Consider the following 239,282-nt stretch of genomic DNA (forward strand, 5'->3'; position numbering starts at 1 on the left):
GTATTTTACATGTTGAGTTTGGGTTGAAAATGGAGCTAAAGGTTCCCAGATCGCTCCTCACTGTCGTTCATACGGACTAGTAAGGCACCCTGGTCCTCACCCATTATAGGCTTCAAACGGACTAGGTTCGATCTGAGTGGGAGTCTTTATTTAGTAATATTTATTTAAACTAATTAACTAATATAAGTTCAAAATACAGTATTATGTAAATTTATTATTTTTTAATATATATTATTTTTTTAACAATGATTATTTGACTTAATGGGTATTGGAGTTTAGAGTTCGAATTTATCCCGATGCTTCGGTGAAAATCTATCTCGAACTCCTCACCGAAGTAACCCACTCGAAAAAGGCAACTCTTTGCCCTTTTTAGGTGAAATTACTCAAATAACCATTTCATTTTTTATAATACTTGTATTTACATCATGTTTTTTTTTATTTTTATTTCTATTTATTTATTGATTTTTTAGACCAACCCTAGGAACTCTCCTAAATATTAATATTGATCCTAATTATATATATATTTACTGTTACAACCATTATCGTCTCTTTTTATTATTATTCTTATTTTTTGTTCAAATATTTGTTTATATCTATTTTTTATCAAATATTTACCCATCTTTTAATTTACCACTTTATATTTTTTTGTTGTTATTTTTCTACTTTAAAACATCACACAACTTTCATATTATATTTTATTTTATCCTAAACTAAATTTTAAACACTAAACCTTTTTGGATTACAAATGGACAGGCCCCAATAAACACAATCAGACCCAATAACAAGGATAAGGCTTTACCTGATTTGGGCTTGGACTAGCACAAGAACGCCTGGGTTGTGAAGGACCACAGTAGCCCACCAAAGCTCCCAACGAGCTTCTTTCAAAACACACAGCTTTGTGCTTCAAGAACCCCTCTAAACGACGTCTTTTTGACGCTTCCTCCTTCAAAATTTTTATCTATGAAACGGCACCGTTTTGATGCCTCAAAACCTAGATATTTAAACTCATTTTCTCTCCTTCCCTCTTCACTTTCACTCTTCACTTTCTCTCTCTAAAACCACTCTCTCTGCCTTCTCTCTAAGAAAACCAAACACCCCTCCTTGTCTCTCTCCTCTATCGTCACTTCCACCACTTCCCTTACCACCGACCGGTGAAACTTCAACCCTCTCTCTCTCTCTCTTGAAGCCTTCTCTCTTTTGATTGGTAAATCTAGCCCGGATCTCTCCCTTTTGTGCCTCCAGCCAACCAAAATCAGACCTTTCCTCTCTCTCCCTTTGGCGTCGCTCAAATCTGACCACCAGATCTGGGTTTGGTCGAATCGAGGCCTTTAACCCAAACCTCTCTCCTTTTTTTATTTTTGGTTGATTTTATTGTGGTTAGGATAGTTGGCTGCTAGAATACTTAGGATTTTTGATTCTCTATGTTTTTGGGTTGCTTTTTGGTTTGAAAACTTTTTTTTTTGTTTGCAGATTGGCTCTCTATTTTTTGAATCGTTTTTTTTTTTTTTGGCTTTTTGGTTTCTGGTTCTTGCTCTCTAATTTTGGCTTCTCTTTCTAGCTTTCAAAAATCCCCCATCTAGAACGGCTTGAAACCCCTCCTTTTAAGAAACTGGATTGTCCAAAAATTTGGACAATCTAGAGGTGAAGGTTCTGGCAAGCAGAAGGGTTGGTAGCCGGAGGTGACCATTCCCCCCCAAATTTGACTACCTTTCAGGGGCTTCCATACCCTGTAATGATGGACTGGGGAAGGGGCTGAGCACATACTCAGTCCCTTCCTGTTCATTCATCATTTCATTTTTATTTTATTTATTTATTTTATTTTATATTTTATATTTTATTATCATTTTTTATTTTAGAGGTGTCTACAGAAGTCTAATGAACCATATAGATATGCTGTCACAACGTCCATAAGACGCATTTCTAGTTTTTCAGAAACTACTAAGCTAATAAGGAAACGAAAGATAATCATATCCATTACAGGTGAATATGTCTTATCATAATCAATCCTAGGTTTTTAAGAGAAGCCTTGGGCAACAAGTCGGGCTTTATACCTCACGATCTTATTTTTCTCATTTCGTTTCATGAAAAAGACCCAATTGTATCCAATGAGCTTTACATTGTTGAGGTTCAAGATACAGGCCCGAAAACCTCTCACTTAGCTAAAGAAGCTAATTCAACCTAGATTGCTTCCTCCCACTTAGGCCAATCTTGCCTTTGACAATATTCGATAATAGATCATAGTTCATAATCATTGTTTATAATCTCATGAGCAACTAAGAGTGCAAAAGCATCATCGATGATTATCTTATTCAAATCCCAAACCTCATTACAATATGTAATGAAAATCTCAGTATTCTTAGGGTCAGTGGTCTTTTCATGGATTTATGCCTCTTCAAGGGCAATAAGCTCTCTTAGAGTAAGCTTAACACCTCGCTTTGCTAGAGTGGATTCCTAATTCCTCTGCTTTTGTTTTCAAGGGACAGTGTTTTTTTATCCTATTTGTCTTCTGCACTTCAGGTGTAAGCCATTTTGATCCATTTCAGCTTGTTCTTCAAGAACAGCAATCCTAGTTGGAACTATCACAGCTAGAATATGAGACTTTGTAATCTTGACAACATCATTAAATGCATCAAAAAGTCTATTGGCAATAGCTTACAAATAGACTATACGCTACACCTCATTTTCATATTCAAGAGTTCTTGGGTCTAAATGGGATAGATTTTTCTCATTCCAAGAGAAAATCTCAACTGGTTGTTGCTTCCTAGGCATGGAAGCCTTAAATATCCCAATCAGTTGAAACACTGTTTCATTGAAATGACAATCCGCAAATTTGATGGTAAAAGGATCACCTATTGTTGGTTCAAGAACCTAATAATGAATAGTGAATCAAACCCAACGTAAATGCCCAAATGGTGTTGGGGAACCATTTTAGTCCCTTTTAGCGGTGCTACAAGCACCTACACAGCGTAACCAAAGGTCCGTAAATGTGAAATGTTTAGTTCATAGCCTAGAACCAACTACATGAAAGACTACAGGAGACTAGCAGTGGGGTGAATGTAATTAGTGCAGCCGCATGCAAAATAGCATAACCCCACGCTAAATAGTTAAGCTTTGTCCTCAATAATAGAGTATGAGTGATAATTTGGATGTGTTTAATTAAGGATTCTGCCAATCTGTTCTGAGAATGAACATGTGGAATCAGGTGCTAAACCTCGACCCCCAATGAAGCACAATATGCATTAAATCTCTTTGATGTAAATTCACCAACATTATCCATCTTTTTGCTCTTGATTGGATAATCAAGGAAATGTGCGCAAAGCTTTATAATCTGTGCAAGTAAACGTATAAATGCAACGTTGCATGTAGATACCAAGCAAACATGGGACTATTTGCAGGATGTGTCCATTAATACCATGAAATATCTGAACGGCCCACTTACTGGTTGTATTGATCCACAAATATTACCTTAGATTGTTTGCAAGAATGAAAGGGATTCAAGATTCACCTTTGTCATAGAAGGTTTAGTAATGAGCTTTCCTTATGAACAATTTTCACAAGTATAATCTTTAGACAACAAAATCTTTTTATCCTTTAAAATGTGCCCTCTAGTGTTGTGGATTATCCTACATATCATTGTCGTTTCCGAGTGACCTAGGCAATTATGCCAAAGTCCAAACTCATCGAGATTTACCAATTTCTAAGACATAGTAGCTTAGGATTCACTTATTCGAGTCTACCTCGACCCTAAATTCCCATATCAATGATGAGTTAGTTTATTTTGATATCATTTATCACGCGTTTACATTTACAACCTAAATGACATGTCTATTATTGATGTAAGTCCTTATTTATAAATAGAAAACTCATCTGATCTCTTACTATGTAGGATCATGACACTCACGTTCTAATTTGAATTTCAATTCGCTACTTAATGCAACCAACACAAATACTATTCCGGTGTGTATCCAAAAAATGCCCTAGGTTCAAATTCTCTTTTGGGAGGAAGGTTTGGGTTTTGAATTGGTCGAAAGGTGGCTAAGGAGGAGAAGGTTTTTTAAGGGATATTGGGGCCATGCACAAAAATAGTGCCGTTTTGAGAAAAAAAAAAAAGGAAGAGAGGAAAGAAGAGAACGAACCTAAGCAACCTTGGCCCAAGTTATGGCCCAATTTGTGAATTAAAACCAAGGAGGTTCAAGCCCAACGTAGTTGGATCTTTAAGGTATGATTTGAGTTTATTTTGTTATATTTTGAGCTTATCATTTATTATTTTATTATCTGTAATGTATTTAGTCATTTTTTATTTTATTTTTAATATGTTATTTTGATAAATATTTAATATTAATAAAATTATAAATAAATAAAATTACTATTTGAATTAATTCTTGACAATGGAATTTTATTTGAATTATGTATCAATATTTTTTAAATTGATTTTCTTAAGGTGAGGAATAATTTGAGACTCCACCAAAGTGTTGGGAGAGCATATTAAAATTTATTCCAACATCCAAGTTACTTCACATAATCATCAAATAAAGAAATGTTTGTATTTTTTTTCTGCTACCTTGGCTTGTTTTGTTTCTACTATTTCTCTACTTCCCTATATGCTACCTCAGATGAAATAAAATGTTCCTCACCTTTCAAAAAAAATGTAGAAAAAATGTTAATTTTATTTTTCTCTTATTTTTACAAAGAAAATGTATTATATTTTATGTTATATTTTTTATATGTATGTAAGTATGTATGTATTCAATTATATATGTATATATCTATAGTATTAGCTGTTTAAACTTTTTTTGTGCAATTTTTTTTCATACGTATGTAAAAACTTACAAAAGTACAGTCTTTGCCATTATATATATATGCATGTAAATCTCTCTTTATTTGTAATTTTTTTTGTCCAAAATATTCTATCCTAATTAAAATATTTTTTATAACACACTAAAAAAATTAAATGCAAATTTTATTGTAGAGTGTTTTTTTCTTTGGCTTTAGACTCTAACTAATTGAATTTTCAAAGGAAGATTTGCTTTCATTTGCAACCAGAGAATAATTAGCAGAGCAACCAAGATAAGATTATCCTAGTTCTTATTTAACCTTTCTTTTTCAACTTTTTTATACATATCCAAAAAAATATAAATTACGGAACTGATTCATCCATTTAGAATTATTGTTTTGTTTTTCAATAAGTCGATGGTGGAATTTAAGACTACACAAATGAATTTATAGGATTGTTTAAGTGATTTTATTTATATTTTATTGAGGGTTTATATTAATCTTCCTACTGTGCCTGTGTAGTTGAACTTATATAGATTACAAAGATTGCTTTTCTGTTTCGTTATTTTCTTCATTGATTCTTGTTTGAGTGGAAAATCAGCTAAGAGCTATGGTTGGCTTGTGTTGCTCTGGTTGGCTTTAATTAATTTGTTGACTTGACTGGCTTTTCAAACAAAAACACGTGGGGGAGAAAAACCGACCCATTAAAAGTTGACTGAAAAATGTACAATTTTGCTAATATATGCATGCGATTTGTTTGTCCAAAATATTACCAAAAAATGTTGTATAGAACAGTGAAATCCGTAAAAGTTGTATGCAAAAGGATTTTTAACAACACAAGTTAAAGACAAAAGTTCAAAGGAAGATTTGATTTCAATTGCAGCCACAGAAATAATTAACAAAGCAATGAAGATAACATTATCCTAACTCTTATTTAATCTTTCTTGTTAAACTTTTTTATATTTTACTAATCTTTGAGCAAAAATTATATATCAATCACTGAATGAAGTATTTAAATGCATGATATAAATTTTTTTTACATTAGCAAAAAGTTAAAATTTAAATATTAGTATAAAATTATTATAAAACGTAATTATTATTAAATGCTTAATTTTATTACTAAATTGTTAAAAGAGAGTTGAGGTTTGAGGATGGAAGCTACTTTTTTAGCCACTTAGCCTTCTCTATATGTAACAAAAGAAAATGTAAAATATGGACTCAAATGTGTTTCTTGTTAGGCCATCATGTTTTTTATGGTACTGTTGGATTATATTAACCCCAAATCTATTGTACAGATTTAATTTGATGAGTTAAATGTTAAACATATTCACATGTACATGTATGTATACTGACATGAATAATGAATAATAATGAAAGCTAAATATAAACAAATATAAACTATCATTTGATAATAATAGTACATCTTTCTTAAATAACCCACTAAATAAATAATTTCTTTTAGAATTACGATACTAACCTCCAACCATAGCAAATGTCAAGTTTCTTTCTTTACAAGCTCACCTTTAGAGTTTTTCAGACTTTTCCTAATGAGTTCTTCTGACCCAAATGATAATTTTATAGTGATGGTAATACGGTATTTATCTTTTTTAAAAAAATTACCTTAAGTGAGGACCCATACGATTTATTTTATAAACAGAATTCCTGTCATCAAAAAGATATTATAATATCAAAATTAAAAAATTTTAAAAATAATAAATAATTATCATAATTTTATTTAAATAATAAATAATTATCACAATTTCATCAAAACCATATCACTTGTCATGAAAATTAAGAGTTAGGACCATTCAAAATTGAAAATTCCAATTTAGTTGTCGATTTGAACACGGATTTTCTTCTTTCTTTTTTGAGTGGTCCTATTCATCCTGCCCTTATTCAGAAGTATGAAAAAAACATTTAAAGAAGCCTTGACGTTTTGATATCAATTGCTGACACTTTGACTTTAGTTGACTGAGTTTTCAGCCATAGAATGCTTGGCAGCACAGTTTTCATCCCCATGAAAAATGGGAATTTCTATGTCCAACACATCTCTTATAGTGACGAAATCATTCAACTTTTAGACGTGAGTCTTGGCAACGATAATTGCTCCATCCCTCATAGTTCCTATCCTTGGTACACCCCTTTTAGGAAAGGACTGTATCTTTATCTAACTACCACTGAATACAGCATCATGTATCTCGTAAATTGCACGATGCAGATCAACTACTCTTCCGTTTATATCGATGCTTTTCGTTGTGCAAATACCCCTTCCTCTCGACCTCCTTACTTTTACTTTTTGGATGAAAATATAGCAAAGTCTGATTTCCATGAGTCATGCAGAATTGAAGCCCAGGTTCCAATCATGGTTGCCAATATCACCAGCCTCTCTACTTTCGATATTTACACAAAGCTGTTGACGGGATTCCAACTCTCATGGTCTTTGTATGATGAAGTGTCAAGGTGAGACTCAATTGTTAACGTGTGAGGATTTTTAAATATTCCAAAATTTTTGGTGCATTTTAGTTTTTGAAAAGTATTTATTATTTTTAGTGTGACATAATGTTCAATTAAATTTTTAAATTATTTAAAAATATTTAAATAAATTTTTATTTTTTATTACATATAATTAAGTTTTCATATTTTTATTTTAAATCAAATAAATTTTTATAATTAATGATTAATTAATTATTATTAATAAAAATATTATTTATTATTTTATATTTACATAACACTAATATGATATTAATGTAAAAAGTAAAAAATATCATATATGTATGTTATTATGTCAAATTAACATGTCATGTTATCAACAATTATAATATGTTATCATATCACATTATAATCAATTATAATATTTTAACATATCACATCAGTGTTACGTAACAAAAAATAATAAATAATATTTTGACTAAATCACTCATGAGTTAAAAGAGTTTATTTGATTCAAAATAAAAATATAAAGATTTATTTAATTTAAAATAAAAATATAAGTGTTTGATTAAACACAATAAAAGTATAATGGTTTATTTAAATTTTTTTAAATAGTTGAAGGGTTTTTTTATATTATGTCTTTTAGTTTTTAATTCTTTTCAAAATTTTGAAAATATCTTTAAATTACCTTTTTAACTACGTATATAAATTTGTATAATTAGAATCACAAATTTTTGTTACTGTAGTATCTTCTTCAGACTTTAATTATTTACTTTTACTCAAAAATTGTTTAATGCAAAATTTAAATATTAATTATAAAATAATTTAAACAGTAAAAGTGCACATTTCATAGCCCTATTAAGGATTAACGTTTTTGATGTGCTTTCTTGAATATTAATTATAGATTGCTATCCTTGCTCTGGCTGTTGTTGCGTCCGCTGACTCTATATATTGTAAGCATAATGGCTTTGTTTCAACCAGATTATTTCCTTGCATCTTATAAACGTATTCTTTCTTTTATGAGTTCATTAATAAGTTGATTATTATTGGATTTGCCTTTACTTTCCTATATAGTATCTATTAACACTTGTTTTTCCAATTGGTAATATCTTACCAGGAATCCAGATTCTTTGTCTTGCAATTACAGGTTCTAAATTCTACACTTTTATCTACTCTTAAATTCTAGAATTATTTTTTTTGAAAGGCTAAATTCTAGAATTATTATGTAGCAGGAATCTAATTAAGTTTCAGCTTTACATTTATATTTTCGACTGATAGGAAGTGACTATGGTATTGACTTGAAACTTTACATGCATGATAAGTAAATTGTTTAATTTAATAGTTGGTTTATTAAAATATTAATAGTATACGGAATTATAAAAAATTTATAAAAATTAATTAATTAATTTTATAGTGGTGTTGTGTGAGTATCGCATATATGTATACATATGTATCCAAGAGACTACATAAAAGAAGATCCATCATAAATGATTCATAAATAATTTTGAACTACATTAATTGGGTATTTTTTAATTAGGTATTTTTATGATGTTGTGATTTTTTTGGTCAAAATAAAAATCATGTGGAATAAGGTCTAAATTTACCATTCTATATATTTTAGATAATGGATCAAACTTATCACCATCTTTGAACGGGTGTAATTTTGCCGTTATACTTTTAAATTAGTTAAAAATGTGATCAAAAGTTAAGACTAATGTTAATTTTTTACCATTTTTGAAGTAAATTAAAATGTATAATGGTAAAAATCGCACTTGTTTAAAAATAAAATAATAAATTTGATCCATCACCTTAAATAAACTAGTGTGTGTAAATTTAAATTTTATCCCAAATTATGTTATGAATTTTGTTGGGAAAAATATGGCAGCACATACCCAACTTAAATTAGTAAATGACATATGCATAACATATAATCATGTTGTCCAACTAATTAATATATATATTGTTATGTAATTTTTTTTTTTGTGAAACAGGAATTATATTGCTAAGAACACTTTTGGGGATAATTTGCTTGATTATATTGGTTATACGCAAATTAAAAAGGAGGCATTTGTCGATGGATGACATGATTGAGAATTTTCTTCAGAGTCAAAACAATTTAATGCCTATAAGATATTCTTATTCTGAAATAAAAAGAATGACGGAAGGTTTCAAAAATAAATTAGGACAAGGAGGATATGGCTCTGTATTTAAAGGAAAACTTCGAAGTGGTCAATTTGTTGCGATAAAATTGTTAAACAAATCAAAAGCTGATGGCCAAGATTTCATCAATGAAGTTGCAACTATTGGAAGAATTCATCATGTTAATGTGGTAAGACTCATTGGATTTTGTGTGAAGGGATCAAAACAAGCTCTTGTATATGACTTCATGCAAAATGGGTCCTTAGATAAAATAATATTTTCAACTGAAAGTAACACTTTGAGTTGGCAAAAATTGTTTGAGATTACATTGGGAGTGGCTCGAGGTATTGAATATATACATAGAGGTTGTGAAATGCAAATTTTACATTTTGATATCAAGTCACATAACATTCTTCTAGATGAGAACTTTGTCCCGAAAGTTTCAGATTTTGGCCTTGCAAAATTGTATTCAGTGGATGACAGTATTGTCTCTCTCACAGCTGCAAGAGGTACATTAGGATATATGGCTCCTGAATTGTTTTATAAAAATATTGGAAGCATCTCATATAAAGCCGATGTTTATAGTTTTGGAATGATGTTAATGGAAATTGTCGGAAAGAGAAAAAATGTGAATGTCTCTGCTGAACATTCGAGTCAAATTTATTTTCCATCATGGATATATGATCGACTTGAAGAAGGAGATAACATAGAGCTTGGAGATGTAATGGAGAATGAAAACAAAATTATGAGGAAAATGGTAATAGTAGCCTTTTGGTGCATACAGATGAAGCCCACAGATCGTCCTTCAATGAGCAAAGTCTTGGAGATGCTTGAAAGTGAAGTTGAGCTCCTTGAAATGCCTCCCAAGCCTGCTTTCTCTTGAAATGTCAACAAAATCATTTAGTGTTGTATTATAAGTAATATTTAATATTGTATGTTAAGCAATGTTTCACTACTTTATTATACTGCTTTTATAATTTTTATCGTAGAAACCTTAAGCTTGAGGCATAATCTTCTCTCTTCCTAAAAAAACAAAAAAACAAAAACAATATGGAGTGGTGATGAAGAAAGTATAGCAGGAAAAAGAAAGGTACTGAGTTGGAGTTTCAAGCGTGTGAAGGTGTTATTTTAGGAGAGTTGTAATGATATTTTGTAAGTATTTTGTCTACATAAAAAGCCTTTTACTCATATAAAGGATAAAGACTTTAAATAGCATTATCTATACAATCATTATATTATTGCAAAAAATTAACTTAATTTTTAAAACAATTAAAAATATTTCTCAGCCATGTTTGGAATTATAATTTTTTTATTTAAAAAATATAAATTATTTGAGTTTTCTCTCTTAATTAAACAAGTCAAATTTTATCCAATTCTAAAATTTATTTAAAATGATTCGAAATCAAATTCAATTTAATTCAAATTAAGTTAACAAAAATTAAAAATTTAAATCTGAAAATATGTTAATTTAAAATGATATTAATCTAACATGATCCAAATTCAACATGACTTGAATCTAAAATGAACCGAGCTCATAATGATCCAAAACCCAAGATTTATTCGATCCAAAACTTATAAAAACTTATATTTATAACTCCGAAAGATCCAAATTATAATTAAATAATTTTATTTAATAACTAAATGAGTAAATGATTATTTTTTAAGTGACAATTTTAAGACACACAAGCACCTTTTTCTCGTCGATGCTTTTTCTTTACTCAGAAACAGCTCATAGGAATGGCATGTTTAACTACTCTGCTTCACCTTCAATTCAAATTCCCTCCGGTTTCTTCTCACCAATTGCCACATTCCCTCCCCAAAAAATCCCCAATCTTCCTAAACCCTAACCCTATAATTCCCAATTCCAAACCCCCCAAAATGCAATTCCTTCACAGACCCAACGCGTTTCCAGGCCACGGCGCAGTATCAAGAGCCATGGACATCATCCAATCCTCGCCGCCCACGTGGCAATCGGCCTTCCTTAGCAACCTCGTGATCTTCGTCGTCGGAACCCCACTTTTAGTAGCGGGGCTGTCTCTCTCCGGAATTTGCGCTGCCTTCTTGCTTGGCACTCTCACTTGGCGCGCTTTTGGGTCTTCTGGGTTCCTCCTTGTTGCTTCTTACTTCGTTATTGTAAGTCATTAAAAAGTCTATGAATTTTATTTGAATTATGGGATTTAAGTTGAAATTGGAAATGGGGTTCTGATTTTTGTTCCCATTTGGTATAAAGTTTATGCTTTGGAGCACAACTTTCATTGTTTGGTAATATGGCAAAGGAAAAGAAATTTTGTTTATGTCAAAAGGATTTCATGTGAAGTAGTTAGTTATTTAAGTGTGATTTGTTTTGTTTAAAGAATTGGATTGCACTATGCGAAATAAGGTCAAAACTGTAACCAAAATATTATTCCAAAATTTCTTTATTTTCATTTGTTTTCCTCTTGATCGGGGGCAGGTGGAGGAGGCAAAGAGATTTTATGGGTTCTCGCATATTTAGACTTGTTTGAAATGATATAGTATGGTTTTTCCCCTGCCTTCCTTTCTGATTATCGCTTGTTTTACTTGCAAAATGAATCTTGAATTAGTTCCGCCTTCCCTATTCTCATTTTCCCTACCTGTATAACCATGCTTGAAAATGCTTGATATAACAAACGGTAATGTGTGACTTTCGAGTTTCTAATTTGAATGGAGAGACAGTTTGGGATGGAAGTGGCATTAAAGTTAGAGGAAAAAAATCTGAATGCCTTTGCATAAAGTAGAACCTATAAAGAAAAGAAAAAAAAACCTAGTACAAAACTTCAGAAGATGCTTGATTATAAGGTGCTGGGCTTTTGAGGACCTGAGACTCCATAATACTTTATATTTCTCTAAATCTCCATACAATCTTACAGCTCTTTGTCATGCCTCGAAAACAAATTTGGTAAAACCATGCTCAATTGTTCTAATTATTATGCTCAACTTTTGGTATAATCATATGTAATTGTTTATTCCCCCTTGCTTCAAAGAGAAAAAATCTCCCTTCTTGAGCAATTACACTTTCTAGAAATAAATTGCTAAGGCCTTTTTATTAGACTATGATTTTTTTAAGTGATTTTGATTTTCAACTCTTCTGTTTGACAGTTGAAACATTTATATTTGTTAGGGCACAGCAGTTACAAAAGTCAAAATGGCTCAAAAAGAAGCTCAAGGGGTTGCTGAGAAGAGGAAAGGAAGAAGGGGACCCGGGAGTGTAATTGGGTCAAGTGCTGCTGGTTGTGTATGTGCTTTTCTCACTATATATGGAGTTGGCGGAGAGGCATTTACTCGGCTTTGGCGACTTGGTTTTGTCGCTAGTTTCTGTACAAAGTTGAGTGATACGGTCTCAAGTGAGATTGGGAAAGCATATGGCAAAACGACGTAAGTAATGCATGTCTGTTTGTTAAGGTTTAGGCACTTGAAATTATTTTATTAATACTTCTCTGTTATTCACTCTAAAGAAAAGGCTATTTTGAAACAAGTGGAATTCGGATCCCTTATGGTTCTTGCTATATTTGAGTGCTATTAATGTCATTGTCATTTATGCTGTTTATAAAGGCCTCTCTGACATTTTATATAGAAACAAAATTTGTAGAGTGTCAAGCTTTGATGGCTTCTTTTTTTTTTTTTTTTAATGTTTATATTCATTGCTATTTACTAGTTTTTTTTTTTTTTGTTAAACCACTCTTTCATGATTGCAAATTTAGATTTGTGATGTGCAAAAATGAGCAGGTACCTAGTCACAAACTTTAAGATTGTTCCTAGGGGAACGGAAGGGGCTGTCAGTGTTGAAGGAACCTTTGCTGGACTTTTAGCATCGATACTTCTTGCCTTTATTGGTTGTCTCTTGGGTGAGGTAGTAACTGCTATTTTACTTATACCATGTAGATATTTTGTTCTGTTATTCAGGGATGCCTTTTTGTTTAATATTTTCACTTCTTTGGCATAAGACCTGCATTCATTATGAGCATTATTGAATGATCCTTAAAAGATGTTTTTACCTCAGAAGAACCTGGAATATATTTCTTTTCTACAACAATAGATTAGTTGGGTAGCTACATGTCAAGAAAGCAATACCGGTGGGCTAGTGCCAGGCTGGACTAGTTTTGCACACAAAATTGGTTGAATGGGTATTTAAGAGAGTTAAAGCTATTTTTCTAAGGGTTTTCTTAAGACAAATAGCAGATCCTGATTTTTTTTAAATTGAATTTGACATTTCAGTAGTCAGGTGTGTACTTGGTTCTTTTTTAAACATTATTTTGCTGGGAACTTAAGTTTCAATTAATATAGTTCAGGTATTATAATTTGGAAAATAGGCTATTATTTTTTAGAGGTTATATTATTCCCAAGAAGCAAAAAAAAAGAATTGAAGTATTTTGAAACTGACTTTTAATGTTAGTGATTCTTTGGGTGTGAGTTGATCAGATTGTCATTCCCTAGCTTTAGTTAATCTTTAGCAAGGGTTTTCCAAATGCTTATATGTACCCTGAGATTATGCTATTTAATAATATCATTGATGCCACAAACTTAATAAACTTATCAGATTGAGTGATGATAAATTGCATCTAGAAAATGCATAAATTAAAGATGGCCATTTGAATTTATAAAGTTCTACTAAGCTCCTTCTCTTTATTCCTTTTCTTTTCTTCTTTTTAATCTTTGCAAGTAGATAAATGTACCTGAGGTGGTCATATGCGTAATAGCTTCCCAGATTGCTAATCTTGGTGAGAGCATAATTGGTGCTGCATTCCAAGGGAAGGAAGGATTTCGATGGGTAAGAAATCATTTGAATAATAGGATGGTGTCTATCAACCTGTTTTCTTTTTTGTTTTTATTTTTAATCTACTGCCTGTGTATCTTCTGGTTTGAACTGTTGTGCAATGAATGGGGTTTAATTTGGATATGATTGTATAGTTTTACATGGCATCTCAAGTAGATGATTGCATGTATATCATTTTGCTGGGCTCTAAGTATATTTGAGTTAGGCCACACAACATAAAGCTGGTAGTGAGGAAGAAGTATATACCCACACTTTGGGGATAAGAGAAGGTCAAAGAGGAAATTGAGAGAGATCAACCTGTTATTGAGCTGCCTGCCAAAAGTTAGCTTGAATTTTAATTTTTATTAGATTAAAATGTAGTGAAATTGTCCATGTACCGGGCTAGTCTTGAATAATCCTTTTAATAACTATTATCTAAATATCAATTATTTGCTCTTTAATTCATAAGGGTGAAACATGATATCTTTCACTGTCATGATTTTTGGCTTTCTGCTTGCAGCTGAACAATGATGCTGTTAATGTCATCAACATATCCATAGGCAGCATTTTGGCCGTCTTAATCCAACAAATACTCCAAAACTGGTGTATGTAAGTTCACCAGATCCTCTCTCTGGAGCTCGGGTAATCTAATGCAGCATTCATCCATACTGCAATCAACACCTGGAAATGTGAAAAAAAAGGAAAAAAAAAGGGAAATCTTCAGTGCCATACAGGAGATGAGTACACGGGGCAATGATAGCAATGATTTTGTTATGTGCAATTGAGCTTGCAACTAACCTCAAAATATTGTCAATGATGTGGAACATCATTCCCAAAATCAAGTGTTCCACTATATATATGAAGCTTCATAATGCATATCTCTTATATACTTACGATATTCAACAATGTATTCTTTTACATTAATCTCCAACCAGAAATCAAATTAGATGTTTTCTTATACGCATACAGTGATTTTCTTTCATTTTCAACTTCGAAGATATCCTTTGGAAACTTCTTTATTTTATTATTACTTGCATTGGATGGAGCAATAGTATGTAAGAGATTGTGGCTTATTTGAATTTGAATAAAATTCATGAACTAGGTCACTCGCAAATGAAGCTTGTGAGTAGCTAATTTATGAATGATTCATTTCAAGCTCATGAACAGGTTTCAGATTGGCTCTTCTTAAGTGAATGACTGAAGCATCAAGCTCAACGAAAGATTTACCTTGACATTGATTTTTCCATATGAACAAGTTGCTATCCATATGAAGGGAAGAACTTGGCATATATCTGCTTCAGAAAATGGGGAAGTGCATTTATGGGAAATTAAAACAGGTCAAGTCATTATCGGGCCTGGCAATGATATGGTATGCATTAGTGATACGGTGGTGGCTAATGGTATAGCGCAAAGCTTTGAGAGTTGGTAAAAGGGCTAACAGTTCTCGTGATGGATATGTGGTGGATGGGATTATAAGGAGTGGAGCTAATTTGTACCAAAAAAGAAAAAGAATTGTTGATTTGTACCACAGCAAACATCTGCTTTTTGTATTATATCCAAAGGAGGAAAGATTACAAGCAATCATTTACATTACAAAATACAGTAATAGTAAGAAGATTCTGGTAGTAAGATAGGTTGGATCTTAGTCTATAATAAACGACACTTTATTAAGACACATTGCCAAAGAATTACAAAAAAACCTTATACTTTCTTGACCTTGTTCAGGCTGTGAGTATGAATTATACACAACTGGTGGTGCTAAGAGTTGCATTTTGTCTTCTTAAGCTGTTCTTTCATGCGGCGATGGTTATAAGGCTAAAAATCATACCAAAGCGTAATGCTTATAGCAATCAGATTTCAATTAGAGCCAAACTCCTGGTTCCACCGTTCAAGTTCTTCCCATTTGCTTTTGCTTAAGCTGGGCCTAATAACAGCCATTGCCTTCTGAAAGTCTTCATATCTTAGTGGTCTCACCTGGAATAATGAACACTGGTTAGTAGGTGACCAACGAACAAACTCATGAGATGAACTAAATCTAATGTGAGAAAGATAATTCAAAATCTGAATCTGTCATTCTCATGACAGCAAAATCCTAATCTACAATCCAAGGTTAATTCAATTTTGGCATAAGATAATACAGCCATCTCTTTAATTCATAATCATTTGCCAAAAAAACAATCTTCGGTATCATCTCATGGGAGCAACTTATATTCAATACCTTTTCAACCAATAATTCTCAACGGATCTGTTACTGCTTAGGATCATTCTCTTCCTGTGTGAGGGACTGGGGGTCCATGATACAAGAGCGGGCTCTGAGTGTAGGTGTCATGATGGGTGTGTTCAACATTATTGGACATAGTAGTGGGGAGGAGGGGGGGACATCTAGACTCCTAATTATAGACGTGATTGCTTCAATATTTAGAATATAGTAGAGGGAATATTTATGAACATAGAAACCGAAATACAGCAAATTCATTTACCAAATGAAGCCTTTCCAACATTTTGCTTCTGTATCAAAATAATTCCTATAAACCAGTAGATCCACAATAAAACTGCAATATCTAACTTGAAAGTTGTTGCAGGATCTACAAAACTAATTACTTAGGCATACGATGAGAGCTAACTGTTGTCTTGCTAAACTACCTGATTTGCCTTGACAGTAAGGATATTTGAACCAAGCTCTCTAATTGGCATCATAGCGGCCTCTTCACATAATGCTTGCAGATCACTTCCAGAATATCCTATTCACAAAGAGAAGCCAAAGGATTAAGTTCTTACATTATTCGAGACTGAACCATAAGTACATTGGCTGCAACATAGCAACCACCACGAGGACCAAGTTGAAGACAGAATATAAAATGCCTTAGCATTGGTCGAAGTCTTAAATGCTAATCAAATATGTCATTTAGATAAACCACTGCCATCCACGAAGCACTGTGCTCAAAAGAATACATGGAGAATTATCTTACCATCTGTCTCTCTCACAAGTCGTTCTACGTCCCGACCTATCACAAACAATGGAAATTGAATTGTCATCTAAGGGCCATGGTTGTGCAGTTAAAAGGGACAGATGACCACTTTGGTTAAATATAATTTAAATATGAATTTGTTACCTCAATTGAGAGAGAGAGAGAGAATAAAAGCACCAAATATATAAGCTCATAGAAATAAAAAGGCATTTTTTACCAAATATTCGTACAAATTACATAACAAGAGCATCTCTCACCAGGTAAGGAAAATGCTTGACCCTTGAGTTTGTGTTTTAGAAGAAGTCTCCTAACATTTTCATCTGGAAGAGGAACATATATCCTCTTAACCTGGTCCAGTGTTTCACAACAGAGTTGCGTAAGTAAATAAAAAAGTTATGTTTATAATGGATCATAACATATACATCATTTAAAGAAATCTCATTGAAATGCCATATCTTTGAGTTACTGGGAAAATCAAGTTGCACCAAGTTCATGCAACAGAATACTAACCAATCTTCTAAGAACAGCATCATCCAATTCCTGAGGCTTATTAGTGGCACCTGCAAATTAACATGTGAACAAGCAATTATATAATACAGATATGCAATTGCTAATGTAAGCCAAGCACATTAGATTAAGCAAAAAAAAAAAAGCAGAAGGTTTATAGATTTCATAGTCAAATAGTCACTTGACAAGTTCGGTATTGCACAAAATCCAATTATTTTCTTCTCAATAATTTTTATCTTACGTACCAGAAAATAAATCAATGAATAAATAAAACTTACCAATGACAATTACTAAATCATTAGAATTGGAGGTCACCCCATCGAACTGGATTAAAAACTCTGACTTCAACCGTCTGCTAGCATCATTTTCATTTGCCAACCTGGTTGACATGACACTATCAATCTGTAAACCACAAAAAAAGTTAAAAGAAAATATCAATAATGTCTAAGCAGACACAACATTTAACTGGCTACCATCAGTTAAAATCAAGGATTTAACGCATACAATAAAAGAGGAAATAATAGTATAAAAATAGAGATAGTACTGATGCTAATGATGCCAGTCAAAGGAAATACATAAAATATCATTGAATGTAACATAGGCTCCGTTTAGTAACAGTAAAATAACTTGTTGAAAGAAACTCGTGCAAAACATTTTACTTAGGAAATCTGATATTTACTATTATTTGGATAAACTGTCAAAAATATTTTTGTTATTTGGATCATCCTGTAGAAAATATTTTCCATCATGATCCATCTTCAAAAAATTTTCCATCTTCAGCAATTTTCTGCCATGACACCATAAAAATATCAATATTCAACAATTATGCAAGACATCTAAGATATTTTTTAACATTAAAAATATTATATATAACTAATTGTTAAAAAAATATTATATATAACTAATAATATTTATTTAACCCTTATTTATTTCTCATCATATTGTTATACTGGGTAGTTTGCTAAGTAAATAAATCATGAATTTAAAAATAAAAGAAAGGAGAAATTTTCATGTCTGAAAATTTTATTTCCTATTTCAGATAAAATTTTTCTTAATTGACCTTAATTATTTTGTATTGCATTAAAGATTGTAGTATTTTCATAAAAATAATTATTGGTGAAAAATAATAATGAATAAAGAGATGAAAAAAAGGAAAATAGTTGAATAATTAAATAATGCTCTGTTGAGAAATAGTTGAATAAAATAATAATACTTTGCAGGATCCATCCCACAAGGAGGGAAGGCAATATGTGGGATTGATCTGAAAGTTTATGAGATCGACTCCAAAGGGAGGGGAAGTCAAATGGAAAATGCCATACGCCCTCTAAAGGCATAAGACATTTTTCCTCTGGTCAACCAGATTTTTTTGTTGACCTGAAAATATATTACTTCTTGTAAATATTTTCAGGGTAGGAAAATGATGAAAAAATTTTCATCCTTACAAAACAGAGCCATAGATATAATATCACTTTATGAACATCAAAATATGTGTAGAGTGTGCTGAAGATAAACGAACTGATGAATAGTCAGAAGCAACAGAATCCCGACAGGCCCTAATAATTCATCTTTAGTTCAGCATCTTTTATGGCAGAAACGCAAAAACCTAAGATTGGCCCAGAGATTGTGGATGTTCAATACCATACAAATGCTGAAAAGCAATAAAAATTATTCACACCAGCAGCAACATAGCCAACCAAGTAAAATTAACAAATTAATCTTAAAAAACAGTTTTCTTAGCAGTGATCAGCAAATTGAGAGGCAGTGATAGGAAACAAGGAATAATAAACCAGCAAAATGTTCAATCTTGAAGCAGTTTTAAAACATGATAATGGCAAGGGGGGGATGGCTATAAACCATAATGCCATAACAGAAATATAAATCCAATGAGAGATGGGAGAGAACAGCATACTTCATCCATAAAAATTACAGAAGGCTGTTTGGATATAGCAACCATGAAGAGAGTCCGAACAAGCTTTTCACCCTCTCCTACCTAATTGATTATTAAAGAACTGATCAAGAGCACATGATGGAGGAGGAAAGAAAATTGAAGAACATATATTTTTTGTTTTCAAAAGTAAAAGAAGGATATAATAGCGAGGATGGAGACAAACCCATTTAGATGTTAGAGAGGATGCAGAAACATTGAAGAATGTTGCCTGTGATTCTGATGCAACTGCTTTGGCAAGCATTGTCTTCCCATTACCAGGTGGACCAAAAAGAACCAGACCTAGAGATCAACTGTCCAGCAGTTTAGTTCATTAAACTAAGTTTACTGCAAACTTATCTTCCTAATTATGATAATCTTGCAAGAGGAGACTACCTCTAGCTGGCCTTCTAAGGCCAGTGAACAAATCTCGTCTTCTAGTTGGCAGAATAACCATTTCCATTAATGCTTGCTTAGCCTTCTCTAGGCCAGCTGCAAACAATTGAGATAAGTGCATAACTTCAGTGCAAGTGGTATACATAAAATAAAAAAGACGGCAAGCATTAGAGAGCAGAAACAAAAAGAAGGGAAAAATGTACAGCATCTTACCAACATCTTCCCATTTAATGGAAGGACTTCTATCCACTATTGCAGTATTTATCATTTCAATTAACTTCGATTCATAACCATTAGTAGATTCTTGTGCTGGTTTTGAAGTTCCAACTTTATCTGCTTGATTTCTCACCACTGGATTACGGGAAGACTTTTGCAACACATCTCTCCTAGAATTTGTTGTTCTCGGTGAAACTGCAGCAGTTTGTGCATGAATTGAGGTGCTCTGCAAATATTTTATATATATTATTAAAAAAAAAAAAGATAAAACAACATTGCTATCTCACAACTACATAAATTTCCAACTAATCAGTGACAGAATAACAATGCCAATTAATGCAATTGCCATCCAATAAAAATAATTAAGTTATCATTTAAAAAATATGTATTGAACTAAGCATGCCATACCTTGTTCACGGATGTACCACCTGAAAAAAGAAGTTGAAAAGATAAGAGAAAAAAAATGAATAGGCTTTTTAACATCCTAAAATACAAGGATTAATTAAAATTTACAAGTATCAAATGCTATTATGCTAACCTACTCGGTGACTTAAAACTTGTAGTCTCTCAGATACTTGGCCTTGCCATTTCGATATCTTTTGCCTATACGATTTCACTTTTTCTTGTTCACTACCACAAAAAGTTGAAAAATCATATCATCATTCATCAACATCAAGATTATGACGCAACAAAAAGAAATAAAAATTCAAATCTAATTACCAAAATTGAAATACCTAGAGCTGATATATGAAGGTGCTGGAGTGGAGCTAGCCTCGACCAATATTCGCTGGGCGTTTCTATAGTGAATTACAGCGTCATCAACTAAACCCCACTCTTCTGATCGAACTGCCTTGTCAATCTCTTCTTTAGCCAAATCGAAGTATCCTTTGAGCTTATATGCAGTGCGTTCGTTTCCAGCTATTCCCTCCATGTTCTGATACGTGGATGAGCTAAGGTTTTCTGTTGATTCATATGGTGAGCTATCATTAGTTGACAGGATTGAGCTTAAAGAGTCCATTATACCTTTGAGGAAACTCATATCTACAAAATAGAAAAAGAAATTGATTAATTCTCCAACAAGATATTAAAATATTTTAAAGAGGATGACCTTTGAGAAAAGAAAAAGCAGATTGCTAATGTGGCTAACCATTTATGAAAACATGAGGGAGTTTTCTAAAGAAGAAGAAAATTCCACCTCTTAGATCGAAATTGGATTTGTTTCAAATTGTATAAGGAATTTTCCAAAATTTAATTGGTGAGAGCGAGAGAGAGGAAAAGAAGAAAAAAGAAAAAGGAAAACTCATGCTGCTTTGTTTACAAGATTCTCCAGGTAAGGAATTGCATTCTACAGCAAAAGCATACTAGACTATTAGATTGCAACCAAAGAAAAAGGAGAAGCATTTTAGGTTTTTAACTAGTTGGCCCTAAAGGTGTTGATTTTTGTTTATTTGTAGTACTTATCCTTACATGATGTTACTTACAACTATTCAACAAAAAGGACGCAAATAAATGTAACCATATAACTCTAGCATTTGAGGGGTTTATGTATGGTTGGGAAATGCAACACGCTAAGAATCATGGTATGAGTTGGATGAAATTCTTTTTTACGAGTGCAGCCTTTTCTATTTCTTATTTCCTTCTATTTTGTTTGAAAATTAGATGACATTTTTTCCAAATTTACTATTAAAAGTTTTTAAATTCTTTTTGTCTCTTAGCAATTTCGATATACCATATCACATGTGACAAAAACTCTACAATTTTGTTTTTTTCATGAAAACTTCAAATTAATTCTGAATGCCAAATAACCAAAATAATTTGCTTGTTTGAAATAATTTAAGAACAAATTTATCACCTTGTTTTTGAAGCCAATAATGGCAAGCTCTTTACAGTAAGGGCCTGAATGAAGCTTGCCTTAAGCCAACTCAAATCCGACCTATGAACACCTTTACGGCCACCGTGGTCTAAACCTTAAAACTGTTGCAATCATATACAAAGTTTAGTTTCAACTTAAGTTTAGGGTCTTTTACCCAATCTAACTAGAGAAAAAAGAAAACTGATATATAAAACTACGTACCATCTCACATAAATTAGATGATCAGTTTGGTTCCTCTCATTATTTTTTGAATCATCTTTAACCGTCATTCACATATTAGAATCCATAATTTATAATAGCATCTCACACTTACGAACAGTTATCATATATATTTAAAAGTAAATGGAAACGATTTCAATTCATAAACACGAATATATCCATACCTTTTGCCCAACCAATTAGCAGTCAAATAATTTCTTCCAAAACTCCAATATTTGGAGGGAGTTTCGGTCCACGAAAGAATCACCGCCTACGGCGGCAGTGAAGGCGGCGCAAGGACAGAGAACAAGTGAAGGAAGTTTCGGATGTAAGGTTCCGTGAAGAAAGGAGGTGAATTTTGAGGTAACAATCGGTGAAAAGATACAGGGGAGGCAGAGGAAGAGGAAGCTGGGGCCGGCGGACTGGGCTCGATCTAGGTTTTTTCGAAAGGAGGAAAAAGAGAAGGTTTTAGGAAAAACTAAACTGATTAAAATATAGAAGAGGATAAGCTGTTTTTCGAGTCCCGGTGGTCAGCGGTGGCCGGTGGCGGAAGGCGGCTGCCGGCGCCGTATTCTGGGTTTAAAAGGGGGGCGGGGGGGGGGCGCAAGATCTATTGAGAGAAGGAGAGGGAAATTGAAAGAAAAAAGGTTTGATAATTGAGGTTAAGATAGATTTTATATATATTTCAAAACTACATCGTTTGATAATACATAGAAGCAAAAATTAAAATATCATTATGGATGGAATTTTTCCATCCCAACGAGTCAATTCCGAAATATTTTTCTGCTAAAAATTCTATCCAAATAAATTTCCTAATAAAAAAATATAAAAAATTAATTTTTTGTTACAATTTTTCACTAAAAACTATTACAAGAACAGCATTTTACACGAAAAATTCTCACGTTATTGAATTCAAATAGACACAAAATGTATTTTCAATTTTATTTTGGATAGAAATAAATTCATCGAAAATCTATAGATAAAGGTGTATTTTCAAGTTATACTATTTTTTTTTTATTCATTAGTTATTTTTCATAAATTCCAAACCTAATTTTATTTTTAGTATTTTTACGATTCCATTTTTTTAATGTGTAATAACAAAAATAAATTGTAAATAAAAAATTACTAAAATTTAAACATTAATTAGACAAAGTGATTATAAGATTTTTTTTATTACAGTTTTATTTTAATAATTTATAGTTTTTATATTTTTATGTAAAAAAAATGAAAAGTATTTTCTTTTCCTATTACATGCAGGATTTACTACAACTAGCATTTCACCGGTAAACTCCTACTTATTTGCTTGGCGGGCAAGCAACGAACTCCCTTCTCTTTATAACTACCACTGAGTTCCAGATCTTGTTCAGTTGTTCTGATAGTTCAAAAGAAAACCTTTCCTCTCAGCAATTTTTCTCCAATGGCTTCCTCCACTTACCGTTGCAGGGACCTGCAACACATTGTTTATCAGCCTCGGGCTGATCCTAAAATCTCTTACCCCGCTCTCGGTTTCCTTCAAATTGAATTAACCGTCACCCTTCAACTCCTACGCAGGCTCCACTATTGCGTAACCGATCAGTTCATCGATCTTGACGACCAACCCCCTATATTCTCCCAAGAAACCATTCGTTTTGATCTCCGTGCTTTGGATAGCTATGATCGGACTTTCCGAATCCTTGCTCCCATGCTAGTGCGACTCAGAATCAACCCCAACCCCCAGTTCATTGATGAAATCATCCGACAAGGACTAAGCATCGGAACCTTGGAGTCCAATGAGGGACGTGAAGTCTTTCCTTTGCAAGCAGATCTATGGGGAACGTCAGTGGAACACGTACCGGACGAGGAAGAGGAGGATTTGACTGAAAGAGCTCTGGAAGAATCGGCATCGGAGTTTGAAACAAGCAACTATAACATGGTTCCAGCCAAGGATTCATCGGTGAAGAAGATGCTGAAGAGAGTGCGAGTGGAACCTGCAAAGCGTGGTAAAAAACAGGAAAAACCTATCAAGAAAAGGCGTTTGGAAGCTGAAAACTGTGTTATTTGTTTGGAGGAACTCAAGGTTGGATCAGATGCTTTTCAGATGCCATGTTCCCATACTTTTCATGGCGAATGCATTAAAAAGTGGTTGAAGCAAAGCCACTATTGCCCTGTTTGCCGGTTTGAGATGCCCACAGAGTGAAGAGTTTTGCCTTTTTTGTTTTTCTTGACAAACCTCTTCTACTTTTGGTAATTGTAAATTGCTTTTGAAGAGGTTTTCCTTTTCACTAGTTTTAGTTATTTTGTTTCTGTAACAATCCATGGCTTAATGAACTTAAGCTTTCTGTACATGGTGGAAGTCTGCAATACATGGAAAGAATATATTATTTTCTTCTTTTTATTAGTTTTTTGTGTTTACTTTTCGGTTATTTTAATTGTTCTATTTAGTTTTGATCTGGTTTTGGTATATTTCTTTTACTTCTCTGATGTATTACCAGGTGTTAGCTTCCTCCAGTCAGTGTACTTCTACGTTTTGTTTGATCTAACCCTACATTTGAATGTAAAAAATATTTGCCTGTCCGATGACACTCCAATTTATTGTTTGGGTTTGCAAATACTGAAATATATGCTTAATTTAGATCCTGATTTCCTGTATGTATAGTTGCAATACAGAATAGATTTGGTTCCCAAGTTTTTTACATATACAAAAATAGGGAATTTCTTTCATTTTTATTTTTACTTGATATTTTAATAAAGTGGACGACAATGTTGCATCCACTTTGTGTAATCATGATACGGTTGTATCCATTTCCATCTATAGAGTGATAATGCAATGAAAAATGTGAAGAGCTTTCCAGCGTTCCCTTCGTTGATGTCATTTCGTGTTGGATGCAAGAAATAATGTTTGGGATTGAGGAGCAACTTAGAGCTTGAAGCTGTTTTACCGTGTCATTGACTTGTCTGAACTTTGTTTAAGATGTCTAGTGTCATGTTTAACAGACTGCTAGGTCGTTTCCAGCAGAGAGAAATTGTTGGATCCAGGTGTCCCATGTGCAATCTGAGATGTGGGAACCTTTTCCTAGCTAGTTTTAGATACCCTTCTCCGGTTTTGGATAACAGATTTTCACCGCTGCTTTCAGTCTCCCTGTGAGTGGATGATTATAACACAAGGCAATTGGATGTCGATATCCTTGTAACTGGTCACACCCATCAGTTCAAAGCATATCATAGGGACGCTGACAAGGTCTCAATTTCTGTTGTAATAGCTAACAGGTGGAATGCCATCAGAGGATTAAGTATCGTGAAATATGCAGTTGCATCGATTCACTATGAATAAAATGGCTAACATCTTTCAGGTAGTGAGAAACAATATGATGATCTTATTTCTTTCTGTAATGTAATAAGTAGTTCTTTCTGCAGTTTTCTTATGCATTCATTTTTTCCATGAGAATTGCTATGCTGTATATAATTGACAGAGATGAAATCAACTGGCAAAGTTTGTCTACAATATTTGCAGCTAGTGGACGTTCTTACTATGGTGTGCTTCTGTTCCCATGAGGTGATTTTGTTGATAGCTGCAGGAGTGATAAAGGTCTCACACCCTGAATGCTTTCTCATTCCATATTGTAAATTCATTGACAATAAAGTAACTGGTGCAGAGTTGGCATATAGCTTTCAGCAACAAGAACACTCTAACAATTGATACACAGCATGTACTTTGACCTCTTGAGACCTTGACTATGGTGATTGCTCGGTTAAACTACTGTTCTTATTGTGAATGGAAGGTAAGTCTAGATTGAAGGAAAGCTATGTATATTGGTTGTGAAGATAATCGTCATTGCTGACTGACAAATTTTCCTTTTTGTTAAATTTCCAAGGGCATACAGTTTGTAGAACAACGGGTTTAATGTTGTTTATAAACCTCTGACAGTATTATTTCCCAAGTTTTTTCCTGTTTCAGCTTTCTGCAAACTTTGGAAAATGGAGACATGTTAATCTCTGTATCTAAGTAGCCTTACCACTTTTTACTTTAGTCTTTCTACTTCTTCTTCTTCTTTTTTTTCTGACTATCATTTTAACTGTTAAGAATTCCTTTTGGTTCTATCCAATTATATTTATTTTTGAAAAGATTTTTATTCCTGTTTATGCTATTGGGCTTCGTTTCATTATCAATGGTGTTACAAAAGTTTCTAGAAAGAACATCTATGCTATCTTGAGTATCCTTTGGTTTTTGGTTTTACGTGCTTGCGGTTGTGAGTGAGTACCAAATGATGTCTATGTTGACGCTGGACGATGAAATAGGGTGGTGACACATTGAAGGTCAGCTGCTGTAATTATCTGATGTGGATCATAGGTCGCCCTTCTGTGCATTTGTGCAGATTGTAGTTAATAGGTTTAGCCATAGTTGTATCTTATGTAGATATGTCATGAATTGCTTATCAAGAGCACCAGACCATAGTGGCCTTGTCTAATTACAGAACTGAGAAGGCATTAATATACAAAGCACCTTGTATACTTCCCTTTGTGCAAGCAAGTTCATTAAGTCTACCAGATATAATTTCATTAGCTCTATTTCATATTTTTTCTTGTTATTTGGCCTGAATTTAACCCTTTTGCAAGTGCCTGAGACTGTAAGTAAAGTTATTCTTGTACATGCTTTTTATGAACAGGAGTTCAAATATTGCTGCTGTGTTAGCTCAAACTTGTTCAAATATTTTGCTCCTTTACATGCTTGCATGTGGATGTTTGTTTTGAAGCCAAAATTTGTCCTTTGCATGAGCCCTTTTTTTTCTTTTTTAAGTCTAATTCCTTAATTTTCAATTGGGAGGTTATGCCAAAATCCATTATTATCTAGTCACAATTGCAAACTAGGGAATGAAGGATGGGGATAATAGGGTCCACTTTCACCTTTTTAGCCAAAAACAGGGTTCACTTTAAAATGCTAATTAATTGACATTTAATGGAATAAAGAGTAATATATTTACTACTGCACAAAATGCCAATGCCATTAAAGTAACCATAAAAATTTATTATCAACCAATCATCCAGGTAGCTTTCTGCAAATCACACGGCCATGAATTGCCTTCCACCAAACCACTACCTAGGCCACATTCACGTGACAAAATTGCTTAAGCATTTATGGAGAAAGCTGCCAAATTTGATGATTAAAACCACCTTGTTTTCAACGCCTAGGACCCCAGAATTCCCTCCTTAAGGAGGTACTCATTTAACCACTCCCCACCTCACAAACTCACCTTTTATTCCCCCTCATTTTATGTCCTCTAGCATACCAGAAAAAATATGTCATCTTCTTCACATCCTATTGTCCTCACCAGCTCCCCTGATGGTCCCATTACTGCCTTTGATTCTGCCTCAGGTATCCCTCTATGTCACTTCTCCGGCAGCAGGTCACCTTGCCATGGCCTTGCCCTTGTTGGAAGTTCATTCATTGCTGCATCTCATGTATCTTCAGAGACGGCTTCGGGCTCTATTCATCTCTACAATTGGTGGTCATCAACAGCCTTGCATAATTTTCCTGTTCCTGAACCCGTTGCACCATTAGCAGCTAGCCCTGATGGCTTGTATTTATTTGCTGGTGGTCTTTCGGGCTGTATATATGCTCTATCTGTTCCTTCAGGGGATATACTTAGATCATATTCTGCACATAGCAAGCCTGTTTCTTGCCTCAGAATAGGTGAAGATGGGTCACTTCTCATATCAGGTGGTGATGATGGTACCATTTCTTTTGTTCCAATCTTTCAACTTGTTGAGGCATCGCCTGATCAGGATTCCAGAGACTTGATGATGCAGGGATTTGTTGCGCATGATGGTTCAGTGACAGAAATAGCACAGTGCAACTCTAGTATAATATCATGCTCGATGGATTGCACAATTAAGTTTTGGGGACAGTTGGATGGAACAAACTTGAGAACAGTGACATTCCCATGTGCAGTTATGGGGGTAGCATTGGATCAAATGAAGACAGAATTCTTTGCTGCAGGTTCTGATGGATTCATCTATAAGGGGTCACTAAATGTTGGAAGCAAAAAGCACGTGAATCGAGGCCGCGAATTCATCACCTGGCCTCAAAAGCATGACGGTGGGATTGTATCTTTAGTGATGACGAGTGAAGGGAAGAATTTGGTATCTGCTTCAGAAGATGGGCAAGTGTATATATGGGAAATTGAAACAGGACAGGTTATTATGGGGCTTGGCAATGATATGGGATCCATTAGTGACATGGTGGTGGCTAATGGTATGGGGCAAGGCTTGAAAGTTGGTAAAAGGGCCAACAACTCCTGTGATGAATATGGTGGATTAAACGGGGTCGAGCTGAGCAGGTCATTGAAGGACACATTAGACTTGGAAGATGTGTTAAAGGTGGCTGCAAAGGACAGGACCAGAGCCATCGATATGCTTGAGTCTGCAATTTCAATGTATGAAAGGCTCTTAGAGCTCATTCTCAAGGAAGCCAAGAGAGGTCCTGGCAGCAACAGTGAAATAGAAAAGCATGGACTGTAAACTTTCACTCTATGCCATGTAAAACAAATTGAGATATTGCTTCTAAATTTCTCTATGCGAAAGCAAAATGAAGACAAATGAAGTAGTTCAAATATTCCTTTCCTCTCTTTTTGTTCGTTTGGTATGTTTGTTTCTTTGTGATCTGCAGCTGCTTTTTGCGTGTTGGAACCTGCAAGTGCTGCATGGTTATGTTACAATTCTATAAATAAAAGTGTCAACTAAAACGATAAATAGAATGTGGAGAGACGTTAGGGAGATTAGAATTAAACATATACCTAACTAAAGAGAGAGAGAATGAAGTACAAGGAAAATGTAAAGAGTACAGACAAAAGAAGAGTCTATGTTGGGAGCAACATTCACATTTTGCTTGTGCATCCCTGTTTCTCTCCCTTCGAGCTGATTGTGTCAATCAGGACAAGGGTTCCTGTTTGATCTGCAATTGAGCTACAATTTCATTCTGCTTTGATTAATTGAATATAAGACACCTTCCAAAGCCATCTGTTTGACCCTGTCTGTCATGTCTAACATTCATTGTCAGAATACAAGAAGCTGTTAGGAGCATCTGATTTCCTCCGAACTTAGGAGCTCACTTATTGTGGCTTGCTTGGAATGGCTGGCACAAGGCAGTAGGATAGTTGATCATGAGGTTCATCATCTAAGTTGCGAATAACAAGGATCCAGTCGCCATATCTGTATCCAAAACGTGTGGACATGGGTACATTAGGCTCCCCGTAACATAGTTCATCATGAGTCCTTTGTATAAAAAATGCTTCAGTAAGCGACAGTGCAATCTGAGGGTTGTTTATATATAAAGTGGGCATAAGAGTTGTCTCCATACATTATCATATGCTTAAACTGATGAACCATGGTTGCTTGTTTGCTTAAATTGATCATGGGAAATTCCTCAAAATAATCTGAATGTTTTTTATATAAAAACTTATTCGACTCAAAATTCATTCAAGTAAGTTGAACCCGATTTAATTCTAAAAACTAACGACTCAAACCCGACTTAACTCGAATTCAAATCTATTTGAAATCAAATTAAATCCTTACAACTTCACTTTCATAAAGTCTATATATGAGTTAATTTTGATTTTTAATAAGAAAAAATTATGGCATATGTTCTTTGTTTTGTTGCTTATTATTAGATCATAATTAAACTTTTTAGTCAAATGTTGGTGGTATATCACCTCATTATTTTTTTAATTTTATTTTTGAAAATAGAATTTATTAATTAATCAAACGTGGAATACAAACTCTCATCATGTCATTCAAGAGTAAAGAGGACACCTACAACTTTTCTGGTGGAGAGTCATACAAAGTGTAGACACTAAATTACAAATGAAAAACAGAGTAAAAAATATATAAATGAAAAATGAAAAATGAAAGAAGGAAAAAAGGAGAGAGGTACGACTGGCAGGGTGCGGACGCACCCTGCCAGGCACCTCTCTCACCTGCCAGACGCGAATTTTTCGCGTCTGGCAGGGTAGTGGAGCGCCCCCTCCAGAACCCAGAAATCTGGTATAAATGGGAGGGGGATCCGAGCAACGAAGAGCAACCTGCAACAAAAATTCCAGCAGCCACATAAAAAAACCCACAAAAAGAAATAGGAGGAAGAAAGAGGAACAGGGGAAGAAAATAGGAGGAGAAAAATCAGAGATCCGGTAGGCAAAAGAAAAAAGCAACCTGCAAGCTAAAGAACCACCAGGGGCGGGGAAGAGTTTGACGAGCTCATCTCCAAGAGAACGTCAAGATCGGCACCTCTAGAGCTGAACTTCTTGGATGCTCTATTCTCCGGCTTCACGGGGGCAGCAACATCGGCAACCACATCTGCCATGGCTAGAGACGGAGCAGTGAACAGCACCAAAATTCCTAAGCCGCAGGCGTGAAGGAGAGAGAGTCTGCAGATTGACGCCAAGGATTTGCTGCTGGCGCAAGGGAAAGAAGCACGGAGAGGAGGAATAGAGAGAAAGGAGCGGCAGCTGGCACAAAAGGAGAACCTGCAGCAAGGAAGAGAACCGGCGGCAAAGAGAGCCGGCAGCAAGGAGGGAACCCGCAGCAAGGAGAACCCGCAGCAAGGGAGAGAACCGGCAGCAGGGAGAGAACCTGCAGCAAGGAGAACCTGCAGCAAAGGGAGAGAACCGGCAGCAAAGAGAACCGGCAGCAAGGAGGGAACCTGCAGCAAGGAGAGTTGAACCAGAAAAATAGAGAAGGAGGGAGAGGTTATCTGCTGCGGCATAGAGAAGAAAAGACGAAAACCATACCTCAGTGCAAAAAGAGGCTCCAAACGACATCGTTCAGGTGAGGTAAAAAATCATATGTCTTTCATGAATTGGGCTTATTGTGGTGATTAATGATATATGGCAAAGTTTAATCATTTCAATATAATGTTTTAAAATTTTCAAATAGCATTCTATAAGTAGGGAAATTAGCATGAGCAAAAATGTAAAGATGCGAAGAGGTAAAATGACAAGCATTTCATTTTAAAGATGATTGGTTAAAAAACGAAAAAACAAAAAAATGAAATAGGTAGAAATAAAAATAGGATGTTTCATAATTCATAATATATAAAAATGTAAAAAATGGAGATAGATAAGAATATAGGGACATATATATATATATGTTTGAATGTATAATAATAATGAAATTATGAAGAAATGGATATTTGGTTACAAAGGTAAATGAAAAACTAAATAAATGTATAACAAAACAAAGAAATACATCTAATTGCTAAAACTAAATATATATAATATGTATACATGTAAAATGTAATGGAATAAGATCGGTAAAGTAAAAAAAAACAAATCAAAGGAGATAATTTTATGAGAAATGTAGAGTTAATAAAAATAGGATGAGATAATAGATTATTTAAAGAATCATTTAACTTAGTGCCGATGATGGGATAATTGATCGGGATGCAAGAGGTCGCAATCCCGAGCTTATGTTCCCTAGGCTCGGAATCCGAATCAAGGCCCCACCAGTATGATGGGAGGGTCTCGTTGTTAAGATTCCGAAATCCTTAATAAATAAAGAGCTTGATTATACAACAAAAATTATTACTTGATGAAATTATTTTGATAAAAAATAAATAACAAGTAATAAAATAATGATAAAATGATAACAATTCAAATATATATATAATAATTAATTCGTGAAAATACAATATATATGACATTAAATAAGTAAATAAATAAATTAATAATAATAAAAAATAACTAATTTAAAAGTAAGCATCGAATATTAAGTGGCATAAAGAAATGTGAAAATAATAAATAAAGACCTTAGGTATTAGGTTTGAATAAAAATCGCTTATAAAAAATATAATAATAATAAAAATATAAAAATATATATAAAATAGTACGATAAAAAAAATATATAATTTTTACTCATTAAAATAACATAGAATTATAAACAATTTGTCTAACTATAAATGAAAAACAAAGAACTTAGAACAAAAAATGTAAAGTATAAAAATAATAATAATAATAATAATAAGAAATAAGAATAGGAAATAGGATAATAAAATATATAATAAAAATAATTAATGATAATAAAAAATAAATAATTGCATTAGCATAGCATATACATATTGCATCATACATATCATCGCATATCAATATTTTTGGTTTTCGAGTTTAAGCCCCGATGATGGGATCTTTCGGGGATCCTGCGAAGGCGGGTATTTCTCGAAAAGTTCCTTAGGTGAAAAGATATCCTCGGGTCCCACCAGTGTGATGGGAGGGCTCGAGAACCATCTTTAATAAAAGGCTTTTGCTCGAATTAGGTTCATTATGCACAAAATATTATTTTAAAAAGAAAACGTACGATGACCCCGATGACGGGAATTATTCGTCGAATTTGCGAAGGCGAGTTTTCTCGGATAATTCTCCAGGTGAGAGAATATCCCGAGTCCCACCAGTATGATGGGCGGATTCGGGAAAATATCCTCGATAAAAGGTTATTTGTCCGGCATTTTTATCTCACGCCATGCATTTCATCTCGCCACTCATTTGTGTTCCATTTTAGGTTAAATAATAAAAATAATAATTAAGGAAATCTAGTGAAATTAAAAATTAAAGCCCAATATGATGATCTAAAAATGGTACCGTTCATAGAACGGGCGTCTGAGGGGTGCTAATCCTTCCCCGGGCGTAACCGTACTCCCGAACCTAGATCCAGAAAATTGTAGACCGGTTTAAGGTTCTTTTCGGTGGGCTTAAAATTAATTTAAGTTTGCATCGATTAGAATCGAGTCAATAGGTGGCCAATTACACCTAGTAAAAAAAAGATTGGTGGCGACTCCTAGTTTAAATTTTTTGAGTGAGTTTTCACATTCTCGTCTAGCGATCGGGTTCCCGGACCCGCACGTTACGACACAAAGTAATATCAGAATTTAACTCAAATCCCAGATTAGCCATAGAATCAGCAATTTTGTTCCCTTCCCTATATATATGACTTATACTAATCTCCCAATGCCTATTAACAAGCCTTTAGTTGCTCTAATTACATCTAGATTAGAGCAAGGATGAGCAGAAAAAAAGTTGATCGCTTGAACCACTACCTTATTATCAATTTGTAATTTAACTTTGCGAAAACCTCACTCCCAAGCCAATTGGAGACCTTTGTAAACCCCCCCACAACTCCGCACGATAGGCTGAAGTTATATCTAACTTGCATACATATCCCACTAGCCAAGTATCATGTGTGTCTCTCAGAACTCCTCCAGCAGAAGTAGTCCCTACCGCACTCTTGTACGCCCCATCCGAATTCATTGCTATCCATTCTTCTGGTGGTGGTGTCCATCCCACTAGGATCTCCTCTTGTCGACTCAAACCCCCAGTTAGCAAGGGAAGGGTTGTCCATGTGTTATGAGTATCCACAGCCATGCTTTTGATTATACTCAATTGGCTTTCAATGGAGAGTTCACAACCTTCTAACATAAACAAGTTTTGCCAAATATACCAGCAAACTATACCAAAAACAATGTTCCAGGGGACATCGAAGGTATAGAGATACTTAAGATTAAGGTTCTTACACAACCAATCAATTAGTGGTGCTTGGAAGAATTGATTAATACCAATTTGAGGCAATATATGCCTCCAAAGAGCCTCCACTACAAGGCAATCTCTAAGCAAGTGGAGACATGTTTCCTCAACACCATGATAATGAGGACATGACGCATCTGACGAAAGCCTAAGTCTAACTCTTTCTACATTTGTCAAGATGTGTTTGTGCAGATAAAGAAATAGGAAAAAGCATATTCTTTGGGGACCTTTCCAATCCTAAGCCAAGTTCCACATTTTTTTGTTCTCTACTTGACTAGAATTAGCATGACTACCTGATTGCTCATATGTTAAGGAAATAGTAAAATATCCAAAAGGAGAAAGAGCCCAATAAGGCATATCTGGTGAGGCCGATAAGGTGGGGGGAATAATGTAAAGGATTTGATTCACCACTTCGGCTGGTAGGGTAGCTGCTAACCTCTCATTATCCCAAACTCCATTAGGCATGATATAATCCCTTACCGGTGCTCTTGGATTTAACATGAAACCCGTATCTGCTACAAAATTAATCAACGGCACTTCATTTACCCAAAATCAGTCCAGAAATTAACGAGAGCACTATCCGCAATTGACCATCTCACATGTTTGATGAATTCACCCCATAACCTACTAATTGATCTCCATACATTTGAACACCCACGGAGCATAGGATCATATAAGTAACTTGCTCTATTAAAATTATATTTGTTTACAGGAACCCTTACCCAAAGTGCATTAGGTTTAGAAAGCAATCCTCAACATAATTTTAGAATAAAAGCGTCATTCATCAAAGATAATATTCAAATGCCCATCCCTCCTTGTGACTTAGGTTTACAAAGTGTATTCCACCTCAACAAGTTTACCTTCCTGTCTTGACTTTCACCATGCCACAGAAAGTTTCTACACAAACACTCAACTTTTTTACAAATTTCGAATAGGATAGAATTTGTTTGCATTGTGTATAGTGGAATACTCGAAAGTACTGATTTGATAAAAGTTAAACAGCCTGCATAAGATAAGGATGAAGCCTTCCATCCACTAAGTCTACTTTTAGCTTTATCAACAAGATACTTATAGATGCCACCACTCTTCCTACCTTTCAATAAAGGGACTCCAAGATAATTGCCCACATTTTTATAATAAGAAAAGCCAGAACAAGCCACTAGTGGATTAATTACCTCTCTAGATACATTCTATGAACAAAAGAAAGTTGATTTTGCAATGCTCACCTTCACTTTTGAACAAGCACAAAAATCATCCAAAACGTCTGTTATTACTTCCATTTGGACTTCCGAGGCTTCCACGAAAAGCATGAGGATGTCAGCAAAAAAAAGTGAGATAAGGCTAGCCCCTGTCTACTCAAACTAATCTGTTTCCACACTTTTTAATCAACAGCTTGCCTGATACCATGAGCCAGTCATTCTATGCATAGCACAAACAAATAGAGGGTTAATGGATCTCCTTGTTGCACTCCTCTCGAAATGGAGAATTTATCCAAGTGCCTCCCATTCCATAATATTTGAGAACTACTATTGTTTCAACTCTTAATTAGAATATCAATAATGGTGCTTGGGATTTTAGCTTCCACGAGTGAATCATGGATGAATTCCCACCTCAATCTATCGTAGGCTTTCTCTAAATCAATCTTAATCATCATCCAGCCCCTCCGTCCCTTTTTTTTTTAAAAGAGTGCACTACCTCCTGAGTAACAATTATATTGTCGACGATATGTCTCCCAAGAAAAAAACTGGTTTGCGGTTCATCTATCAATAAGCTCATATACGATTTTAATCTATTAGTTACCACCTTCATTAAAACTTTGAAAGCAACTGGCAATAAGCTAATAAGTTTGAACTGTGAGATATGCTCAGAAGCCCCAGTTTTGAGTATCAAAACAACTAAGGAATTACACATATTATGACCAATCTCTGTGCCATTGAAAACACCCTGTATATATTCCACTAGTTTTTGTCCCACCACCTTCCACTGTGATTGAAAAAATAAAGCAGGAAAACCATCCAAACCTGGTGCTTTAAAGGGTTTCATCTCGAACAACGTTTCTCTAACTTCCTCTTTGTCAACCGGATGTCTAATAAATTCATAAGCTTCTTTAGGTAAAATGGGGAATTTATTCCGGATAGGGTATGGTGGGAGATCATTGGCTTCCTTAGAATATAAACTTTGAAAAAAAAAATCCACAAGATGCAACTGTAATTGCCTTTTATCATCACACCATTCATCATTTAAGATCTTGAGACGTAAAATTTTTAGCTTGCAGCTTTTTTTTCTTTACTTGAAGATGAAAGTATCTGGTATTACAGTCGGCAAACTTCAACCAGTCTACTTTAGATTTTTGAAACCAAAACGCTTCCTTTTGCTTTAGCACAGTTTCATATTCCAAACGTAAACCGAACTCTAACTCTATCAGGTAACTAGAAGATCTCAATTCAAGTGTTTTCTCAACCCCACTCAATCTTGCTAATAGTCTCTTTTTTCTATAAAAAAAATATTACCAAAAACCTGTCTACTCCATTGCCTTGCTTTTTCAGAAAAATTCACCATTCACCAATGCGACGTGAATGTTACTTGAATTGTCCCATGCTTACTTCACAAACTCATCAAAGCCCTCATGTATCAACCACGCTGCTTGAAATCTAAAGCTTTGTGTCCTGTTTTCAACTCGGGCATCTCTTGTTAAAATTAATAGTGTTCTGTGATCTGAACCTACCCTTGGCAGATGATGAATGACCGCATCACTAAAAGCTAACCACCATTACATATTACACACTGTTTTGTCGAGTCCCTCAAAAACTGTACCTCTTCGGCAAGTAAATTTAGGACCTTTAGAGCCAAGGTCCATTAGTTCAAATTCATTTATCAGATTTTAAAAGTACAAGCAAGGCCGACTACCCCTTACAAAGCCTCTAAACTTTTCATGTGAAAATAAGAATAAGTTAAAGTCACTAGTTATCAACCATGGTTTTGAAACAAACCTGGCAAACGTCATAAGTTCCTCCCACAAACTGTTCCTAATATACGGGTTCGGATGACCATAAACAACAGATAAGTTCCAAAAGTTTCCCATTGAATGTTCAACTATAATATGAATACACTAAGCATGATTCCCAATCACCTCTATTTTAACAGCCTCTTGCTAAAGTATCCAGATACCACCCGAAAGGCTAGTAGATTCCACTCTATGCGATCGTTCAAAACCCGTTGAATTAATCACTCTTTTTGCATGAAACCTGCTGATCCTTGATTCCACTATAATGACCATGGACCAGTTATTTTGTTTCACAAACTCTTTCAGTAAATTGACAAAACTATTATCGCCAGCACCCTAACAATTCCACACCAAAAAATTAAAAGGCATAGATAGGAAATTAAGTGTACAGACCATAAATAGGCCATTAATTCGCCTTCATGTCTTCACCTAATGTGGTTGAAGACTTGTCAAGATCATTAGGTACAATAAGTTGCTTTATTGCCTCCACCATAGCATCTTTGAAAGCTAAATTAAGTCCACTATCTTCTAATAAAATGGATATTGCATTTGAATGCATTGTAGTAATTATGGGTTTAGCTCTACCCTATTTTTTAATCGACATATCTTGCAATCATGTTAATATCTTCTTATCAGTAGTTTTTAAATTCTTTTCATCGATTGCAACCCCTCCAATTTTTGCATTTCGAGTTGTCAACTTACGTGTATGAAGACCATCTTCCACCTTATTATCCACCATTGTTGCAACAGTATGTTTGTTTGGATCAAGTATGATCCTTTGAGGCAATATGTCTCTGTTTTTACTGACATCGTTTAAATCTGCTTCAGTACCTTTTATCATTAGGGAAGAAACTCACTTGCTTATCAAAACATCCATGGACGAGGACTTTTTCTCTACTTCTTTTCCCTCCAATGCCCTCACATACAGACCATTATCCGCTTGGGTCACAACACGGTTCTCCTTTCCTCTATTTACCTGTCCTGCCTTGTCCTCTGTTCTATGGCTTGTATTTCTCAATTGATCTGCCATATTCACTTTCTTGTTGAAAAATTCAGTCTTTTCTTTTCCACCTAAATTCTGCTTTAAGGTTTGTCTCCCTGTTGCTATGCTCTAATCGGGAACAGCATCCTCTTCCTCCTTATCTTCTAGAATCATAAAACGCAACCATTAAGTTTTTTGCTTGCCACCATTCTTTTCCCATAGTTGATACTGCCTGCCCTTTTCATACTTGTTTTTTCTTGTTGATATCAACATCCAAGGATCGAAAGGAGATGGTTTCAATTATGCAGTGTCACCTTCTTTCGGGTTATGAATTGTTGTCGGTTGTTCACTGTTCTGTTGAGGACAAACCTTTTGAACATGTCCATAGATACCACAATGGAAACAAACCCTTGGTAACCCCTCATATTCCACCTGTTGCAGACGTCCATTAAGAAAGAACCTTAGGCATAACAATTTTGAGAGATCAAGTTCAACAGGAATACGAGCAAAATTTCCCCCCTTTTTTGAACATTTGTATTATAATCTATCTTTATCAATTTACCAAAGATAGTTGAGATCCTACTCAAAACAGATTTATGGTAGAAATGTAATGGCATTCTAGGGAATCTAATCTAAGCTACAATCACTATCAGATCTTGTGTCTTTCTATGGCAAGAAGGAGACTAAGGTCTCACAATCAAGTATTGTCCCTACACCATCCATGGCCCATCCAACAATGCCTTAAGATAATCCTCTTCCAAGGAGAAATTAACCAGATAGTTCTCTTCATCAAGGTCAACCACTTTGTATTTACCTTTGGGCGACCATAAGGAAAAATCCTATCACAAAGCACCTTATAAGAAATAGGATGGCCTAAAAGGAATAACACAATTGATCTACACCATTTTCTAGAAAGCTCCTATTGTTTCCAATTTGAGATATCAAGGGAAGGTTCACCCTTATGAGTCCCAAATGTGTAATCCGCATCAAAATCCCGCTCAATCTCTTATGGCTCACTACTAGAATCTTCCATATTGGTGTCTTCCAATCCGATCTCACCATCTGAATCCCTATTGTCCTCTGAAAATAAGTCTTCGCCTTCAAATGACATTAAGACATCCTAGAAGGAAGGATTATAGTGGATCCCTGCTTAATCCCTTTCTTGACCATCCTTTTTATTCTGACCTTTTTTCTTGCTCCGATCATCAAGAATCGGAGGGGAAGGAACCTTGGAAAGTAAATCCTCGGTGACTGCTTGCATTTCTCTTTTTTATGTCTTGGAAGTATAATTAAATGAAATGATAAACAAGCCATTTAATTTCATTATTTTTTAAATTTATTATTACTTTTTGATAGATTATTTAATAAGAGCATATTCTATCACATATATAAATAATATGATTTTTTAAATATTATGCTTCCTTATTGTTAATTACTTTGAAAAATGTACATTAAATTCAATTTATTGAGCTATTCAAAATTTATTAGTATTTCTTATATTTTATGAGATCTAAAATAAATTTAAATTATTATCATAAGAGATATTATTTTTCAAATAAATACCATAACATCATCATTTAATATTTTTGAGAGCATATAATATGAAAAATATAATTGTATTTTTTTATAAGTGAAAAAGATATAATTGTATTAATAACTTATTTTGTGTGTAAACAAATATACACACAAAATATGTTTTAAATTCATATTTTAGTTATTTCATCTTTTATAGAATCTATATGAAAAAGCTATATTTTATTGAATTGCTTAGATTTCATTAATTGCTTGTTTTAGTTTTTCTTAATGGGACTTCTAAAAAAAATCAATTAATGTCCTAAAATATTGATTATTCACTCATAGTTATCAAATAAATATTTTAAATCTGTCATCACCTTATGAGATGTAAAGTTAATCATTCAAATAGATTAGATAATAATAAAAAACACCTGAAAGATAACAAAATAAATATAATGACAAAAGTAGTCATTCAAATTTAATAGCCAAAAAAATTAGATAATAAGAAAATCAACATTTACGAGGAAAAAACAATCATTTAATATAATTAATTAAAATATATAAAGTAATATTTCGTTATGTTACTTACTATTATATATTATATAATAAACAATTCTTTTATATTTTCTTGTTAAGTTAAATTGAGATTATTTGAAATGGAATTTTCTAAGGAGTGTATGTACCTACAACACGTGCCCTTGTTGGCACAACACATTTTGCATGTTTGAATATATTTGCTTTCTTAATAAATGGCACAAATAGATACAATCACATGTTGATGGATGATCTTCAGATATTCTACCACTTGTTGTTTTGTATCTATTTAATCACCTCATTATAATAGAGTTTTTCTATCCCTATAAATAACCACGTTCAATAGTTTCGGTAGTATAACTATTCTTCCCTTCAAAATCTTAATCTTATCGTTTGCTTTTTTTAATTTCACTTTTGTTTTTTAATCAATTTTATTTTCTATTTATAATAAAGATATTCTAAGGCTAGTTATGGATGAATTTTACCTAATTTTATTATTCGCCTATCCAATTAGTTCCTGAAACTCCAAAATATCTTTTAATCAAAACATAATTTAGGGAGAGTGAATAACTATTACAACTTTTAAACTACGAAAGTAACATCAAAATCCAATCATAAGTTTTAACAAAAATAATATATAATATCTAGATGAGTTATTTTGATAAAGAATACATGTTATATTTTTGTTTGAAGATTGGATATCTAAGGAAATCTTAATATTAATAGCTGATCAATTCAAAATGTGATTTCACATTATCTTTCTCAGTCGACACACTATTATTCTTCATATCACAGTCATTTACAGTTGCTATCATTGCAAATATTATTCTTTAAGATTGTGGAAATTGGTTGTTGTATCACGATTATAAAATAAAGTATTTAAAGAAGAATATTTTGAAATTGAGAACACGTCATATTTCGATTCAGGACAGCAAGGGAAATTCTGAACTTGAGAGCAGAATATTAAACATGGCTAACTCATTGTTTTCATAATCCTTTCTGCCATTGAAAGGGTAACTAGGTAAATGAAAAGGTTAAGGATTCTTTGTCAAAATCAGCAGTGTAAACATATTTCTATACAGCAACTAGATGAAATGAAAAGGTTAAGGGTTGTTTGTCAAAGTCAACACTATAAACATCTTTCTCTATGGCTTTCTATCCTATAAGACAGTTTCATTAATCACCCTTATCAAAGTGGGGGATTAACACAAATTTAGTCGAATTCTACAACTTTATCATCATTCTATCAGAATGAAACAATCAAATGACAATGAGATAATATGATAGGGTTTTGCTCCCTCTAAAGTCATGATTGTTTTGAAGAAAAACGAAAGCAGTACAAAGCATATTAACACTAAAAAAAAGCATATGTGTTGAGCGTGTATATTGAAAAAATAGTTTTTCGAATTTAAAGAAGAACGAAAGCAATACAACTTGTATTACCACTAAAAGAAGCATATGTGCTTAGCGTGTATATTAGAAAAAATAGTAAACACGTGTTGAGCATTTATTTTATTGAGCTTTTACTATTTTACTTGTGGTAATTAAGAAGTTAATTAGTCTATACTAGCTTTTGTTTTTTTTTTTTTTCCCTCTTTTTACAATAAACTTGACTTTACTTTTTGACTGGTGTATATAAGCTAGGTTCTATAATTCATTAATAAAATATATAGAAAATTATTTCACATTTATTCTCTCAAGCTTCCGATACTTCTCACATAGTATCAGAGGCATGTTACAATATAGGAATTCATCAATGCAAATCTTCTTCGAATCTAATTGAGGTTTTGCAATAGGTTCAACTCATCTATTAGTTTAATTCTTGTTTTTCCTTTGTTTGATCTGTAAATCATGTGTTCAATTTTGTAGATCTAGAATTGATAGGAAATTTGTTAATTTTACTTGGAATTTATTTTTCCCTTAGTTGTTTGGAATGTCGATCTGTTAATACTTGATCTCTGCATTACTGATTGAAGTTTTAATACTTTGCTCATGGCTACAGATTCACAAACCATGGCAAATAACTCATCAAATCCTAGATCTACCACTTCACATCTAGAAGATCTACAATCCCCTTTGGATGTTCATCACATTAATAATCATGGATTAGTGGCAATTAACCCTAAACTTACCTCTAGTAACTACAATGCTTGGAGTACTAGCCTTGGCAATAATGAATAAGGAACAATACCTAAACCAAGTATAACATATCCTTTGTTTAGTTCCCGGACTGTATGCGACAACTTAATAATGGTATGGTTTTTAAACTCTGTTACACCACCAATTTCATCGACTATTTTCTACATGGATAATGCCTTAGAAATCTGGAATACTCATAAGCAAAATTTTGAACAACTTGATGACACTCATGTGTGCAATTTACAGTACACTTTAGGTAATATAAATTAAGGAACTATAACAATGGATTCATATTTCATTCAGTTGAAAAGTATATGGGAGGAATTAAGAAATTTTTGTCCATTACCACACTGTGAATTTGGTAAATGTAATCTAGCTGGCTTCAACAAATACCCGAACCAATATCAAAAAAATATGGTTTTTAGGTTTCTCAATGACCTTAATGAAAGCTTTTCTACATTAAATCCCAAATAATATCAATAGAGCCTCTTCCAAAACTGGATAAAACATATAACATGGTCTTAAGAGAAGAATCTCAAAAAAGCTTATTGATTTATTCAAATCCAGCAATAGTCATCTACTATGATAACAATTACATATAACAAGAAGAAACTAAGGCAGAATTGATATGTGGTTATTGTGGAAAAAAGGGCCACGTAAAGGAAGAGTGTTATTGGTTAATAAGATTTCCTAAAGATTTCAAATTTACAAAAGGTAAGGATAATTTCGAGAAATCAAAATCAGTAGTAAATAGTGTTTTTGTTTGAAATTATTATTCTACAAGAGGTTAGATCACAATGATGAGCTTATTTGTACAAGTTCCATGTCTCAGATGTCACTCGTTAAGCATCAAGTTCAAAAATTGATGACTCTTCTCAATGAAAGTAGCATAAGTAGTGAAGACTGTAGAAACAATTCATCAAACACTCAGCAGGCAAAGCCTTCTTTAGCCAACTCAGCTTTTGTAGGTATTATTTCTTGTCATTCTTGTTTCAATACTGCAAATAACCTTCCACCTAAATATAAAAAGGTTAATCAATTCATGATTAAACAAAATTCTTTGGTTATGGATATTGATACTATTGATCATATATCATGCTTTTTAGCTAGTTTTAGTTCTGCCAAACCAGTCAAAAATTGTTATGTTCATCTACCTAACAATGCCAAAGCTATTGTGACTCGTATAAGGATAGTCAAATTGACTACTTTATTGACTTTTAACAATATCCCCTGTGCTCATTCCATTTCAATCTTGTATCAGTAACGAAACTTACCGCTTGTCAAAAAGCTTGTGCCTTTTTCACTAATAAATTTTGTGTTGTTCAAGACCTCTTTTCATGGAAAGACTATCCAGATGAACAATATCTTTCAAATTTAGTTTTGATAAGCTTGTATATTTTCCATTTGAGTCTTCTATCAATACTTGCAAAATAATGTATAAACAGTTTGACTTGTGTCATTTTAGGTTAGGCCACATACCTTTGAGTAGAATAAGTGTCATCCATAAATAATGTCCTAACACTAATTATTCAAAAGACTTAGTTTACGAAGTCTGTACTTCTGTCAAAATGAAGAAATTACCATTTCTTGTTCATATTAAGAACACAACTTTTACTTTTAAACATGTGCATACAGATGTATAGAGACCTTATGTTCTTCTTACTATGAAAAATCAATGTTATTTTCTTACTTTGGTGGATGATTTTTCATGTTTTACGTGGATTTTCTTGATGAGAAATAAATAAGATATATCAAGCATATTACCTTCTTTTTATAAATTTGCTAAAAATTAGTTTTCAACTTATATAAAGTGTTTTAGAATAAATCATAAAAAAGAGTTCAATCTTACTGGATTTTATGCAAAACATGGTATTGTTTATCAATTGTCTTATGTAGAAGCATCTCAACAAAATGGAGTTGTTAAGAGGAAGCATCAACATATACCTGTAGTAGCTAAAGTCTTAATGTTTAATCTTCTTTACTTGTTCCTTTTTGGGAAGGAGAAATTCTCACTGCAACTCACATTTTTAATAGAATACCAACTAGAGTCCTTCATGACAAATCACCTTATGAATTACTTTATTCCAAAGCTCTTTTTCATGATCAGTTTAAGGTATTCGAATGCTTATATTTTGTGTCTATATTGACACAGAATAGGAGGAAATTTGATAGAAGAACAACTAAATGTATATTTTTAGGTTATCCAAGTGACATTAAAGGACATAAAGTATTTGATATTAGTGCAAACAAGTTTCTTGTGTCCAATAATATAGTTTTTCATGAACATATTTTTCCTTTTCAGTCATCACAGCATACCATGGATCATTCTACATTTTCACAAGCACTTGGTATGCATGACTTCAATTTTCATATTTCAACTCCTAATATTGTGAATTTTGCACCAAATCACCATTCTTCAACTGAGTCATCCTCATTTACACCTATTACATCCTTTGACACTTATTCTCCATCAGAATTTATCAATAAACTTCATCATTCATCTGATCTTATTATTAAAAACAATCTTGCAAAGCCCATTACTGAACCTAATAGTCTTTTTACTGATGTCATTTCATTACCTAGTAAAAGTAGTAGACCTAGACATGCACCAAAATATCTTGAAACTTATCAAACTAACCTTCCTACTACTACTCATTCAATCTCTTCTCATATTATCACTAATTTTCTTTCTTGTCATAAGTTATCTTCTACACATAAAATCTTTACTACTACTTTATCTCAAGTTCATGACCCTAGTACTTATAACCAAGTTGTTAATTACTCTCACTAAAAAGATGCAATGCAATGTGAATTAAAGGCTTTGGAAGATAATGAAACATGGAGTGTTGTGCCTCTACCTTTTGATTCTTATACCATAGGTTGTAAATGGGTGTTTATGATTAAATGAATGTAAAGGGTACTGTAGAGAAGTATAAAGCACAATTCGTGGCTAAGGGATATAATCAAAGAGAAGATTTTGATTATCAAGAAACCTTCAGTCCTACTGCTAAGCAAAACACTATTAAAGTTTTTCTAGCATTGGCAGCTGCAAAGGACCGTTCCTATCTCAATTGGACATTAACAATGCATTCTTGAATGGAGATCTAGAAAACAAAATACTTTATATAGATTGCCCCCAAAGTTATCCTGTTCAAGGCGAGTATCCACCTAGTTCCAAATTGGTTTGTAAGTTGCGCACATCTCGTTATGGTCTTAAGCAAGCCTCAAGATAGTGAAATTCAAAATTCATTGCTTCCCAATTGAAGTAAGGTTTCATTCAATCATTATCAAATTATTTTTGTTTACTATGACAACACTTAGTAGGCAATTCCTTTCATTACTGGTATATGTCAATGATATAGTGGTTGCAACTATTACAACTAAAGCTACAGATCATGTTAAGGAATATTTGAGTTCTCAATTTAAGTTAAAAGATCTATGAGCAATGAAGTAACTCCTTGGACTTCAAATTACAAGGAGTCCAGAAGGAATTTTTATTTCTCAAAGGAAATACACATTAGATCTTCTAGGAGATTATTGTATGCTTGGTGCAAAACTTATGACAACTCTTATTGATTATAGTCACAGGTTTAGCGAAACTACAAATAGAAAGGAAGTTGCTAATCCAACAAGATATAAACAATTGGTAGCAAAGCTTTTGTACCTAACATTCACCAAGCCAGACATTTCTTATGATGTTCAAGTATTATCACAGTTCATGGATAGACTAAAGCAAGATCATCTATTAACAACATATCAAATGCTTAAATATTTAAAGTCAACTCTAAGATAAGGGATACTTATGAAATCATATTCAAATTTGATCATATCTACCTACTTAGATAGTAACTAGGTAAGTTGTTCTAATACGCGTAAACCAATCACAAGATACTATGTTTTTTGGAAGCTCATTGATTAGTTGGACCTCTAAAAAGCAATCAGTCGTTGTTCGAAGTTCAACAGAGGCAGAGTATCGATCTATGGCTTCTGCTTGTTGTGAAGTCATATGGTTAAGGCATTTGTTCTCTGATTTTGGCATTCATCAAGAGGTAGTAATTAAATTATTTTACGATAATCAATCTGTAATTTTTAATTTTCAAAATTGTATCTTTTATGAGTGCACAAAACATATAAAAATGGAGTGTCATTTTATTAAAAGAAGATACTTGCAAGCATGATTGATCCTGTGCATTTTTTCTACAAAATGGCAAATCATAGATATGCTTACCAAGGCATTGCAATCAAAACAATATTATAAATTGCTAGGCAAAATGAATATTCATGATATTCAAGCTCCGCCATGAACATTAATCTCAAGGGGAGTATTATTCTTGAATGAAGAACAGTGGAAATTGGTTGTAAAATCACAATTGCAGAGTAAAGTATTTAAAGAAGAAGGAAAACATATGCAACTCCGATGACCAGTTAAAAAAAGCATATGTGTTGAGCATGTGTACAGAAAAATAGACACGTATTGAGTATTTATTTTACTAAACTTTTACTATTTTACTTGTAGTAATTAAGAAGGAAGTTAGTTTGTAACTAATTTTTGTTTTAGTTTCATTTTTCCTTCCTTTTACAACAGATTTGACTTTTGACTCGTGTTTATGAATCGGGTTTTGTAATTGAATCATTAGTGAAATATGTAGAAAATTCGTTCACATTTGTTCTCTTAAGCTTTCGCTACTTTTCACAACACACTTCTCGTAGATTCTCATAGAAAGAACATTCTTGTAGCCACCCCTGACTTGTTTCCCCTCAAATCATCATTAGTTTTTTGATTGACTTGAGTTGGAAGGTGTTCCTCTCTACTTTCTCATACTTGTACATACACCATATTCTTCTATATTTTTAAGTTTGAAAAATTGAGACTTGAAGCAACATTGATACAATGATACAAGCTCTAACTCTACTTCTGTTATTTGGACTTAAAGAAGACAACTATCTAGTTGAGCATATTTAAATATAAACTTCAGTATTTTTGAGATATTTATGTTTCTTACCTCTACTTCTTTTTACTTATCTCATGCTAATTAATTTTAGCTTGTTGTTCATTTCCTGAAATCTTTCTTCAAATTGTTTGTATTTTTAAAATAATTTAAACTAACCCTTGTAGATATAGCACATTTTACATACAAGTTTTGGTAAAAAAAAAAAACCATTAAACATTCTATAAGCCTTTAATATCTTACTTTTTAAAAAATTTTGTTTATAGTGTGTTCTCGTAAAATATTATTGCATGATGACCCTTAATTATCTCCTTACTATTAAACGTGTTTTGAGATGCTTTCTGATATTCTCAAGTTGGAAGATAAATTTTAAAAACAACTGCTCTTTGGTGTGGGCACTAAACAAAGTGTGGTTAATAATTGGGCTAATATGCTTAATCGTAAGGTCGTTAGGTTCCTTACAACTTACCTAGACTACCACGTAAAGCTCTCCAATCTTCAATTAGTATTTGGTAGCCAATTATTTAAAGGCTCGAAAGGAAGCTTGTTACTTGGAAAGCTAAGTCACATTCCATAAGGGAGGCAAGATCACACTTCTACAGTTTGTTTTAAGTAGTCTCTCCTTATTCTACATGTCCCTCCTTCACATGCTGATGAAGGTACGGAACAATATTAAAAAAATTCAACGAAAGATTTTGTGGGGTGGACTGAACCTTATTCACAAGCTGCATCATGTTAATTGAGATACAATTTGTAATTATCGGGATTTGGAAAGCTTATGGATATTGGTTTAAAAGACAGAGTCTTATTGAACAAGTGTTTTGGCTTTTTGGCAATGAATCGGAGGGTACTGAAAAAACAAGAATTGATAAGAACAGTCTCATTCCAAGGCTTGGTAATGACACTAAGGCCTCAAGTATTTGGAAAAACATTATCAAACCAATTGAAGGGGATATGAATATAGTAACTTTGCCATGAAAGGATTGAGGGATATCCCTAGGTAATGGATACCAAATCAACTTTTGGAATGAATAATGGATATAGGGCCTTATTCTCACGAATGTTTTTCTTAGAATATACACCTTAAGATAAAAAAGGTAGGGAAAATTGCTGACTTTTGGGTAATGGAATAATGATGAGTGGTGCTAGTATGTACAACTTAGAAAAGTTGTTTTAGGATAGAAAAAAAGCTAGTGGGAGGAGTTTATGAATCTTATTGTTGGCGGGGGGGGGGGATCATCGAGAGAAACTTTCAAGGTAAAGTGATACGAAAAGGTACCTTAAGTGGTGAGTACTCTTCTACAAAATTTTGTAGAACTATTTTGTATAGAAATTCTACCCATGCTGGACAGTGGAAGTTGATTTGGCTAGGCCTAGCTCTTTTCACAGTGAAAATTTTTTGGTGGCAGCTTGTGCGAGGTCACCTATCTATTAAAGAAATTTTAGCTAATAGGGGATCATTAGAGAGGAGGTTGTTATTTGTTTTGTTAGAATTAATTTGCATACTAGGTATATTTATTTAGGATTTTAAATTTGTAGACAACCATTGTTAGTTTTCTTTCTTTACATGTTGTTAGTGGCATTAGTTGTCAGTTCAAATTTCCTGTTCAGTTATTGTTTCTCTCTTTTTTACTTGAGCTTTAAAAAGTTTAAGATGTTTTAATGAATATATCTCTATTAGCTTCTGTTTTGCTGATATTTTTATTCTAAGCCTTTTATCAACTTTATCCTTTCCTTTCTAAATTTGTTCACATGGTATCAGAGCACCTAAGGGTATTAAGGGATCTGTGAAATTTCTTTTTTTCCTTTTACCTTCAAAATGAAGAAAAACCAAGCTCGAACCTTTGAAACCTGAAACCAACAAAAAAATTCAATGGTTTCCTCCAGCTTTAGTTCACCTTCACCACCTGTTTTTACTAGTGAAAACTTTCCCATATGGAGTGTTAAAATGAAAGCTTACTTAAGAGCTTTTGATTTTTGGAAAGTTGTGGAAACCAAGAGTGAGTCATCGAAGTTAAGGAGAGATCCTACTATTGCACAAATCAAGCAACATATGTGCTAAAAGATACATGGCATTATCTTGTATACACCCGGCTCAAGTTGAAATTGGAAATGGGGAATTTTTTAAGATTTGTGGAAGAGGCACAGTTGAAGTGGAAACTGCTAAGGTATAAAAAAAATTCCTAACATTTTTTATTGACCAAAAGTGAGCTATAACTTGCTTAGTGTTGGGCAGTTACTTGAAGAACATTATTCACTTGTATTTAAAGACAATTTATGCACTATATTTGATCCTAGTGGTAAGAAATTATTCTCTGTTGGCATGAAGAACAAGTGTTTTCCTTTAGATTGAAGGAAATACATCATCAAGCTTACCAATGCTTAACTGATCAGATTGAATTATGGCATAAAAGGCTTGGTCATGTGAACCATGATTCCTTAGAGCGCATGGCATCATCAAATCTGGTTGAAGGTCTTCCTGGCATGATCAAGACAGAACAATTGTGTGATACATGTGAGTATGGGAAACAAACCAAAAAAGCTTTTCCAAAACAGAGCACATGGAAAGCTGTTGACAAGTTGGAGTTAGTGCACTCGGATGTAGGAGGTCCTTTCTTTGAGCAATCATTCAATGGCAATAAGTACTATCTCACCTTCATTGATGATAAATCTAGATTCAACTGGGTTTATTTTCTTAAGTAAAAGTCTGAGGTGTTCAATTGCTTTGTTAAGTTCAAAGTGTTTGCTGAAAATCAAGTTAGAAAATCATTTAAGGCACTTAGAACAGACAATGGAGGTGAATATGTCTCTGATGAGTTTGAAAGATACTTGGTTAAGTGTTAAATAAAGCACCAGCTAACAATTCCCTATAATCCACAACAAAATGGAGTAGTTGAAAGAAAAAATAAGACTTTTCTTAAAATGGCTAAATGTTTAGTTTTTGAAAAAAAACTACTAAAAATTTTTTAGGCTTAGGTAGTTAACACTGCCAATGATCTGTTAAATATCATTTACACTAAAGCCCTAACAAATGAGACTCCACATGAGTCATGGTATGGTGTTAAACCATCGGTGAGTAGCTGCAAGGTATTTGGATGTATAGCATTTGCACATATTCCAGAATGTAAGAGATCAATGTTTGATGTATAGCATTTTATCTAGAGTTTCCATCCATCTCGAACTTAGTGAATCAAGTCAGGGCTATTGACTCTTTGATGTAATGAGAAGAAAAGTTTTTACCTGCAGAGATGTGGATTTTGCAGAAAACAAAAGATGGAATTGGATCTCCAAAGAAATTGAGTTGTCAGATGACTTGAGAATTGTTGATGACAGAGAAACTGCTTCTGAATTAATAAATGAAGAAGATAAGGATGACTTGCCTGTTCAAGGAACTAGAAGCCTTCAAGAAATATATCAGAGATGTCATGTGGCCATGATTGAACCTTCATCATATGATGAAGCCTTCAAATCTGATGATTGAAGAAAGGCAATGCAAATTGAGCTCGAGATGATAAAAAAGAATAACACGTGGCAACTTGTTCAAAGACCAACCAATCACAAAGTAATTGGGGTCAAGTTGGTCTTTAGGACCAAAGTAAATCCCGATGGCACTCTTAATAAGTTGAGGGCTCGATTAGTAGTAAAAGGTTTTGCTTAGGAGTGTGGTATTGATTATACTGATACTTTTGCCCCTTTTGCAAGACATGACATTATCATATTATTAGTTGCACTTACAGCTAAAGAAAGGTGGCAAATATGGCACTTAGATGCTAAATCAACTTTTGTAAATGGCATACTTGAAGAAGATGTTTATATTGAGCAACCACAAGGCTTCACAGAACCTAGAAAAGAAAACATGGTTTGCAAGTTAAACATGGCACTCTATGAAGCTCCTTAAGCTTGGTATGGGCGAATTGATTCCTACTTGTGCAAAAAAGGGTTTCATCCGCAGTGATAATGAACCAAAATTGTACACAAGAGATTTTGGTTTTCAGCAGCAAATTGTAGTCTTTATTTATGTGGATGACATACTTCTTACAAGTCCAAATAGCTCACCTATGGCTAGATTCAAACAAGAAATCATGAAAGAATTTGAGATGACAAATTTGGAGTTGATGACCTATTTTCTTGGATTGGAAATTATTCAATCTGATGAATGGTTTTTTATCCATCAAAGGAAGTATGCTTTCAATCTACTGAAGAAGTTCAAAATGAGTGAATGCAAGCTTGCATCCACTCTATTAGCTGCAAATCTGCAGCTAACAAAAAAAGATGGCTCAGGTGCTGCAGATGCTACATACTACAGAAGTATTATTGGTAGTTTACTCTATTTAATAACTTCCAGACCTGAAATAATGTTTAATGCTAGCTTAGCGTCTAGATTCATGTAATCACCAACCATGAATCATTTCTTTGCAACAAAAAGGATATTAAGGTACATCAAGGGAAGCATTGATTATGGAATCAAGTTTTCCAAAACTTCAAGCAGTGAACTAAGAGGATATGTTGATAATGGTTGGGCAGGCAATATTAATGACTCAAAAAGCACCTCTGGTTTTGTATTCTCATTTGGAAGTGGAGTTTTTTCATGGCATTCTAAGAAACAGGAGGTGGTGGCACTGTCATCTATAGAAGCTAAGTATATCTCAGCATCATCAGCTGCCAACCAAGCTATATGGTTACAGAAGATATTGCTTGATTTAGGAAAGCCACAACTAAATCCTACTATTCTTTAGATTGACAATCAATCAACTATTGCATTAGCCAAAAATCCTATTCAGCATGCTTGCATCAAGCACATCAGAGTGAAATATCACTCAATTCGAGAAGCTGTGAAGAACTTGATATTGAAGTCTGCCACTGCTGTTCAAATGAGCAATATACTGATATCATGACTAAGAGTTTGTCAAATGATCAGTTTATATGTATGAGATTTAATTTACGTGTCACCAAATTAAATCTCAAAGTGGTTTGTTAGAATTAACCTACATACTAGGAATACTTATTTAGGATTTTGAATTTGCAGACAGTTACTGTTAGTTTTTTTTCTGTACATGTTATTAGTGGCATTAGTTGTCAGTTTGTATTTCTTGTTCAATTATGGTTTCTCTCTCTTGTACTTGAGCTTTAAAAAGGCTAAGATGTTTTGATGAATATATCTTTATTAGCCTTTGTTTTGTAAATATTTTTATTCTAAGCCTTTTATCAACTTTATCCTTATTCTAAGGCCTATTATTCTCACTATTGATAACCACCATTAGCCGCCACCGGTTTCAAGTGCTACTAATATTGTGTTTTGTCGATTGTTTTCTATTTGTTGCTATTGTGGTTCGATTTGCTGCTCTTGCTGCTGGTTTGGCTTCCCTCTCTGGATGTTCCAGATTTGGATATTACGCCGCCCCTGGTGCAGGTACTAACCTCTGGTGCCTTTGTTTTGAAGTTGTTCTTGAGCTGATTGGTGGGTATGATGACTTGTCTTACCTTTTACTCATTTTTGTTTATTGACTTGGTTTATAGCCGTTTGGTTGTCTTTTTGTATGATGGTTAGCCTTGCCTTTTGCCCACTTTTGTATGTTTATATATATATATATAGGGGTTGGGATGTTGTGTTCAGGTTTATTATGCTAGTTGCTATGGGATGATGCTTTTATTATCTGTTTATGTGAACATTTTTGTTCTCTAAATGTGATCCCATAAGCAACTAGCTTTTTGTACTTCTCCTGTAGCCGTGCTGGTATTTTTTCTAACCAGATAGGGGCTGTCAATTGTAAAGTTCTTACACAATGAGTCTTATACTGTCTTTCAACAAAAATTATTATATGATGAACACTATCATCGTAATAATAAACCCATGCATAATTACAATTATTTTGTGTCAGCATGAGCTATATGTGTGGTATAATTATTAATTTTAAAAATATCTCAAAGAAAATATTTCTTTATTTAATTATATATATATATACGAGTCAATTAAATAAAAAAATCAAATTAAGCATTCGGTTTTATAATAAATGTTTATATTCCTTAATTAAATAGTCGAATTTAAATCTCCTTTTTTATTAAAAAAAAGTCACATTTAGCTTGTAGCATTAAACTTTTTTATATCGAATCAAGAAATTTCATTAAAAAAACAAAAAAGCCATTAATTCATGCATAAGCTCACCAATATAATAAAAATAAGCAAAATCTAACAAAAATCCAAAAAAGCCACATTTAACTTGCAATATTGATTTAATTAAATGCATTGTCATTGTCGATATATTATTGATTTTCTTATTTATAATTAAATAGATAATACTCCATATTATCATTGAATATTAAAGATTTAACAATGAACACACTTAATTTTTTTTTTTTCCACTTCTATCAAACGAAGGCCCTACAAAATATTTTATTATCCCTTTTGGGATTGAGAGGGCTTCTCAAGTTAATTGGAGTGTACTAGTAATTTGAAGAAGGCATGTATTCCCCTCCTAAACCTCTCTTCTTGTCTCTTCCATTTCTTCATTTTCACCATGCCATTTCGAGGGAGAAATTATTAGAAGCATATCTCGTATAATTAGTTATTATAATTAATTAATTACAAATATAAATTATTTAAAGTCTATTAGCATATTATATGCAACTCACATTTTATAAGTGATGAATTTTGATATAATTATTTATTATGATCAAATAATAATTATAAAATCATAACAGAAAACATTACAAGTGAAATATTTTTGAAATTATTAGGTAACCCACTCCCACCACATTAGCCATAATCCACACAGTAACAAAGTATTTTGCTTAAACATGTGTAAACAATTTATTTAAAGGCTTTCATTAAAAAAATTTTGATGGAATTTTATTTTAAATTTACTCACTTCCAGGGCTTTTCCACAATAAGATTCCAATGGATTGGTGAAGAAAGACCCAAGCACTTTTATCATCAAAGTCATTGTTGCCTTTTAAAAGGTTTTTGAGCAAACCCATGTGTAGCACATTGTATATACCTAATCATAATTTGTTAGTTAACACTTGCATATTCATAAGAAGTAATAATTCAATATCATAGTGTTGTTACACCAAAATCATTGTTATTTTCTCAATAAGAAAAAATGCAAAAATATTTCCAAAAGGGTGTCCTCAAAGGATATCTCAAATTTAGAACTTGAGAACTTTTTTTATGAGATCATGAGATTGCATATTCTAACATTGGAAAAGAGAGGGTGAGATTATGGGACATGAAGAGTGTTGCTTACCTTCAACTCAAATCCAATGGACTTTCACATATACAAAAAAAAAATTAAAAAACAAAATGATGTCTTATATAAAACTCCATAAACCATATATTTTGTTTCTTGATAGAGAAATTATCATGATTACCCTTGTCCTTGAAAAATCTTACATATGATTGTTTCTCAAGTACATATCTAAATATAATGAATGTAAACCCTAATATATGAAAAAAATTTGAAGTAAAACTGGGTTTATTTAATATATGAAAATGAGTAGCATTTTGGACTGAGATGAGCAGCTACAAAAAATAGTGCTTTTTTTATATTGAAAAAGAGATCCTTTTTTTACTCAATCCTTATTTGAAAAGAAAATGCAACATTACATATTTCTCTTTTTATTTTTTTATTATTTTATAACTTTATTTCGTTTGATAATAATTTTATGAAATGAATTGGTTTCCAAAATTAAATATGTTTGTTAAGATATTTTTTTATACATAAATTATGAAAATATAAAACTTATATTCGATCTCTTAAAGTAAAACGGTGTACATCGTATTTCATTAAAATCTTGCATCGAAAATTAATATTAATGAAAAACTTAGAAACTCGATATGTATAAAGACAAATGAAGTTATATATTACTTACATTATTTACTTGTTAATTAACATTGAAAATGAACATTTATCAGAAAAAGAAAATAAACATTCTCCTAATCTAATATTTTTTTCTCCCTCTTATCCAAAGAAAAAGAAAAATGGGACTGCAAATATTTAAAATTCAAATGGGCAAAGAAAAGAGAGGACATTCCTTTGCCCATAACTGCCTGCCTCTTCTTCAAATGCAATCATCATGTTCCTTTGCACTTTTCTCCCGACCCGCCACACCCGGTTAGGAATGTCACAAGCACTAATATTTCGCCACGTAAGAGATCCATTTTGTCTTTACCATTAGGCGCCGTGATCACAGCGATAACGAAATGCTTTGAATTTACGCGGGGGAGGGGGAGATTGGCTGTCAAGCAGCTGGATGGTGTCACCCGCGGGTCCCTTTATTTGTGCGTTTACATTTTTATTTTCTTGGCCTCCTTTGAGTTTTGACTTGGGGGCCCTATTGAAGTAGAGCATCTAAGTATTATTCAATAGGGGACCAAAGGTTTTGTATTTTATTCATTTAATTCAAATAGACATTCATACCCTTACACTAATAAATTTATTTCTTTTTCATTAATTGTTCAACTATATCACATAATTGCTACTCTTCCCAAATCAAAAGATAATTGAGTTAATGTTTTCTTAGTTTAATTTGGGACTTAAAACTTTGGCAGGAAAAAAAACTTATATGTTAATCTCACAATACACATGTCTAACAAGTAAAAGGATTGTAAAAATTTATATTTAAGTTACTTATTTGATTTGATGAATATATTATTCAATCTATTTAATTAATGTACTTTCACCAAAATAGGGAGTAAAGTACATCCCATATAATATATTTTACATTAATAATAATATCAAAAAAAAGTTTTTAATTATTCAAAAAAATTTAAATAAATTTTTATTCTTTTATTACATTCAATTAAGTTTTTGTATTTTTTTTACTTTGTAAAAAAATTTTATATTTTTATATTAAATCAAATATATCTTTATAATTAATGGTTTCATTTTTATGTCATATATCATTAATGTAGTATGTGGACATGTTATAGTAGATGGAAATATAACATACTAATGTGACATGATAAAATGATCATATAACAATCTCACCCTTCATGTCAATGCTACATTACCACCACATGAGTATAAAAATGACAGATGTTATTTTAATTAATATTAATTAGTTAATCATTAATCACTAAACTCATTTAGCTTAAAATAAAAGTATAAGAGTTTAATTGAATGTAATAAAAGAATAAAAATTTATTTAAATTTTCTTAAATAGTTTAGAGGTTTTTTAAAAAAAAAATATTATACCTTTTAAATTTGATTCTTTTTCCTTTACTTTGATGAAATTGTTGATATTGGTCAACTAATAAACATCAATTTTTTCACACAAAATGAAAAAAAAAATAAAGAAGAACAAACTTTCAATTGTTGATTGTGTTCATAATTATAAGTTATAATAATTTTTTATTTTTTCACAATTTACTATATCTATTTACACGTAAACACAATTATATGATAGACAACTATTGTTTATCCGTGCTTGGAGAAGTTATTTTTTTTTGTTTTTATTATAATTAAACACAATATATAATACAAAGTACACGTCAAAGTAATTAATTGACTAATAAAGAAAAATACTTGACCAAAGTATTGAAATAAATGAACAAAATGATCCCAAAGACATTGTTGCATTCAATAATTGGTAACATTCTTTGATAAGTACATCATACTTGTTGCACCAAAAATGCGAGAATAATCCATTAGGCATCCCCAAAAGTTGGTGAAGAATCCATTCCCAAAATAAGAAAAAGAAAGGAAAAACCATTTATGAATCATGTGCTACTACTACTACTACTAATAACCCTATATAGTTCTATTCTTTTTTTAAATTTTAGCTAAAATTAGAAAAAAAAAAAGAAAATGGAAAAGACAATGGCAATTGCGTTAATGTAGGTAAAAATTAGGGTATTATTGAATCAATAGGTGTAAAGCATTGCCAAATCTCCTTTGCAAGTAACAGTCCAAACCATGCAACCAAAACCCTTACTGTTGTCTTGTCGTGTAAGCTGTCCTCTACGCCACCTGTTCTCTTCTTCCTCTTTAAAATAACTCACTTTCTTGCTCTGTCCAACTCCTTGCTCAAAGGCTTTAAAATTTTTTCTGCTTTTTCCACCCTCTCACGGCCTCAGTACACGCGTCAGTAACGAGGGATAAAAGAAAAAAAGGGTAACTAGATTTTCTTGAGTTTCCTAGGAACCAAACACCACCTGCTTCTCATCTTTTCCACCAGCCCGACTGAAAAAGTTTTCATTTTTTTTACTCGAACTATCTATATCACGGAAGTCCTTCCAAACCCAATTTTTTTTCCTTGCATTATTTTTTTTTTTTTGCTTCACGTTATATGATTCTTTGTCTGGCTATATTGGCTTAAGATCAGCAAAATCATGGCCGTCGATTCGGCTGACAGGAAAGAAGTCATCTTGAAGATTAATGACAGGGGCAATGAGAGTAATATTCCTGCTGCTGCCGCTGCAGCCACCGCCACCGGTGGAGGTAAGATTTGGAGAGAATCAAGCTATGATTTTTGGAAAGACAGTGAGAAAATCAGCAGCAACTGGAAAAAGGAGAATGCCAACATGAATGGTACTGGAAGTAGTGCTAATAATAGTAGTAGAGAGAGTGAAGGTTTTGATTTCATGCGAAGCAAACAAGCAGCCATAGAAGATCCACCGTCTAAGCTGATTGGTCAGTTTTTACATAAACAAAAAGCTTCAGGTGAGATTTCATTGGACATGGATTTAGAAATGGATGAACTTCAACAAGAGCCTCCTCATCATGGCACCTTATTGCCTACTGTCGCTGAATCACCTTCACCTTCAGCAGCCGCTGTTCCCAGGGTGTCCTTTGAAAACAACGCTGTAAGAAGAAGACAGAGTAAAGGGTCAGCATCTCCAGGGAAAGAAGAGAGTAGAGACTCTAAGGAGGGTGATGGGGTTGTAAAGTGTAGTTCAAACTCTTCTTTTAAAAGAAGTGAAGGTGGTTCATTTCAAAGGAAGTCAAGTTTGTTGGCAACAAAGACAAAGTCCAGGTTGATGGACCCTCCTACACCGGAAAAGGGGGAGCCAAGGTCGGCGAAAGCCACAGTGGGCAAGTCAGGACAGATAATGAGATCTGGGTTTCTTGGCAAAAGTATGGAGGAAGAAGAGGATGATCCATTGCTTGAAGAGGATTTGCCTGATGAGTATAAGAAAGATAAGTTAAGTGTCTTGGTTTTGCTTGAATGGTTAAGTTTGATTTTGATTGTTGCTGCTTTCGTTTGTAGTCTTACAATTCCTTATTTAAGAGCGAAACGTTTGTGGAGTCTTATGTTGTGGAAATGGGAAGTTTTGGTTTTGGTTTTAATATGTGGTAGATTGGTTTCAGGGTGGATTATAAGGATAATTGTGTTTTTTATAGAGAGGAATTTCCTTTTGAGGAAAAGGGTATTGTATTTTGTTTATGGAGTGAGGAAAGCAGTTCAGAATTGTTTGTGGCTGGGGTTGGTTTTGATTGCTTGGCATTACTTATTTGATAAGAAGGTTCAGAGGGAGACTAAGAGTGAATTCCTGAGGTATGTGACCAAAGTTTTGGTTTGTCTTGTGGTGGGTGTGATGTTGTGGCTAGTGAAGACCCTTTTGGTAAAGGTGCTGGCATCTTCTTTTCATGTGAGTACTTATTTTGATAGAATCCAGGACTCATTGTTCAATCAATATGTAGTTGAGACTCTTTCTGGTCCACCGTTGATTGAAATTCAAAGGGCAGAGGAGGAAGAGGAGAGAATTGCAAATGAAGTTAAGAACCTACAGAAAGCTGGTGCTACAATCCCTCCTGGGCTCAAGACGTCCACCCTTTCATCACCTCACAGTGGGAAGGTGATAGGGAGTGGACGGATCCAGAAAAGTCCCCGAGGAAAAAGCCCTATGCTTTCACGTATGCTTTCTTCTGAGAAGGGAGAGAAGGATAAGAAAGGTATAACAATTGACCATTTGCACAAATTGAATCATAAAAATGTCTCTGCTTGGAATATGAAAAGGTTGATGAATATTATCCGCCATGGAGCTCTTTCCACTCTAGATGAGCAGATACAAGATTCAACTCATGAAGATGAGTCTGCAACACAAATTAGAAGTGAATATGAGGCAAAAGTTGCAGCAAGGAAAATCTTCCAGAATGTTGCTAAGCCGGGATCCAAGTAAGTCCATCAGTCCCATCTACCGTGCAATATATTGTGTGTGTAGCTCTGCCTTAAATACTTCCATTCAATTTTAAATTTCAATTCACTTCATTACTTATTGATTGTTTCTTGCTTGAAGTTTTTGTTACAATTGCATTACTTTAGTTACATTGGTGTTTAGACGATATAAGGGGAGAACTTTGCTGTTAAACAAGGCTGCTAGTTCAGGCAGGAACTTTCAAGGGAAATCCATTATTTTTGTGGTTTTCAAAAGTCAAGTGAAGCATGAAAGCTTTTGTTCCCATCCCCAAACATATTACATCCCCCGACCCCCAACAACAGAAAAGGAAGTGTTAAAATAAAGCAAGGACATCATTAAGAATGTATGCTTCCAAATCATTTTGATGACGTCAGCACTTCTTCATACAGTGGAAATCAACTTCCATTTTCGTCAAAGCCTCTTTGCATCTCCATGTTCCTCCATTTTATGTCACCCTATGTGACCAATATGAGGCAAAAACATATGATTCCCAGCTGAACAATGTTGAAAATGGAGCAAGAAGGATCATAAACCCAAGGCATGACCAAGGGAATCATGGTGAACAAGAAGTACAGTGTCAATATAGATATATATTGTTGTGTTTTGTTTGATTTGGTTAACCTTCGTGTCTTTCCCTTGGGTTACAATCCTAAAGTTGCATTGCTTCTGTTGGATCGGGTGGGGTGTGGCATGTATAACAATTGTGTTTTCTCTTGTTTGTTAATTATTGTTTCTCTGTTGATGGATTCATTTTAATAAGAATGGAAGACAAAAATACCAGTCCAGAATTACAATATGACTGATGAGTTGCAGGTTTGGTGGTGATATAATATTAAGTGTCTGGCTTGAGTTCTTATAAAACTTATACCAAGGAGGTTTTTTCATTGTCTTATTGCTTTTAATTGTCTTCTCAGGTACATCTACTTGGAGGACATTGAACGTTTTCTGCAAGAAGATGAGGCTTTCAAGACTATGAGTCTGTTTGAAGGAGCATCTGAAAGCAGGAGAATTAGCAAGAAGGCCCTCAAGAATTGGGTGGTAAGAATTGGGACGCAATGCTTTGCTGTGTGATTTACTTCTAGCATATTCTCTTTTGCATATATGTAATCTGTTGAAGACATATGCACAATGTTATATTTTAAACAACACATAAAACTTAGTTCTAAACCATCCCTACTGGATGCATCTCAAATTGAAGTTTAAGTGCTCTTTAAATACCTAATCAAATGTTAGATTGTGGTCACATATTTATCCCTGTATGTTCCAATGGGTAACAATTAAAGTGTTAGAAAACTTAGTATGGTAAAGGTAACAAGATAATATGATGTGCACAAAACTAAATTAATTGATATCTTTATTGAGTTTTTAATCGGAAGAATGTTTGTATCATATTCTGTTTAGAATGTAGTGCAATCTCAATAGATCTTTCCTACTGATTCTTTTTGAGATATTAGAACTTACCGTGCTGGCTTTATTGCATTAAAATCTGAGAAAAAGAAAACCTTCTGTTTTTAAAGCATTTGTTATTTGTTTCGGACTACAGGCTACAGCAAAGCCCCATCCCCCCTTTTTCTTTATCCTGCATGAACCCAATTACTAAAACAGAAGTTGCATGTACAAGTTTAAGATTTTCTTTGTATGCATGCAATAATGTGATGCATTTCAATCTCTTAGGTGAATGCTTTTAGAGAACGAAGGGCACTTGCCTTGACACTGAATGATACCAAAACAGCTGTGAACAGACTTCATCGGATGGTGAACGTTCTGGTCGGCATCATCATTGTGGTTATTTGGCTCCTCATACTTGGAATTGCCTCCAGCAAAGTTCTCGTTTTTATTAGCTCTCAACTGCTTCTAGTCGCATTCATATTTGGAAACACCTGCAAGACAGTATTTGAAGCTATTATATTCTTATTTGTTATGCACCCATTTGATGTGGGTGACAGGTGTGAAATTGATGGAGTTCAGGTACTTATATAAGCATATGAATTTTGTCTTTCCTTTAATCTTTATGATCATGCAAATTCTGTTTATTCTCAATTTTTATCAAAATTCTTGGGGACTCAAAAGTCATATTTAATGAATTTCAGATGGTAGTGGAGGAAATGAATATCTTGACTACTGTTTTCCTAAGATATGACAACCAGAAGATCATAATTCCAAACAGTGTCCTGGCTACTAAGGCCATCAATAACTACTATCGTAGCCCTGATATGGGAGATGCAGTTGAATTCTGTATCCATGTGAAAACTCCTGCAGAAAAGATTGGTCTGATGAAGCAGAGGATATTGAGGTGAGTAGAAAAAGATTTAACTGTTTTTCCTTGCTTTGCTTTCATTTACAGGAGTCTTTGTTGTTAATGTTTGGCAATTTGTTGTTGTGTGATCATGGAAATAGCACTTTGGTGATATGATATTTGTGAGTTACTGCCTCTATTTACTGAAGTTATTTTTTGGACTAGATATTTTGTTAATATTGATATATGTGGTATATTTGAAGTGTCTAAGATATACAATAGAAAGATTATTTGGAATACCTTGAAATGAAATGCATTTGAGAATCTTAATTGATAAAGATCTGGCCTCTTTGAGTAAATCGTCTTTCTTTGCTGTAATTTGGTAAGTTTATTTGATGCGGATGAGCATGAAGGAAATGTATGCTGGCTTTGTTGCATCTATGGAATGTACTGGTAAATCACATACATATGCTGAACATGTCTGATTCAATAAATCATTTGTTACTGCAGTTACATCGAGCACAAGAGTGATCACTGGTACCCAGCTCCAATGATTATATTTAAGGAACTTGAAGAGTTGAACAGAGTAAGGATAGCAATATGGCTGACACATAGAATGAATCATCAAGACATGGGAGAGAGGTGGGCAAGAAGAGCTCTCCTGGTTGAAGAGATGGTTAAGATTTTTAACGACTTGGATATTAAGTACCGCTTATATCCCATTGACATCAATGTCTGTAGCATGCCTCCCGTGGCATCTGACCGCCTTCCTCCTAAATGGACTGGACCTGCCAGCTGAACAAGATAAGAAGCAGACTATACAACCCATCTTTGTACTCGGAAAGACCCATTCGGTGCAGTCTCAAAGTTGGGAGTTGAGTTTACTGCCTTGTAACATTGTTTCCCTGATGGTTATAGCCTATAGTGAGATAAAATTTTCATTTAGATGATTAGATACTAAACTACTTCTATGATTAGTGTATTTTTGGTAGCTTGAAGAAGTCAGCAGTGTTTGATGATACTTCCTAATCGTGTTTTCGAGATCTTTGACTTAAATGGCCGGTGTATGTAGATTGAATCCCATTCTGTCCTGTTTGGGATTGCAGAGGCATATTAATAGTGAAACTTTTACCTGTATCATGATTCCATTTTAATTTTTAATTATAGGAAATGGTCCATTTTCATTCCTACAGACAAAAGTCAGTTGTTCCTGGCTTTTTCTAGTGTGATGTAAACCTGAAACTCCTGGGCTTTTGGGGTAAGGCTTCATTGCAATATTTATGAATAGTTATAATTTCAGTTGCCTATCATCCAATGATTATTAAAAAACCATTGCAAATAGAATGATTTCTTTATCATGCTCTGTTACTATCGTCATCATCATGTATAATAAAGTGGGGTGCCTTATTACAAATCTCGGAGTCAAGATTAATATCTTGCTAGCGAATCCAATTAATTTCCCAATCATTACATTCTCAGTCACAATCCTTGGTACATAAGGAATGGAGTACAACATACAGGGGCCATTACCCCCAACTGTTGCCAGCTGCAGTTATATTGAGAACAAGAACAGGAAATTTCTCTAGTGTGGTAAGAAGGTTAGTTTCAGGAAGAATTCAAATCTCGTTCTTCGGATAAAGAGATATATACACTCATCATTCGAGTAGTAAGTTCTAATCCCCATTTTTTATACAAACAAAATATGGAAATTTAGAAGAAAAAATACCCATGGACACTTCAGGCTTAAACCAGACTTAGTAAGTTTGGGCTTGAAATGGTTTCGGATCAGTATGTTTCTATTGTTTCATGTCTAGAAGTTCCTTTGTGCATTTGCCAATGAGAACAAGAACAATCTTTACATCGACCCCCTGGTCCGAAGTCAGATCGTGCGGACTTTAATTTAAGCAATAAGCCCTCCTATTTTGTGAACGAAATTAAAACAGGAATGCCAGAGAAAGTAAAAGAGATCACATGCAACATGATTTCAAGCTGTCAGTATCCCAAAAAACCTTCTAGGAACAATGTTTCAAGCCTTGTGGCTCTTCTGATTTCTAACTCTGCGGTGCCCAATCAGTTGCAAAGATACTTGTCCAGGGGTGGCTTATTAGCTTCCAACTTTGAAGCCACAGCACGCAAATCCTGGTTTAGACTTGGGAGAGAAAAAGAAGTTTCCTCGTGAGGTTTCACGAATAATATCTCTAGCAAGACTATTTCTTTATCTTCAAGGCAAAGGGATCGTACAAGATCTGCTTAGCAAGCACGATCACACAACGTCCACCAGCAAGTCACATGCAAAAGGAGCAGAGTATTTTGAAGCAAACATCTTGAGAGTGAAAACATAACATCTTAACAATCAAGAACAAAGTCAAAATATCACAGACAAATGCAATGCATATGTTCCACGATACAAATATGAACAGATACTATCACCATAATGACAATAAGGTGCCATGATTCCCAAATGCACACTGGGCATTCACAATAGAGAGCACACATCATAGGAAAAATATAAAAGAGAACTGTTTGTTATAGTGCTCAACATGACCTACTCTAGATCTTCAAACACAACATAGCAATTTTCAGTAGACATGGTTGAACACCGTGGTCTTGTGGTAATCATCACTAATTCCAGTTCCAGACAGCAGGCCACCATCGAAGGTTAAACCAGAAACAGTAAAAAGTTCTCACTGCTCTTTGCCAAGATCATAAAAAATAATGGAAAATTCAAACACTAGACTTTATTTTCTGGCTGTCTGAATTTTAGAACACAGATACCAATTAAGTTGGTCAAGGTTATATTGTGAATCATGAAGAAATACAAGATGTTAACGGAAACAATACTAACTCCTTCAATTAACAAGCTTTTTCTAGTACACCTTTTCTGCTTCAGTTTTACCTTATCAACCCAAATAGCAACTGCAGAATGAGAAGAATCTACATTGAAAAATGTGGCTTAGCCCAAACCGGAAGCAAGTAGCTCAAGCCACAACAGGTACTTGGAAGGACAGAGACCTACATACATAATACACTAAAAACACACCTGAGAAGGTGGAACTGAAACTGTTGGAAGACTTAACTTGTGCAAAAAACTTTAGAAGATGATTCTAAATTTGTCGCTGGCGTTTTGGACGGGAGCCATGACACCGAGAATGGAAAGGATTTTTCACAATTGAGCTGCATATGTCAGGCACAAAAACCACACCATCAGATTGATTGTGAGAATCTTTTGGCCAATATAGCCCTGAGGCTGTAGGTGGCGAAGGCACTTGCGGTACCGCACAAGAGGACTCTGGCACCTGACCCAAGCACTCATCATCATCAACCTCTTCCTCAGCAGATCTCAAGATTGATGAGCTGTCAGAATCTCCACGCCTGCCGCTATCAGCCTGGCAGAATCCAGCAAAAGTAATCCAGAATTCTTAGCTGCATAAGGCAGACCTTTTAAAAGATATACAGTACTAGAACAATAGAACTCACATGACCACACTGTATAGCTAAATTTACTGGTATAGCTAACAATTAGTATAACATGATCAAAAAAAGCACTGTTTTTTTCTTTTCAAAGAAGATTTTCATACAACTTAAATTTTCTTCTGCTATATGTTCTGCCAAAAACATTTAATCCTCCAATAGCAGTAAGTTTAATGACTTCTGGCTCAATGGTTGCTAAATTTCTTTTCAGTCTATGTATATGGGACTGAGTAAGGACAGAGAATAAGAAAAAAGTAGCATGTATATGTTGAGAATGGAAGGCACTCTGCCAAACTCTACAGCCAGAGTATCACCTCTCTCCCACCATACTTCATACTGCAACTTAATAATACCAAATCCAAACTAGGAAAATTGATAGTACATCAATGATCAAGATGCATAGACTTCTCCATTTTAAAAGTGTCAAACTAGTAAGAACTAAGAACCAGCACACATCAAGCCTAACAGGTAAAGACAGAACTAGTTAACTTCGCAAAAATAAGTACTGAACAGAATAGTTGACTGTGTGACCAATAGATAAAAGCTTAGTTCTTCATTCGATGCCATGTAACAACCAACTTTACCATGGCAAGGTCAGACCACAAATATAAGCTAACTCCCAGTGTAGAAGGATGTCTAATGTGGGATTACTTAATTACCACCCCAGTAAAAAGAACTTTGTATATCTTCAGAAAAACACAAATTATCGTTAGAAAGATGGTAGAATGTTAAGAAGATGGGTGGCATCCACACCAAATGGGAACTACATTATACAAAGTACAAAAAACACAACTATAAGCATACCTTAGATGACACATTATCCATGTAACCATAGCTTTGATTAAAGTCAGTTAGCCCAAATAAATCATCCATTTGCCATGATTGAATGCTTCCAGCTGCAGAACCCCCAGCATACAACACTTGAGTCGGCACACTGTTCCCAACTCCAGCATTTGCCAGTAGAACCTCATTCTGTCCACCAGTCAATGCCATTGGAGTCCCCCTTCTAGATGTAGAATTAGATTTAGCTTCTGAGGTCTTTTCATTAGAGGGTGATTGGACATTGGAAGAAGATGCACCAGGGTCTGTTGTTTCAGGACCAACTTTTACTCCAGTAAGCAGAAATCTCTGATGACCAGACACATACGTATTTGCTGTATGTATAGCAAGATCACATTTTCGGCAGAGTAAAGCTCGATCTTGTAAACAAAAGAAAAATCCAGATGTTTCCTGTCAAAAAAGGTTAATTTGTCAACATTAATTGATCATAATAGGGAGGGCTTATTCCAAAACAACAAAACCAAGAGATGACAACTAAGCCATAAAATCAAGTTGTTTGAAACTCAACCCTCCAAAAATTCAACTCCAGAAACACCATATTTCCCCATCCTCCTACATCTTGGTTAAAAAGATACTAAATTTCAATGAACAACCATCAGCAATTGAATTGCATTAAAATGCACCAAGTTTTGCATAAGACATCATTTAATTCTCTTTCCTACATGTCATGTTAAAGGCTGCTTCTTCTGAATCATTAAGTAACTCCTGAAAATGAAGCGCAGTTGCTTGGCAACTCCTCTTTCTTTTCCCTAATGAGCTTCCTCAGCTACAAAAGGGCATGCTGTCTAAGGTCGCTCTCAAATAGTCAGGAAGCACCATTACACAACATAAGAAAACGAAGTGTAGCAGCACAAGTTCTAATAGATAGAAAGCAAAAACGGCCAAAAGCATTGCTAGGCCATATAGATGCAAAGGAACATCACAAATTTGAGACAAAATGACCAGTGAAGAGCTATTTGTTTTGATTAAACAGCCGGCTACCTCAATAATTGTCGTACACGACAAGGTTAGAGTTTCAGGGCAATAATGTCCAATGAAGCAACAGACAGATCACAAGGAAAATGGACTTCAGCAATAGCTGTGCTCATTTTTAGCACCATAATAAAAATATAACCTAAGATTGCAAGCCTCACCAGGTATCATTTGGTTGTTGCTTTCGGTAGTTGCGTTTGCTTCCCTAGAAGCAAAAAGCAATTTACATATCTGAAGAATTAAAAATTAAATACATAATTTTACTTTTACATAAACTAAATGTTACATTTTAATCATTGGCTTATTTTTAATCAACTATAAATTTGCTTTTTACTATTCGCTTAGGATTCTTTAGCAACTTTCAAAGGGAGTATAAAGCAATTAAAAATAGTCCAAAAAATAGCAATTAAAAACAAAAAGCAGTAAGTAATAAAAGCAACAACCAAAACAGAACCTAATTCATTTCCCAAAAAATCAAAACTTTGCAATCATTTCTTAATTTGATCAAAGTGAAGATCTTCAAACATAAAACACAAAATGTTTTTCCCTAATTCAGTTTCTCATTTCTCTTACAGAAACTCTTTGTTTTCCCCTAGTTTTCCTTATTCACTAAGCCAATTCCACTTAAAATTTGAAAATAAATCCAAATTTCACCTTACCTTGTACCTAAAAACTTTGACCTTTAAACAATATAAATTCCAAAAATAAACATAAAAGAAGATTCTTTAAATTTTCTTTTCTTGATTAGAAAGTACCTGACAAATGTCACATTTAGGCATGTGAGAAGACGAAGAAGAGAGCGGGACTCGCTGGTGCTTGCTGGCCAACTTGTTAGCCGCGTGGACTTTCTCGTCGCACGCCCAACACAGCGCCGCCTCGTCCGCACAGCATAGCACCTTCGCCTCCGCCGCCTCGCACACGTTGCACTGTATCTTCATCTCTCTCTCTCTCTCTTAACAAAATTACAATTTTCACAAATTTTCAGATTTTTTTTTCCTCCTTTTAAGAGAGAAGGGATTATTTCTGGTTTAAGTGAGGAGGGAGAAAAGAGAAGCCAATGAAGGGATTCTCCCCTTTTTCTTTTTCTTTTTCCCTTTTTTTTTAATAATTTCTGAGTTTTAATATTTGGTTTGGTTGCGTTTTATAAGGGGCGGGGAGCTTGGGAGGATATTTTTTGAGGCTATGATTGGAGAAAGGTACACGTGGAAGATTTGGGACTATGTCCTTGACTCGGGAGACCAGACCGCCTCTCTGGCTCTGTCGGGTTCCGACCCGTAAAAATAAAGTTTCTAGACCCCTGTTTTTTTTGCTACCTCTTTTTATCCAAATTGAATTTTTATAGAAAAAAATGTTTTAAAGAATTACACCTAAATGTACCAAAAAAAGGTCAACATCAATATTTAAAATAAAAATATGTAGAAAAAATATTTTAAGGAGTTTTTTTTCTTTCATGAATTAAAAAAATTGCAAACTTTTATTTTGTGGAAATCAAAAGTAATTTTTTAAAATTTTAAAAAATTTACTATTTTATGATTAATTAAAAGGTAAACCAAATTTTGACTTATTGGCTTTCTTATTTCATGGTTATTAGTAGTAATATAAAGAGCTATTTTGTGAAAAAAAATATAGAAAGTCAATTCTCGTTAACCATAAAAAGGTTGTTAACCCTTTCTTCTTCTTATGTAGAGTGATCATAAAAAAGTCTAATTAAACATATTATAACAATAATTTATATAAACAAATTATTGAACCTTCTATATTATTTTAAGTATATATATTTTAACAAACTATAATTTTACCTTACAAAAATTTTAAAGAAATTAGCTTATAATTTAATAGTAAAACCAAGAAAAAAAAAGTAAAACTACCAAAAAATTATCTTTGTTAAGTATAATAAATAAATACTACGAATGAAATTATCATTTATCATACATCTGTTTACTTATTTTAAAGTTTTATTAAATATTTTTAATATTATACGGGATAAGTATCATTGAATTGCGGCTGATAATTGCACGAGCTCTGTGAGTTGCCTGCGGTTTCTCTGATGGCGTTTGGAGAAATCCGTGATCACGAACCGTGGTGGTGACAATGAAGCGTGGGCCCAAGGAAAATTCCATAAATTCCCCGGCATCTCCAATAAATAGAAACCTCTCTTGCTTTATTTCAAAATTGGATGACAATTTTAGTCAATGCCAACGTTGAAATTTGTTTCATTCGGTGTTCATTGTTCAACACTATGTTCCTCAACAACCTTAATCTTGTTTCTCTCCCCTAAAATTGAGGAAAAATGTTTCAATTATGGTTTATCAATGTCGCAATATAATTGGTTGTTGAAATTTGAGTAGGTAAGATTTTTATGTTTTTTTTGTAACAAAGTGTGGATAAGATTATTTTAAGTCGGATTATTTGATAATTGGAAATTATGTCTCTTTACGTTGAAAAATCACGTGTCATTGCATTGTCCTGCACCATTGAATTTAAACCAATATCAAAACAACACATCAAATCACAATCAGGACTTATTTTACGAAACTATGATCTTAGTAACGTAATATGAAAATTTACATTAAACTGATACATATTTACATATCAATTATAACAACTCGATATCAAACACCACTAGCATAGAAATTTTTTTTATCTAAATCACACGTATTCAAAAAGCTTAAATTCAAGTGATTAGATATCTGATGTGAGATAAGACATCATAGTCATATATTTAAACATTTAACTTATTAATGATTTGTTTATATAATCATTATTCAAAGAATCAAACTTGAATTTCCTTCTTCTCGAATAAAAAAAATTCATGATTTACAAAATGCATCATTTGGTATAGCATTGTAGTAATTTTGAAGTAAAAAAAAATCTGAAATCAAATGATTTATACCTCACATTCCCAAAGGGTTGTTAACTTAGAAAGATGAGTGGTTTGTATTTTGTAGCCCACGACTTCATATATTTCAAAATAGATTAATCACTACAAATATCACTCAAAAGTTATTTATTTTCAAATGTATTACTAGTAAAAATCTAATTTGACTTTCGTTTTTACATGAAAATTTATACATACTTAATATCCAATTTAACCTCTTTTTGGGTACAACATTATTCAATTAAACTTAAGCAAATTTTGAAAAATTTAATTTAATACCCGATATTTCCTTAACAATTATTATTCTTCTTTAAAAAGGTTTGAAACTTAAGGTCTCAACTCTTTTAAATTATTGCAGTGAAGGAGTTTAATTTTAAAGAAAATTATAAGAAATAATCCTCCACACAAACTCAATTCAAAAATATTTTTTATTATAATTTTAATTATTTTTAATCAATTTTTGACATGACTTAACAGTAATGTTTTTTAAACAACTTCAGTCAAATTAAATAGTTTTGATTTCCTCTATCCCATTATCCAAACAAAATTTTAAAATTAAATCTCGATTTCTCTCTTCTGCCAAATATTGTCTATTTCGCCATCTTAAAGAGTAGAGATGACATCAAAGTATGTGTTTTAGGTTCTTTGGTTTATTGGTTTATTTAAAGAACCCTAAATTTGAGAGGTTGAAATTGATTAAATATATTTGTAAACTAAGGTACTGTATGACTTTGGCAATTTAAACTTGACTGCGAGCAGGTGAATCAATTAGTTATTAGGTATTGCATTACTGGTTTTAAGGTATTGTGTTACTAGTTTTTAGGCATCATGTAACTTAATCATTGCGTTTCTAATTTTTAGGCATTGCATAACCAGTTTTAAGTATTACGTAAATGGTTTTTAGACATTACGTGACTGATTTTTAGACAATCATGCAATGCCTTACTAATTAGTTACGTAATGCCTTACTAACCAGTCATGTAATACTATGTCAACTAATTACGTAATGTCATATCAATCAGTTATGCAAAATCTAAAAATCAATCATGCAATATCTAAAAATTAGTAACGTAATATCTAAAAACTACTCACGCAATGTCAAAAAATTGATTATGTAATACCTAAAAGTTACAAAAACTACTTAATTTCATTTAACAAAATCAATAACTTCAAATAATACACCATATTTCATTTAACAACATAATTAACGAATATGCCTACTTGACGAAAAATGCTTAAAATGTTCAAAGATTTTTCTTCATGTATCAAAAATCATTCCAAAATGCTTAAAAATACTTAAAACGTTCAAATGTTTTTCTTCGTATATCAAAAACTATTTCAAAATACAAAAAATGTTTAAAAGTTTTTTTCCTGACAATGAATACTTTAAAGATGAATGATTTGGTGAGAAAAGCTCAAAGAATATAAGTCGATTTAAGATGTAGACCTAAATATATAAGTCGGTTTCATTAAGACTAATTTTGTTTAAAATTAATTTCTCTTGATTAAAAATAATTAAAATTATAAAGAAAATTATTTTTAAAAATACCTTATATATGAGGGGTGTCTTTGAAAAGAACCCTTAATTTTAACCTTTTATACCATCAAACCTTGTTTTCAACTCCTTCACTGCAATAATAAAATGAATTCACGTACCACTGATTTCGTATTTGTTGTGGTTGAAAATTAAAGAATGATACCAGAAAATGCAAAAATCTGATTGTTTAGCATTCACGTACGCCACGTTTGAAGTGTGTTGCCCATCTTGCAATTACAATACAGTTAAATTGCTGCCTAACCTCCTACAAAGTAATAACGTAACATAAAATCGAACAATAAAAAGAGACCTACCCATCTCGGCATCTAATTATGAGTCCGGATACGGTTTTTGAATTCTAACATTATTAGTTAATCGTGTTACACTTGTATTTATTCATATAATTATTAATATTATATGTTTAATACGATTAAGATAGTGATAACACAAAATAAAATTGAACAATACAAAGAAACTTACACATCTAACTATCTAATCATGAGTCCGTGTACCTTTTCGAATTCTGACATAATTAGTTAATCGTATTATGCTCGTATTTATTCATATAACTATTAATATTATATATTTATACAACACAATTGAAATAATAATAACATAAAGTAAAACTAAACAATACAATGAGACTTACCCATCTAGCCATCTAATCATGAGTTCGACATTCTTCATTTAGACGACAAGTGGAAAATTATTATTTAAAAACTGTTGTCATAAAGTATTTCTATTATGATGATCAGATGATTAATTGTTTTGAGTAAATATAATTATTTTTTAAATTTTTGTCAAACATGAAATTGTAACTATTTTGAATTTAAAATATTTTGATGGGATTATGAATTACAATATAAGCAAAAGAGAACGAAAATAATTATTTTGGAATGTTTATAAATCATACCGTTTTCAAATTATCAATATAATTGTGATTAATTTATAAAATATCATGAATTTCAAATTGTAATTTTAAAGTATTGTTTTATTTATTAGACTTGATCCAGCTAGTTAGATATTCTTGTTACATGCTGGACTGTTAAGCTCATTCTTTTATTAACATTTTTATGGATACCGAAAAATGAATATTAGGGATTAATGCACTTAGAAAGAGTGTGCATTTAAAAGGATATTATCTAGGGTTAGATTTTGAGATTTAATTAGGTTATATTTTATGGTTATTATGGATTTTGGTTTTAAGAATTTTTGTTTATAGACTTTATCAACATTTTAGCTTGGCCTTAATAGACTTTGAGGTACTTTGTTTAGAATAAATGATGTAGTTGGAAGATTTATTTTAGCCTTCAACATTTTAGCTTGGCTTTAATAGACTTTGAGGTACTTTATTTAGTTGGAAGATTTATTTTAGCATTACATGCTCCCAAAGGTCACCTCGTGAGTGTGTGGCATTGTCACAATTAGATGTAATAGTTGGTGTTTGGGTATTTTGACTATATTGTGTAATATATTATATTAATAGTTATACTAGTAAATATGAATATATCATGATTCCTAAACACAAATAAGAATATTTTTATTAAACGTGTAAAATGATACGACATGTTTAACATATTTATTAAATAGATCGGACTAAATTTTATAACTCTTTTAAATGATTAAAATAATTAAAATTTAAATATCGATTTTACACAATAAATACGATTAACACAATAACCATGTTCCACACAAAATAGATTAACATGATTAAATTAAGATGTATATAATTACAAATGAAATACAATTTTATTATTCAAGTTTAAAACTAATAATCATGAAAATAATTATAACAAAATAATAATATCCATAAAGCATAATAAAATCCACTATGATTATCAATCAACAATAAAATCCATCACGATCATCATAACCATAATAATACAAAGCATTTATAAGGGGTTTAAAAGGTTCATAATTAGGTCAAAAACGTGTTGGTAGACATGTTTACATGATTAATTAAATTAATAATAAATAAATTTAGATTTATGATAAAATAATTAACTAAACGTGTCTTAAATAAATTTAATACGTTTAAGATGTAAAAATTTTCATATATCAACTGTGACATAATTAACATACAAAATACGATTACTTTAAATTAAAATTTATTTAACTCCCTATCCTGTTATCGTGTTATATATAAAATTGTTAAGTCAAGCCAAGACTTAGATTCGGGGTGTGGCAACTTATATTTAATAAAAGTTATAACATAAAATAAAATTAAACAATAATTTAGACCTACCTATCTAGTCATCTATCATTATTCCCACCTTCTCCATTACGGTGTGTGGTGGAGAATAGGCGTGTGGTGCAATGAGGAGCCCCCACCACACGGCACTGAACTTCCCTCCATCACCTTTTTTGTTCAGAACTCCATGAATGTGAAAATCTTACTTATGAACAATGATTTAAAACGTATTAAAAAGTAATGAATCGAAAAATAATGAAGAATCAGATCACATTGTGCACGATATTTTAGAAACTCTCTAATTTAAAATAAGTTTGATAAACCTCAATTATCAATTTTTTTTTTTTGTTTTTGGAAATAATACACATTATAACCATTACGTTACTTTTAATCATTGAATTTAATTTTATAAAATTAAGTCATCAAGTATTTATTTCGGAGAAGAAGAAAAACACAAACTCGTTAAGGAATATATATTCGATGTATAATTCTTAATAGATTCATTATTTTTATATTATAATTTTTTATTTTCTTGCATAACATAATTTTTGATTGAACGAATTTTAAAATGTAAATAGGTAATTAGTACTAAAATAAATTTTCAAGTGGCTTGATTTCTAAAAATAAAAATTCAATAAGCCTAGAAGTAACATTTTGAAAAAGTTTGATGGCTAAAATGTCCATTTGTTATTATTAGTTTTTTGGTTTAAGTATAATTTTGTATTTATTTAGATAAATCAATGCACATTGTTTATCAATAATCTACTTTAATAAGTGTATATAAATTAGCTTAGGAGAATGGAATGAAGTTGAATTAATTATATATAGCGAGTGTAGTCACTAATTTTTAATTTATTGCCTACATTAAAAATTTATAAGCCACAACATGTTAGATTAAAAAAGATTATTAAATCACTGCTGCTTCTTAATATTTGCGGAGGCAGACCTATGCATTAAAATTGCAAGGACAAGGGTTGAAATAAATGTTCAACTAACCTTGGCTCGAAACCCGTTGCCTTTTAATATGATATAATATAATAATTCAAAATTAAGTGTAAATTTTAATTTTCCCTCACTGAATTGGGTAAAAAAATGTCTCTTCTTTGTATTTTTTAAAAAATAGAAAATATTAAAAATTAATGTAAAAATTAATCACTCTTACTTAAAAGTATTATGCTAATAGAGGTTTAGAGAATAGAAAGTTTTTGAAAGAGTAATCTACAGCTTTAGTTCAAATGGCCACGTTCTTACTTGGTTATTCTCATCAGATTCAAGGTAATCAATTTTACCGTTTTACCCTTATCAAGTTCCCCGTTTCTCATATATTTGATCCTATTTATGTAATTTCAACCGTTGACGAGCTTATTCGAAGATTCAAAAACTCCAGTAGTTTTAAATAGAAAAGTTCGCGCCAAAGTTCATATCTTCGTCTCAGAGCTTTCACGAACACAGAATAAAAGTGAAAAAGAGGCTTATTTTCCTCTGAAAAATATTCAGGAAATTTGAAGGTAAAACAAATGTTTCTCCGATTTTAACTTTTCTTTTGTTGCTTTCCCGATTTCTTCCTCTGTTCTCCGTTTTCATCTCTGTTTTTTTTTTTCTTTTTTTTTTGAATTTTTTCTTCATTTATGATCTGTTAATTTGTAGGGATTTGATCAAGCTAGAGAATCTGCGGTTTTGGGAGTAATATCCGGTCAACTTGCGGATAAAACGGTAATTATAAGTCTGTTTGGTTGCAAAGAAAATTTAGGAAGACGAAAAAGAAAATTTTGAAATCTCGAACTATAGGTTTTCTTTTTCCTTGTTTGGAACCTCATAAAATTATAACTTCCGTTGATTTGATCTGGCCTCATAGTAATATCAGAATCGAGATCAAAACAAATATTAATTTTCCTGATTAATTGAAACTCCGCGAATTTATAAGGATTTCACGTTTTTCTCCTAAAATCTGATGATATATTATCAAAACCTGACTATGAATAATTTCTGAATTACTTATTCAAAAATTGGGCTGGACTGGTTAGAATATTGAATTTTCCCTACAAATTTCCTGAAATTTTAAAGTTTATGTAATAATTCAATTTCTGGTGCTTATCCTACTTGTTTATAACTTTCTCTGAGAACAAAAGCCTGAAAAATATTTAAATAATTTAAAATAAAAAAGAAAAATATTGTGAACAACAGAATGCATGATTTTACTTATGTAATAAGAAGTGTAGTTAAGTTTATTTTCATTTTTAGATCAATTACTATGATTTTCATTCAAGCCATTTGCTTATTTATTTTATAGCAACTTCTTACTTCTTAGGAAGCAAATATAACAACCAAACAGAGCACAAGATTCTATTGATCAACACCATGAAGTTCCTCTTACTGGGGCCAAAGCTTTGTTCCTTTAATTCATGAAACAACAATCTGTGGCATTCATTGACTTGAACTGTATATGGAAATACATACTCCTACAGAATCTTGCCCTGATGGTTGGTTGTGATATGCAGATATAGTTTCTGTATCGACAAATACTATCAATTGAGATGAGATGCAACGCATGCTGGCGTGAATTAGAAGGGCGAGCCGTTTCCACTACCTGTGGTCACCTCTTGTGTATCCTATTGCATTTCTTTATTCTGCCATTGCAGAATGTATACATTTTATATCTGTTTCTTTCCATTGTTTGAGATAAAGAAATAGTTGGTACATTGCCAAGATTCCTTGACATTGTAAATAGGCACTGAAGATGCGAGCAAGATCCTTAGCAATGATGCAGCTTGTCCCATTTGTGATCAAGTTCTCTCTAAGAGGTAAGAATTTTATCTGGTGGATGTTGGTCTTTGCAATGCTTTCTAGAATTTTGCTTTCTAAAACTAAGGCATTAGTTTTCACAATAAAAAATGAAAACAAAAAAGAAATTGGATGTTTATAATATGTTAATGAAGACCTGTGTCTAAACGAAAAAATATAGTTATTTGGCAACGATGGTCTGTCTTAGACTTTTCTTTCCTCTTTTCACTAATTTGTAGACTGCTTACAGAATATATAGGTGACTGTTGTTGTTAATTTGTCATCAAGCACCAGGGTTAGGATTGTTCTGCATTGCTTTTACTTTTACTTACTTGTATGTTGTATCTTATTAATCTCAATTCTACTCAACTCATATGGGGTTAGGATTGTTCTGCACTGCTTTTACTTTTACTTACTTGTATGTTGTATCTTATTAATCTCAATTCTACTCAACTCATATGGGAATTTTGATTCTCAGTCTTATGAAACCTGTGGATATCAACCCAAATGATGAATGGATAAATGTAAGCAAATGCTTCACTTGGATCATTGTATGCAGCTTGTTTTTACTGATTAAAACATCTCCCTTGTTAAATTTACACCATGCTCTAGTTTTTCTTTGTCTTCCATTGTGGTGCTGCTTTGTTATTTGTCTAATTGTTTTGCTGCTCAGTAACATCATGCATTTTATTGCAGATGGCAATGGCTGGCGTGTCTCCGCAGATATGTATCCTTCATAATCTAGACTATGTGATTTTCCGTTTATGTGGTATTTTTGTTCTGAAGCCTCATTGTATCAGACACTAGAGAGCTACCAAAATAGAATAAGAAGAGGATCTTGTTAGTTGTTTTTGATGTTCTGTTTCATTTGAAAGAGTTTGCTATTAAGAGAGAGAATGGATTCTGTTCTATGAGAAAAAACCTTACAGACATGCATTTCCTTAATGAATTTAGTGATGAAGAGTTCATACAGAAGTGTGATGTTTTACATTGGGCAAAAGGAATTAGAAATGCAGTACAAGATGAACAGAATTGTAGCTCAGTGCCGCCAGAAATGTGAGGCAATGCAAGAAAAGTTCTCAGAGAAACTGGAGCAGGTGCATACTGCATATCAGAAAATGGCCAAGAGGTGTCAGATGATGGAGCAGGAAATTGAGAGTTTGTCAAAGGATAAGCAAGAGCTCCAAGAAAAGTTTTCTGAGAAATCAAGGTCAGTCTATATTTTTTTTCTTTGAACTCGTTAGTTCTGTTTCCCAAAGTTTATTTTATGCTTCTGTAACCCTGCTATATTTTGCATATATCCAAAATACCAGACAGAAGAGAAAGCTTGATGAAATGTATGACCAGTTAAGGAGTGACTATGAGTCAATGAAACGGTCGGCCATCCAACCTTCAAATAATTTCTATGTTAGAAATGAGGCTGACTTATTCTCAAATCCAGCTACTAACATGGTAGATGGCAGAGACCCTATACGAAGGGGTAATTATGTTCTTTTATTTATTTGCGTACACTAATAACTGACAAAAGTTTTAATATTTTTCCTTAGTTCCTGTTATAACATGATTTGAGTCAGCTGCCTTGTAAGTCATTTTTCTTAATTATTTCCCTACCCAGTTAACTTATTTGTTGCAGATTGGTCGATCTTTTCTCCCAAAACTCCAGGGCCGCGAGAGGATGTATGGCCTGCAAGACAGAATAGTTCGAACTCTGGTCATTTTGACATATCCGGTGGCTCACCAGCAAAACAAGCAGCCATTCCGGTTGATGTTGGGAATAGAAGGGGTGGCGCTCACCCTGCTTTTGGAGCTGGTGGTGTTAACCCGGCAATGACACTAAGGAACCTGATAATCTCTCCTATAAAGCGGCCTCAGCTCTCTCGTAATCGCACTCAAATATTTACGTAAGCAGAAAAAATATAGGTATGCTCAATTTACTTTCTTGCTCATTTGCTGAATTTTAACGAAATCTTCATTTTCCAGATTGTAGATTCCAAAGTCATGAGCTTATCCTCGGCTAGACTACTCATACCGATAAGGTTACTTTGATCGTAGTCTAAGAACAAAGCAATAAACTAAAACAACATCAATGCACATGTCAGAATCACAAATGTAAAGAATTGCACTGTTCCTTTTTTGCTATGCCGACTTGCATGATAACTTTGTGTGGATGAAGCAGCTGTCGACATCAAATAGATGTAGAATTTGATGGACAAGCAGTGTTAAAGAAACTTTACATTCTATAATTAGCTTTTTGTTTGACAGTAAAAAGAGAAAAAAATATATATGGCAAAGTCAATTAAACCATTGTGTGGGAGCATGAACTTGGAAAAAGAAAAACATTGGTACCTCATTGTCATTGCCAAATTTTCGATGGTATGTGGATATATAACAGGACCATGTAGTATTCATCTTTTTCATGATTGCCACTTTATGTCCTTGATTGATTTTTCTAAGGAATGGAACCCTCCTGAAGAGTTTGCCCATTAAAGCAACATTCATGCAAGGTCTATCTCAAGGAACTGTTTCAGTTGATGAATTGGTAAGATCTTTTTGCTTGGCAAATTGTGCTATTGTGATGAAATGTGTGGCTAGGCACTATACTCTTTTCTTATACCATGCCTGTGAATGGAACAATTTCCTTTTCTATCAAACATATAGCTGGAAGTTGCTGGCAGATTGAGACCCCTAAGATGGTAGCTTCCAAATTACCAAAATCATTTTTAGGCTAAGGAATTAATTATCCTTTGTTATCCATATGCAAAATATCTCAAAGTAAGACACTTTCAAGTTTTCTGAGTGGAGAATGGTTAGGCCCCTTGTCTGGGAGGTTTCTTGGGAAGTCAACATCATGTATTTTCTTACCTATTTAGCATGTGTTTCCTTTTTGTGGCTAGTGCTAGAAGTTTCCATAGTGTTTGATTTGGACTACCTGAGATGTGTGCGTGGGACATAGATTTGTTGCCCTTTAGGAGTCTTGTCCCGACAGAAGAAACCTCCTGCTTTGGCAAAGAGACTTTTTTTCTGATTTGGTTGATGACAAGAATTTGATTTTGTGCTTTGATTAGTGACCGAAATATAAGACAAAGACATTCCAAAAAATCAAAAAGTGGAGCCAGCCAGTTGCCCAAAAAGCAAAAAGTTATTGCTGCCCTAAAAATATCTCAGTCAGATAATTTATGTTTACAATTGCAAAGTATTATTTATGTAAACAATTTTTGGGGCACATTATCCGTTAGGTCAAAATCTAAATTATATCATTCTTCTGACAACTCAATGTCGAGAATGTAAACCTTACGAGTTATGATTGTAAGTACTGTTGAAGATCTTTAGAATTCCGGTTTAAGCTTATACATAAGCCTGAAATTCCCCATAAAACTGAGAAATTAAACAATAAAATTGCTCTATGCTTCTTCCTCCTGTGGCAGGAAGTTCAGATTATCACTAAATTTTCTTCTAGAATGTTAGATACAATGGAGGATGAGTCCCTTCAAAGTTGAAATAATTTTGCATTTGAAAGAAGAATCTTACAACTGGAAAGAAACCGACTGATAAATGAAGGAACAAAAGGTTTCTGAGTTAAAACTCACATGGCAGGGTGTGGTGACTCACGTGAAGAGGCTTTTAAGTCAGGGTACATATTAGAAACATAATCCCATTTTGCAGGGTAAGGGTAATTTCTTTTGTTCTCTTCCCTTAAAGCTACACTCATATGCTGCTAATGTTTAATATCCACAAGGCAGAAAGGAGAAGAAAGAAAGTAAAAGTATTCAGAGTATTACCTTTATTTGTGCATAATATGGACTTCAGACAAATACTACAAAGATTCAACATCATTCTACCTCCAAAATGTTTAACAGAAGGGGCCACACCTTGCCAGTTCAGCCCACTAATATTCATAATGCACGAAACATGGTGTCCACATTAGGTCTCCTACTCAACCCCACATGTTATTCTGAAATACTTGAGGGTAAATTCACATTTGTGGCTTTCAAAGAATCAAAGATTTGAATTATGTATGAAGAAAAGGAACGATTGTTCTCTATGTGTCCCTTCTGTATTTACAAGAACGATGATTTAGTCATGGCTAAAAAATGTTTAAGGTTTTTTTATAAGCATTTGCCAGCTCTGTACATTGAGTTTTATGATGACAAATGAGGAGCTAAAACAACTTGCAAAACTGGGGCCTTAGAAGATATTTCAATGGTATCGCCACTTTGGATTGTAAAGAAAACATAAGAGCCATCAACATATATCGAACCCTCTTTAGAAAACCATGCAGCATCGATGGACTGGTCTGACTTGATTAATCCATGCATTAGGCCAGAAATGGCTCCTCCAGATGCAATAGGCTCTCTTACCATATATTGGAGATCTTGAGACAAAATAGGCATTGCAAATCCTCCTGCTGAGAGCATGGCAGCTGTTGATCCTGCAGCAGTTGAGACTCTGAGACCACTTGATCTGCAGTTAACTAATGGCGAACATGAATTGTCATCCCTTTTAATTCTGCCAAAATGCAAAATGACGATTTTAAAGCATGTAAAAGTATGCATAACTGGTTACTGACATATCCATGAAAATTCCTTACTTGAATGAGAACCGAGAAAGTGTTGCAGGACATGGGTGTGCAATCAGAATGTCATTAAGAGCATATGTAGGCAGAACTTTTGAATTTACAGATACTGATATCCTTGACAACTTAGAGGGAACTGTCTGACCCTCTAGAAAGCTGTCCAGTACCTGAAAGAAATGTCAGACATCTAAAACTACAGCAAGAGCTTTTATGTAAAAAAGAACACTATGCCCTATGTCATTTCTAATGTATGAAGAACCAAGCTAGTTAAAATAAATCGTGCTAAAATACAAGGGAACTCCAGTAGAAATACTTTGCATGGGAAAATGATAAAGCTTAAATTCAGCACAGGAATGTAAGTTAAGAACCTACCACTCTTACCTAAGGTCCCCCTTTAACTTCTTAAAATGGTAAGTTAAAAGTAAAAAGCTTATTCTCAAACTTAAATAGGCACAAGATTTTACTCCTTTTCAGAGTCAAATGATATTGGACGACAAATTTGTCACTAAAGAATTAGTTCTTTCTGTAAACTACCTCTAAACATGTCATTTCTCTGTCACCCTATATATGCATCTTTACCTGTTCAAAGTTTTTCGCTGTTGCTGCACATAAGTAGCCAGTGCTTCTGTTAGCATCAAACTCATTACTGAATTCTTCAACCTACACAAAAGAAAATATAAATAATGGGCATCACCAACTGAGATGTATCAATACCAAGAAATGAAAAAGAATTTCTCAATTGATAGACAGCATGCAAATTGAAAGCTTGGCCAGAAAAATGAACTAACCTCTTCAGCTTGTGTAGGATCAGAATTTACTCCAATAACTGGAACTGTGTCATCCATGAAATGGCTGGCCTGCAAAAGAGTGCCATCACCACCAACTGTAACAACCAAATCCACATTACGAATTGGTTGCGATAAATCGTTACGAAAAATGGGTTGCCAATCAACTGACTTTTGCTGTAAAATTTTCTGACATAAGTCTATGGCCTCCTTGTGCACCTTACTTCTATTATTAAGATAATGGACAACCTGTAACATCATGAAGCGAAAAAGTGAGTGTAAATAATAAGAAATTAATTCCAGTGCTAGGATGGAAAGAGAGAGAGAGAACTAAATACAACAGTTATAGCAAGTAACCTCAAAACTTTCTCTTTTACTCTGTCTCAATGATCCTTAAACATAGTAGTTCATAAATGGATGAATGATGCAAGTAATAAATAATAGAATCCCTTTTTCTTTTGGTGGGGTGGGGGATGCATGCAAAGGAAATCCAAGTCTTGGAGTTTATGTAAGTCTTGGAGTCCATGTGGTCAGCCATAGGAGCAAAAGATCTATCAGAAATGGTGTCAACCTAGGTGAGATACAATATGATACAGGGTGTGTTTCTGTCATGATATATATGCATATGATACAGGGTGTGTTTCTGTCATGATATATATGCATTCTTATGGATGGAACATGAATGTATTATACAAGAAGTAAAATTATTTAAATTATATGTTACATTATTTATGTAAGAATAAAATATAAATAAGTACTGTAAAGTGAAGTTTGAGAGGCTGGGTGAGATCAGAAGCCTGTTATACCATCAGAAAGAAGTTCTAGAAAGAGTTGGGTATTTGAAACCACAGAGGTTTAAAAGAGAGAATAATTCGACAAATATGTCAGTGGTCCAGTGGTCCAGTGGTTTGACAGGTTAAGAAGACAAAAGGGTATGCATGTTCTATAAGTGAGGCATGAAATTTTGCTCTCAAAACTTTTGACTATAATTATTTTTGGGCTAAAACTTTCTGTATTTTAGATTATCATATTCAAATCCACACTTGGCCATGGATCACCTATTGATTCTCTAATTTGCAAACTGAAAGCAATTTTATCTTCTTGTGGCAACTAGTATTTGTCAACCAATTTTTTTGATAAGCTAGTATTTGTCAACCTGGTGTAACCAGTAATCATGACGAGGGCTGACAAAAAAGTGGAGGATACAAAAAAGCAGGATTTTGGGCACTTAACCTAAACTTTTCCAGCTAGAAAGATGAGATAATTTGTGACAACCAATGGCCAAACAACTGATGCTGGGGCAGTTAATATATAGACAACAATGAGAGGTTCATAAAATTTCAAAACCTCATGGGATGGTTTCGTGATTCTTGAAAATTGAAATTTACAAGTGGCAAAGGTGTTACATTTCCTCCCTTTTACGCTGAAAAGTTATCCAACTATTAAGGGACTAAAATCTTGGTACCTTGCAAGGACTGATAGAATCTAGATCATAAAAGAAACTTGTAACGTTACTCACCCACCATGACTAAAGGTCATCATAACCATATAAGAACGCAGGAAGAGAGCATAAAGGAAATGATGGAGAAGATTTGAAACTGTAATTAAGTATTAAAAAAGGATTACAGATTGGACCTAATCACAATCATCCTAGAGTGTAGATGATCACATATTCATACTCTTTAACAATGGTCATTGAAATTCTTTTTTAAGCCCATAGACGAAATTTATATCACCTCAGCTGTTATGAAAAATCATTTCCCCGTCCCATCCACTCCTAAATTGGAAAAAGAATAGATGACAGAGAATAAAAGAAGGAAACTGTTTAGGACCAAAAGATAATTAATAAAGCACTGAGAAGTGAGAAATGGATTGCTGAAGGATAGATCAGAAACAATGCTGAGAAAGAGTAGGCTTTGAAGACAGTGCTTGAAAGTTTGGAGTACATACTCCTCTATTCCTGGTCATCCGTGAAAACCTAAAGAAAAAAGCCTAGCTCAAACTAAAGCAAGCCATTCCGTCATTGCTGACGGCATGACTAATTCTAACACAAAAGCTAGTTGTTGTGTTGAAAATGCTTGATAGGCTACCAGAATTACCTGGAAACTAAAACGACATGATAAATACTTGATAATAAATTGGCAATCATAAAGTGCACAAAGAGAAAAACCCACATTCAACAAAACTCTACAAATCTTGTGCCTACCAATGAAGTTCTCCAGGGAAAAGAAGCTTTCATCTTTCAAAAGAAATGAAGCAAGCAATAAACACGTCTCTAATACCTTCTCATAAACATATTATTAGCAACTAAAGATTAAATAAACACTCAAGTTTAGCCATTTTCATCAACGCTAAGAAAGCCAAAAAAATGAGAAAGAAAACCAAAAATAAGACAAACCCAACAACGGAAACTTCTCAAATATTGAAAACAATACGTAAAGTAAATACAATCTATTACTTTGACATTTCATCAAACACCATGATTGCTAATGTTAAAATAATAATAATAAAAAAAGCGGAGGAAAGCTTGAGAGAGTGAAATGAGAGTTGAGTTTTATAATACCCGAGGATTAGTGAAGAGAGAGGCCGGGTTCGATTGGGTAGCATGGTAGACATCAAATGGCTTCAACAGCAACAGAAGTTTTCTTATTGCCATTGTTTTTCTCTTTCTTCTGTGTCCAAGAAGAAAGCTTGACAACGTTGTCGAGGACTGGAAAACTGGAAATTTCAGTTGGAAAGTGGAACGACCACCACGCTTCAGAGGAGTCCATGGGCTAGACTGGAGGCCTAAGCCCAAAGCCCACTCAACATAATGGCGGGCTTGAAGACCTGTTATCGGGCTGGACTTAAAAAAAAAGTTTTAGGTTCAATATTTTATTTATGTATTTTACATTTTGGTGTAGTTTTTAAATTTCACTATAATTGTATTCGAGCATTGTACATCGATAAAATAATATATATTGTAATAATTGTGTTTAATTTTAAATTAATTAAAAAATAGTATTTATAAAATAAATAAAGTACTTTTTGTTTTATCTTTTCACTTGAATCCCTGCAACTTCTTTTTTGTTCACATCCAAGTAGTCTTTCAAATCTTTTCACATTCAAGTCACCTTTCAGATTTTTACCGACTGTTAAATCTTTTTTCTTATTTATGTAAGCATCTTTATTCGTCAACTGCTCTTGCTAAGTCAGTACCCTTCCATAGCTTGCCATTTTTTTCTATTCATGCAAGTATCACTTCCCAAATTCCTAACTGCTCTTGCTAGGCCAGTACCTTCCACAACCTGCCGCATGTCACCTGAAGGGGACCACGACGTGACCAAACTTTAAAGTAACTTTGAATTTTCCATTTGTATATATATATTGTTATAGATAAGACGATTCATATAATTATTTTATTTATATCTAACTTTAAATAACAGTATACAAGTGCCCTAATCTGATTTTCTGGAATGTTTCCTCTGCTTGTGTTTGGGCATGTTCCTCAAAGTAAAGCAGAAGAAGGGATAGAGAATAAGCAAAGGACCAAAGGGTGGTATACATTAAACATTTACCAAAACTGCAAAACTAGTGCATAATGTTTGTAGTGAAAAGACAAAATCATTAGACTATTCTTGCACTCTCTAATAGCAACCAACATGGGCAACCGGCAGTAGTCAGTAGGAGGAGGTTTTCTGATTGATCATATGCTTGTTGTTTAGCCATCTGTTAGACGTTTGCATGGCTGCTGTATACTTTTGTACAGATTTTGGTCACGGCTTGTCTCCTCCCCTGGTTTGTGGTCTGTAAGCTGCCTGGGTTGGGGTTGTATACGCCAATGTAGCTGCTTCAGGTTCTCTTCCACCTGATCAGGTTATTGGCAGTGCTACCACTACTGTGTGGTAGCTTAATTTTGTACCACCACTACAGACTGGGCACTGCCAGCACAATAAGTATCTCTGCTATGCATACCTAGCGGAAGGAAAACATAGCTCAAGTATCATTGCCAAGAGCATAATAGCCTTTCCTTCCTCCTTCCTCGAAAGCTAGGAAGGACCATCCTCTTCCTTGCTATATTTTTGAAGGACTTTACCCTTGACATCCCTTTGAGTTTGGTACATCAAATTTGGCTTTATATTACAACTAATAAACTTTTTTCGATCCTCTCAATAAATTATTATTATTTTTTAAGTAAGGTTTTATAGGACCATCATCATCTTACTTATTATCCTATCCAGTTCATTTTTTTTTGTCAATTTTTTTAAATGTTTCAAAATTATGCCCATTTTTCTTTTTTAAACACTTAATATTTTAGGTTTAATTTTCTATATTCTAAATTTATTTTTCATTATTTTTTACTTTACTTTTTGACATTAACAAACAATATTCTAAATTTATCAAAAGAATTTAAAATTGTAATATAATCTACACTAAAATCAATGTTTTTTTTCTTAAATTCCTTTATAGCAAAACAAAAAAACGACAAAAATAATGTGATTAAAGGAGTATCAATTTGAAAAACTTTAGGGTTGTGTCTCTTTGAGTTTGGTTCATTAAAATTGTTATTATATAATGACTAGTTAACTTTATAAGAATCAATAAATTATTTTTTTAGATCTCTATAATCACATGATACACATTTTGATAATCTTTTATGCTTAAAAACTTATCCATTATCACATACTAGCTAATTAAATTTATTTTTCTTAATAATTTTTTAAATTGTATAATCATGTGATAATATAAAAATTATAATAATTCACTATTCTTTTATATCTTGCACAATTACTTTAATATGAATTCGTTGGCTGGAAAGTGGACACTTCATTATTGTCAAGCACCTTTTCATTTATCAGTATCATTATTATCACTTTTTTTTGGGTAAATTTGAATATTTTGATATGTGGTCTCTCGTAAAAATTATAGATGCATGGTTTAGTCAGATCAAGTCGGTTTCGGGTTCAGATCATAAATTTTATTGGATCCTATTCAGGTCAAGTCATTTTATTGTTTGAGTTGTTTCTTTTGTCAAATCATTTTGGATTTTAAATATTTTGTTTATTGGATTATTTGAGTTTCAGATCTTTTCTAATTCAATGAAGTTGAATTTAATTAGATTATTACACATATCAAATCATTTTAAAACATAAATAATTATGCATCATGTTATTTCGATTTCAAATCATGTTTTGTTGTACTAGTCCTTATGCCACAATCTTGTGCTTAGACATCAATCAAAGCATGTACTGCCAATTTCTTTGTGGATTATTACAAAGGGATGAGGTCTTAAGGGTTGGTACCAGTTTTTCTTATGTTCTGGCTCGAGCTATCAGGTTTTTAAAAGATTACTGGAGAGAGCTATGTGATAATATAAGAACAGGTGAACTTAGCGATTGAATCACCGACCATGGCTGCAGAAATGCTCTGTCGCTAATCCTCAACAAACCAAATCCACAACTGGCAGATTCAATAGAAGGCGCATGTAGTAGAAAATCATGGTAAGGGATAATTAATTAAAGAACTTCGGCCTAGAACAAAGTTCGTAGATGTTATCATAACGGGTTCTATGGCCCAATGTATTCCAACGCTTGAATTCTATTGTGGTGGGCTCCCTTTAGTTTCATCATATTATGCTGCTTCTGAATGTTACCTTGGTATCAATCTTGAACCACTGAGCAAGCCCTCTAATATCTCATACACACTCTTCTTCCTAATATGGCATTCTATGAATTCATTCCTATAAAGTAAAACCATACAGAATTTGCGGATCAGCCTCAGCATTTGGAAGGCGTTTATGGTCAGGATTGCGCAGAAACGCAGGACAAAAAGGAAGAAACTGAACCTGTTGAGCTGGTGGACGTGAAGCTCGGTCAATGTTATGAAGTTGTTGTCACTACTTTTACAGGTAAGCTCTTCACTGCTCTTGTGATCATCTTGTATGTCAATTAAGCTTTGCAGCTTTCCCTTTTAGTCCCGAAGGAGCTCATGGAATAAAATATTATGATTTTATTTCTCATAATTATTTGAAAACTTTTCACGCCTATACAGATACAAAATTGGAGACACTCTCATGGTAACTGGTTTTCACAACAATGCTCCTCAATTTCATTTTATGTAAAGGCAAGGTGTCCTTTTAAGCATTGATGTGGAGTGAACAAGGGAAGATGGCCTGTCGAAGGTAGTGACACAGGCAAGGGTCCTGATTGAGCCACTCGGCTTCATTCTGACCGACTATACTAGCTATACATGCTGATACTTGTTCTACACCAGGGCACTACGTATTATTCTGGGAGCTTAAAATGAAAGGAAGCCATGATCCTCCGGAGATTAATCCTAAGAAAACAGAGGAATGCAGCTACACTGCGGAAGAATCACTAGATTATAAATATAGAGTTCTGAGGAAGGACAAGAGGATAGGGCCATTAGAGACAAGGGTCGTAAAACATGGAACATTTGATGCTCTAATGGACTTGTTCATAGAAAAAGGAACTTCTCTGAGCCAATACAAGACACCCCGGTGCATCAAATCTGAGGAAGCTTTGAAGATAATGGATGCTGGGGTGGTTGGAAGGTATTTTAGCCAAGAGGCTCCTTGGGAGGAAACTAAATAAACGGCATATGAGTCATGGCATATCTCTTGGTGTTTTCCCCAACTTCACCTCTAAGTGTTGTACTTGGAGTCGCTTGCTATTTTAATGAGATTCAATTACAAGTGTTGTACCGTTGTACCTGCAACGGGACATTATAGGTAATTAAGAGTTGAGATAATTGATGAATAAAATAAATAGAATTTTAAAGTTTGAACAAAAGACTTTGTATAATTATGATAATTGATGAATTTCATATTTTAAAAATTCTATAACACAAGTTATATATTAATATTTAATTGTTACCCTAATAAAGACTTGATTGCAGAAGAATGACATATATATAGCCTTCCCTTCCTCGAGAGCTAGCTAGCTAGCTAAGGACCATCTTCTTACTTTCTATATTTTCCAACAACTTTACGCTTTATTTCTCTTTGAGTTTGGTCCATCAAATTTGGCTTTCTGTTGCAACTAATTAACTTTATTCGATCATCTCAATTTATTTATTTATTTTTTAACTCAAGCACTTGTATATATTTTATTGTCACGTTGATAAAAAAAAAAAAAGAAACTTATCATTGCAAAGAGCATTATCTTACTTATTACTTATTACTCTCATGGTCTCATTTCCTTTTTAGATGTTCCAAATTTATGTCCATTTTTCTTTTATGAACACCTAATATTCTTCCTTTTTCAATATTCCAAATTTATTTTTTTATATTTTGACATTGATAGATGCAACATCAATTTATTAAAAAAATACACACTAAAACCAATGTTTTTTACTAAATTTCGTTAAAGGGATAAGATAATAATAGCAGGAGTATATTTTTGAAGAACTTTACACTTGTGTCTCTTTTGAGTTTGGTCCAATAAATTTGCCATTGTATTGCCACTACTAACCTAATAGAACTGGATAAATTTATTTATTTTTTTACGTATCTTTAGAATCACATGATACACATTTTGATCTTTTTAAATGTTTAAAACTTATGTTTACTGTTTTATATCATATAAAAATACATTAATTTATATTTAGATTTTAAAAGTCGAAAGATTCTCACATGATTGTCTATTAAATATAACTTCATTATGACATGCTAGCTAATTAAATTTATTTCTTTTAATAATTTTTTAAGTTGAATATTATTTAATCATCGGCGAATATATTCCTGATGCCATGGAGGGGCCTATAACAATTTCGACTGTTATCCATGGTGCCACTATGGTGGCAACGGGGATTTTTTTTTTAATAGAAGACAATTATATAAGGGGATTCTTTTGTTTTCAAAATAATGAAATATTAAATTGAATTGATAAATGTGTAAATTTTGAGTCTAATTTATATAGACATATATTTAGATTTTTGAGATTCGAATTGTTTAAGATTTCAACTCAATTTGTGTTTGTTTTATCACACAATCATTTCGAATCTCAAATTATTTTGCACCTTTAAAATTTTGAGTCTAATTAATATAGACATATATTTGATGTTTCTTACAGCGCGTTTGGTTGGCTATTCCCCCTCTATTCCCATGCTATTCTGTTTCCCTTGTTTGGTTGTCAAACAAAGAGGCGGAACAGGTATTCCGGAGGAATAGAAATTCCTCAAATATGGCTTTGGGGTGGGAATGGCTAATACCCGCCCCCCTCCCCCCCGGTATTATCTATTCCGTGACCGAGGGAATAAGTTTAAATTGTAATTTGACTAAAATACCCTCAACTGTTTAATAAAATCACCACTTTATCCCTATAAAAAGTAATTTTTTTTCTCTCTCTTCCTCCTTCCCCTATCTTCCTCAGCAGTTTCAGCCTTCCCCCAAAAGCCTATTCTCTCTCAGCCCACCGTCTTCCTCTCCTCCATCAGCCGCCCTTCCCTCGTGTTCATCTCCTCTCTCAGCCAGCCGTCCTTCCTCCGTCTTCATCTCCTCTCTCAGTTGGTCGTCTTTCTCTCTCTCAGCCGCGGGTCTTCCCCTCGCTCTCACCCGTCCGTCTTCCCCCGTCTACCCCTTCTCTCTCTCTCAACCACTCTCTCACCCGTTTGCCTTCCCCTCTCTCTCAGCAAGTTTGCAACCGTCCTCCTCCACAGCCACTGTCGTCCTCCGCTGTTGTCATCATCAAGTTCTCTATTGTTGGCCATCAAATAAACCACGGTGATGTTGGTGTGCTTATTTGATGATGGTTGTAGCCAAATCTAGCCATTGGAGCGCTAATCTAGTCACAGGAAGCGCCAGATCTGGTGGCTCCATTGGCCAGATCGATGCTTCAACGGCTAGATATAGCCAGGGCCAACGCCAAATTAGCTCTCCAACGTTCGAAGAGAAAAAGGAAAGATGAGAAAAAAAATGAAAAATGAAAAAAAATAAAATAAAAATTATATCAATTAATAAATTATTAATTTTTAATGAAAATAGAATTTGAAAGATTAAAAAATAATTTAATAATAAATTATTGATGTTTAATGAAAATGTAATAAATTAAAAGATTAAGACATGAAAAATACAAATAGAGAAAAATGATTCAAATTGTTAAAATTAAAAATCATACAACTAATTTAATAATAAATTATTCAATAATTTAATAATAAATTAAAAATATTAATAATTTATATTAATAATTTATGTTAATAATTTAATAATAAATTATTGATATATAATGAAAATATAATTTATTTTTGTTTTTTATGAAAATAAATTTTATTATAAAAAATGATAGTTTTGTCATTTTATCATTTATTCTTAGATTATTTCAAAGTTATTCTCACCAATCAAACATTAAAATAAGTCATAATAGTAATTCCTACCCTATTTTACTACATGTTGGGTTCAAAGAAATGATTTTCTTTTTTTTAAAAAGGTAATATGAATTTGTATTTAATCTATCAAAAGACATAATTTACATTTTTTTTAGGAAAAAATTGAAGGCCATCTTTTTATTTTCAAAGATATGATTTTCTATTTAATATATCAAAAGACATAACTTACTTTTTTTTTTTTAAAAAAATGAAAGACTATCTTTTTAATTTCAAAGACAAGCATCTATTTAATATATAAAAAAAAACATGATTTTCTATTTCTACTAGTTTTTTTATTTTTTTCCCAAATATTTCTTCTCCAATATTTTTCTAAACACAAGTGTAAATGATTCATAATATGTGAAGAATTGACTAAAAATAAACATCTATACACAAATTTAATTGATTATGATGGATAAAATATAATATAATTAAATTATATTTTTAAATAATTATCTATTTATAAAAATATGTGACTAAATTATAATTATTTTTAATAATTGAGAGAAAATATAATTATGATGGATGATTGTCTTTTTGGGATAAATGTGTATTTAAATGATAATAAGGATAATTTTAATTTTTTATGAAAATAATTGTTAATATGGTCAACGGTATTTCTGTTTTTTTATCACCTATTCCTTTCTTATTCTAATCATATTTTTACCAACCAAATACTATAATAAGTCATAATGACAATTCCTGCTCTATTCCATTCACAATACCAAACAAAGTAATAATTATTCTATTCTATTCTCACAGAATAACAATTTTATTCCATTCCTGCCTATTTTGTAAAACCAAACGTGCTGTTAGTGTTTGAACAATGCTCTTTACACTCAGCCTTTTAAATCTTACAACTCTAATTACATATTGTCCTATTGAGACTCCTCTATGTTTGTAGCTTACTCACTTGACCACCAGAAAAACCTCTCCTCCTGGAAAAAGAAGATATTGGAAACTGATCCCTTATCATCTTAAGTATTCACTGTACTTTAACCATATTTACTGTTTGCATTTCCAGCTTCTTAAAGAATATAAATGTCTCAGCATATGATAATCATGGAATAAAATATAATTTTTTCCACTTCCTTTCCATCTAATTTAATTTTCAAATATACAGCTTTTTCATACTTTGCACCTTTATAAAAGCTGTTTCCAGCTTTCCTCGCACCATTGTCAATGCCTCATGCAAAGTCTCTTAGTTTTACAAGTCTGTTTTTCTCTAAGTATTTCTTGGTTTTTATTCTCTCTCTCCGTTTCCTCATCCAAACTCTCTAAACATTTTTGCAGTAATTATATATATATATATATATGTTCTTTTCTATAGCCCCAATCATAAGCTTTTTAATATGTTGTGTTTTTGTTTTCAATCAGCTGACAATTCCGAATTCAGTATCTGTTCCCAACCACTATGTCAAACAGTCTTGCCTCCTGGAACTACAAAAGGTAGTCATTTTTTGCTTCATTGTTTTGATATAATATAATAGTATTTAATTGCTGTATCACAGTAATTCTCTGAACTCTCTTATCTTTGTGCTAATAGACCTATGATGTTAATTCTTTCAATTGGATTTCTCCTCTCCTTTCAGTTTTGATCTGATGGCACCAAATGACGGTATCATTGAAACTGGCTGGAAGATGATAGAGGATTTGACTACAAATGCTTATCAAATACAGCAACAGTTACTGGAAGAGATACTGGCTCAAAATGTACATACTGAATATCTTGACAAGTTTCTCAATGGGAGTTCTGACAAGAAACTTTTCAAAGAGAAAGTTCCCATTATCAATTATGAAGACATCAAAACTTACATGGAGAAAATTGCTAATGGAGAGCCATCAGATATCCTTTTAGCTGAACCCCTTCTTGAACTCACTCTAAGGTACAAACCATGTTGTAATTTCTTAATCTATTTTTTTTTTTGGCACTTGAGAATTGTTGGTGTGTCTAATCATTACAAAGGTTTGAACATTTGACCTTGACCCCATAATGAAGAGTTTAACTTGTTAGCAGATTCTAGGTGATTCAAATTCCATTTGGTTTTTGGTTATTGTCTTGAATTGCTATGCAAAAACTTCATCAAAGTAATTTTACTGCACTGCCTTTAATTCAGCTCTGGCACCTCGGGTGGAAAGAATAAGATAATGCCTATGACAGCTAAAGAATTGGATAAAAGAACAATCATTAGAAATACTCTTCCTTGGTCTGTGATAAACAAGTAAGTTACTAAGCTTCAGTTTCATCCTTTTCGGTTGAAACAACTTTTGATATAATGAGTAATACTGTTAATAAAGATCAATCTAGGTTGACAAATACTTGTCCTTGCTTACCAATATTCCAGGTTTGCGGATGGCTTAGAACAGGGAAAAGGAATGTACTTGTTTTTTGTCATGCCAGACATGAGAACTCCATCTGGTTTGAGGGCAAGACCTAGTCTAACAAGCTGCTTGAAGAGCAGTTATTTTCAAAAGCAGATATCCAGTGTTTACACTAGTCCTTATGCGACAATCTTGTGCTTAGACATCAATCAAAGCGTGTACTGCCAATTTCTTTGTGGATTATTGCAAAGGGATGAGGTCTTAAGGGTTGGTGCCAGTTTTGCTAATGTTCTCGGTCGAGCTATCAGGTTCTTAAAAGATTACTGGAGAGAGCTATGTACTAATATAAGAACAGGTCAACTTAGCCATTGGATCATCGACCCTGGCTGCAGAAATGCTTTGTCTCTAATCCTCAACAAACCAAATCCACAACTGGCAGATTCAATAGAAGGCACATGTAGTAAAAAATCATGGGAAGGGATAATTAAAGAACTTTGGCCTAGAACAAAGTTCGTAGATGTTATCATAACGGGTTCTATGGCCCAATGTATTCCAACTCTTGAATTCTATTGTGGTGGGCTCCCTTTAGTTTCATCATATTATGCTGCTTCTGAAGGTTACCTTGGTATCAATCTTGAACCACTGAGCAAGCCCTCTAATATCTCATACACTCTTCTTCCTAATATGGCATTCTATGAATTCATTCCTATAAAGGAAAACCATCAAGAATTGGCTGATCAGCCTCAGCATTTGGAAGGCGTTTATGATGATCAGGATTGCAAAGAAACGCTAAACAAAAAGGAAGAAATTGAACCTGTTGAGCTAGTGGACGTGAAGCTTGGTCAATGTTATGAAATTGTTGTCACTACTTTTACAGGTAAGCTCTTCACTGCTCTTGTGATCATCTTGTATGCCAATTAAACTTAGCAGCTTTCAGTTTTAGTCCCGAAGGAGGTCATGGAATAAAATATTATGTTCCTCATTATCTGAAAATTTTCAGGCCTATATAGATATAAAATTGGAGACATTCTCATGGTATCTGGTTTTCACAACAATGCTCCTCAATTTCGTTTTATGAAAAGGCAAGGTGTCCGTTTAAGCATTGATGCGGAGAGGACAGGGGAAGATGGTCTGTGGAAAGCAGTGACACAGGCTTTGCTCCTGATTGAGCCACTCGGCTTCATTCTGACCGACTATACTAGTTATGCTGATACTTGTTCTACACCAGGACACTACGTATTATTCTGGGAGCTTAAAATGAAAGGAAGTGATGATCTTCCGGAGATTAACCCTAAGATAACAGAGGAATGCTGCTACATTGCGGAAGAATCACTAGATTATTTGTATAGAGTTCTGAGGAAGGACAATAGGATAGGGCCATTAGAGATAAGGGTGGTAAAACATGGAACATTTGATGCTCTAATGGACTTTTTCATAGCGAAAGGAACTTCTGTGGGCCAATACAAGACACCCCGGTGCATCAAGTCTGAGGAAGCTTTGAAGGTAATGGATGCTGGAGTGGTTGGAGGGTATTTTAGCCAAAAGGCTCCGAAACAGGGGTAACTAAACAAATGGCATATGTATCTTTTAGTGTTCTCCCGAAGTTTTCTTCCAAGTGTCGTGTTGTGCTTGGAATTGTTTGATATTTTAATGACATTCACTAATCAATAAAGTTATTATAAAATCTCTCCTTCACGATTTGTGTGTCTCTGATTAATCTTTTTATCAAACAAATTCAACTTTGATCAAAAACAAATTGAAGATGTCCAATTAAAAGCTTAATTGATTTATAGAATCAAAGTATATAAAATCTTTGCAAACAATATGGGAGAATTTTACTCAAAAAGGACTTAAATACTGCCCCTGTTTTCATATATGTTTGATGTTCGCTTGCACAAGAAGAGCTAATTCTCTTATTATCTCATAATTTTCATCTCGTTCATCTCATAAATTCGAGCTTTATACTTTCAAAATAAAGTTTCAAACTGTAACAAATTAATTATCTCTTGAACCTTAACACAAGTATCTTATTGACTAAAGTAATTTCTATCATATACAAAATGAAAAAAAGAAATAATATCTAAAAAAATCTCTAAACTATTTAATAAAATTTAAATAACTTTTTATTCTTTTAATGGGTTTAATCAAACTCTTATACTTTTATTTTAAACCAAGTACGTATTTATATTTTTATTTTGAACCAAATAAGTTTTTATAATTAATAGTTGATTTAGTCAAAATGACATTTGTCATCCTATGTCCTATAATGTTGATATGACATATTAACATGCCATAATAAATGATGACGTAACATATCAATATAGTATGATGACATGGTTATGTGGTATTTTTTACTCTTATATCAGCGTCAAGTAGATATAAAATAATAAATAGTATTTTAATTAATGACAATTAATTTACCGCCATTAGTCGTAGACGCATATTTGATCCAAGATAAAAGAAAGAAATTATTTGAATTTTCTTGAATAGTTAAAGAATTTTTTTTAGTAGTAAGCCAAAAAAAAAAACAATTGCTATCAATATGACTATAATTAGTAAGAGGCATATGATTTAGGGGTATTTTAAAAAATAGTCCTTAAAGATAAGATATTTTTAAAAATAGCCTTCTTTATAGTTTTAACTATTTTTAGCCATGTTGGACAAAATTACCCTTAATGAAGTTACACGCTATGATGTTACACGCCATGTACAAAAATCTGTGACAAGTCATGGTTAGCGTGTTACACGCTATGTATAAAAATCTGTGACACGCCATGTACAAAAATTTGTGACCAGCTATGGTTAACGTGTGACACGCTATGTACAAAAACATGTGACACGTCATGTACAACGTGTTACACGCCATGTACAAAAACCTGTGATAAGCCATGGTTAACGTGTGACACGCCATATACAAAAGCTTGTGACAAGCCATGGTTAGCGTGTGACATGCTATGTACAAAAACCTGTGACACGCCATATACAAAAACCTGTGAAACTTCAAATCCTCTCAACTTTTTTTTTTTTGACAATTTAACACAGATTAAAGTGTTTCTAACATGTTTTCATAAACCAAATACAAATGTTTTTTTATCTAAAACACCTACTTTGACTAAAAAAAAAAATTCTATGAAAACTTAGATTTATAAATTTCAAAATTTTGAGTTTATTAATATCTAGGTCCCGAATTGATTCAATTAAATGCTATTTTATACATTTGTGATGATTTCTACCGTTTTAGTTTTATCCAAAATACCTAAAAATCAAATTTCCTAAACATTCACCCACCCAAGCACGTCAAAACCATTGCTTGGTGTCTTGAAAACGTAAGAAAGAGAAATCTGAAAACGTGAGAGAGAGAAATCAAAAGTACAGTAGACGAATGCTGAACAGAAAAATTGATAAAATTTGAGAGACTGGGATGGTGAGAGAGAAATCCGAAGCACAAATGGGGAGAAATGGTAATTGAATGGTTTAATTTATTTGAAATAGTTTAAAGGGTATTTTCGTCAAGTTATGATTAAATATGGCTAAAAACAGTTAAATTTATTTTGATACTTACTTTTAAAATATTTTTATAAAAAAGATCATTTTTCACAATTTTCTCTATGCGATTTATTAGTGCTAAATAGGGAGAATATTAACTGCCATAGGCACAACGGAGTGAACATAAGGATTAAAATAATTTAGGAATAATGCTTGAATAAGCTCCTACATTATCTAGGAAAGTTTCAATAAGTTCTTATTCTTTTATTACGTTTAATCAAACGATCGTATTTTTATTTTAGATCAAATAAGTTCTTATGACTAATAATTGACTAATTGTCATTAGTCAAAATATCACTTGTCATTTTATACTATTTATTGCAAAAGCAGCACGGGGGCTAGGTTATAGCACTGACATGATGTTAACGTGGATGGTGAAAAATGTGGCATGGTTACGTTATCATGTCAAATTAACATGTCATATTATCATCAATTATGATATGTCAACATGTCATATATTTTTAATTATAATATATTAGCATACCACGTCAACGTCACCTAATTTAAAATAACAAATAACATTTTGACTAAATCAATCACTAATCATAAAAGCTTTTAACTCAAAATAAAAATATAAAAATTTATTTAAAAATTTTGCCAATAATTTATTTGAATTCCATATTCATCTGTCAATATTTAATGCATGTAGAAATGAAATATATGAACAATGAGAACTATTGCAGAGAGTTTTAGAAATTGATAGAAATTAAAATATTCCTTTTATAATGAAAAATGGAAGATTTGAACTAGAGTTTCAACCATTGAGTTAAATATTTTAATATAAAAAAATGAATAGAAAATTATATGGAGTAAAATATATATTAATGTTACAAAATTTTTATCTTGAGTATGAAAATTCATATAAGATAAATTCAATTGTGTACTCAAATCACATTTAAATAAAAAAAACTAATGATGATTTTTTTATGTCAAACAGTCAAATTCTTGGACTCAACACGTTATATCATTTCACCATATAACTTTCTTGAGAAATCTTAGTTTTAATTATTATTTTTTATTTTATAAAATCAAACCATCAAACTTTCAAAATTCTTTTATCATCCCAAATAGTGGAAGCTTAAAATTAAACCAAGGCATTACGTATTATTCTGGGAGCTCATAATGAAAGGAAGCCATGATCTAATAGCAACCGACATGGGCAACCGGCAGTAGTTAGTAGGAGGAGGTTTTCTGATTGATCATATGCTTGTTGTTTAGCCATCTGTTAAACTTTTGCGTGGCTGCTTTATACTTTTGTACAGATTTTGGTCACGGCTTGTCTCCTCCACTGGTTTGTGGTCTGTAAGCTGCCTGGGTTGAAAGTGGGGAGGGTAGAGCCGCTCGATGATCACTCAGGTTTTGTTCTCTCTCTCTGTCTCTTTATATATATATATGTAAATTGACTTGTATACGCCAAAGCTGCTTCAGGTTCTCTTCTACCTGATCAGGTTATTGGCACTGCTACCAGTGTCTGTGGTAGCTTCTGTACCGCCACTACACACTGGGCACTGCCAGTAGTACAAGTATATATGCTTGCTGTGCACGCCCAACGGAAGGAAAACATAGCTCAAGTATGATTGCAGAAAGCATACCGCATCCTCCTTCCTCGAGAGCTAGGAAGGACCATCCTCTTCCTTGCTGTAATTTTGAAGAACTTTACGCTTTATGGAACCTAATTAACTTGATTCGATCCTCTCAATAAATTATTAATATTATTATTTTTTTAAGTAAGGTTTTATAGGACCATCATTTTACTTATTATACTATCCATCTCATTTTTTTTGTCAATTTTTTTAAATGTTTCAAAATTATGCCCATTTTTCTTTTTTGAACACTTAATATTTTAGGTTTAATTTTCTATATTCTAAGCATTGCAAAGATTTGAACATTTGACCTTGACCTTATAATGAGGAGTTTAACTTGTTAGTAGCAAATTCCATTTGGTTTTTGATTATTGTCTTGCTTTGCTATACAAAATTGTTCTTCAAAGTAATTCTACTGCCCTGCCTTTGATCCAGCTCTGGCAGCTCGGGTGGAAAGAATAAGATTATGCCTATGACAGCTAAAGAAATGGATAAAAGAACAATCATTAGAAATACTCTTCCTTGGTCTGTGATAAACAAGTTAGTTGATAAGCTTCAATTTCATTATTTTTGGTTGAAACAACTTCTAATAAAATGAGAAATACTTTTAATAAAGATCAATCTAGGTTGATAAATACTTGTCTGTGCTTACCAATATTCCAGATTTATCGATGGCTTAGAACGAGGAAAAGGAATGTGCTTGTTCTTTGTCGTTCCAGACATTAAAACTCCATCTGGTTTGAGGGCAAGAACTATTCTAACCAGCTGCTTGAAGAACAGTTATTTTGAAAAGCAGATGTCCAGTGTTTATACTAGTCCTTATGCCACAATCTTGTGCTTAGACATCAATCAAAGCATGTACTGCCAATTTCTTTGTGGATTATTACAAAGGGATGAGGTCTTAAGGGTTGGTACCAGTTTTTCTTATGTTCTGGCTCGAGCTATCAGGTTTTTAAAAGATTACTGGAGAGAGCTATGTGATAATATAAGAACAGGTGAACTTAGCGATTGAATCACCGACCATGGCTGCAGAAATGCTTTGTCGCTAATCCTCAACAAACCAAATCCACAACTGGCAGATTCAATAGAAGGCGCATGTCGTAGAAAATCATGGGAAGGGATAATTAAAGAAATTTGGCCTAGAACAAAGTTCGTAGATGTTATCATAACGGGTTCTATGGCCCATTGGATTCCAACACTTGAATTTTATTGTGGTGGGCGCCCTTTAGTTTCATCATATTATGCTGCTTCTGAAGGTTATCTTGGTATCAATCTTGAATCCCTGAGCAAGCCCTCTAATATCTCATACTCTCTTCTTCCTAATATGGCATTCTATGAATGCATTCCTATAAAGGAAAACCATACAGAGTTGGCTGATCAGCCTCAGCATTTGGAAGGCGTTTTATGGTCAGGATTGCGCAGAAACGCAGGACAAGAAGGAAGAAACTGAACCTGTTGAGCTGGTGGACGTGAAGCTCGGTCAATGTTATGAAGTTGTTGTCACTACTTTTACAGGTAAGCTCTTCAGTGCTCTTGTGATCATCTTGTATGCCAATTAAGCTTTGCAGCTTTCCCTTTTAGTCCCCAAGGAGCTCATGGAATAAAATATTATGATTTTATTTCTCATAATTTTTTGAAAACTTTTCAGGCCTATACGGATACAAAATTGGAGACATTCTCATGGTAACTGGTTTTCACAACAATGCTCCACAATTTCATTTTATGAAAAGGCATGGTGTCCTTTTAAGCATTGATGTGGAGAGTACAAGGGAAGATGGCCTGTCGAAGGCAGTGACACAGGCAAAGCTCCTGATTGAGCCACTCGGCTTCATTCTGACCTACTATACTAGCTATGCTGATACTTGTTCTACACCGGGGCACTACGTATTATTCTGGGAACTTAAAATGAAAGGAAGCCATGATCTTCTGGAGATTAATCCTAAGATAACAGAGGAATGCAGCTACATTGTGGAGGAATCACTAGATTATACGTATAGAGTTCTGAGGAGGGGCAACAGGATGGGGCCATTAGAGGTAAGAGTGGTAAAACATGGAACATTTGATGCTCTAATGGACTTGTTCATAGCAAAAGGAACTTCTGTGAGCCAATACAAGACACCCCGGTGCATCAAATCTGAGGAAGCTTTGAAGATAATGGATGCTGGGGTGGTTGGAAGGTATTTTAGCCCTAAGGCTCCTTGGGAGGAAACTAAATAAATGGCATATTGGTCATGGCATATCTTTTGGTGTTTTCCCCAAGCTCACTTCCAAGTGTTGTACTTGGAGTCACTTGATAATTTATTGAGATTCAATAACAAGTGCTGCACCGTTGTACCTGCAACGGGACATTATAGGTAATTAAGAGTTGAGATAATTGGTGAATAAAATAAATAGAATTTTAAAGTTTGAACAAAAGACTTTGTATAATTATGATAATTGATGAATTTCATATTTTAAAAATTCTATAGCACAAGTTATATATTAATATCTAATTGTTACCCTAATCAAGACTTGATTGCAGAAGCATGACATATGTATAGCCTTTCCTTTCTCGAGAGCTAGCTAGCTAGCTAGCTAAGGACCATTTTCTTACTTTCTATATTTTGGAACACCTTTACGCTTTATTTCTCTTTGAGTTTGGTCCATCAAATTTGGCTTTCTATTGCAACTAATTAACTTTACTCGATCATCTCAATTTGTTTATTTATTTTTTAACTCAAGCACTTGTATATATATTTTATTGTCACGTTGATTAAAAAAAAAAACTTATCATTGCAAAGAGCATTATCTTCCTTATTACTTATTACTCTCTTAGTCTCATTTCCTTTTTAGATGTTCCAAATTTATGTCCATTTTTCTTTTATGAACACCTAATATTCTTCCTTCTTTTATATTTTGACATTGATAGGCGCAGCATCAATTTATTAAAAAAAATGCACACTAAAACCAGTGTTTTTTCCTAAATTTCGTTAAAGGGATAAGATAATAGTAGAAGGAGTATATTTTTGAAGAACTTTACATTTGTGTATCTTTTGAGTTTGGTCCATTAAATTTGTTATTGTATTGCCACTATTATCCTTGTAAAACTCGATAAATTTATTTATTTTTTTACGTGTCTCCAAAATCATGTGATACACATTTTGATATTCTTTAACGCTTAAAATTTATATTTACTATTTTATATCATATAAAAATATATTAATTTATTTTTAAGTTGTAAAAGTCGAAAGATTCTCGCATAATTGTCTATTAAATATAAGTTCATTATGACATACTAGATAATTAAATTTATTTTTTAATAATTTTTTAAATTGAATATTATTTAATCATTTGCGAATATATTCCTGATACCATGGAGGGGCTTATAACAATTTCGACTGTTATCCATGGTGCCACTATGATGGCAACGGGAATTTATTTTTAATAGAAGACGATCACGTAAGGGGATTCTTTTGTTTTCAAAATAATAAAATATTAAATTGAATTAATAAATGTGTAAATTGAGTCTAATTAATATAGACATATATTTATATTGTTGATATTCAAATTGTTTTAGATTTCACCTCAATTTGTGTTTGTTTTATTACGGAATCATTTCGAATTTCAAATTATTTTAAGTTGAGTATTGGATATTTTTTATTTGAATTTGAGTTAGACTATTTTATTTTATTTATTAGGTTATAGTCGGTTTCGATTTTGAGTGAATTGATTGGGTCAAATTTTACCAGGTATAGGTTTGGTAATGCTATGACAAACACCCAATCACTTAACATTCACACGATTAGAATGGTTAAAAAAATCATACACATAAGAGACAAAAATTTTAACCCCCATTCGACACAATTCACCTTATCTACATTCATGAATAAGAGAAAAATCCATTAAATGTGGAAAAGTTTAGTCAACACGCAAGTCAATATCACTTGAAACTCAAATCCCAATCAATCCCTGAACACTAACACTATGAAACAAAAAAAAAATCTCAAATCTAACTATAATCTCATGTACATAAAGCACTCTTCCCTAACAATTCTCTGTACACTCAGCCTTCTAAATCTTATAACTCTAATTACATATTGTCCTATTGAGACTCCTCTATATTTATAGCTTACTCACCTGACCACCAAAAATGCCTGCCCTCCTGGAAAAAGAAGATATTGGAAACAGGTTCCTCATCATCTTAAGTATCCACTGTACTTTAACCATCTTTACTGTTTGCATTTCCAGCTTCTTAAAGAATATAAATGTCTCAGCATATAATAATCATGGAATAAAATATAATTTTTTCCACTTCCCTTCCAGCTAGTTTAATTTTCAAATGATAGAGCTTTTTCATACTTTGCACCCATATAAAAGCTGTTTCCAGCTTTCCTCATCCCATTGTCAATTGCCTCATGCATAGTCTCTTACTTTTACAAGTCTGTTTTTTCTCTAAGTATTTCTTGGTTTTTATTCTCTCTCTCTCTCGGTTTCCTCATCCAAAATCTCTTAACGTTTTTGCAGGAATTACATGTATATATATGTTCTTTTCTGTAGCCCCAATCATAAGCTTTTTAATATGTTGTGTTTTTGTTTTCAATTAGCTGACAATTCCGAATGAAGTATCTGTTCCCAACCACTATGTCAAACAGTCTTGCCTCCTGGAACTACAAAAGGTAGTCATTTTTTGCTTCATTGTTTTGATATAATATAATAATATTTAATTTCTGTATCACGGTAATTCTCTGAACTCTCTTATCTTTGCGCTGATAGACCTATGATGTTAATTCTTGCAATTGGATTTCTCCTCTCCTTTCAGTTTTGAGCTGATGGCACCAAATGACAGTATCATTGAAACTGGCTGGAAGATGATAGAGGATTTGACTACCAATGCTTATCAAATACAGCAACAGTTACTGGAAGAGATACTGGCTCAAAATGTACATACTGAATATCTTGACAAGTTTCTCAATGGGAGTTCTGACAAGAAACTTTTCAAAGAGAAAGTTCCCATTATCAATTATGAAGACATCAAACCTTACATGGAGAAAATTGCTAATGGAGAGCCATCAGATATCCTTTTAGCTGAACCCCTCCTTGAACTCACTCTAAGGTACAGACCATGTTGTAATTTCTTAATCTATTTTTTTTTTGGTACTTGAGAATTGTTGGTGTGTCTAATCATTACAAAGGTTTGAACATTTGACCTTGACCCCATAATGAAGAGTTTAAATTGTTAGCAGATTCTTGGTGATTCAAATTCCATTTGGTTTTTGGTTATTGTCTTGAATTGCTATACAAAATCTTCATCAAAGTCATTTTACTGCACTGCCTATGACAGCTCTGGCACCTCGGGTGGAAAGTATACGATTATGCCTATGACAGCTAAAGAATTGGATAAAAGAACAGTCATTAGAAATACTCTTCCTTGGTCTGTGATAAACAAGTAAGTTACTAAGCTTCAATTTCATCCCTTTCGGTTGAAACAACTTTGATATGATAAGTAATACTGTTAATAAAGATCAATCTAGGTTGACAAATACTTGTCCGTGCTTACCAATATTCCAGGTTTGCGGATGGCTTAGAACAGGGAAAAGGAATGTACTTGTTTTTTGTCATGCCAGACATTAAAACTCCATCTGGTTTGAGGGCAAGACCTAGTCTAACTAGCTGCTTGAAGAGCAGTTATTTCGAAAAGCAGATATCCAGTGTTTATACTAGTCCTTATGCGACAATCTTGTGCTTAGACATCAATCAAAGCATGTACTGCCAATTTCTTTGTGGATTATTACAAAGGGATGAGGTCTTAAGGGTTGGTGCCGGTTTTGCTAATGTTCTCGGTCGAGCTATCAGGTTCTTAAAAGATTACTGGAGAGAGCTATGTAATAATATAAGAACAGGTCAACTTAGCCATTGGATCACCGACCCTGGCTGCAGAAATGCTTTGTCTCTAATCCTCAACAAACCAAATCCACAACTGGCAGATTCAATAGAAGGCACATGTAGTAAAAAATCATGGGAAGGGATAATTAAAGAACTTTGGCCTAGAACAAAGTTTGTAGATGTTATCATAACGGGTTCTATTTCCCAATGTATTGAGACACTTGAATTCTATTGTGGTGGTCTTCCTTTAGTTTCAACATATTATGCTGCTTCTGAAGGTTACCTTGGTATCAATCTTGAACCAATGAGCAAGCCCTCTAATATCTCATACACTCTTCTTCCTAATATGGCATTCTATGAATTCATTCCCATAAAGGAAAACCATACAGAATTGGCTGATCAGCCTCAGCATTTGGAAGGAGTTTATGATGATCAGGATTGCATAGAAACGCAGAACAAAAAGGAAGAAATTGAACCTGTTGAGCTGGTGGACGTGAAGCTTGGTCAATGTTATGAAATAGTTGTCACTACTTTTACAGGTAAGCTCTTCACTGCTCTTGTGATCATCTTGTATGCAAATTAAACTTAGCAGCTTTCACTTTTAGTCCCCAAGGAGCTCAGGGAATAAAATATTATGTTACTCATTATCTGAAAAATTTTCAGGCCTATATAGATATAAAATTGGAGACATTCTCATGGTAACTGGTTTTCACAACAATGCTCCACAATTTCATTTTATGAAAAGGCATGGTGTCCTTTTAAGCATTGATGTGGAGAGTACAAGGGAAGATGGCCTGTCGAAGGCAGTGACACAGGCAAAGCTCCTGATTGAGCCACTCGGCTTCATTCTGACCTACTATACTAGCTATGCTGATACTTGTTCTACACCAGGGCACTACGTATTATTCTATGAACTTAAAATGAAAGGAAGCCATGATCTTCCGGAGATTAATCCTAAGATAACAGAGGAATGCTGCTACATTGCGGAAGATTCACTAGATTATGTGTATAGAGTTCTGAGGAAGGACAATTGGATCGGGCCATTAGAGATAAGGGTGGTAAAACATGGAACATTTGATGCTCTAATGGACTTTTTCATAGCGAAAGGAACTTCTGTGAGCCAATACAAGACACCCCGGTGCATCAAGTCTCAGAGAGTGTCATAACGTGCGGGTTCGGGAATCCGACCGCCAGACACAAGTGAAAACTCACTAAAAAATTAGGAGTTGCCACTAATCTTTTTTACTAGGTGTGATTGGCCACCTATTGACTCGATTCTAATCGATGAAGCTTTAAATTAATTTTAAACTCACCGAAAAGAACCTTAAACTAGTCTACGTTTTTCTAGATCTAATTTCGAGAGTACGGTTAAGCCCGTGGAAGGATTAGCACCCTCAGGATGCCCGTTCCATGAACGGTACCATTTTTAGATTATCCTATTAGGCTTTTATTATATTTCTTTAGTTATTATTTTCTTATTTTATCTCCTATTTAACCTGAAATGGAATGCAAATGTGAGGCAAGATGAAATGCATGACGTGAGACAAAAATGTCGGACGAATAACTTTTTATTGAGGACGTTTTCCTGAATCCGCCCATCATACTGGTGGGATCCGGGGTGTTCTCTCACCTAGGAAATTATTCGAGAAATTCGCCTTCGCAAATTCGATGAATAAATCCCGTCATCGGGATCATCGTACATTTTCTTTTAAAATAATATTTTCGTGCATAATGAACCTAATTCGGGCAAAAGCCTTTTATTAAAGATGCTACTCGAGCCCTCCCATCATACTAGTGGGACCCGGTGACATCTTTTCACTTAGGAAACTTTTCGAGAAATACCCGTCTTCGCAAGATCCTCGGAAGATCCCATCATCAGGGCTTAAACTCGAAAACAAAATATTTATATGCAATGATATGCATGGTGTAATCTATGCTATGCTAAATGCAATTAACTATCTTTATTATTATTTTTTAATTATTATTATTATTTTATTTTTTATTATTATATTTTCTATTTTATTCCTTATTATTTTTTTATATCTCATATTTTTATCCTAAATTCCTCATATATTTTCCTTTTATAATTAGATAAATTATTTATGATTCCATTTAATGCTTAGTTTTAAATTAGTTATTGTCTTAGATTTTTATTATCATTTATTTTATTTATTATTTTATTTATTTAATGTCATGTATATTGTATTTTCGCAAATTAATTGTTTACTATATATTCGAATTATTATTATTGTTTTTATCATTTTTTTATCTATTGTTATTTATTTATTATTTTTATTGAATAATTTTTGTATAGTCGAATTTTTTATTTATTAAAATTTCGAGATCTTGAAATCGAGACCTTCCTATCGTACTGGTGGAGCCTTGATTCGAATTCCAAACCTAGGGAATATAAGCCCGGGATTGCGACTTCTCGCGTCCCGACCGATCATCCCATCATCGGTATAGAATTAAGTACTTGTCTTATTTATATGAATAATTCTTCACCTTGCTTTAATTTTCATGTTACTCATTTATTAAATCTATTTTTATAACCTAATATGTTCCTTTATGTTTTTCATCTATCCCAATCTATCCATTAGCAAATAATTTTCCATCTCTCATTTAATTTAATCTATATATTTTTATCAAGCTTCTATTCATTTTGGTTTACTTATTCCCCTTTTTCTCTTCTCTTTCTTTCGTCTAAATCTATCATTTTTTAATAAACACTTCTTTATTTCACTATTGTATATTTTTTGTATACCTAAATATGTTTTTATAACTAAGTAATTTTTCTACTTCTTTCCTAATTTTATTTTCTTTTTATGTAACTAAATATATAATTTTCTTTTCTATTACCAAATGTTTATTTTTATATATTTCATATTAGTAAATTTTCTAACATTCATATTCCAGCACAAACATATCTTTACCTATTTTCCTTTTTTATTTATCATCATTATTACTTTTATCAATTGCATAAAATTATGTTAATGATTCTCAAAAATAAAAACAATCAACCCAATCATTATGCAACAAACTCAATATGTCAAAGGTCCAAAGCTTACCTAAAATTTGAGCCCAGATCCGCTCAAGGAGAAACCAGATCTATAGAAGGCCCAAAAAAGCTTGCAAGCCTGCTTCAAGAATTCAGCCTCCTGGTGCCCAAAACGGTGCCGTTTGAAGGACTGAATATGAACTCTTTGTGGGTCAAAACGCCGTCATTTCACAGTCACCAACCCCTAGCTATAAAACCCTCATTTTCTACTTTCCTCTTCATTTTCTCTCATCTGTTTCTCTCTCTAGCCGCAAGATTCTCCCTTCTCTATAAAAATCCCACCTTTCTCTCTCACACTTCACACCGACGACTTGGGGACTTTCTCGTTACTCCCTTGCTCCGGCGTCGAACTCTTTTTCTTCTTTTTCACCGCCAGACAGCTTCTCACCGGCAAACAGGGGGCTTTCTGTTACTCCCTCTAGCAAGCCGATTAGATCTCCCTCTTTTTCTCTCCTTTACTGCAGATCAGGCTCCTCCTCACCGTCGGATAGCTCCTAAAACCCAACTCTAAAAAGAAACCCCACCACCGGCAGCACAAAAAGTCTCTCTCACCTCCAATTTGAACTACCAAAAACCCAAATCCAACTCCCAAGAACCTGAACTATTCTCCTTTTCCCATTATGCATCCCTTTTCTGATTTTTTTATATTTTTTTTGGTATTTTTGGTTGAGGATTTGTGGTTTTTTGGCTGCCTAGGAATTTTTTTGATTGCTCTCGGATTTTTGCAGGTTTCCCCCCTCTTCTTGTTTCTGGCTACAGTGGGGCTTTATACACTCGGCTTTTCAGCCGAGTGTAGTGCCTCCACTACCCTACCAGATGCGAATTTTTCGCGTTTGGCAGGGTGAGGGAGGTGACTCACCCTGCCAGTCGTACCCCTCTCTCTCTTCTATTTTTTTTACTTTTTTTGTTTTCATCATTTTTATCTTTTATTTTTATTTATTGTTTTTTTTTTCGATTATAAAATTTTATTATAAATTTTTTAGTGTCTACAATTGCCCCTCTTTGGCATTTTGAAAATCCGAAATAGTGCAAAGACGTAGACACTGTATTTGATTAAATTCTTTTAATTCTCTTTCAAAGATTTGAATCTGACTCTTTAGATAAAGAATCGTATACTAATAAATGAGTAAAATACTTGAGTGCCTGTTTTTTTAACTTTATTTGCCTCTCCATGTTTTTCTTTAATGTTATTTTATTTGATCATAATCACATAGTTTAATTACTTATAAACGATATCAAATTAATATAATAATAAATTAAGGATATTTATGTAACCCTCTTCCATACTATATATTAATTCCACTCCTTATCCTATGATGATTCAAGCTCAATATATATTTTCTAGTTGAAATTTCAAGCTTTAACCGTTCAATATCACATCACTAGGGACTTATGTGAATGTTTATTTAAATCGGTGCTATGTATTTATTTTTAATTGAAAAATTAGACTTTGAAGTCTTCTGATAAAGAGATATGTAGTTAGGTAATAGATAGAAACATCTGTAATAATTGGTTTGGTAAATATAAGGGGAAAAGGATTCAATTGAAACAACAGAGATAGGATGGGCCAAAAATAAGAAAAAAACAGTCTTAATTGGTATGTAAAGTATGTACATAAAGCATTTTATGGTTTAATTTTCTCATACCTAATTAAATTTATAGACACGTGAGTAAATGCTTCCTAGTTAAGAGTGGGATTGGTAATTGGGTGCTATAAGAGTATAAGTTTTAATGAAATGATTAATATACTTATTTTAGAATGTGTTCAATAATTCGAATTTGAAAGTAAAAGATGAAAATAATGATCTTGTGTATAAATAATATAAAATTTTAAAAATAAAAATTTAATTTTTCACATTCGAATTATTCAAATTGATACTTTTGGAAAATCTTTTAATATTTTTTTAATTTAATCGTAGTTATGTCATGCATTATCTTACGTGCAAATAAGAATATATGATGTTCAAATTCTCACTCCATAAATTCTCAATCCCACCGTAATGGCTCTTCGTAATGAAACGATCTTAGCAATAAAATTAAGAAAAACGAAGTCCAAGCTAAAAAATAAATAAGTATATATAGCAATAATATTATTGTGGGTTTATATTTGATGCATTGATAATATATAGTTTATATATTCTATTAGTTGATCAAATATTGTCACTTTATTTATGAGATAAAATTAAAAATTTATAAGAATTTAAAATTAAATATTAAAAGTGTCTTCATGATTAATTAAACAGAAATAAAATAGTTTCATTTTTTCTTGTTCTTCATTAGACATCCAAAATAAAATTTTTTATAATATAGAAATTGCTCAAACCCTAAGAAAGATATTGAGAAATTGGTAAGAGGATTTCAGGTTTTTGTTGAAAGAATAAGAATTCAAATAAAAAACCGCATCTTTCTAAAACCCTAAGAGAGAGAGAAATTGTTTAAACCCTATGAGAGGTGGAGGAATTTGGTAGGTGATTTTGGATTTTGTTAAAAGAATAGTAATTCAAATGTAAAAATTAATTAACAAAAATTACTAACGGCAACGAGTGAAAATTATCTTAAAATCTTTAATTATCTTATTATTCTTGAAGTTACGTAATTTGTCAAACTTAATTTTAATGAAAAAAGAAAGAGAGATAAAAAAATGATTGAGTTGGAGAGAGATAGAAAGATGAGAACAAGAGAAGAACGATTGTGAGGGAGTTGAAGAGAGAAAAAAAAGACAAATTTTTATTTTTATGTATTTTTAAGAAAATCTTTTAACATTTAATTTTAATTCAATAATAATTTTTAATTTTATCTCGTTAATGAGATAGTAGTATACAATGAACCGACAGTTTGTAGAAGATCGTGCACAACAAGTGTAGGCAAGCTAATAGAAAAAAAAAATGCAAAATGCTCTCAACCAACATAAATTCCCAAGCCTCCCTACCACCCATGGTCCACCCTCTGGCCGGCCGCCGGACCCAACCCAGCCACCGCCGGCAGCCCCCTTTGGCCTGTCGACAGCAAACCCTCCTGTTGCCTGGACGAAGCACTCACAACCGCAAATGATAGAGGGCAGTTCTCAAGAGTCTCATGCCTAACTGCAACCCCCAACTTCCCCCAGAGCAGTCAAAAATCCTTTCTTGCTGTTACAAACGCAACGAAACCAGCTTTGATACCACCCACACGTCCCTCTTTTCGCTACAAAGATAAGCCAGCTGTACATTTTTTTGAAGATGAGATTGAAGCTCTAGCGCAACCCTTCAGGTTCTCAATAGTCGAAAAGTTCTCAAAGATGCCTCGCTTGACTGACATTCGGAAATCTTTTGTGGGTTTGGGATTATCGGGTGCTTATAATGTCCGGTGGATGAACTACAAACATATTCTAATAAACCTGTCGAATGAGCAGGATTTCAATAGGATCTGGAGGAAACAGACTTGGTTTATTGCCAACCAGAAGATGCGCGTTTTCAAGTGGACGCCCGATTTCGAAACCGAAAAAGAGTCATCCATAGTCCCGGTTTGGATCTCTTTCCCAAACCTGAAAGCCCATTTGTTTGAGAAATCAGCTCTGTTACTGATCGCGAAAGCCATTGGTTATCCACTTTATGTTGATGAGGCCACTGCAAACGGAACCCGGCCAAGTGTGGCTCGGGTCTGCATTGAGTATGACTGCTTGAAGGCTCCACTTGACAGTGTTTGGATCGTGGTTAGCAAAAGAGGATTGGAGGATATGTCGGGAGGCTACCTTCAAAAGGTGGAATTTGCGCCAATGCTGGAATACTGCAGCCATTGCTGTCATGTTGGACATGGAATCTCAAACTGCTTAGTACTGGGACAGAAAAGTGGGACGGTCAGCTCCAAAAAAGGGAGACAGCAACAGGAGAGAGCTAAGCAACCAGTCGAAAAAGAACAAACAGCCAGATGAGACTTTGGGAACTAAAGAAGGAGAAAAGCCTAGGACCGCAAGAGAAGGAGAGAAGGAACTGAAAAGGGCAGAACAGTCTAAACAGAAAAAGCAATGGCAAGTAGTTGGAAAAGTTGGTAGCAGCGGAGCAAAAAAGACAATGGAAAATGAAGATGAACCAGGCTTTGATGTTCGGCATGCCGGCGTCCCAACTTCAAATAAATTTCAGGTAATAATGGAAGAAGATATAGAAGAGCAGAATCGGGCTTCGAAACAGGGGCAAATAGAGGTAAACAATGCTCATGCAAGTGAAATTAATTTTTCAGCCAAGTCGGGAGTTACGACAAAACGTCGAGAAGGTGCGGTGGTCAAAATCCACGGGGATGTAATGGACGGAAGAAGCAGTCGACAGAAGGAAATGGCGAATTTTCACCGAACAGGGAAACGGAAGAGGAGCAGTCGACAGGGGCAGAAGGCATGCACGTGATCGGCGAACTGAATTGGACAGAGAAGCTTGCAATTTTTTCTGTAAATGTGCAGACCGAGAAAGGCGAGGCTCAGGAGCATTTTCACGAACAAGGAAAGTTTACTCAAATCGGATATAACGCGGAAGAACGAGGGAGGACAGAACCCAAAAGGGGAAAGCCACAAATGGCTCCAGCAATAGGTAATTTCGACGTGCAGGACAGGCGGTGTCACGACCCGGAACTCCCATCGGGCCCGTGACAACCGCCGCGACGTCCCGATAAGCACTCATTACCCCGAATGCCGATCGAAACCCCGCAAGGCTTAGCATCAACTTCCGCATCTCCCCGGTGAGCGATAGTTATTAAATCTCGCATTTCAAGAAATCATAAGTTGTTTCCAACTCAAAACAATAAAAATATTATTTTCTAGCTCACTGGGGCATTTTCGTCATTTTTTTTTTTGAAATTTCGAAATCCGAAAAAATGTAATATGTAAGTGGAAACACATATTTCATGATTTAAATTAAATTTTGAAGTCTAAAACATTCGTTTAAAGTAAAATTATAGCTATTTGAATATAATAAAAACATTAAATAAAATATTCTATTTTCTTAAAACACAATATTTTCAAAGTCTTCCTAAAATAACTTTTGTAGCGTAAGAGTAAAATAAATTTATTCATATAGTAATAAAGATAATTAAAGTATGAAATTTCGTTTACAGTGACACGTGGGCCCCCAACTAACCAAGAAAGTGTAGAGCTACGAACCCTTACTTCCTATGATGCAACTTCGAGATTAATTCTCGTCTTAATCAACTATCAACAAACTGTCCTGAGCCTGAAAAATGGATAGGAAGAGGGGTGAGATTAAATAATCCCAGTGAGTAAACAATTACCATCAAAAGCATCTAAAGCTGAGTAGATGGAGGCAATATAAAAACGTTATATCTCAATAATGTTCATAACACAAAATTCGTTTCAATCTATACCAAATAATTTCTTTTCATCAAAATTTCCCCGACTTATGAAATTTTTTAAACTTGGCCCTGCCAATATCATTCTCGCGGGTACCTTCGTCAAGGTATCCCACTGAGACCGCCAAGGCTGTTCAATGACCCATACCCATAAACATGTTTTCACATCTGACACACAGCCGTTCCTTGGCGTTGGCTGAGTCTCACTCTCACGTGGTGGCCCGAACGTGAGGTGCACTCAAATCATACCTCAGGAGATACTTCACCCAACATCTCCCCCTGGAGGTAAGTATATAATTGAGTTACCGTGCCCCTCTCATAGGCAGTCCACGGAAACCCCCACCACTGCAGTGACCGTTTAATATACCACCAGACCCATAAAAATTCCAGTAGCATAATATGGCGAATAAAATGTAATCCAGTCTATCGAGACCAATCGAAAATTGTTCATATATTTCATGCCAACCCCAAAAATTTAGCCATCATGCTACCATAGTGTCTTAAGCCCCAATTTCAATAACATATAAAATCAAAAATTTCAACACAGTCTCCATATACTCAATTTTTCCAAAACAATATTTGATTTCAAAACCAGTATAAATCTCATTTTTATTAAAAAAACATTTTAATTGGAAAACATAATATTTTATAATTTAAATTCACCATTCAATAAAAGCATCAAACAAGTATAATTACTCTAGATATTTAAGACGATAAATTGTCCACTCACAGTTCTAGGAGTCGATGTACTCCTAATCCCAGTCTTCAAGCACAATTTTGGTACTTTTACCAGTGTAATTTGCTCACCACCTATCCACAATGTACAATACATAATTCATCACATCAATGCTTGACCATTATAAAATCAATTCAGGCTCGGTATATATGCATGATATGACATGCAACTTATCCGACTACCGCTTAAATGCGGTGCTGACTTAATTCGGCCTATTACCCGATTAAATTACTAACGCGTCCAATTTAATCTCAAATTAATTTTTTTCAGTTTCTATACCTCAATTGCACCCAAATTGACTTAATGTCCCTCGGTGTGGTGCAAATTATCAGTCCTGATAGCAAATTACGAAAATACCCCTAATGGGTAAAAATTCATATTTTTGCTCCAAAAATTTCCATTATTTTTCTAGACTCATAATTCATCATTATTCATCATAATTCCTCAAATAAACATCAAGATCATCAGCCAATATTCCCCTAGAAAATTCAGCCAATAATGGTAATGGAGGAAAATAAATTCTTTTCTTGTTGTTTTGTTCCTAAATATGCTAAACTAACTTAAAACACTAACATAACTTAAAATCAAATTAATCTAACAACTTTCTCTCTCTAAACCCATATGACCAGAATTCAAATCATCCTCAAATCACATGATTCAACCATGAAAAATGATGGAAAATGCATGGGAAAGGTAAAGCACAAGACAAATTTAAGAAATGTTACCTTTTTTCACTTGATTTTTGAATTTCCACCTATTTTCCCTTTAAATTTCTTAGCTAGGGTTTTATTTTCTCCTTTCTCTCTCTTGTTTCTTGCTTGGCCGAATGTTGAAGAAGAAGAATGGGTGGGCTGATTTTTTTATGCCTTTTTTATTGTTTAATGAAATAATATTATTTTATTCATATTTTAAATATTTTATTAATTCTTTTTTTTTTCTAGCCATCCATTTGTCCTACTTTTTCCACCATGCATTCCCTTTGACTTATCCAAGTCTTAAGTGAAATTTCCAGATTTTTCCAAAGTTTTGGTGAAGTAATTTTTGATATTTACACTTTTGCCCCCGTAAAAATCAAATATTACATTTTTACCCCAAAAACTGAAAAATTGTCCATAGACATATTTTTTTATCCCTTATACTCATATCATTCCCCAATTTGTCAAATGTGATCTAAATTCTCTCAAAATCTCAAATTTTATCCGCAGATGGAAAAATTACAATTTTACCCTTATATAGTGAAAATTTCAATTTGACTCCGAATTGATCCTCGAACTCCTAATTACCATTTTGAGTCATCCCTGAACTGTGAAACTCTTAATTTCACCTTAAAATTCCTATTTGAACTAGTTCGAGGCTTAATCGACTTAATGATACCATTAGAGGCAATATCGTCTTTTAACGATTTCTCGAACTTCCTAAATATACAAACATTCTATCGAGCATGTGAATGATATTATAATTATTTTACAAAGCAGGGTTTGACAACACTACCCCCCTTAAAATAAAATTTTGTCCTCAAAATTTCACTTATTAACTCAAAGAAAAGGCGGGGTATTATCTTTTATTCGATGCTGAACTTCTCCTGTTATCTCCTTTATAGGGAATCTTAATTCACTAAAAATCATTCTTTATTTTAGTTAATCACAATATCAACCCCACATATGTGTATATGCTTTATAATCCCATTTATGCATCCAAGATCTATCTTGATTTAATCATCGCATACGATGCAGTATCATAATTCCTCAGAGTCATCCCTTTGTCCTTAATCATCTTTCGTGCCTCTATATTGCTTTGTATCCTTCTTGTATTTCGACATCAATTTATTGCTTAAGATTTAAGTTCATTTGAACTTTGTATACCTCAAGTATTTTTGAGTTCTAATTTCCACAATATAGTAAGAAATTCTTACAACCATATTCCATATGAACTCATTTACTATATTATTCTTGAAACCTTTATTTACACGTCCATCACTTGGTATTTACATCCCCTATCACTATTTTACACCTTCGTCTAACTTTTCACTCACTTTCTCCAGATCGGACTCGTGCTTCATCTTCCGTTACAGCGAAAACTCTTGTTGAAGAACGAGTCAATGGCCTCAAAGGTGGTTGTGCTGGGGTGTTGCTACCCATTTCAGATCGTACAGCTACCCCCTGCCTCGGGTGTACTCCAGAGGAATCTCTCCTCTGCATATCCGTATGAGTTAATGGGGATGGAGCAACTACCGTAGCCCGTCCTAATTGTGGGCAGTCACTCCTAATGTGGCCCGGCTGGTCACAATGAAAGCATCTTATGCCCCAACACTCCCCAACATGATATCTCCCACATTTTGCGCATTTATTTAAACCTCCAAAACTCTTCTCGGAAGTACTACTCATCCCAGACCTGTTAAATCTCGGAGGTCTCTGCTGTAACTGTGAAAGTGGGGGTCGAGGAGATATCACCGGAACAGAAATAGTACTCTCAGAAGCAAATGTGTCCTTACCTCTTTTGGGCAGTTGACTAGAGGATACATTCGGGTTTCTCCTCTTTGCAAACTCAGCTCGCATTCTCCGATTTTCATTCGTGAGTTTTTCGGCCCTTAAAGCCATCTGTACAACTTCTTTATGAGGCTCCCGGCCTGTCACAGTCATCCTCTCTCTGATCTCGTTACGGAGCCCTTCTTCAAAATAACTAGCTTGATCTTGCTCAGACTTCACCAGGTCTGGCACATATGACATCAGCTCGTTAAAACGAGCCTCGTACTCTTCTATGGTTAAATTCCCTTGTTGTAAACTTAGGAATTCTCTCTTCTTCTCTTTTTGATGAAAGTAGGTGTAGTATTGACCGTCGAATTCTTGTAGGAAGTCTATCCAAGTCAACGAAGTAATGGAACGTGATTTTACCGAGCTCCACCATGTACGAGCCCTCTTCTCTAGTAATCTTGTGGCCACCATTAACTTCATATCATCATCCAATTTCATATCCACAAATGTCTCCGTTACCTGAGTAATCCAATCTTTAGCTGCAGTTGCATCCAAATCACCAACAAAAGAAGTGCAACCCAGCTGCCTAGCTTCCTTAAGCTTTTTGGAAATGGAGACATCTGGCACTGGTGGTGGAACAAGAGGTGGTGGTGGTGGCACTGGAGATACTGCTGGGGGAACAGTATGAGGGACTCGACTAGCTTGAGCTTGGCCCATAATGACATTAAGAAAAGCTGCTAATGCCTGGACTACCTCAGGAGACATGTCAGGAACACCAGGAGTAGCAGTAGGTGGTGGAGGAGGTGGAGGAATCTCAGTAGGCTCAACAGCAGGTGCTGCTCGAAAACTAGGTGCAGCAGACTCCCCTTCCACGGGATCTGGCTGACTAAGTCTAGCACGGCCTCTTCCCCTCCCTACTGACCTATAGAGAGGTGGACGCCCACGTCGAGGAGGCATGGTACTCTACAATAAGAAATGGAATAGACTTAGATGACTTTAAATTCTATATGCAACTAACTCGATATAACCTAACTTAACTTGACTTACTTAACTTAACTTAACTTGGGCCACGCAGTGTCAGTGTGGATTTCTTAAAACACCTTTAAAATCAAAAACTTTGAAATTCAAAGCTTTAAAATCAAAATCTTTGATCTTTAAACCATGCTCTGATACCAATCTAATTGTCACGACCCGGAACTCCCATCGGGCCCGTGACAACCACCGCGACGTCCCGATAAGCACTCATTACCCCGAATGCCGATCGAAACCCCGCAAGGCTTAGCATCAACTTCCGCATCTCCCCGGTGAGCGATAGTTATTAAATCTCGCATTTCAAGAAATCATAAGTTGTTTCCAACTCAAAACAATAAAAATATTATTTTCTAGCTCACTGGGGCATTTTCGTCATTTTTTTTTTTGAAATTTCGAAATCCGAAAAAATGTAATATGTAAGTGGAAACACATATTTCATGATTTAAATTAAATTTTGAAGTCTAAAACATTCGTTTAAAGTAAAATTATAGCTATTTGAATATAATAAAAACATTAAATAAAATATTCTATTTTCTTAAAACACAATATTTTCAAAGTCTTCCTAAAATAACTTTTGTAGCGTAAGAGTAAAATAAATTTATTCATATAGTAATAAAGATAATTAAAGTATGAAATTTCGTTTACAGTGACACGTGGGCCCCCAACTAACCAAGAAAGTGTAGAGCTACGAACCCTTACTTCCTATGATGCAACTTCGAGATTAATTCTCGTCTTAATCAACTATCAACAAACTGTCCTGAGCCTGAAAAATGGATAGGAAGAGGGGTGAGATTAAATAATCCCAGTGAGTAAACAATTACCATCAAAAGCATCTAAAGCTGAGTAGATGGAGGCAATATAAAAACGTTATATCTCAATAATGTTCATAACACAAAATTCGTTTCAATCTATACCAAATAATTTCTTTTCATCAAAATTTCCCCGACTTATGAAATTTTTTAAACTTGGCCCTGCCAATATCATTCTCGCGGGTACCTTCGTCAAGGTATCCCACTGAGACCGCCAAGGCTGTTCAATGACCCATACCCATAAACATGTTTTCACATCTGACACACAGCCGTTCCTTGGCGTTGGCTGAGTCTCACTCTCACGTGGTGGCCCGAACGTGAGGTGCACTCAAATCATACCTCAGGAGATACTTCACCCAACATCTCCCCCTGGAGGTAAGTATATAATTGAGTTACCGTGCCCCTCTCATAGGCAGTCCACGGAAACCCCCACCACTGCAGTGACCGTTTAATATACCACCAGACCCATAAAAATTCCAGTAGCATAATATGGCGAATAAAATGTAATCCAGTCTATCGAGACCAATCGAAAATTGTTCATATATTTCATGCCAACCCCAAAAATTTAGCCATCATGCTACCATAGTGTCTTAAGCCCCAATTTCAATAACATATAAAATCAAAAATTTCAACACAGTCTCCATATACTCAATTTTTCCAAAACAATATTTGATTTCAAAACCAGTATAAATCTCATTTTTATTAAAAAAACATTTTAATTGGAAAACATAATATTTTATAATTTAAATTCACCATTCAATAAAAGCATCAAACAAGTATAATTACTCTAGATATTTAAGACGATAAATTGTCCACTCACAGTTCTAGGAGTCGATGTACTCCTAATCCCAGTCTTCAAGCACAATTTTGGTACTTTTACCAGTGTAATTTGCTCACCACCTATCCACAATGTACAATACATAATTCATCACATCAATGCTTGACCATTATAAAATCAATTCAGGCTCGGTATATATGCATGATATGACATGCAACTTATCCGACTACCGCTTAAATGCGGTGCTGACTTAATTCGGCCTATTACCCGATTAAATTACTAACGCGTCCAATTTAATCTCAAATTAATTTTTTTCAGTTTCTATACCTCAATTGCACCCAAATTGACTTAATGTCCCTCGGTGTGGTGCAAATTATCAGTCCTGATAGCAAATTACGAAAATACCCCTAATGGGTAAAAATTCATATTTTTGCTCCAAAAATTTCCATTATTTTTCTAGACTCATAATTCATCATTATTCATCATAATTCCTCAAATAAACATCAAGATCATCAGCCAATATTCCCCTAGAAAATTCAGCCAATAATGGTAATGGAGGAAAATAAATTCTTTTCTTGTTGTTTTGTTCCTAAATATGCTAAACTAACTTAAAACACTAACATAACTTAAAATCAAATTAATCTAACAACTTTCTCTCTCTAAACCCATATGACCAGAATTCAAATCATCCTCAAATCACATGATTCAACCATGAAAAATGATGGAAAATGCATGGGAAAGGTAAAGCACAAGACAAATTTAAGAAATGTTACCTTTTTTCACTTGATTTTTGAATTTCCACCTATTTTCCCTTTAAATTTCTTAGCTAGGGTTTTATTTTCTCCTTTCTCTCTCTTGTTTCTTGCTTGGCCGAATGTTGAAGAAGAAGAATGGGTGGGCTGATTTTTTTATGCCTTTTTTATTGTTTAATGAAATAATATTATTTTATTCATATTTTAAATATTTTATTAATTCTTTTTTTTTTTCTAGCCATCCATTTGTCCTACTTTTTCCACCATGCATTCCCTTTGACTTATCCAAGTCTTAAGTGAAATTTCCAGATTTTTCCAAAGTTTTGGTGAAGTAATTTTTGATATTTACACTTTTGCCCCCGTAAAAATCAAATATTACATTTTTACCCCAAAAACTGAAAAATTGTCCATAGACATATTTTTTTATCCCTTATACTCATATCATTCCCCAATTTGTCAAATGTGATCTAAATTCTCTCAAAATCTCAAATTTTATCCGCAGATGGAAAAATTACAATTTTACCCTTATATAGTGAAAATTTCAATTTGACTCCGAATTGATCCTCGAACTCCTAATTACCATTTTGAGTCATCCCTGAACTGTGAAACTCTTAATTTCACCTTAAAATTCCTATTTGAACTAGTTCGAGGCTTAATCGACTTAATGATACCATTAGAGGCAATATCGTCTTTTAACGATTTCTCGAACTTCCTAAATATACAAACATTCTATCGAGCATGTGAATGATATTATAATTATTTTACAAAGCAGGGTTTGACAACACTACCCCCCTTAAAATAAAATTTTGTCCTCAAAATTTCACTTATTAACTCAAAGAAAAGGCGGGGTATTATCTTTTATTCGATGCTGAACTTCTCCTGTTATCTCCTTTATAGGGAATCTTAATTCACTAAAAATCATTCTTTATTTTAGTTAATCACAATATCAACCCCACATATGTGTATATGCTTTATAATCCCATTTATGCATCCAAGATCTATCTTGATTTAATCATCGCATACGATGCAGTATCATAATTCCTCAGAGTCATCCCTTTGTCCTTAATCATCTTTCGTGCCTCTATATTGCTTTGTATCCTTCTTGTATTTCGACATCAATTTATTGCTTAAGATTTAAGTTCATTTGAACTTTGTATACCTCAAGTATTTTTGAGTTCTAATTTCCACAATATAGTAAGAAATTCTTACAACCATATTCCATATGAACTCATTTACTATATTATTCTTGAAACCTTTATTTACACGTCCATCACTTGGTATTTACATCCCCTATCACTATTTTACACCTTCGTCTAACTTTTCACTCACTTTCTCCAGATCGGACTCGTGCTTCATCTTCCGTTACAGCGAAAACTCTTGTTGAAGAACGAGTCAATGGCCTCAAAGGTGGTTGTGCTGGGGTGTTGCTACCCATTTCAGATCGTACAGCTACCCCCTGCCTCGGGTGTACTCCAGAGGAATCTCTCCTCTGCATATCCGTATGAGTTAATGGGGATGGAGCAACTACCGTAGCCCGTCCTAATTGTGGGCAGTCACTCCTAATGTGGCCCGGCTGGTCACAATGAAAGCATCTTATGCCCCAACACTCCCCAACATGATATCTCCCACATTTTGCGCATTTATTTAAACCTCCAAAACTCTTCTCGGAAGTACTACTCATCCCAGACCTGTTAAATCTCGGAGGTCTCTGCTGTAACTGTGAAAGTGGGGGTCGAGGAGATATCACCGGAACAGAAATAGTACTCTCAGAAGCAAATGTGTCCTTACCTCTTTTGGGCAGTTGACTAGAGGATACATTCGGGTTTCTCCTCTTTGCAAACTCAGCTCGCATTCTCCGATTTTCATTCGTGAGTTTTTCGGCCCTTAAAGCCATCTGTACAACTTCTTTATGAGGCTCCCGGCCTGTCACAGTCATCCTCTCTCTGATCTCGTTACGGAGCCCTTCTTCAAAATAACTAGCTTGATCTTGCTCAGACTTCACCAGGTCTGGCACATATGACATCAGCTCGTTAAAACGAGCCTCGTACTCTTCTATGGTTAAATTCCCTTGTTGTAAACTTAGGAATTCTCTCTTCTTCTCTTTTTGATGAAAGTAGGTGTAGTATTGACCGTCGAATTCTTGTAGGAAGTCTATCCAAGTCAACGAAGTAATGGAACGTGATTTTACCGAGCTCCACCATGTACGAGCCCTCTTCTCTAGTAATCTTGTGGCCACCATTAACTTCATATCATCATCCAATTTCATATCCACAAATGTCTCCGTTACCTGAGTAATCCAATCTTTAGCTGCAGTTGCATCCAAATCACCAACAAAAGAAGTGCAACCCAGCTGCCTAGCTTCCTTAAGCTTTTTGGAAATGGAGACATCTGGCACTGGTGGTGGAACAAGAGGTGGTGGTGGTGGCACTGGAGATACTGCTGGGGGAACAGTATGAGGGACTCGACTAGCTTGAGCTTGGCCCATAATGACATTAAGAAAAGCTGCTAATGCCTGGACTACCTCAGGAGACATGTCAGGAACACCAGGAGTAGCAGTAGGTGGTGGAGGAGGTGGAGGAATCTCAGTAGGCTCAACAGCAGGTGCTGCTCGAAAACTAGGTGCAGCAGACTCCCCTTCCACGGGATCTGGCTGACTAAGTCTAGCACGGCCTCTTCCCCTCCCTACTGACCTATAGAGAGGTGGACGCCCACGTCGAGGAGGCATGGTACTCTACAATAAGAAATGGAATAGACTTAGATGACTTTAAATTCTATATGCAACTAACTCGATATAACCTAACTTAACTTGACTTACTTAACTTAACTTAACTTGGGCCACGCAGTGTCAGTGTGGATTTCTTAAAACACCTTTAAAATCAAAAACTTTGAAATTCAAAGCTTTAAAATCAAAATCTTTGATCTTTAAACCATGCTCTGATACCAATCTAATTGTCACGACCCGGAACTCCCATCGGGCCCGTGACAACCACCGCGACGTCCCGATAAGCACTCATTACCCCGAATGCCGATCGAAACCCCGCAAGGCTTAGCATCAACTTCCGCATCTCCCCGGTGAGCGATAGTTATTAAATCTCGCATTTCAAGAAATCATAAGTTGTTTCCAACTCAAAACAATAAAAATATTATTTTCTAGCTCACTGGGGCATTTTCGTCATTTTTTTTTTTGAAATTTCGAAATCCGAAAAAATGTAATATGTAAGTGGAAACACATATTTCATGATTTAAATTAAATTTTGAAGTCTAAAACATTCGTTTAAAGTAAAATTATAGCTATTTGAATATAATAAAAACATTAAATAAAATATTCTATTTTCTTAAAACACAATATTTTCAAAGTCTTCCTAAAATAACTTTTGTAGCGTAAGAGTAAAATAAATTTATTCATATAGTAATAAAGATAATTAAAGTATGAAATTTCGTTTACAGTGACACGTGGGCCCCCAACTAACCAAGAAAGTGTAGAGCTACGAACCCTTACTTCCTATGATGCAACTTCGAGATTAATTCTCGTCTTAATCAACTATCAACAAACTGTCCTGAGCCTGAAAAATGGATAGGAAGAGGGGTGAGATTAAATAATCCCAGTGAGTAAACAATTACCATCAAAAGCATCTAAAGCTGAGTAGATGGAGGCAATATAAAAACGTTATATCTCAATAATGTTCATAACACAAAATTCGTTTCAATCTATACCAAATAATTTCTTTTCATCAAAATTTCCCCGACTTATGAAATTTTTTAAACTTGGCCCTGCCAATATCATTCTCGCGGGTACCTTCGTCAAGGTATCCCACTGAGACCGCCAAGGTTGTTCAATGACCCATACCCATAAACATGTTTTCACATCTGACACACAGCCGTTCCTTGGCGTTGGCTGAGTCTCACTCTCACGTGGTGGCCCGAACGTGAGGTGCACTCAAATCATACCTCAGGAGATACTTCACCCAACATCTCCCCCTGGAGGTAAGTATATAATTGAGTTACCGTGCCCCTCTCATAGGCAGTCCACGGAAACCCCCACCACTGCAGTGACCGTTTAATATACCACCAGACCCATAAAAATTCCAGTAGCATAATATGGCGAATAAAATGTAATCCAGTCTATCGAGACCAATCGAAAATTGTTCATATATTTCATGCCAACCCCAAAAATTTAGCCATCATGCTACCATAGTGTCTTAAGCCCCAATTTCAATAACATATAAAATCAAAAATTTCAACACAGTCTCCATATACTCAATTTTTCCAAAACAATATTTGATTTCAAAACCAGTATAAATCTCATTTTTATTAAAAAAACATTTTAATTGGAAAACATAATATTTTATAATTTAAATTCACCATTCAATAAAAGCATCAAACAAGTATAATTACTCTAGATATTTAAGACGATAAATTGTCCACTCACAGTTCTAGGAGTCGATGTACTCCTAATCCCAGTCTTCAAGCACAATTTTGGTACTTTTACCAGTGTAATTTGCTCACCACCTATCCACAATGTACAATACATAATTCATCACATCAATGCTTGACCATTATAAAATCAATTCAGGCTCGGTATATATGCATGATATGACATGCAACTTATCCGACTACCGCTTAAATGCGGTGCTGACTTAATTCGGCCTATTACCCGATTAAATTACTAACGCGTCCAATTTAATCTCAAATTAATTTTTTTCAGTTTCTATACCTCAATTGCACCCAAATTGACTTAATGTCCCTCGGTGTGGTGCAAATTATCAGTCCTGATAGCAAATTACGAAAATACCCCTAATGGGTAAAAATTCATATTTTTGCTCCAAAAATTTCCATTATTTTTCTAGACTCATAATTCATCATTATTCATCATAATTCCTCAAATAAACATCAAGATCATCAGCCAATATTCCCCTAGAAAATTCAGCCAATAATGGTAATGGAGGAAAATAAATTCTTTTCTTGTTGTTTTGTTCCTAAATATGCTAAACTAACTTAAAACACTAACATAACTTAAAATCAAATTAATCTAACAACTTTCTCTCTCTAAACCCATATGACCAGAATTCAAATCATCCTCAAATCACATGATTCAACCATGAAAAATGATGGAAAATGCATGGGAAAGGTAAAGCACAAGACAAATTTAAGAAATGTTACCTTTTTTCACTTGATTTTTGAATTTCCACCTATTTTCCCTTTAAATTTCTTAGCTAGGGTTTTATTTTCTCCTTTCTCTCTCTTGTTTCTTGCTTGGCCGAATGTTGAAGAAGAAGAATGGGTGGGCTGATTTTTTTATGCCTTTTTTATTGTTTAATGAAATAATATTATTTTATTCATATTTTAAATATTTTATTAATTCTTTTTTTTTTTCTAGCCATCCATTTGTCCTACTTTTTCCACCATGCATTCCCTTTGACTTATCCAAGTCTTAAGTGAAATTTCCAGATTTTTCCAAAGTTTTGGTGAAGTAATTTTTGATATTTACACTTTTGCCCCCGTAAAAATCAAATATTACATTTTTACCCCAAAAACTGAAAAATTGTCCATAGACATATTTTTTTATCCCTTATACTCATATCATTCCCCAATTTGTCAAATGTGATCTAAATTCTCTCAAAATCTCAAATTTTATCCGCAGATGGAAAAATTACAATTTTACCCTTATATAGTGAAAATTTCAATTTGACTCCGAATTGATCCTCGAACTCCTAATTACCATTTTGAGTCATCCCTGAACTGTGAAACTCTTAATTTCACCTTAAAATTCCTATTTGAACTAGTTCGAGGCTTAATCGACTTAATGATACCATTAGAGGCAATATCGTCTTTTAACGATTTCTCGAACTTCCTAAATATACAAACATTCTATCGAGCATGTGAATGATATTATAATTATTTTACAAAGCAGGGTTTGACAGGCGGGATAAGCAAAAAAGTGCCTCAGGTACGAGTATTAAAATGGCTACACCTGCTAGCGATGGGACGTCGCATGCATGGAGGCAGGAGGGTGCTGGAATAAATTTTAAAAATCATCTTATGGAACCACCAACGCAGGCAGCAACACGTTTGCATGGGGATGAACAGACAAGACCCACAATGAGAGAACTTCCCTTGGCGTCAGCTGTAGGTGGGCCCGATGCACGCCTAGAGGTTCACGTGCAAGGCAAGAAGGGTTAACCATGCAATGTCATGGGAGAGAGGGACTCGGATTGGAAAGCAACAGCTGAGCATGATGGGACGTTACACCTCAAAACGCTGCATGAAGGTGCAGATGGGATCGTGGGGCCATCGACTGCAACGGCAAGACCGTTCACTGCGCAACATGGCCAGCAAGATCCCACAAATGACGACAGGCGTGGAAAGGAGATGAACTTCAAAATGTCTACTGTAGTTGATGGGATAATGGCACAAGACTCTATGCAAGCAGGAATAGGTGGGAAAGAAGCTAAAATCGGTGCAGCCCGTAACAAGAAGAAAAAAAAATAAAAAAAGAAAACAAAAATCGGTTGACAAGGCTGCAGGCAGTGGAGAAAAAATACAGAATGGATCGGAAGGTCAGAATGTGACAGTTGACATGGCTGAAGGTAGTGGAGAATACAGCCCAATAGTGGGATCGAGTGCATGTCAGACAAAGAGCGCAAATGGACATATTCGAGTTAATTCATCAGAGGCATGCTTACATGACAAAATGAATGACTATACTAAAAATCCTCCCAATATGGAATCCGCCTCAGGTAAATGCACGCACAATAAAAAATCAAGTGATGTTTCATCTGTTCTCTCTTTTTTTGAAACAAAGTTTACAAAAATCGAGGTTCATCTTCGAATACGGCATAGGAAACATTCAGAAACTTCAATTGATAAAATATTCAGTTTAGTTTCAGATAAAATCATGGATAAGTGAGAAAATAATGTGGCTTTGGATGAAGATGTCATCTCGGTAAATTTTGCAGTTAATTGGGAACGCGAAAGCTATTTTTAGTGCATTAATTTGATTTTAAATTTAGTTTAGAATAGTATCTTATTGTAATAATGAGAAATATCTGTTTTACTTTAACATTAAAATTGTACACGTAAAATAGATCTCTTTACTCTAAATGAAAAAAAATTATAGGCAAGCTCGTCGTGCCTGAGAGGTTGAAGGCGTTGAGATAGCCACATGGGAGAGCTTTGCACGCAGGACTCCTTACGCATAAAAGATCTTGCGCAATGTAAAAAAAAAAAGGAAATTTGATTTTAATATTTTGGACAAAAAATAATAATTTTAAAATATTTTCTTATGTTCTAATTTAAAAAAAAAAAAAGGAAAGAAGAAGAAAACTTACTTGCTTAAAGGGATCTATACAAAGAGAAAATCAATACTTTGCTTTTATAGGGCATAGAGAATCAATGTTTTTAAGGTGAATGTTCACTTTCCTTTTAGGACTGATTTACCTCATTATCTTGAAATAATTGGTTTTTCCTTTTCCTCATTCACAGAAAATATATTATTAATATTTATTTTCCTTTTAAGATTTATTTTCCTCTTTATTTTGAAATTATTTTTTTTCCTTTTCCTCATTCATATAAAATATATTATTAATATTTACTTTCCTTTTAGGATTAATTTACCTCTTTATCTTAAATTTCTTGGTCTTTTTTCCTTTTCCTCATGCATAGAAAATTTATTATTTTCAATAAAAGAAATTCCATATAAGGGGAAAAACAAAACAAGTAGCCAAATAATGTGCTGCAAAGAAAAGTTGGTGCACAGCAATGCTATGCGGCCGTCGTGCAACAATGCCATGTCATACGGTAGGTCTTACCGCGAGTAAAGAAGATTAATGTATTTGAGAATACCTATGCGGTGGACGCTACAGTAAGTTTGAACGGTTAATTAATAAAAATTTGAAAAAATAATAAAAATCGGTATAATAGGTTAACAGGTAAACAACGTATTTAACTTTTAAATTTATCTATTTTAAGATAATAATGTAGATATTTTTTAAACTTAGTTTATTTTAAGTTATTAAACTTTTAAATTTATTTTATTTTTATTATAAATTATAAAAGTGTTATTATTTTAATATTAAAATTAAATTTAATTAATTTGATATAATAAAATTTATTTACGTTAACTCTTACACTTTTACATTAAGATTTTAATCTAATTTTTACACCTTCATAAGATTTTACGTCAATACTTATAACTTTACGACAAACCCTTCTAATAGTAACTTTAAACTATAATTATTATTATTTTTATTATTTTTTATTTAAAAATTAAAATTTGTATATCGTTAAACACTTTTAATCTGAAAATATAAATTTAAATATTTATTTTTTATTAAATTCAGATTATTTTTATTTAATTGATTTGTTACGTTAACTCTCACACATTTACGTTAAGATTTAAAATTTAGTTATTCCACCTTTACAGGTTTTTACATCAATTCTTACAGTTTTACGTCAAGACTTTTCCATGCCAACCTTGAATTATAATTATTTTTATCCTTATTATTCTTTATTTAAAAATTAAAATTTGTATCTCGTTAAACACTTTTAATTCAAAAATATAATTTTAAATATTTATTTGTCATCAAATTGAAATTGTTTTTACTTAATTGACTTGTTACGTTAACTCTTATATATTTATGTTAAGATTTAAAATTTAATTATTCTACCTTTACAAGTTTTTACGTCAATTCTTAGTATTTTACGTCAAGGTTTTTTCATATCAACTTTGAATTATCACTATTTTTACCCTTACTATTCTTTATTTAAAAATTAAAATTTGCACATCGTTAAACACTTTTAATCCGAAAATATAAATTTAAATATTTATTTTTCATTAAATTGAGATTAATTTTACTTAATTGACTTGTTATGTTAACTCTCACACATTTACGTTAAGATTTAAAATTTAGTTTGTCACGACCCGGAACTCCCATCGAGCCCGTGACAACCGCCGCGAAGCCTCGATAGACATTCTTCCCCCTAACGCCTTTCGAGACCTCGCAAGGCTTTTGTACCAGTGTTTCCATTCCTCTCTCTCTTTCCTTTTCTTTTTTTTTTTTTTGAATAATAAAATAAACTAAAAATATTAATTAAAATAATCTATTTTCATGTAAAACAATATATATATATATATATGTATATTTTTGAAACATCAAAAAAAATTAATTTTCTGCACATAAAAATAAAATAAATTTATACATACTATAATATAGAAAACTAGAGTATGCAATTTAAATTACAATGACACGTGAGCCCCCAAATAACTGAGAAGGTTTAAGTCTATAACCTTGCTTTCTAGGATGCAACTCCGAAATTTACTTCTCGATGCAATTGACAGTCTACTGCCTATTCTGAGCTTGAAAAATGTATAGGAAGAAGGGGTGAGATTATAAAATCCCAGTGAGTAGACAAACATCATCAAAATAATCTAAAGCCGAGTAATAGGAGACAATTAAAATAATTCATCTCAACCCATATAAATAATTGGATTTCATCTAATTACTCAACATGGCTTATGCACTTTTCAAAAACTTGGCTCTTGCCAAAAATCCATTCTCGGGGATACCTCGCGAAAGCATCTTACCGAGACCGCCAAGGCTGTTTATTGTCACACACACAAACACATTTCACCTCTGACAACACAGCCGTTCCTTGGCGTTGGCTGAGTCCCACTTTCACGTGGTGGCCTGCGTGAAGTGTACTCAAATCCTACCTCGGGAGTTATCCTACGCGCCTCTCCAATCGAGGTAAGCTCAATAATTGGGAACCGTGCCCCTCTAATTAGGCTGGCCCACGGAACCCCCGTCACTGCAGTGCCCACTTTATAATCCACCAACCAATAAAATCACAATAGTATGACATGGCTCACTTAACACATTCAAGGCAAATAAAGCAGTTCACATATTCTTAAAATCATAAAAATAACCAGTCATACCCACATTTATCATAAGCCATTAATGTAAAATCATGGATAAACAACACAATCATAGTATAGGTCTCCAATTACTCTACTTTTGAAATCATTATTAAATTTTCAAAAATATTATAAAATTATTTTATAAAATCCCATTTTACCATAAAACACAATAATTTTCCAATTAAACCATTTTTTCATAAAATCACACAATTAAATAAATCTACTCTAGATAATTAAGACGATAGTAAGTTTACTCACTGTACTAGGAGTAGATATACTCCTATTCTCGGTCCTCGGGTGTAGTCTTTTACCCGTATCAAATAGCTCACCACCTATCCACAATACATGACACAAAAAATTCAATAATTTGTGTCAAATCAATATATATTATTTCAGGCTCTTATCCATGCGTATGCACTAGATAGGGTGTGAAATGTTTGGACATTTGCTTAATCACAGTGTCCGACCTAACTTGCCTATATACGGTGTAAATTTCTAAAATCTCCAATTCAACTCCAATTCCATCCATTTCAATTTCAATTATCCAATTATATCCACAATACCTCAATGACTATGAATGTGGTCCAATTTATCAGTTCGGATCACAAATTACGCTTTTACCCCTAGTGGGTAGAAATTTCAATTTTTTTTTTTTTTTTTTTTTTGCACCAAAAATTCCCATTTAATTTCCAACCTCATAATTCATCATTTTTCCATCTAATTCTCTTAAAATAAAGTCAACCTCATCCTCACACACCATTGGCTAGATTCAGCCTAGAGAAATTCATGGAGAAAATGAATATTTTTCTTGTTGTTTTACTCATAAACATGCTAAACTAACACTAAACACTAACATAGTTCAAAATCAAATTAATCTAACAACTTTCTCTCTCTAAACCCATATGATCAGATTTGAATCCATCATCAAAACACATAATTTAACCATAGAAAATAAGGAGAAATGCATGGAAATGATAAATCTTAAGCTAAGCTTGAAAAATCATACCTTTAAACACTTGATTCCTTGAAAAATCACACTTTTTCTTTGAATTTTCTCACTCTAGGGTTTGTTCTTATTTCTCTCTCTCTCCTGCTGGTTTTGGCTGACCCTCCCAATGAATAATTCTGGAATTTTCAAGCCTTTTAATAGGCTTAATAAAATATTATTATTTTATTTACCTTTTGAATATTTTATTATTTTATTTTTTTCTAGTCATCTTTTTGACTTTATTTTTCTACCACTCAATCCTCTTCACTTATCCATGTCTTCCATGAAATTTCTAGACTTTTCCAAAGTTTTGGTGGGGTAAATTTTTAAAAATTACACTTTTACCCCCGTAAAGTGAAAAATTACATTTTTGCCCCAAAAACTAAAAAAATGCCCATAGACATATTTTTCATCCCTTATACTCATACCATTCTCCAATTTGTCAAATGTGGTCTAAATTCTCTCAAAATCTCAAAATTTATCCGTGAGTGGAAAAATTACGATTTTGCCCCTAGATAGTGAAAATTCTGGTTTGACTCCAAATTGATCCTCAAACTCTGAATTACCATTTTGAGTCATCCCTGAACTGTGAAACTCTTAATTTCACCTTAAAATTCCTATTTGAACTAGTTCGAGGCTTAATCGACTCAATGGTACCATTAGGGGCAATATCGTCTTTTAACAATTTCTCGAACTTCCTAAATATACAAACATTCTATCGAGCATGTAAATGACGTAATAATTATTTTACAAAGTAGGGTTTGACATAGTTATTCCACCTTTACAAGTTTTTGCGTCAATTCTTACTATTTTACGTCAAGACTTTTTCATGTCAACTTTGAATTATCATTATTTTTACCCTTACTATTCTTTATTTAAAAATTAAAATTTGCACATCGTTAAACACTTTTAATCAGAAAGTATAATTTTAAATATTTATTTTCATCAAATTGAAAATGTTTTTACTTAATTGACTTGTTACGTTAACTCTCACATATTTACGCTAAGATTTCAAATTTAGTTATTCTATCTTCATAAGTTTTTACATCAATTCTTACTATTTTACGTCAAGGCTTTTTCATGTCAACTTTGAATTATCATTATTTTTACCCTTACTATTCTTTATTTAAAAATTAAAATTTGCACATCTTTAAACACTTTTAATCCAAAAATATAATTTTAAATATTTATTTTTCATTAAATTGAGATTAATTTTACTTAATTGACTTGTTACGTTAACTCTCACACATTTACGTTAAGATTTAAAATTTAGTTATTCCATCTTTACAAGTTTTTACGTCAATTCTTATTATTTTACGTCAAAGCTTTTTCATATCAACTTTGAATTATCATTATTTTTACCCTTACTATTCTTTATTTAAAAATTAAAATTTGCACATCGTTAAACACTTTTAATCAGAAAATATAATTTTAAATATTTATTTTCATCAAATTGAAAATGTTTTTACTTAATTGACTTGTTACGTTAACTCTCACATATTTACGCTAAGATTTAAAATTTAGTTATTCTATCTTCATAAGTTTGTACATCAATTCTTACTGTTTTACGTCAAAGCTTTTTCATGTCAACTTTGAATTATCATTATTTTTACCCTTACTATTCTTTATTTGAAAATTAAAATTTGCAAATCGTTAAACACTTTTAATCAGAAAATATAATTTTAAATATTTATTTTCATCAAATTGAAAATTTTTTTACTTAATTAACTTTTTATGTTAACTCTCACATATTTACGCTAAGATTTAAAATTTAGTTATTCTATCTTCATAAGTTTGCACATCAATTCTTACTGTTTCACGTCAAGGCTTTTTCATGTCAACATTGAATTATCATTATTTTTACCCTTACTATTCTTTATTTAAAAATTAAAATTTGCACATCGTTAAACACTTGTAATCCAAAAATAAAATTTTAAATATTTATTTTTCATCAAATTGAAATTGTTTTTACTTAATTGACTTGTTACGTTAACTCTCACATGTTTATGTTAAAATTTAAAATTTAGTTATGTCAAACCCTGCTTTGTAAAATAATTATAATATCATTCACATGCTCGATATAATGTTTGTATATTTAGGAAGTTCGAGAAATCGTTAAAAGACGATATTGCCTCTAATGGTATCATTAAGTCGATTAAGCCTCGAACTAGTTCAAATAGGAATTTTAAGGTGAAATTAAGAGTTTCACAGTTCAGGGATAACTCAAAATTGTAATTAGGAGTTCGAGGATCAATTCGGAGTCAAATTGAAATTTTCACTATATAAGGGTAAAATTGTAATTTTTCCATCTGCGGATAAAATTTGAGATTTTGAGAGAATTTAGATCACATTTGACAAATTGGGGAATGATATGAGTATAAGGGATAAAAAAATATGTCTATGGACAATTTTTCAGTTTTTGGGGCAAAAATGTAATTTTTTATTTTTACGGGGGCAAAAGTGTAAATATCAAAAATTACTTCACCAAAACTTTGGAAAAATCTGGAAATTTCACTTAAGACTTGGATAAGTCAAAGGGAATGCATGGTGGAAAAAGTAGGACAAATGGATGGCTAGAAAAAAAAATGAATTAATAAAATATTTAAAATATGAATAAAATAATATTATTTCATTAAACAATAAAAAAGGCATAAAAAAATCAGCCCACCCATTCTTCTTCTTCAACATTCGGCCAAGCAAGAAACAAGAGAGAGAAAGGAGAAAATAAAACCCTAGCTAAGAAATTTAAAGGGAAAATAGGTGGAAATTCAAAAATCAAGTGAAAAAATGTAACATTTCTTAAATTTGTCTTGTGCTTTACCTTTCCCATGCATTTTCCATCATTTTTCATGGTTGAATCATGTGATTTGAGGATGATTTGAATTCTGGTCATATGGGTTTAGAGAGAGAAAGTTGTTAGATAAATTTGATTTTGAGCTATGTTAGTGTTTAGTGTTAGTTTAGCATATTTAGAAACAAAACAACAAGAAAAGAATTTATTTTCCTCCATTACCATTATTGGCTGAATTTTCTAGGGGAATATTGGCTGATGATCTTGATGTTTATTTGAGGAATTATGATGAATAATGATGAATTATGAGTCTAGAAAAATAATGGAAATTTTTGGAGCAAAAATATGAATTTTTACCCATTAGGGGTATTTTCGTAATTTGCTATCAGGACTGATAATTTGCACCACACCAAGGGATATTAAGTCAATTTGGGTGCAATTGAGGTATAGAAACTGAAAAAAATTAATTTGAGATTAAATTGGACGCGTTAGTAATTTAATCGGGTAATAGGCCGAATTAGGTCAGCACCGCATTTAAGCGGTAGTCGGATAAGTTGCATGTCATATCATGCATATATACCGAGCCTGAATTGATTTTATAATGGTCAAGCATTGATGTGGTGAATTATGTATTGTACATTGTGGATAGGTGGTGAGCAAATTACACTGGTAAAAGTACCAAAATTGTGCTTGAAGACTGGGATTAGGAGTACATCGACTCCTAGAACTGTGAGTGGACAATTTATCGTCTTAAATATCTAGAGTTATTATACTTGTTTGATGCTTTTATTGAATGGTAAATTTAAATTATAAAATATTATATTTTTCAATTAAAATGTTTTTTAATAAAAAAATGAGATTTTTACTGGTTTTGAAAACTAATATTGTTTGGGGAAAATTGAGTATATGGAGACTGTGTTGAAATTTATGATTTTATATGTTATTGAAATTGTGGCTTATGACACTATGGTAGCATGATGGCTAAATTTTTTAGGTTGGCATGAAATATATGAACTGTTTTGGATTGGTCTCGATAGACTGGATTATATTTTATTCGCCACATTATGTTACTGGAATTTTTATTGGTCTGGTGGTATATTAAACGGTCACTGCAGTGGTGGGGGTTTCCGTGGACTGCCTATGAGAGGGGCACGGTAACTCAATTATATACTTACCTCCAGGGGGAGATGTTGGGTGAAGTATCTCCTGAGGTATGATTTGAGTGCACCTCACGTTCAGGCCACCACGTGAGAGTGAGACTCAGCCAACGCCAAGGAACGGCTGTGTGTCAGATGTGAAAACATGTTTATGGGTATGGGTCATTGAACAGCCTTGGCGGTCTCAGTGGGATACCTTGACGAAGGTACCCGCGAGAATGATATTGGCAGGGGCCAAGTTTAAAAAAAATTCATAAGTAGGGGAAATTTTGATGAAAAGAAATTATTTGGTATAGATTGAAACGAATTTTGTGTTATGAACATTATTGAGATATAACGTTTTTATATTGTCTCCATCTACTCGGCTTTAGATGCTTTTGATGGTAATTGTTTACTCACTGGGATTATTTAATCTCACCCCTCTTCCTATCCATTTTTCAGGCTCAGGACAGTTTGTTGATAGTTGATTAAGACGAGAATTAATCTCGAAGTTGCATCATAGGAAGTAAGGCTTCGTAGCTCTACACTTTCTTGGTTAGTTAGGGGCCCACGTGTCACTGTAAACGAAATTTCATACTTTAATTATCTTTATTACTATATAACTAAATTTATTTTACTTTTACGCTACAAAAGTTATTTTAGGAAGACTTTGAAAATATTGTGTTTTAAGAAAATAGAATATTTTATTTAATGTTTTTATTATATTCAAATTGCTATAATTTTACTTTAAATGAATGTTGTAGACTTCAAAATTTAATTTAAATCATGAAATATGTGTTTCCACTTACATATTACATTTTTCGAATTTCAAAATTTTTTAAAAAAAATTGACGAAAATGCCCTTGTGAGCTAGAAAATAATATTTTATTGTTTTGAATTGGAACCAACTTATGTTTTCTTGAAATGCGAGATTTATCTAATTGTCGCTCACCGGGGAGATGCGGAAGTTGATGCTAAGCCTTGCGGGGTTTCGATCGGCATTCGGGGTAATGAGTGCTTATCGGGACGTCGCGGCGGTTGTCACTGGCTCGATGGGAGTTCCGGGTCGTGACAAGTTATTCTACCTTCACAAGTTTTTACGTCAATTCTTACTGTTTTACGTCAAGGCTTTTTCATGTCAACTTTGAATTATCATTATTTTTACCCTTACTATCCTTTATTTAAAAATTAAAATTTGCACATCGTTAAACACTTTTAATCCGAAAATAAAATTTTAAATATTTATTTTTCATCAAATTGAAATTGTTTTTACTTAATTGACTTGTTACGTTAACTCTCACATATTTATGTTAAAATTTAAAATTTAGTTATTCTACCTTCATAAGTTTTTACATCAATTCTTACTGTTTTACGTCAAGGCTTTTTCATGTCAACTTTGAATTATCATTATTTTTACCCTTACTATTCTTTATTTAAAAATTAAAATTTGCACATCGTTAAACACTTTTAATCCGAAAATATAATTTTAAATATTTATTTTTCATTAAATTGAGATTAATTTTACTTAATTGACTTGTTACGTTAACTCTCACACATTTACGTTAAGATTTAAAATTTAATTATTCACCTTTACAAGTTTTTACGTCAATTCTTATTATTTTACGTCAAGGCTTTTTCATGTCAACTTTGAATTATCATTATTTTTACCCTTACTATTCTTTATTTAAAAATTAAAATTTGTACATCGTTAAACATTTTTAATTCGAAAATATAATTTTAAATATTTATTTTTCATCAAATTGAAATTGTTTTTACTTAATTGACTTGTGACGTTAACTCTCAAATATTTACGTTTAGATTTAAAATTTAGTTATTCTACTTTTACAAGTTTTTATGTCAATTCTTATTGTTTTACGTCAAGGCTTTTTCATGTCAACATTGAATTATCATTATTTTTACCCTTACTATTCTTTATTTAAAAATTAAAATTTGCACATCGTTAAACACTTTTAATCCGAAAATATAAATTTAAATATTTATTTTTCATCAAATTGAAATTATTTTTACTTAATTGACTTGTTACGTTAACTCTTACATATTTACGTAAGATTTAAAATTTAGTTATTCCACCTTTACAAGTTTTTACGTCAATTCTTACTGTTTTACGTCAAGGCTTTTTCATGTCAACTTTGAATTATCATTATTTTTACCCTTACTATTCTTTATTGAAAAATTAAAATTTACACATCGTTAAACACTTTTAATCCGAAACTAAAATTTTAAATATTTATTTTTCATCAAATTGAAATTGTTTTTACTTAATTGACTTGTTACGTTAACTCTCACATATTTACGTTAATATTTAAAATTTAGTTATTCTACCTTTACAAGTTTTTACGTCAATTCTTATTGTTTTACGTAAAGGCTTTTTCATGTCAACTTTGAATTATCATTATTTTTACCCTTACTATTCTTTATTTAAAAATTAAAATTTGCACATCGTTAAACACTTTTAATCCGAAAATATAAATTTAAATATTTATTTTTCATCAAATTGAAATTGTTTTTACTTAATTGACTTGTTACGTTAACTCTCACATATTTACATTAAGATTTAAAATTTAGTTATTCTATCTTCATAAGTTTGCACATCAATTCTTACTGTTTCACGTCAAGGCTTTTTCATGTCAACATTGAATTATCATTATTTTTACCCTTACTATTCTTTATTTAAAAATTAAAATTTGCACATCGTTAAACACTTGTAATCCAAAAATAAAATTTTAAATATTTATTTTTCATCAAATTGAAATTGTTTTTACTTAATTGACTTGTTACGTTAACTCTCACATGTTTATGTTAAAATTTAAAATTTAGTTTGTCAAGCCCGACCTTATAAAATACTTTCCATGTCATTCATATGATTGACAATATGCTTGCATACTTGGAAAGCCCTGAAAGAAAAATCGTTAAAAGACGACAATGTACCAAATGGTACAATTAAGTTAATTTAAGTCTCGAACTAGATCAAATAGAGAATTTAAAATGAAATTAAGAATATTAAAGTCCCAGAATGGTTTAATATGGTGATTTGGAGTTCGATGATCAATTTGAAGTCAAACTAGAATTTTTACTGTCCAGGGGCAAAATGGTCATTTGCCACCCAAGGACACAATGGGAATTTTTAGAAAAGAATTTTTTTAGCCCCATTTGACTTATTGGAGTATGATTTGAGTATTGGAGTATAATTTGAGGGTTTGGCAGTGAAAAAGTTTAATTCCAGTGATTTCTAGAGTGTAGGGGCAAAATCGTAATTTTACCACTCGCGGATAAAATTTGAGATTTTGAGAGAATTTAGATCAAATTTGACAAATTGGAGAATGGTATGAGTATAAGGGATGAAAAATATGTCTATGGGCAATTTTTCAATTTTTGGGGCAAAAATGTAATTTTTGACTTTTACGGGGGTAAAAGTGTAAATTTCAAAAATTACTCCACCAAGACTTTGGATAAGTCTGAGAATTTTACCTAAGCTATGGATATGTGGGACAAGTGTATGGTGAAAATTTGGAAATAAATGGATGGCTAGAATTTAAGGAATTAATAAAACATTAAAAAAATGAATAAAATAATATTATATTATTTTAGCCTTTAAAAAGGTGAAAATTCCGGAATTCTCATCTTCTTCAGCTGTCCAAACCAGGGGAGAAAAGGGGAAAAAAAAAACAAGAATCCTACCTGAAAAATTTGGAGAAAATCAAGAGAAATCAAGAAATCAAGCATTAAAAAGGTAAATTTCATTGATTTTCCTTGTGATTTTCACTACCCATGCATTTTTTTCTCATTTCCATGCAAAATTAGAAAGTGGGTATGGACACCCATGCTGGCCAAACCTCCATGGATGAGTTTTGAGCTTGATTTTTGGTTGATTTTAATTGAATTAAGTGATTTTAGTTAAGTTATATTGAAATATAGCAAAAATAAGCTAGAAATATAATTTTCTCCCATTGAAACCCATTATGCTGAATTTTCTAGGGGAATATTGGCTGCTGATCTTGATGGTTATTTGAGGAATTATGATGAATAATGATGAATTATGAGCCTAGAAAAATAATGGAAATTTTCGGAGCAAAAATATAAATTTTTACCCACTAGGGGTATTTTCGTAATTTATTATCGGGACTGATAATTTGCACCACACTGAGGGACATTAAGTCAATTTGGGTGCAATTGAGGTATAGAAACTGAAAAAAATTAATTTGGAGTTTAAACGGACGGGTATATCAATTTATCGGGTAAAAGACCGAAATAGGCTAACACCGCATTTAGGCAAAAATTTAGACATTTTTGCATTCCATATCAAGCATTAGTAGTCTAAATTAGTTTAATTTCAATTTAGTACCAATGTGGTGAATTTCTCGATTTTGTACTGTGTCAAGGTGGTGAGTCCTCTAATAAAGGCAAGGGAATTGCACCCGAGGACCAATAGTCTGAGTATTTCGAAAATCCTCACTCTAGACACGGTGAGTAACCTTACCATCATTTTAATTATCTAAAGTATGTTTTTATTCGGTTTTGGTGAATTTTATGAAAATGAGTTCAAATGGTAAATTTTTATGTTTTGTAAACAAAATGAGTTTAAATGAAAATATTTTATAAATTGTCTTGAAACGAAATAACGATTTTGAAAAATAGAGTAATTGGAGACCACTGATATGTTGTAAATTTAAAATTGAATTAATGGCTTATGTTATTGTATTGGCATGACTGGCTGGGCTGTGTTTTTATGAATTATATGAATTGCTTTATTTTACCCTTGCAGGCTGGGTAGTAATATATTAGCCCTGTCATGCTGTCAAAATTTTATTGTATGGTGGGTTTGACCTGCTGTAGTGGGCTGGATTCTGTGGACTAGCCTATTAGAGGGGCACGGAATCCTGTTATATTTTTACCTCGGTTGGAGAGGCGAGTAGGGTAACTCCTGAGGTATAACTTTTAGAGTTCACTTCACGCCAAACCACCTCGTGAAGGGGAACTCGGCCAACGTCAAGGAATGGCTATGTTTTCAAAATAAAAACATGACTTTCTAATAGCCTTGGCGGACTCAGTTGGGATAGCCCTCGGCCAAGGTATCCCAAATAACTGAGTATGATAATAATTTTTGGCATGAGCCAAGCTTTTTAAGAAATTCATAAGCCATACTGATTACTTGCTTTAAATAAATTGATTTCATTTGGTTGAAATAAGTTGAAAGATGATAAATTACAGTTTGATGAAATGTTTTAATAGTCTCCTTTTACTCGACTTTAGATATTTTGAGTGATGTTTGTTTACTCACTGGGATTTTATAATCTCACCACCCTCATTTCCACCCATTTCAGGTTCAGAATAGATTGTAGATAACTGATATCGGCGAGGATTACAGTTGAACTTGCCACATCCAAAGACTGTAGGTTCATTTCTTTTTATACTTTTGGTCATTCGGGGGCCCACGTGTCACTGTAAATTAAATTCTATACTTTGGTTATCTGTATTACGGTATGTAAGAATTTATTTTGCTTTTACGCTATAAAAATTATTTATGCAGTGTTCTTAAAATATCGTTTTATGTGAAAATTGAATATTTTATTGAATATTTTTATTTTATTATAACAGTCATAATTCCATTTTAAACGAATGTTTTAGACATCCAAAATTATTTTTGATTAAGAAATATGTGTTTTCCACTTACATACTATATTTTTAGATGCTTTTTTTTAGATTTTTGGGATAAATGACAAAAATACCCTTGTGAGACGAAAATTATTATTTCATTTGTTTAAGTTGGAAACAGTTTAAAATCTTTTAAAATGTGGTATTTGGAAACAGTTACCCACAGGGGAAATGAGAAGCTGATATTAAAGCCTTGCGGGGTCTCGGTTGACATTCCGGGTAATGAATGTAAATTGAGACGTCGCGGCGGTTGTCACGGGCTCGATGGGAGTTTCGGGTCGTGACATAGTTATTCTACCTTTACAAGTTTTTACGTCAATTCTTACTGTTTTACGTTAAGGCTTTTTCATGTCAACTTTGAATTATCATTATTTTTACCCTTACTATCCTTTATTTAAAAATTAAAATTTGCACATCGTTAAACACTTTTAATCCGAAAATAAAATTTTAAATATTTATTTTTCATCAAATTGAAATTGTTTTTACTTAATTGACTTGTTACGTTAACTCTCACATATTTATGTTAAAATTTAAAATTTAGTTATTCTACCTTCATAAGTTTTTACATCAATTCTTACTGTTTTACGTCAAGGCTTTTTCATGTCAACTTTAAATTATCATTATTTTTACCCTTACTATTCTTTATCTAAAAATTAAAATTTGCACATCGTTAAACACTTTTAATCCGAAAATATAATTTTAAATATTTATTTTTCATTAAATTGAGATTAATTTTACTTAATTGACTTGTTACGTTAACTCTCACACATTTACGTTAAGATTTAAAATTTAATTATTCACCTTTACAAGTTTTTACGTCAATTCTTATTATTTTACGTCAAGGCTTTTTCATGTCAACTTTGAATTATCATTATTTTTACCCTTACTATTCTTTATTTAAAAATTAAAATTTGTACATCGTTAAACATTTTTAATTCGAAAATATAATTTTAAATATTTATTTATCATCAAATTGAAATTGTTTTTACTTAATTGACTTGTGACGTTAACTCTCAAATATTTTCGTTTAGATTTAAAATTTAGTTATTCTACTTTTACAAGTTTTTATGTCAATTTTTATTGTTTTACGTCAAGGCTTTTTCATGTCAACATTGAATTATCATTATTTTTACCCTTACTATTCTTTATTTAAAAATTAAAATTTGCACATCGTTAAACACTTTTAATCCGAAAATATAAATTTAAATATTTATTTTTCATCAAATTGAAATTATTTTTACTTAATTGACTTGTTACGTTAACTCTTACATATTTACGTAAGATTTAAAATTTAGTTATTCCACCTTTACAAGTTTTTACGTCAATTCTTACTGTTTTACGTCAAGGCTTTTTCATGTCAACTTTGAATTATCATTATTTTTACCCTTACTATTCTTTATTGAAAAATTACAATTTACACATCGTTAAACACTTTTAATCCGAAACTAAAATTTTAAATATTTATTTTTCATCAAATTGAAATTGTTTTTACTTAATTGACTTGTTACGTTAACTCTCACATATTTACGTTAATATTTAAAATTTAGTTATTCTACCTTTACAAGTTTTTACGTCAATTCTTATTGTTTTACGTAAAGGCTTTTTCATGTCAACTTTGAATTATCATTATTTTTACCCTTACTATTCTTTATTTAAAAATTAAAATTTGCACATCGTTAAACACTTTTAATCCGAAAATATAAATTTAAATATTTATTTTTCATCAAATTGAAATTGTTTTTACTTAATTGACTTGTTACGTTAACTCTCACATATTTACATTAAGATTTAAAATTTAGTTATTCTACCTTTACAAGTTTTTACGTCAATTCTTACTGTTTTACATCAAGGCTTTTTCATGTCAACTTTGAATTATCATTATTTTTACCCTTACTATTCTTTCTTTAAAAATTAAAATTTGGACATCGTTAAACACTTTTAATCCGAAAATTTAATTTTAAATATTTATTTTTTATTAAATTGAGATTATTTTTACTTAATTGACTTGTTACGTTAACTCTCACACATTTACTTTAAGATTTAAAATTTAGTTATTCCACCTTTACAAGTTTGTACGTCAATTCTTACTGTTTTACGTCAAGGCTTTTTCATGTCAACTTTGAATTATCATTATTTTTACCCTTACTATTCTTTATTTGAAAATTAAAATTTGCAAATCGTTAAACACTTTTAATCAGAAAATATAATTTTAAATATTTATTTTCATCAAATTGAAAATTTTTTTACTTAATTAACTTGTTACGTTAACTCTCACATATTTACGCTAAGATTTAAAATTTAGTTATTCTATCTTCATAAGTTTGCACCTCAATTCTTACTGTTTCACGTCAAGGCTTTTTCATGTGAACATTGAATTATCATTATTTTTACCCTTACTATTCTTTATTTAAAAATTAAAATTTGCACATCGTTAAACACTTGGTAATCCAAAAATAAAATTTTAAATATTTATTTTTCATCAAATTGAAATTGTTTTTACTTAATTGACTTGTTACGTTAACTCTCACATGTTTATGTTAAAATTTAAAATTTAGTTATTCTACCTTTACAAGTTTTTACGTCAATTCTTACTGTTTTACGTCAAGGCTTTTTCATGTCAACTTTGAATTATCATTATTTTTACCCTTACTATCCTTTATTTAAAAATTAAAATTTGCACATCGTTAAACACTTTTAATCCGAAAATAAAATTTTAAATATTTATTTTTCATCAAATTGAAATTGTTTTTACTTAATTGACTTGTTACGTTAACTCTCACATATTTATGTTAAAATTTAAAATTTAGTTATTCTACCTTCATAAGTTTTTACATCAATTCTTACTGTTTTACGTCAAGGCTTTTTCATGTCAACTTTGAATTATCATTATTTTTACCCTTACTATTCTTTATTTAAAAATTAAAATTTGCACATCGTTAAACACTTTTAATCCGAAAATATAATTTTAAATATTTATTTTTCATTAAATTGAGATTAATTTTACTTAATTGACTTGTTACGTTAACTCTCACACATTTACGTTAAGATTTAAAATTTAATTATTCACCTTTACAAGTTTTTACGTCAATTCTTATTATTTTACGTCAAGGCTTTTTCATGTCAACTTTGAATTATCATTATTTTTACCCTTACTATTCTTTATTTAAAAATTAAAATTTGTACATCGTTAAACATTTTTAATTCGAAAATATAATTTTAAATATTTATTTTTCATCAAATTGAAATTGTTTTTACTTAATTGACTTGTGACGTTAACTCTCAAATATTTACGTTTAGATTTAAAATTTAGTTATTCTACTTTTACAAGTTTTTATGTCAATTCTTATTGTTTTACGTCAAGGCTTTTTCATGTCAACATTGAATTATCATTATTTTTACCCTTACTATTCTTTATTTAAAAATTAAAATTTGCACATCGTTAAACACTTTTAATCCGAAAATATAAATTTAAATATTTATTTTTCATCAAATTGAAATTATTTTTACTTAATTGACTTGTTACGTTAACTCTTACATATTTACGTAAGATTTAAAATTTAGTTATTCCACCTTTACAAGTTTTTACGTCAATTCTTACTGTTTTACGTCAAGGCTTTTTCATGTCAACTTTGAATTATCATTATTTTTACCCTTACTATTCTTTATTGAAAAATTAAAATTTACACATCGTTAAACACTTTTAATCCGAAACTAAAATTTTAAATATTTATTTTTCATCAAATTGAAATTGTTTTTACTTAATTGACTTGTTACGTTAACTCTCACATATTTACGTTAATATTTAAAATTTAGTTATTCTACCTTTACAAGTTTTTACGTCAATTCTTATTGTTTTACGTAAAGGCTTTTTCATGTCAACTTTGAATTATCATTATTTTTACCCTTACTATTCTTTATTTAAAAATTAAAATTTGCACATCGTTAAACACTTTTAATCCGAAAATATAAATTTAAATATTTATTTTTCATCAAATTGAAATTGTTTTTACTTAATTGACTTGTTACGTTAACTCTCACATATTTACATTAAGATTTAAAATTTAGTTATTCTATCTTCATAAGTTTGCACATCAATTCTTACTGTTTCACGTCAAGGCTTTTTCATGTCAACATTGAATTATCATTATTTTTACCCTTACTATTCTTTATTTAAAAATTAAAATTTGCACATCGTTAAACACTTGTAATCCAAAAATAAAATTTTAAATATTTATTTTTCATCAAATTGAAATTGTTTTTACTTAATTGACTTGTTACGTTAACTCTCACATGTTTATGTTAAAATTTAAAATTTAGTTTGTCAAGCCCGACCTTATAAAATACTTTCCATGTCATTCATATGATTGACAATATGCTTGCATACTTGGAAAGCCCTGAAAGAAAAATCGTTAAAAGACGACAATGTACCAAATGGTACAATTAAGTTAATTTAAGTCTCGAACTAGATCAAATAGAGAATTTAAAATGAAATTAAGAATATTAAAGTCCCAGAATGGTTTAATATGGTGATTTGGAGTTCGATGATCAATTTGAAGTCAAACTAGAATTTTTACTGTCCAGGGGCAAAATGGTCATTTGCCACCCAAGGACACAATGGGAATTTTTAGAAAAGAATTTTTTTAGCCCCATTTGACTTATTGGAGTATGATTTGAGTATTGGAGTATAATTTGAGGGTTTGGCAGTGAAAAAGTTTAATTCCAGTGATTTCTAGAGTGTAGGGGCAAAATCGTAATTTTACCACTCGCGGACAAAATTTGAGATTTTGAGAGAATTTAGATCAAATTTGACAAATTGGAGAATGGTATGAGTATAAGGGATGAAAAATATGTCTATGGGCAATTTTTCAATTTTTGGGGCAAAAATGTAATTTTTGACTTTTACGGGGGTAAAAGTGTAAATTTCAAAAATTACTCCACCAAGACTTTGGATAAGTCTGAGAATTTTACCTAAGCTATGGATATGTGGGACAAGTGTATGGTGAAAATTTGGAAATAAATGGATGGCTAGAATTTAAGGAATTAATAAAACATTAAAAAAATGAATAAAATAATATTATATTATTTTAGCCTTTAAAAAGGTGAAAATTCCGGAATTCTCATCTTCTTCAGCTGTCCAAACCAGGGGAGAAAAGGGGAAAAAAAAAACAAGAATCCTACCTGAAAAATTTGGAGAAAATCAAGAGAAATCAAGAAATCAAGCATTAAAAAGGTAAATTTCATTGATTTTCCTTGTGATTTTCACTACCCATGCATTTTTTTCTCATTTCCATGCAAAATTAGAAAGTGGGTATGGACACCCATGCTGGCCAAACCTCCATGGATGAGTTTTGAGCTTGATTTTTGGTTGATTTTAATTGAATTAAGTGATTTTAGTTAAGTTATATTGAAATATAGCAAAAATAAGCTAGAAATATAATTTTCTCCCATTGAAACCCATTATGCTGAATTTTCTAGGGGAATATTGGCTGCTGATCTTGATGGTTATTTGAGGAATTATGATGAATAATGATGAATTATGAGCCTAGAAAAATAATGGAAATTTTCGGAGCAAAAATATAAATTTTTACCCACTAGGGGTATTTTCGTAATTTATTATCGGGACTGATAATTTGCACCACACTGAGGGACATTAAGTCAATTTGGGTGCAATTGAGGTATAGAAACTGAAAAAAATTAATTTGGAGTTTAAACGGACGGGTATATCAATTTATCGGGTAAAAGACCGAAATAGGCTAACACCGCATTTAGGCAAAAATTTAGACATTTTTGCATTCCATATCAAGCATTAGTAGTCTAAATTAGTTTAATTTCAATTTAGTACCAATGTGGTGAATTTCTCGATTTTGTACTGTGTCAAGGTGGTGAGTCCTCTAATAAAGGCAAGGGAATTGCACCCGAGGACCAATAGTCTGAGTATTTCGAAAATCCTCACTCTAGACACGGTGAGTAACCTTACCATCATTTTAATTATCTAAAGTATGTTTTTATTCGGTTTTGGTGAATTTTATGAAAATGAGTTCAAATGGTAAATTTTTATGTTTTGTAAACAAAATGAGTTTAAATGAAAATATTTTATAAATTGTCTTGAAACGAAATAACGATTTTGAAAAATAGAGTAATTGGAGACCACTGATATGTTGTAAATTTAAAATTGAATTAATGGCTTATGTTATTGTATTGGCATGACTGGCTGGGCTGTGTTTTTATGAATTATATGAATTGCTTTATTTTACCCTTGCAGGCTGGGTAGTAATATATTAGCCCTGTCATGCTGTCAAAATTTTATTGTATGGTGGGTTTGACCTGCTGTAGTGGGCTGGATTCTGTGGACTAGCCTATTAGAGGGGCACGGAATCCTGTTATATTTTTACCTCGGTTGGAGAGGCGAGTAGGGTAACTCCTGAGGTATAACTTTTAGAGTTCACTTCACGCCAAACCACCTCGTGAAGGGGAACTCGGCCAACGTCAAGGAATGGCTATGTTTTCAAAATAAAAACATGACTTTCTAATAGCCTTGGCGGACTCAGTTGGGATAGCCCTCGGCCAAGGTATCCCAAATAACTGAGTATGATAATAATTTTTGGCATGAGCCAAGCTTTTTAAGAAATTCATAAGCCATACTGATTACTTGCTTTAAATAAATTGATTTCATTTGGTTGAAATAAGTTGAAAGATGATAAATTACAGTTTGATGAAATGTTTTAATAGTCTCCTTTTACTCGACTTTAGATATTTTGAGTGATGTTTGTTTACTCACTGGGATTTTATAATCTCACCACCCTCATTTCCACCCATTTCAGGTTCAGAATAGATTGTAGATAACTGATATCGGCGAGGATTACAGTTGAACTTGCCACATCCAAAGACTGTAGGTTCATTTCTTTTTATACTTTTGGTCATTCGGGGGCCCACGTGTCACTGTAAATTAAATTCTATACTTTGGTTATCTGTATTACGGTATGTAAGAATTTATTTTGCTTTTACGCTATAAAAATTATTTATGCAGTGTTCTTAAAATATCGTTTTATGTGAAAATTGAATATTTTATTGAATATTTTTATTTTATTATAACAGTCATAATTCCATTTTAAACGAATGTTTTAGACATCCAAAATTATTTTTGATTAAGAAATATGTGTTTTCCACTTACATACTATATTTTTAGATGCTTTTTTTTAGATTTTTGGGATAAATGACAAAAATACCCTTGTGAGACGAAAATTATTATTTCATTTGTTTAAGTTGGAAACAGTTTAAAATCTTTTAAAATGTGGTATTTGGAAACAGTTACCCACAGGGGAAATGAGAAGCTGATATTAAAGCCTTGCGGGGTCTCGGTTGACATTCCGGGTAATGAATGTAAATTGAGACGTCGCGGCGGTTGTCACGGGCTCGATGGGAGTTTCGGGTCGTGACATAGTTATTCTACCTTTACAAGTTTTTACGTCAATTCTTACTGTTTTACGTTAAGGCTTTTTCATGTCAACTTTGAATTATCATTATTTTTACCCTTACTATCCTTTATTTAAAAATTAAAATTTGCACATCGTTAAACACTTTTAATCCGAAAATAAAATTTTAAATATTTATTTTTCATCAAATTGAAATTGTTTTTACTTAATTGACTTGTTACGTTAACTCTCACATATTTATGTTAAAATTTAAAATTTAGTTATTCTACCTTCATAAGTTTTTACATCAATTCTTACTGTTTTACGTCAAGGCTTTTTCATGTCAACTTTAAATTATCATTATTTTTACCCTTACTATTCTTTATCTAAAAATTAAAATTTGCACATCGTTAAACACTTTTAATCCGAAAATATAATTTTAAATATTTATTTTTCATTAAATTGAGATTAATTTTACTTAATTGACTTGTTACGTTAACTCTCACACATTTACGTTAAGATTTAAAATTTAATTATTCACCTTTACAAGTTTTTACGTCAATTCTTATTATTTTACGTCAAGGCTTTTTCATGTCAACTTTGAATTATCATTATTTTTACCCTTACTATTCTTTATTTAAAAATTAAAATTTGTACATCGTTAAACATTTTTAATTCGAAAATATAATTTTAAATATTTATTTATCATCAAATTGAAATTGTTTTTACTTAATTGACTTGTGACGTTAACTCTCAAATATTTTCGTTTAGATTTAAAATTTAGTTATTCTACTTTTACAAGTTTTTATGTCAATTTTTATTGTTTTACGTCAAGGCTTTTTCATGTCAACATTGAATTATCATTATTTTTACCCTTACTATTCTTTATTTAAAAATTAAAATTTGCACATCGTTAAACACTTTTAATCCGAAAATATAAATTTAAATATTTATTTTTCATCAAATTGAAATTATCTTTACTTAATTGACTTGTTACGTTAACTCTTACATATTTACGTAAGATTTAAAATTTAGTTATTCCACCTTTACAAGTTTTTACGTCAATTCTTACTGTTTTACGTCAAGGCTTTTTCATGTCAACTTTGAATTATCATTATTTTTACCCTTACTATTCTTTATTGAAAAATTACAATTTACACATCGTTAAACACTTTTAATCCGAAACTAAAATTTTAAATATTTATTTTTCATCAAATTGAAATTGTTTTTACTTAATTGACTTGTTACGTTAACTCTCACATATTTACGTTAATATTTAAAATTTAGTTATTCTACCTTTACAAGTTTTTACGTCAATTCTTATTGTTTTACGTAAAGGCTTTTTCATGTCAACTTTGAATTATCATTATTTTTACCCTTACTATTCTTTATTTAAAAATTAAAATTTGCACATCGTTAAACACTTTTAATCCGAAAATATAAATTTAAATATTTATTTTTCATCAAATTGAAATTGTTTTTACTTAATTGACTTGTTACGTTAACTCTCACATATTTACATTAAGATTTAAAATTTAGTTATTCTACCTTTACAAGTTTTTACGTCAATTCTTACTGTTTTACATCAAGGCTTTTTCATGTCAACTTTGAATTATCATTATTTTTACCCTTACTATTCTTTCTTTAAAAATTAAAATTTGGACATCGTTAAACACTTTTAATCCGAAAATTTAATTTTAAATATTTATTTTTTATTAAATTGAGATTATTTTTACTTAATTGACTTGTTACGTTAACTCTCACACATTTACTTTAAGATTTAAAATTTAGTTATTCCACCTTTACAAGTTTGTACGTCAATTCTTACTGTTTTACGTCAAGGCTTTTTCATGTCAACTTTGAATTATCATTATTTTTACCCTTACTATTCTTTATTTGAAAATTAAAATTTGCAAATCGTTAAACACTTTTAATCAGAAAATATAATTTTAAATATTTATTTTCATCAAATTGAAAATTTTTTTACTTAATTAACTTGTTACGTTAACTCTCACATATTTACGCTAAGATTTAAAATTTAGTTATTCTATCTTCATAAGTTTGCACCTCAATTCTTACTGTTTCACGTCAAGGCTTTTTCATGTGAACATTGAATTATCATTATTTTTACCCTTACTATTCTTTATTTAAAAATTAAAATTTGCACATCGTTAAACACTTTTAATCCGAAAATATAATTTTAAATATTTATTTTTCATTAAATTGAGATTAATTTTACTTAATTGACTTGTTACGTTAACTCTCACACATTTACGTTAAGATTTAAAATTTAATTATTCACCTTTACAAGTTTTTACGTCAATTCTTATTATTTTACGTCAAGGCTTTTTCATGTCAACTTTGAATTATCATTATTTTTACCCTTACTATTCTTTATTTAAAAATTAAAATTTGTACATCGTTAAACATTTTTAATTCGAAAATATAATTTTAAATATTTATTTTTCATCAAATTGAAATTGTTTTTACTTAATTGACTTGTGACGTTAACTCTCAAATATTTACGTTTAGATTTAAAATTTAGTTATTCTACTTTTACAAGTTTTTATGTCAATTCTTATTGTTTTACGTCAAGGCTTTTTCATGTCAACATTGAATTATCATTATTTTTACCCTTACTATTCTTTATTTAAAAATTAAAATTTGCACATCGTTAAACACTTTTAATCCGAAAATATAAATTTAAATATTTATTTTTCATCAAATTGAAATTATTTTTACTTAATTGACTTGTTACGTTAACTCTTACATATTTACGTAAGATTTAAAATTTAGTTATTCCACCTTTACAAGTTTTTACGTAAAGGCTTTTTCATGTCAACTTTGAATTATCATTATTTTTACCCTTACTATTCTTTATTTAAAAATTAAAATTTGCACATCGTTAAACACTTTTAATCCGAAAATATAAATTTAAATATTTATTTTTCATCAAATTGAAATTGTTTTTACTTAATTGACTTGTTACGTTAACTCTCACATATTTACATTAAGATTTAAAATTTAGTTATTCTACCTTTACAAGTTTTTACGTCAATTCTTACTGTTTTACATCAAGGCTTTTTCATGTCAACTTTGAATTATCATTATTTTTACCCTTACTATTCTTTCTTTAAAAATTAAAATTTGGACATCGTTAAACACTTTTAATCCGAAAATTTAATTTTAAATATTTATTTTTTATTAAATTGAGATTATTTTTACTTAATTGACTTGTTACGTTAACTCTCACACATTTACTTTAAGATTTAAAATTTAGTTATTCCACCTTTACAAGTTTGTACGTCAATTCTTACTGTTTTACGTCAAGGCTTTTTCATGTCAACTTTGAATTATCATTATTTTTACCCTTACTATTCTTTATTTGAAAATTAAAATTTGCAAATCGTTAAACACTTTTAATCAGAAAATATAATTTTAAATATTTATTTTCATCAAATTGAAAATTTTTTTACTTAATTAACTTGTTACGTTAACTCTCACATATTTACGCTAAGATTTAAAATTTAGTTATTCTATCTTCATAAGTTTGCACCTCAATTCTTACTGTTTCACGTCAAGGCTTTTTCATGTGAACATTGAATTATCATTATTTTTACCCTTACTATTCTTTATTTAAAAATTAAAATTTGCACATCGTTAAACACTTGGTAATCCAAAAATAAAATTTTAAATATTTATTTTTCATCAAATTGAAATTGTTTTTACTTAATTGACTTGTTACGTTAACTCTCACATGTTTATGTTAAAATTTAAAATTTAGTTATTCTACCTTTACAAGTTTTTACGTCAATTCTTACTGTTTTACGTCAAGGCTTTTTCATGTCAACTTTGAATTATCATTATTTTTACCCTTACTATCCTTTATTTAAAAATTAAAATTTGCACATCGTTAAACACTTTTAATCCGAAAATAAAATTTTAAATATTTATTTTTCATCAAATTGAAATTGTTTTTACTTAATTGACTTGTTACGTTAACTCTCACATATTTATGTTAAAATTTAAAATTTAGTTATTCTACCTTCATAAGTTTTTACATCAATTCTTACTGTTTTACGTCAAGGCTTTTTCATGTCAACTTTGAATTATCATTATTTTTACCCTTACTATTCTTTATTTAAAAATTAAAATTTGCACATCGTTAAACACTTTTAATCCGAAAATATAATTTTAAATATTTATTTTTCATTAAATTGAGATTAATTTTACTTAATTGACTTGTTACGTTAACTCTCACACATTTACGTTAAGATTTAAAATTTAATTATTCACCTTTACAAGTTTTTACGTCAATTCTTATTATTTTACGTCAAGGCTTTTTCATGTCAACTTTGAATTATCATTATTTTTACCCTTACTATTCTTTATTTAAAAATTAAAATTTGTACATCGTTAAACATTTTTAATTCGAAAATATAATTTTAAATATTTATTTTTCATCAAATTGAAATTGTTTTTACTTAATTGACTTGTGACGTTAACTCTCAAATATTTACGTTTAGATTTAAAATTTAGTTATTCAACTTTTACAAGTTTTTATGTCAATTCTTATTGTTTTACGTCAAGGCTTTTTCATGTCAACATTGAATTATCATTATTTTTACCCTTACTATTCTTTATTTAAAAATTAAAATTTGCACATCGTTAAACACTTTTAATCCGAAAATATAAATTTAAATATTTATTTTTCATCAAATTGAAATTATTTTTACTTAATTGACTTGTTACGTTAACTCTTACATATTTACGTAAGATTTAAAATTTAGTTATTCCACCTTTACAAGTTTTTACGTCAATTCTTACTGTTTTACGTCAAGGCTTTTTCATATCAACTTTGAATTATCATTATTTTTACCCTTACTATTCTTTATTGAAAAATTAAAATTTACACATCGTTAAACACTTTTAATCTGAAAATAAAATTTTAAATATTTATTTTTCATCAAATTGAAATTGTTTTTACTTAATTGACTTGTTACGTTAACTCTCACATATTTACGTTAATATTTAAAATTTAGTTATTCTACCTTTACAAGTTTTTACGTCAATTCTTATTATTTTACGTAAAGGCTTTTTCATGTCAACTTTGAATTATCATTATTTTTACCCTTACTATTCTTTATTTAAAAATTAAAATTTGCACATCGTTAAACACTTTTAATCCGAAAATATAAATTTAAATATTTATTTTTCATCAAATTGAAATTGTTTTTACTTAATTGACTTGTTACGTTAACTCTCACATATTTACATTAAGATTTAAAATTTAGTTATTCTACCTTTACAAGTTTTTACGTCAATTCTTACTGTTTTACATCAAGGCTTTTTCATGTCAACTTTGAATTATCATTATTTTTACCCTTACTATTTTTTCTTTAAAAATTAAAATTTGGACATCGTTAAACACTTTTAATCCGAAAATTTAATTTTAAATATTTATTTTTCATTAAATTGAGATTATTTTTACTTAATTGACTTATTACGTTAACTCTCACACATTTACTTTAAGATTTAAAATTTAGTTATTCCACCTTTACAAGTTTGTACGTCAATTCTTACTGTTTTACGTCAAAGCTTTTTCATGTCAACTTTGAATTATCATTATTTTTACTCATACTATTCTTTATTTAAAAATTAAAATTTGCACATCGTTAAACACTTTTAATCTAAAAATATAATTTTAAATATTTATTTTTCATCAAATTGAAATTATTTTTACTTAATTGACTTGTTACGTTAACTCTCACATATTTATGTTAAAATTTAAAATTTAGTTATTCTACCTTTACAAGTTTTTACGTCGATTCTTACTGTTTTACGTCAAGGCTTTTTCATGTCAACTTTGAATTATCATTATTTTTACCCTTACTATTCTTTATGTAAAAATTAAAATTTGCACATCGTTAAATACTTTTAATCCGAAAATATAAATTTAAATATTTATTTTTCATTAAATTGAAATTATTTTTACTTAATTGATTTGTTACGTTAACTCTCACATATTTACGTTAAGATTTAAAATTTAGTTATTCCACTTTTACAAGTTTTTATGTCAATTCTTACTGTTTTACGTCAAGGCTTTTTCATGTCAACTTTGAATTATCATTATTTTTACCCTTACTATTCTTTATTTAAAAATTAAAATTTACACATCGTTAAATACTTTTAATCTGAAAATATAATTTTAAATATTTATTGTTTATTAAATTGAAATTATTTTTACTTAATTGACTTGTTACGTTAACTCTCACACATTTACGTTAATATTTAAAATTTAGTTATTCTACCTTTACAAGTTTTTACGTCAAGGCTTTTTCATGTCAACTTTGAATTATCATTATTTTTACCCTTACTATTCTTTATTTAAAAATTAAAATTTGCACATCGTTAAACACTTATCATTATTTTTACCCTTACTATTCTTTATTTAAAAATTAAAATTTGCACACGTTAAATACTTTTAATCCGAAAATATAAATTTAAATATTTATTTTTCATCAAATTGAAATTATTTTTACTTAATTGACTTGTTACGTTAACTTTCACATATTTACGTTAAGATTTAAAATTTAGTTATTCCACCTTTACAAATTTTTATGTCAATTATTACTATTTTACGTCAAAACTTTTTTATGTCAATTTTGAATTATCATTATTTTTACCCTTACTGTTCTTTATTTAAAAATTAAAATTTGCACATCGTTAAACACTTTTATTTCGAAAATATAAATTTAAATATTTATTTTTCATCAAATTGAAATTATTTTTGCTTAATTGACTTATTACGTTAAATCTTACATATTTACATTAAAATTTAAAATTTAGTTATTCTACTTTTATAAGTTTTTACGTCAATTCTTATTGTTTTACGTCAAGGCTTTTTCATGTAAAATTTAAAATTTCAACCATTGAATAAAAGTAAAGCAAATAAACGGTTTCTATGAAAACCCTAAAAGAAAGTCCATCAAAGGAAGGAGTTTCTCCAGTGAAGGAATTTTCTGCCAGAGGTTGGAGGTGGAGGACTGTCATATTCACCTTCAATAACTGGACAATTTTGCTGTATTAGCTTTACAACAGCAAGCCCATCCTTTGTCAAATAGTTTGCAGATCAAGATACTATACCAAAGCTTTACAGGTATGAGCTTTGCCCCTTATGGCATATTAAATTTTCTTTTATCCTTTCTATTTTCCCTTGATTCTTAATATGAGTCTGTTTTCAAAATTTTATGCAACCGGTCAAAATAGAAATTTTATCTATTTTTGCATGGCAAGAATGTGCGTCAAGTAGCATAACAATTCTTGATTAGTCTTTTTCTTCTGTGTTTGCATAATTTCAGCATCAGACTTTTTCACTTCACGCCAAATAATTCTCAGTTCACATTGGAAAGTCTCGTTCTTATTGAAACTGATATTGGGAACCAAAAATGTATAATATGGGGGAGTTGTTGTTGACTTTGGGCAAAATATTGAATTGACAGTACATACTTGAAGATGATAGATAAGGGCGTTTGACTGGCTGAACGGGAGAACAAAAACATTGGTATTTTCCTGAAGTTGATACAAACTCAATGATAAATATGCATCAACTTCTAGAGAACCTAAATTGTTAAAAAAAATGAACAGAAAATAGTATTGAAGATGAAAATAAGGTCTGCACATTTGCATTCAATTTCAATGTATTTATATATTGTAGAAGTGTAGGACTTGATAGATTGTTACAGAAATAAAATCTTATTAGAAAATATGTTGATCTCGTGAGATATTGAAGAGATTGTTAGAGAAATAAAATCTTATTAGAAAATATCTTATTAACTATTTTAATTTCTGAACACTTCTCAAGTCGTTTGTGTCGAACCGCTATTGGTATTTAACCTTCCTTGTGACTTGCTCTAAAAATCTAAAGGGAAAGGCAATGACTTGTACCCTCGGAATTGCACTTGAATGAGACTTGTAAGTTTGCTTTGCTAGTGATGGAATGGACAACCATGTTTTCTATAATTTCTCCAATATTATTATAGTGTAGTAAGTTTTTTATTTAATATTTCATGAGTATTTAAGGTTGTAATTATATATTTTTTATGGTTAATATGTGTAGGTTAATGGAGAATAAAGAAAATAATTTGTCAGATGCAAAATATTTGCACGAACTTTCAAAAGATGATATACTGGGTTTGGAGTTTGATGATTTAGAAGATGTTTATGAATTTTATAAAGTATATGCTTGTGCAATGGGCTTTGGTGTTCGTAAAGGTAGCTGTAGGCGAAACAAAGATGGAATTGAAGTAATGAAGCATTTTGCTTGTTCGAAGGAAGGATGTAATAGCCCTCACCCTTGTTGGACACAAATAAGACCTTATTGATTAAACGAATGATCGTTTGATGCGAATTGACGTGCTAAAGAGCAACAAAGGATGAAAAGAACGTTCAAGAATAAAATGCTTCGAGCGTGTAGAAACAACAATTAAATAATAATATTTTCGTTGGAGATGAATTAGTAAGCTAAAGGATGATTCAGAAGTAAACCGAGAGGTAATAATGCGTTTCGGGACCAAAGAAGGCAAGTGAAAAATTTTAAAATAAAATAATATTTTATTTAATAAAATAATATTAAAATATTAATATTTTATATGTTGTTGGAATTAGTCATGGAAAAAGAATATGACTAATTTAAGTGGGGGAGAAGAAGTAAAGAAAAATTTTGAAGGAAAATGACGATAATTGTGTCAGCGTGATTTTATTAAATTGAGCTAACGTGGGTAAGTAAATATTTAAATATTATAGTGACACCGCGTTGAAGTGCAATTTCAATATTTTGATTATACGCGTGCAAAGGAAGAAAGATAGATGAAAATTAAAATTTTTAAATGTGTCGGAATGATCAAATTTTAAGATACGAAAATTGAAAAATTGAATAACAAATAAAATGAAGTTGAGAAATTACATGTAAATTGCATTATTTGGAGAGAATAAAATAAATAAAAATAAAATGGATGATAAAATAATAAAGAAAAGATGTTGAAAAGTCAAATAATATATTTATATGTACATGAGTCAAGAATGGTGTGAATGTGGTTTGAATGGGAATGATATGGTTTGGATGGAAATGAAGAAAAGTCAAAGTCATTTGGAAGAATACTAAATTGGAACCAAGTGAAATGGGTGGCCGGCTAAGTGAATGGAGTAAAGAAATGAAAAGGAAATAAACAAAGGAAGAAGAATGTAGAAATGATGGTGGGGCCGGCCATGTGAGATAAAAGAAAGGAAAAAGAGATAAGAGAGAAAAGTTAAGTCGGTTAAGTGAAGAAGAAAAATAAAGGAAAGAAAAACCGTGGGAGAGGAAGAAAGAAATGAAGAGAAAAAGGGGGAGAAAGAACCATGGGAGAGGAAGAGAAAAGAGAACGGTTTTGCTGCACTTTGAGGGAGGAAAAGAAAGCTTTTTACTGCAATTTTTGGAGAAAGAAAAAGCTGAAAATTTTGAGGTAGGAAAGCTGATTTTTTTTTTTGAAGTGAATTGCTGGAATTTTTGAGGTTTTTATGGCTGATTTTGGTGCTGAAAATTCAAGGTTTTTGCTGCTGAAATTGTGTGAATTTGTAGCTGAAAATTTTGGAGGTTTTGCTGTCATTAAAGGGCAGCAAAGTGCTGCCAATTTGTGCAGAAAAATTGGAGCTAATTGTTGCCAATTTGTGCAGAAAAATTGTGCAGAAAAATTGGAGTTGTTTGCTGTAGAAAAATTAGAGCTGTATTGGAGCTATTTGTGCAGAAAAATTGGAGCTGTTTGCTGCCAATTTGTGCAGAAAAATTGGAAAGCATTGTGCTGCCAATTTGAGGGAGAAAAAGCAGCTTGGTGCTGCCAAATTTTTGAGGAAAAGAGAGATGAAAGTGCTGCCACCGGAGGAGGAAGAAAACGACCCAAGGAAGAGAGGAAGCCACAGTGGTGAAGAGAGGAAGACATGGTGAAGGGAGTGACGGTGAAAGAGAAAAAAAAAAGAAAGAAAAAGAAAAGAAAAGAAAAGAAATAGAAAATAAAAATGGGCATGGCCCAAATAGAAAATAAAATGGGCATGACCCAAATAGAAAATAAATGGGCATGACCCAATAGAAAATAAGTGGGCATGGCCCAATAGAAAATAAAAAAAAAATAAGTTTGACCCAAATAGGAAAAATGAAGAAACCCATGGAGAAGGCCCAATGGTAAGTTAATTTTATATTTTAAGATTTATGGGTAGTTTAATATTGTGCATATTTTGGATGAAAAATATGCAAGTTGCTTAAGGAATTTTTAATTAAGTTGTTACCCATATAAATGTGTGATTAAGTATACTAAGTTTAAATTGTTGTTAGGAAAGTTGTCGTGGAAGCGTGCCGAATGAAGTATGTGACCGACAAATAGGAATAATTATACGTGTACAAATCAATAGTGAAGTAATATCCCACTATTATGAGGTGAGTAGGGGGTGTCAATTTTAAAGAATTCTGTATATATATACATGTACGTATATTTTACGTGAAGTGCAAAATTTATGAAAAGCATGCGTCGATAGAATTTTAATGAATTGTGGGTGAAAGTTATTTTAGAAATCATTTGGAATATATATATATATATATATATATATATATATATATATATATTATACGTAAAGTGTTTTAAACCGGGAAGCAAGCTTTTCGAAAAGATTTACATCAAAGGAAATTGTGCCTTATTGTTTGTGTGGTGTGCATTCATGAAATTTATTACATATTCACCATGCTATTTTGATACAAAATATCATGCAAATATTTACAATGAACATTTTACGAAAAGAGAGTTTTAACCTGATGTGGGGACCGATATTTTGAGAAAGATTTAAAATACCCCATTGAAGATCAAATTTGAATTCTTTTAAAAGGTGATTTCATTTTAACAAAGAAATTCAAGAGTAATTAGAGACTACTACTTATTGTGTTATAAATGGTATTTCGAATCGAATGGCTTATGATAATGTGGGCATGAATAGGCTAGATTGTGATATAATTGTCATGTCATGCGGTTGAGGTTTTATTGTATGGTGGGTTAGCTTGCTGCAGTGGGCGGGTTTCGTGGACCAGCCTATTAGAGGGGCACGGTAACCCCGTTATATTTTACCTCGGTTGGAGAGGCGAGTAGGGTAACTCCTGAGGTACGACTTTAGAGTTCACGTCATGCCAAACCACCACGTGAGGGTGAACTCAGCCAACGCCAAGGAACGACTATGTTTTCAAAATAAAAACATGATTTATACTTACATAACTTTTTAACAGCCTTCGCGGACTCTGTTGGGATAGCCCCAAGCCAAGGTATCCCTAACAACCGAGTATGAGAATGATTTTGGCACAAGCTGAGTTTTAAAGAAAGTCATAAGCCATATTTATTCTGACAAAAATGTAATGGTTTTATATGAGTTGAAATAAGTTTTAATATTATGAATTATACTTCTTTGCATGGTAAAAATAGAATTAAACAGTTTTTCTCAGCTTCCCTATTTGTTATGTAAAACCTGACTCTATAAACACATGTCATGACATACATGCACTGAGTAGCATGTTATTACGCTAGAAAAACACCTAAGAATAGACGAAACTCGGTATTGTACCTAATGGTATACTTGAGTTGATTTAACCTCGAACTAGTTCAAATAGGAATTGTAGGATGAAATTTAATAGCTTATAGTCAAGGAATGACTAAAAATGATTGTTCGGAGTTCGAGGGTTCATATGGGGTAAAATCGAAAATTTTGATGTTCAGGGGCAAAAGTCGTCATTTTGCCACCTAAGATAATAATATGATCATGGAGTGAAATTTTTGATCAAGATTAACTATTTGGAGTATAATTTAATGATAGGAAGTGAAAAAATTTAATTCTGGTGATTTCTGGAGTGTATGGGCAAAAATCGTAATTTTACCACCCCGAGGATAAAATTTGAGATTTTGAGAGAATTTAGATCAAATTTGACAAATTGGAGAATGGTATGAGTATAAGGGATGAAAAATATGTCTATGGGCAATTTTTTAGTTTTTTGGGCAAAAATGTAATTTTTCACTTTTACGGAGGTAAAAGTGTAAATTTTAAAAATTACTCCACCGAGACTTTGGATAAGTCTGAGAATTTTATCTAAGTTATGAATATATGGGACAAGTGTATGGTGAAAATTTGGAAATAAATGGATGAAATTTTAAAAGTGGGCCAATGGGAAAGTGACACGTGGTTTTTTTTTAATGATATAATATTATTTTAATGAAAAGGCAGTCCATTTAAACCCCATTTTAAGTGCTGGCCGGCCATAAGGAAGAACAAGAGAGGAAATAGAGAGGAAAGGAAGAAAAAAAGAAAAACCAAAGAGAAACAAGAAAATTCAAAGGGGAATTAGTGATTTTCGACCTTTTACGCGTCTAACGGTAAGATTTTTCGACTTTAGTTTGATTTCTACCTTTCCTAAGCCTTTATTTCCATTTAGCATGCTTGAGGAGAGAGATCAAAAAGTGATATCAAGGGCTGGACGAAATTCTAGGGGAGAGATTTTGGAATTTTTAGGTTTTGATTTTTAGTTAAATTCGTAGTTTTAGTTAGTTAAATATGTATAGAAATTAAATTGGGCAAGAAAACATGAAATTTTCACAATACCCCACCCTTGGCTGAATATGTATTGATGTACAATGATGATGAATTGATTTTTATTCTAAGGAAAATGAAGAGAAAATGATGAAAAATGATTAAATGTAATAGAAAACAAAGTAGAAAATTTACCCAGTTAATGTCCCATTTTTGGCCGAATTTTCCAAGGAAGGGAGTGAGCTGATTTTGGTGATTTTAGAGAGATATTGGCTGATATTTAATGGTTAGAAATGTTGGAGAGAGAATGAGATGATTTAGAGCTAAAATGGAGCGCGTTAGCAATTTATCGGGCAAAGTGTCAAAAATAGGTTAATACCGCGTTTAAGCCGTTTTAGGGTATTGTATTTCATACCATGCATTAGTATAGGATTTAAGTCAAATATATAGTGATTTAGCATCAATGTGATGAATTGTGTAAATTTTTGTAATGTGTCTAGGAGGAGAGCCTTTTGGAAAAGGCAAAGAAGTCGTACCCGACGAGTAGTGATCGGGGCGCTTAGAAAGCTTTTAGTTTGTACAAACGGTGAGTAAACTTATTATTATTGTAAATTATCTAGAGTTTATTTTTAAATGCTCTTTATGTATTTTATGAAATGAAAACGAGATTAAAATGAGATTTTTGATGTTTTAGGAATAAATGTGACAAATAAAATTATATTGTGTTGATTATGAAATTGAGTAATTTGAGGCTATAAATTTACTTGAAAAATATATATTTTCCTATGAATGGCTTATGAAAAATGAGTATATGTGGCTATATTTTGTGAGTGCATTGGGAAATTTATGTAAGCTGTTTTTACTATGCAGGCTGGATAAATAAATAAAAGCCACGATATACTGTTGAAATTTTATTAAAATTGGTGGGTTAGTCATTGCAATGACGGGTTTCCGTGGACTGCCTATTAGAGGGGCACGATAAACCTAGTTATATAGTTACTCCGGTTGTAGAAGCGAGGAGGGTAACTCCCGGGGTAGTATTAGAGCTCACTTCAAGTCGAACCCCCACGTGAATGTGTAACTCAGTCAATGCCAAGAAACGACTTGTTTTAAAAATAAAAATGTGTTTCACGTGTGAATATTTTAACACCCTTGACGAACTCGATTAGATGCCTCGGTCAAGGTATCTCCGAGGATTAGTTTTGGCTTGAGCCTTATTTTAATAAAAGACATAAGCCTTAACAACTGTTTTGGTAAATTACAAATATTTTATGGTTTAAGAAATAAATTGAAAACATTATGAAATGGGTTAAAATTTGTTGTTTAAACTTGCCTCCATTTTACTCGCCTTTAGATATTTATGATAATGTCTGTTTACTCATTGGGATTGCAAAATCTGACCACTCTCATTTCCACCCATTTCAGGTTCAGTATAGACTGTAGATAGCTGATCTCATCGAGGACTACCATTGGATCTGCATTTTTCAAACCGTAAGTTCACAGTCCTTTTTACTTTTGTCTATTTGGGGGCCCTCTTGTTAGTGTAAATTAAATTAAATATTTTGGCTTATTGTATTTCAGTATGTATAAATTTATTTAGCTTTTACGCTATAAAAATTATTCACGTATAACTCTATAAATATTGTTTTATAAGAAAATAGAATATTTCCCATAATATTTCTTTTATTTTCTTATTATATTCAAATAACCATAATTTCATTTTAAATGAAGATTTTAGACTTTTAAACTCATTTTGAATATGAAATATGTGTTTTGTACTTGTATATTACGTTTTAGCCAGTTTCAAAATTTTTGAGAAAAAAATGATCAAAATATCTCTGTGTGGCGAAAATTTTATTTTGATTGTTTTTTATCTAAAATGGTGTATATTTTCTAAAAACTCGATATTTAACAACGATTGCTCACAGGAAAGGAAAGGAACTGATATGTAAGCCTTGCGGGGTTTCGGTTGGCATTCCGGATAATGAGTGTCAATCGGGACGTCGCGACGATTGTCATGGGCTTGAGAGAGGTTCCGGGTCATGACAATTCTATTGGTATCAGAGCCTTTGGTTTTAAATATAAGAGTTTTTGGTTTTAAAGTGGTTTTAAAAATTTACAGTATCAGTGTGGCCCCGGATTAAGTTAGGTTAGGTTGAATAGAATGCATGCATTTTCATATAGAGCCTAAGGTTTCCTAAGCTTGCTTGTTTTCTCTTATAGATTATTATGCCTTCTCGACGCGGACGCCCACCTCTCACTAGATCGGTTGGGAGGGGAAGAGGTCGTTCCCAACGTCGTCAGCTAGATGCAGTAGGGGAAGAATCGACTGCGTCTACCATTCGGGAAGCATCTGCTGCTGGGCAGGCCGATAGTCCTCCACATCCTCCACCTCCTCCGTCACCTATTAGTATTCCTGTCATGCCTACTGAGGAAGCACAGGCATTGGCAGCTTTTTTTACATCAATGGTCGGTGGAGCTCAAACTGGTCAAGTTCCACCTATAGTACCATCAGTTACTCCTTTAGTTCCACCATCGGTACAGGATGTATCCATTTCTAAGAGGCTAAAGGAGGCTAGACAGCTCGATTGTGTGTCTTTCACGGGTTAGTTGGATGCCACTGTGGCAAAGGACTGGATTAATCCGATTTTAGAGAATCTCTCTGATATGAGATTAGACGACGACATGAAGCTGATGGTGGCTACGAGATTATTAGAGAATAGGGCTTGTACTTGGTGGGATTCGGTGAAGTCCCGTTCCACTACTCCTCAGACGTGGTCCGATTTTCTCAGGAAATTCGATGGTCAGTATTTCACTTATTTTCATCAGAAAGAAAAGAAGAGAGAATTTCTGAGTTTAAAATAGGGGAATCTGACTGTAGAGGAGTACGAGACTCGTTTTAACGAGTTGATGTTATATGTGTCGGATCTGGTGAAATCTGAGCAGGATCAGGCTAGTTATTTCGAGGAAGGGCTCCGTAATGAGATTAGAGAGCGGATGACAGTGACTGGTAGAGAGTCACATAAGGAGGTGGTACAGATGGCTTTACGGGCTGAGAAGCTCGTGACTGAGAATAGAAGGATTCGGACTGAGTTTGCAAAAAGAAAGAATCCTGGTATGTTTTCTAGTTAGCTAGTAAAAAGAGGTAAGGACTCAGCGATTTCAAGGAGTACTACTTCTGTTTTCGTGACATCTCCTCGGCCTTCATTTCCACCATCACAACAGAGACCTTCGAGGTTTAGCAGATCTGCTATGACTGGTTCTGGGAAGAGTTTTAGAGGTTCTGACCGATGCAAAAATTGTGGAAATTATCATAGTGGGCTATGTAAAGGGCCAATAAGATGTTTCCAATGTGGACAGATGGGTCATATTAGGAGTAATTGCCCACGGTTAGGATGAGCCACGGTAGTTGCATTATCTTCACCAGCTCGCACTGATATGCAGAGGAGAGATTCTGCTGGGTTGCCACCGAGACAGGGAGTAGCCATACGGTCTGGTGTGGAGAGTAATACCCCGGCACATCCACCTTCGAGACCACAGACTCGTACCTCGACAAGAGTTTTCGCTGTGACGGAAGATGAGGCACGAGTCTGACCTGAAGCAGTGACAGGTACTCTGTCTTTATTTGATAAATATGCTTATGTTTTGATAAATTCTGTCTCAGATAGGTCTTATGTGAGCACCAGAATTCACATTTAGAGAACTTGGCATAGAGTTGTCTCTCGCGCAAAGTTTGCAACATAATGCGCAAATGGACAGCATGTTCATCATCATTCTTCGAATAAACCAGGATGTCATCTATGAATACTATCACAAACTTATCCAAGTATGGATGGAACACCCTGTTCATAAGATCCATAAAAACTGCCGGGGCATTAGTCAAACCAAACGACATCACTAGAAACTCATAATGCCCATAACACGTCTTGAAGGCAGTCTTGGGTACATCCTGCTCCTTAATCCTCAACTGATAGTACCCAGATCTCAAATCAATCTTAGAGAATACCATAGCACCTCGTAATTGATCAAAAAGATCATCTATCCGGGGTAAAGGATATTTATTCTTGATGGTCACTCGGTTCAGCTGACGGTAATCAATACACAATCGAAGAGTGCCATCCTTCTTATTGACAAATAGAACTGTTGCTTCCCAAGGAGAAATGTTAGGGCAAATGAAACCTTTATCCACTAAATCTTGCAATTGGACTTTCAGTTCCTTCAACTCTGCATGAGCCATTCTATATGGAGGGATAGAAATATGTGCGGTACCGAGAAGTAAATCAATAGGGAACTCAAGCTCTCGATCAGGAGGCAGTCCCGGTAAATCATCAGGAAATACATCAGAAAACTCACTTACTATTGGGACATCCTCTAACTTAGGTTCCCCCTTTGAAGTATCAATCACGTATGCCAAATAAGCCGGATACCCTTTCTACACTAATTTCGAAGCTTTGATGGTCGAGATTACACAGGACGGTAATACTCAACGTTCCCCTACAAACACAATCTCTGCTCCCTCCGAATTTCGAAGAACAACTTCCTTTCGGAAACAATCCACGTTCGCCCGATGTGCAGTTAACCAGTCCATACCCAATATTAGATCAAAATCTAGGATCTCTAGAGGAATTAAGTCACCCTTAAATTCTTCCTCGCCTACCCTTACCCCACAGTCTCTATAATAACTGTTTCTAACTAGCTTTTCTCCTAAATGGGTGTGAATTATAATTTCTTCCTCTAATGGTGACAGGTTTCTATTAGTAATTGATGCAAATGTGGTGCTCACATAAAACCTATCTGAGCCAGAATCTATCAAAACATAAGCATCTTTATCAAATAAAGACATAGTACTTGTCACTGCTCCAGGTCGGACCCGTGCCTCATCTTCCATCACAGCGAAAACTCTTGTCGATGTACTAGTCTATGGTCTCGAAGGTGGATGTGCCGGGGTATTACTCTCCACATCGGACCGTATGGCCATTCCCTGTCTCGTTGGTAACCCAGAAGAATCTCTCCTCTGCATATCAGTGTAAGCTGGTGAAGATAATGCAACTACTGTGGCTCGTTCTAACCGTGGGCAATTACTCCTAATATGACCTGTCTGTCCACATTGGAAATATCTTGTTGGCCCTCTACATAGCCCACTATGATAATTCCAATAATTTTTGCATCGGTCAGAACCTCCGAAACTCTTTTAAGAACCAGTCATAGCAGATCTGCTAAACCTCGAAGGTCTCTGTTGTGATGGTGGAAATGGAGGTCGAGGAGATGTCATGGAAACAGAAGTAGTACTCCCTGAAATCGCTGAGTCCTTGCCTCTTTTTACTGGCTGACTAGAAGAAATACCAGGATTCTTCCTTTTTGCAAACTCAGTCGAAATCTTCCTATTCTCAGTCGCGAGCTTCTCAGCCCGTAAAGCCATCTGTACCACCTCTTTATGTGGCTCCTTACCAGTCACTGTCATCCGCTCTTTAATCTCATTACGGAGCTCTTCCTCGAAATAACTAGCTTTATCCTGCTCATATTTCACCAGATTCGGCACATATAACATCAACTCGTTAAAACGAGTCTTGTACTCCTCTACAGTCAGATTCTCCTGTTTCAAACTCAGAAATTCTCTCTTTTTTTCTTTTTGATGAAAATAAGTGAAATACAGACCATCGAATTCTTTGAGAAAATCGGACCACGTCTGAGGAGTAGTGGAACGGGACTTCACCGAATTCCACCAAGTCGAGCCCTCTTCTCTAATAATCTCGTAGCCACCATCAGCTTCATGTCGTCGTCTAATCTCATATCAGAGAGAGTCTCTGAAACCTGATTAATCTAGTCCTTTGCCACAGTGGCATTCAACTCACCCGCGAAAGACACACAACTGAGCTGTCTAGCCTCCTTTAGGTTCTTGGAAATGGTTACATCCTGTACCGGTGGTGGAACTAAAGGAGTAACTGGTGGTACTATAGGTGGAACTTGACCAGTCTGAGCTCCATCAGCCATTGCGGTAAAGAAAGTTGCCAATGCATGTGCTGCCTCAGTATGCATGGCGGGAATATCAGTAGGTGGCGAGAGGAGGTGGAGGATGTGGAGGACTATCGGCCTGCTCAGCAGCAGGTGTTGCCCGAATGGTAGACGCAGCTAATTCTTTCCCTACTGCATCTAGCTGATGACGTTAGGAACGACCTCTTCCCCTCCCAACCGATCTAGTGAGAGGTGGGCGTCCGCGTCGAGGAGGCATAATAATCTATAAGAGAAAACGAGCAAGCTTAAGGAACCTTAGGCTCTATATGAAAATGCATGCATTCTATTCAACCTAACCTAACTTAATCTGGGCCGCACTGATACTGTAAATTTTTAAAACCACTTTGAAACCAAAAACTCTTATCTTTAAAACCAAAAGCTCTGATACCAATCGAATTGTCACGACCCGAAACCTCCCTCAGGCCCATGACAATCGCCGCGACGTCCCGATTGACACTCATTATCCGGAATGCCAACCGGAACCTCGCAGGGCTGACATATCAGTTTCTTTCCTTTCCTGTGAGCAATCGTTGTTAAATATCAAGTTTTTAGAGAATATACACTATTTTAGATAAAAAACAATCAAAATAAAATTTTCGCCACACATGGGTATTTTGATCATTTTTTCTCAAAAATTTTGAAACTGGCTAAAACGTAATATAAAAGTACAAAACACATAATTCATATTCAAAATGAGTTTAAAAGTCTAAAATCTTCATTTAAAACGAAATTACGGTTATTTGAATATAATAAGAAAATAAAAGAAATATTAAAGGAAATATTTTAATTTTTTATAAAACAATAATTATAGAGTTATACGTGAATAATTTTTATAGCGTAAAAGCTAAAGAAATTTATACATACTGAAATACAGTAAGCCAAAATATTTAATTTAATTTACAATAACAAGAGGGCCCTCGAATAAATAAAAGTAAAGAGGACCGTGAACCTACGGTTTGGAAAATGCAAATCCAATGGTTGTCCTCGATGAGATCAGTTATCTACAGTCTATACTGAACCTGAAATGGGTGGAAAGAAGGGTGGTGAGATTATAAAATCCCAATAAGTAAACAGACATCATCATAAATATCTAAAGTTGAGTAAAATGGAGGCAAGTTTAAACAACAAATTTCAACCCATTTCATAATGTTTCTTTCTTAAACCATAAAATATTTGTAATTTACCAAAACAGTTGTTAAGGCTTATGTCTTTTATTAAAATAAGGCTCAAGCCAAAACTAAACCTCGGGGATACCTTGGCCGAGGCATCTAACCGAGTCTGCCAAGGGTGTTAAAATATTCAAACGTGAAACACATTTTTATTTTTAAAACAAGCCGTCCCTTGGCGTTGATCGAGTTACACATTCACGTGGGGGTTCAACGTGAAGTGAGCTCTAATACTACCCCGGGAGTTACCCTCCTCACCTCTACAACCGGAGTAACTATATAACTGGGTTTACCGTGCCCCTCTAATAGACAGTCCACGAAAACCCGTCACTGCAGTGACTAACCCACCAATTTTAATAAAATTTCGACAGTATAACGTGGCTTTTATTTATTTATCCAGTCTGCATAGTAAAAACAACTTACATAAATTTCCCAAAGTACTCAAAAAATATAGCCACATATACTCATTTCTCATAAGCCATTCCTAGGAAAATATATATTTTTCAAGTCAATTTGCAGCCTCCAATTATTCAATTTCATAATCAATACAATATATTTTTATTTATCACATTTATTCCTAAAACATCAAAAATCCGATTTTAATCTTGTTTTCATTTCATAAAATACATAAAGGGCATTTAAAAATAAACTCTAGATAATTTACAATAATAATAAGTTTACTCACCGTTTGTACAAACTAAAAGCTTTCTAAGTGCCCCGATCACTACTCGTCGGGTACGACTTCTTTGCCTTTTCCGGAAGGCTCTTCTCCTAGACACATTACAAAAATTTACACAATTCATCACATTGATGCTAAATCACTATATAATTAACTTAAATCCTATACTAATGTATGGTATGAAATGCAATAGCCTAAAACGGCTTAAACGCGGTATTAACTTATTTTTGGCACTTTGCCCGATAAATTGCTAACGTGCTCCATTTTAGCTCTAAATCATCCCATTCTCTCTCCAACATTTCTAACCATTAAATATCAGCCAATATCCCTCTAAAATCACCAAAATCAGCTCACTCCCTTACTTGAAAAATTCGGCCAAAAATGGGACATTAACTCGGTAAATTTTCTACTTTGTTTTTCTATTACATTTAATCATTTTTCATCATTTTCTCTTCATTTCCCTTAGAATAAAAATCAATTCATCATCATTGTACATCAATACATATTCAGCCAAGGGTGGGTATTGTGAAAATTTCATGCTTTCTTGCCCAATTTAATTTCTATACACATTTAACTAACTAAAACTACCAATTTAACTAAAAATCAAAACCTAAAAATTCAAAAATCTCTCCCCTAGAATTTCATCCAGCCCTTGATATCACTTTTTGATCTCTCTCCTCAAGCATGCTAAATGGAAATAAAGGCTTAGGAAAGGTAGAAATCAAGCTAAAGTCAAAAAATCTTACCGTTAGACGCGTAAACGGTCGAAAATCGTGAATTCCCTTTTGAATTTTCTTGTTTCTCTTTGGTTTTTCTTTTTTTCTTCCTTTCCTCTCTATTTCCTCTCTTGTTCTTCCTTATGACCGGCCAGAACTTAAAATGGGGTTTAAATGGGCTGCCTTTTCATTAAAATAATATTATAACATTAAAAAAATGTCACTTGTCACTTTCCCATCGGCCCATTTTTAAAATTTCATCCATTTGTTTCCAAATTTTCACCATACACTTGTCCCATATATTCATAGCTTAGATAAAATTCTCATACTTATCCAAAGTCTCAGTGGAGTAATTTTTAAAATTTACACTTTTACCCCCGTAAAAGTGAAAAATTACATTTTTGCCCAAAAAATTGAAAAATTGCCCATAGACATATTTTTCATCCCTTATACTCATACCATTCTTCAATTTGTCAAATTTGATCTAAATTCTCTCAAAATCTCAAATTTTATCCTCAGGGGGTAAAATTACGATTTTTGCCCCTACACTCCAGAAATCACCAGAATTAAACTTTTTCACTTCCTATCATTAAATTATACTCCAAATAGTTAATCTTGGTCAAAAATTTCACTCCATGATCAAATTATTATCTTAGGTGGCAAAATGATAACTTTTGCCCCTAAACATCAAAATTTTTTATTTTACCCCAAATGAACCCTCGAACTCCGAACAATCATTTTTAGTCATTCCTTGACTATAAAATATTAAATTTCATCCTACAATTCCTATTTGAACTAGTTCGAGGTTAAATCAACTCAAGTGTACCATTAGGTACAATACCGAGTTTCGTCTATTCTTAGGTGCTTTTTCTAGCATAATAACATGCTACTCAGTGCATGTATGTCATGACATGTGTTTATAGGGTCAGGTTTTACACATGTGATGTCTGGAGCTGGAATTTATGTCGATCCCAAGAAGATTTACCCTTGCAAAATTGCCTGTAAAACCTGACCCTTTCATTAATTTGAATAAGTTTTCCTGTAAAATTTTGCAAGCCTTATATCTTAACGTATTCTATTTACCCTTTTGTCAATTCTTTATTGAACATAATGTACATATATTAGAAATGGTCAAAAACAGCAGAGTTGCTGTTATTCAGCTGGGAGATAATATGGAACATCTTGACAAAGTAAATGTTAAAAGAGTAGCACTTTGTTTGGGAGTTTGCATGGAGGAGAGTAGAATAGTGTAGAGGAAACAATTCTCCTTTTCCTTGTTTGGAAATTAGAGTAGGCTTGAGGATTTATCGTAATTGAGTTTATCCAAAATCAAAAGTATGCCCCAATTTTGAATCAATACTAAAATAAATTTTGGGTGATATTGTTCACGTCCAAATCCTCTATCCAAGAACTCAAAAACACAGGGCAGTACTTTTATTCTCTTTCACTCTATTCTCCTCTCCTCTAGTCTCCCCTTCCAAAGATGCTGTGAAAGTTGACTATAAGTTTTTGTAGGTATATTCTCTATCTTCGTAGTTTGGTTATGTAGTGTTGTGCCTTGGGAAGATAGGTACTCTAAATTGACAAAAACTTTGAAATGCACAGGAAGTACTTGCCTTTTGTGGATTCTGTGAGAGAAAATTATTCAAACTTTTATTTTTATGTGAAGTTGCAAGACCTAGAATGAGAATTATTGATGTACTGGAGAATGATATACACTATAAACGAGTTATGATGTCAAAATTTCAGCTTGTGTATTTATATGGTATCCTGAACTATAATGTATCTTAACTTGTTATAATTTCTTAGTTTCATCTGTGGGTTTCTACCAGTGTCTGTAGTTTAGCCTGTGTTCTCACACAGCAAGATAGATCGTGTTTTATGTTTTTTTTGTTGTCATTAATTTTCATTCACTGGGTAATCTTCTACTGCATTTTTCTGTGTCTACAGGATCGTTCTCTTGACTTTCATGCACTATGTGCATTATATGCTGTTACAGGTACTGATTCAATTGGTTTCTTTTTTATTCTTCAATTTGCCAAATAGGGGGTCAACTTACTAGCCATGAACTGCATTTACAGATTTTGTTATGAAGTTAGTGTTTACAAACTTTATCTATCATGTTTTATGGGTTGAAACTTGTTCACGTGCAATCCTGCAACCTTGAAAGTTAAGCTTATTCCCCAAGTTTTTGACTGCAGATGTTGATTGATGTGATCATAAATTAGCAAATGTGGTGAATAGTATCTGCAGAGTCTTTTAATTATTTCTCAGTCTTTATTCTATGTGACATGTGAACATTTATAGAATATTGGCTTCTTTGCACCATGTGGAGCTCATAGGGTGATGGTAATTTGGTTATGAACTTTTACTAATTTATTCTAGGATATGGCCTTCTTAGTACTCAAATTTTCATCATGCTGTTAGTCAGTTGTGGTTTGCTGTCTATAAATATAATGGATGAAATTCCCTCCTTTCTTCAGATGTAGCACTTGTCACATCTTTAAGGGATGGCATGAACCTTGTCAGTTATGAGTTTGTTGCTTGCCAAGATGCAAAGAAAGGGGTCCTCATTCTCAGTGAAGTAATTACTTACTTCTTAAAGTTTTCACTGCACATTTTTTTTGGCTGAATGAAACGAACTAGTCCACTGTGCTTGATTTTCATGTTGTATCTTATAGGTTAATGAATATTTGTGTTATCGGAACTAATGATTACAGTGCTTTCCTTTTGTTACTGAAAAAGTTGTTTCTAATTTTTATATCCTTGATGCATCTTGCAGTTTGCAGGTGCTGCGCAGTCTCTGGGTGCTGGAGCTATCTTGGTAAATCCTTGGAACATCACTGAAATGGCTGCTTCAATTGGCCAGGCTTTGAATATGCGAGCTGACGAAAGGGAGAAGCGACATCGCCACAATTTTCATCATGTGACAACCCACACAGCTCGAGAATGGGTTGAAACATTTGTAAGGTATGTAGACACTATTTGTGTCAAATTTTGAATAAATATTTTGTTTTTTTTTTCTCTTGTATTTAAGAGTTCTGAAACTCTCCAGAGTACATTGATCATATAGGTCAGGCAAATTTTACCTCAACATTAATGATTAACTAGTTATATTTCAACTTTCAACATACATGTGAGTGTTAAAATATCCCTGCTACATCCAGGTTTGGATTTTTTTTTTTATGAAAATCTTGGAAATTATATAATTACTGTCAAAAACAATGTTTTTGCTTTTAAAGCTTCTCCAGAAGGTGAAAGTTGAAGCAATGATGCTTTTCTCACATGTTCAAGTGCATGTAAAATTTGGGAATCTACTGCACTTGTTTACCTCTTTGAACTATGGTCCTTCTTCATGTTTATGCAGATGTTCATATTTGAATTCCATATTCATCTGTCAATATTTAATGCATGTAGAAATGAAATATATGAACAATGAGAACTATGGCAGAGAGTTTTAGAAATTGATAGAAATTAAAATATTCCTTTTATAATGAAAAATGGAAGATTTGAACTAGAGTTTCAGCCATTGAGTTAAATATTTTAATATAAAAAAATAAATAGAAAATTATAAGGAGCAAAATATATATTAATGTTACAAAATTTTTATCTTGAGTATGAAAATTCATATAAGATAAATTCAATTGTGTACTCAAATCACATTTAAATAAAAAAAACTAATGATGATTTTTTTATGTCAAACAGTCGAATTCTTGGACTCAACACGTTGTATCATTTCACCATATAACTTTCTTGAGAAATGTTAGTTTTAATTATTATTTTTTATTTTATAAAATCAAACCATCAAACTTTCAAAATTCTTTTATCATCCCAAGTGGAAGCTTAAAATTAAACCAGGGCATTACGTATTATTCTGGGAGCTTAAAATGAAAGGAAGCCATGATCTTCTGGAGATTAATCCTAAGATAACAGAGGAATGCAGCTACATTGTGGAGGAATCACTAGATTATACGTATAGAGTTCTGAGGAGGGGCAACAGGATGGGGCCATTAGAGATAAGAGTGGTAAAACATGGAACATTTGATGCTCTAATGGACTTGTTCATAGCAAAAGGAACATCTGTGAGCCAATACAAGACACCCCGGTGCATAAAATCTGAGGAAGCTTTGAAGATAATGGATGTTGGGGTGGCTGGAAGGTACTTTAGCCCAAAGTCTCCTTGCGAGGAAACTAAATAAATGGCATATTGGTTTGGCATATCTGATGGTGTTTTCCCCAACTTCACTTCACTTAATATTTTAATGAGATTCAATAATAAGTGTTGTACCGTTGTACATGTAACAGGACATTATAGGTAATTAAGAGTTGAGATTATTGGTGATTAAATTAAAGAGAATTTTAAAGTTTGAACACAAGATTTTGTATAATTATGATAATTGATGAATTTCATATTTAAAAATTCTATAACACAAGATATATATATATATATATATATATGAATATATTTTTTTAAAAAAAATTAAGAAAGTGGGATTTGAACTCTACTCTTTAAATAGAAAAATCATACATCAACCAATAAATCAAATGTTCGAATACATATATATTTAATGATTACATTAATAAAAACTTAATTCCAGAAAGCTTGATATAGCCTATCCTTCCTCGAAAGTGAGCTAGGACCACCTTCTTACTTTCTATATTTTAGAACAACTTTACGCTTTATTTCTCTTTGAGTTTGGTCCATCAAATTTGGCATTCTATTGCAACTAATTAACTTTATTCGATCCTCTTAATTTATTTATTTTTTAATTCAAGCACTTGTATATATTTTATTGTCACGTGATAAAAAAAAAAACACTTATCATTGCAAAGAGCATCATCTTACTTATTACTCTCTTGGTCTCACTTCCTTTGTAGATGTTCCAAATTTATGTCCATTTTTCGTCTATGAACACCTAATATTCTTCCTTTTCTTATATTCCAAATTTATTTTTTTATCTTTTGACATTGATAGATGCAACATCAATTTATTAAAAAAATACACAATAAAACCAATGTTTTTTCCTAAATTTCGTTAAAGGGATAAGATAATAATAGTAGAAGGAGTATATTTTTGAAGAACTTTACACTTGTGTCTCTTCTGAGTTTGGTCCAATAAATCTGCCATTGTATTGCCACTACTAACCTTATAGAACTCGATAAATTTATCTATTTTTTAAGTCTCTAGAATCACATGATACACATTTTGATATTCTTTAATGCTAAAAACTTATGTTTACTATTTTATATTATATAAAAATACATTAATTTATTTTTAGGTTTTAAAAGTAGAAAGATTCTCACATGATTGTCTATTAAATATAAGTTCATTATGACATGCTAGCTAATTAAAGTTATTTCTTTTAATAATTTTTTAAGTTGAATATTATTTAATCATTGGCGAATATATTCCTGATGCCATGGAGGGGCCTATAACAATTTCGGCTGTTATCCATGGTGCCACTATGCTGGCGACGGGAATTTATTTTTAATAGAAGACAATCACATAAGGGGATTCTTTTGTTTTTAAAATAATAAAATATTTAATTGAATTGATAAATTTGTTAATTTTGAGTCTGATTAATGTAGACATATATTTAGATTTTTGAGATTCGAGTTGTTTTAGATTTCAACTCAATTTGTTTTCGATTTATCAGGGAATCATTTCGAATTTCAATTTATTTTAAGTTGAATATTGGATCACTTCTGATTTGAATTTGAGTTAGACTATTTTATTTTATTATTAGGTTATAGTCGGTTTTGGTTTTGAATAGATTGAGTCAAGTTTCTAAAATTGGATCAAATTTTACCAAGTAGTGGTTTTGTAATTTTATGACAAACACCCAATCACTTAACATTCACACGATTAGAAACGTTAAAAAATCATACACATCAAAGACAAGAATTTTAACCCGGTTCGACACAATTCACTTTATCTACATCCACAAATGAGAGAAAAATCCATTAAATGTAGAGAAGTTTAGTCAACGTGCAAGTCAATATCACTCGAAGCTCAAATCCCAATCAATCCCTAAACACAAACACTAAGACACAACAAAAAATCTAAAATCTAACTACAAGTACAAACTCATGTACATAAAGCACTGTTCCTTAACAATTCTCTGTACACTCAGCCTTTTAAATCTTACAACTCTAATTACATATTGTCCTATTGAGACTCCTCTATACTTATAGCTTACTCACTTGACCACCAGAAAAACCTCTCCTCCTGGAAAAAGAAGATATTGGAAACTGATCCCTCATCATCTTAAGTATTCACTGTACTTTAACCATATTAACTGTTTGCATTTCCAGCTTCTTAAAGAATATAAATGTCTCATCAGCATATGATAATCATGGAATAAAATATAATTTTTTCCACTTCCCTCCCAGCTAATTTAATTTTCAAATATAGAGCTTTTTCATACTTTGCACCCTTATAAAAGCTGTTTCTAGCTTTCCTCACACCATTGTCAATGCCTCATGCAAAGTCTCTTAGTTTTACAAGTCTGTTTTTCTCTAAGTATTTCTTGGTTTTTATTCTCTCTCTCGGTTTCCTCATCCAAACTCTTTTAACATTTTTGCAGGAATTACATATATATATATATATATATATATATATATATATATATATATATATATATATATATATATAATCTTGGTTTCTTTTTTTTTTATTTGGCCAGAAAAATATTTTAGTGTCAAGGAGAGAATTAATGCTGTTGAGAAGCTGGTGATTGAAGAGAGTGAGCAATACCTGAATTTGGTTAGTGTTGGACTCAGTTTTTCACATTTTCCACCCATATAAAGAATTCTATTTTATGTGCTCCTTTTATATTGTAATATATTGGAATTTTCAAATAATTAATATTATACATTATTTCTTTTTTTGTTATAAATTAATTCGAGGTGAATTGACCGAAACCTTCAAGGGAAATCAGATTTCATACTCGTTTTTAGCTGCCTAAATAATTTTATATGCACTCATAGAGATTGTTGGGAGTTTTGAGCTTGCAATTATACATCTATAAAGAGATGAAGTTTAGGCTCTTTGGAATTCTTCATATTAAAAGTGTGTAATGTCCCAATGCTTACATTGAAAAATTGTAAGAGAGTCCTTAATTAAAGTGCTTCTGTAGGCAAAAATCATGATGCTCTTTAAGGTAAAGTGGAATATATTACAGTTCTATTGTTGATTCTATATATTTTTATATAAAATAATAATATTATAATTGATTTGGAATTTTAATTATTGTCGATTTTCTTTTCACTTTTTATTTTACGTTATGAAAATTTTTCAAAAATAAAAAATAGCAAAAGCAATCACCAGAAATGGAATCATAAATAGGAAAGTAATGTTTAGATCTTCCCATATTGTTTGAAAACTATATATATATATATATATATATATATATATATATGTTGAAGTTAATGCTTGCATGTGTCAAGTGGACAAAATGACAAGTGACAATCCACTTGGATATCATACATGTCTGTATGTGCTTTGCTTAGTGTTGAAGACCACTACGTGTAGCTATGCATGGTACTATGACAATTATGTTTTACATTTGTTTCTCATGTATTAACGAGTGCTATATCTATTGATAATATGTGTTAATGAGTTGTATATATATATGTTGAATATGAATGAAACTAGTGTGTCCTTCTCTCTTTGTTTATCTCTGTTTAAGAGATATAAAACAGAGGCTGCATCCAACAGCCATTTTCTCTCTCTCTCTCTCCCAAAATTATAACAATATATATATATATATATATGTTCTTTTCTATAACCCCAATTATAAGCTTTTTAATATGTTGTGTTTTTGTTTTCAATCAGCTTACAATTCTGAATCAAGTATCTGTTTCCAACCACTATGTCAAACAGTCTTGCCTCCTGGAACTACAGAAGGTGGTCATTTTTTGCTTCACTGTTTTGTTATAATATAATGATTTTTAATAGTTGCATCTCAGTAATTCTCTGAACTCTCTTTATCTTTTTGCTAATAAACCTATGATGTTGATTCTTGCAATGGGATTTCTCCTCTTCTTTCAGTTTTGATCTGATGGCACCAAAGGACAGTATCATTGAAACTGGCTGGAAGATGATAGAGGATTTGACTACAAATGCTTATCAAATACAGTAACAGTTACTGGAAGAGATACTGACTCAAAATGTGCATACTGAATATCTTCACAAGTTTCTCAATGGGAGTTCTGACAAGAAACTTTTCAAAGAGAAAGTTCCCATTATCAATTATGAAGACATCAAACCTTACATGGAGAAAATTGCTAATGGAGAGCCATCAGATATCCTTTTAGCTGAACCCCTCCTTGAACTCACTCTAAGGTACAAACCATGTTGTAATTTCTTAATCTTTTTTTTTTTTTGTACTCGAGAATTGTTGGTGTGCCTAATCATAACAAAGGTTTGAACATTTGACCTTGACCCCATAATGAAGAGTTTAGCTTGTTAGTAGATTCTTGATGATTCAAATTCCATTTGGTTTTTGGTTATTGTCTTGAACTGCTATACAAAATCTTCATCAAAGTAATTTTGCTGCACTGCCTTTAATTCAGCTCTGGCACCTCGGGTGGAAAGAATAAGATAATGCCTATGACAGCTAAAGAAATGGATAAAAGAACAATCATTAGAAATACTCTTCCTTGGTCTGTGATAAACAAGTAAGTTACTAAGTATCAATTTCATCCTTTTCGGTTGAAACAACTTTTGACATAATGAGTAACACTGTTAATAAAGATCAATCTAGGTTGACAAAAACTTGTCCTTGCTTACCAATATTCCAGGTTTGCGGATGGCTTAGAACAGGGAAAAGGAATGTACCTGTTTTTTGTCATGCCAGACATTAAAACTCCATCTGGTTTGAGGGCAAGAACTATTCTAACAAGCTGCTTGAAGAACTGTAATTTCGAGAAGCTGACGTCCAGTCTCTATACTAGTCCTAATGCAACAATCTTGTGCTCAGACATCAACCAAAGCATGCACTGCCAATTGCTTTGTGGATTATTACAAAGGGATGAGATCTTAAGTGTTGGTGCCAGTTATCCTTATGTGCTCGTTCGAGCTATCAAGTTTTTGAAAGATCACTGGAGAGAGCTATGTACTAATATAAGAACAGGTCAACTTAGCGATTGGATCACCGACCTCGGCTGCAGAAATGCTTTGTCGCTAATCCTCAACAAACCAAATCCACGACTGGCAGATTCAATAGAAGGCACATGTAGTAAAAAATCATGGGAAGGGATAATTAAAGAACTATGGCCTAGAACAAAGTTTGTAGATGTTATCTTAACGGGTTCTATGGCCCAAAGCATTCCAACACTTGAATACTATTGCGGTGGGCTCCCTTTAGTTTCAACATATTATTCTGCTTCTGAAGGTTACCTTGGCATCAATCTTGAACCCCTGTGCAAGCTCTCTAATATCTCATACACTCTTCTTCCTAATATGGCATTCTATGAATTCATTCCTATAAAGGAAAACCATACAGAATTGGCTGATCAGCCTCAGCATTCGGAAGGCATTTATTATCAGGATTGCGTAGAAACGCAGGACAAAAAGGAAGAAATTGAACCTGTTGAGCTGGTGGACGTGAAGCTTGGTCAATGTTATGAAATTGTTGTCACTATTTTTACAGGTAAGCTCTTCACTGCTCTTGTGATCATCTTGTATTCCAATTAAACTTTGCAGCTTTCCCTTCTAGTCCCCAAGGAGCTCATGGAATAAAATATTATGGTTTTATTTCTCATAATTATTTGAAAACTTTTCCGGCCTATACAGATACAAAATTGGAGACGTTCTCATGGTAACTGGTTTTCACAACAATGCCCCTCAATTTGCTTTTATGAAAAGGCAAGGTGTCCTTTTAAGCATTGATATGGAGAGTACAAGGGAAGATGGCCTGTCGAAGGCAGTGACACAGGCAGAGCTCCTGATTGAGCCACTCGCCTTAATTCTGACCGACTATACTAGCTATGCTGATACTTGTTCTACACCAGGGCACTATGTATTATTCTGGGAGCTTAAAATGAAAGGAAGTGATGATCTTCCGGAAATTAATCCTAAGATAGCAGAGGAATGCAGCTACATTGTGGAAGAATCACTAGATTATGTGTATAGAGCTCTGAGGAAGGACAATAGGATAGGGCCATTAGAGATAAGGGTAGTAAAACATGGAACATTTGATGCTCTAATGGACTTTTTCGTAGCAAAAGGAACTTCTGTGAGCCAATACAAGACACCACGGGGCATCAAATCTGAGGAAGCTTTGAAGGTAATGGATGCTGGGGTGGTTGGAAGGTATTTTAGCCAAAAGGCTCCGTAGGAGATAAATAAGGGCATTTAAATAAAATGGCATATATGTCTTTTAGTGTTCTCCCGAAGTTTGCTTCCAAGTCTTGTGTTGTGCTCGGAGTCGTTTCATATTTTAATGAGATTCGATAATCAATAAAGTTATTATAAACTCTCTCCTTCACGATTTGTTTGTCTCTGATTAATCTTTTTATCAAACAAATTCAACTTTCATTAAAAACAAATTGAAGATGTCCAATTAAAAGCTTAATTGATTTATAGAATAAAAGTATATAACATCTTTGCAAAGAATATTGGAGAATTATACCCAAAAAGGACTTAAATACTACTCCTGTTTTCATATATGTTTGATGTTCGCTTGCACAAGAAGAGCTAAGTCTCTTTTTATCTCATAATTTTCATCTCATTCGTATCATAAATTCGAGCTTTATATTGTAACAATTTAATTATCTTTTGAATCTCATATACAAGAAAAAATAATATCTAAAAAAAAAAGACATAATATCTAAAAAAATATTTAAATTATTAATAAAATTTAAATAAATCTTTATTCTTTTAATGGGTTCAATCTAGCTCTTATACTTTTATTTTAAGTCAAATACGTTTTTATTTTTTTATTTTAAGTCAAATAAGTTTTTATAATTAATAGTTAATTTAGTCAAAATAACATTTATCATTTTATATCATATGATGTTAATATAGTATGTTAACATATCATAATAAATGATGACATAGCATGTTAATATAGTATAATGACATAGTCATGTAGTATTTTTACCCTTATATCAAAGTCACATAGATATAAAATAATAAATAATATTTTGATTAATGATAATTAATTAACCATTAATTATAGAGGTTTATTTGACTCAAAATAAAAAAAAAAACTATTTGAATTTTCTTGAATAGCTAAAGAATTTTTTTTAGCATTAAGCCAAAAAAAAGCTATTGCTATCAAAATGATCGTAATTAGTAAGAGGCATATGATTATTAGTGCTAAATAAGGAGACTATTAAATGCCATAGTCACATTGGAGAGGACATAAAGATTAAAATAATTTAGGCATAATGTTCAAATAAATTCTTAAATTATTGAAGAAAATTCAAATAAATTTTTATTCTTTTAATACATTTAATCAAGTGCATGTACTTTTATTTTAAATCAAATAAGTTCTTATGACTAAAAAATTGACTAATTGTCATTAGTTAAAATATCACTTATCATTTTATATCTATATAGCACTAACACAACACTTATGTAAATGGTAAAAAATACCACATAGTGTTATTATCGTACCAAATTAGTATGTCACATAATCATCAATTATGGCGTATCAACATATCATATATCATCAATTATAATATGTTAACATACCACGTCAATACCACACAATTTAGAATAATAAATAATATTTTAATTAAATCAATTATTAATCATAAAGGCTTTTAACTCAAAATAAAAATATAAAAATTTATTTAGATACTATGCTAATAATTTATTTGAATCCCATATTCATCCGTCAGTATTTGATGCATGCAAAAATGAAAATATGAACAATGAGAACTAAGCAGAGAGTTTTAGAAATTGATAGAAATTAAAATATTCCTTTTATAATGAGAAATGGAAGATTTGAACTAGCATTTCAACCATTAAATTAAATAATTTAATGTAAACAAAATAATAAAAAATTATATGAAATAAAATATATATTAATGTTATAAATTAGAGCAGTCAAATTTTTAGACTCACACATTATGGCATTATATATTTTCATCATATGATTTTCTTGAGAAATGTTATTTTTAATTATTTTTTTTTGTTTTATAAAATCAAACCATCAAACTTTCAAAATTCTTTCATCATCCCAAATGGTTAATGCTGACTTGACAAAAATAAAAAATTGTAAGATAAAAGGAAATATGGAATTCTTACATAGCAACTATGACTTTTTTACATCAAAATTAATTGGATAATGAAAGAGAAAATAGGGCCCAACGTCAAGCTCAAAAAAGATCAAACCACACCTAACCCGCCGTGATACGTCCGGGGCGAACCTAACCCAAATATTAAAAAATTAAACCAAAAAAAGAAAACCAAACCCAAACTAACCCAAAAGCGGATCCAAATCCTCACCCGGTCCATTTCATCCTTTTCCTTATCTGATTGGTTCCCATAAAACGATCCGATTATTAAAATAAAAAGTCTGAGCGACGTTGACCCACCCAAAATCTTATTCGGATCTTGACCCAAGTTGTCCTCCATAATCCAAACTCGGATCCAATCCCTCTCTCTCTCTCCCTCCCTCCGTCCCCTCCTCCCTCTCTCTCTCCCCGTTTTCTTTTTTTTTTTTTGTTATCAACAAGATCCAAACCCTAATACCTTCTCGGATCCTCCGACCGGGCTTGCCTGTGGAACCAAGCTTTTTCTCTGATAAATAATCGGGGTAAGACTTCCTATTTTTTTAAAAAAAATTGTACTTTTTTTCTGGTTTTTTTCTTTTTTTTTTGGCTGGGTTTTGTTGGTATTTAGTATTATGTGTTTTAATTGTGCGTATTTTGAGTAGACCCATTCGGATATTTTGGTTAAAAAAACATTTGGGTATTTTGATGGGTTGTTGATTTAAAAGCGTTGTTTTTTGAGAATTGTTCTTCTGAGTTGAGTTTGAATTTGATGCTTTTAAGCTTTTATTTTTGTTGGAGTTTTCTTATATTTGAATTTATTTTATCTGAAAAAAACTTTTTCTAATTGAATTCAATTAAAACCTTCTTGTTCTTAGAATTGAATTGAATTTGAATTTGGTGGCTTTTGATTTTTTTTTCTTTTTTTGTTGTATTGTTACTAATATTTAATTGGTTGATTTTGATAAGACCATTTGTTTGGTTTGATAATTTAGAGCAGTTTTTAGGTTTTTTCTATTTCGCGAAAAAGAAAAACCCTTTTTCTTGTTGGGATTTGGCTAAAGTTTGCTTTTTATAAGTGTTGCTTTTTTTGTGCAGTTGGTGGATTATTTTTTATATTTTTTTGTGTTTTGATTTTGATTAACTGGCCATATATTTTCTGGAAGGCTGTAGGTAAACATCTTTTTGAGATAAAAGGATAATTGCCCATTTGGGTACAAAGATATCATTCTTATTAGGAAGTATAATTTTTCCCAAGTTATTGCAATTTTTTTAGTCTTTTCTTTGAATTCATGAAGTTTAATGATTTTCAGTTGAAGGGTAAATTGAGGAAGTTTAAGTTCAGTTGGTATGTACTGGAGGTTTAGCTAACTCTTCCATTATGAGCTCTTATTATGGCTCTTATTCTCTTTGTTCAATATCATCAAAGTCACTATGGTCCGGGTCTTTTTATGATGAGATAAAGTGGCTTACCCATCATTCCATCAGGAAAGCAGTGCCAGCTTAAAAGTAGGAGAGATTTTACTTTCAAAAAGCAGAATAGGGAGAATTTTCATCCATTAAGATTTGAAAGATATATCAAATATTGAATGAACTCTTTAATCCTCTAGTGGAAGGAGGCTTTGTGTATGGGTCCACTGAAGCGAATGAATGGCATGTAAAACCAACGCCAGACAAACACAAAGGGGCAACTTAGTTGGAAATAGAGGGCTAGAACTAGGATAAAGTTGAAACATTTGTCTCAAGTTGTCTTGAAGCGTCTCCTGATTTGTCAGGTTTGACCTGTTAAAATCTAAGAAGACCTATAAGTTACTGACTAGAACAAATTTCGGCTTTTCAATGTCTTTTTATTGAGAGAGTTGCAGACTGGGTAGAAGAGAAGTGAAATAGAGAGATTTTACGGAATGTTTTTTCATTTGATAGAAATTTCAGAAAATCATGGGTTAAAAACTCTGTTATTGTAGTATCATGGTTTTCTCTGCATGTCACTTGTTTACAATCCAAACAAACAGAGATATATTGAATTTCAATTCATATCACTTCTCACCTGCAGTTTGATTTATTTTCTCTGCCTTCTTGCAGTTTCTCTTCTTTTCTTTTCTTTCTTCTCCGTTCCTATCAATCCTAGTTGCAAATTTTCAATATAGCATTGTTTTTGCAAAATTGAGGGCAACTAGAACGATATCAAGGCAGCACCAATTTGCATGTTGCAGCGCTTTTAGAATGAAAATGGCATTTTTTTTCCTATATTACTAGTGCTTATCACTAACTTACAACTAATATTTACTCCCAATGTTTATGAAGACCTGATTACATAATTATAACTGCATTTCCAGACCTGCAAAATTCAATGATATCTTTGTTTTGTTTTTTATGTTTCATGTTCTGAATTTTTGTTGTGAAATAATAGGTATTTCTTTATTTCCATAGGCAACTATTTTGTCATTTGACTTCACTTTAATATACAGACTTTGGGTCATCTGAAGCCTATGCAATGGAAGTGGCTAATGAATCAGCTATTAAGAAACCAAAGAGGTTGACTTCTGTCGTATGGAACCACTTTGAAAGGGTTAGGAAAGCTGACGTATGTTATGCAGTATGTGTTCATTGTAATAAGAAATTAAGTGGATCAAGTAATAGTGGAACCACCCATCTGAGAAACCACTTAATGCGGTGCTTGAAAAGATCTAACTATGATGTTTCCCAACTACTTGCAGCGAAGAGAAGGAAAAAGGATAACACCCTTACCATTGCAAATATCAGTTATGATGAAGGGCAAAGAAAAGAGGATTATATTAAGCCCACTATTGTTAAGTATGAACAGGATCAGAGAAAGGATGAAGTTTTCAACCTTGGAAGCAGCCGGTTTGACCAAGAGCGAAGCCGGTTAGATCTTGCCCGCATGATTATATTACATGGCTACCCCTTAGCCATGGTTGAGCATGTGGGATTCAAGGTATTTGTCAAGAATCTGCAGCCATTGTTTGATCTTGTGCCAAATAGCACCATTGAGCTGTTTTGTATGGAAATTTATGGGAAGGAGAAGCAGAAAGTTTATGATATGCTAAGTAAATTGCAAGGCAGAATTAACCTTGCTGTTGAGATGTGGTCTTCACCAGAGAACTCTAATTACTTATGCTTGACAGCGCATTATATTGATGATGATTGGAAACTACAAAAGAAGATTCTTAATTTTGTCACACTTGATTCTTCTCATACTGAAGACTTGCTTTCTGAAGTAATTATGAAGTGTCTGATGGATTGGGACATAGAGTGTAAGTTGTTTGCCATGACTTTTGATGATTGTTCTACTAATGATGATATTGTCCTGAGAATAAAGGAGCAGATCTCTGAAAACAGGCCTCGTCTAAGCAATGGTCAATTATTAGATGTGCGCTCAGCTGCACATGTTCTAAATTCACTTGTTCAAGATGCTGTGGAAGCTCTTCAAGTGGTGATCCAAAAGATTCGAGGAAGTGTTAGATATGTTAAAAGTTCACAATCAATACAAGGGAAATTCAATGAGATTGCCCAACAAACTGGAATCATCAGTCAGAAGAGCTTAGTTCTTGATTGTCCTATCCGGTGGAATTCAACATATGTGATGCTTGAGACTGCTGTAGAATACAGGAATGCATTCTGTCATTTGCCAGAGCTTGATCCTGACCTTGCTTTAAGTGATGACGAGTGGGAATGGGCAAGTTCCGTTACTGGCTATTTGAAACTATTTATTGAAATCATTAATGTCTTCTCTGGCAACAAATGTCCTACTGCGAATATATATTTTCCTGAAATTTGTCATGTTCACATTCAATTGATTGAATGGTGCAAGAGCCCAGATAATTTTCTTAGTTCATTGGCAGCAAAGATGAAAGCTAAGTTCGATAAATATTGGAGCAAGTGCAGTTTGGCTTTGGCAGTAGCAGCTATCTTAGATCCCCGATTCAAGATGAAATTGGTGGAGTATTACTACTCCCAGATTTATGGCAGTACTGCTTTGGAACGAATTAAAGAAGTGTCTGATGGTATCAAGGAACTCTTTAATGCATACTCTATCTGCTCAACTTTGATTGATGAGGGTACAGCTTTGCCTGGCAGTAGCTTACCTAGCAGTAGTAATGATAGTAGAGATAGACTAAAGGGCTTCGACAAATTCCTCCATGAGACAGCTCAAAGTCAAAGTGCAATATCAGACTTGGAAAAATATTTAGAGGAGGCAGTCTTTCCTCGTAACTGCGATTTCAATATATTAAATTGGTGGAGAGTTCACACACCAAGGTATCCAATCTTGTCAATGATGGCACGTGATGTTCTAGGAACTCCTATGTCAACTGTTGCACAGGAGTCAGCATTCAATGCTGGAGGTAGGGTGCTTGATAGCTGTCGAAGTTCACTGACTGCTGATACTCGACAGGCTTTGATATGCACACGAGATTGGTTGTGGATGCAATCAGATGGTGCGTGCATTATCTTTGATCTCTTTGCACAATCATTTCTAATTCATTATATATATCTAACAATATCCTATTCTTATTACTGTAATAGACCCCAGTCCATCTTCTAGTCATTATGCTCTACCCCTTTATGTTGAAGCAAATTGATCTGTCCTCGGTAAGCCTCCGTTAAATTCTTTCCTTTATATGGCTGTGAAGAATATTATTTCGAGTGCCCTTATTTTGATGGTTTCATCATGCAAGGTACATGAATCTGTCTTAAGCTGATACAATGGTGGCTGATTGGGTTGAGCACTTAGTCCTTGGTCTCAAATCAACTGCTATTTTCATGTGCATATGTCGGTGTGGGTAAATTGCTAATTGCTTATGGTATTTAAGTGTGGCTTTGCTATTATAGTTTTTCCACTAGAAGCTTAAATGTACATTTTAGGATAACAAGGCTTAAAGCTATGGCTTAATTCAAGCAACAACTCTCTATTGTGCTTGATATAGTTATTTGATTTCAAGTTAGAGTTGAAATAGAAGTTGTATAGAGAGAGCTTATTGTATTCATATTTGGTTTCCTGACTTATCACCTGGGCAATAACCAGAGACCGATTTACAAGTTGAAGAAAGTTTTCTAATTTTGACTTTATGGAAATTACCTTTCATATCTTTTGTCAAACCTTTTTCTTTCTGGGTGATACATATAAGAAAAGAATAAGAAGGCCCAAATGAAGCCCATTGGTGGAGTTATTATGAACAAGATAAAGTTGCAACTTGGTTTGTAAAAGTGATAATTTCCAATATCTATGCCCTACCTTTATGCCTTGTTACAAGGACAAGGGGTTTCTTCTCTTTTGTTTGCCTGCCTCTTGTTTACATGTTGTAGCAGACATGCACACATGGAATGTAGAAAGAGGGAGGGGATATGATTCTTTGGTCTAGAATCTCTTAAGCACATGGGGTCTCTTTCTGGACACTATTTTTACTATTCATTGGACATACCACATTAATTTCCGGGATTTATTAGTTGCCTTTATCAATTTTCCACGTCAACATTGTATCCATTTTTGCAGCCAATATCATTTTCTCAACTTTTTCTCTTTTTCTTTTTTATTTTTTTGAATTTCTTTTTGGTACACCAGAAAATTGATTGGATTTTAGTAAAATAAGCTTCTTTTTAACTCTTTTTTTTCTCTCATAAATATTTATGTCTAAGGAAAAAGTTTTGTCACTTGTCTAATAATAAATAGGAAGAGGAATGCACCCATTGCATGACAAAATAAATTAATGGTATAATTGCTGACTTGTTTTGCCTTGTAATTTCCAAAGAAAAAGTAATTCATGGACAGTGAAGTTCCCTTGTACAATAAAGTTGCTTACAAGCAATAGAGGCAGTAGCAATTTGGGCTAGACATGAAGAGCACTTGTTAATCATAATGCTCCATGTTTCCTTATCATATCTTCTTTTTTTCTACTGGGTTGAAAATAAATGATCATTGTCAATTTGCTGTCCAAAGGGTAATGAATTTGTTCATCTTTTTGCCTCCTTTCATCATCTCAAAATCAACTTGTTGCCTTTACCCAATTAGCTCTTTAAAAGGAGAAAGACAGAACAAAGGGGGAGTAGAGGAGGGTGTTCTTACACTCTCCTAGCTCTAGGACCCTAAGTTGCCAATGTACATAATGCACTTTGGATACCGAATGATCAAAGAGTGGAAACTTATCAAGGACAAGAAAGAAAAAGAAAATTAAATATTACAATTTGTGACATTTTTTTTTTGTCTTACATCCGAGTATTTGATTCAATAATCCACATATAATAAACATTTGAAGTATTTGAATGTGTAAAAAATTTTAATTAAGTACTAAAAGTATTGAAAAAAGAGACAACAACTCAAAAAATTTATCTTGTTTTGAAGTATCGAAACACCATAATTTTTTTTTCTTTTCCTTTTTCTTTGAGAATTTGTTTTGGAAAAAAAATGAATAAGAAAAAAAGGGCAAATTCCTGATTCTCATATTGAAATATATAAGAACACAGCATAGAGAACATCTTTTTTTTTAATAATTTATTTTATTTTCTACTAATGAGGTGTAAATTTTTTTCATGTCATAATCAATGAGATTAATGAAGAAAATGGTCCCAATTTCATCCCATCACCCTTTACTTTCCATTTTTCACCAAGATAATGAAATCTTGGCATCTTATAGGAATCTTTTAGGTATCGTGTTACTTTTCCCTCCTTTACGGTCCTTTTTGATTAGGAATAATAATGTTAATTAGACTAATAATAATATATTCTTCAAAAAATAATAAGAAGAAGGACTATCACTCTATATATGAAGGGTAAATTTTCAAATTTTAAATTAAAAATTGCGAGTTTATATAATTGCACTATATATCGATTTAATAATTTTATTAATTTACTAATTTTCTTAATTATACCCAAATAGACATGTGGAACAAATTTATAAATTCAAACTCCTTCGTCTTTGCATTAGAATGATTTTTCTAATAATACTAATAATAGTAACAATAAAAATATCGGTAAGTAATTAAAGATATTTATATAAACTCATTTATAGAGTTTAAAAGCTCCGTCGTCATCGTGTATTAAATATTGATTTTAATTGATAAAAAAATTATTATACAAATTGATGGGAAAATTTTTTAATTTTACGACAGTTAAAACAATTGACACACATGTCTATTAAGTTAGAATTAAGAATAATTAATATATTAACATAATTATTAAATAAAAATGCAAGCCCATATATGAAATATATACTAAATCCCCAGTTGATGAACGTGTTGGTCGAAGGAGCATGAAACAGCAAAGCTGCAAAAATCTTTTAGAGTACGGCGAGGGAATCCCAAAAAGCCGATGCGAATGCTACGTGCATGAAAATTTTTCTATCTTTTTAAATCAAACAATTTCCTCCTATCTAGTGTTGGGGTCCGTTCTGGCTTCCGTTGTCTCTTGACAGCTCTTTGCTCTCTATCAAAAAGATTCCAAATCAACTATAATATGTGGTGCACATTTAAGCGGCATCTTTCCTGCACTTTCTTCTTTTTATTATTTTTCTGTTCATCAATTTTTTATGTTTAACCTATTTTTGGATAAATCGCATAAAATGCTCAAAACTTTGTAAGTTTTAAGTAATCTTTTAATGTATGGTTTAATTTTGAGATATGAAGGTGCTGGTTAAGATTTTAAATTAAAATGTGAATAAAAGAATCCTTTAATGCAAAAAGGAATCGGATGTGGGAGAGTAAAGAAGACAAGCTACCATTATCATAGTAGACAATGCATTGGAAATAAAATTTGTGTAGCTGAGAAGAAACAAGGTAGGGCAGCAGTAGGGGGTGGTAGGGTGAGCAGAAAGAGGTAGATAAAATGAGGGGATGGAGGGAGAAGGCAGGGGTCACCCCCCCTCTAGGTAAGGTGAGCTATGTGGCTAGCTTTTGCAGCAGAGTGATGCACCAAAAGGAACAAATCCAAGGCAATCTGTACGATACCAACAAGCATTCTTTTTTCCTCTATATTTTAAGTGGATTATGGGAATCTCGTGGATTTTACAAGCTAGTGGTGGTGGTGGTGACAAAAGTGAATTTTCACTAAAGCTTTAAAAAAAAGCAGCAAAAACTGTATTTATGAGGCTGAGCTCACGTGACAGCCAAATAGACATAAAGTTGTTCAGAAAAAAAAAAAAAAAAGAAAGAGGAAAAAAGAGACATTAAAAGGCATAAAGTTTAAGCTGCTGCTGTGATCACCATGCATATGTTTTGGGACAAAACCTATAGACTGCCCATTAGAATTTCTTTTTTAAACTTTTTAGAAGTCTTAATTTGTTTAATACGTTGAAAATGTTCCTTTATTAATTCTATCACACATTAAATTAGGTTTTATTTGGTTCTTCTTTGTGGCTCAGAAAGTAGTGGTTTCTGACTTCATGAGCAAAGCCATGTGTAGATTTGTCTGTTAGTCAGCAAAAAAATATTGTGTAATAGTGTAGACGATTGTTCCTTTTTGATATAATATTGGAGATAAATTTTGAATTATTGAAAAGGATTTAAATAAATTTTTATTTTTTATTACTTTCAATCAATCTATATAATTTAATTTTAAGTTCAATAAATTTTTATAATTAATAGTTGATTAATTATAATTAATTAAAATATTACTTGTCACTTTATTTTCACATGGTATTGTCATAACGTTGAGATAAATAGTAAAAAATATCACATGATCATATTATATTAACATCTCGCATCAGAATCATATGATATAAAATGATAAGTGATATTTTAATTAATAATAATTAAATAATTATTAATTATAAAAAATTTAATTAACTCAAAATAAAAATTTAAAAATTTAATTTAAAAAAATAAAAATATAAAAATATATTTCACTTTTTGACCTTACCCGTTTAATAAGAACAGTTAAATCAAGCATCAAAAGAAACTGTTCATCTTGGCTGCTAAGGAGTGCATTAATTAATTTAGAGAACATTGCAAACTTGTTTTTTAACTTTGACTATATAAAACATTTGCAAAGTGACTGTCTAATCCTATCAGCTTTGAGTAAACATCAACAAGAATCTGTTCATCTTTGGTGGTGTGGCACTGAGTTTGGTGTGATGGCATCCAAATCCAATTACAGCTTGTACAACTGGCATGGCCCATAGATTGCTCATTACAATCCAATTACATCTTCAAGAAAGTTTTTTTTTTTCTTTTCTGATTTGGTCAATTTGTTTCTTTGTAACTTTTTTTTATTAAGTGGGAGAAGGGAGATTTGAATTTGACTCTTTAGAGAAAGAATCGTATACTAATTATTGAGTAAAATACTCGAGTGCTTGTTTTTTTAACTTTATTTGCCTCTTTGTGTTCTTCTTTAATGTTATTTTATTTTATCATAATCACATAGTTTAATTACTTATAAACGATATCAAATTAATATAATAATAAAATTAAGGATATTTATGTAACCCTTTTCCATACTATATATTAATTCCACTCCTTATCCTATGATGATTCAAGCGCAATATATATTTTCTAGCTGAAATTTCAAGCTTTAACCGTTCAATATCACATCACTAGGGACTTATGTGAATGTTTATTTAAATAGGTTATATTTATTTATTTTTAATTGAAAAATTAGACTTTGAAGTTTTGTGGTAAAGAGATATGTAATTAGGTAATAGATAGAAACATCTGTAATAATTGGTTTGGTAAATATAAGGGGAAAAGGATTCAATTGAAACAACAGAGATAGGATGGGCCAAAAATAAGAAAAAAACAGTCTTAATTGGTATGTATATAAAGCATTTTAGGGTTTAATTTTCTCATACCTAATTAAATTGATAGACACGTGAGTAAATGCTTCCTAGTTAAGAGTGGGATTGGTAAATTGGGTGCAATAAGTTTTAATGCAATGATTAATATACTAATTTAAGAATGTGTTCGATAATTCGAATTCAAAAGTAAAAAGATGGAAATAATGATCTTGTGTATAAATAATATAAAATTTAAAAAATAAAAATTTAATTTTTCACATTCGAATTATTCAAATTGATACTCTGAAAAAAAAATTAATATTTTTTAAATTTAATCGTAATTATATCATGTATTATCTTACGTGAAAATAAGAATATATGATGTTCAAATTCTCACTCCATAAATTCTCAACCCTGCAGTAATGGCTCTTCGTAATGAAACAATCTTAGCAATAAAATTAAGAGAAAGGAAGTCGAAGCAAAAAATTAAATAAGAATATATAGCAATAATATTATTGTGGGTTTATATTTGATACATTGATAATATATAGTTTATATATTCTATTAGTTCATCAAATGTTGTCACTTCATTTATGAGATAAAATTAAAATTTTATAAGAATTTAAAATTAAATATTAAAAGTTTCTTCATGATTAATTAAACAAAAATAAAATAGTTTCATTTTTTCTTGTTCTTCATTAGACATCCAAAATAAAATTTTTTATAATATAGAAATTGCTCAAACCCTAAGAAAGATATTGGGAATTGGTAAGAGGATTTCAGGTTTTTGTTGAAAGAATAAGAATTCAAATCAAAAACCACATCTTTCTAAAACCCTAAGAGAGAGAAATTGTTTAAACCCTACGAGAGGTGGAGGAATTTGGTAGGTGATTTTGGATTTTGTTAAAAGAATAGGAGTTCAAATTTAAAAATTAATTAACAAAAATTACTAACGTCAACGAGTGAAAATTATCTTGAAATCTTTAATTATCTTATTACTCTTGAAGTTGCGTAATTTGTCAAACTTAATTTTAATGAAAGAAGAAAGAGAGAAAAAAAAAGATGATTGAGTTGGAGAGAGATAGAAAGATGAGAACAAGAGAAGAATGATTGTGAGGGAGTTGAAGAGAGAAAAAAAAAAAAATTATTTTTTATGCATTTTTAAAAGAATCTTTTAATATTTAATTTTAATTTAATAATAATTTTTAATTTTATCTCGTTAATGAGATAGTAGTATATAATGAACCGACAGTTTATAGAAGATCGTGCACAACAAGTGTAGGCAAGCCCGTCGTGCATGAGAGGTTGGAGGCGTTGAGAGAGCCCTACACATGGGAGAGCTTTGCACGCAAGACTCCTTACGCATAAAAGATCTTGCGCAATGTAAAAAAAAAAGGAAATTTGATTTTAATATTTTGGACAAAAAATAACAATTTTAAAATATTTTCTTATGTTCTAATTTAAAAAAAAAAAAAGGAAAGAAGAAGAAAACTTACTTGCTTCGAGGGATCAATACAAAGAGAAAATCAATACTTTGCTTTTATAGGGCATAGAGAATCAATGTTTTTAAGGTGAATGTTCACTTCCTTTTAGGACTGATTTACCCCATTATCTTGAAATAATTGGTTTTTCCGTTTCCTCATTCATAGAAAATATATTATTAATATTTATTTTCCTCTTTATTTTGAAATTATTTTTTTTCCTTTTCCTCATTCATATAAAATATATTATTAATATTTACTTTCCTTTTAGGATTAATTTACCTCTTTATCTTAAATTTCTTGGTCTTTTTTCCTTTTCCTCATGCATAGAAAATTTATTATTTTCAATAAAAGAAATTCCATATAAGGGGAAAAACAAAACAAGTAGCCAAATAATGTGCTGCAAAGAAAAGTTGGTGCACAGCAATGCTATGCGACCGTCGTGCAACGATGCCATGTCATGCGGTAGGTCTTACCGCGAGTAAAGAAGATTAATGTATTTGAGAATACCTATGCCCATGATTTTCAAAGTCATGGAGTTAAATTTATTTATTCTTATAACTCATTTTATTTTTCACTTCTACTATACTAATAATACACGAGAATCTCTCACGTTGAGAATTCTCTTGCATGAGACAAAATATAGATACTGATTTTTGGTTATTAACATGTTATGTATCTCATATTATAAGAAGTTGTTTTAGAGTAAGCACATTGTTATACAAAAAGCAATAATAGACAGTAGAATAAGTGGTACTATAACTATATAACACGAGTAACAGTAAAAATAACTCGAGATAAGTGTCATAGTTTTAAAAAATTTATATTATTTTTATTTATATGTTTATAACATTATTTTTTTTATTTCTATCAAAAGAACTTGTATACTTAACCATATATGTAATTCGCAATTAGTTCAATAAGTTATTAAAATTCATATTTTTGGTCAAATTAGATATTGAATTTAAAATATCTTATTTTCGAGTCATAATTTTTTAACTTTCGGCCAAATCATTTTTTATTTTGTAGAAAAGAGAAATCTGTTTAAAGAAATTAAAAAAAGGAAAATAAATAATGAAAATGATTTGAAATTAAAAAAAAAAAAGGAAAGAAGAACAAATTCCCTCCAAATGATTGGGCATAACCAAAGCGAAGCAAGCAGCAAAGGCAAAAAGCCATCCCCCGCCAAAACGCGTAGCCTTTTCTCATTCTCGCCTCTGATTCTCTCCAATAAATACCCCCTCTATTCTCTCCAGAACTCTCTTACTCTGTTTTCCTTTCCTTTTCTCTGTCTCTCTCTCTCTTTCTCTCTTTACATGTGCTTCGCATTTAACCTTCGATAGATTTCGTTCTTCGAATTTCCCTAGCATTAGCGGTTTCTCCAAGTCTCTGGCTTCTCGTCCACTTTGCAGGGTTAGTTTTCTCTTTCTCTTTCTCTCTCGATCTTTTCTTTTTCTGTTTGTTTTGTTTTGAGTTTGAGTTTGGAAAACGTGATCAGTTTTGTGTTACAAATTTCGAAAACTTGTCATACTATTCGCTCGATTGTCATATCTTCGTTTTGTGATGCTTTGTTCTTTTTAGAATTTGCTTGAGAAACGAATTTTTTTTCTTTCTTTCTTTCCTGCTCTGTTTGGTTGCTGTGAAGCGAGGGAGGAGAAATTAGAGTATGTCGAAAGAAAATTTTTGAGTCCTCGTTTCAATATTGAGCTTTCCTATTCTCTCCAATAATAATAATAATAATTATTATTATTATTATTTGATTTTTTCTTGGATTCCTTACTTTGAACTGTTAATAATACTGTTAAACGCTGATCACTTTTTCTTTAAGTAAATTTCAGTTCTGAGTTGAAAACTATTACTAGTATCTTTTATTTTATTTGTTTGTTTGCATGATATATTGTTGTAGGAAAGAGTCTCATTCATTAAGGTAACATTGAAAATTATGTGATGTAAATTTATTATTATTATTTTATAATTTTTTAAAAAATAATATCATATTATCTTGTTATTCATATAATAAAACATTATATAAAAAAATTTAGAAAAAAAATTAAAAATAGCTCGAGTAGACTCGTTATAGATATAATCGTATATATATATATACTAGTAGTATTTAAAAAGTATTGTAGAGTGTTAGACTTGGTGAGGTAGTGTATAATTCAGGGTGAGTAACTTGAGTCGAGTATTAATATATTCAAACTCGGCTTGATATACTACTCAATTGCTTGAAGTCGAGTCTGACTCGACGGTGATTGAGTCGAATATTAGATTTTTTAATATTTTCAGTTTAGTGGCCTGCAGAGCTGGCTTGACTTTCTTAGATTTTAAGGCTGCCATAAAGCACGAGACAGGTTCATTAATTTAATGACAGAAGGTCTCTGGACTTTCCTCATGTATGTGTACTGTTGATACTTAAATTTCTAGAACAGATGGTTGAAGCTGTTTAATGAGCAGTACGGATTGAAAGGAATGAAAATTACCACTCTGGTTTAAATTCTGCTATTTGCAGATGGGAGTTTAATTGTTGTGGGAATTGACACTGAAAGCATGTGGCTCAAGGGCAGACTTCATCCCAACGTAATTGAATAGATGAAACTAGGTGTATTTTCATTTGGAATATATCTGATTTAGAATTTATGTGAATTTGAAGAAAGTTGAACATTAACTCAGGATACAAGTGAGGCACTGTAGATTAGCAAAAACAATTGCTTGAAGATATAAAATTAAAATAGAGGATAAGCACAATAAGCAGTTCTATAAAAGCTTTTCGCAGACTTGGTCATTAACGTGGTTCTGAAGGAGCTAGCATTTTTCAGCAGTTAAATCATAGCTGGCTTTTCAGCCAATTGAGCTTGAGACTTCCTATTTCCAAATAGCATAAACTGCGAGAGGTATGAGACCCGGGAGATTGTGATGTTAATTTTTAACTACCCTTTTAGATTTTGCAGTATAATTTTAACTTTCGGAAATCAGCTCAACAATTGTAGTTTAAGGACTATACACCAGAAGGAATAGGGCCAAAAGCATTAGTGAATAAAATGACAATTCTTTTTGCAAACTTCGCTATTATGCTGTCATCTAGCCATTCTGAGAATGTGGATAAGATAACTCTAATTTTAGTTGGTCGGATTGCAAGCAAGAGAGTAAGAACTCCGATGGAATTGAAGTATTTACGTGTCTTCATTTGGGATGTAGAGATGCCTTCACTCGTTAGACTAGAATAGTATATATTCCACCTGCAACAACCTGAAGTGGAAAATCAGAAACATCTGCAGGTTGAAAAAACAGAGCACCATTTCTCTTATCAACTCGCTGAAAACTTGAATGGTGAAATCATAATGGAGGTAAAGCTACATTTATCTTCTGCATTATATGTAGTTTGAGTTTCTTCTGTTATTCACTCTGTTTTTCTCTTTGTTAGCTTTTGCCATATGTTACTCAAAAATGATTTTTCCTATAAATTTGCTACATGACTAGCAGCATTGCAGAGAAAGGCCTTTGTAAAAGTTACCGTCTTATAAATGAGTTGGAATGTTTTTGTTTAACGTGGTTAGATCAGCAGATCTATTTCCAGGAGAAAGAGAGGAAAATGGTGAGGAATTTCAGAAACAGAGTGTAGTAATTTTCTCCATTAGTCTCATTACAAAAAAGCTTCTTAAGAATTTTGTCAAAAAACTAGCTAGCCAGCCCTTTGTTTGAATCTCATTTTTAGACGTTTTGCGAGAAGATATTTCCTTCGGGCCACATTAGATGTAAAATTCTTTCTCAGGCCCTAACATAAAATTTCAGAGATTCTTTTACGGTATTTTGACATGGCTATGAGGTCACTGTTGTTCCACGAAAGTGTTTGCCAGACTGGATGGCTAGTATCATCTCATCAGGTGATTTGGCCAAGGTCCCTAGGCAAGCAAGGAGTCTGTGACATAAAATTTTACGGGACCCACAAATTGTGGGTACCAACCCTTCATGCATGAGTGACAAATTTAATGGCTCACTGAAAATTCCCTGGCGACCATGTATATTTCCACGGGCTTTCACGCTGTAGGATCCCTATCTCTCTCTCCATCTCTGACCACTAGCAATAATACCAACTCCACTTGCCTTCGTTTAGCAGAGAAAAGAACAAAGCAGCATGCAAGTCCTTTCTGTCAATTTCTGGTCTTTGCTGCATTTCCTTTTCTCCCTCTCATTGATTTAGTCACATGTATTATGGTTCTTTTTGGGAACCTGTCTATCTTTACTTTTTATTAGGATATCATTCATCATTCAAAAAGATATTTAAACAAGATATTTCTGTTTGCTCATTGTTACACTTTTGAAAACCATAAGGTGCTTCCTTCTAGCAAGTCAATGAAGGTCTTCCTTACTTCCTCCTAGACCGTAAGTAATGGCATTTATTGCCTATCTGTAGTACTAGTATTAACATTTTTAGCAAGAAATTTCTTTGCTTGTGTTTTCGATATGCTGAATCTTAAGAATGCATTCTCTTAACTGTTTCTGTAGTTTCTTTCCTTGTTTCCTTTGACTGCAACTGGTTACCTAAGGTTTAGTGACAGAATGACTTGATTTGCATTTGGTGAATTGTTATTCTAGCAAGTCTAACAAGTTTTATGCTTTGAAATACCATATTATTTCTGACTTTTTGCTTGGAATATGCAGAACGTCTTACCAGGTTAGGTGTCTCAGCCTTCTAATCATACAGTAAAAGTTGGTGGCAAATCATTTTCCATCATCAGGTTAGGTGCCAAATAGATTCCTAATATTTACTCTCTGATAATATTGCTGAAGCCGTTATCATTCAATCTTTCTTTCAAAGAATTGGATTAGAAATACGTGCAGACCAAGCATTTGTTTGTCTCTTTGCTGCTTTACTCCAAAACATGTCCCTTCTTGGGTTGTGTCAATGTCCAAGGTGGGAAAATGTATTTTTATTCAGAAATTTCCACTAGGCAAATTGAGAAATGGTTGCCCCATTTGTTTGTTCTCCCATAGGCCAAATTTGCCTTTTCTGGTGCCTGCAGTTGAAGGTTGCTAGGATCACCACTCAAGGGGTACCCGTAGTCGTAGCTCCTCCACTCATCAGGGCAGGGGTTAACATGTCATCGGCAATGAACATTTCTCATTGCTTTTGTTCTTTGGTCTATTCAAAATTGTCATGATTTAACTGACCTAAATGCACCAAAGAAAATTGTTACCGTCCTTCGGGTTGCTTAATTTTCCATGCAGTTGCATATCATTTCGATAAGGTGCATTTTTTAGTTGCTGGGTCATTGCAGTTTACTCGACTTCATTCCTCTTTTGCACGGAAGGGTATAACCAAAACATCACATTCCCCTTTATGAAGTACCATTTTAAAATCATCAGAAAACCTTTTCTTGTTCATAGAGAATTGTAGAATTACACCAGGATGATTTGATAGGGGTATAAAAATGGGTAAAATTATTAGAAAAAATAGAAAAATAGTAAACACGGATGTTTTAAAAAAAATATTACCGAAGTTATTGCAATAAGATGATTTAGGATAATAGCAGTGAGATTGACAGTAATGCGAATGGTTTCCACGGTGTGTTACCCGACTAGAGCCTTTAGAGTGTTGTGTTTTGAGTAGAGGTAGGATCAACACAGCATATTAAAGAACAAGCATGAACAACAGAGCAAGTTAAAGTATTTTTTTCTTAACAATTGGCTCTACTTCTGATATGCATTGACTTAGTATATACATAGCAAAGACTTAACAAGCTTTGAACAGAAGTTAGGCACAACATTTCATACTAATTCTTACATAAGTCATTCCCTAAACATAGCTGTCATAAACTTGATAGTATGTAGCTGTTATAATTCAAAAGTAACTAAGAATAGACCTTCGGTTAATAACATGATTTGAGAGGGTCTTCAATGCAAGTCTTAATTCAACATAAAGATACTTAGTACGAGGCGTAAATTGTTGGAAATTTTTCTTTCCGAAAAAAAAAAAGAAAAAAATTATAAGATAATGAATGTGTTGAGTATAATGATGACCAATTAAATGTAGTACAAAGTTGAAAAATCTGGAATGACTCATGATTATCATGTATGGTGCTTTTCCCGTGCTTACTCGTGCCACACATGTTTTCTAGGTGTACTAATTTATTTATTTTTTATTTTATGTGTTTTGTTTTGGAACCGATGATATATTGAAATCTTCGTATCAATTATACATTGTAACATACGCATAATCATAGACTAAACAAAATGTTTCTCCCCTTACAATAAGAGCATACTTAATTTGACCAACTCAGTTTTTGATTTACTATTTCTTTGACGTCTTTGAAATTTGTTGGTTGTTGCATGGCACTTCAATTTGGGTACTGTTTTGATTATTAGGATTTCTTGGTCAATTATGATGAATTAACCACGTGTTTCCCTTTAAAAGAGGGATAAGAAAAATTATGTGTTTCATTAAAACTGTAACTTACATATAAAAGCCGAAGATTTGGGTTGGAACGAGGTGTAATGATGGGTAACGACTTTATTTTTGAATCGGATTTTTTTTACTTTTAATTTGCATGCATATGTCAACGTTATTACTTTCTATCTGCCTCTCATCAACTTTTTTTTTATATATTTTTAATAGTCATTAGTCACTTTCTTCCATATGACACGAACTCCAAACAGTTATGTACTTGTCAGATTAGTTTTTCTTTTTTTTTTTTAATGTGACGGCTCTTGTTTTCTCTCTATTTTTCGTTCTAAAAAATGCCTTCGTTTTCAAGGGGTAGTACATTCGATATCTCGAGCCTTTGACAACTGGAGTAAAGGACGCTGGGGTAAAGCCTAAATCTGAACTTTTGTTTCCTTGCATTGAAAAGAAAAAAGCGATTAAACTTTTGTTTTCGTTGTTGTTTTTAGAAAAAAGGACAAGCTTGAATATTGAAAATAATAAGCAAAGAGATTTGATGGGTTTTATTTGGATTTATTTTAAAAATACTTTTCATATATAAAGTGTTTTTAAAAATAATATTTTTTATAATTTTAATTATTTTTAATTAAAAAAAATTAATTTTGAATAAAATTATTTTTAATAAAATCGATCTATTTATTTAGATTCACGTATCAAATCGACTTATATCTTTTGAACTTTTCTTATCAGATCATTCATCTTTAAAATATTTTTCACAAAAAAAAATTTTTTAAACATTTTGAGTATTTTGTAGTAACTTTTGATATGTGAAGAAAAATTTTTGAATTTTTTGAACATTTTAAAATGATTTTTGATATATATAAAAAACTTTTAAATATTTTAAGTATTTTTCGTCAAGTAGATATATTCGTTGATAATGTTATTAAATGAAATATGATGTATTATTTGAAGTTATTGACTTAGTTAAATGAAATTTGGTTATTTTGATGGTTTTTAGGCATTGCGTAACTAGTTTTTAAGTATTGCGTGATTGATTTTTAGATGTGTTTTTTATTTTTAGACATTACATGGGTGGTTGATAAGACATTGTGTGAATGATATTTAAGTATTATACAATTGATTGATAGAGTATTGCGTGATTGGTTTTTAGTTGATTGACTGATTTTTAAGCATTGTGTGACTTAAACAATGCTTAAAAATCAGTTACGTAATACTTAAAATCAATTATACAATGTCTAAAAATTAATCTCACAATACTTAAAAATCAATGATACAATATTTAAATATCAGTAATGCAATGCCTAATAACTAATTGATTTACTTATTCACAGTTAGGTTTAAGTTGTCAAAGTTATTCAATATTTTAGTTTATAAATATGTCTAATCAATTTTAACTTTTCAACTTTGAGACTCTATGAATATAAATCAATAAACTCAAAAAACTAAAACATATACTTTGATGTCTTTTTGGGATAGCAAGAAAAAGCTAGATAGTGTGATAGGTAGTATTTGACAAGATAAAAAAAATTAAAATTTAATTTTAAAATTTTTGTTTGGATCGGGGATAAAGAGAATCGAAATTATTTTAATTTGTTTGAAATTGTTTAAAAGATATTATTATCAAGTTATGTCAAAAATTGATTAAATATAATTAAAATTATAATAAAAGATATTTTTAAATTAGGTTATGAAAAGGGTTAGTTTTTACAATTTTTTTGTTTTATTTTTTTTGAAAATGACAAAAATTTAGCCTTTGTGATTAAGGAATAAAAGGCAAACCTTTTTCTACAAATTGTTATCTTTCCAAAACAAAAAATATACCCAAATAAATCAAAATTGAAGCGGTTCAGATTTTATTAGAATTTTTATTTTCCGATAAGACCAGGAAAAATGCTTATACGGTCTTACCCGATGAGGACCCACCAAGAAACGTGTTGGAAAAAGCAGAAGATTGATCCTAAGTGCTTTCGTCATCGAATTTTTTTTTTAGTAATCATCATTTAAATCCTGTATTAAATTAGTTTGTTGATTGATTTTCGCATTTTTTTTCTTGCATATTCTTCCGAGGTTTGTGTTAGTAGTATTTTACTACACTTTTCTGGTTTAATGTTGGTAAAAAGGCCTTTCTCTTTTCAACTGCATCTTGTATTCTCTCTGGTGTCACCTGCAGCTGCATGGCTGGCTTTATGTACCGATATAAAGGTTTCACAAGAATTGTGTTCCTTCCTTACTTTTTCTCTTGCTATGATAAACCTCTCCCACCCACAACTGGGCTCTGGAAAATTCGTTCTCTGTCTCATTTCCTCACCACCTTTCTTATCTAATCTTGGCTGCTTCAGTCTTACTCAAGACTAAAGTCAAGTATTGTAGCAGAAAGCATAACTAGGCCAACTTTTCCATATAGAAATCTTGGTTTTCTGCTTGAAGGATTCGGTATTAAAGGTGGAATTCGATATTTTCTTGTTTCACTTTTTGCTGTTTTTAAGTATGTTAAAACTATGTTAAGGCAGATTCTCTTAGTTTTACTTAAACTTTCAATGTTATATATTAATCTGAATGATGGGTTCTTGCGGAATCTTGAACAATGAAGAGAAACCAGGGAGCCCTGTGGATGTTATTTTCTCTATTGCTTCTGCTCTGCTAATGTGCCTTTCTTGTTATTTTCCCTTCTTTGGCTCTTTGACGACGTCTATTCATTTTCCATGCTGGAGTCTGTTCAAAAAGAAATTTTGGGCTTTAATCAATTAGAGTTCCATGGTAGACCCCATTTTTGCCATAAATTCTGTGGATCCATTTTCTTTATTATCATTGCCTCTTGTTTTTTTTTTTTTTTTGGTATCTTGTTTAAAATTTATTCCATGAAATTTAAGCGATAAAAAGATTATAACTGCATTAGAAATCTTAATAACTTGTTTTACAAAGTCACTGGCAGCATAATAACGTTTCCTTGGTATCTAATTTAGGGAAGAAACAGTTTTTTCTGTGGCTTATTGTGATTGCTGAATACTTAATTTACTTAAAACAAAAATGTAGGACATACAATTGGACTGAGAGCTCATAAAATTGGTATTGGCGGTTGGGTTCTAGAGTGAGCGTATGCCTGAGAACAAGTACAACGGTAATTCGACCCATATACCAACTCGTCTCGAACGCCTCTTGAGGGAAAGAGAACGCCTCTTGAGGGAAAAAGAGCTAAGGGAGCAAAGGAAAAGCAGCAGGGCTTCCCATTCAAATGAGGTGATTGATAATCATAGGGGGGTTGAAGAATCTGAGAATGGCCCACGTTTTAGAGAAGGTGACCACTCTGGGGTTGCTTTGGTCGAACAATACTTGGAAGAGGCTGCAGCTGCAAGGGCACTGGTTGAGGGATGCGAAAGACCAGATGGAAGGCCTGAAAGGCAACGACTGTTGGTAGTGGCCAATAGGCTTCCAGTTTCTGCAGTTAGGAGAGGTGAAGACTCATGGTCTCTGGATATAAGTGCTGGAGGTCTAGTTACTGCTCTATTGGGTAAGCTATTGACTACCTTGTGGACTTGGTTCATGTGTCAACATTTTTACATCTTATAGGAATCTAATCATTTTAGATTGAATTTTCCAGGTGTTAAGGAGTTTGAGGCAAGGTGGATTGGATGGGCTGGCGTAAATGTTCCAGATGAGATTGGACAGAAGGCACTTACTAAAGCTTTAGCTGAAAAGGTATTTAGTTGCCCTGGAAAGATTCCTTTTGGAATTTAACCTGATTATATGTGATATAGGCCATTTAAACTGAAGGCACTTATGATTGCAGAGGTGTATCCCTGTCTTCCTTGATGAAGAGATTGTTCATCAGTACTACAATGGTTATTGTAACAACATCTTGTGGCCTCTTTTTCACTACCTTGGACTTCCACAAGAAGATCGCCTTGCTACCACAAGGAGTTTCCAGTCTCAGTTTGCTGCATACAAGAAAGCAAATCAAATGTTTGCTGATGTTGTAAATACGCACTATGAAGAGGGTGATGTTGTCTGGTGCCATGATTACCACCTCATGTATCTTCCAGAATGCCTGAAGAAATACAACACGAAGATGAAAGTTGGTTGGTTTCTCCATACGCCATTCCCTTCTTCTGAAATTCATAGGACACTGCCATCCAGATCTGAGCTGTTGCGTTCAGTTCTTGCTGCTGACTTGGTTGGGTGAGTTTCTGCTGAATTGTTGCTCCACTGAGAACAATTAAATCTTTCTCCTGACTTCTGTTATTCCACTCTTTATTACCATGTGTGATCTGTTTTACTCGTTTAGAACATAAGTTATCAATCTATCTTGATTGATGAAATCTGAATTTTCGTAGTATAGCTGGATAATTTTTAGTAATAGCCCTATCTAACCCGCAATTTTACTATGTCAATGATTTCCTTCATGCGTATGCCAGATCCAATGTTTCACAATTTTGAGTGGAACGGTAGACCTTTACATTGGTAGTTCTATTGCACTCACATTTTCTTAGCCTTGTTAAATATAATGATTTTAATCTGCAGATTCTCTAAGTTTTGGGCTGTTGTGGAAATTTGTTTATTTAAGTTATTATAAGTAACATGTGCAATAGTTTAAAACAAAAAAAAAAAAAACGAAAAACAAGATTATGTGGTTACAGAGTTGCATGACCTCTGACAATTGAACTTTCTGAGAATCTTCTTCAAAAAGTGATGTTAATTATTGAAGAAAAGTTGACAAAAGAAAAACAAATAATCCTATATTCTTAAGATGTTGTTTGGACTTGAGATGGATTGGGTCTGATTCTTATAGATTTTCATGTTTTATCAATCATTTGACTTTGAATTGGTTAGTTCCCTTTGATTATATCATCTGAGATTGTGTTCTTCATGACTTATGTCATTATTTTCCTGGCCTGCAGATTGACAATTATTTATTTTTTTATTTTTTTTCCTTCTTTTTTTCCAGTTTTCATACCTATGACTATGCTAGACATTTTGTTAGTGCTTGTACTCGAATTCTGGGACTTGAGGGGACACCTGAAGGGGTTGAGGATCAGGGGAGGCTGACTCGTGTTGCTGCTGTATGTTTGAATTCCTTTCGAATTTTTCACTTGATTGTTCCCATGCCTTTATTTTCTTCCCAGCCTGTTGCATTTTGGCCTGTACAGAAAATATTAGTATTAAAAGTGTTTTTCTTGCAAAAGAATTGCAATTGAGGGTTATACTTATTTTTGTGGTTCTTTAATTGATTGAAACTTCAGTTTCCTATTGGGATAGACTCAGATCGTTTCATACGTGCACTTGAGCTTCCTCAAGTCCAGGAACACATCAAAGAATTAAAAGAAAGGTTTGCTGGAAGAAAGGTAGATGCTGTATTTAATTTGTGGCATCTGTATATTCTTCAATTTTGTCATCCTACCTCCTTTTTAAGCGAATACCCATGGTATAGTATGATTTTTATCCAATTCTCTCTACCACCCTTTGCTCCAAATGCACCCTATTTCCTTATCCGTTTTAACCGAAGCTCAAGGTAGCTTATAGGAGCTTAAAATTGAACTCCAGCTGTGTATTTTTCAGTTAACCAAGTTTAACTGGCTTGTGTCTGGCTCCATTGATCTATTTTTCCCTTTACAGTCGAACATTTTCCGTTCTTTCTCACACACACACTCACACTTTCTGTATCATCAACAAGACTTAGAAATGTTTTGCCTGCTTATCGATACATGTTTGTGGATCCCTATGGAATGGAACATTTCTTCCTTCTATTCTTTTTTCTTTTTGGTTTCAATAGAAGTCTTTTGTAGACTTTTATTGTGATTTTATTATTTTATTTGTTCTTCAGTGTGCTTACTTGAAACTGTCTGGACTTGCCAGGTAATGCTTGGTGTTGATCGTCTTGATATGATTAAAGGAATCCCCCAAAAGATATTGGCATTTGAAAAGTTCCTTGAGGAAAATTCTACCTGGCATGAAAAAGTGGTTTTGCTGCAAATTGCAGTGCCAACAAGAACTGATGTTCCTGAGTGTATGCTATTTCCTCACCTCGTTTGTCTTGTTTCTAAGTATGGTGCTCTAAAAATGTTTATGTATAAATCACATGTATAGCATATATCTGGAGTTAGTGTTTCCTTTACAAGATAAATAATCCATCCTACCTAAATTGCTGTCACTATTATTTTCTTAATATTCTTTTGACTTTCATATTGGGTAGTAGTTGGTGGGTCTTTTTATCTGTAATCTGCCATGCGATTGTGTATTTCCTAACCATGGGGGAACCACCTGATGTTGCTCGCTGAGTAAGTTTGACTAAGCATATCAGTTAGCAAATATAAGCTTTAAAGAGAGAGGTGCTGGCTACAACATGAGCTGTAGATTTTCATTCCCTTGCCATACTGAATATGAATCTGATATCCTTAATTGCATGCCAAAATAAGTTAAGAAATGTCAACTAATTTATAATGCTATAATTTTCCTGGATGATTAGCCCTATGTCTGAACTCGGAACTAGGAGATTTTGTAGGAGGACACCTAACCGTTCTGTCTTTGTATTTGCTGGAGTCAAGTTTTGACATTTAAATCTTCAATTCTAATTCCTCAATCCCTTACCTGATTTATATTTTGCTTTCTGACCAAAGTTGAAGCATTCTGCTCTCTACAGTGATACGGACTCTTTGAGAAAGTTCCTTCTATTTCTTGGTCCAATGAAAAAGAATTTGATATGGTTTGCTATTGAACGCTAGAAGTGTATGCACAAGGAAGGAAGATAATGTTATAAACTTGTCTAGCAGATTTCCTTGGAGCACTCATGCATGCTTGACTTGGCCATATTACTGTGTTTCTTCTTCTCCTTGATTTCTTGTTTTAATTTTTTTTAATGGCGAAATCATGTGGAAAAATCCTGATTACATGTTTGGCTGAATGTAATCATTTCTTTTATCTTGCTGTTGTCACAGACCAAAAACTTACAAGCCAGGTTCATGAAATTGTTGGCCGTATTAATGGTCGATTTGGGACATTGACTGCAGTTCCAATCCATCACCTGGTCCGTCTTTGAAATCCTTACTTGATAATTAATGCTTGGGATGCTTAGTTTGTAGTATCATCTTTTACCTTCCTTGATGCATTAATTTGAATAAGTTTTCCTGTAAAATTTTTGTTGCCTTATATCTTAACGTATTCTATTTATCCTTTTGTCATTCTTTATTGAACATAATGTGATATATTAGAAATGGTCAAAAACAGCAGAGTTGCTGTTGTTCAGCTGGGGGATAATATGGAACATCTTGACAAAGTAAATGTTAAAAGAGTAGCACTTTGTTTGGGAGTTTGCATGGAGGAGAGTAGAATAGTGTAGAGGAAACAATTCTCCTTTTCCTTGTTTGGAAATTAGAGTAGGCTTGAGGATTTATCGTAATTGAGTTTATCCAAAATCAACAGTATGCCCCAATTTTGAATCAATACTAAAATAAGTTTTGGGTGATATTGTTCATGTCCAAATCCTCTATCCAAGAACTCAAAAACACAGGGCAGTACTTTTGTTCTCTTTCGCTCTATTCTCCTCTCCTCTAGTCTCCCCTTCCAAAGATGCTGTGAAAGTTGACTATAAGTTTTTGTAGGCATATTCTCTGTCCTCGTAGTTTGGTTATGTAGTGTTGTGCCTTGGGAAGATAGGTACTCAAAATTGACAAAAACTTTGAAATGCACCGGAAGTACTTGCCTTTTGTGGATTCTGTGAGAGAACATTATTCAAACTTTTATTGTTATGTGAAGTTGCAAGACCTAGAATGAGAATTATTGATGTACTGGAGAATGATATACACTATAAACGAGTTATGATGTCAAAATTTCAGGTTGTGTATTTTTATGGTATCCTGAACAATAATGTATCTTAATTTGTTATAATTTCTTGGTTTCATCTGTGGATTTCTACCAGTGTCTGTAGTTTAGCCTGTGTTCTCACACAGCAAGATAGATCGTGTTTTATGTTTTTTTTTTGTTGTCATTAATTTTTATCGACTGGGTAATCTTCTAATGCATTTTTTCTGTGTCTACAGGATCGTTCTCTTGACTTTCCGAAACTCTGTGCATTATATGCTGTTACGGGTACTGATTCAATTGGTTTCTTTTTTATTCTTAAATTTGCCAAATCGGGGGGTCAACTTACTAGCCATGAACTGCATTTACAGATTTTGTTATGAAGTTAGTGTTTACAAACTTTATCTATCATGTTTTATGGGTCGAAACAATTGCAATCCTGCAACCTTAAAAGTTAAGCTTATTCCCCAAGTTTTTGACTGCAGATGTTGATTGATGTGATCATAAATTAGCAAATGTGGTGAATAGTATCTGCAGAGTCTTTTAATTATTTCTCAGTCTTTATTCTATGTGACATGTGAACATTTATAGAATATTGGCTTCTTTGCACCATGTGGAGCTCATAGGGTGATAGTAAGTTGGTTATGAACTTTTACTAATTTATTCTAGGATATGGCCTTCTTAGTACTAAAATTTTCATCATGCTGTTTTTCAGTTGTGGTTTTTTTCTCTATAAATATAATGGATGAAATTCCCTCCTTTCTTCAGATGTAGCACTTGTCACATCTTTAAGGGATGGCATGAACCTTGTCAGTTATGAGTTTGTTGCTTGCCAAGATGCAAAGAAAGGGGTCCTCATTCTCAGTGAAGTAATTACTTACTACTTAAAGTTTTCACTGCACATTTTTTTGGCTGAATGAAACTAACTAGTCCACTGTGCTTGATTTTCATGTTGTATCTTATAGGTTAATGAATATTTGTGTTATTGGAACTAATGATTACAGTGCTTTCCTTTCGTTACTGAAAAAGTTGTTTCTAATTTTTATATCCTTGATGCATCTTGCAGTTTGCAGGTGCTGCACAGTCTCTGGGTGCTGGAGCTATCTTGGTAAATCCTTGGAACATCACTGAAGTGGCTGCTTCAATTGGCCAGGCTTTGAATATGCACCCTGAAGAAAGGGAGAAGCGACATCGCCACAATTTTCATCATGTGACAACCCACACAGCTCAAGAATGGGCTGAAACATTTGTAAGGTATGTATATGCTATTTGTGTCAAATTTTGAATAAATATTTTGTTTTTTTTTTTTCTCTTGTATTTAAGAGTTCTGAAACTCTCCAGAGTACATTGATCATATAGGTCAGGCAAAATTTACCTCAATATTAATGGTTAACTAGTTACATTTCTTTTTTTATGAAAAGCGTTAACTAGTTACATTTCAACTTTCAACATACATTTGAGTGTTAAAATATCCCTGCTACATCCAGGTTTGGATTTTTTTTTTTATGAAAATCATGGAAATTATATAATTACTGTCAAAAACAATGTTTTGCTTTTAAAGCTTCTCCAGAAGGTGAAAGTTGAAGCAATTATGCTTTTCTCACATGTTCAAGTGCATGTAAAATTTGGGAATCTACTGCACTTGTTTACCTCTTTGCACTATGGTCCTTCTTCATGTTTATACAGATGTTGATATGGTTTGGCTAAGGTCAAACCTTAACCATTCGCTTCGCATTGATGTACAGTATGACAAGATGTAATCTATTTTCGAATCTACTTAGCAGCAACCTTTTTTTTTTTTTGAATCAGTCACATAGGAAACTAAATTGCCAGGTTTATCTTTCTAACAGATAGATGGACAAGAAATGATTTTGATATGAGATTTTATTTATTTATATATAATTAAGTTCATTAAAAAATTAATAAGTTACTCAGTTTCCCAGTAGTGATGATTATTACATTTCCCTTTATTCATGTGGTCAGCCCATTTTGCTTATTCGTTAGCATTGGATCAATACATAGGAGAAACTGAAGTTTTCTTATCCCTGTTGGTTAACTATGGGTGTTTGTTATTGCCAAGTTGTGCCTCTTCACCTACTGGTCAGTTGCTTCTAGATTAGGTGCCTTAACAACCGTGTAAATGCTAGAGATTTTAGATGCAAATTCTTTGTGTTCACTCCTAAGATCAATACATTAAACAAATGAAGTAGAAATCTTATCTTTTTGTACTCATTAAAATTTATGTGTCCATCTTGTTGTGCTAACCATGTCATATAAAAATTACCAGGATTCACAGAGATTTGAGTTTCTGTAACTACTTTGCAGTGAACTGAATGATACCGTTGTTGAAGCTCAACTAAGGACAAGCAAAGTGCCTCCTGAGCTTCCACAAAATGATGCAATGGAATGTTATTTACAGTCTAGCAATCGATTGCTGATACTGGTATGTTTGTTTGATCTAGAATCTTAAGTTATCTTAAAGTGCCCCTCAGCTAGAAAAGCCATTATTCAAAGCATGCAAATATAAGATACATGTGAAGCCCATGGATGTCAACAATGGCTGCTTTGTTGAATAACTATTATTATTTGCATGTGTCTCTATATGATTATTGGATTTGGATGAGCTGGTGCATAGGGCTTTTCCTTTAAGTTTATGTATCTTCTTCCTTGTGCCTGTATTATCACCATCACATTGAAGTGTTAAGGATGATTTTGTCTAGATGGCTGTTTCTTGTATGTAATACTATTGCAATTTTCTTTAGCCTTTCTAGCAAAGCAGATTGGTGCACAATATTGTAGTTCTTTAATTTGTTCTTTGGTTTAGCACATTCTAGAACTTAAACCAATGACAAGTAAAATATTTACTGAAGTTGTTTAACAACTGGATTTCTTGTCATTCGATTAAGAATTAGTAACAGGTAAATAGATATGTTACTAGTAAGCAGTGTAACATTGCTATTTCTGTTTTAAAGCTCTGATGAAAATATGTGTTCATACTTGTAGAATTTAGTCAAGGAACTAGGGTTTTAGATTCTATTGCTGAACAATTTCAAATAAGCAATCTGTTTTTAAAAAGTTTTCAACAAGAGCTAGAAGTCATCATTGAGATGGGAAAAGGGAGTCACTGACTATTTGCCTACTATTGGGAGTGTCATCAAAAAAGTTTAACATGAATGATTGGTGAGGAGATACAGTAGTCTGTTCTTTTTCTTTCTAAGGTGAGAATAAATCTTTCTGCTTTCATTCTCCAATGGCTGGAATAATTTTTGCTGTTTTTCTCATCACTTGATTTTTTTGGGCAGGAACTAAGGCTACCAAGGCCATTTGACGCTTGCATTATCTATGAGAAATATTATGATTAAGAAGTTGGAAAATAGGATTAATATCCTTTTAGATTCACAGTTACTATCCTCTCCCATGGGGGTTAACTAATATTTGGCATTTTTTGTTAACATGTTTCATATAATCTAATCATTGCCATCACCTATTATTATCGTGGTAATCTCAAGTTGTCTACTTCTGCTGGTGGTAATTGTGTTTCTTATTTACTGATTTTATTGATAAATCCCCTGTGCTAAGTCCATCATACCTGATTTTCAACAATTTGTTAGCTCTATAGTTTTCTTTTTCCCATTTGATTCTTTTCCTGGATGCATACTATGCTTTCCGTGTTGTTTCCCTCATCTTGGGGATGGTGCAAAACTCAGGGTTTTAATGCAACATTAACTGAACCGGTGGATACTCCTGGGAGTAGAGGTGATCAAATCAAAGAAATGGAACTTAAATTGCATCCGGAAATAAAAGTACCCTTAACAGCACTCTGTAATGATCCAAAGACAACAGTAGTCGTCCTCAGTGGGAGTGACAGCCGTGTCTTGGATAAGGTATGCTTGGCTTTGTTTCTTTCCTTTCTATCTAAACCTTCGCTTGTTCTCTATCAAAACCAACTGATTGCTCTCACAGAACTTTGGGGAGTATGACATGTGGTTGGCCGGAGAAAATGGGATGTTTCTACGCCATACAAAGGGAGACTGGATGACAACCATGCCAGAGCTCTTGAATATGGAATGGGTTGACAGTGTGAAGGTAATTGTACTTAATGTACACTTCATTGAGTTTGTCTTTTCCAGCCTTATCTAATGATGCTGATGGCATCTTGGCAGCATGTTTTTGAATATTTCACAGAAAGAACACCTAGATCACATTTCGACTTCCGTGATACATCACTTGTATGGAATTACAAGTATGCAGGTAGTTCGCTTGTTTGGTTTCCTAGTTTTTTGCTTCCTTAATTCCAGCCGTGTCTGTCTGTTTGTCCCTTCTTCATGTTTTCTTGTATGTTATTTTGTCTGTAGACGTTGAGTTTGGAAGAATTCAAGCAAGGGATATGCTGCAGCATCTCTGGACTGGCCCAATTTCTAATGCATCTGTTGATGTTGTTCAAGGAAGCCGATCAGTTGAGGTGCGAGCAGTTGGTGTTACAAAGGTAACTGCTTTTTCACCGTACATAATTTTGTCTAATTTACTTGAATATTTTTAGTTTAATGGCATTGGAGATGCCTGCTTGCCTATTTGACAATTTCATATTAACTCAGGGGGCAGCTATTGATCGTATTCTAGGAGAGATAGTTCACAGTAAATCAATGACAACACCAATTGATTATGTCCTTTGTGTTGGACATTTTCTGGGGAAGGTAATATTCTCATCAATCTTGAGACAAGCATATTCTTATTCAAACCATGTGAAATACTTCAAGAGGTCTCGTATTAGTATACGTTGTTAAACATACCTTTTTGGAAACAAAGCAAGCTGAACTCCTCTCCTGATTTTTTTTTGGGTTAATTTACTTGTTATTTTAGGACCTAAGTTAACACTTTTGAGGTTTAAGTTATGTTCTAGGATTGCAAACAAACAGGTTTAGGCTTGTTGGCTTTTTTTAAAATCTTGTTGGGAAGTGTAATGTTTCGCTTTAGTTGCTAGAAAGAATTGGGAGAACATGCATTGAATTGAAATATCCTTCTTGTCCTTTACTGACGAGATAATTTCATCACTTCACCAGGACGAAGATGTGTACACCTTTTTCGAGCCAGAGCTGCCTTCTGACGTGACAAGTATAACAAGAACCAAGCCAACTGACGGACCAAGGTTACCTGCAGAGAGAAGAGCTGCTTTGAAGCTTCCAGCAAGCAGAAGTGGGGCAAAATCATCTCAAACAAAGACACAGCGACCACAGCCGGCTCCTGATAGAAGAACTGGCAATAATCATAGTAGTGGGAGTTTGCGGCGTCCATCACCGGAAAAGATTTCCTGGAGTGTACTCGATCTCAAAGGAGATAACTACTTCTCCTGTGCTGTTGGGCGGACTCGCACATGTGCTCGATATCTGCTCGGGTCATCAGATGATGTTGTCTCATTTCTGAACAGACTGGCAAATGCCTCTTCATCATGCAATTCGTTTTCAGGTTTACATGAGTAAACAGGAGTCTTCCTTAAATGTTGGGGACCGATCCTCCACCCTTCTCAGAGCAACTCTCCGGGCTGAAGAAAACTCTTGTTAAATCACTTGCATAACAGAAAAGCTTAGTATTTTTCAAACTGAAATTACATGAACCACAGCATTGTTGTCAGTTCATAGATGTTGAAGGAAACCAATTCTATAGTGACAATTCCTGCATCCAATTAATTACACAAGCACAGTTGTTTTACTAGCATTTCAAAGCATTTGAATGGTATTCACTTGAGATTTTGATAGAACACGGTATATGCTTCACATGCCAACTCTAGTATCCAACTATGATGTAAAGGAAGATAGGCTATGGTACAGAAATTATTGACTGCTCAACTGACATGAATTCAACATATTGCTCAAGAAAAAAGTATTTTCAACTTTGTAAATGATTAAAAATTTAAATATTAAATGGTAATTAGATTATTGTTATTAGTAATTAGATTATATGTAAATTATTGTATTTTAATAGTTATACGTAAATATTAAATGTTTAGTATGATTATAATTTTGAAATATAATGAACAAAGAATTCTCAGTAGAAGTAAATCATTTTCAAAAGAAAGTAGATTCATGGAATTATAATATTTTTATGTATATACATAAAAATAAAATTTTATTACAAATTTATTGTAATAATTGAAAATTATAAATGTTAATTACATGTTTGGTGCTTGAACTATACTGAAAATATCGATTTGGTACCTGAAATACAAAAGTTCATTTTTAGGCATCCAACCTTTAATCGCTTGAACGTTTTGCACCTTTGACTAATAGTGTTAGTCAACGAGGCATGATGTGGTAAAAAAAATCAATAGAACTATGTCACATGTCAAAAATATCACATAATTTTTTATTTTTTTTAAAAAAATTTCTTTTTCATTTTTAAATTTAAAAAAATAAAAAAAACTGAATAATTAAATTAAAAAATTTTAAAAAGAAAATTTAAAAATAAAAATAAAAACGGGAGGATGCACGTCTTATTAAATTGATGTTTTGAAAAGGAAAATGATTTATTGATAAAATGAAATCAAAGTAATTTAAATTTTATTTTTATGTTACGTCAAATACTTTAACGAGTGGAATACACGAAGAGTTTTGCAAACGTTACTAAAATATAGAATTATAAAAATGTTACAGATTCAAGTGAGAGAGAATGTTATCAAATCTTTATCGATTAAACAAAAGAGAATTATGAATTTACAACTTATTAAATTAATTTTTTTACATAATTAACATGTGTTTTTTATTAATTAATAAAATATTTTACATAAGAAATAAATTTTTTATTTTTCAAACAAGTCGAACCAAATTACACTTATACCCTTAGGAGTTCTTTATATTTTAACCCAAGCTTACCCATTAGAGGGGCGGGCTCGTGGGCTAGTCCTCCTCCCTTCATTAAACAGAGAAACGCTTCTATCGTCTCAAAGTCTCACTCCCAAGCCTCAGCTTACGAGGTAACGATCTCCGGTGGCTGCATACTGCAGGTAACCCCTTTTCTTGCTTTCGCCTCATTTCCCACTTTCCATTTGCTCAATCTTCTTTGGTATCTCAAGCCAATTTCCTATCTTTGCATTGAAAAGTAGAGCTCTTTTTAGATAAGGAAGTATATAGATAACATCTAACCGGGTTACTGTTGGATGAAATGCTTCCACGAATAAGAGCTTTGGCAAATGCATTGAGTTTAACTGCTCATTTGTTAACTGGGTTTTGTCTTATTGGGATTGCTTCCAAAGTAAGTTTGTAAGCTTGCGAAATGCCTATCATGACCATAAAATACATTTAACTTTCTTTTTCATACACATTTTAGGGTGTAAATATATAATTATAGGAGGAATTATTGAGGAAAGTGCTCCTTTTAGAAAAAGATTTTGTGATCATGTTATGTTGCTAAGGGGTTTTGGTAACTTGATTAATTTCAACTGATACACTACTGTTGAAATTTTCTTGCTTTCAATTGCAGGTGGTTTTTACTGACAGAAGGTTAATTTCCAAGGCAATGAGTTGAGAGTTTTATCTTTCAACTTTTATTTTTTTTATTTGCGGATAAAGCTTTGAATTTTCTTTTTCTTTTTATCATTTCTTGTTTTTTTGGAAGGAATGGTTTTATTAGGTACTACTCAACATATTAGATAAGTAGATCATACCATCTTCTAGGTGACATGTATAGGGTTAGTCAAAACTCATTTTCATTTCGAAGATGGTTGCATACATTATCCCGTGCTGGCCCTTCGGAAACCTTGAAGAGAAAGGTTGCTGAAATGGAGAAGATGAAGAAAAGGAGGAACCTTAAGAAGGATCAGTTGTTTGTGGAGGTTCCAGAATCGAGATCGTTTCTTGATACAGCAACACTGCCAATGGTTCTTGCTGTAGCTGGAATTGCACTTTTTGCAAAGCTGCTCATGATGGTTTGTTCTTTCAGCCTATGTTTTTTTAGGAATTCTAGTTTGTTTAATTCCCGTGGTTGGTAATTTGATGATTGCTTTTAGTTGGTCACTTAAAGAAGCTATATGGATTCAATAGGCTGCCCTGAAGGTGCAAAGTCAATATCTTTTGTTGTTATATATGGAAAATGCAAATTTTGAGTAAAATAACCATTTCTAAAAGCATTTACTTCTGGAAGGTTATTGTTAATTCGTAGTTCAGAGACTTTATAAAATTTCTTATTGGTAATGTGTGACTCTAGCTAACCCACCAGACTTCATAACTTCATTCTGCACGATGGCGGAATACAAGGTATCAATAGGAAATAGAATTTGGATCCAGAAATCACACACCAATTATAAAATTCGATTTGGTGAAGATTTTTTGTGGGATCTTCAGTCACGTAATCCTCTTGCCAAAATGGAAAAGGATAAAACCTCCCAAATCACTTGTTATTACACATCAATTTTTTTGTTTCCAGGCTTTATGAACATGTATCATCAATTCCCTCTTTTAGTACTTATTACCTACTTAAGAGATCATGCAATTGATATTTTGTCCACTGGCAGCATGATGAGTCAAAGTCCCAAGAACTGATTGAGCGCAAAATAAAGAATGCTCCTCCTGGACAAGGCACAGTCAGGATGCTTAGTCGTGAGGAGTGGGAGGAATTTCGAGAAGTGAGACCAAGAACTCCTTTTGAATCCAAGCTTGCTCGTCCAAATGCAAAAATAAGAACCGGAGAACCATTGCATATGGTAAGCCAAAGAACTATGTGGTAGTTCATATTTTTGATGGATGAATATTTGAATCTGTTTTCTGTCTTATTGATGGTAATATCAAATACCATATGCATTATGTTTCTCTTTAATTATTGTCTTGCTACTTAATTTCAAACCTTTTCCCCTACTTATGGCCAAAGTGTAATACATTTATCCAAGTGATAATACCTCTGCTGCAAATGATTTCATTACCTGATTCTTCCTTATGAATTTGATATTCTTTTTCTTTTTCTCAGAAACCTGTGTATAAGCAACAAGGAATTTCTGATCTTGTGTTTCCTGTCACATTGATCATAATCTTCTACTTATTAAGAGTCATAGTTTGACTTTGATGAGTGATAGCAAGCTTTAGATTTGTTTTTTAATTAAATTGTAACGTCATACTTGTAACATAACTGCTTGTTGCAAATTTGTGAGGGGAAAGCGAAAGCTTTACGCTGTGTAAAGCTTTATGTTGAACAATTGACAAATATCAGGCATGTAGGTGCAGCTACTTGGCTTTACAGCACGTGGTACATGTTGTTCACCGTATCAATGCTTGTATCTCTATTCCTCTTGTGTTTTCTCTCTCTATGCCTTATCCTATTAGAAGCTTCAATCTTACTGTATAAGCATCAGGCACTCATCAAGTCTCACTTGGTTAATTCTTTTTGTCGTGCCCTTTTTTAATTGCAGTTGGACCATGGCATGGTGTTGCAAACAGCTTTTAATGTCTGTGTTGAATGCATCAAAATGATTTTCAAAATAATGCACTAGCTAATAAACTGCTACATGGGCCTGAATGCTTGTCATGCTGATTTTCTTCTTGTATGTAGGAGGACTTGAAGAATTGGACAATTGATGTTCTCACAGATGCACTTACACGAGCTGAAGACTGTGCTAATCGCAAGTAAATGTAATATTAGTCAAGAAGCCCATTCACTATTTTTTCCCCCCTTAGTACGAACACTATTTGTCAACTGAATTGAAAACCTTAATGATTTTGATGCCTAATGTGTGTAATTACACATATCTGTCTATGGGTATATGGTTCGAATGGATTAACATAGGATCAAACTGGGGCCGATGAATTTATTGGATCTTTAGCAGATTTATAGAAGCATATAATGTTTAACATTGTATGATATCAGCTTGGTTTATCCCAAAAAGGAGGATGAACTCTACATTTGTACAATTTTGATTTCTTTTAAATTTTAAATTATCATTACTGTTATCCCAGAAAGAACTAAGTATCATTCAGTATTTTGATATCTTGAGGTTGCTTCTACAGTTAGAGCAACATTGAAGTTCTCATTTTGGAGATTTGAATTTAAGATACAAAGTTTGAAGTTTTTTCCTGTGGATGAGTTTATTTTAATGCATTATTTGGTTTCATTCACGTAAATGTCAATTATTACGTGTAAGTAAATGTGATTGATTTACGTGGTGGAAAAAAATGCATCTGGAATTATCAGTGTGTAAGTCCACAGCTTGATGGTAAGAAATAGGTGAGAAAGGATGTTCATTTTGTGTTTCCATTAGCTTTACAAGTTAATGAGTCGGTCATGTGCGAAAGAGTGGCATGTTTCCCATCTCCTAAAGCGACCTTCAATTGGATTCTTTTATTGTCAATGACAGCTACTACTTCAAAGGATATTCTTTCCAAGTTTTCAAAGAACGGAAACAGCTAGGCGGCCACTCACCAAAGCATGCCAACCACACACTGTTTCTATGTTATGCATTTTTACCTTCCTCAATGCCATCTCTTCTTCTTTTTACAGTTTTACCTCAACAGATGTTGCTGCTAAGCAAATTATTTTGAGTAAAAAAGAGATAGAAATAGTGTTGCTAAAGGGTTTTCTTCACTTTGCTTCCTTGGTTTACTATTTGAAAGTAAAAGGCCATGTTCAAATGAAATATTTTTTCACAGTTAAGCAGGAAGCCACACTTCAACAATAAGAGCAGAAAAGAGATATGAAGACTCAAATCCATTAATTATTCACTCATTTCCATAAGACATAAATGCAATTTCTTCCATTAAAGACTAGTACATGAGTGTTGAAGCCGTGGTATTCAAAAAATAATACACCTGCTAGGAGGCTGCAGATGACACAAATTGTAAAGTACCTAAAATGTTTCTTAAAAGAACGAATACTAAGCAAACTAAGATACAGCTCTGACCCGGCTCGTATGGAATGAAAGATGGAATACCTAATACCTTATAGTTTGCGTAAAATTAATAGGTGGAAGCCAACAATAACAAATGAATGGAACTGAAAAGATATTCCTGGCCATAATACTAAATGCAGAAAGCAGAAGTCAATGCTGGGGTTATATAGCTGGAAACCTGCTTTATTAGGCTCAGGTTCTCTTGTTGGGTTCAAAGACATACTTAATCAGTGATTCCTTGATTGGTAGCAACTCAGGGAACTCATTCTTCAACTTGGATGCATCCATCTCATTATTGCTACGAGGGGCAACTATCACCTTGGCTTGTTCTTCCAATGTGAAGTTTGTCCACTGAAAGTTGGAGTCAATGTAAGTCTTGTACATCTCCAGGATCTCATTGTGGCTCACAACCCCAGGGTTTGTGAAGTTCCATATACCCCTCAAGTTCCTCTTCGCCATCTCAATAGAAATAGGTAGAAGTTCATCCAAGATTGTCATGCTGTTGGGAATGTTGACCACCTTGTTGTAGCGTGAAATCTTGGTGATGAAGTTGCGGGGGTTGTTTAGGTCAGATGAGATTGGCATTCGGACTCTGAGGGTGCAGACATTGTCATATTCTTTCAACAGCTCTTCAACCTAAAAAAAGTTGGAGGCAATTTATGAACACTTAAGACACAAATGAACAAACAAAATGGGAATCAGATCAAAGATATTCAATGTAATTACCATAGCCTTGGTTTTTGAATAAAAGGAACCAGTGAAATTGGGTTTGTCTTCCTCTTTAAACCCAATGCCAGAGCCCTCAGGATGTTTAGCATCATACTCAAATATACACCCAGTAGCAAAATTCATCACCAAAAGCCCATGCTCTCTGCAAACATCTGCCAAGGTCAAGGTTCCAGCCACATTGGTGCGAATTGTTTCTGTTTTGTGAGATTCACACCAATCAACATTGGGTCTACCTGTCACACCAGCAGCATTAAAAACATGGGTTGGCTTTATATTTTGGATATCTGCCAGAAGCGATGAACGATCTTCCAAGCGTCCTCTTCCATATTCAAAGGGAATACCTTGTTTCTCACATAACTGACCAAGTAGGCCTCCAATCCAGCCAGTCCTGCCATATAGTAAGAACTTCAAGGATGGTTTTCGGGGAGAGCCACTACTTTTGGAGGTTGGAACCACCATTCGGGTCTGATTAGGACCACTTACAAATGATGAACCTTTTCCCTCTTCAGAATCAAAGTGCCTACCACCAGGCATCATCAACATCCTTGGGTGCGGAAGCAGTGCACCAGACACATCACCCCACCAATCAGGATTTTGAGTGTACCACTCTATAGTTTTCTTCAAACCCTCTTCCCATACAGTTCGCTCAGACCATCCCAAGATCTTCAGTTTCTGATCATCGAGAAAATACCTTTGGTCATTGAATGGTCTGTTTTCAACAAACTTGATGCTTGCCTCAGGATCCATTGAAAAAAGTTTACATATATCTTTGGCAACATCAATCACTCTCCTTTCCTTCTTTGTTCCAATATTATAAACATGGCCAACTTCACCCTTGTGAAGAATGACTTCAAATGCCTCAGCCACATCCTCACAGTATAAATAACTCCTCACATTAGAACCATCCCCATGAATTGGAAGAGTCTTCCCCCTCATTGCTAAGAGGATAAACTTTGGAATTAATTTTTCAGGAAACTGGTTGGGACCATAAACATTGTTTCCGCGGGTTGTAATCACAGGTAACCCATATGACCTACCATATGCCATAACAAGCATTTCAGCACCAGCTTTTGTCGCAGAGTAGGGGTTTGTTGGGAGAAGTTGGGAAGCCTCATGGTTTCCTACAACAGCATCCTCATCTGTCTCCCCGTAAACCTCATCTGTGCTCACATGGATGAACCTCCTGATCTGGCCGGTAACTTTGCAGGCTTCAAGCAGGACATGAGTGCCATAGATATTGTTCTTGGTAAACTCAAAGCTATTTCCAAATGAGTTATCAACATGAGTTTGAGCTGCAAAGTGCATTATTGTGTCAATAGACTCAGTGATGAGGAGGTAGTTAACAAGGTCAGCACTGCCAATGTCCCCCTTCACAAACTTAAAGTTTGGAGAGGACTTAGAGGGAAGGAGGTTTTTCAGGTTTGAGCAGTAATCAAGCTTGTCAAGCACAACAATCTTGTAGTCTGGGTAGTTTCGAATGAGCCGATTGGCGACATGAGATGCAATGAACCCAGCAGCCCCAGTAATCAGGATATTCTTGGGGGTATAACTAGCCATACTGAAACCAATTCTACAAAAAAAAAAAAAAGACAACCTAATATCAGAACTACGGCAAAGGATAATAACAATCAGCACCAACTTGCATAAACAAATACATAAAAAAGTAAACATAGAATCTGGGACCAAAGCTAAAATAAGCGTGTAAAAATCCAAACCATATAAAGACAAACACACAAGTAAGCACCGACAAACTGAGTAAGCGAAATTGCATCTTAACAGAAGATTCCACCAGATCTCATTCTATATGAATATAAATAAACAAGAAGAAACACGCAATCTTAAAAAACCGATCTGCCGGCAACATAGGAGGATCATACCATCCACTGAAATCAAATCACCTCATTGTTTTTTTCTCTTTGTTTCGGTTCATCAAATTAAACTTGAATTTTCAGCCTAGCATTTACTCAAGCATTTCATTTACTATGTAAAGGTCCCATTTTTTTTTCTCTCAATTCAATGTTTGCAGTCACAGTTCAACTAACAAAGAAGAAAATGATCCATAAGTTTATGACTTTATCAACAAGATCCACCTTAATTTCCAGATCCAATGTAAATAAAAGATTACTACTTTTAAAATGTAAAAAAATTAAGATCTTTTAAATCCCATTTCATCATATATATATATAAAAGAGATCCAGATCCAATTATTAAGCAACTAAATGTAGCCAAAGTAAAAGCTAAAGAAGCAATCCAAGACGTGATTTTTTTTTTCACAATTAACAACAGATCTAAGAAAATTAAGAAATACCCAGATCATAAAATGGCCTCAATTAATCAAAAGAAATACAATGATCGTTCACATTTGATCCTCCAACAATGACACAGAGATATGAGAAGCTTTGACTTACGAGATGAAGAGAAATCAATCAAAATCCAGATAGAGAAATAGAAACACACAAATTCTAGAGACAGAGAGATATGTTGAGAGTGTTGACAGAGATACAAAATGTTGAGAGAGAAAAACACGGAGAATTGGAGAAAGAAGCTTTGAGGGAGAGGGAAAGTGTGCAGACTTCGTGTATATATATACATATATATAGCTCTGTAAATAAGGGAGACAGTTAAGGGGAGCCATGAAATTATACAAAGTGACAAAAATACCCTTACGTTGCGGCTATATTTGCTGGTGTCACGTTCCTTGTGTGGACGATGGTGGTAAGGGTTAGTTGGGAACAAAAGAGTGTCGGACAAAACTGTTCTTCGTGATTAAGTCAGGTGCTGCGTACATTTATCTCCTATAAAGCAAGTTTTAATTAAGTAATAAAAATTAAGGTTACGCCTGCTACCCAATAGGATGTTGACAAGTGTTAATTGTTTCCATAATTAGAATTTACCCTAACCCTCATTTGTTTTCATTTTTTTGGGTTAGAAAGTTTTGCCTTTTTTTTAATTGTATTTGCATTATTTGGTAAAGTTTATATGCATGACCCAAAGATAGAAAAATATGTCTCCTTTATTATTTGAAGAAGCTTTATTTTTTTGTTTTGACTAATCAAAGATTAATTTATTTCAAATACGTATAAAAGATAAGATAAGATTTTTGTTCGAAGAAAATCAACACTCGATTAACTTTACGGGTAAAATTTAAAATATAAATTTTGTTACTGTTCACATTTTTATAAACATATATATATATATATCATTGTTTTGAATTTGTGAGAAATACGATAGAGAATTTAAATTTTATAATATAAAGTGAAAAATATTTTGAAAAAGTTGAATAATAATTAGAAATGCAATTGAATTAAGAGAAAGCTAATAGAATAATGGTATTAAAGCTTAAATTATAGTTGGCAGAACAAATGTTGACTTTGTTTACTTTAGAGATTAATGTAAATTACATAAGAAAGTTCATAAGAAGTTGATATATTAATTAAATACTATATACTTTTCAAACTAGGCATGCTATGAAGACACAAGCAGCCCAAATAGTCCTTGTGTCACAATATTCCAACTTCCGAGTGAGATTGACGCGGTTCAGCACACCAAGTCTTTTTCCCCTACTTTCTCTTCCTTCTATTCTTTTTCTTGGCAGGCATTAAGCCCATTTGAAACATTGTACAAATTCATTTATTTATTGGGTCCATGAGAATTTAATGGAGTCCACTGTGTGGGCCAAAAGGCCATTTCAGGATTTGCTGGGAGGAAAAGAAGCTTCAGTGACAGGACAGGCGCTGTGAACTTGCCTGAGTCCTTGATTCTGGGAGAATCGTTTTCAATGTTTTGTGATATTTTGGATTAATGACAAACATTTTAATGGCAACAGTATGCAGTTTTCCTATGCACTAAGATACAAAGAAATGGGAAGATCTCAGTTTCAGCTTTGGGAATATATATGTATGGGGGCAGAAGCAAGAGGAAGAGGAAGAGGAAGTGCAGGTGGAAGAGACATCTATTCAGAAACAACCTTTCCTTAACTATTCATGATTTTTAGTACTTTAAATTGTTTTCACTTAAAATTTATAGACTTTATTAACAAATTTCATGTCAGCATGTCATGTGTACTACTTAAAGTTGTTCGAAAGACAGTTTTTGAATTGACATTAATATAATATCAAGTTTTAAAATATAATATTAATAGAAAAAATTATCTAATACACCTGTTTTTAAATTTCGTTGATGGGATTAGAAGATTATCATATATTTTATTAAGATATATTTTAATAATATATAAAAAATTTAAACCCGTTTATGAAATTTAAAACTTATAAAATGATAGTCCATATTAATAACTGGGCTTTTTCAAACAAAGCTTTTAATGTTGACTCATACAAGTTGATGTAACCATTTATTGCTTGGGCCCAGGCCCCAGGAGGGATATGATTTAATTGCTTTGAAACTGTGTTGGAATTTCACCCTTCAGTACTTAAAAGAGTGACAGTAAGCAAATTGAGGGTATCAGCTTCAGATATATCATGCCTTTACAGTTTCCATTATCTTGGGTGATCTTATCATCCAGGGTATTTGCTGCCTAATGTCTGCTCCAAAGAATAAACATGTTAATGGGTCCAGGTGCAAATATATTTAGTCAAGCGAAATCATTTTGTCCTTTTCTTTTCTTTTTCAAAAATCTTGTTTTCATAGAAAATTTTTCTTTTTTTTTTTTTTTCATGTAAACCTATCGCATTTATTGAAATTTATAACCTACATACATTTAAGCAAAATTGGACCTAAAATTATACATCGGATCACTTTATATTAAATTCATCATGTTAATGTTCCAACTAGTTCTTGGCATTTTCGCAAAACACATTGTTTATGAGGTAGTGCAATAATTTTTCTGTGGGGAGCTTGATTAGGACCATAATGTCTGGAGGTAAAAGGTTGCAGGCACCCGATCACTTCTATCTCCTTCGGTAAAGGGCAGCCATGCAACTTATATATGTTTGGAAATGGCAAGATTGATCGATTTGGTGCTATTATCTTTGCAGCAGGGTATAAAAGCACTGTTTGGAACTGGCTCAAGGTGGTATAATATAGGGTAAAATATTTAATTTTTTGAATTTTGATCAAAATTATATGAAAGTTCATTAATTTTTAAAATAAACATTCCATCATAGAAAAGTTTTTTACAAGACATTTAGATCCAGCCGTTAGCCAATCATTAATATTTTCATCAATTTGATGACGCGACAACGATAAAAAAATAATTTTATCATTGATTAATTTTTAAAATTACTATTGTATCATTTTATTAATTTTCTTATTAATTAAAAAAAAACTTGTCTAGATGGAGAGCATTGGAGCTCCCCTGGGGAGCCCAATAGGGACTCCGCATGTAAGGGAGCATTGAGCTCCAAGGGGAGTACACCAGTGCTCCATGCTCCCCTTTCTTGGGGAGTTCGGGAACATCAATCGTGCTCTTTTTTTTTTAATCTTTTTAAGAAATGTAATAATAAATTTTTAAATTAATAAAGAAAAAAATAGTATTTTAATTTTTTTAATATATATGTTAATGGTGTTTGTATATTTAGAACGAAATGTTCATTTCGAAAATTAATGGACTCACTTAAAATTTTGAAAATTAATGAAAAAGTAGCTCAAGTTTCAGTTGAAAGCTCCATTAACCTCATAGAGAGAGACATGAAAGTAAGGTTTCTTGCAACTGACAAGTCGCCATAGATCTCTGTTCGTTCCCTTTTCGTACGTACGTTGGTCCCTTTCCTGATTCTTTGCTTCAAAAATCATTGCTCTGCTGCCAACGATTTATGTTATTACTCCCTTTTACAGATGCCTACATGCACATGTGGCTTTTAAAACCAACAAGTAATTCCGAAACTTTTGAAGTAAAGCATGTTTCCTCCTCCAAGTTTCTCATAGATGTATATATTCCATTTAGTTAGTGTTTAAGTCTTACTGTGTTTGCCATATATATTAACTTCTAACCTTATAAGGCAGGATATTAACTGGTTTTTTTAACTAATTAAATTGTCTGTCTTCAAGCCAAAATGATGAATATGAAGCAACATCTAAAAATGTATGTGATGAAAACCTATTAAGAATCCTTAATTTTACTAAACTAAAGAACAATCCATTCATATAACATATATTCTCTACTCTTATTATATTAATCATTCTTGATTTAAGTACAAATTTTGGACGTGCAAAAGCAGTTGAATCAGTCCAAGGATGTATGTATCACTTGAGTTTAATCTAGTTTTTAATCCGAAGCAGCGAGTGTAATTGGACCACAGTAAAAGAATAATTGTAATGGCTCTTATCAAGTATAATTGATGAACGACTTTCTAATCTTTTTGAAGATGATGGACTTTCCCTCTCCCCTTTGGAATTTCTCACAGTTGGCATCCCCTTTAACAGCAAACAACTTTTTCTTTCTTTATTTACAAGACTAGTACGTGTTTCATGTTGTGCTGCCCCCTGTTTACAGTTATATATATACCAATGCGCCCATGGCTATGACAACAAAGTAGCCAAAAAACTTTGTAACCAAGCAATAAGTTCTACATTCTGGGAAAGAAAAAGGTAAGTTGCTACAGTTCATTTCATGCTCTTGCGATCCATTTTTATATTTCTTTTTAGTTTTCATAAATTGATACCAGTTCCATATCAATATAGTAAATTAAACCATTTTACTTTTATGTATTTTAATGTTGTTGTGTACTATAGTCTGCTGCTTATGGCATTATCAGACAAGAACTGTATCTTCATTCAAATGGTGATGCAATAAGCTTCTGAATATTTGATGAATCTTTTTGCAGCTATTATGCCAGTATTTCTCTAAGAATGTTTAGTCTTTTGATTACACATATACAATAAGAGTCCACAATTAAACCAATTCCTTTTAGCAATTCTCTTATATCTTTAAAAGATTATTATCATCTGCATGGATAGTTTAAGATAGCAAAGGAGTAACAGCAGTATTTAACAGCATTCCATTAATTGTAATATGTTTTTATTTTCTGAAAAATCTTGCATGACTCAAGCGTAGCAACAGATGGATTGCTTCTAGTTTCATAAATTCTTTCCCTGCAAGAGGAAAACACAGCAAGCTCCAACAATATCTGGGTTAAGACCACTGCTCTAATTCTTGAATCAGACTTCAATTATGGTTTCAGGCACAACCACAGTCACAAAGAGGTCAAGCTGCTTTTCAGTTTAGTTTCAATAGACATCTCGGGTTCATTGGTTTTGTATAACAAGCCCCAGAAGGATGCTGCTTATAAGTAAGTATAACTGCAAATAATTGCTCTGACTCTGTTTCTTGTATATGGGAAGAGAAAGTAATAAGGTGTTTTTTGAATATGCAAATAATTATCATGATTTTACTTTTTATTTTATATAAGAACAATGTGTTAAAATTGGTATTGGTTTAGTTATTTATTCATGTGTAGCAATTTTTAGGAAGTAGAAACAACTAACAAAAAGCAAGAAAAAAGCCAAAATCTTTGAATGTTTTGTAGCTATGGTGTTGCTTCTCTAGTTAAGCTTTTCCGTCAATATTTTATCCACTCGAACTCAAAGGAAACTGGTCTGTTTTGTATTCCTACTCCAAGAATCGTCTTTTTCTTCAAACAATAGATATTTCCTAGTCATGTGGCAAGAATTAGACAAGTACCCAAGTTATATAGAATATTGCTTTAAACAAATAGATATTTAAACAACCACCAAATTAACGTTCTTTGATTATTCTGAACATATATTGTGATTTTCAGTTGCCTGTGCTCTACTCTTCGCGGAGGTCAAGGATGCACTATTTGCCGTGAAAACCCTTTGGATCAAATGGCAGATTCGGGCCACGGTTGTAGCGAGCGTTTGCGTTCAACTCCTGCTTGTCATATTGGGTAATCGACGGCGATACAGTCGTAAACGCTCAGTCTATACATCATTCACTGTTTCGCTAATGTACCTGCTTGGAGATTGGATAGCAACAGTTGCTCTGAGTAGCCTCCTTAAGAGCAGTGAGGAACAATTAACAAGCCCATTGGTTGTTTTTTGGGCACCTTTCCTGCTCTTGCATCTTGGTGGCCCTGATACAACCACTGCTTATTCTTTATCAGAGAATGAGGGCTGGGTCAAACATTTATTGGGCCTAGGCTTCCAACTTGGGGTTGCTCTTTATGTCTATCTCAAGTTTTGGACCTTAACCATAACAACTCTCACATATCTGGCGCTTCCAATATTCGTTGTTGGGATTATCAAGTACGGGGAAAGGGTTTGGGTTCTTTTCAGTGCTAGCGATGCACAGCTACAGAAGTCAGTTTTCAAAACTCCAACTATTTCAGGCATCGAAGATGTTCTTTTACGGGTTGATCGGCAGAAAGTGGTGGTCCCGTTGGATGATTATTTACAAGGCAAAGGAATTCATTCGGAATACAGACATCTTCATCGAGCATCTCTATCATTCAAAATGTTCGGGCCTCTTTTTTTGGACCTCAAGCTCAGTATGTACAAACCGTTACGTCATTTGTTTGCATTAAAGAAAATGACAATGGAAGAGGCCTTCGAATTGGTGGAGATTGAGCTAGGATTCTTGTATGATTTGCTTTATACAAAGATTCCTATGGCTCTATCTCGAAATGGTGTGATTCAACGGTCCATCTGCTCATCCTTCCTTTGCTCCATACTAATTGCCTTCTCGATCATCGTTGGGAACCATGGCTATCCAAAACTTGACATTGCCATAACCTATTTTCTCTTACTTGGAGCTATCTTTTTGGAAATCTATTCAGCGGTTTTGAATGTCAATTCTGACAGGGGAATTCACTGGTTGACTGATGAGGACAACAAGCTGCTTAAGGCAATTGGATCTAGTTTGGTTTCTGTAACTAAGACCAATAGATCAGGAATGCAGTCAATGGCACAAAACAGCCTAATAGACTATTGCCTCAAGGCCAGGTCAACCAAGTTTCCTTTGGTTCCAAGAATTTTTGACACTGAGGATTTCATGGGCAAGTATCGAAATACTTCTTGGAAAGATGTGAATGTTGATTTAAAGAACGCCATCTACACTCACTTATTAAAGAAACGGGAGAAATATGAACAGGAACACTTTGATTACGACTATCTTTTAAGGTTGTTAGATGAGAGGGCCCTTACTGTGTCGCATGAGACAAGTACTCTCTCTATTCCTGATTGGAACATAGGTGGTGTAGAATTCACCCAGAGTCTCCTCATTCGGCACATTGCTACCGATATTCTTTTCCATGACGATCATCAAAGCGATTTAGTAGGCAATCTGGGTCCATACTGCAACATTAGCAAGTTTTATCTGATTACATGATGTACCTTCTTTTCATGAGTCCAACAATGCTTCCCCAAGGCATTATTAAGATAAGGCTCTGAGATACTTGTACGGAGGCCATGAGTTTCTTTCATAAGAACTTAACACACAAGGAAGTTATCAACGCTTTGCTTGGTCTTGATACGAAATCTCGATCTTTTTTTATACGGATGGGAAGTGAAAAGAAGTCGGTATTCTTTGAAGGATGCCAGCTTGCCAATGAATTCCAAATTTTTTCTTCGGACTTTCGATGGGAAATAATTGCTGCACTATGGCTTGAAATGTTGTCTTATGGTGCAAGTCAGTGCACATGGAGAGAGCATGCTAAACAACTTAAGCAAGGTGAGGAGTTGCTCACTCGTGTTGCCCTTCTCATGGCACATCTTGGTTTAAGCAAGAACATCCAGATGGTGGATATTCCCAAAGATCTTGACGAAGCAGGCTATAAGCCTCGATGGGATTGGGACAATCTTGACCGATTGGCTTATTACATGGTTTAATATGAAATTAATTTTTTTTTAAAAAATGACCAAATAAGCACTCTTTATCATGTAACTAGCTCATCATAGGCACATCATTAGAGCTAGCTCAATCTTTGACCAAGTGTTATATTGTTCTGTTGGATTTTCTCAATAATAAAGTGTCTACTTACATTAATTTAATTTATTTTATTTTTTATAAAAACAGGTTAAATTTATTTGGTATTGATAAATTGACAATATTATAGTTTATAACATGATCTAAGAAAATAAATTTAATTCCAAAATAACATGTGGGTTTAAAAGTATAGGTCTGTATAAGAAATCTTAAAAATTCACTATATAAAAGTAAGGGTAAATCTCCTTTTCTGTCTACAACAAAAGAAAAATCTCACAAATTAGAGAGTTACGAAAAAAGTCTTAATACATCGAATTTCAACGATTAATCTAATTAATATTATTTTCATTATAAAATTATAAATAAAAAATCAAGTACATTATTGTATTCATAATTCTTACAATAAGAATCTTGCAATGAAGTTTGACATGTTCTTCTCATACTCCTTATTCTTGAAATCTTTATTCCTTCACACCCTCCCTCTAATAATATTTCGTGATCGTGTCTTTACCAAATCATTGTGTTTAAGATGGAAAAAGCTAAAATATAATGGAGCGATAACCAACAACTTCATTTCATTTTATCTCGTTTATCTCAATTTTTGATTTATGATTTAATTTAGGATAAAATTTTAAGTTTTAACAATTAATATTTTCTCTCAAGAGCAATTACAACATATACATAACATGCATGTTTAATCTTTTAAATCTCATATATTAGGATGCAAATGAAAAAACCTTTTGAAATTAAGAGAAATAACAATTATTAACCCATTTGTTAATATTTAAGAGTTTTTAGGGGGTTATTCTTTTTATAAGTTAATTATTATTCTTTAAATAATTAATTAACCAAGATGAGGGTGAGTGATGAGAATTGATTTGGCGTGAGTGGGCATATTCTAGTTATTATATGTCTTTAAAAAAATTATAAAATGGCATGATTTTAATGAATGTTAAAAAAAAATAACTTTTTGAGATTACCTTAATAAAATTTAAATTTTATAATTTTTGGTTATCTTAATTAGGGTCGAGAGAAAATATAGAAATGAATGAAATATTAAGTATATAAGATAGATAACAAAAGGCATTGTTGAAAAAGAAGTAGTCCCATTGTGAAGAACTGCTCCTTGGAAAGATACAAATAAAGTGTTAAGAGACCAATAAAACTGTTGTATGATAATGATAAAATATCCAATTGTATTTGAAAGTATTCACATACTCTACTTATGCCAATTGCCAAGCATTAATTAAAAAGTTTAATGGTAAAATTTCTTAATCATTTATCTAATACTAAATAAGGTAACTTGATTAGTGTGTTTTTCTTTTGAGGTTTTGATAGAAACAAGCAAATCTCATTCAACTCAAAAGTCAAAGTTACAATTCAACCGAATTTTACAATGTCAGATATTAAGAAAATGTGTTGGTTTGTATGAATATAAGTAGCCAAAAAGTTCTAATTGGATATATATAATTAAATAAATTTAATTTTGATCATTATTTTTAATGAAATTATAATGTTAAAAAATTTTAAAATATAAAATTTATAAATTTTGAATTTCAATGTCATAGATCTCACATCAACAAGAGATAATAAAGTTTTAACTTTATAGATCACGACTTTCCTACACCTAATAAGTATGTTTTTTTGTATTGAAAATGTGAATCATGACATGCTTGTAGACACCCTTTTTTAATAATATAAAAATAAAAAAAAATAAAAAAATCATAATTAAAAAAAAAGTCAAAAAATAAAAATATTAATAAAAAATAAAAAAATGATGAATGACCAGGAAGGGACTGAGCGTGTGCGCAGCCCCTTCTCCAGTTCATCATTACAGGGCATTAATGTCCCTGAAAGGTAGTCGGATTTGGGGAGGACTAGTCACCTCTGGCTACCAACCTTTCCTGTTTGCCAGAGACATGTGAAATGATGCTCAGAAGAGCATGATTTCACCTCTGGATTGTCCAAATTCTAAGCATGATTTCACCTCTAGATTGTCCAAATTTTTGGACAATCCAGTTCTTAAAAAAGGAGGAAGATTTTGAAAAACCAAAGAAAGCCAGATCCAAAAAAAAAAAACACCAATCCTGCAAAAACAAAAAAAAAAACTAGATCTATCAACAAAAAATCTCATTTTTTTCTTCAAACAATCGAGACCTGCAAATCCAAAATACCCTAGTCTCTAACAACCAATGATCCCTAGCCACAAGAACCAAAAAATAATAATAAGAAAAAACCTAGGTGTTCTAACAGCCAAAAACTAGAATCCACAATCAAAAATACCAAAAAATCAGAAAACATAAAAAATATATACACAATGAGAGTAAGCAGTTGTTGTGTTTTTTTGGGGGGACTTTTTAGTTTGTTTTTATGGAGATTTAGAGGGGATTGTGGTAATCGGAGGGTAGAGAGCCTTGGGTTTGTGCCGCCATTTGGAGGGTAAGAAGCTGTTTCTTAACGTCGCCAGTTTGGGCAAGTGAAGAGGGAAAGATCGGTGGACAGTAGGAAGCCCGATTTAGGCGGTGAGAGAAGGTTTGTTTTGGGCTGCAGGAGAAAGAAAAGAGACAGATTTGAGAAGCCGCTGGTAGGAGAGAGAGGAGGAAATACCTATCGACGACTGCCTATTAAAGGAGAGAGAGAGGGCTGGTCGGGTAGCCGACGGCGCTACTGGTTTTGGGTGGTGGTCGGTGAAAAGGGAAGTTGTTTGGATCTTTAGAGGGAAGGAGATCTAGTGTGAGAGAGAAAGGTAAGGTTTAGAGAGAAAGAGGAGGGTCAGGCGGCTAGAGAGAGAAAGTAAGGGGAAAAAATAGGAAGAAAAGAAAGAAAATGGGGTTTTATATCTAGGGTTTAAAGTGAAACGGCGTCGTTTTGGGGAAGGTGTAATGGTGATCAAAACGGTGTAGTTTTGGGAGGCAAAAAGGCTTTGGTTTGTGCACCAAAGCGTTACGTTTTGACAAGAGGCTACGTGGGCCTTAGGGAGGCAGTTTAGTTGGAGCAAGCCGGCTATCTTGGGCCGCTTATAACCCAACAAGGTAAATCCTTAACCCTTTTATGGATCTGTTCGTGTTTTAGGTTGGCCCATTTTATATGGTTTTTTTTAGGAATATTAGATAGAATTAATTCTCAATTATTATAGCATAATGTTCTAATTTTTTTTAGATGATATTTTAGACTTAGGAAATTAATACAAATAGAAGAACATAGAAATAATAAAGCATAAAAAATAAAATAAAATAATAATAGTTTAGAAAATGTTTAGTCATACAAAGAACTTAAGCTTAGGAAAATATTTACTGCAAATATAAAAAAATAATAATAAAAATAATGAAGATAAAAATAAAAAATAATAATATACCATGGCATTAACTACAAGTATAATATACCGATGCTGGGATGATCGGTCGGAACGCGAGAAGTCGTAATCTCGGGCTAATTTTCCCTAGGTTCGGAATCTGAATTAAGGCTCCACCAATATGATGGGAGGGCCTCGATTTTGAGGTTTCGAGATTTTAATTTTAAATAAATGAAAAATATAATAATAATAAAAAAATAATAAAATAAAAATAAACTTCAAAAGCGTATCATATATTTCTACATCATGCACATCATGGTATATAAATATTTTTGTTCACAAGTATAAGTCCCGATGATGGGACTTTTCGAGAAAGCTTGCGAAGGCGAGTTTCATTGGTAAACTCTCTAGGTGAAAAGATACGTTCGAACTCCACCAGTACGATGGACGGATTCAGAAAGTACACTGAATAAAGGATTTTTGTTTGGCATTATCCCGATTTTATGCCATGTATTTCACAATTGCATCATGTGCATGTTAAACCCGTAAAAAATGAAATAAAATATTCTAATAAAAGATGAAATAAATAAATAACAATTAAGGAAACATAAGAATAAAATTAATAGGTTAGGATAATATGATTAAATGGTACCGTTTGTAAAACGGGCGTCACGGGAGTGCTAATCCTTCCCCGTGCGTAACCGTACTTCCGAACCTAAATCTAAAAGATATGTAGATCAGTTTATCATTCTTTCGACGAACTTAAAATTAATTTAGGATTTCGTTGAGTTGGACAAAATAGGGTGGTCAATCACACCTAGAAAAAAAGATTGGTGGCGACTCCCAAATCACTCCACGTCTAACGGTCGAGTTTCCGGACCTGCACGTTGCGATAGTTTGGTGACTCCATTGAGGACTAAAGAGAGTCGAGTCATAATTAATCATAAGTTATCTTAAGCCCTAAATAATTTAGTGTTTCCTTTCAATTTGAACATTTGTTTTGTGCATTAATTGTTTTATAATCATTATTTATTTATTTTTTGAATTATGAGAAATTTAGGATAAAGGGGTGTGAGATTGTCCATCAAAGGTTGGTACGTTATTTCACACACACGACACATGTTGCATTCATGCATAAGCCTTATACCCAGGTTTTGTCCTTTATTAAGAGGGAGTTTAATAGCTACGCTTTCGTGAGGTGATAACCTCCGCATGGGCTAGTGAACATTCCCACTCAAATTGAACCTAGTCCATTCGGAGCCTATAATGTGTAAGGACTAGGATACCTTACTAGTCTGAGTGGACGACAGTTAAGAACAATTTGGGAACCTTTAGCCTCATTCAAAACCAAACCCAGCATATAGAAAGCCGTGAGGAGCCATCTCGTAGGCAGAACCTTACAAAACTTGTCATGAGGAGTATACCCTAATTTAGGACACTAGAAGGAATGAATATGTCCTAGTAGCTTTTTTAATAAAATAAAAATAACACGTGTCAAAGTGATTTAAAAAAAAACATAAAGGTTTTTTTCCTTTTCCATTTTTTTTAAAAAAGGAAAGGAACAAGATTTTTAACATTTTATTTTTTTAGCATATTTTTTAAGAATAGCTTTCTTTATTTTCTCCTAAAAAATAAAAGATAAACATGAAAAAGAGGGAGAATGTTTCTTCTTTCGTGAAAAAAAAGAAAAAAAAATAAAATATATAAAGAAAGGAAACAAAAAATAGAGCCATTTCCTTTGAGTAAAGTCTCCTCAAAAAAGAAAAAATAGGCCTTTAGATCCTTTTGTCCATAAAAATAAAAATAAAAAGAAGAAAATCTTCTTCTCCTACAAAAAATAAATAAGGAAGGTAAAAAGAGAAAATGATGTTTCTTGCGAAAAAGAAAAGAGAAAGAAAATGGTTCTCCATTTAAGTAAAAAGAAGAGAAAACATAAAAAGGTTTTTTTATTTCTTCCATTTTCTTCAAAAACCACAAAAAAGAAAAGGACTTTAGTTCTGAATAAAGTTTTCTACCTTCCACTATACATGATTTCCAATAATATGGTCTTCCATTTCATTTCATACCATCCATGCATCAAGCCATCATAACATTTCATGCATACATGCAAATATCATATTTTCATCTACATGCAATCATTTCATATTTGTTTTAATAAAGAATAACCTTACAGTGTTGTTAGCTTTGTAGGAAAGAAAATAAATCCCTTTTTGAAAAATCTTTAGTAAAGTTCTAAATTTTTGTTTCTAATTTATTTTGGTTTTGGTCACCATCTGAACTCAAGTTAGGATTAAACAATATGGAACATCAATTTGAAGCAACGATAAGTGCATTGGAATGGAATCAAGAAGAATTCGGACATGACCTTTGAGAGATGAAAGGACAGATGGCCAAATTAATGGAAATGGTTGAACCTCTCAATGATGCCAAAAGAAATCACCTTCATGAATTTCCATCGCTTCAAATCAAACCACACCAGAAGCAATCTCTGAATAAAATTCAATTTGTCCTTGATGAACCCAACACATTGCTTAGTGGCTCAAGTAAGGATCAAGGTCTAGAAAAAATTGCAAAAGGGATGGATGAATTGAATACACAAATGATTGAGTTGAAAAGTTTCATGACCAAGATGGGATCTCCAGATGCTACAAAACCCTCGAACAATGGGTTGCAACCAAGGTCATATTCTCCATCCACCACTTTTCAACCCACAAAAATCAATTTGCAGCCAAATTCTTACTCCTGTCCAAGCACTTTTCGACCTCCCTTTCAACAGGCCTTTCAAAGCCAACCACGGGCACAATTATCAATCACCCCTACTCCTAGCTTAGGCACCCCTTAAAAACAATTCAAAAAGAAAAAACAATTTGACCCTATGCCTGTCACCTACAAAGAACTCTTTTATCAATTAGTTCATGATCATCTTATAGTCCCGGTGACTTTGGAACCCTTGCAGCCTCCATACCCAAAGTGGTTCAAGTTAAATGCAAGATGTGGTTATCATGGTGGAGCTATGAGACATTCCATTGAAGATTGTGACGCATTCAAGTATCGAGTGCAAACATTAATAGATGCCAAATGGTTCGAGCCAACAAAGATGATGGGGCATGGTTGTGGGGAGCACAATTGAGTGTCAGGATGAAAGAAGGATTGACTGTGCTGATGAAAAAAAAAAGTTTGTTTGAAATGTAATGTGTTGGTGCATTATTCATAATCAAGTGTCTTTGTGTTTCGAATCACTTGTCATAAATTTAATCATCCCATCATGCATTCAAACATTCTTCAATTTGGACACACATGCATGCATCATTCATCTTCCCTTGTTGCAAGTGCATCAATGGACTTTACTACATTCCGTGAAAGAAGAAGCGAGATTGTTGTTGACTTTCATGAATAAAAAAGTTCTTTCTAATTATATATTGTGAAAAGAGAAAAGCTCGAGGGGGCCCACTTACGATTGGCACAATACAGGGGCTCAAGCTAGAATTATGGGAGATGATTAACCAAATTTGATAGACAAGATGGAGAAGACCCAAGAAGAGATGAGAAAACAGTTGGCAAAGCTAATGGAGATGGTGAATGCCAAGGAAAGGAGGGTGACTATCGAAGGATCTTCAAGTTTTCGAGGATTAAGTCAGTCGTCAACATAAAAGCAAACTATGCATATTCCAAGGGCAAATTTTTCTAATCAGGTTCCTACACTTGACTTATCAAGTTCAAGAGAAAAATCGAGAATGTAACAGAAGTATGATCTTTTAGAGGAGCGCTTTAAAGCCAAAAAGGGAATGGATCTCTATGATTCCGTTAAGGCAAAGGAATTAAGTTTGGTGACTAATGTGGTTATCCCACCCAAGTTTAAAGTCCTAGAGTTCAAAAAATATGATGGAACCAAATGCCCTCAAGCACATTTGATCATGTATTGCAACAACATGGCTCCATATGCCCATGATAAGAAGTTGCTCATTCATTTTTTCCAAATTAGTTTGGAGGGAGCTGCGGTTAAATGGTACTTCAAGTTGGAAAAAGATTGTATTTGCATATGGAGAGATTTGGCCAAAGCATTTTTGGGACAATACATGCATAGACTATAAGCAATTCCTGATCGAATAACCCTCCAAAACATGGAAAGAAACCCTTCTGAAAGTTTTAAGGAGTATGCTTGTAGGTGGAAGGAAGTAGCATCACAAGTCCAACCACCCCTTACTAGTAGAGAATTAAATTCTCTATTTGTTGATACTCTTCCTCCTCCATATTACGACAAATTGGTGGGTAATGCTTCTTCAGATTTTACGAATTTGGTCTTTTCAGTGGGAAGGATTATAGACTCTTGAGCAAATGATCTCGTTAAAAGAGAATATGATGTTTTTGATAAGGGAGTTCAAGGAATGACTGGTGAAAGGAGAAATAAAAGGAAATGTTATGACATAGAAGGAGATCTTATGAACACTCATTCACACCCATTAGCATATGTGCATAATTTACCTCAACCTTTCGCTCAGTCATTACTTACACAAGCTCCTCCACCTTGCATGTCCACTTCAGGTGACCAAGAAATTAATCTTGAATACCTTCAAACCAACAAGGAAAAGAAAGCCAAAGTGTACCATTCATTACCAATGTCCTACGCAGAGCTTTTGACTTTATTGGTACAGAACCATAAGATCTCCATTATTCCTGCCAAGACTAGGAAACCTCCTTACCCAAGATGGTATAACCCAAAGGTTAAATGTGATTACCATTCTAGGGTTGAAGGTCATTCCACAGAGAATTGCATTGCATTCAAGAACAAAGTTCAAGCTTTAATCAATGCAGACCCAACTAAATTCAAAGAACTTGTCAACAATTATAGAAATCAGGGGTGATGGATGTAAGGCTTGGGTTTTGGAACAATTGAGTGGCATGCCAATTTGGGGGCAATCCTTGATCATTTTCTAGTCGCATCATGCACATCATGGTATATAAATATTTTTGTTCACGAGTATAAGTCCCGATGATGGGACTTTTCGAGAAAGCTTGCGAAGGCGAGTTTCATCGGTAAACTCCCTAGGTGAAAAGATACCTTTGAACTCCACCAGTACGATGGGAGGGTCCGGAGAAATATCTTTAATAAAAGGCTTTTACCCGTATTAGGATTTGCATTTATGAAAACATTGTTTTTTACTCACAAACGACTATCCTGATGATGGGATCTATCAAGTAAACTTGCGAAGGCGAGTTGCTAAGGTATTTCCCTAGGTGAGAGAATACTTCCGGATCCCACCAGTACGATGGGTGGATTCGGAAAGTACACTGAATAAAGGATTTTCGTTTGGCATTATCCCGATTTTATGCCACGCATTTCATAATTGCATCATGTGCATGTTAAACCCGTAAAAAATAAAATAAAATATTCTAATAAAAGATTAAATAAATAAATAACAATTAAGGAAACATAAGAATAAAATTAATGGGTTAGGATAATATGATTAAATTGTACCATTTGTGGAACGGGCGTCACAGGGGTGCTAATCCTTCCCCGTGCGTAACCGTACTCCCGAACCTGAATCTAAAGGATATGTAGACCAGTTTATTATTCTTTCGACGGACCTAAAATTAATTTAGGATTTCGTTGAGTTGGAAAAAATAGGGTGGCCAATCACACCTAGAAAAAAAGATTGGTGGCGACTCCCAAATCACTCCACATCTAGCGATCGGGTTCCGGAACCTATACGTTGCGACAATGCTTTATCAAAACTTACTCAAATCTTCACTAATGTGAATGAAGGTAAGTTCGAACCAAAATGGATCCTACATGAAAAAGCCATGATAAGTTTAAATTTTCCAAAACAAATTTCTATAAACTTTAAGACATAATCCTCAAAAAAGTCTCTAAACTATTTAAGAAAATTCAAATAAGTCCTTATTCTTTTATTACGTTCAATCAAACCCTTGTAATTTTATTTTTAATCAAGTAAGCCTTTAAGATCAATAATTGATTAATTTTCATTAATTAAAATGACATTTGTCATTTTATATTCAAATGGCGTTGATGTGAAGGGTGAGAAATGTCGTAAGTCATGTGATCATATCAAATTAACATGTCACATTATCATCAATTATGATATGTTAACATGTCACATTATCATCAATTATAATATGTTGGTATGTCATGTCAACTCAATGTGATAAAAAAGATAAATAATATTTTAACTAAGTCAATCATTAGTTATAATAACTTATTTGACTGAAATTAAAAGTACAAAGACTTATTTATCTCAAAATATAATAAAAGTATAAAGATTTATTTAAAATTTTTTGAATAGTTTAACAACTTTTTGAGATATTATGTCAAAATTTAATTTCAAATGATATTTAAAAAATAAAGATTAATATTAAAATTATTTTTAAAAAAGTAAATAAAAACAACAAAATGGGTAGGGAAAATAATAAAGAGTTGAAAAATGACTTAATATAATAATAAAATAGAAATAGAGTAACATGATGTGGATCGGATTTAGGAATGGTAAGTAGCCTGTTACAAGATACCTGTGAGTATTTGACTCAATTATATAAAACTAAGATACCTTATAATCGGGGTCTGGGATAAATTCAAATAATTATTTCACTACTTATATCGGGTATTGTGACAGGACAGGTACTATGAACTTGCCTGAATCCTTGATTCTAGGAGAATCATTTTCAATGTTTGTGATATTTTGGATTAATGGCAAACATTTTAATGGCAGCAATGCGCAATTTTCCCATGTAAGATACAAAGACATCCGAAGATATCAGTTTCAGCTTTTGAGAAGATATGTATGGGCCAAAAGCAAGAGGAAGAAGAACTGCAGGTGGAAGAGACAACTCTTTAAAAACAATCTTTTCTTAAGTATTCATGATTTATAGTACTTTAAATTGTTTTCACTTAAAAAGTATAGACTTTATTAACAAATTTCATGTCAACATGTTATATTTATCATTTAAAAATGTTTGAAAGACAGTCTTGAAATGACACTAATATAATATCAAGTCTTAAAAACTTATTTTAGCCGATTTGTTAATAAAGAAAATATCTAATACATCCATTTTTAATTTTTATTGACGAGACTAGAAGATTATCACATTTCCTATTAAGATCTATTTTTAAAAAAGTAAAAAGCATGTGAAAATGTTTTAAACCCGTTTAGGAAATTGAAACCCTATAAAATGATAGTCCATATTCATAACTGCGCTTTTTCAATCAAGGCTTTTAACCTTGAATCAAACAAGTTGATGTAACCTTTTATTGCTTGGGACCCGGGACCAGGAGGGATATGATTTAATTGCTTTCAAACAAAGGGTTGGAATTTCACCCTTCAGTACTTAGAAGAGTGTCAGTAGGCAAATTGAGGCTATCAGATTCAGATATATGATGTGTTTACAGTTTACATTATCTTGAGTGATCTTATCATCCAGGCTATTTTCTCCCTAATGTTTGTACCAAAGAATAAACTTGTTAATGGGTCGAGTTGCAAATATTTATAGTCAAGTGAAATCATTTTGTCCGTTTTTTCCTTTTTTAAAAATCTTATTTTCATGAAAAAAAAAAAATTTCATGTAAACCAACCACATTTATCGAAATTTATAAGTTACTTACAATTTAAGCAAAAGACCTAAAATTAATCATCGGATCACTTTACATTAAATCCATGATGTTAATGTCCCAACTAGTTCTTGGCGTTTTCGCAAAACACATTGTTTATGAGGTAGTGCAATAATTTTTCTGTGGGGAGCTTGATTAGGGCCATAATGTCTGGAGGCAAAAAGGTTGCAGACACCTGATCACTTCTATCTCCTTCGGTAAAGGGCAGCCATGCAACTTATATATGTTTGGAAATGGCAAGATTGATCGATTTGGTGCTATTATCTTTGCGGCAGGCTATAAAAGCACTGTTAGGAAATGGCTCAAGGTGGTATAATATAGGGTAAAATATCTTATTTTTTGAATTTTGATCGAAATTATATAAAAGTTCATTTATTTTTAAAATGAACACTCCATTTCAAAAAATATTTTTTATTAAATATTTAGATCCAACCGTTAGCCAACTATTAGTGTTTCCATCAATTTGATAATGTGATAATAATAAAAAAATAATTTTACTATTGATTAATTTTAAAAATTACTATTATACTATTTTATTATTTTTTATTAATTAAAAAAAAAACTTCTCCAGATGGAGAGCATCAGAGCTCCCCATTGGAGCCTAATCGGGACTCTATACGTAAGGGAGCATCAGGCTCCCCAAGGGGAGCACACCAGTGCTCTGTGCTCCCCTTTCTTGGGGAGTTCAAGAACATCGATCGGTGCTCTTTCTTTTAAATTTTTTAAGAAATATAATAATAGATTTTAAATTAATAAAAAAAGAAATGGTATTTTAATTTTTTTCGTAATATATATTAATAGTGTTTGTATTTTTGGAACAGAATGTCTATTTCGAAAATTAATGAACCCATTTAAAATTTCAATTAAAACTTAATAAGGTGAAGGTAATTTATTCTATAATATATCTTATTCTTCTTAACATGGAAAAGTTACACAAACCTTCGATAAAAATGAAATGCCACAAAAATGGTTTTCCTGAATCATTGCAGCAGGAGAATGGTATTTACCTGTTTGGGTTTTCAAGAAAGGGGATTGCAAGGTATTTCAAATGATGCGCAAAGCATAGCAAGACATATAAATGGGTGCTTTGGTTGAGGAAGAAGGAAGAGGAGTGAGTTGTTTCCATTTAAAGAAAAGAAATTTACACACTGATTCTAATTATAAAAGTAGCTCAAGCTTCAGTTGAAAGCTCCATTAATCTTAGAGAGAAAGAGAGACATGAAAGTAAGGTTTCTTGCAACTGACAAGTCGCCATAGATCTCTCTTTGTTC

At 32.8% G+C, this 239,282-nt stretch overlaps 16 protein-coding genes, 2 long non-coding RNA genes and 3 pseudogenes across 39 annotated transcripts; 17 read left to right on the plus strand and 4 right to left on the minus strand.

Annotated features, from left to right (window-relative positions):
* Positions 1-9,358: 9,358 nt before the first annotated feature.
* Positions 9,359-10,225, plus strand: LOC18594380 (rust resistance kinase Lr10-like). The gene has a single exon (XM_088808673.1). The coding sequence runs from the start codon at positions 9,359-9,361 to the stop codon at positions 10,223-10,225; it is 867 nt and encodes a 288-aa protein (XP_088664799.1).
* Positions 10,226-11,026: 801 nt separating this feature from the next.
* Positions 11,027-15,227, plus strand: LOC18594384 (integral membrane protein (Protein of unknown function DUF92, transmembrane)). Its single transcript, XM_007021910.3, has 5 exons — positions 11,027-11,475; positions 12,482-12,735; positions 13,087-13,210; positions 14,024-14,128; positions 14,634-15,227. Exons 1-5 carry the CDS (start codon positions 11,080-11,082, stop codon positions 14,724-14,726), a joined length of 972 nt encoding a protein of 323 aa, XP_007021972.3. The 5' UTR covers positions 11,027-11,079; the 3' UTR covers positions 14,727-15,227.
* A 528-nt stretch (positions 15,228-15,755) lies between these two features.
* On the minus strand, positions 15,756-22,781 carry LOC18594385 (AAA-type ATPase family protein). Of its 3 annotated transcripts, none has more exons than XM_018124873.2 (15): positions 22,382-22,781; positions 21,978-22,099; positions 20,860-21,085; positions 20,664-20,755; positions 20,534-20,553; positions 20,123-20,351; positions 19,910-20,005; positions 19,701-19,816; positions 19,499-19,579; positions 17,868-17,991; positions 17,593-17,642; positions 17,340-17,430; positions 17,083-17,118; positions 16,757-16,854; positions 15,756-16,087 (listed from the first exon to the last, which is right to left on the minus strand). In XM_018124873.2, exons 3-15 carry the CDS (start codon positions 21,054-21,056, stop codon positions 15,971-15,973), a joined length of 1,347 nt encoding a protein of 448 aa, XP_017980362.2. In that variant the 5' UTR covers positions 21,057-21,085; positions 21,978-22,099; positions 22,382-22,781; the 3' UTR covers positions 15,756-15,970. The 3 variants fall into 3 exon arrangements, with proteins under 3 accessions (XP_017980362.2, XP_007021974.3, XP_017980361.2); XM_007021912.3 differs by having other exon boundaries at positions 20,860-21,166; XM_018124872.2 differs by lacking the exon at positions 21,978-22,099 and having other exon boundaries at positions 20,860-21,166.
* Positions 22,782-23,607: 826 nt separating this feature from the next.
* Positions 23,608-24,440, plus strand: LOC18594386 (uncharacterized). The gene has a single exon (XM_007021913.3). It carries the CDS (start codon positions 23,614-23,616, stop codon positions 24,370-24,372), a length of 759 nt encoding a protein of 252 aa, XP_007021975.2. The 5' UTR covers positions 23,608-23,613; the 3' UTR covers positions 24,373-24,440.
* Positions 24,441-27,470: 3,030 nt separating this feature from the next.
* LOC18594387 (protein ROOT INITIATION DEFECTIVE 3-like) lies at positions 27,471-28,748 on the plus strand. Its single transcript, XM_007021914.3, has one exon. The coding sequence runs from the start codon at positions 27,471-27,473 to the stop codon at positions 28,689-28,691; it is 1,221 nt and encodes a 406-aa protein (XP_007021976.2). The 3' UTR covers positions 28,692-28,748.
* Positions 28,749-56,822: 28,074 nt separating this feature from the next.
* On the plus strand, positions 56,823-62,433 carry MSL6 (mechanosensitive channel of small conductance-like 6). Of its 2 annotated transcripts, XM_018124843.2 has the most exons (6): positions 56,823-58,753; positions 58,859-58,976; positions 59,913-60,036; positions 60,673-60,966; positions 61,089-61,291; positions 61,745-62,433. In XM_018124843.2, exons 1-6 carry the CDS (start codon positions 57,190-57,192, stop codon positions 62,031-62,033), a joined length of 2,592 nt encoding a protein of 863 aa, XP_017980332.2. In that variant the 5' UTR covers positions 56,823-57,189; the 3' UTR covers positions 62,034-62,433. The 2 variants fall into 2 exon arrangements, with proteins under 2 accessions (XP_017980332.2, XP_007021979.3); XM_007021917.3 differs by having other exon boundaries at positions 56,823-58,976.
* Positions 62,434-64,059: 1,626 nt separating this feature from the next.
* On the minus strand, positions 64,060-67,624 carry LZF1 (light-regulated zinc finger protein 1). The gene is made up of 3 exons (XM_018124907.2): positions 67,273-67,624; positions 65,510-65,935; positions 64,060-64,620 (listed from the first exon to the last, which is right to left on the minus strand). Exons 1-3 carry the CDS (start codon positions 67,453-67,455, stop codon positions 64,339-64,341), a joined length of 891 nt encoding a protein of 296 aa, XP_017980396.2. The 5' UTR covers positions 67,456-67,624; the 3' UTR covers positions 64,060-64,338.
* Positions 67,625-74,501: 6,877 nt separating this feature from the next.
* On the plus strand, positions 74,502-78,208 carry HEI10 (RING/U-box superfamily protein). 4 transcript variants are annotated; one of them, XM_007021920.3, is made up of 10 exons: positions 74,502-74,631; positions 74,771-74,836; positions 75,622-75,727; positions 75,852-75,924; positions 76,383-76,428; positions 76,601-76,631; positions 76,859-77,114; positions 77,218-77,384; positions 77,538-77,824; positions 77,885-78,208. In XM_007021920.3, the coding sequence occupies exons 3-9, from the start codon at positions 75,658-75,660 to the stop codon at positions 77,807-77,809; spliced, it is 915 nt and encodes a 304-aa protein (XP_007021982.1). In that variant the 5' UTR covers positions 74,502-74,631; positions 74,771-74,836; positions 75,622-75,657; the 3' UTR covers positions 77,810-77,824; positions 77,885-78,208. The 4 variants fall into 4 exon arrangements, with proteins under 4 accessions (XP_007021982.1, XP_007021984.1, XP_007021986.1 ...); XM_007021922.3 differs by having other exon boundaries at positions 77,538-77,805; XM_007021924.3 differs by having other exon boundaries at positions 77,568-77,824.
* A 1,481-nt stretch (positions 78,209-79,689) lies between these two features.
* On the minus strand, positions 79,690-83,992 carry NADK3 (NAD(H) kinase 3). 2 transcript variants are annotated; one of them, XM_088807899.1, is made up of 5 exons: positions 83,826-83,992; positions 81,266-81,511; positions 81,057-81,137; positions 80,493-80,644; positions 79,690-80,365 (listed from the first exon to the last, which is right to left on the minus strand). In XM_088807899.1, exons 1-5 carry the CDS (start codon positions 83,916-83,918, stop codon positions 80,044-80,046), a joined length of 894 nt encoding a protein of 297 aa, XP_088664025.1. In that variant the 5' UTR covers positions 83,919-83,992; the 3' UTR covers positions 79,690-80,043. The 2 variants fall into 2 exon arrangements, with proteins under 2 accessions (XP_088664025.1, XP_017980391.2); XM_018124902.2 differs by having other exon boundaries at positions 79,693-80,410; positions 83,826-83,991.
* Positions 83,993-86,428: 2,436 nt separating this feature from the next.
* LOC18594396 (indole-3-acetic acid-amido synthetase GH3.17 pseudogene) lies at positions 86,429-87,867 on the plus strand (annotated as a pseudogene).
* Positions 87,868-91,776: 3,909 nt separating this feature from the next.
* Positions 91,777-94,633, plus strand: LOC18607925 (indole-3-acetic acid-amido synthetase GH3.17-like). Of its 2 annotated transcripts, XM_088808385.1 has the most exons (6): positions 91,777-91,838; positions 92,003-92,074; positions 92,218-92,511; positions 92,743-92,847; positions 92,971-93,824; positions 93,948-94,633. In XM_088808385.1, the coding sequence occupies exons 2-6, from the start codon at positions 92,040-92,042 to the stop codon at positions 94,508-94,510; spliced, it is 1,851 nt and encodes a 616-aa protein (XP_088664511.1). In that variant the 5' UTR covers positions 91,777-91,838; positions 92,003-92,039; the 3' UTR covers positions 94,511-94,633. The 2 variants fall into 2 exon arrangements, with proteins under 2 accessions (XP_088664511.1, XP_017979815.2); XM_018124326.2 differs by lacking the exon at positions 91,777-91,838 and having other exon boundaries at positions 91,894-92,074.
* A 3,015-nt stretch (positions 94,634-97,648) lies between these two features.
* On the plus strand, positions 97,649-100,396 carry LOC108662767 (indole-3-acetic acid-amido synthetase GH3.17-like; annotated as a pseudogene).
* A 1,809-nt stretch (positions 100,397-102,205) lies between these two features.
* Positions 102,206-172,184, plus strand: LOC148761638 (indole-3-acetic acid-amido synthetase GH3.17-like). Its single transcript, XM_088808674.1, has 6 exons — positions 102,206-102,243; positions 102,875-103,168; positions 103,397-103,501; positions 103,624-104,477; positions 104,602-105,095; positions 172,107-172,184. The coding sequence occupies exons 1-6, from the start codon at positions 102,206-102,208 to the stop codon at positions 172,182-172,184; spliced, it is 1,863 nt and encodes a 620-aa protein (XP_088664800.1).
* Positions 137,397-139,280, plus strand: LOC148761639 (uncharacterized). The gene is made up of 3 exons (XR_016027444.1): positions 137,397-137,487; positions 138,137-138,220; positions 139,079-139,280. It is a non-coding gene; the product is annotated as an uncharacterized LOC148761639 (long non-coding RNA).
* Positions 144,549-146,432, plus strand: LOC148761640 (uncharacterized). The gene is made up of 3 exons (XR_016027445.1): positions 144,549-144,639; positions 145,289-145,372; positions 146,231-146,432. It is a non-coding gene; the product is annotated as an uncharacterized LOC148761640 (long non-coding RNA).
* Positions 156,050-171,145, plus strand: LOC148761641 (alpha,alpha-trehalose-phosphate synthase [UDP-forming] 1-like). 7 transcript variants are annotated; one of them, XR_016027441.1, is made up of 8 exons: positions 156,058-156,324; positions 156,409-156,560; positions 156,619-157,037; positions 157,188-157,289; positions 160,838-160,903; positions 161,636-163,022; positions 169,936-169,984; positions 170,469-170,548. XR_016027441.1 is itself a non-coding variant. In XM_088808112.1 (6 exons), exons 2-6 carry the CDS (start codon positions 157,009-157,011, stop codon positions 170,984-170,986), a joined length of 495 nt encoding a protein of 164 aa, XP_088664238.1. In that variant the 5' UTR covers positions 156,064-156,324; positions 156,409-157,008; the 3' UTR covers positions 170,987-171,145. The 7 variants fall into 7 exon arrangements, 4 of the variants coding, with proteins under 4 accessions (XP_088664238.1, XP_088664237.1, XP_088664239.1 ...); XR_016027443.1 differs by adding an exon at positions 159,913-159,998 and having other exon boundaries at positions 156,050-157,037; XR_016027442.1 differs by lacking the exon at positions 170,469-170,548 and adding an exon at positions 170,768-170,954 and having other exon boundaries at positions 156,051-157,037.
* A 2,281-nt stretch (positions 172,185-174,465) lies between the features above and the next one.
* Positions 174,466-178,461, plus strand: LOC18594401 (indole-3-acetic acid-amido synthetase GH3.17-like; annotated as a pseudogene). Its single transcript, XR_016027517.1, has 7 exons — positions 174,466-174,492; positions 174,672-174,751; positions 175,823-175,894; positions 176,039-176,332; positions 176,563-176,667; positions 176,791-177,630; positions 177,764-178,461. The product of XR_016027517.1 is annotated as an indole-3-acetic acid-amido synthetase GH3.17-like (transcript).
* Positions 178,462-180,612: 2,151 nt separating this feature from the next.
* LOC18594402 (zinc finger BED domain-containing protein RICESLEEPER 1-like) lies at positions 180,613-185,317 on the plus strand. Its single transcript, XM_007021937.3, has 4 exons — positions 180,613-180,758; positions 182,682-184,670; positions 184,759-184,824; positions 184,911-185,317. Exons 2-3 carry the CDS (start codon positions 182,708-182,710, stop codon positions 184,812-184,814), a joined length of 2,019 nt encoding a protein of 672 aa, XP_007021999.2. The 5' UTR covers positions 180,613-180,758; positions 182,682-182,707; the 3' UTR covers positions 184,815-184,824; positions 184,911-185,317.
* A 7,355-nt stretch (positions 185,318-192,672) lies between these two features.
* Positions 192,673-211,362, plus strand: TPS1 (trehalose-6-phosphate synthase). 7 transcript variants are annotated; one of them, XM_018124837.2, is made up of 19 exons: positions 192,673-192,829; positions 196,076-196,152; positions 200,850-201,324; positions 201,415-201,512; positions 201,604-201,992; positions 202,759-202,873; positions 203,054-203,155; positions 203,667-203,817; positions 204,746-204,834; positions 205,847-205,895; positions 206,376-206,476; positions 206,674-206,861; positions 207,933-208,050; positions 209,315-209,491; positions 209,571-209,693; positions 209,771-209,858; positions 209,963-210,093; positions 210,203-210,301; positions 210,668-211,362. In XM_018124837.2, the coding sequence occupies exons 3-19, from the start codon at positions 200,913-200,915 to the stop codon at positions 211,082-211,084; spliced, it is 2,847 nt and encodes a 948-aa protein (XP_017980326.2). In that variant the 5' UTR covers positions 192,673-192,829; positions 196,076-196,152; positions 200,850-200,912; the 3' UTR covers positions 211,085-211,362. The 7 variants fall into 7 exon arrangements, with proteins under 7 accessions (XP_017980326.2, XP_017980330.2, XP_017980327.2 ...); XM_018124838.2 differs by lacking the exon at positions 192,673-192,829 and adding an exon at positions 194,742-194,760; XM_018124841.2 differs by lacking the exon at positions 196,076-196,152 and having other exon boundaries at positions 192,684-192,829.
* A 1,120-nt stretch (positions 211,363-212,482) lies between these two features.
* LOC18594405 (cytoplasmic dynein 2 light intermediate chain) lies at positions 212,483-215,452 on the plus strand. Its single transcript, XM_018124915.2, has 4 exons — positions 212,483-212,604; positions 213,081-213,525; positions 214,111-214,299; positions 215,139-215,452. The coding sequence occupies exons 2-4, from the start codon at positions 213,280-213,282 to the stop codon at positions 215,214-215,216; spliced, it is 513 nt and encodes a 170-aa protein (XP_017980404.2). The 5' UTR covers positions 212,483-212,604; positions 213,081-213,279; the 3' UTR covers positions 215,217-215,452.
* An 856-nt stretch (positions 215,453-216,308) lies between these two features.
* Positions 216,309-219,755, minus strand: RHM3 (rhamnose biosynthesis 3). Its single transcript, XM_007021946.3, has 3 exons — positions 219,609-219,755; positions 217,198-218,770; positions 216,309-217,107 (listed from the first exon to the last, which is right to left on the minus strand). The coding sequence occupies exons 2-3, from the start codon at positions 218,755-218,757 to the stop codon at positions 216,664-216,666; spliced, it is 2,004 nt and encodes a 667-aa protein (XP_007022008.1). The 5' UTR covers positions 218,758-218,770; positions 219,609-219,755; the 3' UTR covers positions 216,309-216,663.
* Positions 219,756-239,282: the final 19,527 nt, after the last annotated feature.

The sequence above is a fragment of the Theobroma cacao genome, chromosome 7, assembly GCF_053813885.1.
Source record: "Theobroma cacao isolate CCN51 chromosome 7, ASM5381388v1, whole genome shotgun sequence".
NCBI classification, from domain to species: Eukaryota; Viridiplantae; Streptophyta; class Magnoliopsida; order Malvales; family Malvaceae; genus Theobroma; species Theobroma cacao.

What these genes read in the sequence shown, in the direction of transcription:
- LOC18594387 (XM_007021914.3), top strand. Translation starts at nt 27,471, where the DNA reads ATGTCATCTTCTTCACATCCTATTGTCCTCACCAGCTCCCCTGATGGT.
- LOC18594386 (XM_007021913.3), top strand. Translation starts at nt 23,614, where the DNA reads ATGGCTTCCTCCACTTACCGTTGCAGGGACCTGCAACACATTGTTTAT.
- TPS1 (XM_018124837.2), top strand. Translation starts at nt 200,913, where the DNA reads ATGCCTGAGAACAAGTACAACGGTAATTCGACCCATATACCAACTCGT. An exon ending in TCTAGTTACTGCTCTATTGG is followed by an intron (nt 201,325 to 201,414) that starts GTAAGCTATTGA and finishes TGAATTTTCCAG; the next exon opens with GTGTTAAGGAGTTTGAGGCA. An exon ending in GGCTGACTCGTGTTGCTGCT is followed by an intron (nt 202,874 to 203,053) that starts GTATGTTTGAAT and finishes TTGAAACTTCAG; the next exon opens with TTTCCTATTGGGATAGACTC.
- LOC18594384 (XM_007021910.3), top strand. Translation starts at nt 11,080, where the DNA reads ATGGCATGTTTAACTACTCTGCTTCACCTTCAATTCAAATTCCCTCCG. An exon ending in TTGCTTCTTACTTCGTTATT is followed by an intron (nt 11,476 to 12,481) that starts GTAAGTCATTAA and finishes TATATTTGTTAG; the next exon opens with GGCACAGCAGTTACAAAAGT. An exon ending in GGAAGGAAGGATTTCGATGG is followed by an intron (nt 14,129 to 14,633) that starts GTAAGAAATCAT and finishes TTCTGCTTGCAG; the next exon opens with CTGAACAATGATGCTGTTAA.
- LZF1 (XM_018124907.2), bottom strand. Translation starts at nt 67,455, where the DNA reads ATGAAGATACAGTGCAACGTGTGCGAGGCGGCGGAGGCGAAGGTGCTA. An exon ending in CTAAATGTGACATTTGTCAG is followed by an intron (nt 65,936 to 67,272) that starts GTACTTTCTAAT and finishes CTTTTTTGACAG; the next exon opens with GAAACATCTGGATTTTTCTT. An exon ending in TGGATAATGTGTCATCTAAG is followed by an intron (nt 64,621 to 65,509) that starts GTATGCTTATAG and finishes GGATTCTGCCAG; the next exon opens with GCTGATAGCGGCAGGCGTGG.
- LOC18594380 (XM_088808673.1), top strand. Translation starts at nt 9,359, where the DNA reads ATGACGGAAGGTTTCAAAAATAAATTAGGACAAGGAGGATATGGCTCT.
- MSL6 (XM_007021917.3), top strand. Translation starts at nt 57,190, where the DNA reads ATGGCCGTCGATTCGGCTGACAGGAAAGAAGTCATCTTGAAGATTAAT. An exon ending in GTTGCTAAGCCGGGATCCAA is followed by an intron (nt 58,977 to 59,912) that starts GTAAGTCCATCA and finishes TTGTCTTCTCAG; the next exon opens with GTACATCTACTTGGAGGACA. An exon ending in GTGAAATTGATGGAGTTCAG is followed by an intron (nt 60,967 to 61,088) that starts GTACTTATATAA and finishes AATGAATTTCAG; the next exon opens with ATGGTAGTGGAGGAAATGAA.
- HEI10 (XM_007021922.3), top strand. Translation starts at nt 75,658, where the DNA reads ATGAGATGCAACGCATGCTGGCGTGAATTAGAAGGGCGAGCCGTTTCC. An exon ending in CAAATGATGAATGGATAAAT is followed by an intron (nt 76,429 to 76,600) that starts GTAAGCAAATGC and finishes ATTTTATTGCAG; the next exon opens with ATGGCAATGGCTGGCGTGTC. An exon ending in AAGTTTTCTGAGAAATCAAG is followed by an intron (nt 77,115 to 77,217) that starts GTCAGTCTATAT and finishes CCAAAATACCAG; the next exon opens with ACAGAAGAGAAAGCTTGATG.
- LOC18594402 (XM_007021937.3), top strand. Translation starts at nt 182,708, where the DNA reads ATGGAAGTGGCTAATGAATCAGCTATTAAGAAACCAAAGAGGTTGACT. An exon ending in GTTGTGGATGCAATCAGATG is followed by an intron (nt 184,671 to 184,758) that starts GTGCGTGCATTA and finishes TTACTGTAATAG; the next exon opens with ACCCCAGTCCATCTTCTAGT.
- LOC148761638 (XM_088808674.1), top strand. Translation starts at nt 102,206, where the DNA reads ATGCCTGCCCTCCTGGAAAAAGAAGATATTGGAAACAG. An exon ending in AAAGAAGATATTGGAAACAG is followed by an intron (nt 102,244 to 102,874) that starts GTTCCTCATCAT and finishes CTCTCCTTTCAG; the next exon opens with TTTTGAGCTGATGGCACCAA. An exon ending in CCTTGGTCTGTGATAAACAA is followed by an intron (nt 103,502 to 103,623) that starts GTAAGTTACTAA and finishes CCAATATTCCAG; the next exon opens with GTTTGCGGATGGCTTAGAAC.
- NADK3 (XM_018124902.2), bottom strand. Translation starts at nt 83,918, where the DNA reads ATGGCAATAAGAAAACTTCTGTTGCTGTTGAAGCCATTTGATGTCTAC. An exon ending in CTCTCTTCACTAATCCTCGG is followed by an intron (nt 81,512 to 83,825) that starts GTATTATAAAAC and finishes ATGATGTTACAG; the next exon opens with GTTGTCCATTATCTTAATAA. An exon ending in CAGCGAAAAACTTTGAACAG is followed by an intron (nt 80,645 to 81,056) that starts GTAAAGATGCAT and finishes CATTTCTTTCAG; the next exon opens with GTACTGGACAGCTTTCTAGA.
- LOC18594405 (XM_018124915.2), top strand. Translation starts at nt 213,280, where the DNA reads ATGTATAGGGTTAGTCAAAACTCATTTTCATTTCGAAGATGGTTGCAT. An exon ending in TTGCAAAGCTGCTCATGATG is followed by an intron (nt 213,526 to 214,110) that starts GTTTGTTCTTTC and finishes GTCCACTGGCAG; the next exon opens with CATGATGAGTCAAAGTCCCA. An exon ending in CCGGAGAACCATTGCATATG is followed by an intron (nt 214,300 to 215,138) that starts GTAAGCCAAAGA and finishes TCTTGTATGTAG; the next exon opens with GAGGACTTGAAGAATTGGAC.
- LOC18607925 (XM_088808385.1), top strand. Translation starts at nt 92,040, where the DNA reads ATGTCAAACAGTCTTGCCTCCTGGAACTACAAAAG. An exon ending in CCTTGGTCTGTGATAAACAA is followed by an intron (nt 92,848 to 92,970) that starts GTAAGTTACTAA and finishes CCAATATTCCAG; the next exon opens with GTTTGCGGATGGCTTAGAAC. An exon ending in TGTTGTCACTACTTTTACAG is followed by an intron (nt 93,825 to 93,947) that starts GTAAGCTCTTCA and finishes GAAAATTTTCAG; the next exon opens with GCCTATATAGATATAAAATT.
- LOC18594385 (XM_018124872.2), bottom strand. Translation starts at nt 21,164, where the DNA reads ATGAGTTTCCTCAAAGGTATAATGGACTCTTTAAGCTCAATCCTGTCA. An exon ending in CTGTAATTTTTATGGATGAA is followed by an intron (nt 17,992 to 19,498) that starts GTATGCTGTTCT and finishes TGTGGTTTACAG; the next exon opens with ATTGATAGTGTCATGTCAAC. An exon ending in TCAAGCATTTTCCTTACCTG is followed by an intron (nt 17,119 to 17,339) that starts GTGAGAGATGCT and finishes TGTTTGTGATAG; the next exon opens with GTCGGGACGTAGAACGACTT.
- RHM3 (XM_007021946.3), bottom strand. Translation starts at nt 218,757, where the DNA reads ATGGCTAGTTATACCCCCAAGAATATCCTGATTACTGGGGCTGCTGGG. An exon ending in ATTCAAAAACCAAGGCTATG is followed by an intron (nt 217,108 to 217,197) that starts GTAATTACATTG and finishes AACTTTTTTTAG; the next exon opens with GTTGAAGAGCTGTTGAAAGA.
- LOC148761641 (XM_088808110.1), top strand. Translation starts at nt 156,193, where the DNA reads ATGAAGAGAAAAAGGGGGAGAAAGAACCATGGGAGAGGAAGAGAAAAG. An exon ending in AAAAAGCTGAAAATTTTGAG is followed by an intron (nt 156,325 to 169,935) that starts GTAGGAAAGCTG and finishes CTGTGTCTACAG; the next exon opens with GATCGTTCTCTTGACTTTCA. An exon ending in GGGTCCTCATTCTCAGTGAA is followed by an intron (nt 170,570 to 170,767) that starts GTAATTACTTAC and finishes TGCATCTTGCAG; the next exon opens with TTTGCAGGTGCTGCGCAGTC.